Source organism: Scyliorhinus torazame, chromosome 9, assembly GCF_047496885.1.
Source record: "Scyliorhinus torazame isolate Kashiwa2021f chromosome 9, sScyTor2.1, whole genome shotgun sequence".
NCBI classification, from domain to species: domain Eukaryota; kingdom Metazoa; phylum Chordata; class Chondrichthyes; order Carcharhiniformes; family Scyliorhinidae; genus Scyliorhinus; species Scyliorhinus torazame.
Window position 1 is genome coordinate 141814599 of NC_092715.1, and position 288358 is coordinate 142102956.

General features: G+C 50.5%; 1 protein-coding gene across 1 annotated transcript; it reads left to right on the top strand.

The window, feature by feature from the left end:
* The first annotated feature begins 75691 nt into the window (after positions 1-75691).
* tmc1 (transmembrane channel-like 1) lies at positions 75692-228791 on the top strand. The gene is made up of 20 exons (XM_072517636.1): positions 75692-75872; positions 90261-90317; positions 91101-91536; positions 97405-97548; positions 111462-111552; positions 118173-118254; positions 143514-143620; positions 173939-174037; positions 174230-174372; positions 182661-182805; positions 189762-189956; positions 192542-192721; positions 192815-192970; positions 207256-207384; positions 207524-207591; positions 211266-211505; positions 211937-212062; positions 213194-213272; positions 224661-224748; positions 228535-228791. Exons 1-20 carry the CDS (start codon positions 75692-75694, stop codon positions 228789-228791), a joined length of 3003 nt encoding a protein of 1000 aa, XP_072373737.1.
* The last annotated feature ends 59567 nt before the right edge of the window (positions 228792-288358 follow it).

Consider the following 288358-nt stretch of genomic DNA (forward strand, 5'->3'; position numbering starts at 1 on the left):
TATGCAGATCAGCTCAGCCTGCCAACTCTCGTCGCTCCCGCCAGCCTCGCAGGAATGTCCGGGCCATTCAACCCATGGTCACCGAGCCCGATCCGGACCTGCTACCCGATATTGACACCGAGGACCCGAAGGCGCCTTTTCGAGTCGGTATCATGACAAAAAACAGGGTGTCCCCGAAGCAAAGAATCCAGTCTCTATCGGTATACAGCATCGATCCGGACGATGAGTGGTGTGCCAGCCTTACGGTCAACCAGTCCTAAATACGATTCCGCCTGGACAGTGGTGCCTCCGCCAATCTCATTGACCTCCAAAGCCTTTGTGTCAAATCAGCCATCCTGCCATCAGCCTGCCAGCTATTAGATTATAGTGGCAATGCCATTGCTCCCAGCGGCTCATGCCAACTTGAAGTGACACACAGGTCCGCAAAGCCATTCTTCCCTTTGAAATCATAGGCTCCTCGAAAGCCTCCCTGCTTGGCACGCAGGCATGCAAGCTGTTGAACCTAGTTCAGAGAGTTTACTCTCTCTCTCCTGCTGACGGATCTGCCTTTCAGGACACTGACTTCAGGGCGCTGCTCGACGCCATTATCAAACAGTACCACGACATCTTCGAGAGCATGGGCATGCTCCCGTACACCTACAAGATTTTATTAAAACCGAATGCCACGCCTGTGGTGCACGCACCTCGCAGGGTCCCAGCACCCCTTAAGGACCGCCTCAAGCAGCAGCTGCAGGACCTCCAGAACCAATGAGTGATTCGAAAGTCACGGAACCGACCGACTGGGTCAGTTCCATGGTATGTGTAAAATAGCCTTCCAGCGAATTGAGAATTTGCATTTATCCCAAGGATCTAAATTGCAATATTATCAGAGAACACTATGCAATTCCCAAGCGCGAAGAGCTCACATGTGAGATGGCTCGCGCCAAGCTCTTTACCAAACTCGACGCCTCAAAAGTATTCTGGGAAATCCAGATCGATAAATCCAGCAGGAAACTCTGCACATTTAACATCCCCTTTGGAAGATATTGTTACAACAGGATGCCGTTTGGGATCATCTCTGCATCAGAAGTGTTCCATAGGATTATGGAACAAATGATGGAAGGTATTGAAGGTGTTCGCGTCTATGTCGATGACATAATCATTTGGTCCACCACCCCGCAGGAGCATGTTAGTCGCCTCCAGCGCGTATTCAGACGTATACATGAGCATGGCCTCCGCCTCAACAGGACAAAATGCTCTTTTGGTCAGACAGAACTCAAGTTCCTCGAGGACCACATCTCCCAATTGGGTGTGCAGCCGGATGCGGACAAGGTAGCTGCCATCACAGCGATGAAAACACCAGAGGACAAGAAGGCGGTCCTCCGATTTCTGGGCATGGTCAATTTTTTAGGGAAATTCATCCCTAATCTCGCCTCTCATACCACGGCTCTCAGGAACCTGGTCAGGAAGACAACAGACTTCCAATGGCTCCCTGCCCACGAGTGCGAATGGAGAGAACTCAAGGCAAAACTGACCACGGCCCCGGTCTTAGCTTTCTTTGATCCAGCAAAGGAGACCAAAATTTCGACCGATGCCAGTCAATCCGGCATTGGGGCAGTGCTCCTTCAACGTGATGAGGCCTCATCATGGGCCCCCGTTGCATATGCGTCACGTGCGATGACCCCCACGGAGCAGCGCTACGCGCAGATAGAAAAGGAGTGCCTGGGCCTTCTGACCGGTGTTGTTAAGTTTCACGATTATGTCTACGGACTTGCTCAATTTACCGTCGAGACCAACCATCGCCCGCTGGTCAATATAATACAGAAAGACTTGGACGACATGACGCCTCGCCTCCAGCGTATTCTTTTCAAGCTCCGGCGATACGACTTCCAGCTGGTATACACCCCAGGCCAGGACCTCATCATTGCTGACGCTCTCTCCAGGGCAGTCAACACTCCATGTGACCCAGCGGGATTTGTCTGCCAGGTTGACGCCCATGTGGCATTCGCGGCCTCCAATCTACCTGCCTCGGATGAACGCCTCGTCCAAATTCGCCGCGAGATGGCGGCTGACCCCTTGCTACAGCGTGTCATGCGCCACCTAACGGACAGGTGGCTCAAGGGCCAATGCCCTCAATTCTATAATGTCAGAGATGATCTGGCGGTAGTAGACGGGGTTCTTTTAAAACTGGACCGCATTGTCATCCCGCATAGCATGCGCCAGCTTGTCCTGGAAAAACTACACGAGGGCCGCCTTGGCGTGGAAAGGTGCTGCCGACGGGCCCGAGAGGCAGTGTACTGGCCCGGCATTAATGAGGACATAGCCAACACAGTGCTCAACTGCCCCACTTGTCAGCGCTTCCAGCCGGCCCAACCACATGAGACCCTGTAGCCCCATGAGTTGGTCACGTCACCATGGACCAAGGTGGGCATCGACCTGTTCTACGCGCTGAGTAGAGACTATGACCTGATCGTGGACTACTTTTCGAATTACCTGGATGTGATAAGGTTGCACGCCCTCATCTCGTCTGCAGTCATTCGTGCATGTAAAGAAATGTTTGCTCGACACGGCATCCCGCTCACGGTTATGTCGGACAATGGCCGTTGCTTCGCCAGCCAAGAATGGTCCAACTTTGCCAGGCGGTACAATTTTGCCCATGTGACGTCCAGTTCCCTGTACCCCCGATCAAACGGCAAAGCAGAGAAGGGAGTACATATCGTCAAACGGCTCCTATGCAAGGCTGCCGATGCTGGGTCTGATTTCTACCTTGAATTGCTGGCCTATCGCTCCGCCCCACTGACCTGTCACCAGCCCAGTTACTCATGAGTCGCACCCTGAGGACGACGGCGCCGTCCATCCATGTCCCAGACCTCGACCACGTTCCGGTCCTTCGCTGGATGCAGCTGTCTCGTGCATAGCACAAGGCGGGCTCATGACTCCCATGCAGCTGATCTCCCTGCTCTGGCTCCAGATGACAATGTCCGCGTCCATCTTCCGGATGGTGGCTGTTGTCCTTCGGCAGGTGACCCCCTGCTCATTCCTGGTTCGTCTCCCGGATGGCTCTATTCTGCGCCGCAATCGACGCTCCCTTCGTCTCGTTCCACGCTCGCCACGTGATCCTCCAGTGTCGCCTCGCCCTCCTGCTGACCTTGCCACGGACTATGCAGAGCTCCCTGTCACTCTGCCTCCCCCTGACTTTGACGCAGTCCAGCCCGCTCCTGAACTGGCGGCTCTCGACCCATCCTTGAGACAGTCAACCAGAATTTGTCGCCCACCTCAGAGACGAAATTTTTGAACTTTTCAAATTTATGGACTCTCTGAATTGTTTCGTTGCTTTGTTTGATCGTTTCCCTGGTTTGCATATAGTGTTGATCTCGTTATTCTTGTTGCATATTGCTTCTCTGCACCAGGCACCTTCCCATGTAAATAGCTTAGTTCTCATGTACGTAGTCCTGTAAATATGTCTTCACACCCCACACGTAGTTCGGAACATTATCACCACACATTATTTATTGCCACACACATACATTTCTTTATAAAGGGGGGATGTCATAATATACACCAGTATATCATGGTGCAGATACACACACACTGATGGACACACAGCAAGACCAATCGACACACACAACACAGCAGCCAATCACCAGTTAGAGCACACTCGCTATATAGACAGAGGGCATCAGAGTTCCCGCTCATTCGGGATGCAGCCTCTCAGAAGGTCAGAGCTTACAGCTTACAGCACAGATCTTCACCATGTGCTGAGTGCATAGACTGGTTAGGACAGGCATAGGTCTTTAGTTTAATCTAACATCGTGTTAACCCACAGTGAAAGTATGTTCAACATTTTCTAACTTAATAAAATAGTGTTGTACTATTTTAAGTGTTGGTGGCCTGTATGTGTTCCATGGATCCAGAGCACCCAACACATCAGCCCCTCGCCACTCCAGGGCACAGGGTGGAGAGGTTGATCTCCATCCTAACAGGATCCGCCTTCGGACAATCAACGAGGCAAAGGCTACAACATCTGCCTCCTCGCCCGTTTCCAAGCCTGGCTGGTCCGACACCCCGAATATGGCCTCCCGGGGGCCCGGGTGCGGTTTCACAAGCACCACTTTCCAGATTACCCTAAAAACCTCTTTCCAGTAATCTTCCAGCTTTGGACAGGACCAAAACATATGAACGTGATTTGCCCCGCCCTCCTCCCCCCTCCCCGCAACGCTCACACACATCTTCTACCCCCTCAAAGAGCTGGCTCAACCATCAACCATGTGAGGCATTCTCCATATACCACCTTCAGCTGTATCAGCCCCAACCTCGCACACAAAGTGGAGGCGTTCACTCTCTGGAACACCTCACAACAGAACCCATATTTCTCATCGGTATTCACGGTGGAGAAAGGCATGGATGTTAGGAAACTAAGGGAAATAAATAGTGATGTCTTGAGAAGTGTGCATATTACAGAGGAGGAGGTGCTGGAAGTCTTAAAGCGCATCAAGGTAGATAAATCCCCGGGACCTGATGAAATGTATCCCAGGATGTTGTGGGAGGCTAGGGAGGAAATTGCGGGTCCACTAACCGAGATATTTGAATCATCGGCAGCCACAGGTGAGGTGCCTGAAGATTGGAGAGTGGCGAATGTTGTGCCCTTGTTTAAGAAGGGCAGCAGGGAAAAGCCTGGGAACTACAGACCGGTGAGCCTAACGTCTGTAGTAGGTAAGTTGCTAGAAGGTATTCTGAGAGACAGGATCTACAAGCATTTAGAGAGGCAAGGACTGATTCGGGGCAGTCAGCATGGCTTTGTGCGTGGAAAATCATGTCTCACAAATTTGATTGAGTTTTTTGAGGGAGTGACCAAGAAAGTAGATGAGGGCAGTGCAGTAGACGTTGTCTACATGGACTTTAGCAAAGCCTTTGACAAGGTACCGCATGGTAGGTTGTTGCAGAAGGTTAAAGCTCACGGGATCCAGGGTGAGGTTGCCAATTGGATTCAAAATTGGCTGGACGACAGAAGGCAGAGGGTGGTTGTAGAGGGTTGTTTTTCAAACTGGAGGCCTGTGACCAGTGGTGTGCCTCAGGGATCGGTGCTGGGTCCACTGTTATTTGTGATTTATATTAATGATTTGGATGAGAATTTAGGAGGCATGGTTAGTAAGTTTGCAGATGACACCAAGATTGGTGGCACAGTGGATAGTGAAGAAGGTTATCTAGGATTGCAACGGGATCTTGATCAATTAGGCCAGTGGGCCGACGAATGGCAGATGGAGTTTAATTTAGATAAATGTGAGGTGATGCATTTTGGCAGATCGAATCAGGCCAGGACCTACTCAGTTAATGGTATGGCGTTGGGGAGAGATATAGAACAAAGAGATCTAGGAGTACAGGTTCATAGCTCCTTGAAGGTGGAGTCGCAGGTGGACAGGGTGGTGAAGAAGGCATTCGGCATGCTTGGTTTCATTGGTCAGAACATTGAATACAGGAGTTGGGACGTCTTGTTGAAGTTGTACAAGACATTGGTACGGCCACACTTGGAATACTGTGTGCAGTTCTGGTCACCCTATTATAGAAAGGATATTATTAAACTAGAAAGAGTGCAGAAAAGATTTACTAGGATGTTGCCGGGACTTGATGGTTTGAGTTATAAGGAGAGGCTGGATAGACTGGGACTTTTTTCCCTGGAGCGTAGGAGGCTTAGGGGTGATCTTATAGAGGTCTATAAAATAATGAGGGGCATAGATAAGGTAGATAGTCAACATCTTTTCCCAAAGGTAGGGGAGTCTAAAACTAGAGGGCATAGGTTTAAGGTGAGAGGGGAGAGATTCAGAAGGGCCCAGAGGGGCAATTTCTTCACTCAGAGGGTAGTGAGTGTCTGGAATGGGCTGCCAGAGTTAGTAGTAGAGGCGGGTACAATTGTGTCTTTCAAAAAGCATTTAGATAGTTACATGGGTAAGATGGGTATAGAGGGTTATGGGCCAAGTGCGGGCAACTGGGACTAGCTTAATGGTAAAAACTGGGCGGCATGGACTGGTTGGGCCGAAGGACCTGTTTCCATGCTGTAAACTTCTATGATTCTTCTATGAACCCCTCCTCCATACGCCCTCTCACTTTGCTTTGATCCCTTCCAACGGTGCCTTCTTCTCTTCCAAAAAAACCCCGTAAACCGCCGACACGACCCCCTTCTCCATTCCCCCTGTTGTCAGCACCTCCTCCAGCAATGTGGAGACCGGCTCCACCGAGAAGCTCTGTATCTCCTTCCTGGCAAAGTCTTGAACTTGCATGTATCTGAACATTTCTCCCTGCTCCAGCCCATACTTCGCTCCCAGCTCCTTCAATTCTGCAAAACGATTCCCAAGAAACCAATCTTTTAGCGTCTTAATTTCCTTCCCCTCCCATCTCTGAAAATTTCCATCCCACGTCCCTTGCTCAAATCTGTGGTTCCCCCAAATCGGCATTTCCCTTGACCCTGCCCCCAACCCGAAATGTTGGCGAAACTGCCTCCAATTTCCCAACAAAGCTATTACTACCAGATTCCCTGAGTTTTTCCCTGGGGCCATCGGGAGCGGCGCTGTTGCTAGTGCCTTCAATCCCGGCCCCCTGCACAAACTCTCCTCCATTCTGACCCACTGGGAATCAACCCCTCTGACCCAGCTCTGCACCTTCTCCACATTCGCCGCCCACTAATAATACATCAGGTTCGGAAGACCCAAACACCCTGCCTGCATTCCCCTCTGTAGTAGCACCTTTCTAACTACGGCAACCTTCCCCCCCCATATGAACGAGGTAATCATTCCATCAATCTCTCTAAAAAATGCCTTTGGCAGGAAAATTGGCAGGCATTGGAAAATAAGTAGAAATCGCGGCAACATGTTCATTTTAACCGCCTGTACCCGACCCACCAGTGACAGAGGGAGACCATCCCACCTTGCCAGGTCAGATTTCACCCTCCTCACCAAACTAGAAATGTTGCACCCACGAAGCCCCCCAATCCCGAGCAACCTGCACTCCCAGGTATCTAAAGTGACTCCCTGCCCTACAAAATGGCAGCCCCCCCATCCCTGCCCCCACCCCCGGCCAAGACACCACAAAATACACTCTTGTCTAGATTTAATTTGTACCCCGAGAAAGACCCAAACACCCAAAGCAGCTCCAATATTCCCCCTATTGACACACTCAGTTCTGACACGTATAACAACAAGTCATCGGCATATAAGGACACCCTATGCTCTACCGTACATTCCTGCACTATCCCTTTCCATACCCCGAACTTCTTAATGCGATGGCCAATGGCTTAATCGCGAGTGCAAACAGCAGGGGGGACATTGGACATGCCTGCCTAGTTCCATGGTGGAGAGGAAAATATTCCGAGCTGACGTTATTTTTGCAGACACTCACCCTCGGCTCCTTATATAGTAGCTTTACCCAGTCCACAAATCATGGTCCAATCCCAAACCGCTCCAGAACTGCCATCAAGTGCCCCCATTCTACCCCGTCAAACACTTTCTCTGCGTCCAATGCCCCAACCACCTGTTTCCCTCCCCACCGCCGGTGCCATAACCATGTTTAATATCCTCCTAATGTTCGAAAAGAGCTGCCTCCCTCTCACAAACCCCATCTGATCTTAACCTATCACCTTTGGAAGGCACTCCTCTAGCCTACCTGCCAGTGTCTTCGCCAATACATTTGCGTCCACGTTTAAAAGTGATATGGGCCTATATGACCCACACTATGTTGGATCCTTATCTTTTTTAAGCAATAGGGAAATCGATGCCTGCCCCAATGTTTGTGGTAACACCCCCTTCACCTCCTCAACAACCCCATCATCTGTGATGCCAGCTTATGCTTGAATTTTTTATAATCCATCCAGCCCTGCCACCTTCCCGACTGTATCCTCCCAATCGCATCTTTTCTCTCCATCTCCACTATCGTCCCCTCTAATGTAGCCCTGACCCCCTCCCCTAACCTTGGGCACTCCAGCCCATCTGGAAATTCCTGCAGCTCCCGGTGTCCCCCAGGTGGCTCTATCCTGTACAACGTCTCATAGAATTCCTTAAAAACCTTGTTAATCTGACCCGGAGCCACTGCCAACTTCCCTGCCCTGCCCCGCACCTGAACAATTTCTCTTGCCGCCGCCTTCTCTCCATGTTCGTAAGCTGCACCCCTTTCATGCCTCAATTGGCGCACTGCCCTCCTGGTAGATAGTCGGTCAAAGCTCACCTGTAGTTCCTTCCTTTTTTCCAACTTCGCTGGGTCCCCATCTTCTGCATAACTCCTATCTACCTCCAGAATCTCATCTATTACCCTCTGACGCTCCAACCTCTCCTCTTTATCCACCCTAGCCTCAAACGAGATCACCTCACCCCCTCACCAGCTCGCCTGTAGTTCCTTCCTCTTTTCCAACTTTGCTGGGTCCCCATCTTCTGCATAACTCCTATCTCCCTCCAGAATCTCATCTATTACCCTCTGACGCTCCAACCTCTCCTCTTTCTCCACCCTATCCTGAAACAAAATCACCTCACCCTTCACCACCACCTTTGGAGTCTCCCTTTGACACCTCCCTCGTGCAGTTGAAACTTACATATTCCTCAATTACTTTTTCAATTTTGTCACAGAACCCTTGGTCCCCCAACAATCCCACATCTAATTTCCACCCCGGCCTCTGTACCACATCCACCCAATGTGGAGCATGATCTGATGTTGCAATTGCCGAGTACTCCGACCCCTTAACCCTAGCCAACATGAAAAAGTCAATCCGCAAGTACATCTAATGGACCGCCTGAGAAAAACGAATACTCCCGCTCCCTCGGGTGCAGAAACCTCCAAGGGTCCACCCCTCCCATTTCCACCATTAGCCCAGACAACACCTTCGTCCCCCCCAACCCCCGACGGGACCAGCGAGCACGGCCATGACCTGTCCAACCTTGGCTCCTGCACCAAGTTCCAGTCCGCCCCCACTATCAGTTCGTGTGAGTCCAAGTTGTGGATGGCCCCACCCAATGTCTTCACGAATCCCACATCGTCCCAATTGTGACCATATACACTCACCAGCGCCAATAACCTCTCCTCCAGAGCCCCTGTCACAATCACATATCTACCTCCCTCACGTTCCACTTTTTATACATCATCCCTTTTTATACACCATCATCATACCACATGACAGTTCATCAAAAGTCTGCCTCATTATTTGGTCATTCATTAATACGTTGGCTGTTCATAAATTGGCTGCAGCATTATATTTCAGTGCACTTCAAAAATAATAGTTTGGATGAGAATAGGTAATAGGATAGTCAGGTTCCTACATCAAGAAAGTCCTTTATGGAAACCACTGGAAACCCTTCAAATAACCACTGGGGTAACCACTTTTTTGACTTAAACTTGAAAAGTAAACCACAGAGAGTTTCAAACTGCAAGTTCACCTCTTATGACAACTAAAGAGGTTTGATTCCCGCTTGGGTCACTGTCTGCGCGGATTCTCCACGTTCTCCCCGTGTGTGCATGGGTTTCCTCCGGGTGCTCCGGTTTCCTCCCACAAGTCTCGAAAGACGTGCTTCTTAGGTGAATTGGACATTCTGAATTCTCCCTCCGGGAACCCGAACAGGCGCCGGAGTGTGGCGACTAGGGGGTTTTCACAGTAACTTCATTGCAGTGTTAATGTAAGCCTACTTGTGAAAATAGGAAAGATTATTATTAAACAGAAAAAGCCCTGTAAATTCACACAACCCACATTTCTATAAATAATCAAGCTGATAAGTGTTTAATTTATAACTATTTTGCCCTGACAGGCCAGCCTGTTTCCAGATATATTTTCTTCAGAAAAGTTTTTCATTATAACAAGGTGAAACAAAGTAATAACATAATTGGGGGTGGCACGGTGGCAGACTGGTTAGCACTGCTGCCTCACAGCTCCAGGGTCCAGGTTCAATTCTGGCCTCGGGTGACTGTTTGTGTGGAGTTTGCTCTTTCATAGAATTTACAGTGCAGAAGGAGGCCATTCGGCCCATCGAGTCTGCACCGGCTCTTGGAAAGAGCACCCCACCTAAAGTCAACAGCTCCACCCTATCCCCATTACCCAGTAACCCCACCCAATACTAAGGGCAATTTTGGACACTAATGGCAATTTATCATGGCCAATCCACCTAACCTGCACATCTTTGGACTGTGGGAGGAAACCGGAGCACCCGGAGGAAACCCACGCACACACGGGGAGGATGTGCAGACTCCGCACAGACAGTGACCCAAGCCAGAATCGACCCTGGAGCTGTGAAGCAATTGTGCTATCCACAATGCTACCGTGCTGCTCTTCCTCCCTGTATCTGCGTGGGATTCCTCTGGGTGCTCCGGTTTCCTCCAAAGATATGCAGTTTAGGTGGATTGGCCATGATAAATTGTCCCTTAGTGTTCAAAAGGTTGGGTCAGATTACTGGGTTACTGGGTTACAGGGATAGGGTGGGGGTGTGGGCTTGGGCAGGGCGCTCTTTCCAAGGGCTGGTGCTGACTCAATGGGCTGAATGGCCTCCTTCAGCACTGTAAAATTCTATGATCCCATGATTTTACGATAACAAACGCCATTGCAAAATACACCTAAAATACATAAAAAACCAAACTGCATCCTCGTAACTGACTGTAACTAATGCCCTGAAAATGGAGATGAAAGGCTGCCACCTTGAGTAAAACCATTCCACCGACCCTCTCATGGTGCAGTGACCAGGGTCCTCAGACTCGAACCTCTCCACGAGCCACCCCATATAGAATCTGGATACCTAAGCCACCCCCACACCTTCTCAATATTTGCAGCCCAAAAATAAAATAGCAAATTAGGTAATGCCAAACCCCCCAACTGTCTCCCTGTAGAAACATCCTACGAAACAGTGGGGTCTTGCACGGCCAAATAAAGGAGGATACCATTTTATTAACTCTATAAAAGAAAGATTTGGGGAGAAAGACTGGGAGATATTGAAACATAAACCTCAGGAGGACGTTCATTTCACAGTCTGCACCCTGCCCGCAGAAAACAGAGGGTGGTCAACCCATCTTTTCAAGTCGGTCGTGACCTCATTCACCAGATTAGCTAAATTAGATTTTGGAGCGAGTCTCAATTGTGGACCACTTGGATTCCAAGATAACAAAACTTGTCCTGACCAGGCTAAACAGCAACTTCCCCAGATCACCTCCTCTCCCTGGCGGATTAACTGGAAAGTATTCACTTTTGCCCAAATTCAACTTATACCCCGAGAAGGAGCCACAACTATGAAGTAGCTTCATTATCTCTTCTACATTGGAGAGTGGGTCCATAATATACAAAAGCAGATCATCCGCTTTTAAAGACACACTATGATCTACCCACACTGCCCCCACGCCCCCCCCCCCTCCCCGCCTCCCCGGCTCTATCCCCCTCCACCCAATGGATGACCGCAATGCATTGGCCAGAGGCTCGATTGCCAAGGCAAATAAAAGAGGAGACAATGGACAACCCTGCCTTTTACCCTTCAATTGGAAGTAAGTAAACTCAGGGAATTCATATGCATACTTGCTCAGTGGGTGCCCTGTGCAGGAGCCGAATCCATTATATAAATTCATCTGAATGCACTCATCCTCATCGGGCTGCTCTGAGTGGTGCGTCCTGGCTCTCAGCGGGCACCTCCCTCGACCAGCGTGCCATGCTTGTTGGCTGACCCAGCGTTGCCGGTCCCTGTGATTTCTCTGGCCAAAGGCATTGCACCTCTGTGAATCCTCCTCCTGTGGTTCTGGAGAGATGTCTCACCTGGCTGTAGCAGCCCTTGACCAACGTGCCTGGCCCCGATGGTGTTCGGGCAAGGGCAAGATCCCAGAGGGCCCAATCCTAAAGGGCACTGCTCACCTGAATGGTCCTATGCTATTCACGTCCATTCCCCCATATACTCTGGAGCTCTTGGATTCCCATCTCCGCGTTCTCCCATGAGAGGGAGATATCGATGGTCATTTTTAGGTCCAACGATGGTTCGGGGAGCAATTTCCGCTGATGTCGCCATGTTGTTACGTTGTATATGCTGTTGTCTCGTAGCATCTTGGTAAGGGATGGCCTGTAGTTGCAGTGTTCCGTCAGTTTGCATAATCGTGGCAGAAACACAGGAACAGACTTCCCCCGGGTTCTCTTGGCGGTATTGAATCGATACCTTTGGACAATGACCGACGGCTTGGAATCGTAGTTGTTTGGCATGAGCGCCGCCAATTCCTCAAACGTCTTGGAGCCTTGGTCCGCAGGATAGGTTAGGCTTTTTCTGATGCTGAAAGTAGGACCCCACAGGTAGTCAACAGAATCACCTTCTGGTGGTCTTCCTCAGTAATGACATTCGCCCTGCAGAAGTAGCTTCATGTACTGAACCCAGTCTTCCATACTCGGTCTGAGGCACTTCATGTTGCTCTGTTTTTATGTTTCATAATTTTCTACAGTGAAAGAACAAAGTTTCACTCACTGATTGAATTGAGAAATATTGGCAACCCATTGTCTCCTCCCATGACCTTAGTATTCAAGATTGGCATCGAGACCTGTACAGTTGCCTCGATTCACCAATGAATGTTTATGGAGTTTAATTATATCATGGTAAAGGTTTATGGCTATGAACATCAAATAATTTCACAAATGTACAAAGATTTCTCACAAAGTGACTTCTGTCATTCCCCCCCCCCCCCACGATCGGGGCCCATCGATCGGCGGGCCGGCCTCTCCCCGCCGGGTCTACATGTTGTGTCGGGGCCGGCGCGTGTAAGAAGTTCCCCGCGCATGCGCAGGATGGCATGGCCTAATTGCACATGCGCAGGATTGAGCTGGCCCAACTGCGCATGCGCTGGTTGGCGCGGCGGTAAGGAGGTTGGAGCGGTGTGAACTGCTCCAGCGGCATGCTGGCCCCCTGTGGGGGCCAGAATAGGTCATGCCCGGGCCCTGTTCGCGCCGTCGTGAAACACGATGGCGGTCACAACGGCAAGGACAGTTGGACTCAATATCGAAGAAGCGCCCTCATCATGGGCGGGATTCTCCAATAACGGGGCTATGTCCCCACGCTGGCGTGAAAAGCAGCGCCAACCACTCCGGCATCAATGCTCCCCTATAATGGGGAATGCTCCTCTTCATAGGGAGCTAGGTCGGTGCCGGAGTGGTCTCCGCAGCTCCAGCCAGCGGTGCGAGTTCGCAAATGCGCGGAACGGCCGGCGTGATACCGCGCATATGCGGGCGTTCCCTTCTTCGTGCCGGCCCCCGGGCAATATGGCGGAGCCCTACAGGTGCCCGGCGTGGAGGAACATAGGTTCCCACGGAACCAGCCCGCCCGCCAATCGGTAGGCCCCAATCGCGTGCCAGACCACCGCGCCCCCCCCCCCCCCCCCCCCCCCGGGGTCGGATCCCCCCCCTCCATGACTGCCCCCTCAGACACACCTTCAATGTCCCGCCGTGTGGGACCTGAGTAACCCACGCCGGTGGGATTCGGCCGAATTCAGCGGCCACTCGGCCCATCGTGGCCCGGAGAATTGCCGGGGGCGCCACTTTCAATGGTCCCCGACCTGTGTGGCAGGAATCCCGTAGGTGCCCGAGAATCGACGGGGGAGAATCGGGAAACCGGCGTCGGGGTGGCGGGGAGCGATTCTCGCGTCCTTCCGGGGATTCTCCGACCCAGCGCGTGGTTGGAGAATCCCGGCCCACAGATTCAATAGCATCAACCAACTTTCATTACCACGCCTAAGGGACAAATCTTTAAGGATAAACGCCTTCAGCAAAGACTAATTGAATGTGGAAAACTTTAGAGCTGATTCTATCTTGTAATCACTCAACATCTATACACATGGCCTTCCCATTGAAGTCACTACATAGCAATTAGAGGTGGGTATCAGGGGCGTCATTCTCCGACCCCCCCGCCGGGTCGGAGAATGGCCGTTGGCCGCCGTGAATCCCGCCCCCGCTGAAGTCTCCGGTACCGGAGATTGGGCGGGGGCGGGAATCGGGCTGCGCGGGTTGGCGGGACCGCCCGCTCAATTCTCCGGCCTGGATGGGCTGAAGTCCCGCCCAGAAATTGCCTGTCCCGCCGGCGTAAATCAAAGCTGGTATTTACCGGCGGGACCAGGCGGCGTGGGCGGGCTCCGGGGTCCTGGGGGGGTGCAGGGCGATCTGGCCCCAGGGGGTGCCCCCACGGTGGCCTGGCCCGCGATCGGGGCCCACCGATCCGTGGGCGGGCCTGTGCCGTGGGGGCACTCTTTCCCTTCCGCCTCCGCCACAGCCTCCACCATGGCGGAGGCGGAAGAGACTCTCCCCACTGCGCATGCGCGGGAAACTGTCGGCGGCCGCTGACGCTCCCGCGCATGCGCCGCATTTCCGTGCCAGCTGGCGGGGCACCAAACGGAACATTCCGCACCTTTGGGCCGGCGCGATGCCCGTCTGATTGGCGCCGTTTTTGGCGCCAGTCGGCGGACATCGCGCCGTTGGGGGAGAATTTCGCCCCAGATCTCATTATTTTCCTTGAAGGTTTTGAATGTCCAGCTTCCATTTCAGCATGGAGGAGGATTGACCCTGAGACCTCTTTGGTCTGTTTGGCTCAGTGATATACTGGGCTATGTAGTTAGCCACCAAACCCTCAGAGGAGTTATATATGAGGTTTAATATTTGATGTGTTATGTACTCTGGGATAACACCTGCTGCAACTCAATGCAGCTTTGACCAAAAGATACACCAGACTTTGAAGTAAGTTCAATGTGATTTATTGAACCATTAGCTCAGTTCTCTATGAGTTCGACTCGCCTGCTAATCTTGCTATAGTAACTCAGTCTAACTGACCAGTCTGCTCTAAGCCATGTGGTGGGTGTGATGCTTCTGATCTGCCCCGTCCTACTCTCTAAGTATCTGTCTGTGGAAAGAGAAAGAGCATGTGTGCCCTGTCCTTTTTTTGTTGCATTTTGTAATGCCCCCTTGTGGTAGTGTCACCTCTGGGTGTCTTGACTGCCCATTGGTTGTGTCCTGTTCTATGTGTTCATTAGCTGTATGTCTGCATGTCATGACATCTCCGGTGCTCCCAATAGTGTTTACTTAGTTGTAGTGTATTTACATTAACCCCTTGTGTATTTACAGTGACGTATATCACCATAACATTCAGAAGGAATATATGGTTGTGACATATATTTACTCAAACATCAGTCTGTATCAATTGTATTATTGGAAAGTGCGACACCTATTCAACCTGAAAGCTGAAATCAATGATAGAGCTAAAGTAGCAATCTTTGATAAAAACACAAATCATAGAAGTAGTGACCATTTTAGTTCTGGCCTTTGTTCAAAAGAAGCAAAATCACAGAATCATAGAATTTACAGTGCGGGAGGAGGCCATTCGGCCCATCGAGTCTGCATCGGCTCTTGGAAAGAACACCCTACTTAAGCCCACAACTCCACCCTATCTCCGTAACCAGTAACCCAGTAACCCCACCTCACCTTTTTGGACACTAAGGGCAATTTAGCATGGGCAATTTCGCATGGCCAATCCACTTAACCTGCATATTTTTGGACTGTGGGAGGAAACCAGGCACCCGGAGGAAACCCACGCAGACACGGGAGGAACGTGCAGACTCCGCACGGACAGTGACCCAAGCCGGGAATCAAACCCAAGTCCCTGGCGCTGTGAAGAAACAGTGCTAACCACTGTGCTATCGTGCCGCCCAGAAACCAATTACCAAATGACGATATAAACAAATAAGGTAATATCTTTAATGGGTAACCTTTCTTAGCTTTTTAGTTCCAATCTTTGTTTTATTGTAGGCTACTGTGAGATTTCAAGGGCGAATTTGTCCACTGCTGTATGTTCCTTGAATCTAATTCTGCAAATGAGAGAGAACCATGAATAGGGTGGAAATAGAGGGATACAGACCCCGGAAGTATAGAAGATTTTAGTTTATATGGGCATCATGGTCGGCGCAAGCTTGGAGGGTCGAAGGGCCTGTTCCTGTGCTGTGCTTTTCTTTGTTCTTTGTTCTTCTTTGACAAAAAGATAATTAGATAAAAATATATCCTTAATATTAAAATAGATCTGGAATACAAAATTCAAATGTTTGAATTGTTAACATGCCAAAATGTCTTCACTAAAAAGGGTTTTCACTGATTACTTTGTGACCTCTATAATATTGTGCAATAACAGTAACCTGAAACTTCATGAATTCTTTAACCAGAAGATTAATAGCCTATTATCATGTTTCACTTAGTGAAAGCGGCTAAACAATCAGCCAACAGCAGGTGAAAGTTCTGTACAAATTCAATTAAGTTGCCTCTCATTCACATAGCCTAAATGCTGCAAATTCTTTCACTGCACTAATACCAATTGGTCGTTTGTAAACTTCTTCAAGTGGATACTTTGAAATTGCAAAATGCCCCGACATGAAAAACTGATCGCCAAATCAAGTGATGGTAATGGATCTCCTTTAAAATTCAATTTGTGATAAATAAGATTTTTTTAATAAGTAAAGCTGTGTATGTTTGTCAAAATGCTATTGTTAGTATGTATGGTATGTTTAATTTGATTGCAAACTAATTTTCATTGCATTTTTGGTGGTTTCTAATACCTCTGAGCCTAATCAGTTACAAACTGTATTAATTACTCAAGTTGCTGAAACTCTATACAATATCCAAAAATATTTTTTTCTGACAAACGATTTAAAAGTTCCAAATAACTGAGGACATATTTAAGTTTGAATATATTCTATGGCATGCTTTTTCAACGTTAAATGTATTATATGAATGCAGGTTGTTCAGAGCTCGATTCCTCTTGTCTTGCATGAATTTAATTCCAGCGTTTGCTTCACTTATAATCATCAATTACAAATGGACAGCTTTCTTGTAAACTGCATTTGGGATTTGTCTATGCATGCTGCAGATTTAAATGAGGCACAAAATGCTGATAACTATCTCAAAGGAGGTTTGATTGTTAATATGAAATTATATTTGAGTAAATTTGATATGAATTTTTAGGTCCACAGCTCATGCCTTTGGGCAGGAATTTTTGGATGCCTGGTCCCAAAGGTGATGGAGATAAGAGACTCATCATAATGCCAGTGAGCATTGAGCAGTGTTCTGTTTGCTGAGCAATTGTTAACACTTCTTGAAAATATTATAAACAACACCTACTGCATCCCTTTCATTCATCTACTGCGTAACTTCAACAAAAAAATTCAATTTGATTCATCAAACATGAATTTACAGATCCTTCCTCACTCTCTTTAATTAACTAAAGAATCTCCAAGTACATGTTAGTTTCCCCCCCCCCCCGCAGGACTTCCCCTAATAATTGGGTAACTGTTACTCTGTCTCACCCAGAAGACCAGCAACCTCCCTCTGATCCCGTAGTCCTCTCACCCTTCTCCTCTTCCTCCCCTAATCCTCCTCTCCTCCTACTGTTGTTGTGTCTCTTACTCAGAGCACAAACCCCGTCTGTGTACAGGAGTTGACATAACTCATCTCTGGGTTATGGACAGAATGTTAAATAAGATTTCAGAAGAAACTATTTAAGATGGGAGAGAGAGAGAAAATAGGGAACTACAGACCTATTAGCCTTGATATGATAAATAGACACTTGGACAATCATGATCTGATTGGGCATAGCAGCACGGATTTATGAATGGGAAATCATGTTTGACAAACTGAAGGGGGTGTCCAGCGATGAGACCTCTTAAAACTGAATAGCTAGGATACCACTAGAGTAGTTTATTAAGGATTGAGATTAATTATAGAAAGTATACCCAATAATCATTATTAAACATTGAACCTGTATTTTAGGACATAGCAGTGATCATTTTGTATAGAATTATAGAATTTACAGTGCAGATTCATGTAGGCTCTGGCTACAAGCAGTGGCCACAATGCATGATGGGATTTAGGCTAGCTAACTTGCCCATGTTTTTGAGACGAACGGGTTTGTGTGGTCAGTAGATTACATAGTGGAACGAGTAAACAAGTTTTATCAGTGGCCCCCAATATCCTCTGAAACAATCCATGATGAAGAGGATGCCAGTTCTGATATCCTGTCCCTCTGAAACAATCCATGGAGTAAAGAGGATGCCAGTTCTGACATCCTGTCCCTAGCTGAACAATGGGTGAACAGGATGGGGAAAACAACTTAAAATGGACACAGACCCCACGTTAAGGATTGCTCAATACTCAGGCCTTGGAAAATGCTCCCACACCAACTTATTGGAGTTTTTTGAAGATGTTATTAACAAAATTATAAAGGCGAGTCAATGGACGAGTGGCGCGATTCTCCGGAAAGATTTTTAAGTGCGGTAGTGAGCGTGAATGGCCGGGAGCGATCGGCGTTCGACTCAGTGAGGCCAGCAACGCTATTCAATGTTAATTGGTCCACTTAACGAGGCCCTACGGGTTTCTCACAACAAATGAAGGCTCATCAGCCGATTCGCTGGTCCCTCGCTAACAAGGTCGAGCAGCACTTAAGGGCCACTTGCTCAGCCAACCCCAACCAGCTCACATTAATGGCGCCCAGGTGTCCGGCCCCAAGATTCGGGGTGCAGATCTGGGAAGGCTCCTAGACGCAGTGGAGTCCAGGAGAGATGTCCTGTTCTCCCGAGGATCCTAGCGGGTCAGCCACAGGGCAGCCAGTGCTGCCTGGGACGAGGTGGCAATTGCTGTAAGCTCCAGGAGCGTGACCAGGAAGACCAGCCTGCAGTGCTGAAAAACGGCCTGCACCGGGCAGCACGAGTGAGTAGACACCAACGCCCCCCACCCCCAACCTCCCAAGGGAGAATCCACGCCCCCCCCACAAGACCTTTCCACACACGCGAGCATCCACTGCCCCAACTTGCCATGCAACCCCCAACCCTCCTTTCATACCCCTTTCCCTTCAACCCTCCCAACCCGTCCTTCCACCACGCCCCAACCCCACCACCACCACTGTGAACACACGTGTGGCTAACGATGCCATCTCTGTGTCTCCTCAGGAAAAGCTTTCCCACAATTGCCAGAAGAGGGTCCAGACTGGTGGAGGCATGCCGGACATAAGAATCCTTCCCTTCTTCGATGAGCGGGCCCTGGAGGTGACTGGGGTGGCACGACGCCGGCAGCATTAGTGAAGGTGTCCAAGGCATCGCGCAGTTGGTGATGCCCATGGCTGACGGTCTCGGCAGAATGTCCAACTCACTGGGGGATATTAACCAGTATCAGGCTGACCTTGATGAGGTTCTACAGGATATGTCCAGCTCTCAGATGGGAATGGCCGAGGCACTGCAGAGCTTGTCCCAAGCGCAGGGGGGAATTGCCGAGGTATGGCAGGGCATGGCCTAGTCACTGAGGAACATCGCTGAGGGCGTCAACTCGATGATGCTGGCATGGGGGAGCCACTAGGGCTGGCAGAACCAGATGATGGAGGGGCGGCACTATCAGGAGGTTGGGGAATTGTAAAACACAATAAATACCCTTGACCACAAGCAGTATGACATCTCTGTCACTTTCTTCCGCAATGCAACCCGACCTCTGAACACTTGGCCCATCTCTCCAGGCATTTCCCCCTTCTCATAGCACTCACCCACCCTCCGGCTGCGGACATGTCCCCGGAGCTGTGCCCCATCTCCTGGGTATTCAGGTGTTGGCTGCTGTGTGTGTGGTGTTGCCTCCCACAGTGTTGAGGCACTGTGTCCAGGCATCAAGGTGTGGTTGAGATACTAGGCAATGACTCCCACTTGCTGCATGTCCCACCCACCCACGGGAGTCCACCTGGAATGTGTGAAGTGCTCACTTAACCACAATTGGCAATTCCCTATTAGCATTAGCCTTCAGTCGCATGGCCAGAGACCTCGGCAGTCGGTGGGGGTTATGAGTGGTCAGTGGGGCAAACGGGCAGGGGCTAGTATTGTCCCTGGAATGGGTACACATGATCCAGGGGATGGCATACTGGTGCTGCAAACGGTTACTCCCCCCCCCTTCCCTCCCCCACTTTCCAAGTGTGCTCCCCCACCCAGCCCAGTGCCTCCTGGCTCTTTGTCTGCGAGAAAAGATGACTACTCACCTCCTCGGCTCCCCACAGAAGCCCTTCCGCCAGGTTCACATTTTAAAAAAGGAGTACTAATCGGCGCCAGCGTGACGGCTTGCTGGAGAGGCGGCTGAATGACGGGAGGCCGTTGGATATGGGGTGGCTCCCATTAATTGTATGGAAATAGGGCTAAAGTGGTGATAATTGGTTTCTCGCCACGCTACGGCGAGATCCCGATGTCGCTTAGGCGAGCGGGCCGGTTGCATCACAAACTGTTTGGCGCCTGGCGCGGTTCTTGTTTATGCCCTCTCCCGCTATTCACCGGCTTCGTTTCGCTCAAGCAAGAGCGCATTGAGGCCGGAGAATCGCGCCCGAAGTATGTTTAGACTTTCAGAAGGGTTTTGATAACATCCCCCACAGGAGGTTAATTAGCAAAATAAAAGCACAGGGGATAGGAAGCACACACTAGGCGGGATTCTCCGACCCTCCCGCCGGGCCGGAGGATCGGCTGGGGGGGCGGCGTGAATCCCGCTCGGACGCCGGCTTCCAGATTCTCCAGCGCCGGCGTTTTGGAATGGGAGGGAATCGCATCGCACCGCGCTGTTCGGGGGCCGTTGGCAGCGGCCCCCCCACCGATTCTCCGGCCCACGATGGCCACCCCGTTTTCGGCGGGTCCCGCCGGCGTAAAATATACCAGGTTTGTACTGGCGGGACCTGGCTCTGCGGGCGGCCTGCGGAGTACTCGGGGGGGGGGGGGGGAGGGGCACGGGGGGATCTGGCCCTGGGGGGGGGGGGGGCACGGTGGCCTGGCCCGTGATCGTGGCCCACCAATCCGTGGGCGGGCCTGTGCCATGGGGGCACTCTTTCCCTCCGCGTCGGCCGTTGTAATGGTCTGCCATGGCCGGTGCAGAGAAGAACTCCCCCTGCGTGTGTGCTGGGTTGAAGCTAGCTGGCGTTCCCACGCATGCGCCAACACGTGCTGGCTGGCGGAGGCCCTTCGGTGCCAGTTGGCGCGGCGCCAGGTCCTTTGGGCCGGCTGGCGCAGCACCAACCCCGCCACCGCTGGCCTAAGCCCTGAAGGTGCGGAGGATTCCGCACCTTCCGGGCGGCCCGACGCCGGAGTGGTTCACGCCAGTCCTTGGCGCCGGTACGTCCCGCCCCGTCGGTTAGGGGAGAATCCCGCCCAAAGTCATGGATTGAGGATTGGCTAACAGGCAGAAATCAGAGAGTAAGAATAAACAGGTCATTCTCATGTTGACAGGCCATGGCTAGTGGGGTATCACAATGATATGGGGCGAAATTCTCCGGTATCGGCACGATGTCCACCGACTGGCGCCCAAAACGGCGCAAATCAGTCGGGCATCGCACCGTCCCAAAGGTGCGGAATGCTCCGCATCTTGGGGGGCCGAGCCCCAACCTTAAGGGGCTAGGCCCGCGCCGGACTAATTTCCACCCCGCCAGCTGGTGGAAAAGGCCTTTGGTGCCCCGCCAGCTGGCGCGGAAATGACATCTCCGGGCGGTGCATGCACGGGAGCGTTAGCAGCCGCTGATGGCATTCCCGCGCATGTGCAGTGGAGGGAGTCTCTTCCGCCTCTGCCATGGTGGAGACCGTGGCGAAGGCGGAAGGAAAAGAGTGCCCCCACGGCACAGGCCCGCCCGCGGATCGGTGGGCCCCGATTGCGGGCCAGGCCACCGTGGGGGCACACCTCGGGGCCAGATCGCTCCGCGCCCCCCCCAGGACCCTGAAGCCCACCCGTGTCGCCTTGTCCCGCCGGTAAGGTAGGTGGTTTAATCTACGCCGGTGGGACAGGCATTTTAGCGGTGGGACTTCGGCCCATCCGGGCCGGAGAATAGCACGGGGGGGGACCCGCCAACCGGCGCGGCGCGATTCCCGCCCCCGCCGAATATCCGGTACCGGAGAATTCGGCAACCGGCGGGGGCGGGATTCACGCCAGCCCCCGGCGATTCTCCGACCCGGCGGGGGGTCGGAGAATCTCGCCCCAGGTCTTAGACCCCAGCTATTCACAACATAAATGGTTTGGATGTGGGGAGCATATGTAATATTTCCAATTTTGCAGATGATACAAAGCTAGGTGGGAATGAGTGTTGTGGGGAAGATGTAAAGCGTTACAGACTTTGTGAGTGGGCAAGGACATGGCAGATGGAAAATAATGTGGGAAAATGTTAGGTAACTCATTTTGGTAGAAGGAATAGATCTGCAGAGTATTTCCTAAATGGTAAGAAATTTGAAAGTGTAGATGTACAAAGGTACCTGGATGTATTTGTCCATAAGTCACTGAAGGCTAGCATGCAAGAGAATTTGAATACAGGAGTAGTGAGGCCTTGCTTCCATTGTATAGACGCTTGGTTAGACCACACCTGGAGTACTGCGTGACGTTTTGGTCTCCTTACCTCAGAATGGGTATTATTGTCGAAGAGGGAGTGCAACAACGGTTCATCAGATTTGTTTCAAAGATGGCGAGACAGTCTTATGGGGCGAAATTCTCCGTTATCGGCGGAAACTCCGCCGATCGGCGCAAAAAACGGCGCAAATCCCACTTGCGTCACGTCATAAAAATGGGCCGATAGTCTGCGGCCCGAAATGGGCTAGCAGCGACGTAACGGGATCCGCGCTTGCGCAGTGGTTCACGCCGTGCAGCGTCATACGCGCTGCACGGCGTGACGGCTCATAAGGCCGCGCAGCTCCCCCCCACCCGACCGGAACAGCCGACCGCAACACCCGACTTGATGGCTGGCCGTCGCTCAGCCCCGAGGTTCGAGTCACGCGATGTGGAGGCGCTCCTGGATGCGGTGGAGCAGAGGAGGGACGCCCTGTATCCCGGGCACGGCCGCAGAGTTGCCCCACGCCACAGCCGGCGTCTGTGGACGGAGGTGGCAGAGGCCGTCACCGCTGTGGCCCTAACACCACGGACAGGCACCCAGTGCCACAAGAAGGTGAACGACCTCGTCAGAGCAGGCAGGGTGAGCCTCCCCCATATCCCCCATATCCCCTCTCCCCCAAATCCCCCCCTCCCCCATATCCCCCCCTCCCCCATATCCCCCCCTCCCCCATATCCCCCATATCCCCCATATCCCCCCTCCCCCATATCCCCCCCTCCCCCATATCCCCCCCTCCCCCATATCCCCCCTCCCCCATATTCCCCATATCCCCCCTCCCCCATATCCCCCCTCCCCCATATCCCCCATATCCCCCATATCCCCCATATCCCCCCTCCCCCATATCCCCCATATTCCCCCCTCCCCCATATCCCCCCTCCCCATATCCCCCATCCCCCATATCCCCCATATCCCCCCTCCCCCATATCCCCCCTCCCCCATATCCCCCATATCCCCCATATCCCCCCTCCCCCATATCCCCCATATTCCCCCCTCCCCCATATCCCCCATATCCCCCCTCCCCATATCCCCCATATTCCCCCTCCACCATATCCCCCATATTCCCCCTCCCCATATGCCCCATATCCCCCCTCCCCCATATCCCCCATATCCCCCCTCCCCCATATCCCCCCCTCCCCCATATCCCCCATATCCCCAAGTGAATCCAGCCCTAACCTTAACCTCTGCAATGCACGCGCAACCGATGGCGTGCATTCATATACCTGCCTAACACTGTTGCCTTTTACCCCTGCCACCCCCCCCCCACCCCAGGAGAAGCGCGCACACAACAATAGGGAGCATGTGAGGACTGGAGGAGGGCCCGCTGATGAGAGGCCACTGACCGTACACGAGGAAAGGGCCCTGGAACTGGCTGGCGGACCTGAGGACCGGGAGGTTGCTGATGCAGAGGTCGGGGCCCCACGAGCAAGTGAGCCACCAACAGCCCGTCCCCATATCCCCCCTCCCCTATATCCCCCTCTCCCGTATCACCTGATCACTGCCTGATGGCTAACCATGCATGCTTCATTGTGTATCGCAGGACCAAACGTCCAGGCACCCATCCCCGCAGATGCAGACCGCCCGCAGGATGCCCCTCGGAGACCACGGGAGACGGAGAGACCCGCACCCTCCAGCATGCGACGCCCGCAGGATGCCCCTCGGAGACCACGGGAGACGGAGAGACCCGAACCCTCCAGCATGCGACGCCCGCAGGATGCCCCTCGGAGACCACGGGAGACGGAGAGACCCGAACCCTCCAGCATGCGACGCCCGCAGGATGTCCCTCGGAGACCACGGGAGACGGAGAGACCCGAACCCTCTAGCATGCGACGCCCGCAGGATGCCCCTCGGAGACCACGCGAGACGGAGAGACCCGAACCCTCCAGCATGCGACACCCGCAGGATGCCCCTCGGAGACCACGGGAGACGGAGAGACCCGAACCCTCCAGCATGCGACGCCCGCAGGATGCCCCTCGGAGACCACGGGAGACGGAGAGACCCGAACCCTCCAGCATGCGACACCCGCAGGATGCCCCTCGGAGACCACGGGAGACGGAGAGACCTGGAGCAACAGGGAGACGACACCCCCGTCACGTGCGGGAGCGACCACCCAGCGATGAGGGGGGCAGCCACAGGCCCCCGTCACATCCGAGCCAGGACACCACTACCCAGGACACCACTATCCAGGACACCCCTACCCGGGACACCACTACCCAGGACACCCCTACCCGGGACACCACTACCCGGGACAGCACTACCCGGGACAGCACTACCCGGGACAGCACTACCCGGGACAGCACTACCCAGGACACCCCTACCCGGGAAGACGAAATATCGGACAGTGACTCAGAGTGGATGGGTGGAGACGAACCCCCACCCCAAAGTGCCATGGACTCAGAGTGGGACGAAGAGCACGACACAACGCCACTGCTGTCACCAACACCCTCCACCATCGCAGAAACACTCACCACGGTTGGGCACTTTAGTGATGAGGCGTCTGGTACACTCACTGGTGCGCACAACACAGCCGTCCCGGTACAGCAGGTGGAGGTAGGAGCAGCAGAGGGACCGGGCGGTCGGAGGGCAGCCCAGGCCAAGCGAACATCTGCCGCCCAGATGGATCCCGGGTTCCTGCAGTTACCACACCCACACATAGATCCGATGCAACCACCGACACGGAGACGAGCGAATAGGGTGACGGGTGGCTTGCGGCGGCTGTGGTCGCAGGTGGAGGAGTCCACCCGCGTCCAGGAGCTGGGAGTGGTCCCGGTCACGCGTGCCACCCAGGCTGACACAGCACGGGTGGCGTCCGCGGTGGAGGCAATGGGTGCGACGGTGTCAGACATGGGGAACGGTTTGCGAGGCCTGGGGCCTTCCGTGCAGGCGGCGTCTGTGGCCCAGGAAATGGCTGCCCTCTCACAGGAGGCCATGAGCCAGTGCCAGCGCCAGATGGCAGAGGCGCTCAACGCCATAGCCCAGTCTCAGCAGGCCATAGCCCAGTCTCTGCAGGCCATGGCCCAGTCTCTGCAGGCCATGGCCCAGTCTCAGCAGGCCATCGCTGAGGGCATCGGCGCCAGTGGCCATGTGCGAGCTGGCGTCGCACTGTCGCAGACAGGGTTCGACAACCCCCTGGGCTCCATGGCTGCAAACCTGCAGACCCCTGTCGATACCAGCACGGGCCTCCAGGACTGGCAGCGCCAGATGTCGGGGGCGCGTCGGCCATAGCCCAGTCCGTTCGCATCCCCCACCCATGTAGAGGCCTGGGGGCCATCGGGCACCCCGAGGGAAGAGGAGGTGGTGTGGTCCGTCCCGGCTCCCTCTGTAGGGGAGGTCCCGGTACACCGCGACACCTCGGACTCCCCCCCTTCCGTCCCAGGTGCATCGGGTGGGCAACGGGCAGGACAGGCTGGCAGCTCGCCATCCCAGTCGCCCGGGCCGCAGCCTGGCCCATCTAGGCCAGGACGCCCCAGGAAACGGCCGCCAAAGGGATCCAGTGTCAGAGGGCAGGAATCACAGGAGTCCACCTCCAGTTCTGCTGTACCGTCTGGGGAACCACGTAGACGTAGTCAAAGGGCCCGTAAGGCCAAACAATTAGACACTGAGTAAGTTGGCACGGGTGCAGGGCACAGATGAGTTTTAGGCGCGAGGGCACGTGCATGAACTCCTTTGGTTATTAAAGTCAATGTTACACCTACCGAAGCTGCCTTTGTGCTCTGTCCAAAGTGTGCGGGGGTGTCATGTACGTTGAGCGCAAGTGTGTGTGTGAGGGGTGGTCTTACCTCAGCCCCAGGTGAGTCTGCCCCCTTCCCCCTGGGCCGCCATCAACATCCCCCGGGCAGAGGACGGGACCGTGCGCTGCAGTGTCACAGCCGCATGCAGGGATGGTCCGGGTGGATGGTGGTACTGTGGCCATGGGTCAGACATAGTCCAACGATGTAGAGCCAGGAGCTCATCGGAGGCGGGTTGTCATCATTCTCCATGGCCTGCGATAGACACGCGTCCACCCGCAACTGGGTGAGCCCGGCCCGTTGTGCCGCCGGTGGATCGGCAATTGGGAGTGGGGGGGTGGTGTGCATGCGGGTGGGGTGTGTGGGGTTGGGGAGGGGGGTGAGGGTGCTGGGTGGGTGGATGGGTGGGGGGTGTGGGTGGTCGGCTGTTGTCATGGTGTGCGATCTGTGGCCATACTACCCGATTCCCACGCCCATCTAGTCAGTGAAGCGGGCGTCTATCAGTCTGTCCCGTGCCCGCTGGGCCAGCCGGTAACGGTGGACAGCCACCCGTCTGTGTCTACCCCGTCTGCCCTGACCATTGCCCCCATCCCCCTCATCTGGGGAGGACTGGGCCTCTTCCTGCTGCTCCTCCACTCCGCCCTCCCTTGCCTGCGGCACATCGCCCCTCTGCTGGGCTATGTTGTGCAGGACGCAGCACACCACAATGATGCGGCCGACCCTATCTGACCGATACTGGAGGGCGCCCCCAGAGAGGTCCAGGCACCTGAAACGCATCTTCAGCACGCCAAAGCACCTCTCGATCACTCCCCTTGTCGCTACATGGGCATCATTGTAGCGGTTCTCCGCCTCATTGCGTGGCCTCCATATAGGCGTCATCAGCCACGATCGCAATGGGTAGCCCCTGTCGCCCAGCAACCAGCCCCTCAGCCGGGGATGGCGTCCCTCGTACATGCCGGGGATGGATGACCGCGACAACACGAATGAGTCGTGTACACTGCCTGGGTGACGGGCGCAGACGTGCAGGATCATCATGCGGTGGTCGCAGACCACCTGTACGTTCATCGAATAGGTCCCCTTCCTATTAGTGAACATGGCCCTGTTATCTGCAGGTGGCCGCACGGCGACGTGCATCCCATCGATCGCGCCCTGGACCATGGGGAACCCGGCAACGGCAGAGAAGCCCACGGCCCGGGCATCTTGGCTGGCCCGGTCCACGGGGAAGCAGATGTAGCGGTGCGCTATGGCATAAAGGGCATCTGTCACTGCCCGGATGCACCGATGCACCGATGTCTGCGATATGCCGGACAGGTCCCCACTCGGTGCCTGGAATGACCCCGTTGCATAAAAGTTCAGGGCCACCGTAACCTTGACGGACACGGGGAGAGGGTGTCCCCCGCCAGTGCCACGCGGTGACAGGTGTGCCAGCAGGTGGCAGATGTGTGCCATGGTTTCCCGGCTCATCCGGAGTCTCCTCCTGCATTCCCGGTCCGTGAGGTCCTGGTATGACTGCCGGGGCCGGTACACACGGGGCGCCCTCGGGTGCCTCCGTTGCCGTGGGGCCGCGACGTCCTCCTCCCCCTCCTCGTCCTGTCGGTCAGGTGTCCCTCCAGCCTGGGCGGCTGACGCCTGCCCCTCTGCGGCAGCCTGCGCCGCCTCTCTGGCACGCTCCTCCTCCTCCTCCTCCTCATCCAGGGCAACATAGACATGAGCGGCTGCCACCACGGCGGCCAACATCGCTGGATGGTCTGAAAACATGACGGCCTGGTGGGGGGGGAGGGGAACGACGACATGTCATCATTGCCCATATCCCCTCCTCCCCCCAGCCAGGTGGCATGGACCGCATGGGTCCAACTGTTGGAGGCTGGCACCTGGCCAGGTGGACCAACTCATTTGCCCTCCCATCACCCACCCCGGCACGGACCCCCCCCCCCCAACCTCCACCCCGGCACGGACCCCCTCCCCAACACCCACCCCAGCACGGAACCCCCCCCAACCTCCACCCCGGCACGGACCCCCTCCCCAACCTCCACCCCGGCACGGACCCCCTCCCCAACCCCCAACCTCCACCCCGGCACGGACCCCCCCCCCAACCTCCACCCCAGCACGGACCCCCCCCAACCTCCACCCCGGCACGGACCCTCTCCCCAACCTCCACCCCAGCACGGACCCCCCCCCAACCTCCACCCCGGCACGGACCCCCTCCCCAACCCCCAACCTCCACCCCGGCACGGACCCCCCCCCAACCTCCACCCCAGCACGGACCCCCCCCAACCTCCACCCCGGCACGGACCCCCTCCCCAACCTCCACCCCAGCCCGCCCCCCCCCAACCTCCACCCCGGCACGGACCCCCTCCCCAACCCCCAACCTCCACCCCGGCACGGATCCCCCCCCAACCTCCACCCCACCACGGACCCCCCCCCAACCTCCACCCCGGCACGGACCCCCTCCACAACCCCCAACCTCCACCCCGGCACGGACCCCCCCCCAACCTCCACCCCAGCACGGACCCCCCCCCAACCTCCACCCCGGCACGGACCCCCCCCCAACCTCCACCCCGGCAAGGACCCCCTCCACAACCCCCAACCTCCACCCCGGCACGGACCCCCCCAACCTCCACCCCAGCACGGACCCCCCCCCCCAACCTCCACCCCGGCACGGACCCCCTCCCCAACCCCCAACCTCCACCCCGGCACGGACCCCCTCCCCAACCCCCAACCTCCACCCCGGCACGGACCCCCTCCCCGACCCCCAACCTCCACCCCAGCACGGACCCCCCCCCAACCTCCACCCCAGCACGGACCCCCCCCAACCTCCACCCCGGCACGGACCCCCTCCCCAACCTCCACCCCAGCACGGACCCCCCCCCAACCTCCACCCCGGCACGGACCCCCTCCCCAACCCCCAACCTCCACCCCGGCACGGACCCCCCCAACCTCCACCCCAGCACGGACCCCCCCCCCAACCTCCACCCCGGCACGGACCCCCTCCACAACCCCCAACCTCCACCCCGGCACGGACCCCCCCCCAACATCCACCCCAGCACGGACCCCCCCCCCAACCTCCACCCCGGCACGGACCCCCCCCAACCTCCACCCCGGCACGGACCCCCTCCACAACCCCCAACCTCCACCCCGGCACGGACCCCCCCCAACCTCCACCCCAGCACGGACCCCCCCCCCCCAACCTCCACCCCGGCATGGACCCCCTCCCCAACCCCCAACCTCCACCCCGGCACGGACCCCCTCCCCAACCCCCAACCTCCACCCCAGCACGGACCCCCCCCCAACCTCCACCCCGGCACGGACCCCCTCCCCAACCCCCAACCTCCACCCCAGCACGGACCCCCCCCCCAACCTCCACCCCGGCACGGACCCCCTCCACAACCCCCAACCTCCACCCCTGCACGGACCCCCTCCCGGCACTCCCCCGGAGCCCAGCCTACTCTAACCACCCCCCCCCCCCCCCCCGCCGCACACACACACAAGCCGAGACACACCTCTCCTCAGGCAATCAGTCTGCGGCCACGCCATTTCCTGCCCAGAGCCAACCCCCCAGGCCGTCACTCACCTCCTCGCTGGTCGGCGTGAGCCTGGAGCACCGGGTCACGCCGATGAAAAGGAGGTTTGATTCACGTCGACGTGAACGGTCATCACGTCGACGGGACTTCGGCCCATCCGGAAGGGAGAATATCGGCAGGCCGAAAATCGGCTGCCTTGCGCAGACCCGTGACATTCTCCGCGGCAGCGGCGCCATTAACGCCCCGCCGACTTTTCTCCCTTCGGAGACTTCGGCGGGGGCGGGGGCAGGATTCACGGTGGCCAACGGCCATTCTCCGACCCGGCGGGGGGTCGGAGAATGACGCCCATGAAGAGTGATTGAGCAAATTGGGCCTGTATTCTCCAAAGTTTTGAAGAATGAGAGGTTATCTCATTGAAACCTACAAAATATTTAAAGGAATTGACAGGGTAAATGCAAATAAGGGGTGGGAGTCTCTGTCGGTTGACGCCGGAATCGGGAAACACAATTGGGCGTAGAATCGGTTTTGATGCCGATCGGTCCCATAGGGCCCTGGGGTTTACCTTTGGATGGAGGGGCCGTTGGCTCCAGCCCCAGCTGCCCCTGCATCGTCTGGCTCCAGCAGCCCTGGCCGCTCCCCGTAGTCCTCACCATCGTGTTGACGCCCTCAGCGATGCTCCTCAGTGACTGGGGCATGCACTGCAGCGCCTTGGCCATGCCCATTTGAGAGCAGCACATGTCCCGCAGAACCTCATCAAGGTCAGCCTGGTAATGGGTCACATCCCCTAACGAGGTGGTCATTCTGCCGAGGCCCTCAGCCATGACTGTCACCGACTACGCGACACTCGGTGCCACTCATTGCCTCGCCATCTCCTGCGCACACAACCTCTGGGACTCCTCCAGCGGTTATGGACCTGCTGGAGTGATGCTGACATCTCCATCTGAATGTCCCGGCCACTCCCTATCATCTCCATCAGCTCCGGGTAACCCTGTTCCAGAGGATCAGCATCAGACTGGGACCCAGCTGGGTCCTGGGATCCAGCAGACCTCCGACTGCTGTCTCGCCTGGGGTTCCTGCCTCCACCTGATGTATATTAGCAGCAGTGTGGTGCTCACCAGACAGTGTCCCAGGAGCCTGACTAATACCCTGCCCCACCGAGATGGGTGTAACTGCACTGGTGGAGGGTGGGGATGACAGCTGTGCCGCGACCATGGTGACATCCTCGGAGCCCTCCTCTGAGGTGTTTTCCTTGGAGTCAGGCGAGGGGGCCTCCCAGGATGGGTTGGCGCCGTTGGCTGGAGGACCTGCGAGAGAATGGACATGTGGTCAGTGGGAGGGATGGGTCAGTCAGTAAGGCAATCACTACTCACGTTTGACAGGTCATCCGGGTGGAGCCCGATGGTTCCTCACCTCTGTGGCATCCGCCAGCCTCTGCGAGGATGACCGATCTGTCCTCCGCCACCCCAGTCACCTCCAAGGCCCGCTCCTCGCAGGATGTGAGGATTCTCAATTCCAGCACCTCACCGCGAGTCTTGGCCCTCTCCTGCCGATTGTTGAAGAGCTTTTCCTGTGGAGACACAGAGAAAGCATCGTTAGCCACACGTGCGGTTCAGTGGTGGGAGGGGTGTGTGATGGCAGGGTTGGGGGGAAGGGGGAGGGAGGGCTGGAGGTCACTTGGAGAGTTGGGGGGTGGATGCTCCCTTGATGGGGCGGGTGGGTGACGTTGGTGTATACTCACTCATGCTGCCCGGTGTAGGTTGTTGACCTTCTTCCGGCATTGCTGGGCAGTCCTCTTGGACAGACTGCCAGAACTAACGGCTGCCGCCACCTCGTCCCAGGCAGCACTGGCTGCTTTGTGGCTCACCCTCCGGGACCCTCCGGGGGAACAGAGCATTGCTCCTGGTCTCCACCGAGCCCAGGAGCCTCCCCAGATCAACGTCTCCTCAGCTCCATTATTGCGAGCTGGTTGGGGTTCGCTGAGCAAGTGCAGCTTAAGTGCTGCTCAACCTTGTTAGCGGGGGGCTGGCGACTGTGGTCCTGGTGAATCGTCTGGTGAGGCGTTATTTGCGGCGCGAAGCCCATGAGGCCTCATTAAGTGGGCCAATTAAAGTTGAATTGCGTTGCCGGTTTCGCTGGACCGAGCACTGGGAAACTCGCAGTAATTCCCGCTCACTACAACACTTGGTTATTTTTCTGGAAAATCACGCCAAATGTCTCAGGAACGGGGAATCCCGCCCAAGATGTTACCCTTGGTTGGGGAGCCCAGAACCAGGGGCACAATTTCAAAATAAGGGAGAAAGCACTTAGCACCGAGATGGGCATTATGATCCCGGGCCAGACACCAACATTTGCTAGGATACTGGACAGGAAACCTAATCACTTTTTAAAAAATTTGTGAAATGGCGAGGAAAGGATATTTCGCTCCATTAATGATTCCATGCACAAATAGGGATATGGTATATTAAAACAAACTTTATTATAATAATAATATAATAATTGCTTATTGTCACAAGTAGGCTGCGGCGCAGTGTGGCTGACAGAAGTCGGGAGACCCCGCTCCTAGGATCCAGCCTGCTCGCAACACATCACGAGATCTAACGTAGAGGTGCCGGGGACCCTCCCATAGTGCATTTGGTTTCGGGGTGTCGAGAGTCGCAACAGGGGCCTCGGAGATAGGAACACATTTTTAAATAGTGTCCCGATCTCTCGCTACATGAGGCGTTCCGGTGAGCAGACCTCCTCGGTGTAGAAAACGGGGCTATGTGCAGCCTCCCCGCTGAAGCCCCTTATCTAACGTGAGTTGGCATTTTATAGCCATGTGTTTCCCGGCGCTGTGACGACCCGCTCTGGAGCTTAGTTCCCTTTTAGTAAAATCGCGCCCTTAGTGTGGTAGCGAGTGGGAACTGCCGCGGAATTCCCGATGCTCAGTCTGGTTAGGCCGTCCCTGCTCTAAAACGTTCATTGGTCCACTTAACGAGGTCCCACGGGTAATGTATTCACGTGGATCGAGAACTGGTTGGCAGACAGTAAGCAGAGAGTGGGAATAAACAGCTCCTTTTCAGAGTGGCTGCTGTGTGCCAGGCCGGGTTGATCGCTGCTGTTTCTAGGCCCAGCGTTCCTACACCCCACATGTGCAACCCCTTGGGCGCTGCCATTTTCATCCCCGCAGACCACGTGCGGCCCTTGGGCGCCGCCATCTTCTTCTCTACAGACCACATGCGGCCTGTGGGCACCGCCACCTTCATCGCCGCCTGCCATGTACGCCCTGTGGGCACCGCCATCTTTGCCGCCATTTTGGACGGCGCCTCAGGACCCCTGCTTGTCGGGAACTTCATCTGGCCGTTCATCGCCGACCAGCCTGGGGCCTACCAGCACCAGCCACAGCTCGCCTCGATCACCCTTGACCAGTCCCGGCCTCACAACCTTGCAACCGCCACGACTACGGTGAAAATCGATGGGCACAAGACTTCCTGCCTTCTTGACTCCGGGAGCACGGAAAGCTTCATCCACCCCGCTATGGAAGTCTACCTCCGGGGTTTCGCCCCCAACATGGCTGGCAACTCCTGGACCTGTCCTCCTCCGTAAACACATGCGGACCCACAAGGCGGACCCGTTGGTCGAAAGAGTACAACTACTGTCCACGAACCTGCAGTACGCCTATGTGGCGCACCCCGACGGGCGCCAGGACACAGTCTCCCTCCGGGACATGGCACCAGCTGGATCCCCACCCACGGCCCACCTCCCAACACCTCCCCCTCCGATTGCCCCGGCACCACTCACCCTCCCCCCAGCGCTCCTCACCACAGCCCCCGCCCCAGGCCGATCCATCCTCCCACTGGTTCCACTCGGGGATGAAGATGAGGACAACACGCTCCTGGAGTCACAGACGACCAAGTCAGCGCCCGCATCACCACTGGGACCGAGCCAATCACAGCGGGGGATCAAGGCACCCGACCGACTGAACCTGTAGACTTTGCTTGAACTTGTAAATTTTGCCTGAACTGGAAATTTTTCCACCACCCCGGCTGGATCCTTTTTTTAACAGGGGGTGAATGTGGTAGTCACCACTAACTGTATATCAGATGTAGTAACTGTATATTAGATGTAGTACGGTAAGGCTCCTGTACTAGAGGTACGGTGGTAAATCCCTGCCTGCTGGCTCCGCCCAGTAGGCGGTGTATAAATGTGTGTACACACCGGAGCTGCTCCCATTCTGGTAGCAGCTGCAGGAGGCCACACATCTCTGCTTCATAAAGTCTCCATTATTCTCTACTCTCGTCTTGTAGTAATTGATAGTGCATTAGTGGGTAAATATGATGTTATCTACTTTGGTGGCAAAAACAGGAAGGCAGATTATTATCTGAATGGTGGCAGTTAGGAAAAGGGGAATTGCAATGAGATCTGGGTGTCATGGTGGAACAGTCGCTGAAGTTGGCATGCAGGTACAGCAGGTGGTGAGGAAAGCTACTGTCATGCTGGCCTTCATAGCAAGAGGATTTGAGTAGAGGAGTAGGAATGTCTTGCGGGCCAGCACGGTGTCGCAGTGGGTTAGCCCTGCAGCCTCACGGCGCTGAGGTCCCATGTTCGATCCCGGCTCTAGGTCACTGTCCGTGTGGAGTTTGCACATTCGCCCCTGTCATGATATTCAAACATACATCATAACACATTCATAATGATAGACAGACCAACGGACCAATTAGCACACATAGCACGACAGCCAATCACAGACAAGAGCAGACACAGTATAAGACAAGAAACACGACACTTCCTGGGCAGTCCATCTGGAGACAGCACAGGGCCAGGACCTCATTAGCAAGACACTCACAGAGTCACAACGTGCTGAGTACCAAGTCAGATGTATAAATAGTTGGATGGAATAAAACTGTACCAATCGCAACCGTGTTGGTTCGTCTGTACCTCAGAGCACCCAACACCTCATCCTCGTGTCTGCGTGGGTTTCGCCCCCACAACCCAAAGATGTGCAGGCTAGGTGAATTGGCCACGCTAAATTGCCCCTTAATTTAAAAAAATGAATTGGGTACTCTAAATTTATTTTAAAAAAGGAATGTCTTGCCACAGTTATACAGGGCCTTGGTGAGGTCACAACTTGAGTATTGTGTGCAGTTTTAGTCTAGTTTGAAGAAGGACATTCTTAATATTGAGGGTGTCCAGCGAAGGTTCATTAGACTAATTCCCGGGATGACTGGACTGACATATGAAGAAAGATTGGATCGACCGGGCTTGTACTCACTGGAATTCAGAAGAATGAGAAGGGATGTCATAGAAACATGTAAAGTCCTGATGGGACTGGACAGGCTAGATGCGTGAAGAATGTTCCCGATGTTGGGGACATCCAGAACAAGGGGTCACCGCCGAAGAATAAGGGGTAAGCCATTCAGGACTGAGATGAGGAAGTACCTCGGGCTGAATTCTCCGCACCCCAACAGCAAAATCGCGTTCGACGGCGGGGTGGAGAATCCGTTTTGGCGCCGAAATCGGGGGCGGGGTGGTTTTTAAATTCTCCGCCCCCTGGAAATGGGCGTACTCCACGAGCACGCCACGCCAAGTCTCCACCGCCTCCGCCCCATGATGCTCCCTTCCCGGCCCGCCGAATTCCCGATGGTGTGGGACTCTCATGGTCCCAGCCGTTCGGGAACCTCGCGAGGTGTCTGCGGACTTGATCCGGGCCGCCACAGTCAGGGGAGGGCCGATCTGTGGGCAGGGGGGCTTGATTCGGGGCTGGGGGCAAGGTGGGCGAGCTGTCCGGGGCGCGCGAGTGGCTGATGAGGGGTACAACTTTGCCGGTCAAGATCCGTGGGCTGAATCCACCATGGAGCAAGGCGCGGCCGCTGCAGGCCGTCATTGTGCACATGCGTGGCCTCTGACCCGGAGTGCTGGGTGTCATGATATTCAAACACACACATCATGATGGACACACTAACAGGCAAATCAGAGTACACAACACCACAACCAATCACAGACAAGAACACCAACCAGATAAAAAGCACGAGCACGACACCTGGTGGTCAGTAGGTCTGGGGAGAAGGGAACAAGAAAGAGCTGTTAAAACACCACAAGCAGGGAACCCCCCACGTGCAGAGTGCAAAGACCAAACTGTAAATAGTAAGTTTAAATAAAGAAGCGTTGTACCATATGCAACTGTGTTGGCTCATCTGTGTGTCAGAACACCCAACACCACATGGTACAGGAGTGGATCGATACCTGCCTACTAACCTGCCATTCTGGACATGGACCACACCGGCAAACCGCAGCCGATGCAAGTCACGGGGAACCTAGGTACCAACTGGAAGCTCTACAGGCAGCGATTTTACCTGTACATCCGTGCCACCGAAAAACAGAATGTCTCGGATGACTCGAAGATTGCAATGCTCCTCTTCTACGCAGGTCCGCACGCAACCGACGTCTTCAACTCACTGGTGTTCGAAGAAGGCGAAAACCAAGCCAAATATGACACGGTCATCCTCAAACTGGACCAGCACTTTCAAGTTGAAGTAAATGAAAGTTTTGAAAGATACCTCTTTCAGCAACGCCTGCAAGGTAAGGAGGAGCTTTTTCAACCCTTTTTGACGCACCTCCGGATTCTAGCGCAGTCCTGCGGTTACGGCACCACCATAGAGTCCATGATCAGGGACCAGATTGTTTTTGGCGTTGCCTCTAGTGGCCTATGCCAGCAGCTTCTTAAAATGAAAAGCCTCACCTTAGCGTCTGCTGTGGAAGCCTGTGTCCTCCATGAAAATGCTACCTGCCGTTTTGCCCGATTTCAGGCGTCCGAGTTGGCACGGAGGGGGTCCCCAGCCGTCGAATCGGCAAGCCAGGCCGCCCACGACGTCGAACGCATCCAGGCCGTCGATTACTTCCCGACCCACGGCCCGGACGACAGCGGCCGCTTCCCGCGCTTTTCGCGGTCTCCCGCGCAGGTGCACGCCAAAAATAACGGCCACAACGAGGGACGCACTGCGCAGGCGCGCCCACCGCAAGATCGCACTGCGCATGCGCAGTGGCGCAACGAACGCCGTGACGTCATGACGTGCGGCAATTGTGGAGCTCTACATTTAAAAGGGCAATGTCCTGCAAAAAACCGACAGTGCCACAGATGTGGCACGATGGGCCACTACGCAGCCCACTGTCGTTCGGCTCAACCCATGGATCCGGCGCATCCTCGACAACCTCGCAGACGAGTCAGGACCGTCCAGCCCACGCATCAAGACTTCCAGTTAAGTGATGCAGATGACCAGGGTGCCTTCCGAGTTTCCGTCATTGATGTCAACAAGGTCAATGCCATCAATCCAGCCGATGAGTGGTGTGCCACCCTGACGGTCAACCCGAACACGTCGCAAGCCCATTAGACTGGACTTATAATACCGTTCATATGTTTAACAAGTTGCACAATTTTACATGATAACCTGTTGTTGTTTATCGTTCCAGATATCGTCTGACTGGACAACTGTTCAAGTTTTTTTTTTTTTTCTTCTTCTCTCGTTCGCATTTATGTTATGTTATGGTACAACTTGGTTCATGTGACGCACCCGACATCGCCCCATGTACATAGTTCCGTCATATGCACATGCTGCACACGACACACACACACTCCTAGATGCACTCACGACACGATCATATTTATCAACACGTAGGCACATATCTTTGTAAAAAGGGGGGATGTCATGATATTCAAACACACACATCATGATGGACACACTAACAGGCAAATCAGAGTACACAACACCACAACCAATCACAGACAAGAACACCAACCACATAAAAAGCACGAGCACGACACCTGGTGGTCAGTAGGTCAGGGGAGAAGGGAACAAGAAAGAGCTGTTAAAACACCACAAGCAGGGAACCCCCCACGTGCAGAGTGCAAAGACCAAACTGTAAATAGTAAGTTTAAATAAAGAAGCGTTGTACCATATGCAACTGTGTTGGCTCATCTGTGTGTCAGAACACCCAACACCACACTGGGGACCGTATCGGCAGCTAGAACTGCGAGCTCCACGCTGCCTCCCTGCTAGCCCCCAGCAAAACGAGGAATCGATGGCCATTTGACGCCAGTTTTCCTGGCGTAAAAGACCACCATTTTCACAACGGCGTGGGGACTTAGTTTCCAAAATGGAGAATCCAGCCCCTCTTCTGTCAGAGAGTTGTGAAGTTGTGGAATTCTCTATCACAGAAAGCTGTTGGAACCAGTTCATTGGATATACTCCAGACGGAGCTGGACATGGCCCTTACAGCTAAAGGTATAGGGATCTGGAGAGAAAGCGGGTGTGGGATACTGAATTCGTATAATCAGCCATGATCATATTGAATGGTGGTGCAGGCTCGAAGGGCTAAGGCCTACTCCTGCACTTGTCTTCTATCTTTTTCTCCGTAAATCATGGTCCACCGGCTGATTTCACTGGGACTGCCCTTGTCAGCCTCCTGCCAACAAGGGAGACCAACACTTAAAGCGATCCTGCACAGCCAACCCCACACAGCTTGTAGCCATGCCGTCAAGATGACCAGCCCCATGTTGCTGCAGTGCTGATCTGACCAGACGCGGTGGAGGCCAGACGGGATGCCCTGTTCCCCCGAGGGTCGGGGGGGGTCAGCCATATGAAGATCGGTGGAAGTGGCAGCAGCCGTCAGCTCGGGAAGCGTGGCCAGGAGTGCCACACACAGTGCCGCAAGAAGGTCAACGACCTCCACCGGGCCACTCGGGTGAGTTTGCTCCGGACCCGTGACCCCACCCAAACATACCACCCCTGGGGGAAGGGTGGGAGGTGTCTAGGAGGGGTGGGATGAGTTGGGGGGCACCATCAGGAGAGTGAGGCAGTTGGGGACATTTTGTTCACCATTCAAGTCTGTTGGCCTCTGGCACTTTGTTCAACAATGCGGTACGAGCACCAATCCCATGCCCCAGCTCCTGGGGGGGGGGGGGGGGGGTCCTGGCTGCCCCACCTCCCCAACACACCACGTGGAGATGAGTGTGAGTGAGCACATGGGAGACAGGCAGGGGTCAGACAACATAATTGAATGAGGAGTTCCAGCGCTCAGCTCTCTGCGGGTTATCATCACACCCCTGCACTCTACCGTGACCCGCTGATAGTGCCAACAAAGTTCCATCACCCTGGAATGATGTTCCACAGACCCTGGGAGGGTGGGAATGGAGGAGGGCAGAGGGAAGACAGTGGGATGTGGGAGGGGGCAGGTAGTGGGGTGGGGAGAGGGGGAATGATGGAAGGGGTCACGTCCTATGTGAAGTGGGTGAGGATGAGGGCCCCCCTGGTGCTCGGGGCTTGCTGGATGCTCGCCACACCTGCCTATCTTCCATCCTCTGGCTGGTCCTGCAGGTCTCCGTATTGGCCGTATCGTACCTGCCATTAGCCAGGTGGTCCTCAGTGAGTACCATTTATTCCCCAAGAACCAATTGGCCATCTTGGGGTGGTCCTCAAAGAGGCTGGGGATGTCTGACTACAGGATGTAGCTTTCGTGCACTCTCCCTGGGGAGCATGCACATACATGCACGATCTTCATATGGTGGTCGCACACTAGCTGGATGTTCAGGGAATGGAACACCTTCCCATTGATGTCGGGCATTCCTAGATGGCCCGATGAGTGCAAGCTGATATGCGTGTCATTTATTACCCCCTGGACCTGGGGCATCTCGTTGATGGTGGAGAATCCAGTTGTCCAGGCGTTTGGTTGGGTCCGGTTCATGTCAAAGTTTATATAGTTTTCTGCCCGGGCAAACAGGGCATCTGTGACCTCATGGATGCACTTGTGGGCTGTAGCTTGTGAGATGCCACAAAAGTCCCCCACTCGAGCCCTGGAATGATCCTGAGGCACAAAGGTTCAGGGCTGCAGTGACCTTTACAGCCACCGGCAGCGGGTATCCTCCTCCTACACGTGGTGCCAAGTCTGCAAGGACATGGCACAGGTGCTGCACCATCCCCTTGTTGAGGCGAAGCCTCCTGCGGCAGTCTGTCATCCATTTGAAAGACCTATGATGCCTGTGCACCTTGGGCCATTGCTGGCCTCCCTGTCTGGGCCTCTCCCTGGCCTGATGGGCGGCTGGGTCCTCCGCCTCGAGCCTTTGCCGATGCTGCTGCCTTCTCCGCCGCTGGCCGACTGGCACCACTAGGGCAAATTCCAAGGGGTCCAAGATATTGTCCATCCCGTGTAATATCTGTAAGGAATTGGGAGAGTGTGTGAGACTCACAATCAGCAGTGTCTTCCACCCTAGGGACCCTCCAGTACCCCCATGCTCCTCTCCCCCTTCCCCCATCTGACACGCCTGCCCATACAACCCCAGCTGCAGCGGGGGGCCCTGTTCACCGACCCCACACCCTGTACCCCAGACACCCACACCTGGATGGGGTGCAGGTCCTCTTCCTGTTGCACTCACCCACCATCCGGCTGTGGGCAGGTCCCCGGCGGCAGGTGTCCAGCCCCAGGGTGTTTGGATGTTGGCTGCTGAATCCATGGCGTTGCCTCCCGCAGTGTCCATGCATCAGTGTGATTGGGATGCTAGGCAGTAACCCCCACATGCTACATGGCGCGCCTACCCACGGGAATTCACTTGGGATGTGTGAAGTGCTCACTTAACTACATTGGGAGTTATGGATGGTCGGTGGGGCAGGCAGGCAGAGACTGGGGTTGCACCCGGAACAGGAACACACGATCCAAGGATTGGCATGGCCAAGCCTTGCCAAACCCATGGGCGGCCAGCTCCTCTGCTACGCAATCCCCCCTACCGATGGCGGCCCACCCCGACTGAGGCTAACACCTCGGGGTGTTCCCCACCCCCCTTCGAGCTCCATGACAGCAACCTCGGAGCCCCCAGGCTCTTTGCCTGTGAGTGGCGATGGCTGCTTACCACCTCATGCCTCGCAGCAGCCCTTCCACCAGCTTATCGGAGCCCACGTGACCACTTGCTGGGGAGGCCATTAGATCACGGGCGGCCGTTAGATAGGGGGTCACACCCGTTAATTGTAAAGAGATTAGGCTTAAGTAATGATTTAATGGTTTCTCGCCACGTTAAGCCGAGATCATGATTCTGCCAATTGGAGCAGGCTGGTTCGATCGCAAACCAATCGTCTTCAGTCATGGTTCCTGATTCTGGCCTCTCATGCGATTTAACGTTCCCATCACTATCTTGCTTAAGCGCAATGCAGCCATTAAATCCCATCCATAGTTTAAAATTACCTTTAAACAATGCTTAACAATAAAATTAGACACTCTAACTCCTAACTGCGTCTTTCTTTATCTCCAATCAAGCAAAATCCATCACAGATCAAAACCCACTTTTAAATAAAGTTAGAAAACACAAATTACTTCCCTATCTTTGGATAAAGTTTATTTTAAAAGACTTCTTGGAGAGAGAGCGATCCTGTCAGGAAACAGCATGTAGATTCTTGTGTGTGTCAGACTACTCTTTGACTTAACAGCCTTTTAAAGGAGCTGCTTTACAGCTCACAGCTTCCAGGAACACTGGCCTAAACCATCTGCTAGAGTCCTGGCGCTTTCCATTTATCCATCAGCTTTATCCCTCTCAAATCCCATGACTTAATTACTTAAGTTTAAACACATCTGCTCCCCAGAAATCATAACAAAAGCCCATTAGGCCTTTACTTGTAAATATAAGAGTGGTTTGAAATAACAATGATGGGGCGGCATGGTGGCGCAGTGATTAGTACTGCTGCCTTACAGCGCTGAGGACATGGGTTGAACCCCGGCACAGGGTCACTGTCCTTGTGGAGTTTGCACATTCTCCCCGTGTCTGTGGGTCGCAACCCCAAAACCTAAAGATGTGCAGGGGTAGGTGGATTGGCCAGGCTAACTGCCCCTCAATTGGAAATTTAAAAAAAAATGATATAACAATGATCTAACTTTTATGATGTCTTAATTGCACCCTTCTGCAGCCACATTGTATGTCTTTCTTTTAAACCAGGATTGTAAACAAAATATCACTGCAGCAGATATATATACACACCCTAACCCAGGTTTTCAAAACCATTACTGCATCAGATACATGTAATACAATATATATAACACTTTGTTACATTCATCACATGAGGAGGAATGTCTTTTTGCAGAGGGTGTGAATCTATGGAAGTCTCTATTCCAGACGCTGTAGAAGCTCAGTATTTGAGTAAGTTTAAAGCAGAGATTAATAGATTTCTGATTAGGCGAGATTCTCCGACCCCCCGCCGGGTCGGAGAATCGCCGGGGTCTGGTGTGAATCCCGCCCCCGCTGGTTGCCGAATTCTCCGGCACCGGATATTCGGCGGGGGGGGGGGGGATCGCGCCACGCCGGTTGGCGGGCCCTCCCCGCGATTCTCCGGCCCAGATGGGCCGAAGTCCCGCTGCTAAAATGCCTGCCCTGCCGGCGTAGATTAAACCACCTACCTTACCGGCGGGACAAGGCGGTGCGGGCGGGCTCCGGGGTTCTGGGGGGGCTGCAGGGCGATCTGGCCCCAGGGGATGCCCCCACGGTGGCCTGGCCCGCGATCGGGGCCCACCGATCCGCGGGCGGGCCTGTGCCGTGGGGGCACTCTTTCCCTTCCACCTTCGCCACAGTCTCCACCATGGCGGAGGCGGAAGAGACCCCCTCCACTGCGCATGCGCGGGAATGCCATCAGCGGCCGCTAACGCTCCCGCGCATGCGCCACCTGGAGATGTCATTTCCGCACCAGCTGGCGGGGCACCAAAGGCCTTTTCCGCCAGCTGGCGGGGCGGAAATTAGTCCGGCGCCGACCTAGCTCCTTAAGGTTGGGGCTCGGCCCCCCAAGATGCGGAGCATTCCGCACCTTTGGGGCAGCGTGATGCCCGACTGATTTGCGCCGTTTTGGGCGCCAGTCGGCGGACATCGCGCCGATACCGGAGAATTTCGCCCACAAAGCTTTATGGGGACAGTGGTGTAAAAGGCCTTGAAATGTCCGATCAGCCATGATCTTATTAAATTGCGGCTAGGCTTGATAGGTTGAATAGTCTCCTCCTGTTCCTATGACTCCTCTCAATGAGAGGAGAGCCATTCCGAAGAGAAAATGTCTGAAATTTTATTATGTCCAGTGAAATTGGCAGTTCCTGCAGCGAAAGGTTTCTGAACTGCAAAGCTAAGGCTCTGCTCTCAGCTACAGTTTAAAAACCTGCCCAAACAAGCCCGTAAAAATTTGAGTTTCTTACTTGAGGAGAATCTGACCTTGATGGTGTTTATTGCCTTCAGGTCGTATTATTTCAGTCAGTGTGTTCGTTAATTGCCGAAATAGGCATTTAAATTAATATTTGAATAACATGGACGTTTCTGACGTTTTGACCCGTCCGTGTCTAGTATTATCTGAATCGAGCGTGATGATATTGGGTGACATTCCGATGTCATGCCACCTAATACACTCTGCAAAGTAGCAAATGTTTTCGATTGCGAAGCGTGAAATTCAATCTAATGTTTCTGATTGGATGGAAGGCAGGAGAGATTAAACAGCAAAAAGCTGCAAGGTATTAAAATGTAGGTCAGGAAGGGATGTAAATGACAACCGTAGAATAGTGATTAGTTGTTTGAATAAAATGGGAGCAGTGGTCACGATCTGAAATTGTTAAATTCAGTGTTAGAATCTGGAAGGCTGTAACATGTCTAGTTGAAAGACTAATTGAGCTTTAATGCAACAAGGTTGGAACCGAGGTTGGAGAAGTTAGAGCGGGAGTAGAGCAGGGAATTAAAATCAGAGATGAATGGAAGACTCGGGTCACACATGGGCCGGGACACTCCCCGACCCGGCGGGGCGGGGGGTCCCGGAAGGATGGAGTGGCGTGAACCACTCCAGCGTTGGGCCGCCCCAAAGGTGCGTATTTCTCTGCACATTTAGGGACCAAACCTTCACCGTGAGGGGCTAGGCCTGAGCTGGAGTGGTTTCCGTTCCACCGGCTGGCGTGGAAGGTCTTTGGGGCCACGCCGAAAGGACTTCGCCGGCTGGGGGATGTCCGCGCATGCGCGGGAACATCAGCGGCTGCTGACATCATCCCCGCGCATGCGCGGGGGGGGTGTCTCTTATGCGTCGGCCATGGTGAAGGCTGTGGCCGCAGTGGAGGGAAAAGAGTGCCCCCATGGCACAGGCCCGCCTGCAGATAGGTGGGCCTCGATCGTGGGCCAGGCCACGGTGGGGGCACCCCCCGGGGCCAGATCGCCCCGTGCCCCCCCCCCCCCCCCCCCAAGACCCCGGAGCCCGCCCGCGCCGCCTAGTCCCACTGGTAAGAGAGGTGGTTTGATTCTCGCCAGCGGGACAGGGATTCCAGCAGCGGGACTTCGGCCCATCGCGGGCCGGAGAATTGCCAGGGGGGCCCTGCCGACTGGGCAAGTCCCGCCCCGCCGAATATCCGGTGCCGGAGAATTTGGCAACCGGCAGGGGCGGGATTCCCGCCGGCGGGGAGTCGGAGAATCCCACCCCACTGGACTGAAATGATTTTGATCTCCCCAATGTAGAGGTGGTCTGATCATGAGTAGAGGATCCAGTAGACTAAATTGAAAGAAATACAAGTAAATCACTGTTTCACCTGGAAGGAATATTTGGGGACTTGGATGGTGGGAAGCATGATGGTAATAGGGCAGGTGCATCTCCTGCATTTGCATTGGAATGTGCTGTGAGAAGGGGAGTAGATGTTGGGAGTGATTGAGGTGGTGGGAATAGTCCCTTCGGAGTGCTGAAAATGGAGGGGAGAGGAAGTTGTGTTTGGTGGCATCGCATTGGAACTGGTGGATAAACTATCACTCAATTCCATTGTTGTGCTCTTCCAAAACAGGTAAGTACTTTTATTATTGGACCACCAGTAGCTTTTCTTGCAGAAGAATTAAATTGTTTCTTTCCTTCTCTGAACCATTGGGCGTTGCAGATGTGCAAAGTAGTTCCTTTTCTTTACAATAGCTAATACTAGGAGGTGGTGGCGTAGTGGCATTATCACTGGACTAGTAATCCAGATACCCAGGGTAATGCTCTGCGGACCCGGGTTCGAATCCAACCAGGGCAGATGATGAAATTTGAATTCAATAAAAATCTGGAATTAAAAGTCTAATGATGAAACCACTGGCAATTGTCGTGGTTACTGTTGTAAATCAAGGAGTTACAACAGTAGCAGACTAACCGGCGCCACTTCCCCTTATTTGGAAAGGCCTACGTGCCGAGGAAAATGGTAGCTAGGACCCACCCAGCCACTGAGGTATCCGCCCCCGAATTGGCCAGGATCAATGAGAGTGATCGAAACCCGATTGATCTATTGGATCTGGAGATAGGACCGCCCAAAAGGGTGCGAAAGAGAAGAAGGATATGAAGCCCTGCACACGAGGGATCGGCCTCTTTTGGACCGGCCTGTGTGCGACCAACTGCAGCATATCAACTAGCCAAGTTCAAGGACCCGTGATCGCTACCTGAAGGTCGAGCCCAACCGAGACGGACCTGAAGACTTCCAACCGACCCACGTGGACACAGATAAAGGCCTTATCTCGCACAGAGCCGTGATGTGTTGGGTGTTCTGGATCACATACAGTTCACCAACACTTGAAGTAGGTTGAGGGGCGACCTGATAGAGGTATACAAAATTATGAGGGGCATAGACAGAGTGGATAGTCAGAGGCTTTTCCCCAGGGTAGAGGGGTCAATTACTAGGGGGCATAGGTTTAAGGTGAGAGGGGCAAGGTTTAGAGTAGATGTACGAGGCAAGTTTTTTACGCAGAGGGTAGTGGGTGCCTGGAACTCACTACCGGAGGAGGTAGTGGAAGCAGGGACGATAGGGACATTTAAGGGGCATCTTGACAAATATATGAATAGGATGGGAATAGAAGGATACGGACCCAGGAAGTGTAGAAGATTGTAGTTTAGTCAGGCAGTATGGTCGGCACGGGCTTGGAGGGCCGAAGGGCCTGTTCCTGTGCTGTACATTTCTTTGTTCTTTGTTCTTTGTAGTGCAACACTATTTTATTAAAATGTTAACTATTTAAACATACTTGAACTGTGGGTAAATACGATACTAGCTTTAACTAAAGACCTTTGCCTTGTCCTAACCAGGTGATGCACTCAGCACATGGTGAATGTCTGTGTTGCAGGCTGTGAGCTCTGTGCTCCTAGCTAGCTGCTACTCGAATGAGCAGAAACTCTGGTGCCACCTGTCTTTATAGTGCGTATGCTCTCACTGGTGATTGGCTACGGTGTTGTGTATGTTGATTGGTCCCACTGTGTGTCCATCAGTGTGTGTCTGCACCATGATATACCGGTGTATATTATGACATCCCCCCCTTTTATATAAAAAAAGGTGCCTGCGTGACAATAAATAGTGTGTGGTGAATGTTCCTGACTACGTGTGTGCGAATTATTTACTGGGCTATGTACATAAAACTAAGCTATTTACATGGGGAGGTGCCTGGTGCAGATAACACAGTGTGTCACACAAATAATGAGATGAACACTACATACAAACCACATGAGCGATTAAACGGAAGAACAGAACAGACCAGAGAGTCCATTAGTGCACAAAGTTCACAAATTTAGTCTCTGAGGTGGACGACGAATTCTGGTTGACCGCCTCAAGGGTGGGTCAGGAGCCACCGGCTGAGGAGCGGGCTGGATTGCGTCAGAGTGAGGAGGATGCAGAGTAACCGGAATCTCCAGATAGCTGCACTCATCCAGGCAAGCGGAGAGTATTCCGTCACACTCCTGATTTGTGCCTTGTAGATGGTGGACAGGCTTTGGGGAGTCAGAAGGTGAGTGAACTGCTGCAGGATTCCTTGCCACTGACCTGCTCTTGTAGCCATATTATATATATGGCTAGTCCAACTGAGTTTCTGGTCAGTGGTAACCCCCAGGATATTGACCGTGGGGTTTCAGTGATTATAATGCCATTGAATGTCAAGGGCTGGTGGTTTGATTCTCTCTTATTGGTCATTTCCTGGCATTTGTGTGGTGCAGATGTAATTTACCACTTGTCAGCCCAGGCCTGGAAATTGTCTCGTCTTGCTGCATTTGGACATGGATTGCTTCAGTATCTGAGGAGTTGCGAATGCTCTTGAACATTGTACAATCATTGGCAAATATCCCCACTTCTGACATTATGATGGAGGGAAGGTCATTGATGAAGAAGCTGCAGAAGGGCCTAGGGCACTACCATTTGTTCTTTGTCACTGTTGTATTATCATTTTTATCACTTTCTGTTCCTGTAGGTGACATGTTATTCTTTTTGGCTGCGTTTGCCCTGTCTTCATCCGAGACTACATTAATAAAAAATGTTCCTTCCAAATTAATGTCATCAGTTGACTTCCCTGAATTAACTTTTTTGCTTGTGAAACATTGTTTCGCAAGATGATATTTCTCCTTTGCATTTTGTGCAAATTTTGCATTAACTGGACATTGCCTCGGTAGTAGCTTGTTTCCACATCTTTTGTATGTAATGCTGCTTCTGGCACGTGTTTAATATGGCCGCCGCTGCTGAGACCACGTTTTACTTTTGAGTGCATCACAACATCTATGGCGTCGGCATCGCTCCCAATTTTCGCGCCAATACTTTGTGCATTCAATGTGCTGATATGTTGAATAGCTAGTTCATTAGCATGGCGAATCTTAATCGCGTCTTCTAACTGAAGCTCAATCTCCCGTAAGAGACGTTCACGCACCTTATCATCATTTACTCCAAAGACAATTTGATCCTTAATCATTGAAGATTTTAAAGTTGTGAAGTTACACGTTTGTGCTTTTAACTTGAGGTCGGTAAGAAAGCTATCAAAGGACTCGCCCATCTTCTGTCTGCACATTCGAAATATATATCGCTCAAAAGTTTCATTCTTTCTGGCGTGCAATACTCATCAAATTCACGCCGCTCCAGCCTCCCTTCCCGGCGCCAACTGGGCGCTGCACCAACCCGCACATGCGCAGTTGGGCCGCGCCAACCTGCCAATGCGCGGGGGACTTCCTCAACACGCCGGCCCCGACACAACATGGCGTGGGGGTTCAGGGGCCAGCCGCTTAATAAAATAGGGCCGGGGCTGGAGAAGCCAGCCCGCTGATCGGTGGACCCCAATGGCGGGCAAGACCCCATCAGAGGCCCCCCACCCCCCCCAGTGAAGGAGCGCTTTTCCCCACCCCACAGGCCCCCCTCCCCCCGACCCTATGCACAGAGTTCCCGCCGGCTGCGAGCAGGGGTGAATGGCCCATCAAGGCCGGAGCATCGGCAGCCCGGCCGTGGACAGCGGCCCGCGACCGGCGTGCGCCAAATGCGCCGGCGCAAATGGCTCCTCGGAGAATCGCTCTCCGGCATCGTGGGAAAAAATGGCGTGGACGCCGATTCTCCCATACGGCGCGGCATGGGAGAATCCTGCCCTGTGTCCTTCAAATCTTCATACTTTTGATCTTTAGACTTTGATCATCACTTCTGGTACCATGTATTGTTCTTGTACAGAGACAATTACTGAGTCGGTGTATTAAAAACATCTAGTCCAAGACTAGTCAATTTTATTATAGTATAATAAACTGTGGGTAGGAAGCTAATGCTATCACACTGGAACTAATGCAAACACGACTGATCACAACGATTTCTCCTCCAGACCCCCTCCTGTTTACAATGTCACGTGCTATTACTTGCCTGACACCTACTGGTCGAAGGCTATACATATTTACACATATGTATCACTAAATTCAGAAATATCTAAAATGGGAGTTACATTAGGAGTGAACTCTTCCAGCTGTTCCAGCATACAATCACTGGGAAGTTAAAACTGAGGCTTATATATAAATAGATAGCCATTCTGAACTTTATCCATTGAGTTGCCTAGCTCACACCTGAGCAGGATTTTCCCCCTGTAATATTGCATGCAATTGATGCAATACATTGCAACTTTATTTTTAGAGTATGTTAGCATAATTACCATGTGAAATAAAATGAAGAAATTCAAATAAATGCTGCTACCAATTTAATATTCTGATTTTAATGCAGCAGAAATTGTACAGTGATCTAATGATTTAATTGCGTTTTATTTTAATGAGATCTATTCTATCCTGTTTAGCTATTGGATCGGTATATGGGGTGGGATTCTCACATACCCGGCTGGGCGGGGGGTCCCAGCGGAACGGAATGGCGTGAACCACTCCGGCGTCGGGCTGCCCCTAAGATGCGGTGTCTTCCGGCCGGCGGGATAGGGGCTTGGTGCCATGCCAACCGGCGGCGAAGGGCCTTCGCCGGCTGGCGTGAGGCGGCGCATGCGCGGGAGCACCAACGCGTGCTGGCGTCACCCCGCGCATGCGTGGGGGGGGTTCGTCTCCGCATCAGCCATTGCGGAGGACCACAGCGGCCGATGCGGAGGAATAGAGTGCCCCCACGGCACAGGCCCACCCGCGGATTGGTGGGCCCTGACCGCGGGCCAGGCCACTGTGGGGGCACCTCCCGGGGCTAGATCCCCCCCGCGAGCCCCCAGGAACCCTGCAGCCCGCCCGCACCGCCAAATCCCGCCGGTAAGGGACCTACTCTGATTTACGCCGGCGGGACTGGCAACAGACGGGCGGGACTTCGGCCTATCACGGGCCAGAGAATTCGGGCGGGATTCACGCCGACCCCCGGCGATTCTCCCACCCGGAGGGGGGGGGGGGGGGGTCGGAGAATCCCGCCCATGAACTCTAAACTTCACTCAGCATGTTTTTATGGGTATACACTTGACCTTGCACACAAATTAAAGCGCATTTTACATTCATGTGAAACCAATACTGCTTCATACTGATGTAAACTGTATAGTGTAACTGGTCTCTCAATTATTTACAATGTATTCATGCTGTATTGGTCAACCTTTCCATAAAAGTCTATATCCTCCCAACTTATACTGTGTTGTATACTTCTCGTGTACTGTTGGACTAAATTACGTCATACAGAATGCATTTTAAATGATTAATTCAAGAACTTTCATTTTCTAGTTATCTGAAACCTGCTCGTTAGAGCTTCATTAAATTTAGATAAGCAAGGTGGTAAAGAGACAACACCATTTGAACATTTTCATTTCAGTAGAGACATGCATTTAAGCAGCTATACAATTAAAGGTGCATGTGCCAGACTTATTCTAAGCCTTTGAAAAATTAACATCCACAACTTGATTTAATATAGTGTTTTGACATAGTACAATATCAGAAGCTGTTTCATAGAGGTGTAATTAGAAAGAATTGGACACCAAGCCAAAGAAAAGGATATTAGAAGGTATGGATATTAAGGAGGGGTTTAAAGTGGACATTTAGGAATGTAATTTGGGAGTTATGGGGCAGCATGTAGGTGAGTAAAAGGAATGGACCAAGGATAAGTCCCTGCGGTACTCTAGTGGTGATGGTGTGTGACAGAAGTAATTGCTTGAGATTTTCTGGCTTTTATTGGATAGGTAGTATTGAAACTAAGCAAGAGCAATTCTATTGAGATGGACAGCGGAAGAGAAGTGCGTGAGAAAGATAGCATGAGCAAAGGCTAGAGAGAGGTTATTATATTTCTTTGGTACAGCACTGAGAAAAGGTATGGAGGTACCTACACTCTAGATTCTTGTAAAACACGATGAGAGTTTTATTCAGAGTGTTGCTCATATAATCAAAATGGTGATCTGCTCAAAACCCATGCAGACACTCTGCTGATGTCACTACACATCACGAGATGCAGAACCAGCAGGAATGTATTCCCAGATACATAATACCTCTCACCCTTTACTTCATTAGTGCAACCGTAACAATTAACATTTATTAAACAGATTACTTGATATGTCATTTCTATACATATATACAGTTCAATAAGACAGTTTCTGTGGTGGACGTCAATTCCTTTTTATTAGGCCAACACGGTGGCCCAGTGGGTTAGCACTGCTGCCTCACGGCGCCGAAGTCCCAGGTTCGATCCTGGCTCTGGGTCACTGTCTGTGTGGAGTTTGCACATTCTCCCCGTGTTTGCGTGGGTTTCACCCCCACAACCCAAAGATGTGCAGAGTAGGTGGATTGAACACGCTAAATTGCCCCTTAATTGGAAAAAATGAATTGGGTACTCTAAATTTTTTTTTAAATTCCTTTTTAGTAGAATTCGGCTTTCTTGAACTTGGCTACTTGCAACCTCAGAAGTCCTCATTCCTTTCTGTAGCGGGTACTTCATGAGTACTTATTTCAGCATCTGTCACTATCGGCATTGAAATTCCTTAGAAACGGAATCTGACCACTCTCCCTGGTCTCCTTTCCAAATGGCGCGATTCTCCCAAACAATTACAAGTTAATTTGTGGCAGGAATTTCAAGGAGTTTCCCGCCAGCTCTGCCGGCGAGTTCCCCACCATTATTCAATGATAGTTAGTCACTTTTTTTGACCATGGGAAGTTTCTCACCAGTTTAACCCACACGTAGAATTTTTATAGCACTGGGGAGCTGAACTCAGAGATTAGGCCGCCATTTTGAAAGGGTGCCCTGATCTTGAAGTGAGTTTGTGGTCTCCCACACCTCCTTTCCATGGGCAATGTCACCCCACACACAGGTGGACACTACTCCACATCCCCCAAGTGGGGACACCCTGCTACACGGTACTTGGGGGTCCCCCCTCTTCTGCCTCCCCCCATGTGCCCCTACAGCACCCCCTCCCTTCCAGGACCCCCATCCTTTTCCCAACAACCTCCCAGATGCCCCTACTCAGCTGCCCTGCACTCCCCCACCCTTCAACCCCCCCCCCCCCCCCACCTCCATCCTCGTTTCATGGTCATGAGCCCCTTGCCCCCTGGCCCTTGGCAGTGCCACCTGGCACCCAGAAGTACTCCTGCTGGCTTTGCAGTACCAAGGTGCCCATGTTCCAGGGAGAGGCCCCATGGGCCACCCTGCACTTACCCTGACTACCCGAGGTCTCTGATGGCCCGGAGAGCCCGGGTGCCATTCCACCTGGTCCACTTTTGTGTGGACCAGCACTGATCAGCGCCCGGCTACAGCCTCCCTGGGGAGGCTGAAGAATTGAGGGAGGCAGATGGATCCCATGCAGGTAGCTCGTAAGCAGGCTTAAAACCTACTTCTGCCAGCATCATTCGGTCCCTCCCATTTGGGGTGGGGTTCCGACTCCGACACCTCGCGGAACTTGGGAGAATCTCGCGAGGCGCAGAGCCTGTCGGGAGGCTCACTGCGTCCCTCTCCCGACATTCTCCAGCCGCGTTGTTCTCTCCATTGAGCGCAGCGTGGCCGGAGAATCGTGTCCAAAGTCTAGCTCTCTAGAAATCTAAAGGTAGAATTTCTAAAGAAGTTTCTGCAAACTCACTTCATGCAGCAAGTAATTGATCAGCATGACATCACCGAACTCTTTCACCATCCGTCTATACAGTGTATGATATTGGACATGTGGAGACTTCCGGTTGCGGCTATGCGGAGCTAAGCCGCACGATTCGGCAGCTCCGGCGAACACGGACTTTCGGGCTCAATAGAAGAGCCCCAACGGAACCTTTTTCACAGCCAACCCGTGGGGAAGAGAAGAGAGAGGTCCCCTACTAACTTGTATGGACCGGACCCGCAGCGAAACGGCCAAAAAAGTGGCACTGGAGCAGCGGGAGAAGAGAGGGAAAACAAGCAAAATGGCGGCGGCTGGGGACAAAGAGGAGATGCAGGAATTCATCAAGCGCTGCTTCGAGGAGCTGCGTAAGGATATGGTGGCGCCTATGTTGGCAATAATTGAAGGACTGAGGGCAACCCAGAAAGCCCACGAGGTGAAGATCCAGGAGATCCAGGACAAAGTGAGTGAGAATGAGGACGAACTCTTGGGCCTGGCGGTGAAAGTGGATCGGCACGAGGCGCTGCACAAGACGTGGGCGGGATGCCCAAGGCAAATGAGCCGCCAAGGGCGATGGTGGTGAGATTTCACCGGTTTACGGACAGAGAGAGGGTCCTGAAATGGGCCAAGAGGGAACGGAGCAGCAAGTGGGACAATGCAGAGATCAGAATATACCCGGACTGGAGCACGGAGGTCGCTAAGCGGAGAGCGGGTTTCAACGGGGCCAAAGCGGTGCTGCATCGGAAAGGAGTGAAATTTGGAATGTTGCAGCCAGCGCGACTGTGGGTTACACATAATGGCCAACATTACTACTTCGAAACGCCTGAAGAGGCGTGGACCTTTATACTAACTGAAAAGTTGGACTCTAATTGAGGGTTTGTGAGGGTGGGGGGTGTTTGAGGGTTGAAGTATGATGGTTGCTGTATATAGGGGGTCAACCACGCGCAGGGAATGTTATATGGGCTGGGGGAGAGAGAGACAAGGTCACGACAGGAGGCGCCATGGGTGGCTGGGCAGGCTTTGGAAAGCGCGGGGTTATTTTCCCGCGCACAGGAAGAAAGGCGGGAAGGGGAACAAAGGAATGTATATTGATGGGGAGACTCCCACATGGGGGGGGTCAAAGGGATGGCGGGGGAAGCCGGGGTCAGCAGGTGTCAGCTGACTTACGGGAGTGATATGGGGGGAGCAAAAAAGCTAGACAGGGATCTAGCGGGGGGGGGGGGGAGGGGAGGGGGGAAGGGGGGGGAGGGGGGAAGGGGGGGGGAAAGGGTTGCTGCTGCACTGGCTGAAAGGGAATGGGACACAGAAGAGGTGGTCGGGACGGTGGTCCCCCGGCTGGGGGACTGGAGGGTGAGAGAGACGTGGACACGGGACTGGCCCAGAAAAGGAGATGGCTAGTCGGGGGAGCATGTGTCATTTGAGGCCAAGACTATCGTAGTGGATAATGGAGGGAGATATGTGATGGTGAGTGGTAGGTTGCAAGGGACGTGGGTGGTGTTGGTAAATGTATACACCCCGAACTGGGATGATGCTGGATTCATGAAGCGCATGTTGGGGCGCATAAAGGACCTGGAGGTAGGAGAACTGATAATGGGAGGGGACTTCAATACAGTGCTGGATCCAGCACTGGACCGCTCCAGATCAAGGACGGGAAAGAGGCCGGCAGCGGCCAAGGTGCTCAGGGGGTTTATGGATCAGATGGGGGGAGTGGACCCATGGAGGTTTGCAAGACTGCAGGCCAGGGAATTTTCTTTCTTTTCCCACGTGCACAAGGCCTACTCCCGGATAGATTTCGTTGTTCTGGGCAGGACGCTCATTCCGAGGGTGGAGGGGACGGAGTATTCGGCCATAGCCGTTTCGGACCATGCCCCGCACTGGGTGGAAATGGGGCTGGGAGAGGAGAGGGACCAACGCCCACTGTGGTGGCTGGATGTGGGACTGCTGGCAGATGAGGTGGTGTGTGGGAAGGTGAGGGGGTGTATCGAAAGGTACTTGGAGGCCAACGACAACGGGGAGGTGCGAGTGGGGGTGGTATGGGAGGCGCTGAAGGCGGTGATCAGGGGAGAGCTAATGTCCATCAGGGCTCATGGGGAGAAGACAGAGGGTATGGAAAGGGAGAGGTTAGTGGGGGAGATTTTGCGAGTGGACAGGAGATACGCAGAGGCCATGGAGGAGGGATTACTTGGGGAAAGGCGACGGCTCCAGACAGAGTTTGACATGTTGACCACGGGGAAGGTGGAGGCACAGTGGAGGAAGGTGCAGGGGACGACCTACGAGTATGGGGAAAAGGGCAGTCGGATGATGGCACACCAGCTCCGTAAGAGGACGGCAGCGAGGGAAATAGTGGGAATCAAAGATGGAGGGGGAGCCACGGTTCAGAGTGCAACGAAAATAAACAAGGAATTCAAGGTCTTCTATGAAGAGCTGTACAGATCTCAGCCCCCAGGGGGGGAAGAGGGGATGAGACGATTCCTAGACCAACTGCGGTTCCCGAGGGTGGAGGAGCAAGAGGCGGCTGGTTTGGGGGCACCAATCGGGTTGAAGGAGCTGAGTAAGGGTCTGGAGAGTATGCAGGCAGGGAAGGCCCCGGGGCCGGACGGGTTCCCGGTGGAGTTCTAGAGAAGGTATGTGGACCTACTGGCCCCGCTACTAGTGAGGACCTTTAACGAGGCAAGAGAGGAGGGGACCCTGCCCCCGACAATGTCGGAGGCGACAATTTCCTTGATTCTGAAGCGAGACAAGGACCCACTGCAATGTGGATCGTACAGGCCGATTTCGCTCCTCAATGTGGACGCTAAGTTATTGGCAAAAGTGCTGGCCACGAGGATTGAGGACTGTGTCCCGGGGGTGATACATGAGGACCAGACGGGATTCGTAAAGGGCAGGCAATTAAACACTAACGTGCGGCGGCTCTTAAACGTGATAATGATGACGTTGGAGGAGGGAGAGCCGGAGATAATGGCAGCTATGGACACGGAAAAGGCCTTTGACCGAGTAGAGTGGGAGTACCTCTGGGAGGTGTTGCGTAGGTTTGGGTTCGGGGGAGGGTTTATTAGCTGGTTTAAGCTCCTTTACAGTGCCCCGGTGGCGAGTGTGGTGACGAACCGGCGGAGGTCGGAGTACTTTCGGCTGTACCGAGGGACGAGGCAGGGGTGCCCCCTGTCCCCCCTGTTGTTCGCATTGGCGATCGAACCATTGGCCATGTCATTGAGGGAGTCTAATAAATGGAGGGGGGTGGTCCAAGGGGGAGAAGAGCATCGGGTGTCGCAATATGCGGATGACCTGTTGCTGTACGTGGCAGACCCAATGGAGGGGATGGTGGAGGTCATGCAGACTCTGAGGGAGTTTGGGGAGTTCTTGGGCTATAAGGTCAATGTAGGGAAGAGTCAGCTTTTTGTATTACAGGCAGGGGACCAAGAAAGAGGGATAGGGGACCTACCGCTGAGGAGGGCGATGGGGCGTTTTCGGTATCTGGGAATCCAGATAGCCAGGAGTTGGGGGGCCCTACACAAATTGAATCTGACGAGGTTGGTGGACCAAATGGAGGTGGACTTCAAAAGATGGGACATGTTGCCGCTTTCAATGGCAGGTAGAGTGCAGCCGGTCAAAATGGTGGTCCTTCCGAGGTTTTTGTTTGTGTTTCAGTGCCTTCCCATTGTGATCACCAAGGCCTTTTTCAAGAGAGTAGGTAGGAGTATTATGGGATTTGTGTGGGCGAGTAAGACCCCAAGGGTAAGGAGAGGGTTCCTGGAACGCAGTAGGGACCGAGGTGGGCTGGCGCTGCCAAACCTAGGGAGCTACTACTGGGCAGCAAATGTGGCGATGATCCGCAAGTGGGTTATGGAGGGAGAGGGGGCGGCATGGAAGAGGATGGAGATGGCGTCCTTTGAAGGAACGAGCCTGGGAGCGTTGGTGACGGCACCGTTGCCGCTATCACCAGCAAAGTATACCACGAGCCCGGTGGTGGCGGCAAAGTTAAGGATCTGGGGCCAGTGGAGACAGAACAGGGGTGCAGTGGGAGCCTCGGTGTGGTCCCCGATCAGGGGTAACCATCGGTTTGTCCCGGGGAAGATGGATGGGGGGTTCCAGGGATGGCATCGGGACATTTGTGAGCCTAGGGGCACTGGAGGAGAAGTTCGAGTTACCCCCGTGAAATGCCTTTAGCTATATACAGGTGAGGGCTTTTGTGAGGCGACAGGTGAGGGAATTCCCGTTGCTCCCGGCACAAGAAGTTCAAGATAGGGTGATCTCGGGTGTATGGGTTGGGGAGGGCAAGGTGTCGGAAATACACCAGGAGTTGAAAGAAGAGGGGGAAGCGCTGGTAGAAGAGTTGAAGGGTAAATGGGAGGAGGAGCTGTGGGAGGAGATTGAGGAAGATCTGGGGGCGGATGCCCTAGACAGGGTTAATTCCTCCTCCTCGTGTGCCAGGCTCAGCCTGATACAATTTAAGGTGGTCCACAGAGCGCACTTGACGGGGGCGAGGTTGAGTAGGTTCTTTGGGGCAAAGAACAGGGGCGAAAATTTCCCCCAACGGCGCGATGTCCGCCGACTGGCGCCAAAGACGGCGCCAATCAGACGGGCATTGCGGCGGCCCAAAGGTGCGGAATGCTCCGCATCTTTGGCGGCCTAGCCCCAACATTGAGGGGCTAGGCCGACGCCGGAGGGCTTTCCGCCCCGCCAGCTGGCGGAAATTGCGTTTGTTTCCCTGCCAGCTGGCGCGGAAATGCGGCGCATGCGCGGGAGCGTCAGCGACTGCTGACAGTTTCCCGGCGCATGCGCGGGAGCGTCAGCAGCCGCTGAAAGTTTCCCGCGCATGCGCAGTGGGGAGAGTCTCTTCCGCCTCCGCCATGGTGGAGGCCGTAGCGGAGGCGGAAGGGAAAGAGTGCCCCCACGGCACAGGCCCGCCCGCGGATCGGTGGGCCCCGATCGCGGGCCAGGCCACCGTGGGGGCACCCCCCCGGGGTCAGATCGCCCCGCGCCCCCCCTCGGACCCCGGAGCCCGCCCACGCCGCCTGGTCCCGCCGGTAAATACCAGGTTTGATTTACGCCGGCGGGACAGGCAATTTCTGGGCGAGACTTCGGCCCATCCGGGCCGGAGAATTGAACGTGGGGTCCCGCCAACCGGCGAGGCCCGATTCCCGCCCCCGCCCAATCTCCGGTACCGGAGACTTCGGCGGGGGCGGGATTCACGGCGGCCAACGGCCATTCTCCGACCCGGCGGGGGGTCGGAGAATGACGCCCCAGATGTGGAAAGTGGTCAGGGAGCCCGGCGAACCATGTCCATATGTTTTGGTCATGCCCGGCACTGGAGGGGTTCTGGAGAGGAGTGGCGGGAACAATATCTCAGGTGGTGAAAGTCCGGGTCAAGCCAAGCTGGGGGCTAGCAATATTCGGAGTAGTCGATGAGCCGGGAGTGCAGGAGGCGAAAGAGGCCGGAATTCTGGCCTTTGCGTCCCTAGTAGCCCAGTGAAGGATCTTGCTATTGTGGAAGGAGGCAAAGCCCCCTAGCCTGGAGGCATGGATAAACGACATGGCCGGTTTCATAAAGCTGGAGAGGATTAAGTTTGCCTTGAGAGGGTCTGCGCAGGGGTTCTATAGGCGGTGGCAACCGTTCCTAGACTACCTCGCGGAGCGTTAGAAGAAGGTCGGTCAGCAGCAGCAGCAACCCTGGGGGAGCGGGGGGGAACGAGAGATTGTTTGAGGGGATGGATGAGTGGGAGATAACATGGAGGGTGGGGGAAACTGGCACGTGCGGGAGAGAGCCAGTGTATTAAGCTGTGTAAATATACCATTTTGTCATGTATATATCTTGCTCAGCGCGATTTTGTGTTATTTTGTTACGGGGGGGTCGGTTATTGTTTGTAAGGGGGAAAAAATTGTGTTGTTAAAAAATCTTAATGAATATATTTTTAAAAAAAGATATTGGACATGTCTTTGCTAGAATGTATTCAAGATACATAATCGAGGTAAAGGACAACAAAAAGGAATAATGGATCACAATCAGACACAGAAGCTGTGGACTTCTTCTGGAATCTTTTGGAAAGTTTTAAGAAGTGACAACATATTCAAGGATTTTGGAGAGGAAAGGGAGCTTGGAGATAGTTTATAAGTACAGAGTGGTCAAGGTGGGGTTTTATGAGAAGGGGATGATATAAGCAATTTTGTGAGGGAGGTGGAAGTTACCAGAGGAGATGGAACCATTCACAATGTCAGCTGAAAAGGGAGGGAAAGGAAGTTGGGTTTAGTGGGAATCAAGTCAAGAGGACACAAGGTGGGTCTCATAGACAAGTCAAGCTTGGAGGGGAGCGGAGCCGATCAGATAAAGGGGTTGAATTTATGGATTAGTGTAGAATTTCACATGATGACACAGAAATCAATATTTGTTACATGATTGTTCAGCCATACAGGACATGCTTATTTGTAAAGTCTAAAGTAAGTGAATTTAAGTGCAATACAGTTACTTTAGTGGCCCCTTTAGAGCTTCACTCTTTATTGAATTTCTATGTCAAATTTGTTAATGAACATTATGAAGAGCAGGATACAATTTTTCCTGTTTCCTAACACCGTTCTGATGTTCATAGCTTACTACAGTTTTCATAAACGATCTGAGTTCCTTACAAACTATGTTTCTATTTTCTACCTTGTATGCTTTAGCATGCCCAAGTACAAGTAACCTTGACTTGTGTTAAATCGCTTATTGGTAGGTGGGGGTCACTAACAGAATCCAAAGATACTGGACAACAGTTATAAACAAGGATTTGGAAGCAGCTGGTCACACGACAATGAAAGCCTGAGGAATTAAATTTTTTGATAAAATATAAATTCAACACCCACAAATAAATAGCCTCTTTAAAATTGAGAAGATTGCAGTGTTGGGGTATAGGTTTGTCAGTCAATGTTTTGATTTTCTATGTTTGGGGTTTTTTATGAGGCTTGAGAGGACTGGCCGTCCCCATGGAGGTGCACTGCGGTTGTAAAGGTTCTCACTTTCCTGAACCAGTTTATTTATGGAGGTGGCAAAGTGAAGCCAACCATTTTTCTGCATTAAATTCTCTTGGGTGAAAGACCACTGACACCATTCAGCCCAGTCTATTTGTTTTGAAATGCAGCAAATATTTGTTCAGTAAGTCCCATGAGGAGTTTCAGTGACTTGTCAGGTTGCACAGTAGTATTTTTGGTAACATATAGCAATATACACATGTACAAAATATAGCCCAGAACAGGAGCTAACTCAATGTTTACTTCCACATGAGGCTCTTCATTAACTATGTCTCAGGTTTACTATCATGTGACTCTGCATCATACTGTATTGTTCTCCATTCCCACATTGACCCTTGCTGTGCCAATCACCCTTATAATACATGAATTATCTTGCCCTGCTGACTGCCCTTGTTCTAGGTTGCCGCCTTGTTTTCAGTCTTTAGTATATCATGCAGCTTATTGCCATAATGTCTGCCCTCAAGAATTCCATTATAATGTAAGTTGGACAAGGGACAGAGCCTATGATCAGGACAACAGTTGGTGAGGCGAACTGATCAACTTTTTTGAATCAGTAATGCAGTCTGGGGCTCAGTCTCTGTGGATCTGAGCGTTGTTAATGACCCCAATATAAAAATACTGGACATGAATGTCTCTGGTACCAGACAGGGAACAGACCTGATGAAAACAGGAGTGTCCGGTATAAAATGGGACAAATGACCAGCCTACTTACTGGAGAATCAGTGCCCACCATGTTTTCCTGTTGCTTCAGAAATTCTTAAAATGCTGCACTGATGGGTTACTGCATACAGGTTAAAACAACTGATCCAAGTTCGTTTTACAGATAAATTAGCACCCAGAGAGCTGAAAGATTGGCAAAAAAAATCAAGCTTATACTTTATCAGATTCTTAAATCACATAGGACCATTTCCAGAATAATTATTTTTTTAGGAGGAGGCTATGGCATAATGGTATTGCCGCTGGACTAGTATCCTGAGACCCAGGATGAAGCTCTGGGGAGTGGGGTTCAAATCCAACCAAGTCGATGATGAAATTTGAATTCAATAAAATTCTAGAATTAAATGTCTAATAATGACCATGAAACTGTTGGCTCACACCTGTGCCACAGTGCCGGCCATGATGGGGGCCTGTAGACCACTTCCACTAGTAACTTATTTCCCCTGCGATTCCTCATCTCCATCCAAACTGATCCTACATCCTGATCTCCTGAAACATTTCTAACGCCAGTGCCACCCTTGAGTAATGTTTTGAGTCCAGATGACCCTTTGTCAAAGCTAAAAGGCATAAAAAATGGGAGATATTTATACTCTGGGGTGAGGGAATGAAAGATGAGACAGAGCCACAGAAAGCAAGGGAAAAGAGTGCTAATGGCAGTCCCCAGAGAGAATAAAAGTTGTGAAAAGCCAAACAGCAGAGAGACTAAAATCAGAGGGTAAGCTGTGACAGATGTTGGGGAAAGGGAGAAGCAAAGGGGAGAAAAGGCAAGGAGAGGGGGTTAAGATGGGAGGGGATATATATATAAAGAAAGACAAGAAAGAGATAAAAGGTAAAAGACAGTTAAAATGAAATGGAATGGAAACAAAGTGACCGAGGTGGGGTGAAGCTAATCATCTGAAGTTGTTGAATTCGATGTTGAGACCAGAAGGCTGCAGCGTGCCTAACCGGAAGATGAGATGTTGTTCCTCCAGTTTGCGTTGAGCTTCACTGGAACATTGCAGCAGGCCAAGGGCAGACATGTGGGCTTGGGAGCAGGGTGTTGTGTTAAATGGCAAGCAACGAGAAGGTCAGGGTCTTGAATGCGCACAGACCGAAGGTGCTCAGCAAAGCAATCACCCAGTCTACGTTTGGTCCACCCGAGATAGAGGAGACCACATTGGGAGCAGTGAATGCAATAGACCAAATTGAAAGAGGTGCAAGTGAAACGCTGCTTAGCCTGGTATGAGTGTAACTTACCAGTTACTCATTAACTTACTCCTTCTGGGGCGATATTTTGCGCAGTGGTTAGCACTGGGACTGCGGCGCTGAGGATCTGGGTTCAAATCCCGGTCCTCGGTCACTGTCCGGGTGGAGTTTGCACATTCTCCCCATGTCTGTGTGTGTTTCACCCCCACAATCCAAAGATGTGCAGGTTAGGTGGATTGGCTACACTAAATTGCCCCTTAATTGGGAAAAAAAATAATAATTGGGTACTCTAAATTTATAAAAATAAACTTACTCCTTCTGCTGCACCAAATGGAATTCAAATGCTGGAGGATGAAAAAGATTAGAAGAAAGGAACCCCTCCCCATCTACCCCAACTTTCCTGAACTCCTAATTCAACAAGCTCTACTTCTTGCAATAAAACTAAAGAACCCCTATCCCCTTATGCATTCAATCCCCACTTTAAAACAAATTCTCCAATACTCACTTTGTTTCCATCTCACAACAATAAGCAAATGTTTTGTCAGACATTTTTATAACTCGGGGGCGGGATTCTCTGATCCTGAGGCGAAGTGTTGATGATGTTATAAACGCCGTCGCGTTTCCCGACGGCGTCAACATGGCCTCAGGATCAGCAATTCTGGCCCCTACAGGGGGCCAGCACGGAACTGGAGCGACACACGCCGCTCCAGCTGCCGATCCCGGCGTCAACTGAGCGCCGAGGGGTCCCGGCGTCAACTGAGCGCCGAGGGGTCCGCGCATGCGCAGTGGCTCCCTTCTCCGCATCGGCCCTGACGCAACATGGCATAGGGCTACAGGGGCTGGCGTGGATGAAAGGAGGCCCCCAACCCGAGAGACCGGCCCGCCGATCGGTGGGCCCCGATCGCGGGCCAGGCCAGGTCGGAGGCCCCCCCCTGGGGTCGGACCCCCCGCCCTCCCCCCCACAGGCTGCCCCTGGACCCTTCCACGCCGAGGTCCGGCCAGGTAAGGCCAGGTTAGAACGGTGCCGGCAGGTCTCAGGTTTTTTGGTACGGCCGCTCGGCCCATCCCGAGCGAAGAATTGGCGGCGGGGCTCTGCGGCGAATTGCGTCCCGGCGTCTGGGCGGCGTGGCGCGATTCGCGCCAGTCGCGCCGATTCTCCGGCCTGGCCCAGGGCTGAGAGAATCCCGCCCCATGTTCCTGGCCCCAGGAATTTTCCAGACATTGCGCACCCGATGCGCAGGCAAAAAGCTATGCCAAGCCCTAGTCTCCTTAGTAGTAATCATGATGCTATCAGATTGTTACAAAAACCCATCAGGTTGAATCATCCCAAAATATGTCAGAGTGCCAGTTTCAGACTAAAATCTGTTTTGTAGCTCTCCAGCTGCACAGCTGCGATTTCACTCCAGATTATCTGGCACTCGGTGTACAGAGATCCTAGGGGTATGGTTTCTGCCATAACTCTGGAGGGGTGGGGCTTGGTAAAACCGGCAACGTGGGCTCTGCAGAGATCGGTGTGCCATCTTTAAATGGTGCCCCGATCAGCACTAAAAAAGCCTACCCCTTCCACCCCACCACAGATGCGGAGGACCCCAGCACAAGCATCGGTACGACTCCCCCGCCCCCCTCTCCCACAGAAACCAGGCATCGGGCACTCGCCATCACATGCATCAAGGCACCCCCCTGCCCCATAGGCATCAGATCATTCTCCCTCACGCATCAGGTACCCCCGCCCATAGGCATGGGGAGCACCCTCGACAGACACTGCCCCCCCCCACTTCACAAGCATTAATATCTTTAGAATAGATAAATGTAGCTATGAGAGCACTTTCTAATTATGATGGGTGTGTTAGCCAATACTATATACTATATTGGAAATATAGCTAACATTATTGGCGCGATGGATATGTAGCCTGTGCTATGGGAACCTAGCTACAATTACAAGTCACAAAACATAATAATAATTATTATTATTAGCGTCACAAGTGGACTTACATTAACACTGCAATGAAATTACTGTGAAAATCGCCTAGTCGCCACACTGCGGCGCCTGTTCGGGTCGACAGAGGGAAAATTCAGTATGTCCAAATCACCTAACAGCACGTCTTCTGGGACTTGTGGGAGGAAATCGGAGCACCCGGAGGAAATCCACGCAGACACGAGAAGAACGTGCAGATTCTGCACAGACAATGACCAAAGCCAGGAATCGAACCTGGGACCCTGGAGCTGTGGTGCAACTGTGCTAACCTCTATGCTACCATGCGGCCCACTGTGCGACCGTGCCGTCCACGATCTCATTGGAGCAGACTTAATGAATAGACTGAATGGCTTACTTATGCCCCTATGTTTTATGGTCTTACCTGGTTACAGTGAATCTTCTTCTTGAGCAGTCCCTCAGGGTCGAGGATGACTTGCTTCCACTCCGGGAAGGTGGGTCCTCTGGTGGTTAAAACGTCGATCCTGGATCCGCAGACTCTGCCACATGTTCGGCAGGTGGTGCTTGATGAGGTGGGTGGGTGGGCGCTCAAGATTCTACGCTCTTCTTCCGTTGCTTATGCTTGGCCTCTCCGCGCCCCACCCGATGACATTTTTTTTAATAAACATTTTATTGAGGTGTTTTTGGGATGATAACAACAACAAAATAAACATTGTACATGAAACTATAAACATAGTGCAAAAGCCGTCTCCCTCCCTTACAGGTCCCACCTTTATTAACCCCCAACTCTAAGCTAAACTAAAGCCCCCCCTTCTGCTGACGATTAATTTTCCACAAAGAAGTCGACGAACGGTTGCCACCTCCGGGCGAACCCTAACAGTGACCCTCTCAGGGCGAACTTGATTTTCTCCAAACAGAGAAAGATAGCCATGTCTGATAGCCAGGTCTCCGACTTCGGGGCTTTGAGTCCCTCCATGCTAATAGTATCCATCTCCGGGCTACCAGGGAAGCAAAGGCCAGAACGTCTGCCTCTTTCTCCTCCTGGATTCGGGTCTTCCGACACCCTGAAAATCGCCACCTCTGGACTCAGTGCATTCCTTGTTTTTAACACCGTGGACATGACATCTGCAAACCCCTGCCAAAATCCCCTAAGTTTCGGACATGCCCAGAACATATGGACATGGTTTGCTGGTCCTCCCGCACATTTTGCACACCTGTCTTCCACCCCAAAGAATCTGCTCATCCGGGCCACTGTCATATGAGCCCGGTCAATGACCTTGAATTGTACCAGGCTGAGACTGGCACATGTTGCGGACGCGTTGACTCTCCTCAACGTGTCCGCCCATAGACCATCCTCGATCTCTCCTTCAGCTCCTCCTCTCACTTGCGCTTCAGCTCCTCGGCCTGTGTCTCCTCTGACCCCATATGTTCCTTGTAAATGTCAGAGACGCTCCCTTCTCCTACCCACCCCCTGTCCTGAATCCCCCTTCGCGGTAGGAGCGGGAATGTTGACACCTGTTTACGTAGGAAGTCCCGCACCTGCAGATACCTGAATTTGTTTCCCCTCGCCAACTCAAACTTCTCCTCCAGCGCCCTCATACTCGGAAAGCTCCCCTCTATAAACATATCCCCCATCCTCTCAATCACTGCACTCTGCCATATCCGGACCCCCCCCCCCCCATCCATACTTCCCGGGGGAAACCGGGGATTATTACAGATTGGGGACCAGATCGATGCTCCCCACATGTCTCCTCCATTGCCCCCAGACTTTCAGGGCGTCCACCACCACAGGGCTGGTGGAGTACCATGCCGGCGGGAACGGCAGAGGCGCAGTTACCAATGCCCCTGGACTGGTGCCCTTGCACGAAGCTGCCTCCATACGTTCCATGCCGACTCCCCTCACCACCCACTTTCTGATCAGGGCTATATTCGCCGCCCAGTAATAGTTACTAAAACTTGGCAGCATCAGCCCGCCTTCTCCCCGACTCCGCTCAAGCATTACCTTCCTTACTCGCGGGTCTTGCTTATACCCCGAAAACCAGCCAAATTCCCCTGGACTCCACATGATTACCTCCATCCCCTCTATTGGGTCCGATACATACAGAAGCAGGTCGTCTGCATAGAGTGAGACTCTGTGCTCCCCCCCCCCCCCCCCCCGCCTCCCCCCCCCCCCCCCTGTACTAGCCCCTTCCAGCCCCTTGAGGCTCTCAGAGCAATTGCCAACGGCTCTATAGCTAGCGCGAACAACAGTGGGGAGAGGGGGCATCCCTGTCTCGTCCCCCAGTGCAGTCTAAAATAGTCCAATGTTGTTCTATTCGTCTGTACGCTTGCCACAGGAGCCTGATACAGCAACCTGACCCAGTCAATAAAGCCCCGCCCAAATCCGAACCGTCCCAGTACCTCCCACAGATAATCCCATTCTACCCGATCAAAAGCCTTTTCTGCATCCATTGCAATCACTACCTCCACCTCCCTACCTTCTGGGGGCATCATGATCACGTTTAACAACCGTCTTACATTGGCCACCAACTGCCTACCCTTAACAAACCCCGTCTGGTCTTCCCCAATAACGTCCGGAACACAATCCTCAATGCTGGAGGACAAAATTTTGGCCAGCAGTTTGGTGTCCACAATCAACAGGGATATCGGCCTGTAGGACCCTCACAGCTCCGGGTTCTTGTCCCGCTTCAGAATCAGCGAAATCGTGGCCTGTGACATCGTCGGGGGCAGCACCCCTCTTTCCCTTGACTCATTGAACATCCTCATCAACACCGGCCCCAATATCCCAGAGAACCTTTTATAAAACTCCACTGGTACCCGTCCAGCCCCGGGGCTTTACCCGACTGCATGGCCTTCAGACCCTCCACTATCTCTTCCAACCCGATTGGGGCCCCAGCCCTCCTACCAGCTCCCCGTCCACCTTTGGGAAATTCAGCCCCCCCCAAGACGTGCCTCATCCCCTCCGGCCCCATAGGGAGTTCCGACCTATACAGCCTACTGTAGAAATCCCTAAACGCCTTTTTCACTCCTGCTGAATCTCCAACCAGGTTCCCATCTCCGTCATTTACTTTCCCTATCTCCCTGGCTGCCTCCATCTTTCTAAGCTGCTGTGCAAGCATTCTGCTGGCCTTCTTTCCATACTCATAGATCGCCCCCTCGCCTTTCTCAGCTGCTCCACCGCCCAGCCTGTGGTTAACAAGCCAAACTCCGCCTGTAGCCTCCGCCGTTCCCTTAAAAGCCCTGCCTCTGGGGTCTCCGCATACCTCCTATCGATCTGTAGTATGTCCTTTACCAGCTGGCCCATCTCTGCCCTGTCCACCTTCTCCCTGTGGGCCCATATCGAGATCAGCTCCCCTCTGACCACCGACTTCAGTGCTTCCCAGATCCACCGCTGCTGATATTTCCTCCGTGTCATTAACCTGCAGGTAGTTCTGAATACATTTCCTCAGCTGCTCGCACACCCCTTTGTCAGCCAAAAGTCCCACATCTAACCTCCAGTGGGGGTGCTGGTTACTGTCTTTACTAACCTGCAGGTCAACCCAGTGCAGAGCATGGTGAGATTGTGATCACTGTGCCCACCACCCCTGCCAGTGAGGCCCTGCTCAAAATAGAGAAATCAATCCGGGAGTACACTTTATGCACGTGTGAGTAGAAGGAGAACTCCTTCACCCTCGGCAGCCCAAACCTCCATGGATCCACCCCCCCTCCCCCCCATCTGCTCCATGAACCCTTTTAGTTCCTTTGCCATTGCTGGCACCCTGCCCGTTTTCAAGCTTGACCGGTCCAAGCCAGGGTCAATAACTGTGTTGAAGTCCCCTCCCATGACCAACCTGTGTGAGTCCAGGTCCGGTATCTTCCCCAGCATCCTCTTTATAAACTCCACATCATCCCAATTTGGCGCATACACATTTACTAATACCACCTGCACCCCCTCCAGTTTCCCACTGACCATAATGTACTGACCTCCCATATCCGAGACTATTCTACCCACCTCAAACACCACCCGCTTATTGATCAGGATCGCGACCCCTCTAGTCTTCGAATCTAGTCCAGAGTGAAAGACCTGACTGACCCAGCCTTTCCTCAATCTAATCTGGTCAGTTACTCTAAGGTGTGTCTCCTGCAACATTACCACGTCCGCCTTCAGTCCCCTAAGATGCGCGAACACATGTGCCCTCTTGGCCGGCCCATTTAACCTTCGAACATTCCAGGTGATTAGCCTAGTTGGGGAAGGGGGCTCATTGCCCCCCCCCCACTTTACCGATCAACCATCCCCTTTTTTGGGCCCGCCTCCAGCCCATGCTTTGCGCCTCCACCGGCCCGCCCCCAGGCAGCCTCTACCCCCAACCTCCTCTCTGTCCCTTAGCCCAAGTCCCTCCCTCGTCAGCAGAACATTTCCCCCCCTCCCACCCCTAGTAACAACACTCTGTAACCCAACCCCTTTAATAAACCGAACATATGCACCCCCCCCACTACGCTTCCGTGATCTAGCCCTCCCAGCTAACTTGGTGCCCCATCCCTGGCGCCGGATAGTCTCCCACCTATTGTTCCCTCCACACCCTCTCCCCCGCTCACCCAAACATACTCCAACATCAAACAATCCCCACACAATTGCCCGACAGAAAAACACCAAAATCTAAACAAGCACACCTCCAGTCCCCAACAGTGCAAATGAAAACCTGAACTTGTTCAGCTCTGCCACTGGTCCCAAATCAATAAGAAGGCATTACAAACAGCTTCCACAAAACAAAAATCGGGAAACTTTTTTTTGTTTTAAAGAACAGAAAAAAAACCCAACAAAGCCTTCCTGAATACCTTGCATCAGCTGCTCCGTTGACCGCTGGGTCGACAAACCAGAGGTCCAGTCCTCCGCTATGCTGTCTCCCACTGCAGATTCAGCCCAAGCTTTCTCTGTCTTTCTGTTTCTGCCTTTACGAACATTTCTAGTCCTTCTCTCCACGCACCGATGTGGGAATTCAGTGCACAATTGCCTCTGTCATCAGTTTTACAATTCAAGTCCGGTAGAAAATTGGTGGAAAAGGTCCAAAAGTCCGACCCGAGGGGCGAGCCACCAAATGTATGACTTACTCCTTCATAGCCACCACCGGAAGTCCCATCCTATGACACTTGAGGTGATTGTCACCTTTGTGGATGCTTTTTCTCCAACTTGTGCGTTCTAAGGGATGCGATTCCCACGTGTCGGTGGAGACGTTGCATTTACTTAGGGAGGCTTTCAGTGTGTCCTTATAGCGTTTCCTCGACCCTCCTCGTGATTGCTTACCATTGCGGAACTAGGAGTAAAGCACCAGTGTGGGAAGTTTTATGTCGGGCATACGGGCAATGTGGCCCACGCATCGCAGCTGATCAAGCATGACCTGTGCCTCGATACTGGGATATTGGTCTGGGAGAAGACGCTCATGTTGGTACACCTATCCTGCCAGTGGGTTTGCAGGACTTTTCGGAGGCAGCATTGATGATAACTCTCCAATGATTTGAGGCATCTGCTGTACATTGCCCATGTTTCTGATGCTTACATGGCTCCTCTGTAGACCATGTGCTCGCTGCTGGGTTTGAGGTTTCGGTCTTTGAATACTCTGTTTCTCAGGCGTCCGAAGACTACATTGGCACATTGGAATTGATGTTGAATTTCATTGTCAATGTCTGCTCGCACGGCGATGAGTCTCCCGAAGTACAGGAAATGATCCACATTGTCCAAGGGCTCAATCTGGATCTCGATGATCGGTGGGGGGGGGGGGGGGGCAGTTTTGTGTGGCAGGAGCGGGCTAGTAGAGAACCTTTGTTTTTTGGATTTTTAGTCTGAGGCACATTCTCTCACATGCCTTGGTGAATTTGTGATGATGGTTTGTATGTTGGCCTCCAAGTGTGCGCACACACAGACGTTGTCTACATACTGCAGCTTGGTGACAAAGTTGGGGTGGTCTTGGTTCTTGCCTGGAGGCATCAGAGGTTGAACAGTTTCCCGTTTGTCCGGAATGTTAGCTCCACTCCAGCGAGGAGCTTCAGGGTGGCTGGGTGGAATGTTGCTGCACCGAAGATGGAGAGGAGTGTTGGTGTGATGACGCACCCTGTTTAACCCCAGTTTGCATATGTATTGGGTATGTGGTGGTTCTGTTGGTGAGCATCATGGTTTGCATATCATCATGGGGCAGGCAGGGAATGGTGGCGAATTTCTGCGGGCAGTCAAATTTGAGGAGGATGCTCCACAATTCCTCACGGTTGACAGAGTCAAAGGCCTTTGCGAGATTGAAGAAGGCCATGTACAGAGGATGATGCTGCTTCCTGCATTTTTCCTGGATTTGTCGCACGTTGAAGATCATGTCGATTGAACCTCTTGATGGGCAGAAGCCTCACTGAGACACCAGGAGGAGCTCTTCTGCCACTGGGAGGAGCATTCTTGCAATGACCTTTCCCATAGCGGAGAGTAGGGAAATCCCTCTGTAATCTCCGCAGTTGGATCTGTCTCCTTTCTTGAATATGGTTCTAATTATTGTTATGGGAGAGCTGTTTTCAGAACCCCAAAATGTGTCTTGGAGTTCCACCAACCGCCCCCTTTAATGGATTGTTGCTTTTGAAGCACACGGCTTGTTCCCCAGGTGTGGTATTACAATTATGGACACGTGGGTTTTTAAACAAAACAATGTTTATTCCATGAACTCAAATTAACCTTTTAAATAAACATTGGACCTCTTAACACCCCTTACTTCAAAGATAACCCCCAAAATAATACAACACTAAATAATCCTTCAAACTGTTCCTTCAAACCTTCAAAAACAGTAACACACCAGGTCACAGTTAATATATAAATTTTCTGTTGGATGGCAGAGATATATCAGCTTGGTTGACTTCAGCTCCAGCACCTTGCTTTTCTTCCTGCAGCTCACAGCCAAAACACACAGACACTCCCAGCTGCTCTCTCAAACTGAAACCAAAAGCAGAAGTGAGCTCAGCATCCCCCACCCTCTGACATCACTTCAGTAATATGACCAGCTCCATTTCTTAAAGGTACATTGCTTAAACATCCATTTCTTAAAGGTACTCACACATGACATTATGGCATTGATGAGATCATCCAGCATGCTCTCTTCCTTCCAGCCATGGGTGATGTGGTTGTACATTCTTGTCAAGAACCATCTCCGCTGAATTTTAGTACTTCTGCGGGGATTCCACCTGCGCCAGAGGCCTTGTTGTTCTTCAGCTGTCAGATGGCTTTTTTGATCTCACGGCAAGCTGGAGTTGCGCTGAGATGGTGGCGGGTAACGAGTTACAGGGTGGTGTCGAAGACGTTTGTGTCAAAGGTTGTGTCCTGATTGAGAAGGTCCTTGAAGTGCTCTCTCCAGTGGGTGTTGACTGCCTCTCTGTCTTTGATGAACATCTCTCCATTTGGCTGTCAGTGGGGTCGGCCCCAGGGTACTTGGAGCGTAGATGGTTTTAATTGTGCTGAAGAAACCAAGCATATCGTGGTTGTCGGCGAGTTGCTGAATCTCCTGTGCTCTTTCCACCCACAATCTGTTCTTTAGGTCGCAGGTTCTTTGTTGCACCTCGGCCTTCAGTTGCATGTGGACTTGTTTCCACTCACTCGAGTGAATATGAAGATTGTGAAAAACTGGCTATTTTATGGTCATGTGAAATAGTACCATTAGGAAAATATTTGAACACAGTTGATGGCCATGGCCAATGCTTGATTGGAATCCTTACGTGATGCAGAGTGACACAGTGACAGTTTGGCCTTGTTGTTCCAGTGCAGAAGTGTTTGTCAAAATTTCTCAAGGCCTAAGGCTCCACATACACAAGGATAAGTCAGTCTCAGACGGAGGCCGTGCAACAATGGTAGGCTGGGTGGTTGGCTGCCATGTGCCAAACGATTTTAGGGTTTTACAGTCCAGGGAGGCCCCGATAGTATGATGTTAGGAAGTTATGAATACGCTACTTGCCAACCTCCAGAAGAAAATGGCTGGGAAGTCAGCAGGAAGGAAGAGGTTGCTGCTGGGACCCAGTGGCATAGTCCCTGCGACAAAGATGCTGCAAGGGAGGAATCCCGATTGGAAGAGAGATTAAGACCAGAGCAGGGAACCCCCCAAGCTTTCCGTGTGAGACACAGAGAAGCATTTCTGCTCCTAGGATTCTGTCTGCAAAGACACTTTTTAAATTGCTGGCCCTGGCTATTGGTGATTGCAGGTTTTGCTTGGTGGGAAAAGCATCATTATTTCCCCATTCAGCCTGCTAGACTTAGCTCAGCAACCTGGATGAGGTTCAGGAACGGACTTTCTTTCCCTTTCTGTACATTAATCTATTTTTGAGGAAGTTTTCATTTGAAACTTGTTTTTTATTCAAATGTGATACTTATGGCTGAATTTTCAAAGGCGATGGGTCTGCTGGCGGGTGAGCCAGAAAACAAGGGGGAAACCCCAACAGTCAATCCATAATATCCCTGCGGTCAATCCCCCTGCAGTCATCTCCTGGCAAAACAGATATACCGCTTTGGATACTGTTGAGAGAGATGGCTCACTAGGGGAAGGCAGCAGCAGCCAAGTTCATGGCACCATGGCTGGCTCTGCTGCGCAGCTGGGCAGGAAGAAAGGAATGGCAGGGCTATAGTGATAGGGGACTCAATCATAAGGGGAATAGACAGGCGGTTCTGCGGACGCAATCGAGACTCCAGGATGGTATGTTGCCTCCCTGGTGCAAGGGTCAAGGATGTCTCGCAGCGGCTGCAGGACATTCGGGGGGGGGGGGGGGGAGGAGGGTGAACAGCCAGCTGTCATGGTGCACATAGGCACCAACGATATAGGTAAAAAACGGGATGAGGTCCTACAAGCTGAATTCAGGGAGTTAGGAGTTAAACTAAAAAGTAGGACCTCAAAGGTAGGAATCTCAGGATTGCTACCAGTGCCACGAGCTAGTCAGAGTAGGAATGTCAGGATAGGTAGGATGAATGCGTGGCTCGAGAGATGGTGCAAGAGGGAGGGATTCAAATTCCTGGGGCATTGGAATCGGTTCTGGGGTAGGTGTGACCAGTACCAACCGGACGGTCTGCACCTGGGCAGGACTGGAACCGATGTCCTAGGGGGGGTGTTTGCTAGAGCTGTTGGGGAGGGTTTAAACTAATGTGGCAGTGGGATGAGACCCAATGCAGGAAGTTGGAAGTTAGTAAAACAGGGACAGAAACAAAAGGCAGTAAGGGGGGAAGTGTAAGGCAGAGAAGCCATAGTCAAAAATCAAAAAGGGCGACAGTACAAGGTACAGTGACTGAGGGGAGCTCAGTGAATAGGACCAGTAATAATAAAAGGAATAAAACGGGAAGTAAAAACATTAATGGTAAGCGACGCGGCAGGTTGTTATGAAGATATGGGTTCAACGACAAGGAAAATTAGGAGAAAAGTTAAGAGGAAATATAACTTAGGAGAGGTTACTGATCGAGGTGTTAAGATTCAAAACAGAGGTAAAAAAGCCAATACAAGTGTACTTTATCTGAATGCTTGTAGTATTCAGAATAAGGTGAATGAGTTGATGGCGCAAATCATCGTGAATGACTATGATTTAGTGGCCATTACTGAAACATGGTTAAAGGATGGTCACAACTGGGAGTTAAATATCCAAGGGTATCAAACTATTCGGAAGGACAGAGTGGATGGTAAGGGAGGTGGTGTAGTTCTGTTATTTAAGGATGACATCCGGGCTATAGTAAGGGATGACATCGGTGCTATGGAGGATAAGTTGAATCCATTTGGGTGCAAATCAGGAATAGTAAGGCGAAAAGTCACTGATAGGAATAGGAGTAGTATATAGGCCACCAAATAGTAACATTATGGTGGGTCAGGCAATAAGCAAAGAAATAATGGATGTATGTAGAAATGGTCCAGCAGTTATCATGGGGGATTTTAATCTACATGTCGATCGGTTTAACCAGGTCGGTCAAGGCAGCCTTGAGGAGGAGTTTATAGAATGTATCCACGATAGTTTCCTAGAACAGTATGTAATGGAACCTACGAGGGACCAAGCGGTCCTAGATCTGGTCCTGTGTAATGAGACAGGATTGATTCATGATCTCATAGTTAGGGATCCTCTCGGAAGGAGCGATCACAATATGGTGGAATTTAAAATACAGATGGAGGGTGAGAAGGTAATATCAAACACTAGTGTTTTGTGCATAAACAAAGGAGATTACAATGGGATGAGACAAGAACTAGCTAAGGTAGAGTGGGCGCAAAGACTTTATGGTGAAACAGTTGAGGAACAGTAGAGAACCTTCCAAGTGATTTTTCACAGTGATCTGCAAAGGTTTATACCAACAAAAAGTAAGGACGGTAGAAAGAGGGAAAATCGACTGTGGATATCTAAGGAAATAAGGGAGAGTATCAAATTGAAGGAAAAAGCATACAAAGTGGCAAAGATTAGTGGGAGACTAGAGGACTGGGAAATCTTTAGGGGCAACAGAAAGCTACTAAAAAAGCTATAAAGAAGAGTAAGATAGATTATGAGAGTAAACTTGCTCAGAATATAAAAACAGATAGTAAAAGTTTCTACAAATATATAAAACAAAAAAGAGTGGCTAAGGTAAATATTTTTCCTTTAGAGGATGAGAAGGGAGATTTAATAATGGGAGATGAGGAAATGGTTGAGGAACTGAACAGGTTTTTTGGGTCGGTCTTCACAGTGGAAGACACAAATAACATGCCAGTGACTGATAGAAATGAGGCGAGGACAGGTGAGGACCTTGAGAGGGTTGTTATCACTAAGGAGGTAGTGATGGGCAAGCTAATGGGGCTAAAAGTACACAAGTCTCCTGGCCCTGATGGAATGCATCCCAGAGTGCTGAAAGAGATGGCTAGGGAAATTGCAAATGCACTAGTGATAATTTATCAAAATTCACTAGACTCTGGGGTGGTGCCAGTGGATTGGAAATTAGCAAACGTGACACCACTGTTTAAAAAAGGAGGTAGGCAGAAAGCGGGTAATTATAGGCCAGTGAGCTTAACTTCGGTAGTAGAGAAGATGCTGGAATCTATGATCAAGGAAGAAATAGCGAGGCATCCGGATGGAAATTGTCCCATTGGGCAGACGCAGCATGGGTTCATAAAGGGCAGGTCGTGCCTAACTAATTTAGTGGAAAGTTTGAGGACATTGCCAGTGCAGTAGATAATGGGGAGCCAATGGATGTGGTATATCTGGATTCCCAGAAAGCCTTTGACAAGGTGCCACACAAAAGGTTACTGCATAAGATAAAGATGCATGGCATTAAGGGGAAAGTAGTAGCATGGATAGAGGATTGGTTAATTAATAGAAAGCAAAGAGTGGGGATTAATGGGTATTTCTCTGGTTGGCAATCAGTAGCTGGTGGTGTCCCTCAGGGATCAGTGTTGGGCCCATAATTGTTCACAATTTACATAAATGATTTGGAGTTGGGGACCAAGGGCAATGTGTCCAAGTCTGCAGACGACAATAAGGTGAGTGGTAAAGCAAAAAGTGCAGAGGATACTGGAAGTCTGCAGTGGGATTTGGATAGGCTAAGCGAATGGGCTAGGGTCTGGCAGATGGAATACAATGTTGACAAATGTGAGGTTATCCATTTTGGTAGGAATAACAGCAAAAGGGATTATTATTTAAATGATAAAATATTAAAACATGCTGCTGTGCAGAGAGACCTGGGTGTGCTAGTGCATGAGTCGCAAAAAGTTGGTTTACAGGTGCAACAGGTGATTAAGAAGGTGAATGGAATTTTGGCCTTTACTGCTAGAGGGATGGAGTTTAAGACTAGGGCGGCTATGCTGCAATTGTATAAGGTGTTAGTGAGGCCACACCTGGAGTATTGTGTTCAGTTTTGGTCTCCTTACTTGAGAAAGGACGTACTGGCATTGGAGAGTGTGCAGAGGAGATTCACTAGGTTAATCCCAGAGCTGATGGGGTTGCATTACGAGGAGAGGTTGAGTAGACTGGGACTGTACTCGTTGGAATTTAGAAGGATGAGGGGGGATCTTATAGAAACATATAAAATTATGAAGGGAATAGATAGGATAGATGCGGGCAGGTTGTTTCCACTGGCGGGTGAAAGCAGAACTAGGGGGCATAGCCTCAAAATAAGGGGAAGTAGATTTAGGACTGAGTTTAGGAGGAACTTCTTCACCCAAAGGGTTGTGAATCTATGGAATTCCTTGCCCAGTGAAGCAGTAGAGGCTTCTTCAGTAAATGTTTTTAAGATAGATAGATAGTTTTTTGAAGAATAAAGGGATTAAGGGTTATGGTGTTCGGGCCAGAAAGTGGAGCTGAGTCCACAAAAGATCAGCCATGATCTCATTGCATGGCGGAGCAGGCCCGAGGGGCCAGGTGGCCTACTCCTGCTCCTAGTTCTTATGTTCTTATGTTCTTATATGGTCTTGTCTTCAGGAGGTAATGTGGGAGTCGGTGATGGGGAATGATACTGATTAGCCTCTTGAGGTTTGATAGATAGATATATATCTGCCTGATAGACATCAGGGCTCTAGTCAATGTAGAAGGCAGCACTCCAACAGCTGACTGCAACTGCTGAGCCAATTAATGTGGAGGCCTTTCCTCTCATGTCTGACAGCTCTGACCCTTCTGGCCCTCTTATTTAACCACACTTTTGTGGCTGGCGATCAGGACTGGAAATGGCTCTGCTCCCATCTACTTACTTCAGTAGCATCCATCTCAGGCAGCAAGGATGCCGATCATTACCTGCTGAATGGCTGGATTTCCTTCCGGTGCATCCGACTTGTGAGCCCCTGCACACCATACTTATTCGCAGGCCTGTTCACCAAGCTCCCAGAGGTGCTGCTGCCTTTGTGTGACAGTATTAGATTGCACTTTCAGCAACTTAATGGACAAATATTTTTTTCAGTTAAAGGATGCAGGGGCAATTCTAACTAATGGCTCATTGTATCAGATTCTCTGCTACTGCAAATTCTGGCCCAATGTATTTTATTGAGGCAACGTGAGCAACCCAAACCACCATGTCCAGAACACGTAATAGAACTGAGAGTATAGAAGATGGCAGGAATCTAACTTCAGGCAGAGCAAAAAAGGTGACAAATATGAGACGGGAGATGGTCAATGCAGGATTGAGGGTGCTGTACCTGAATGCACGCAGTATAGGGGACAAGGTAAATGAGCATGATGGATACGTTGAAATTGGTCGGTACGATGTTGTGAGCATCACAGAGACATGGCTGCAAGGGGATCAGGGCTGGAACCTAAATATCCAAGGATACATGTCCTATCAAAAGGACAGGCAGATGGGCAAAGGGGGCGTGGTTGTATTGTTAATAAGGAATGAAGTTAAACAGATAGCAAGAAGCGATATTGGATCAGAAGGCATAGAATCTGTATCGGTAGAGTTGAGGAATCGCAAAGGTAAAAAGACCTGGGGCGAAATTCTCCTACCCGCCCCGCCACATTTCTGCGCCGACCGGCCGGCGGGAGTCTCCGTAACACCGGCCGGTCAATGGGGTTTCCCATTGTGGGGCACCCCCACGCCGTCGGGAAACCCCCGAGCGCCGGCAAAACGGAGACTCCCGCCGGCGGAGAATGACGCCCCTGATTTGAGTTATGTACAGACCCCCCAGCAGTAGTCAGGATGTGGGACAGAAAATAAATCAGGAGATAGAAAAGGCATATAAGAAAGGCAACATTGGGACTTCCGTGGCGTATGCAAGCGGGGCGGCCGCAGCAAGAAGAGGTCCCGCCGGTGGCCATGGTTTGCGGCGCTTTCGGGGATTTCTCAGATTTTTTGATCACCCCCGACTATCGCCGGCCTTTGGGGCTGTCACGGGCAGCTAGCGGAGCCGGTTTGAAAACCGGCGAGGAACCCCATGGCGGTGTCGGGCAGCGGGGGCTGAGGCGCTGGGCCCAGCACGCTCGAAGGCCAGAGCAGCAGGGGCGGAGCCAAACAGAGGCCGAGGCGGCAGGCCCGAGGCGCGATGTAGGTGGGATATCCCACATCGGATGGCTCCCACCTAGAATGTAATAAGAAGGTTGAAGTCCGGTCCCAGGGGAACTCTGGAGAATGTAAAAAAGAAGAAAAAGAAGTTTTCAAGAAGTTTGGTGAAAGTTTTTTTTCTCCCCTTTTTTTCTGTGTGAAGGAAGAAAAATTGTTTGTTTTTTTCAACAAAAAAAACAGATTGATGAAGGACAGAAGGGTGAAAAGGGGAACAAAGAAAGGAAAAACGATAAGCCGCTAAAGGATGCGAGACGCAGCGTCGAAGAAAGCGCCGCTGAATGAGAGGACGAGCAAGAGTGCTGACAAGATGGCGGAAGCTGAACCACATGGTGGGGCTGCACTACTTACGGTGGAGAAGATGACCGAGGTGATGGCAGTGGAGCTGGAAAAACAGTTTGCGAGGCACATGGAGGCCTTGGGGAAGAAGACGGCAGTCGCATTGAAGTCATTGGTGGAGGAGGCAATCGCCCCGGTAGCTGTGGCAAAGACATCAGCCGAGGTGAGAGAGCAGGGCGAGAAGATGAAGGAAGTGGAGGAGGCCGTGTCACAGCACAGCGACCAGTTCACCTCGGTGCGGGATGAGCTGCGGAGGGTGGTGGAGGTCAACAGAGGACTCCGAGTAAAGCTCGAGCACTTGGAGAACTGCTCAAGGCGGCACAATTTGATAATTGTGGGCTTGCCCGAAGGGACAGAGGGCCCAAGGCCAACAGAATATTTCACTAAGAAGTTGGCGGAGCTGATGGGGGAGGGTGAGAACCCCTCCCGGTACAAGCTAGACCGAGCTCATCGGTCATTAAGGCCGAAGCCCAAAGTGAACGAGCCGCCAAGAGCAGTAATTATCTGCTTCCATAAGTACTGCATGAAGGAGAAGGTATTAATCTGGGTGAAGCAGAAGTGCGAGGTGCAGTGGGATGGTGCTGTAGTTCGGATCTACCAGGACTTGAGGGTGGATTTGGCAAACAGACGAGCGGCGTTCGGGTGAGTGAAGGCGGCACTGCACAAAATGGGGGTGCGATTTGGTATGGTGTACCCGGCGAAGCTAAGGGTAACGTATAATGCCAAAGACTTTTATTTTGAGACAGTGGAGGCGGCTGAAGCATTCGGGAGGGCAGAAGGCTTGGGACAGACGTGAGGAGCGGAGCTGGAAGAGAGACTGTGGACTGTGTTTGGGCAGCTGGAAAATGTATAAACACTACAACTTTCTTTTTACTGATGTGCATTGTAATTTACTTCTCTTTGCATTGTTGCAGAGCTCAAGTTAATGGTCGGGTTGATTGGCGTTCAGTGTTGCGACGGTTATATCTTATTTTAGTGAATTGTATGGGTTGGATTGTTGTTTATGTTTTTTCTTTCTCTGGGACTGGAAGGAGACGATATATCTTGGCAGGGGGAGCCACCCGCGATAGGTAACTAATGTTGGCTAGTGAACGGAGGTGAGGTGAGAGGAGGGCTGCGGACATTGGAGCCTGGATAGCAGGTTTCAATGGGCCTACCAGGCGAGCGAGACGGGGGGAAGGGATTGATGCTGGGAGATGTTTTTTCAAGGGGAAATGTAGGGGGGGGGTTCTTGGGAGGGGGGGAAGGGGTTCGATGTTAATAATGGACAGGGGCGGGTCAGGCTTATGGGGCAGGGCCCGGTGGTATGATGATGGTGGATAAGAAGGGCGGGGGGGTGGGGGGGGGGTGGGGGGGGGGGGGTGGTGAGAGACCCCCAATTAGGATAGTCACGTGGAACGTGAGAGGGTTAGGAGGTCCGGTCAAAAGATCAAGGGTGCTTGCGCATCTTAAAAGTTTGGAAGCCGATGTGGCAATGCTGCAGGAGGGTCACTTGAGGGCGAAGGACCAGGTGAGACTTAAAAAGGACTGGGTTAGTCAAGTGTTTCACTCTGGATTTGACGGAAGGGCTCGAGGGGTAGTGGTGCAGGTCAGCAAAAGGGTACACTTCCAGATGGAGAAGGTGGTGGCAGACCAGGGGGGTAGATATGTGATTGTGACAGGGGCGCTGGAGGGGAGATTAGTGGCGCTGTTAAGTGTATACGGTACCAATTGAGACGATGTGGGATTTGTGAGGAAGGTGTTTGGCGCCATCCCCGACTTGGACACACACAAACTGATTGTGGGGGGGGACTGGAACTTGGTGCAAGTGCCAAGGTTGGACAGATCACAGCCGCGCTCGCTGGTCCCATCAGGGGGGGTGAAGGCGCTGGCTGGGCTAATGATGGAAATGGGAGGGGTGGACCCAAGATGGAAATGGGAGGGGTTTCTTCACCCAAGGGAACGGGAGTACTCGTTTTTCTCAGCAGTCCATAAGGTATACTCGCGGATCGACTTTTTTGTGGTGGGGAAGGCTTTGCTGGCTGGGGTTAAGGGGTCGGAATACACGGCAATTGCAGTGTCAGATCATGCTCCGCATTGGGTGGATATTGTACTGGAGAAGGGGGCAGCGCAGAGACCGGGGTGGAAATTGGATGTGGGACGTTTGGGGAACCAAGTGTTCTGTGAGAAAATTGAAAAGGTAATTAAGGAATATGTAGGTTTCACCTGTACGGGTGAGGTGTCGAAGGCAGTTGTCTGGGAGGCTCTAAAGGCGGTGGTGAGTGGTGAGGTAATTTTGTTTAAGGCCAGGGTGGACAAAGAGGCGAGGTTGGAGCGGCAGAGGGTAATAGATGAGATGTTGGAGGTAGATAGGAGTTATGTAGAGGATGGGGACCCAGCGAAGCTGGAAAAGAGGAAGGAATTACAGGCGAGCTTCGACCGACTGTCTACCAGGAAGGCGGTGCGCCAACTGAGACGAGCAAGAGGTGCAGCTTATGAACATGGAGATAAGGCGTATGTTAGCAGGTCACCTCCGGAGGGAAGCAGTGGCAAGGGAAATTCTTCAGGTGAGGGATAGAGCAGGGAAGTTGGTGGTGGCTCCGGATCTGATTAACAAGGTTTTTGACTCAGACAGACCCATGAGGGTCACCTTGGGGTCGAGAAATGTCGACACAGAGCTCGGCAGGCAGTTTACTGGCCTGGCACCAGCCAGGACATTGCCAACACGGTCCACAACTACGCAACCTGCCAGAAGTTTCAACCAGCTCAGCCCAAGGAAACGCTGCAACAGCACAAGATCGTGACTTCTCCGTGGTCCAAGGTGGGGATAGACTTCTTTCAAGCAAATGGGCGTGATTACGTGCTCTTGGTCGACTACTTCTCCAGCTACTCGGAAGTGGTGAAACTGTCAGACCTCATGTCCAAGTCAGTGATTAAAGCCTGCAAAGGGACGTTTCCCCGGCACCGGATACCACTCACAGTAATGAGTGACAATGATCCATGTTTCCTCAGCCAAGAGTGTTCCGACTTTGCACGATCCTACCACTTCAGGCATATCACATCCAGTCCCCATTACCCGCAATCAAACGGGAAGGCCGAAAAAGGGGTCCATATTGTCAAGCGGTTGCTGTGCAAGGCTGCAGACTCAGCCTCGGATTTCAACCTGGCGCTGTTGGCATACAGGGCAACCCCTCTGTCGACTGGTTTGTCTCCGACGCAGCTGCTCATGAACCACAACCTGAGGACGACTGTTCCAGCCATCCATGTTCCAGACCTTGACCACCTCACGGTGCTGCAGAAAGTGCAGCGATCCAGGGACCAGCAGAAGGTCACGTATGATGCTCGTGCCACAGATCTGCCTGCGCTGGCTCCAGACGATGTTGTTCGCGTCCAGTTGCTTGAGGGAGGCTGGTCAGCCCCAGCTATTGTCATCAGGCAGGCTGCCCCCAGATCTTTCATTGTTCAACTGGCTGATGGCTCCATTCTACGGCACAACAGGAGGGCGCTGTGCAAAGTTCCCTGCCCACCACCTGACCGCACATCTCCGCATGTCATCATGCTGCCTCAGGACATCTCGCCCCACGTGGCCACCAATCTGGCAGTGATCCCGCCTGTCCACGAGGCCACCGAAATGGCAGCAATCCCGCCTGTCCAGGTGCCAGCGTCCCCCCCCCTCCACCTCTGAGGCGATCAACAAGAATTCGTCGCCCACCACAGAGACTGAATCTATAGACTTAAATTTTGTGAATTTTGTTCAGTTTGCTCTGTATCTGCACGATAGACACCTTCCCATGTACACATGTTCATTTATTCACCACTTGTACATAGTCATGCATGTATATACCGCCACGTTCCAAAATTTATTTTAAAGAGGGGAGATGTCATAATATCCATTCATGTATATAATAAGATGCAGACTGGCAGTGATTGACACACAGGACAACCAATGAACACACACGACACAGAACAACCAATCACCAGACAGGACACCACCACTATAAAGCCCACAGGGCATTAAGACTCTCTCTCACAGGACACAGCTACTGAGACAGTTAGAGTGCACAAGCCAGTGAGCACCATCTCCATGTGGTAGAGAGCTAGTCTGGTCAAGCCAGTAGGAGGTTATCAGTTAGATTAATAGAGTGTCAACCCACAGCGGATTATGTACAGCAATCAGCAACTTCAATAAAACAGTGTTGGACCATCTCCTGTGTCGGAAGCCTGTTTCCAGTTTCACTGCATCCAGTTGCAGTCAACGTTGAACCAACTCACATAACACATCAGTGACTAGTGGTGTTCCACAGGGATCAGTGCTGGGGCCTCTGTTGTTGTGGTGTACATAAACGATTTGGAGGAAAATGTAGCCGGTCTGATTAGTAAATTCGCAGATGCGCCAAGGTTGGTGGAGTGGCAGATAGTGTTGAGGATTGTCAGAAGATACAGCAGGAGATAGATAGGTGGAGACTTGGGCAGAGAAATGGCAAATCGAGTTTAATCTGGACAAATGTGGGGTAATGCATTTTGGTAAGTCTAACATAGAGGGAAAATATACCGTAAATGGTAAAACTCTTAGGAATATAGAAAGTCAGAGAGATCTGGGCATACAGGTCCACAGATGTTTGAAGGTGGCAACACAAGTGGACAAGGTAGTCAAAAAAGCACATGGAATGCTTGCCTTCATTGTACGGGGCATCGAGTATAAAACTGGCAATTCATGCTACAGTTGTATCGAACCTTGGTAAGGCCGCACTTGGAATATTGCGCACAATCCTGGTCGTAGAGGCTTTGGAGAGGGTGCAGAGGAGGTTTACCAGGATGTTGACTGGTCTGGATGGTGTTACCTATGTGAAGTGGCTGAATAGATTCGGACTGTTTATATTAGAAAGACGGAAGTTGAGGGGTGACCTGATAGAGGTCTACAAGATTATGAGGGGCATGGATAGAGTGGATCGCAGGCACTCTTTCCCAGGGTGGAGAGGTCAGTCACCAGGGGGCAGAGGTTTAAGTTCCGTGGGGCAAAGGAGATGTGTGAGGCAGGTTTTTTACACAGAGGGTGGTGAGTGCCTGGAATGCTTTGCCAGGGGAGGTTGTGAAAGCAGATACATTAAGGGCATTCAAAAGGCATCTTGACAAACACATGGATAGGATGGGTATAGAGGGACACGGCACAAGGAAGTGCTGAGGGTTTTGGCAAAGGTTGGTATCATGACTGGTACAGGCTTGGAGGGCCGAAGGTCCTGTTCCTGTGCGGTATTGTTCTTTGTTCTTTGTTCAGTGGACGTGATCTATTTAGATTACCAGAAGGCTTTTGACAAGGTACCATATAGGAGGCTGTTAAATAAGTTTAAGAGCCCATGGTAGTAAGGGTAAGATATTGGTATGGATAGAGGATTGGCTGACTGGCAGAAGCAGAGAGTGGGGATAAAGGGGTCTTTTTCAGGATGGCAGTCAGTGACTAGTGGTGTGCCTCAGGGTTTGATGTTGGGATCACAACATTTCACAATATACATTGATAATCTGGAAGAAGGAATTGAGGGCAGTGTTGCTAAGTTTGCAAATGTCACAAAGGTATGCAGAGGGACAGGTAGTATTGAGGAAGCAGAGGATTTGGACAGGCTAGGAGAGTGGACAAAGAAGTGGCAGATGAAATACAATGTGGAAAAGTGTGAGGTTATGCACTTCGGTAGGAAGAATGGAGGCATAGACTATTTTCTAAATGGGAAAAGGCTTCGGAAAGCAGAAGCACAAAGTGACGTTGGAGTCCTAGTTCAAGATTCTCTTAAGGTTAATGCGTAGGTTCAGTCGGCAGTTAGGAAGGCAAATGCAATGTTAACATTCATGTTGAGAGGGCTCGAATACAAGACAAGGGATGTACTTCTGAGGCTGTAAATGGCTCTGGTCAGACCCCATTTGGAGTATTGTGAGCAGTTTTGGGCCCCATATCTAAGGAAGAATGTGCTGGCCTTGGAAAGGGTCCAGAGGAGGTTCACAGGAATGATCCCTGGAATGAAGAGCTTGTCATATGAGGAGCAGTTGAGGACTCTGGGTCTGTACTCATTGGAGTTTAGAAGGATGAGGGGGATCTTATAGAAACTTACAGGATACTGTGAGGCCTGGATTAAGTGAACGTGGAGAGGATGTTTCCACTTGTAGGAAAAATTAGAACCAGAGGTCACAGCCTCAGACTAAAGGGACGATCCTTTAAAACAGAAATGAGGAGGAGTTTCTTGAGCCAGAGGGTGGTGAATCTGTGGAACTCTTTGCCATAGAAGGCTATAGAGGCCAAATCACTGGGTGTCTTTAAGACAGAGATAGATAGGTTCTTGATCAATAAGAGGTTATGGGGAGAAGGCAGGAGAATGGGGATGAGAAACATATCAGCCATGATTGAATGGCAGAGCAGGATCGATGGGCTGAGTGGCCTAATCCTGCTCCTATGTCTTTTGGTCTTATGTCTACCTGCCAATGTAGGTAAGAACCTCTATCCTCCTATCCTCATGTCGACTAATCTGATGCACCTTCCTATTCAATAAGGATTGTAAAATGATTTTATGTATATAATGCGTGCGTAATTCAATAGGGAACTTCACCTGAAATTTGCCATGCTGTATCCAGGATTTTCAGTCTATTAAATTTAACAGATGGAAAATCATGTGCAAATATTTAAAGTAAAATCATCACAGCAATAAAAAACACAGCCAAAGCAAATGATTTGCCACTGACACACACCATTCAAATGAAACAGAATAGATTTGTTTTTCACGTACCAAGTGTCTTTTGAAACTTGCACATTCGTTAACTGAGAAAAATTATTTTTCTTAACCTGCGTTTCCTCTCACATTGAGCAGGATTACTATTGCAACAACACAATCACCAGTAGGGTAGAACCAACCTGTCTCACGATAGTGTGATCCTAGCTCACATTTCCAGTGGACATGTCTTCTTGTTAGCAGTGTGGTTTCATAAAACTATTCCTTAGATCTGGAATTGTGGGATAAGAGCTGGATAACACATTCTTCTGTGGTTGGAGTTGAGTTGCAATTCTGGGTGGAATAATGTTATGTCCTTTCGACAAATAGTTGCAGTTTGGGACCAGTTTTGGGTCCCGACTTGCTGATAACATGCATGCGGTGTGATTTTATGCCACATCGATTGCCATTGATTGCGGGTGGGTTCCTGACATTGCAGGCCCAATAAGAAGGCCGGAAGGAATGACTGGAGCCCTTGGTGAGTGCTGCTGTACAAGGATTGGGACTGCAAGGGCACCTCAATCTTATGATGCCCCCTGGACAGGTATTAAATTAGATAAATTAATATGTGGCCACGGCTGAAAGACCACCCCTGTGGAGGGTAAGCTCCTCCACAAGATGGCCTGTGGTCACAGCTGTGGTCCCCTTATCCCTGCATTCCTGGTGGGCGGTCATGGGGGAGTGAAATGGTCATCTCAGCCTCCCAAACCAACTGCCAGCAAGCCACGTCCAGGCACCTGCCAGGCTTTGGTCTCAGCAGGGAGCCTGTCCACCACTGGAAAGATCCCAGAGATCACCCCAATTTGCCCACAATTGAGCATTTAGTTATATAGACTGGCCACCTGCTGTTGCCAGGTAGGTAGCCTTGCAGTTTCATCCGACCTCTGGAAAGATTGTCCAAAGGCAGGAAAACATCAAACTGCTGACTTGAGGTGGTCATTTCACAATTTCCTCCTGTCCTGGCATCAGGGACAACTCTGAGGGACGGGGAAGATTCCGTCCATTGAAGCAGTGTAGAGCGTGCTTTACCTTGCACATAGCTAGTGCGAACATTTTCAAAAATAAATTTAGAGTGCACAATTAATTTTTTCCAATTAAGGGGCAGTTTAGCTTGGCCAATACACCTACCCTGCACATCTTTGTGTTGTGGGGGCGAAACCCACGCTGACATGGGAAAAATGTGCAAACTCCACACGGACAGTGACCCAGAGCCGCAATTGAACCTGGGACCTTGGCGCCGTGAGGCAGCAGTGCTAACCACTGCGCCACCGTGCTGCCTAGCTCGTGCTAACCTGACACTGAAATGCCTGAATGATTCTTCATCATTGACATTCTGGCCTTGAGGAATATAAATATTCACAAAAAGAACCTGCAATCAGGAGAAAACACAGATTGACTTCCATGATCAGATTTCATTATTGGTCTAACTGTAATAATGGTCAGCATCCCCATGTAAGTACCTCTTGGTGAGGGATTTGGAAATCATCAGGATATGTTGAAATATTTCAAAACAAAATTTGGCTTGCATTTACTTCTGGGATTTTTCAATATGTCTGCCTCACGAAAGAATAAAAGTTGGGATAAAGTTATGAATTTCACTATTGTGTGATAACACCTATACAGATTTTAAAAAGCAGCAGGGGACTGGGAGAAGATTCACGAGGTTAAACAAAGATAACTTCAGATATTGTTTACATTAGCAAAGGTTAATTTACCTGCCAGCAGGTGTGCTTGTAGTTCAACACCATTCCTTTGTAATGACATTTTCTGAGCACTTGTACCATTCTGTTCGAGGTTTCTCATCAGAATGAGCCATTGCATTTGGTTTCTGCACATTGCCAACACTGCCATTAAAGTATATCTGTCGAGTGCATCTTTCTATTCTGGGTACTTGTGCTATTGTTAAGATGACTCTATAACTTCTATCTACAGTCTTTCTTCCAACTCTAGGCTCTAAATAACTGCTGTGACACAGCAATGTGCTGCACAGAAATGCCACACTGCAGTGCAATTTTCCATTTCATTTTTGATATGCCATTTAACCGGCATCGTCTGCTTCAAATCAGTTAACACAATTGTGATAGACTGCTGATCTATATCCATTAATTGTTAATTTTTTCAGTGCTATGGGGTATATGAGGCATAATTGAAAATCAAATTCAAACTCAGAGAAGCAATTTCAAGAGCTGTAATCTTTGAATGCATTGCACATTTACAGCCATTAGGCCACACTTTAAGCATTGTTGTTGAAGTCCATAGCTCCGATATTCTTGCCCCTTTGATAATAAGAAATAGTATAATTTTGTGAGAATATTGAAAAGGCAGAAGATAAAGGATATAACTCATAACCAGGATAACTAAATACACTTCGGGGCATGTTAATATAAAAGCCTTGTGGTGAAAAAAATGACCACTCGAGTCAGTGAGATTCAAGCAAGCAAGGACTTTATTACAAGTCAATGCTGGGGTAAACACAGTCTGATTCTACAGGATGTCTCTCTGATACAAAGGGTGTGTAGCATACTTATAGCTTATAGTTATCAACTTAGTTCAACCATCAGCTATTGTCACACATATTTTGCAAACCCTGATAAGCTGAATTGTTCAGGCTGCATATGTTCTTTGTATTCATTAGAAAGGTTTTGATGCCTCGGATCTAATGCCTCCCTGTTTGTGCTCTTAGTGCATGAACATTTGTTTAACCATCCAAGGAAGATCATTAAGTCTTGTGACTTGTAACTTTAACTAGATCCCCATAGCACTGGCTATATATCCATCATGCCAGCAATGTTGGCTATATTTCCTGTCATGCCTATAGCATTGGCTAACTTTCCCATCATAAATCCAAAGTGCTCTCATAGCTACATTTGCCTATTCTAAAGCTATTAATGCATTTCTTACTACCAACCTTAATATGATACCATTTCAGTTACCTCACTTCAGCCTTGATGCACGATCAATTACACAAAGACGAGAGTAGGATGTAATCGAGGCTTTATTACACTGAGATGTGTGGCCTCCTACAGCAGCTGACAAAATGGCTGCTGTACTGGGAGCACACATATTTATACTCCGCCTACTGGGTGGCGCCAGCAGGCAGGGATCTACCCCCGTACCTGTAGTACAGGGGCCTTACCGTAAAGCACCTATATCAACATCCTATATATACACTATATACATCAGTGGTGACTACCACAATCCTTATCTAATCTTAGGAAAAAAAGGAGATAAGAGTAAAAGGTTCTGTAACATGAATCTGCACAGATTACTCATACAAACTGTCCTTAAGAATTTCTACCCATTAAATGTGGATTAATACACCAGGATGGGCCAGGTTTCTTGAGTGTTGCTAGAGTTGCACTCATTCAGGAAAATGGAGAGTATTCCATTACACTCTCGACTTCTACCTTGTAGATGGTTGACATGCTTTAGGGAGTGAAGAGGTGAGTTACTCATAGCAGAATCCTAGCTTTGGACCTTCTCTTGTATAAACAGCATATATCGTTTGTCTAGTTCAGTTTCTGGTGAATGGTAACCTCCAGGATATTGATAGTGGGAAATCTGGCAGTAGTAATGTCATTGAATGTCAAGGGGTGATGGTTAGATTCACTCTTGTTGGAGATGGTCAATTCCTGGCACTTCTGTGGCATGAATGTTACTTTTCACCTATCAGCCCAAACCGTGTTGTCCAGGTTTAGCTGCATATGGACACGGATGGCTTCAGTGTCTGACGAGTAAGTGGGAAGTCCCATTGGTAGTACATGCCAACCAGACAGTTGAGAAGCCAGTGATGGGCGATATCCTGTGATCAGGATCTGGGGCAGAAGTTCTACCTGCCAAGAATTACCAGCTAGGTGGTGTGTGGCTGTTTCCAGAATGACGACCACCCAAGGCCCAGGATCCAGGCCAGAGGCGAGTAATGGGAGGGATTTCAGAAGGTGGGGTTGTGGGAGAGCACGGTAGCATTGTGGATAGCACAATTGCTTCACAGCTCCAGGGTCCCAGGTTCGATTCCGGCTTGGGTAACTGTCTGTGCGGAGTCTGCACATCCTCCCCGTGTCTGCGTGGGTTTCCTCCGGGTGCTCCGGTTTCCTCCCACAGTCCAAAGATGTGCAGGTTAGGTGGATTGGCCATGATAAATTGCCCTTAGTGTCCAAAATTGCCCTTAGTGTTGGGTGGGGTTACTGGGTTATGGGGATAGGGTGGAGCTGTTAACCTTGGGTAGGGTGCTCTTTCCAAGAGCCAGTGCAGACTCGATGGGCCGAATGGCCTCCTTCTGCACTGTAAATTCCATGATAAGCTATGATAAGAGAGGGTTGTGAAGGAGCCAGCAGAAAAGGCAGGAGGGTGGCTCTCAGCGTGTCCCACCTTCCTGATTCCTTGATCAGGCATTGAGTGCCTTTGAATGTGGGACCATCCTCCTGCCTCCCAGGAGCTAGCAAACAAACACAACAGCACACCAGGGTTAGCTTGCCATGTTCTTGCGTGTCAAGGCTCCTCATCCTTGGGTTAATAACTGCATTTAAAGTCTTGCTGCTATACTTAATAATGGATTCTAGCATTTTCCCAATGCAAGATATTAGACTAACTGGCCTATAATTTCCTGCTTTCTGTCTCCCTCCTTCCTTGAATAATGCTACATTTGTGGCTTTCCAGAATCTAGGGATTTGAGAAAATTACAACCAACATATCCACTATCTCTACAGCCCACTTCCTTTAAAGTTCTATATGATGCCAGTCATCAGGTCAGGTGGATTATAATTATCTTCATTTAAATTTTGGATGCTAGTTTCAGCCCTGATTTGTGTCCATTAATTTTACCACTACTTTTTTTCTATTACTGAAAAAAGAAACATGTCAAAGCTTTTCCTTTTGTGCTGATGTGGACATTTCGCAGGACATGTCTCTTCAAGTTTTCTACTAGCAAACACAATTTTTTATTGTGATTATAATTTTTATAAGTTCCTCCTCCCTTTCGATCCCCTGCTTTCTACTATTCTAAGGATGCTTTGTGTGTCTTCTACTGTGAAGACAGGCAGAAAATAAATGTTCAAATTTTCTGCTATTTCCTCATTTACCATTATAAAAGTCCCAAGACTCAGTGACCTGAGTCATCCAGACTCGAAACATTAGCTCACTTCTCTCTCCACAGATGCTGTCAGACCTGCTGAGATTGTCCAGTATTTTATGTTTTGGCTCACTGTCCCTTACTTTTTTCCTTCTCATAGACTTGTCGACATATTTGCTGTCTGTTTTATATTTCTTGGTAGTTTTCCCTCATTCTTTAATTCCTTCCTTTATTTTGTTTTAGTCATCCATTGCCGGTTTCTAAAATGTTCCAAAATCTACTGGCCATTGAACTTTATAGCAGTGTACATATTTTCTTTCAGTTTGATACCATCCTTAACTTCTTTAGTTAGCCACAAATGGTCCTTGATGTTTAAACAACCCTCTTGTAATAGCTAGCATGGGGCCTATGACGTGGGAATGATTATCGTCCCCATGGTCCTTACGGAGTATGAGCTCCCCCCCCCCCCCCCCCCCCCCCCCTGCCTTGGGCGGGGATTTCTATTAACCTCTGTATAAAAGATTGGCCAGTAAGACACCGATGAGAAAGGAATCTGGTAGGGATCTATGGGCTGTGTATAGAGTGTGCTGTAAGTAAATACTTTGTTTCTTTATTTTACTCGGCGTGGTCTCCCTGTGTCCTTATTAAACCTCTCATAGGAACTTTCTTTCTCAACGGAATATATATTTTTTTAGAGTTACAAAATATCTCCTTAAATGTCTGCCATTGCTTCCCTATTGTCTTACTTTTTAACATATTTTTCCAGTCCATTTTAGCCAACTTTCTCTTCATGTCATTATAATTATCTTCACTTAAATTTAAGATGCTAGTTTCAGACCTGATTTTTGTACCCTCAAAATGAATGTGAAATTCTATCATGTTATGATCACTCTTACCCTGAGGATCTTATTATGAAGTCATTAATTAATCCTGTCTCATTCAATTTACCAGGTCTAAAATAGCCTGTTCCCTAGTTGGTTCCAGAATTGTACGAAGAAACTGTCCTGAATACACTCACTCAATGAACTCAACAACCCGGCTAGCTTTGCCAATTTTTTTGTCCAGTTCCTGCCTTGTTAGTGACACTTACATCCCATGAAAGAATTTAAAACAATGAGAAAAATCATGGTCAATTTGGATCCCTGAACTAGTTTTGAACTAGTAGTGAAGTCAGTGAGAAATCTTTCAGATTTTCTTTCTCTATAAATTAGCAGGAGATTTTTCCATAAGCTTTTTGCCTCTTCCAGAGATTCACAAAACTGCTCATGAGTGGGACATGTTTGTAAATCATGATGCTGCAGACATCATGGTTGTGATGAACCAGTTAGTCTCCTCCTGTCCTCATTTTGTTGTACTGAGAGTTTGAAGTTAATTAAAATGAGTCACAGGCTGAAGTTGCAGAACCAGGATTACAGAATAATATCATAGTCTTGGTATTTATTTTCCAACAGTGAGTATTGAGGTGGATAATGATGAAAGTGATGATGAGGAACAGGATGAAGAAACAGGTGAGATGCTTTTGCCTAGACATGCATTCTCTTTACCATGCAATACATAAAGATACAGACACTACAAATACAGAATTACTAGGAAATGGCACCATGGTAAAATGCCTTGTAATGAAGAGGATATAATTTCCTAGATTCTGTGCTTTTTTCATTTTAATTTGAGAGAAACTAGTGAGAAATATATGCAGACCTAAATAGCTGAATTTCCACTGTAGTGCCCACTGCAATATCTGTTGCCATTCATCAAAATGTTGGTCCTGTTGTGTCAGTTCATTGCAAATAAGGTAATAATGAAATGGCAATATTGTTCGTGCTATTTTTCATCAGATACAGATTAAAAAAATCTTAGTCATTTTGATTTTGTGTTGCTATCTGCCTTTGTGCCATTTGATGTAGGGCTGTCAGTCCTTCCTTCCCCCAATTTCAGATCTAGCACACGGGTTTTCCCATTTTGAATTTCTTTCTATTTCTGCTTCCTGTAAGAAGTGGGGGAAACAATCTAAACTGCATAGTTCCTTGATGTTTAAACAGCATGATAGGGTTTTTAATACCATCTGAACTATCGGAATCATTGGAAATAGTGAAATTGTGGAAAATAATTTGTCTGGTGTCAAGAAAATTGCCAACTCTTTATCCTTTAGGCTTTTGTATTATGTGTTTTAATAATATCACAGGGAATTCTTTTTTACATCTCAGTGTTCAGTTATTATTTATTTGTATGTATGGGATTAGAGCTCCTGATTCAGTACAAATGTAATGCACAGCTTTGTCCATCTAATTAAGATAATGATGACTCAGATGTGGAACCACAAAACTCAAAGAAAACAGCACAAAGGAGCAGGAATGGAAAGAGAAAGACCGAGCAAGAATCAAAGGAGCGATCTGATACATCGGAAGAGGAGAAACAAGAGAAAAATAGAAAGAAAAATGTGAAAAATAGGACCAAATCAACCAATAGGAACAAGGCAGATGAAGTAGAGGAAGAAACAATTAAAAACAGGAAAAACAGGAGAAATGTAAAATCTGCGAAGAAAGATTCTGATGATGATGAGACTGAAGATGAGTCAGTGGACAAGACAAAGAAAGGAAAAAGGGGAAAAAAGCAAATGGACAGTGAGAGTGAAGAGGAGGATAACATGAAAAGAGGCAAGAAAAAGGATAAGAAAGACAAAACGGGTGGCAATAAAGACAGAGGCAATAAAAAGAAAGGTGATTCAAGGTACGCCTAATTTTTCTGAAGGTTGGAACTGACTGAATGCAAAATAACTTAATGAGCGAAGAACTGGTATATTCATGTTTGCATAACTGATTTCTAATGTTTGCAAATGAGTGACATTTTGCTGCTTTACAGATGTTTGAAGTTCAGACTACAGAGATTTATTTTTAATTAACCCCCATTTCAGATTTAGAACTTTGACCAGCTTGACTGTTTTGTTGAATTTTCTCCGTGACCTAATCTTTAGTTACAGACAGGAGTTGACAAAGATCAAAGAATGGTTTACTTGGCAGCTTCTCACTCTTCACTCAATGATTGATAAGTTGTAGAAAGTAAAAATATTGCAAATATTAACAACAGTGGGAGATAGAAATAAATCGATTGTTATGCAACTTTAATTAAAATCTCCTCCAAACCCTGATAAAACAGATTTGCAAGCTTCATTTTATTGAACAGTAATGTTGAAACATTTTGTACTCTTAGTTATTTATTTTTGCATTTGTGAGTATTATGGTATAGTTGTGGTGTTGATCTGGTGCACTGCTAATTTTAACGCCTTGAGCAAATTACTCAAATAATACAGCAGTCTAAATCTCAAAAACAGATGAATGAAGATTTTGCTCCAAGAGATATTTCATTACTCTGCATCAACAAATTAGGCATTACTGTCAGTATATGTTGTAAACAAGTGCCATTCGAGAACAAATCTAATACATGCACTCACTTCATGTTGTGGTCCTGATTGCTGCTGGAAATAGGCAATCTAATTTTTCATCCTTTAATTGAAACCAACCTTAACTTCTGATTGGTTATGGCTTTTCAATTAGTATCATAAAATGGCCTCATTTTTTGGGGGACGTGGGCGTCGCTGTGCCAGCATTAATTGCCCATCCCTAATTGCCCTTGAGCGGGCAGTTAAGAGTCTGGAGTCACATGTAGGCCAGGTCAGGTAAAGGCGGCAGATTTCCTTCCCTAAAGGACATTTCTGAACCAGATGGGTTTTTATGACAATCGGCAATGGTTTCATGGTCATCATTAGACTTTTAATTCCAAGTGCTGGATTCTCCATTATTGAGACTATGTCCCCACGCCAGCGTCAAAATGGTGGAGTTTTACTCCTGGAATTCCTGCAAAAAACTGAAACGAATTCATAGCCCTGCAGGGAGCTACCAGGGACCTCGAGTGAATCTCGCAGCTTTTGCTGCAGATACGGGCCCCCGCACGTCCGGGTCAGAGGCCGCGCAAGCGCACGGTGGCGGCCTCCAGTGGCCGGGCCGCGCTCCATGGTGGATTCGGACCGCGGAGCCAGACCGAAGAAAGAGACCCCCCCCCGATCGGCCGCGCGCCCGACCCAAAACCCCCACACATTAAATCCCTGGCTGCCTATAAGGCCCCCCCCTGGTCTCCGATCCACCCGGTTCCCCACCAGGGCTGCTGCGGACTCAGTCTGCAGCCGCCATGCGAGCATCCCAACCGGCAATAGCAGGTTAGTTCCACGCCATCGGGAACTTGGACGGTCGGGGGTGGGGGATTGCTGAGCCGGCCTCTGGCGGCGCAGCATACTCTACGGTGACGCTGATTTTCAGTGCCCGGAGAATCGCCGAACCAGCGCCGGGCACGATTACGGCGTCAAATTGGATCCTCTGCCCCGTCGCCGGCCGCGATTTCGCCGTTGGGGTGCGGAGAATCCAGCCCCAGATTTTTATTTAATTCAATTTCATCATTTGCAGTGGCAGGATTTGAACCTGGGCCACCAGAGCAATACTCTGGGCCTCTGGTTTACTAGTCCAGTGATAATATCACAACACCACAGCCTCCCCACTCTGCAATTTACTTGACTTCAATAAAGAAATAATTCTGATACAAAAGGAGCTCCAATTGATTTGACATAATCTGAATTAGGCCAGTACACATCATTATGTACAATTCATTAAACAAGTTGTAATATGTGCATGTTGAGAAACTGTTTGTAGTTTTCTCAGTGTAAGTACTGCAATTTCCAAAATTCCTGATTCCAGTCCTAAGTGTGACAGCTGTTGACAGCAAGCAGAGTGACTTCACAGGTAAGCAACTTTCCTTCTAAACATTTGAACATCTGAAACCTCTTTGTTTCAAGCCTGAGATGTGAGTCGAACTGCTCTGGTACTTGAGTGGGAAGAGTGGTATTCAGGCGTAATGGATATTATGCCTGTAAGATCAAATAAGTGTGGCAATTTCCAAGGTCAGCCTATATAGAATTACATTGGGCCATTATTCATCGTGGCAGATTATCTGATAGACTCTGCTGCTCGTTAGGCTTGCCTATGCATGTTTAGGTTCTCATATTCTTTGGCAACTTGCTGCAAGTCCGAACTCATAATGGGCCAGCAAAATAAACCAAGGCTTGATTTTCAATTCAGGGTTGCCCAGATAATTTCCAGGTTTGGACCCTGGGCGGCATGTGACATAAGAACATAAGAACTAGGAGCAGCAGTAGGCAATTCAGCCCCTCAAGCCTGCTCCGCCATTCAATACAATCATGGCTGATCTCCTTTCAGCCTCAACTCCACTTTCCTGCCCATTCTCTGTAACCCTTCAACCCATTACTAATTCAAAATCTGTCTATCTCCTCCATAAGTTTACTCAAAGCCCTGGCATCCACTGCACTCTGGGATGATGAATTCTTCAGGTTTATGACCCTTTGAGAGAAGTAATTTCTCCTCATCTCTGTTTTAAATCTGCTAGCCCTAATCCTAAAACTATGACATCTCATTCTAGATTGCCCCACAGGAGGAAGGATCCACTTTACATCTACTTTGTCAAAACCATTTGTCATCTTATACACCTCTATTAGATCTCCTCTCATTCTTCTAAACTTGGGTGTGTATAGGCCTAAACTGCTCAATCTCTCTTCATAATACAGCTCCCTTCATCTCTGGAAACAATCTTGTGAACCTTCTCTGAATAGCCTCTAATGCAACTACATCCCTCCTCAAATAAGGTGAACAAAACTTTGCACAGTACCCCAGGTGCAGTCTCGCCATTGCTTTATATAGCTGCTGCAGCACGTCCCCACTTTTATACGCTATCCCTGTAGCTATAAAGAAATAAATTCCATTTGCCTTCCTCATTACCTGTGGTACCTGTATACTAGTTTTCTATGATTCATGCAGGAGAACACCCAGACCCCTCTGCACCTAAGCACTCTGAAGTTTCTCTTCAATTAGATAATAAACTGCCTCAGCATTTTTTCGACCAAATGAAACCCCATCTGCCGAACTTTGGCCCACTCACCTAACCTATCTATACTATTTATAATTGTTTTCTTTCCTCATTGAAACTTACTATCCCAACTATTTTAGTGTCATCAGCAAATTGGGAAACCATCCCTTCAGTGCCATCATCAGGACTGAGCTTAGGAGGGACTTCTTCACCCAAAGGGTTGTGAATCTATGGAATTCCCGGCCCAGTGAAGCAGTTGAGGCTCTTTCATTAAATATTTTCAAGATAAAGATAGATAGTTTTTTGAAGAATAAAAGAATAAAGGGTCATGGTGTTCGGGAGGGAAAGTGGAGCTGAGTCCACAAAAGATCAGCCATGATCTAATTGAATGGCGGAGCAGGCTCGAGGGGCCAGATGGCCTACTCCTGCTCCTACTTCTTATGTTTCATAGAATTTACAGTGCAGAAGGAGGCCATTCGGCCTATCGAGTCTGCACCGGCTCTTGGAAAGAGCACCCTACCCAAGGTCAACGCCTCCCCCCTATCCCCATAACCCAGTAACCCCACCCAACACTAAGGGCAATTTTGGACACTAAGGGCAATTTATCATGGCCAATCCACCTAACCTGCACATCTTTGGACTGTGGGAGGAAACCGGAGCACCCGGAGGAAACCCACGCACACACGGAGAGGATGTGCAGACGCCGCACAGACAGTGACCCAAGCCGGGATCGAACCTGGGACCTTGGAGTTGTGAAGCAATTGTGCTGTCCACAATGCTACCATGCTGTTCTTATCATCCAAGTCATTTATATAAATTGTAAACAGTTGAGGTCGCAGTACTGATCCCTGCGGCACACCACTCAATTCATCTTGCCAACCTGAAAAAGCCCATTTATGACTATTTCCTGCTTCCTGTTAGTCAGCCAATCTTCTATCCATGCCAACATACCCCATGAGATTTTATTTTCTGCAATAACCTCTGATATGGCATTTGTGATCATGCGGCATGCACGACAGCTGTAACCCTGCGAGCAGCTTGTCACTTCCGGGGTGTAGTGAGTGGTGGGTGCGGGATGGGGGAGGTGGGGAGTTGGGGGTTGGTCTCTTGATCAAAGACATTTAGTGGCTGATAAAGAGACTGGACATTGGGAAGTGAGGCGGGGGGGGGGGGGGCGTGGAGGGGGCATGTGGCCAACCCCTTGCCCTTTCTGTTGAATCACCTGCAACCCTTTCCCTGTGACCCCCACCCTACAAAGCTCTGGCCTCTGCCCCCACATCACTTACCTTTGTCTTGGGTTGCTATGTGATCATGGGGCTCCAGAGGGTGTTCGTCACAGCCTCTTTCATGGCACTGCTGAGCACAAGAGCTGCTGGCTTCTGATTGGTCGGCAACCTTCGCTAAGTGAGTCTTCTGTCCCGGGGTCTCGATTCCAGAAGAAGGCCTGCCTCTAGCCTCACCACTGTCTGATTGGCTTGAGGTTCAGTGGGCCTTCTGGAACAGAAGCATCATGAGTCTCTTGCCAGCTCACCAGCTGGTAGGCAGGAATGTGACGCTTCAATAATATTCTGCCTGACGACTTGTTTCTGATGTAAGTTACACTTTCTCAGGATCAGGACTGCAATTTTATTGTCATTGTATCACTGAACTTCATTTCTAATGCTGGAACCAAACCATCAGTTCATTTATCAGACGTTACCAAGGGTGGAATTTAATGCCCTCCTCCGAGGCCGGTTTGGAGGTGAGAGTTCACTTAATCGAACAGGCCCATGCTGGTTTGTACCCTGCTGCCTTCCAACCTCTGCCTTGATTAAGTCTAGGTCAGGAAGGCTTGTGGATGGTTTTCACGACCCACTGCAATTAATTCCCAATTAAGGGCCTCATTGTGTTGTTTCTGGTATTCAACCAACCACTGACAGGGAAGCTCAAAAAAACAACCCATGTCCTGTTTGCCTGCTGGTTCCCAGGAGTTGGGGGGGATCCCAGGGTTTTGAGGGATCTAGCAACAGGAAGTGGGATGGGGGACAGGACCCCTGAGGGCACCTCGCTGTCCATACTGCCAAAAGCCCACTCCCCCTTCTCCTGCAACCCCCCCCCCCCCCTCACCCCACAACACCTGCCTCACCCTCACTCGCCTGTGGCCATGGTGTTGCCTCTAATGGACAGCTTCGACCTCTGATTGACCTGTAATTCTCTGGAGGAAGGATTTCCGCCCCTTGGGTCCTCGATTCTTGGGTAGGCCCATTATTGGCCACTTCTCCAAAAGGGGTGATGCAGAGCTCTTGCAGACTGGGCCCAGTGACTTGCATTAAATGACACCCTAGGTCATTGTCTGTGTGGAGTCTGCACGTTCTCCCGTGTCTGCGTGGGTTTCCTCCAGGTACTCTGGTTTCCTCCACAAGTCCCTAAAGTCGTGCTGTTAGGTAATTTGGACATTCTGAATTCTCCCTCTGTGTCCCCGAACAGGCGCCGGAATGTGACGACTAGGGGCTTTTCACAGTTACTTCATTGCTGTGACTCAAGCCGGGAATCGAACCTGAGACCCTGGAGCTGTGAAGCAATAGTGCTACCCACTGTGCTACCTCGCCACCCAGAACTCACATTGTAAATAGTTTTCTTTATAAGATAAAGCTATACAGTAATGGTAAATAGTTTTATTTTGGTTTCTAGCTCAGAAGAAGAATCTGAAGAAGAAGAAATCATTACAAAAGAAGATGTGGCCAAGCTGAAGGATGAAGTGGAAGAAAAAAAGAAACTAATTGCAACTTTACGAAACAAACCCTCGCCCATGAAACAGAAATTACAATTACTGAAGTGGGTGCATCTGATTTATAACAGTTTATGGCAACGTTTAAAATTGTGACCAGGACACTTTTGAAACTAAATAGCTAATACAGTAAAATTGCAATGGGATTGGTTTCAACCCAGTCGGTATTGCGGGGATGTGGGGCATAATGACTCAAAGGACGTTCACTGCGGGCAGATTTTCTCGCCCTTAAGCTGTAAGTATAAGCCGGAAGCTTCCTGGTCCTAACACTACACTGCCTGTTAGGATGCCCGTCTGGGAAATCTAACTGGAGGCAGTCTATTAGAAGTCCTCATTCAGCTTTACCATCCAAGAAAGGATGGGTCCTTGAGACTGCAGGCCCAATCAGAGCACCTACAACTTTGGAAGGATGGCAGAGATTGTCACTGCGTCTGCAAGAGGGGACTTCAAGGCCACCTCTATCTTGATTAATGGTGGCCACAGCTGCCTGGTCATCCCTCTGGAAGGGAAACCCTTCCACAGAATGGCTGATGGCAGCTGTGGTCTATTGGTGGCTGTGGTTTTGGTGGGGAGTTACAACAAGCAACTGCCTGATTTGGCCTGCAATTGCCAGGGTGGGGAAGGGGTGTGCAAGCTGTTGTTGAAAACTCACCACTATTCTTAGAAGTCCCCCTTTACCAAAAAGGGCCGACATTCTAAATGGTGAAATAGGGATTCTCACTCCCTGACTCCGATGCAGACTTCAGTGCGTGCTAGTCAGGTCAAACTATATTTTCAAGTTATCCCCCGGTATAACATACCTTCATCGAAGATTTCATCTACTTACCACTTAGTAGCATCGATCCTGGGTCCCACATTGCTAAGTAAGTAAAGTAGATTTTGAAATAACCACTTTTTCAGGTTAAATTAAGTTATTTTATTATTATATTTTTTCTTTTAAAAGCTGCAAATACTTTCTTTACAGAAAGGAAAAAGATCTTGCTTCTGGATCCTTCTGGTTGGTTGAAGGGACCTTCAGGCCCACCTTGACAATCAATCTTCTTTTTAAAATCTGGTCTTCTTTTGATGTATTCGCTGATGAGCTCGGTTGCTATGTCCTATCCTTCCCATGTACCGAGCTGTGAGAGCTGGCTATCTCTGAGCTGACTCTGAGCTGACTCTGCCTACTCTTTAAATTCTAGTCTTCTTTAGATGTATTAGCTATTTTAGCTTGGCTGCTTTGCCCTGTCCCTTTCCCATGGCCGAGCTGACTGTAATCTGACTCTGAGCTGCTTCTCCGCCTCTCTCTGAGTTCTGGTTCTGGTAGTTCCTGCTGTTCCCTTTCTTCGGGTTTATATATTTTTCTAACAGTTATCTAGTTTTTATGACTTTATTGAAAGTAACTTTTTTCACTTTGATTGTAAAAAGTATTTATGATCTAAACATTCTAATCCAACTAAGTATTCATTTTGACATGACTTAATCTCATAGATCTGATTGCATTGTTTCCTTTGTTTGGTTTCAATAGAGGTGTGAATTTTAATTCCTGTCATTTCTATCGTTTTATTTTCCAATTGTGTCCTCAGCTCATAATTTTGACTTTGATTTTGGCTTTGAATTATGTTTCTCGTAGACTGATAGTCTCCAGTTTTCTTTAATTTACCTGGTATTAGCAAATTTTCACACCTAGAATTCTCACCAAATTCAACTGAACCTCATCCATTCTTTTCCAGCTGCCAACTAAGATAGTTACTTTCAATGAAGGTGTGAGCCATTGTTTTTGGCTTCATTCAAAATCCTGTTTGTCTTGTTTGCTAAGCCTGCTTGACCAAGGATATCTGCATTTTACAATTCTGCTCTTTGCAGGTGCTATTAACCCTTTGTGGGATCTTTCCCTGGATCCTCTCATGTTTCTCTCAGACCAGATATTGCCAGACTTCCATGTTTCAAATGACACATCTTTCCATATTTTCAATAACAAAGCTGGGAGAGTTAGAGGGAGAGGTGGGGTAGCATCCTCAGTTACCCCACAAAATGGGCACTCAGTTATGCAAATGGCTTCAACAGGTGCAGACCTGCCTTTGGGAAGATCACCTGGAGGTAAGAACACATTGGGCCAATGACCAGACACGTCTTTCTCAGAAATTCCTCTGGTCTCACCTTGTAGCTTGCCCCTGTTTGCAGGGAAGATTCTGCCTTGTACTTTTAGTGCTGAGTATTTTAACAGGCATCATTTCAGTGGAACTGGTCCCCTTTACTCACATTTCTAGTAGGAAGAGGGTGCAGGACAATTTTATGGCAGATGATGAAAAGACGGTCCTTGGCCATCCACTCATCACTGGCATCCTTCTGTTTATGAAAGATGATGGACACACAACAAACAATCCATTTCAGATGGTACAGCTTTGCTGATGGCTGAAGAGACCAATCCTTCAGAGACCGATTCTGTCACAGGTGCCGCACATGAAACTGCTAAGTATTGTCGTGGTTTGTTGTTTTTGGCATTGGTGTCTGTTGCCAATCCACTGTAGTCGATGGTCATCGTGGTGGTGCATGCCAGCCCACAGGAGGTGTTGCCATTTTCCTCAATTGTCAGCTAGTGACTCCCAGGTGCAATAACCCATGTTTAGGACCTTCATGTCACACTTACAAGAATCCTTGAAGTGGTGCTTTGGGCAATTTACTGGTCATCTGGTTCCAGCTACCCCATCATAACTCAAAACCCATGCAGAATTTAGATAAAATAGAGTTCTATAAACTAAAGTAATGTGTCCATTGCAGACTTCACTTTTTTAAATAAATCCTTATTCATGAAAAACATTTACTAAATTTGCATTCATTCAATTAAATTAAACTTTATAATAATAATAATAATTTAAGTGCACAATCCCTTATAAAAGCAAGCAATGGAATTCCTAGTCCCACATTATTTAGTCTCCAGGCATTTTTTTCAAATAAATAAATAGCTGTACTTTTAAATGCCTTGACAGCTATCTCTGTCAGATCCCTTTCACATGTGCTTCTTACAGATCCGTTGACAATTCGATTAGCTTCTAATAAGTTTGATAGTATTGAGTTTATACACTTCTTGGGCGTCATTCTCCGACCCCCCAGCGGGTCGGAGAATGGCCGTTGGCCGCCGTGAATCCCGCCCCCGCCGGTTGCCGAAGTCTCCGAAGGGAGAAAAGTCGGCGGGGCGTTAATGGCGCCGCTGCCATCGGAGAAGGTCACGGGTCTGCGCAAGGCAGCCGATTTTCGGCCTGCCGATATTCTCCCTTCCGGATTGGCCAAAGTCCCGTCGACGTGATGACCGTTCACGTCGACGTAAATTAAACCTCCTTTTCATCGGCATGACCCTGTGCTCCAGGTTCACGCCGACCAGCGTGGAGGTGAGTGACGGCCTGGGGGGTTGGCTCTGGGCAGGCGATGGCGTGGCCGCAGTCTGAATGCGTGAGGAGAGGTGTGTCTCGGGTTGTGTGTGTGTGTGTGCGTGCGGCGGAGGGGGGGGGGGAGTGGTGGGTGGTTAGAGTAGGCTGGGCTCCGGGGGAGTGCCGGGAGGGGATCCGTGCCGGGGAGGGGGATGGGGGGGGGTCCGTGCCGGGGTGGAGGTTGGGGGGGGGTCCGTGCCGGGGAGGGGGATGGGGGGTCCGTGCCGGGGAGGGGGATGGGGGGGTCCGTGCCGGGGAGGGGGATGGGGGGGGGTCCGTGCCGGGGAGGGGGATGGGGGGTCCGTGCCGGGGTGGTGGTTGGGGGGGGGGGGTCAGTGCCGGGGTGGAGGTTGGGGGGGGGGTCCGTGCCGGGGTGGAGGTTGGGGGGGGGTCCGTGCCGGGGAGGGGGATGCGAGGGCAAGTGAGTTGGTCCACCTGGCCAGGTGCCAGCCTCCAACAGTTGGACCCATGCGGTCCATGCCACCTGGCTGGGGGGAGGAGGGGATATGGGCAATGATGACATGTCGTCGTTCCCCTCCCCCCCCACCAGGCCGTCATGTTTTCCGCTCATCCAGCTATGTTGGCCGCCGTGGCGGCAGCCGCTCATGTCTATGTTGCCCTGGATGAGGAGGAGGAGGAGGGGGAGGAGGAGGAGCGTGCCAGAGAGGCGGCGCAGGCTGCCGCAGAGGGACAGGCGGCAGCCGCCCAGGCTGGAGGGACACCTGACCGACAGGACGAGGAGGGGGAGGAGGACGCCGCGGCCCCACGGCAACGGAGGCACCCGAGGGCGCCCCGTGTGTACCGGCCCCGGCAGTCATACCAGGACCTCACGGACCGGGAATGCAGGAGGAGACTCCGGATGAGGCGGGAAACCATGGCACACATCTGCCACCTGCTGGCACACCTGTCACCGCGTGGCACTGGCGGGGGACACCCTCTCCCCGTGTCCGTCAAGATTACAGTGGCCCTGAACCTTTATGCAATGGGGTCATTCCCGGCACCGAGTGGGGACCTGTCCGGCATATCGCAGACATCGGTGCATCGGTGCATCCGGGCAGTGACAGATGCCCTATATGCCATGGCGCACCGCTACATCCGCTTCCCCGTGGACCGGGCCAGCCAAGATGCCCGGGCCGTTGGCTTCTCTGCCGTGGCTGGGTTCCCCATGGTCCAGGGCGCGATCGATGGGATGCACGTCGCCGTGCGGCCACCTGCAGATAACAGGGCCGTGTTCACCAATAGGAAGGGGACCTATTCGATGAACATACAGGTGGTCTGCGACCACCGCATGATGATCCTGCACGTCTGCGCCCGTTACCCAGGCAGTGTACACGACTCATACGTGTTGTCGCGGTCATCCATCCCCGGCATGTACGAGGGACGCCATCCCCGGCTGAGGGGCTGGTTGCTGGGCGACAGGGGCTACCCATTGCGATCGTGGCTGATGATGCCTATATGGAGGCCACGCAATGAGGCGGAGAACCGCTACAATGATGCCCATGTAGCGACAATGGGAGTGATAGAGAGGTGCTTTGGCGTGCTGAAGATGCGTTTCAGGTGCCTGGACCTCTCTGGCGGCGCCCTCCAGTATCGGTCAGATAGGGTCGGCCGCATCATTGTGGTGTGCTGCGTCCTGCACAACATAGCCCAGCAGAGGGGCGATGTGCCGCAGGCAGAGGAGGGCGGAGTGGAGGAGCAGCAGGAAGAGGCGCAGTCCTCCCCAGATGAGGGGGATGGGGGTAATGGTCAGGGCAGACGGGGTAGACACAGGCGGGTGGCTGTCCACCGTTACCGGCTGGCCCAGCGGGCACGGGACAGACTGATAGCCGCCCGCTTCACTGACTAGATGGGCGTGGGAATCGGGTAGTATGGCCACAGACCGCACACCATGGCAACAGCCGACCACCCACACCCCCCACCCATCCACCCACCCAGCACCCTCAACCCCCTCCCCAACCCCACCCACCCCACCCGCATGCACACCACCCCCTCCATTGCCGATCCACCTGCGGCACAACGGGCCGGGCTCACACAGTTGCGGGTGGACGCGTGTCTATTGCAGGCCATGGAGGATGATGACAACCCGCCCTGCGGTGAGCTCCTGGCTCCACATCGTTGGACTATGTCTGACCCATGGCCACAGTACCACCATCCACCCGGACCATCCCTGCATGCGGCTGTGACACTGCAGCGCACGGTCCCGTCCTCTGCCCAGGGGGAAGGGGGCAGACTCACCTGGGGCTGAGGTAAGACCACCCTTCACACACACACTTGCGCTCAACGTACATGACACCCCCGCACGCTTTGGACAGAGCACAAAGGCAGCTCCTGTAGGTGTAACATTGACTTTAATAACCAAAGGAGTTCATGCACGTGCCCTAGCCCCTAAAGCTCATCTGTGCCCTGCACCCGTGCCAACTTACTCAGTGTCTAATTGTTTGGCCTTACGGGCCCTTTGACTATGTCTACGTGGCTCCCCAGATGGTCCAGCAGAACTGGAGGTGGAGTCCTGTGATTCCTGCCCTCTGACATTGGATCCCTTTGGCGGCCGTTTCCTGGGGCGTCCTGGCCTAGATGGGCCAGGCTGCGGCCCGGGCGACTGGGATGGTGAGCTGCCAGCCTGTCCTGCCCGTTGCCCACCCGATGCACCTGGGACGGAAGGGGGGGAGTCCGAGGTGTCGCGGTGTACCGGGACCTCCCCTACAGGGGGAGCCGGGACGGACCACACCACCTCCTCCTCCCTCGGGGTGCCCGATGGCCCCCAGGCCTCTACATGGGTGGGGGTTGCGAACGGACTGGCCATCCGACGCCCCCCCTGACATCTGGCGCTGCCAGTCCTGGAGGCCCGTGCTGGTATTGACAGGGGTCTGCAGGTTTGCAGCCATGGAGCCCAGGGGGTTGGCAAACCCTGTCTGTGACAGTGCGACGCCGGCTCGCACATGGCCACTGGCGCCGATGCCCTCAGCGATGGCCTGCAGAGACTGGGCCATGGCCTGCTGAGACTGGGCCATGGCCTGCTGAGACTGGGCCATGGCCTGCAGAGACTGGGCTATGGCGTTGAGCGCCTCTGCCATCTGGCGCTGGCACTGGCTCATGGCCTCCTGTGAGAGGGCAGCCATGTCCTGGGCCACAGACGCCGCCTGCACGGAAAGCCCCAGGCCTCGCAAACCGTTCCCCATGTCTGACACTGTCGCACCCATTGCCTCCACCGCGGACGCCACCCGTGCGGTGTCAGCCTGGGTGGCACGCATGACCGGCACCACTCCCAGCTCCTGGACGCGGGTGGACTCCTCCACCTGCGGCTGCAGCCGCCGCAAGCCGGCCGTCACCCTCTTCGCTCGTCTCCGGGTCGGTGGTTGCATCGGATCTATGTGTGGGTGTGGTAACTGCAGGAACCCGGGATCCATCTGGGCGGCAGATGTTCGCTTGGGCTGGGCTGCCCTCCGACCGCCCGGCCCCTCTGCTGTTCCTACCTCCACCTGCTGTACCGGGACGGCTGTGTTGTGCGCACCAGTGAGTGTACCAGACGCCTCATCACTAAAGTGCCCAACCGAGGTGAGTGTTTCTGCGATGGTGGAGGGTGTTGGTGACAGCAGTGGCGTTGTGTCGTGCTCTTCGTCCCACTCTGAGTCCATGGCACTTTGGGGTGGGGGTTCGTCTCCACCCATCCACTCTGAGTCACTGTCCGGTATTTCGTCTTCCTGGGTAGTGCTGTCCCGGATAGGGGTGTCCTGGGCAGTGCTGTCCCGGGTAGTGGTGTCCCGGGTAGTGGTGTCCTTGGTAGTGGTGTCCTGGGTAGTGGTGTCCTGGGTAGTGGTGTCCTGGCTCGGATGTGACGGGGGCCTGTGGCTGCCCCCCCTCGTCGCTGGGTGGTCTCTCCCGCACGTGATGGGGGTGTCGTCTCCCTGTTGCTCCAGGTCTCTCCGTCTCCCGTGGTGTGCGAGGGGCATCCTGCGAGCGTCGCATGCTGGAGGGTCCGTGTCTCTCCGTCTCCCGTGGTGTGCGAGGGGCATCCTGCGGGCGTCGCATGCCGGCGGGTGCGGGTCTCTCCGTCTCCCGTGGCCTCCGAGGGGCATCCTGCGGGCGTCGCATGCTGGAGGGTCCGGGTCTCTCCGTCTCCCGTGGCCTCCGAGGGGCATCCTGCGGGCGGTCTGGATCTGCGGGGATGGGTGCCTGGACGTTTGCTCCTGCGATACACAATGAAGCATGCATGGTTAGACATCAGGCAGTGATCAGGTGATATGGGGGAGGGGGATATAGGGGAGGGGGGATATGGGGACGGGCTGTCGGTGGCTCACTTGCTAGTATGCCCCCGACCTCTGCATCAGCAACCTCCCGGTCGTCAGGTCCGCCAGCCAGTTCCAAGGCCCTTTCCTCGTGTTCGGTCAGTGGCCTCTCATCAGCGGGGCCTCCTCCAGTCCTCACATGCTCCCTATTGTTGCGTGCGCGCTTATCCTGTGGGGGGGGGTGGCAGGGGTAAAAGGCAACACTGTTAGGCAGGTATATGAATGCACGCCATCGGTTGCGCGTGCATTGCAGAGGTTAAGGTTAGGGCTGGATTCACTTGGGGATATGGGGGATATGGGGGAGGGGGGATATGGGGGAGGGGGGATATGGGGAGGGGGGATTTGGGGGATATGGGGGAGGGGGGATTTGGGGGAATATGGGGGATATGGGGGAGGGGGGATATGGGGGAGGGGGGATATGGGGGAGGGGGGATATGGGGAGGGGGGATATGGGGGAGGGGGGATATGGGGAGGGGGGATATGGGGGAGGGGGGATATGGGGAGGGTGGATATGGGGGAGGGGGGATATGAGGGAGGGGGGATATGGGGGAGGGGGGATATGGGGGTGGGGGGATATGGGGGAGGGGGGATATGGGGAGGGGGGATATGGGTAGGGGGAATATGGGGGAGGGGGGATATGGGGAGGGGGGATATGGGGAAGGGGGGATATGGGGGAGGGGGGAATATGGGGGAGGGGGATATGGGGAAAGGGGGGATATGGGGAGGGGGATTTGGGGGAAGGGGGGATTTGGGGGATATGGGGGATGGGGGATATGGGGGAGGGGGGATATGGGGGAGGGGGGATATGGGGGAGGGGGGATATGGGGAGGGGGGATATGGGGGAGGGGGGATATGGGGGAGGGGGGATATGGGGGAGGGGGGATATGGGGAGGGGGATATGGGGGAGGGGGGATATGGGGAGGGGGGATATGGGGGAGGGGGGATATGGGGGAGGGGGGATATGTGGGAGGCTCACCCTGCCTGCTCTGACGAGGTCGTTCACCTTCTTGTGGCACTGGGTGCCTGTCCGTGGTGTCAGGGCCACAGCGGTGACGGCCTCTGCCACTTCCCTCCACCGACGCCGGCTGTGGCGTGGGGCAACTCTGCGGCCGTGCCCGGGATACAGGGCGTCCCTCCTCTGCTCCACCGCGTCCAGGAGCGCCTCCACATCCCGTGACACGAACCTCGGGGCTGAGCGGCGGCCAGCCATCCAGTCGGGTGTTCTGGTCGGGTGTTCCGGTCGGGTGGGGGGGAGCAGCGCAGCCTTATGAGCCGTCACGCCGTGCGGCGCGTATGATGCTGCACGGCGTGAACCACTGCGCAAGCGCGGATCCCGTTACGTCGCTGCTAGCTCATTTTGTGCCGGAGACTTTTGACCCATTTTTCCGACGTGACGCAAGTCGGATTTGCGCCGTTTTTTCGCCAATCGGCGGACTTTCCGCCGATAACGGAGAATTTCGCACCTTATGTCCAATAATGCCTCCTTTTACCAATTCTCAAGGGCACCTTCCCTACTCCAAAAGGCACCTGACCTCACCCAAAGGTGTCCTGGAACTAGATCCAAAGAAGTAACTTAATTTTCCAAAGGGCTATCTGGTCATTCAAATGAATGCACCAAGTTCAGACTTGCTCTTACCTGGGGCGTCATTCTCCGACCCCCCAGCGGGTCGGAGAATGGCCGTTGGCCGCCGTGAATCCCGCCCCCGCTGGTTGCCGAAGTCTCCGAAGGGAGAAAAGTCGGCGTGGCGTTAATGGCGCCGCTGACGTCGGAGAATGGCACGGGTCTGCGCAAGGTGGACGATTTTGGGCCTGCCGATATTCTCCCTTCCGGATGGGTCGAAGTCCCGTCGACGTGATGACCGTTCATCGGTTGCACGTGCATTGCAGAGGTTAAGGTTAGGGCTGGATTCCCTTGGGGATATGGGGGATATGGAGGAGGGGGGATATGGGGGAGGGGGGATATGGGGGAGGGGGGATATGGGGAGGGGGATATGGGGGAGGGGGATATGGGGGAGGGGAGGGATATGGGGGAAGGGGGGATATGAGGGAGGGGGGCTATGGGGGAGGGGGGATATGGGTGAGGGGGATATGGGGATATGGGGGAGGAGGGATATGGGGGAGGGGGGATATGGGGAGGGGGATATGGGGCGGGGGGATATGGGGGATATGGGGGGATATGGGGGAGGGGGGATATGGTGGAGGTGGGATATGGGGGAGGGTGGATATGCGGGAGGGGGGATATGGGGGATGGGGATATGGGGGGATATGGGGAGGGGAATATGGGGGATATGGGGGAGGGGGGATATGGGAGGGGGGATATGAGGAATATGGGGGAGGGGGGATATGGGGGAGGGGGGATATGGGGGAGGGGGGATATGGGGAGGGGGATATGGGGGAGGGGGGATGTGGGGGATATGGGGGATATGGGGGAGGGGGGATATGGAGGAGGGGGGATATGGGGAGGGGGATATGGGGGATATGGGGAGGGGGATATGGGGAGGGGGATATGGGGGATATGGGGAGGGGGGATATGGGGAGGGGGATATGGGGGAGGGGGGACATGGGAGAGGGGGATATGGGGGAGGGGGTATGGGGAGGGGGATATGGGGAGGGGGATATGGGGGAGGGGGGATATGGGGGATGGGGATATGGGGGGATATGGGGAGGGGGAATATGGGGGATATGGGGGGAGGGGGGATTTGGGGGAGGGGGATATGGGAGGGGGATATGGGGAATATGGGGGGGGATATGGGGGACAGGGGATATGGGGGATATGGGGGAGGGGGATATGGTGAGGGGGGATATGGGGAGGGGGGATATGGGGGATATGGGGGAGGGGGGATATGGGGGAGGGGGGATATGGGGGATATGGCGGAGGGGGGGTATGGGGGAAGGGGTTATGGGGAGGGGGATATGGGGGATATGGGGAGGGGGGATATGGGGAGGGGGATATGGGGGAGGGGGATATGGGGGATATGGGGAGGGGGATATGGGGAGGGGGATCATGGGGAGGGGGATATGGGGGAGGGGGCTATTGGGGAGGGGGATATGGGAGAGGGGGATATTGGGGATATGGGGGAGGGGGTATGGGGGAGGGGGATATGGGGAGGGGGATATGGGGAGGAGGTTTATGGGGATATGGGGATATGGAGGGGATATGGGGAGGGGGGATATGGAGGGGATATGGGGAGGTGGGATATGGGGGAGGGGGATATGGGGGCGGGGTGATATGGGGAGGGGGGATATGGGGGATATGGGGGAGGGGGGATATAGGGGAGAGGGGATATGGGGGATATGGGGGAGGGGGGATAGGCGGAGGGGTATATGGGGGCTATGGGGGAGGGGGGATATGGGGGATATGGGGAGGGGGGATATGGGGGAGGGGGATATGGGGTGGGGGATATGGGGGATATGGAGGAGGGGGGATATGGGGGAGGGGGGATATGGGGAGGGGGATATGGGGAGGGGGATATGGGGGAGGGGGGATATGGGGAGGGGGATATGGGGAGGGGGATATGGGGGAGGGGGGATATGGGGAGGGGGATATGGGGAGGGGGGATATGGGGGATATGGAGGAGGGGGGATATGGGGGAGGGGGATATGGGGAGGGGGGATATGGGGGATGTGGGGAGGGGGGATATGGGGGAGGGGGGATATGGGGATATGCGGGATATGGGGAGGGGGATATGGGGAGGGGGATTTGGGGGAGGGGGGATATGGGGGAGGGGGATATGGGGGAGGGGGATATGTGGGAGGGGGTATATGGGGTATATGGGGAGGGGGGTATGGGGAGGGGGGATATGGGGGATATGGGGGATATGGAGGGGTATGTGGAGGGGGATATGGGGGAGGGGGATATGGGGAGGGGGTATATGGGGAGGGGGGATATGGGGGAGGGGGGATATGGCAGATGTGTGGGAGGGGGGCATATGGGGGCGGGGGGGATATGTGGGCTATTGGGGATATGGGGGAGGGGGATATGGGGGAAGGGGGATATGGGGGAGGGGGGATATGGGGAGGGGGATATGGGGGAAGGGGGATATGGGGGAGGGGGGATATGGGGGATATGGGGAGGGGGGATATGGGGAGGGGGGATATGGGGAGGGGGATATGGGGGATATGGGGGAGGGGGGTATGGTGGAGGGGGGATATGGGGGAGGGGGGATATGGGGGATATGGGGAGGGGGGATATGGGGGAGGGGGGATATGGGGGAGGGGGGATATGGGGATATGCGGTAATGGGGGAGGGGGGATATGGGGAGGGGGATATGGGGAGGGGGTATATGGGGAGGGGGGATATGGGGGAGGGGGGATATTGCAGATGTGTGGGAGGGGGGCATATGGGGGCGGGGAGGATATGTGGGCTATTGGGGATATGGGGGAGGGGGATATGGGGGAAGGGTGATATGGGGGAGGGGGATATGGGGGAGGGGGATATGGGGGAAGGGGGATATGGGGGAGGGGGGTATGGGGGAGGGGGGATATGGGGAGGGGGGATATGGGGGAGGGGGATATGGGGGATATGGGGGAGGGGGGTATGGTGGAGGGGGGATATGGGGGAGGGGGGATATGGGCGATATGGGGAGGGGGGATATGGGGGAGGGGGGATATGGGGGAGGGGGGATATGGGGATATGCGGTAATGGGAGAGGGGGGATATGGGAGGGGGATATGGGGAGGGGGGATATGGGGGAGGGGTGATTTGGGGGATATGGGGGAGGGTGTTATGTGGGAGCGGGGATATGGGGGAGGCTCACCCTGCCTGCTCTGACGAGGTCGTTCACCTTCTTGTGGCACTGGGTGCCTGTCCGTGTTTTCAGGGCCACAGCGGTGACGGCCTCTGCCATCTCCCTCCACAGACGCCGGCTGTGGCGTGGGGCAACTCTGCGGCCGTGCCCGGGATACAGGGCGTTCCTCCTCTGCTCCACTGCATCCAGGAGCGCCTCCACATCCCGTGACTCGAACCTCGGGGCTGAGCGGCGGCCAGCCATCCAGTCGGGTGTTCCGGTCGGGTGTTCCGGTCTGGTGGGGGGGAGCAGCGCGGCCTTATGAGCGTCACACCGTGCGGCGCGTATGACGCTGCACGGCATGAACCACGTGCGCAAGCACGGATCCCGTTACGTCGCTGCTAGCCCATTTCGGGCCGGAGACTTTTGACCCATTTTTCCGGCGTGACGCAAGTCGGATTTGCGCCGTTTTTTGTGCCGATCGGCAGACTTTGCGCCGATAACGGAGAATTTCGCTCCTGATTTGGATTTCACACTCCAGGCCTACCCAAATCCCACTTCAGTGGAGGCAGCTGATGATTTAAATGGTGAGCTGGTTGAGTAAATCATCAGCTGCTTTTGTAAACAACATATGTAAGACCTATCCCTGGGAAAATGGTAAATGCTGTGTTCAGGTGTGGGGCTTGTAATTTTGGGGTATTTCTATTACCCTTACTGTGACGGAGAGCCTCTCTGTGTAGGTATAAATATGGGCCTATGTTTTATGGAAACAAATCTGTCAAGGTGGTGAAATTCCCTAAGGTGCAAAAGATGCAAGTGTGTATATTGGTGAGAATTAGGCTAGGCTGTGATATTCTCAGGGTTAAAATAGCCTGACAACATTCGGAGCTGAATTCTCCTCTTTGTGGCATTATTCTGATGAGATAGGTGTTCTGTCCTCCATCCTGATAACACTTTGACCTGGACCTATTTTCTTGAGTTGAGGCTGTTTATTTATGCTGAACAGGAACCCAGGAGAATCCCAATCAAATCTTGGTGGTGCTCAATGGGAATGTTGCGTAGCTCCAGATATACTGACTGACCATTCGAAAGGGATAGAGAGCCCCTGAAGAATATTGAACCATTATTTTTCAGCTTCAGTCAAGACCATGGCTTCAAAAGACAAGGCTCATGACTGAAATAGAGCTAGAGGAAGTTGCGACATTGTGAGTAGTGCTAGAAGAGACTTTCCAGCAGGTGTATGCTTTATCTTACTTCGTCTACTTCCTAGTGAAGTTGAAATTACTAATTGCTAATAACCTTTGAAGGCCAGCATTTTCAATATTAATGGGCTGAGCATTTAGAATTTGCTTATGTTTAGCTTCATGCCATATGCTACGGACAATACGACACAATACTTTGTTGGCCTGAAATAAACTTTGACAGTGATGTCATTGCTAATCATGGACAAGCAAGCCATGTTGATTTTGATACAATTCGGTGCTACACCTTTAATGTGGTGGAGCTTTTATTTCATTGAGTTATTTCTGCCCAATTTTCAGGGAAGCACAAGAATTTGTGGAGAAATTTGAAGGCGCTCTTGGAAAAGGAAAAGGCAAGAAGTTTTATGCCTATAAAGTAATGATGACAAAAGTAAGTGACTGAACTCGAGGGTAGGATTACATCTGTGTCTTTTGATTGATTATCCTATTGTCTTGCTCTTAGTTTTTGTCAAAAGCTTTCTTGCAAGGTTCCTACATGAAACCATTGTATCTTTGCTGGTTGTTGTGAGTTGAGTTTTCTTATCCTAATGGGTTTATGCAGCATGTCTCTGAATAGCTTTGAGAATCGTTATAATCTGTCTTGCTCTAATGTGCACTGATGCCCACCCACTCATTCAATGCCCCAACTTAGTCTTTAAGAAATGTATTTTTGAAAAATATTTCTCGCGTTAATATGTGTCACTGGCAAGGCCAGCATTTGTTGCCTATTCTGAGTTGCCCTTGAGGATGTGATGGTGAATCCAGCTTCTTCTTGAATGGCTGAAGGTCATCTGGTTAAGGTATTTTCACAATGCTGTTAGCAGAGAGATCAGGATCTTAACACAGTGACGATATACCCAAGTCAGGATGGTATTTAACTGAAAGGGGAACTTGGAGATGATGGTGTTTCCATGCACGTGGTGCACATGTCCTTTTAGGTAATAGGGACCAAAGGTTTGTAGATTATGTGAGTTGGCTTGAAAAGAAGATGCTTGTTACCAGCTTCATTTTCAGTCACATCCATGCAGCCAAACATCAAGAGAAATATGATACAGTAATCACAGACCCCTGAGCCCAATTCCCACCAGTGACGCATCTGAGGCTATCATCTGAAAATTAGGACACTTCCATTATTCATTCACCAACAGGATCCTGTGCAGCTCACCTTAGTATGCACTCAGTACACCCGTTATTACAGCTGTTCTCAATCTGTTTAGAACTCGGAGCTTGGTTAAAAAGTAAACAGACCCACCTTATTGGGAATTTTTTACAAAATGGCTACAGATTCATTCAAGATTATTGATAAATTTTTAGTAGTCTAAAGTATTCAAGGATCTGTAGTAAAGGCAGCTTAGGTGTAAATCAATAGCACTAAACAACATAGGGTCAGATGATGTGGAGTCTGTGTGGGTAGAGTTGAGGAACCACAAAGGCAAAAAAAAATAATGGGAGTTATGTACAGGCCTCCTAACAGTGGTCAGGACCGGGGGCACAAAATGCACCACAAAATAGAAAGTGCATGTCAGAAAGGCAAGGTCACAGTGATCATGGAGGACTTCAATATGCAGGTGGACTGGGTAAATAATGCTGCCAGTGGACCCAAGGATAGGGAATTCATTGAATGTTTACAGGAGGGCTTTTTGGAACAGCTTGTGATGGAGCCCACAAGGGACCAGGCCATTCTGGACTTAGTGTTATGTAATGAGCCAGACTTGATTAACGATCTTAAAGTAAGGGAGCACTTAGGAGGCAGTGATCATAATATGGTAAAATTCAATCTCCAATTTGAAAGAAAGAAGGTAGAATCAGATGTAAAGGTGTTACAGTTAAATAAAGGTAACTACAGGGGCATGAGGGAGGAACTGACGAAAGTCGACTGGGAGCAGAGCCTAGTGGGAAAGACAGTAGAACAGCAATGGCAGGAGTTTCTGGGAGTAATTGAGGACACAGTACAGAGGTTCATCCCAAAGAAAAGAAAGGTTATCAGAGGGGGGATTAGGCAGCCATGGCTGACAAAGGAAGTTAGGGAATGCATCAAAGCAAAAGAGAAAGCCTAGAATGTGGCAAAGAGTAGTGGGAAGTCAGAAGATTGGGAAGGCTACAAAAACAAACAGAGGATAACAAAGAGAGAAATAAGGAAAGAGAGGATCAAATATGAAGGTAGGCTAGCCAGTAACATTAGGAATGATAGTAAAAGTTTCTTTAAATACATTAAAAACAAACGGGAGGCAAAAGTTGACATTGGGCCGCTCCAAAATGACGCTGGTAATCTAGTGATGGGAGACAAGGAAATAGCTGAGGAACTAAATAAGTACTTTGCGTCAGTCTTCACAGTAGAAGACATGAGTTATATACCAACAATTCCGGAGAGTCAGGGGGCAGAGTTGAATATGGTAGCCATCACAAAGGAGAAAGTGCTAGAGAAACTAAGAGGTCTAAAAATTGATAAATCTCTGGGCCCAGATGGGCTACATCCTAGAGTTCTAAAGGAGATAGCTGAAGAAATAGTGGAGGCGTTAGTTATGATCTTTCAAAAGTCGCTGGAGTCAGGGAAAGTCCCAGAGGATTGGAAAATCGCTGTTGTAACCCCCCTGTTCAAGAAGGGAACAAGGAAAAAGATGGAAAATTATAGGCCAATTAGCCTAACCCTGGTTGTTGGCAAGATTCTAGAATCCATTGTTAACGATGAGATGCAGCGACCACATCTGCAGTAAGTGTTGGCTGCTCGAAGAGTTCCGGCTCAGAGTTGATGAGCTGGAGTCTGAGCTTCAAACACTGAGGCACATCCGGGAGGGGGAGACTTACCTGGACACTGTGTTTCAGTAGGCAGTCACACCTGTCAGAGTAAGTAGTTTAAATCCTGCCAGTGGCCAGGGACAGCAGAGTGTGACTGCAAGTCAGGCAGGTAAAGGGAATCAGCAGTCAGGAACTCAGGAGCCTTAGCCCTTGACCCTGTCCAACAGGTATGAGGCACTTGCTCCCTGTGTGCATGGCGAACAGGGTTGCAGGAAGGATGAGTCAGCTGACCAAGGTGCCATGGTTCAGCAGGCCATTCAAGGGGAGGGAGTAAATAGGCAAGATGTAGTTGTAGAGGATTCTATTATCAGGGGGATAGATAGTATCCTTTGTGAGCAGGATAAAGAGTCCCGCATGGTATGTTGCCTGCCCGGCTAGGGTGCGGGACATCTCTGACCGGCTTGAAAGGATACTGGAGAGGGGGGGGGGGGATCCAGTTGTTGTGGTCCATGTTGGTACCAACAACATAGGCAAGTCTAGGAAAGAGGACCTGTTTAGAGATTATAAAGAGCTAGGATTCAAATTAAAAAAACAGGTCCTCAAGGGTCATAATCTCCGGTTTACTGCCCGAGCCACGTGCAAATTGGCATAGGGAGGCAAGAATAAGGGAAGTTAACACGTGGTGTGGGAAAGAGGGGTTCCTTTTCATGGGACACTGGCATCAGTTTTGGGACAGGGGGGACCTATACCGTTGGGATGGTCTCCACCTGAACCGAGCTGGGACCCGTGTTCTGGCGAAAAGAGTAAATAGGGCGGTCAATAGGACTTTAAACTAGAGATTGGGGGGGAAGGGAAAGTCAGGGAACCAAGAGGTGAAGTAATCAGTGGGAAGCGTAGCTGCTTAGGAATACAAAAAAGCACGAAAAGACAGAACTCAGGAGAGGTTACGATAGTCCCCATCTCACAAAATATGACACAGTGTATGGAAAGGCTCAGTAAACCAAGGTCCACCACACTAAGGAAACAAAAAGGGACGGTCAATAGAGAATTAAAGGTGCTATATTTAAATGCGCGCAGTGTACGGAACAAGGTAGATGAGCTTGTGGCCCAGTTTGTAACTGGCAGGTATGATGTGGTAGGCATCACAGACGTGGTTGCAGGGGGTTCAGGACTGGCATTTGAACATTCAGGGATTCACAACCTATCGAAAAGACAGAGAGGTGGGCAGAGGGGGCGGTGTTGCCTTGTTAATTAGGAATGAAATTAAATCAATAGCACTAAACGACATGGGGTCAGATGATGTGGAGTCTGTGTGGGTAGAGTTGAGGAACCACAAAGGCAAAAAAACTATAACATCCTGACAGTGGTCAGGACCAGGGGCACAAAATGCACCACGAAATAGAAAGTGCATATCAGAAAGGCAAGGTCACAGTGATCATGGGGGACTTCAATATGCAGGTGGACTGGGTAAATAATGCTTCCAGTGGACCCAAGGAAAGGGAATTCATTGAATGTTTACAGGAGGGCTTTTTGGAACCGCTTGTGATGGAGCCCACGAGGGGACAGGCCATTCTGGATTTAGTGTTATGTAATGAGCCAGACTTGATTAAAGATCTGAAAGTAAGGGAACACTTAGGAGGCAGTGATCATAATATGGTAGAATTCAATCTGCAATTTGAAAGAAAGAAGGTAGAATCAGATGTAAAGGTGTTACAGTTAAATAAAGGTAACTACAGGAGCATGAGGGAGGAACTGACGAAAATCGACTGGGAGCAGAGCCTAGTGGGAAATACAGTAGAACAGCAATGGCAGGAGTTTCTGGGAGTAATTGAGGACACAGTACAGAGGTTCATCCCAAAGAAAAGAAAGGTTATCAGAGGGGGGATTAGGCAGCCATGGCTGACAAAGGAAGTTAGGGATGCATCAAAGCAAAAGAGAAAGCCTATAATGTGGCCAACAGTAGTGGGAAGTCAGAAGATTGGGAAGGCTACAAAAACAAACAGGAATGAAAATGAAAATGGCTTATTGTCACAAGTAGGCTTCAAATGAAGTTACTGTGAAAAGCCCCTAGTCGCCACATTCCAGCACCTGTTCGGGGAGGCTGATACAGGAATTGAACCGTGTTGCTGGCTTGCCTTGGTTTGCTTTCAAAGCCAGTGACTTAACCCTGTGCTAAACAGCCCCTGAATAAGGAAAGAGAGGATCAAATATGAAGGTAGGCTAGCCAGTAACATTAGGAATGATAGTGAAAGTTTCTTTAAATACATCAAAAACAAACGGGAGGCAAAAGTAGACATTGGGCCGCTACAAAATGATGCTGGTAATCTAGTGATGGGAGACCAGGAAATAGCTGAGGAACTAAATAACTACTTTGCGTCAGTCTTCACAGTAGAAGACATGAGTAATATCCCAACAATTCAAAAGAGTCAGGGGGCAGAGTTGACTATGGTAGCCATCACAAAGGAGAAAGTGCTAGAGAAACTAAGAGGTCTAAAAATTGATAAATCTCCGGGCCCAGATGGGCTACATCCTACAGTTCTAAAGGAGATAGCTGAAGAAATAGTGGAGGCATTAGTTATGATCTTTCAAAAGTCTCTGGAGTCAGGGAAAGTCCCAGAGGATTAGAAAATCGCTGTTGTAACCCCCCTGTTCAAGAAGGGAACAAGGAAAAAGATGGAAAATTATAGGCCAATTAGCCTAACCTCGGTTGTTGGCAAGATTCTAGAATCCATTGTTAAGGATGAGATTTCTAAATTCTTGGAAGTGCAGCGTCAGATTAGGACAAGTCAGCATGGATTTAGTAAGGGGAGGTCGTGCCTGACAAACCTGTTAGAGTTCTTTGAAGAGATAACAAATAGGTTAGACCAAGGAGAGCCAATGGATGTTATTTATCTTGACTTCCAAAAGGCCTTTGATAAGGTGCCTCACGGGAGACTGCTGAGTAAAATAAGGGCCCATGGTATTCGAGGCAAGGTACTAACATGGATTGACGATTGGCTGTCAGGCAGAAGGCAGAGTTTTGGGAATGGCAACCGGTGACGAGTGGTGTCCCGCAGGGTTCAGTGTTGAGGCCACAGCTGTTCTCTTTATATATTAACGATATAGATGAAGGGACTGGGGGCATTCTGGCTAAGTTTGCCGATGATACAAAGATAGGTGGAGGGGCAGGTAGTATGGTGGAGGTGGGGAGGCTGCAGAAAGATTTAGACAGTTTAGGAGAGTGGTCCAAGAAATGGCTGATGAAATTCAACGTGGGCAAGTGCGAGGTCTTGCACTTTGGAAAAAAGAATAGAGGCATGGACTATTTTATAAACGGTGACAAAATTCATAATGCTGAAGTGCAAAGGGACTTGGGAGTCCTAGTCCAGGATTCTCTAAAGGTAAACTTGCAGGTTGAGTCCGTAATTAAGAAAGCAAATGCAATGTTGTCATTCATCTCAAGAGGCTTGGAATATAAAAGCAGGGATGTACTTCTGAAGCTTTATAAAGCATTAGTTAGGCCCCATTTAGAATACTGTGAGCAATTTTGGGCCCCACACCTCAGGAAGGACATACTGGCACTGGAGTGGGTCCAGCGGAGATTCACACAGATGATCCCAGGAATGGTAGGCCTAACATACGATGAACGTCTGAGGATCCTGGGATTATATTCATTGGAGTTTAGGAGGTTGAGGGGAGAGCTAATAGAAACTTACAAGATAATGAATGGCTTAGATAGGGTGGATGTATGGAAGTTGTTTCCATTAGCAGGGGAGACTAGGACCCGGGGGCACAGCCTTAGAATAAAAGGGAGTCACTTTAGAACAGAGATGAGGAGAAATTTCTTCAGCCAGAGAGTGGTGGGTCTGTGGAATTCATTGCCACAGAGGGCGGTGGAGGCCAGGACGTTGAGTGTCTTTAAGACAGAAGTTGATAAATTCTTGATTTCTCGAGGAATTAAGGGCTATGGAGAGAGAGCGGGTAAATGGAGTTGAAATCAGCCATGATTGAATGGTGGAGTGGACTCGATGGGCCGAATGGCCTTACTTCTGCTCCTATGCCTTATGGTCTTATGGTCTTATAGGTCATCTACCTGAAATGCAAACTATGTTTCTCTCTCTAAAGATGCTGCCAGACCCCCAGAATATTTCCAGCATTTTCATTTTTGATTCAAAAATGGCACTAGTCTGGGAATAGGCTACCTATTTAGATAATTAAAAATAGAGTATTTTTTAATTGCCAGAAAATTAGAACTCTCGTTTCTAATGGCTATATATCTTGCATTTTTACTTTCAGAAATGGATGAAATTTCAGCGTGACTTTGAGAACTTCAAAACTGCTTGTATTCCATGGGAAATGAAAATAAAAGAGATTGAAAGTAGGTGGAACACACAGTAGTATAACGTCTCTTATAAATGCACGTGTTTGGTTGTTGGAGAATGAAGTTAATCCCTCATTTTATTTTATTTGATTTATTATTGTCACATGTAATAGTACACAGTGAAAAGTGTTGTTTCTTGCATGCTATACAGACAATGCATAACGTACATAGGGAAGGAAGGAGAGACTATAGAACGTAATGTTACATTTTGCATGGTAAATAGCATTTGTAAAATTGCTGAACATTGTTATGTTAATGTATATAATATAAATTAAGATTCACTACATCTTAACTTTGTTTGTTTCTTTTTGGAATGGTTATGGAGCCATAGAGTCATGGAGCCATTTACGGCACAAGAGGAGGTAATTTGTCTCATTAGGGTCACTAGGGAATAATCCAGTCAGTTTCATTCCCCTGCGTGTCCCTGTAAGCCTGGAGGTTTATTTCCTTCCAATGCCTATCCAATTTCTTTTGAAATCATTGAGTGTTTCTGCTGCTACCATATAATAATCTTTATTATTGTCACAAGTAGGCTTACATTAACACTGCAATGAAGTTACTGTGAAAATTCCCTTTGTTCAGGTACACAGCGGGAGAATTCAGAATGTCCATTTCACCTAACAAGCACCATCCTCATGGGCAGCAAGTTTCATGACATTACCACTCAGAATCACAGAAGCATAGAATTGTTACAGCAAAGAAGGAGACTATTCAGCCCATTATGCTTGTGCTGGCTTGGTGTAAGAGCAATTCACCTTGTGCCACTCCACCACCCTTTTCACTCTGTAGCCCTTGTAGCCACCTGAGTTGGCCACTTCCCAACTTAAAATGGAGAACCGCAAAGGCTGAAGGGGAATTCAGCCAACACAGGCAAAAAACTAGCAGGTGCAAGTTTACTGTGTATGAGACTGCAGAAACCCAGACAGCATCGATACAATCAGCCATCTGCATAATAATGTAGCAGCCATCTACATAATAATGAGCGATCCCCGAGTACAATCGAAAAATTTAAGATAAACAAAGCCAAGCCAGATTCCTCAGCGCCAGCAAGAGCCAACACAAAAGAGGTTAATGAACACTTAAAGACTACCCAACGATCAGGGAACAGCTCCAGTATTGGTGAAATCGAACCAAGCGATTGGAACGAAGTCCAATCACTTGAAACCAGGTACGGGGTCCGCCCCGAAAGGCGGGAAGCCCCTGGGGACTATAAAGTAAAGCCCCCAAGTTCACATCGTCCTTCTTGACAGGGTCACTCAGCAATGCGAACCAACCCTTGACAGTGACCTGTCCAGCTGTCTTCAAAGAAGTAAGTCTCAAGTCAATGCTCGCTACGAGATAGGCGCTCCTAGCGACCAGTCCTTACCAGCTTTTGAATCCTGCAGTTTCAGAATCGAACGAAAGGCCATTTGTTCCCCTGACCTGGTGGGCCAGTCCAAAGCTAAGTATAGGCCTGTTAGTGATAGAAATAGCCTAGAAAGTAGAGCTTATGCATGGGTAGCGATTTACTGTGTATAATAAATGTGTAGGGCAGCACGGTAGCATTGTGGATAGCACAATTGCTTCACAGCTCCAGGGCCCCAGGTTCAATTCCGGCTTGGGTCACTGTCTGTGCGGAGTCTGCACATCCACCCCGTGTGTGCGTGGGTTTCCTCCGGGTGCTCCGGTTTCCTCCCACAGTCCAAAGATGTGCAGGTTAGGTGGATTGGCCATGATAAATTGCCCTTAGTGTCTAAAATTGCCCTTAGTGTTGGGTGGGGTTACTGGGTTATGGGGATAGGGTGGAGGTGTTGACCTTGGGTAGACTGCTCGTTCCAAGAGCCGGTGCAGACTCGATGGGCCAAATGGCCTCCTTCTGCAGTGTAAATTCTATGAGTCTATGTATTGATTTGAATCTTACTAATTGGTGTGTTCAGTTATTGATCATTACTTGAACCTGAACCTCGTGGCGGTATCATAACGATACCTGGCGACTCTAGTGCAAAGGTTATAAAACAGAGCCAATTGAACCAACCAAACGTTAGCAACATCATATCACTGGCGACATCCTGACGGGACCCGATCTAGAAGTGGCTTAACCACTCCGGGAGAACACAAAATTTGAATTAGAAATCCAATCGGGAACAGAAAAACCACAAGTGTTCAAGCAGTTCTGATCAATCCTCATAATTCGAAAGTGTGTTAATGCATGCGTAACTAACAGGGTGATAAGGTAAACTGATAGATTTTTTGTTGCGACAAAACTGTCGGGAGTTTGTATTCCGGAAAATAGCGAAAGCCATACCCGTAATTGCAGCACCGCCTTAATACCCCTTGTTCCATATTTCAAGAGAAGCATTTAGAGAGGAAGGATGGCAATGCAGGCAATGCAAAGCCTCATGAACCCCGAGGAATTTGTAGTCGCAGCGACCAGCAGTAGAGTAGGACAGTGTCCCGTTGGGGAAGAGGAAATCAGAAAGTACCTCAAAGGGAAAGAATGGCCCCTTTGGAGCGAATTCTGTGAAAATGAGGAAACAGGTCCTAGTGGTATAGGACATCCTTGGTGGGAGAACCTGAGCGAGATTCACAAGAAGAGCTTGGGAAAAGCTCGCAAGCCGATGGCAATCGTGTCCTGTTTGGCACAATTGCGAGGCACAGAGGAGGTCGTTAGAATGCTCCGAAAAGAGATAGAAGGCATACATTGAATGAGCAAGGTCGATGTCAGTGAGGTAGTGAAAGAGAATGTAGAATTAAGGAGGAAGTTAGCAGCAAAGGACGGAGAGGTGGATGATGCCAAGAGGGCACACCAGTCTTGTCTGGTGCACTTAAGCAGCTTCCAATCCCAGTACGAAAAGCCTATAAGTACATGCAACGAGCAGTCCTGGTACGAGAGGAAACCGAGAAGCAGGTAGAGGCATTTCAGAGGCAGTGTAGTGACCTGAAGGCAGTGTTATGAGCACTCCATGCTGCCACCATGGAGCAAAGACAAAGCTCATTAGATCACGCAAAGTGCCGGAAGCAGATTGCAGAACTGCAATCTCTGCTTTCAGTTCAAAAAGGATTCCAGGAAACCTTTGGATCACAGCTAGATGAGGAAGACGGCCCTGATTGGGAAGAATTGAATGAGACAGCGCAGAGATATGTTCAGGGAACATGTGCGCAGGGAAAGCCCCAGAAGAGAAAAGCGCCCCAACCCCCCACAGAGCAGATAGTTCAGGCTCCAATGAACCCAGTCACCACCCACCGCACAGCCACATCGGACGACACGGAATTTCTGTACACCACCCCCTTAACAGTGACCCAATTACAGGACGCGTGCGATAAAATCAAACCGTTCCTCCCCACCCCAGACCCCCACCACTTCTTTGCCAGAGTAAAACAGCAGACTACCATGTACGGCCTGGATGAGCAAGAGCAAGTAAAGCTCACAGCTTTGAGTTTAGACCCTTCGGTCGTAGCAGCCCTTCCCGACCCACAGAATGTAGGAGGAGGCACCCTTGCAGAAAGGCATACCGCGATCCTGGACGTGATCGGGTATAACAGGGCTGACTCCGTAGAAGGCCTCAATAAGTGCAGGCAAAAGAAAACCGACCACTCCACAGCGTTTGCTGGACGCTTGTGGATCCATTTCGCAGCAGGTTTCGGAGACTTAGACTGCGCCCATTTGTCCCCAGACAACATGGCCAAATGGACCCGCACCCTTATCTCCCATGCCACAGAAACAGGACAAAAAGCTTGTGCCAATTATGATCCCTCAGAGGAGGCTCATAATGAGAAATGGGTTGTAAAATGATTGTCCCGCACCTGGGAGCAATCTGTTCATAACAAACCCACAAATAAAAATCCCGAAGAACAGCAGGCAGAAGCAGACATACACACAGTTAAGGCACACCAGAACCCCGCATGGGTAAATGAAGGCAGGAACAGCCCCCCACAAAAGCCACAGGAGTGTTACAACTGTGGACAGTTAGGACACTTTGCAAGAGAATGCAATGCCCACGAAAGCCACAGAGAGCCCAGCAGGCAGGCACTCTGAATAAGAATAGGACACAGCCAATACATAGCGTTAGCACCCGTTCAGATCAGACGGACCTGAACGGAATGGACTGACGGTGTTCGGGCTCCCCCAGTTGCGTCTGCGACACCCTTTGGGATAGGTCCGGCCGACCAGTAGTTGCAGCAAAAATACGGGGACAGCCCAAGGAGTTTCTCTGGGACACAGGAGGGTCCCGCACCACAATCAATTCCTCCACCATGTTTCAAAAGGACACGTGGCACACTACAGCCACCATCACCCTCAGCGGCTTTACAGGCCACTCACAGCAGGGACACATCACAGCCCCCGTACCCATTCAAATCGGCAACATCACCACCAAGCACCCCATAGTTTTAGTCGATCTACCCCACACAGCAGAACACATTTTAGGCATAGATTTTATGAATTCCCACAACCTATCCTTTGATCCAGTCAATCAATGTGTCTGGAGAATGGCAAAATCTGCAAGAGCCCCCGCAACGCTCACAATAGGAGAATATGCAAACAAGATTAGCGCAGTAGGCGAATTTTGGTTTGACCTCACCACGATTAGCACGGACAAGCAGGTTAGGGCAGTTTTACAAAAGAACAGGACAGCATTCGCGACCCACAAACACGACTGTGGCCGGATGACTGGTTCAGTACAAATCACAGGACCTGACCCTAGACCCCAAAAGCAATATGGATTTCCCCAAGAGGCAGAGGGAGAAATTGCAAAAGTTATCAACAGCTTATTAAAGCAGGGCGTACTTAGATTAGTAGCCTCCACTAATAATGCCCCGATTTGGCCAGTGAGAAAGCCTGATGGATCATGGCGACTGACCATCGATTACCGGGAACTCAACAAAGTCACCCCCGCAGCAGCCCCACGGTAGCCACAAGTCCCGAGACCATGCTCAAACAGGGACTCAACTCACGATACTTTACGGTTTTGGACGTCAGTAATGGATTCTGGTCCATTCCATTGGCAAAAGCGTGCCAATACAAATTTGCCTTCACTTTTAAAAATCAGCAGTACTCGTGGACATGCCTTCCACAAGGATTCCACAACTCCCCCTCCATTTTCCACCGACAGTTGGCAAATGGTTTGTCAAAGTTTTTTCGCCCCGAATGTCTGGTCCAGTATGTGGACGACCTATTACTGCAGACAGACACCAAGGCAGAGCACATCGAGCTTCTATCCGAACTCCTAGCAATCCTACAAGAAATTGGTTGTAAAGTAAACCCCCAAAAGGCCCAGATTTTGGAAAGCAAGGTGATATATTTGGGTACAATTATCACACATGGTAAACGCGATATCGAGCATAAATGGATTGACTCGATTGCCAAATTGCCCCTTCCCTAGAATGTTTCAGCCCTCCGGTCGTTTTTAGGACTGGTTGGCTACTGCCGAAACCACATTGACGGTTTCGCCAGCAAGGCAGCACCCCTCTCAGACCTCCTAAAGAAAGGAGCCCCCTGGGAATGACTTCCGCAGCATACGGATTCTGTGGACTCTTTGAAAAGAGCCCTCATAGCAGCCCCCGCACTACACGTTCCAGACCCGCTTTCCCCCTATACGATAGAGGTAGCAAGCACAGACCGCACCCTTTTGGCCGTGCTCCTTCAGGAACGGCACGAACAGTTAAGGCCCGTGGCTTACGCCTCCAGAGTTTTAGATGCTGTGGAGCAGGGATTTTCAGCCTGTGAAAGGCACCAGCTCGCAGTTTTTTGGGCAGTTCAGTATTTTTCTTCCATAACCGGACTGAACCCCATCACAATCCTGACGGAACACACCCCCACCCAACTTTTACTGGACGGACGACTTAAGGATGGTACAGTCAGTCAAATAAGAGCAGCCAGATGGACCCTTCTTTTGCAGGGACGGGACATCACTGTTAAAAGGACCAAGACCTACACTTTCTTACCCGATAACCTTCAGTACCCAGGCACCTCCCATGAATGTGAAATCATCTCACCACACCACAACACAGGCCACTTTATTGCAAACCCCCCCCCCCCCAGAAAGATAGGTAGTTCAACCCAGAGCCCCAAGCACACAGACACGCGCGAACCCATAAGAATCTATGTGGATGGATCTTCCACAATATTAGAAGGGAAGCGCATAACAGGATGCGGCATTTATGTCGAAGACGCGCAGGGACACGCCCTAGAAGAAATCGCAATAAAACTTCCAGGACACTTAGGCGCGCAGGCGTCAGAGCTAGCAGCCATGGCGTACATTGTAGAACACCCAGATCTCTTCCCCAGCCCAGCAGACATATACTCGGACAGCCTCTATGTCTGCAACAGCCTTATAGAGTTCCTACCCCTGTGGAAAGCAAGAGGATTTGTTTCCGCAGACGGAAATCCCCTCCCCTCAGCCCCATTGCTCCGTCATATTTTAGAAAAAGCGCAGGGCAGGACCTTTGGAATAGTGAAAGCTCGTAGTCATCATTGCCCCCCCCCCCCGCCCCCCCCCCCCCCCCCCCCCCTGGAAATGTAAAGGCCGACGCACTGGCAAAAGCAGGTTCCAGGCATGGATATGTTTGGACGCCCCCCGAGAGCGCACCAGTGAATGCAGTTCAGGTCTCGCAGACTAATGTTGTGGATTTAGTACAGGCCCAGAAGCAGGACAGCAATCACAGGGTGATTTTAAAAGGACGATTCCCAGCACCCTAAGATAGATTTTAAAATGCTTTGACCACACATGACGGTATTGTGTTAAAAGACACCCTTTATGTGGTTCCTGAGCAGGACAGGAATCAGCTCATTTGTTTGTTCCATGATGGTCATGGACATCAGGGAATTGATCCCACTACAGCCCACCTCAGGCAGCTCTGTTGGTGGCCGAATTTAAAAGAAGACGTAACTCACTACGTTGAGAATTGCCTTATCTTTGCCCAGATCAATCCGGACAGATACGCCAAGAAAGCTCAACTTAGCTACACCCGCCCCGTTAACGGCCCCTGGACTAACCTCCAGATTGATTTTATAGGATCATTGCCCCCTTGCAGGAATGGTTATAAATATGTACTCGTGGTGATGGACACGTTTACAAAATGGGTAGAGGCATTCCCATCCAGAACGAACACGGCAAAGACCACAGCCAAAGTCCTAACCCACCACACCTTTACGAGATGGGGACTCCCCCGCAGCATTTAATCCGACCAAGGTTCCTATTTTACGGGACGTGTCATGAAGAACGTCCTCACGATATTTGGCATTACCCAAAAATTCCACATCGCTTACCACCCCCAGTCAAGTGGTATCAGGAGCGCATGAATCTGACCCTAAAAGCTACCCTCCGAAAAATGGTACAGCAAAACAACACCTCTTGGGATTCAGTCCTCCCTTTTGCGCTGATGTTTTCGCGAAATATGGTTTCAACATCTATAGGTTACACCCCACACACTCTCATGACTGGACGCCCCATGAAAGGCAGAGAATTTTTATTGGGCTTAGATTTGACCAGCCCCGAAGTGACGGCCCTCACACACGAGAAAGCAGTAGAACAACTGGTAGAGAATGTTAAAACGGCTCAGCTAGCAGCCGCGGTACGATTAGGCACACGAAAGAAACAGAGCAAGGCCTGTTTCGATAAGACAGTACATGCGACTGAGTTCAGTGTAGGACAGCAAGTCATGCTCTCCATATACAACCCCAGCACATTCCTGTCACCTAAATATTCGGGTCCGTACTCCATTGTGGACAAAGTAAGCCCCTGTGTACAAAATAAAGTTCCCCAACGGAAAGACTGCGTGGTTCCATATCAAGCAGCTTAAGGCATATGGACCACAGTCGAACCACGCACATCACGTCATGCTCGACGCAGCAGACCACGCCCCGCCCACAGCCAACGTAATCCTACCCTCCCCCAACACGTCCAGCCCAGCCACGGACTCAACCACGACGCCACCCCTGACATCTAGACTCCGCCCCGGCATGCCCACAGACAGCAGCAGCAGAGACAGCGACTGTGACTCAGAAAGCAGCCACACCACGCCTCCCTACTATCCCCATGCAACAGGACCCACATCCAGTGAATCTGACCATGATTTGAGTGATCCCTTCCTCATCACATTCCTCAATAAACCCCAACACCGACCACCGACCTACGATTACAACCCCGATTCCGTCCCCACAGAACTCCAGAAGCTCCAGGAACAGAAAAGAAGAGAAGAGAAGAGAAAGAAGAAGAACCATGAGGACATCCTCCGTGTTGCTCATCACCCACTGAACATGTGGTTGCGCACGAACGTGAACCCCCAACCCCCCCCCCCCCTGCAGCCGTTAATGATTCACTTCCCCATAGTACCCAGAGCCCAGTCACAAGCAATACCACACCATCTTGGTATGGCAGGTTTATAACCTGGTACTCCCTGTCCTACTTGATAGAATCCCTACTAGTGTTGGCGATACTCTGCTGCATCGTGCAGACTATTCGTCTGAAGAAATGGCGAAGGAGAGCCTACCGCGCTTGCACCCCGGTATATAGGATAAGATCCCCTATTTTTGGTTACGATCAGATCCCCAACCCCCATGATCTATAATAAAGAACATTAGTTTGCGTTCTTTTTTTGAATAAAGAAATGTGTTTCATGAGCGATTGTACAATCCTGAGCTTGACTGCCAAGCCAGGAAAAATGTGTATAATGCTGCTATGATTTTGTTTGTATTGTTTAAGAAGTTAATATGATTGAATGATTGAGTGAGTGTAGTTTATTGAGGATAGTTAGAGGTACCGTTTTTAAACATTTTGTAATTCATGTCCCTGTTTTGACATAGCCCCACTTAGATTGTTAGTTAAAAATTTTCTTGCATAGTTATGGTCAGTGTAGAGGCCATAGAAGAGTGCTCGCCAGGTCAGGGAATGAAGACAATGCAGTTATGTGATCCTTCACGCTTCGCATTCGGATCACAAGGAGGGTGTGTCGCCACCTGAGCTGGCCACTTCCCGACTTAAAATGGAGAAACGCAAAGGCTGAAGGGAAATTCAGCCAACACAGGCAAAAACTAGCAGGTGCAAGTTTACTGTGTATTAGACTCTGCAGAAACCCAGATAGCATCGATACAAGCAGCCATCTGCATAGTAATGTAGCAACCTCTACATAATAATGAGCGATCCCCGGGTACAATCGAAACATTTAAGGTAAACAAAGCCAAGCCAGACTCCTCGGCGCCAGCAGGAGCCAACACAAAAGAGGTTAACGGACACTTAAAGACCTCCCAACGATCAGCGAACAGCTCCAGTATTGGAGAAATCGAACCAAGCGATTGGAACGAAGTCCAATCACTTGAAACCAGGTACGGGGTCCGCCCCGAAAGGCAGGAAGCCCCTGGGGACTATAAAGTAAAGCCCCCAAGTTCAAATCGTCCTTCTTGACAGGGTCACTCAGCAACGTGAAGCAACCCTTGACAGTGACCTGTCCAGCTGCCTCCAAAGAAGTAAGTCTCAAGTCAACGCTCGCTATGAAATAGGTGCTCCTAGTGATCAGTCCTTACCAGGTTTTGAATCCCGCAGTTTCAGAACCCGAATGAAAGGCCATTTGTTCCCCTGACCTGGTGGGCCAGTCCAAAGCTAAGTATAGGCCTGTTAGTGATAGAAATAGCCTAGAAAGTAGAGTTTATGCATGAGTAGCGATTTACTGTGTATAATAAATGTGTATTGATTTGAATCTTACTAATTGATGTGTTGAGTTATTGATCATTACTTGAAGTTGAACCTCGTGGCGGTATCATAAAGATACCTGGCGACTCTAGAGCAAAGGTTATAAAAGAGAGCCAATTGAACCAACCAAAAGTTAGCAACATTCTGCACATTCATCCTTTTCAGATAATAACCAAATTCCTTCTTAAAAGCCTTGTTTGAGCTGGTATCCACCACATTCTCAGGCAGTGCATTCCAGACCCTCACCATTTACTGCATGAAAAGGGTTTTCCTCATGTTGCCAATTACCTTAAATCTGTACCCTCTTGTTCTTTCCATTCATGGTCATAGTTTCTCCTTATCTATTCTATCCAGACCCCTCTTGATTTTGAATAACTCGATCAAATATCATTTCGACCTTCCAAGGAAAACAGTCCCACCTTTTCCAATCTATCTGTAGTGATATCATGGTTGTGTTGTAATTCACTGACTGACCACTAGGAGTCACACTAGTAGATAAGTGAATGTTAGAGTCAGGTGACCCCTCAGAATGGCTGGCGGAATCTGGAGAGAGGTTACTTGTGCTTGATCTTACTGTTATTCATCTGCTGTTTTGTATATAATTTACCGACAGTTAATGTTAATAAATCATTTATAGATTTAGCTACAAGTGTTCTTGTAATATAAATCAGGCCACCCGACAAGAACATTACATGGTACTAAGGTTGGATGGTATTAAACACTGAGAAAAAAAACAAGCTTGTCACGAGGTCCACAAAGATTGAAGATTTTGCAGACTGCAAGAATGGAGTCCTTGAAGCCACCAATGAGTGTTAGATTTCATGGTAATCTGGACGGCAACTGGTGTGTGCTTAAACAACAATTTAATCTGTTTCTTACTGCAGTAAATTTAGAACACCAATCAGATTCACGTACGGTGGCGGTGCTCCTAACAGTGGTAGGGCCAGAAGCAATTGCTGTGTTGAATATATTTAAATTTGCAAGTGATTAAGATAGTAAAAATTTTAACGAAGTAATTCAAAGATTTGATGCACTTTGGAGCCCGAGAAAGAATGAAATTTATGAACGCTATATGTTTAAATCATGTTTACAGAAGACAGGGGAGTCCATAGATCATTTCATCACTGATTTAAAGTTAGAAGCTAAAACCTGTAATTCTTCTGCAGTGGAATCTTCCATGATTCGCGACCAGATTGTGTTTGGTGTGAATGAAAATAAACTGAGGGGACGGTTGCTGAGGGAATTGGAGCTGTCTTTGGAATAAACAGTTAAGATTTGTCAGGTTCACGAGCTAGCAGCACAGCATTCCAAAATGTTTCTCAGTAATGGCGCCGTCTACTTGGTGGAAAGCACTCCGGTTGCCACCCTTTGTCCAAAAAGGTGGGAAACGTCCAAAAAAATGCGGGAAAGATCCAGCAGCTCCTCGCACACCAACATACAAGTTAAAGGTCAGGATGATGTATTCCTGTGTAAAAGATGTGGTCAAAGGCACAACTTAAGGCAGTGTCCAGCGTTTGGCAAGTTTTGTTCCAGATGCAAAGGAAAAAAATCACTTTGCTCAGAATTGTTACTCTAAGCTCAACCCAAAATCAGTCAGCACAGTGGAAGATACAGTTTTTGGGACTAAGTCCCCACGCCGTCGTGAAAATTGTGTTTTTTTACGCCAGGAAAACTGTCATCAAAAGGCCACAGATTCACCTTCTTGCAGGGGGCTAGCAGGCAACTGTCGTAGAGCTCGCAGTTCCAGCTGCTAATATGGCCCCCAGCACTTCCGGGTCAGAGGCCACCGCGCCACTGATCGCCCGCACACATAGCTCCCAGTCCCGAATGAAGCCCCCCCTGCCCTCTGATTGGCCCTCCCACGACTGTGGCGGCCCTGGACTGAGTCCGCAGCCGGCACATGAGGATCCTGGATGGTGGGACCATGAGAGGTCCATGCTGTCGGAAATTCAGCCGGTTGGCAACAGAGCATTGCAGGGCAGGCCTCAGGCAAAGGCCCGAGGTGGTGGATAATTGGCGCGGGGTACTCCATGAGTGCGCCGATTTTTGTGGGGGGAGAATTGAAGAACGGGTGCCGCTCCCGATTTTGTGCGGCAAAACGGATTCTCTACCCTGACGCCGATTGCGATTTTAGCGTCGCGGTGCGGAGAATCCAGCTCACAGTCTCGAGTGATGAAACATCATTGTTTGTTGGAACGATAACAGAGAAGAATAATTTTTTGGAGACATAAAAAAATTCTCCAGCACTTAAAAAAATGCAAACTGAAAAGAAATGAAAAGCGCTTATTGTCACAAGTAGGCTTCAAATGAAGTTGCTGTGAAAAGCCCCTAGTCGCCACATTCCGGCACCTGTTCGGGGAGGCTGGTACGATTGGCATGATTCCGGCATCAGAAATCTTTCACCATGCTATGGAGCACATAATTCAAAGGCATCGAAGGGAACGTGTGTACGTGGATGATATCATCGTTTGTGGTTCAACCATAGAAGAGAACAATACAAGGTTGCTTAAAGTTCTAACGAGCATCAGGAGAAATGGGCTGAAGCTCAACAAGCAAAAGTGAAGTCACATTCCTAGGTGATAATCTCTCATCGCATGGCATTGAACCTGACAAGGACAAAATCCAATCAATTCGCAACATGCCAAAACACATGACAAGAAAGCCATCTTAAGAGTGACGGGTATGACCAATTTTATAGGAAAATTCATTCAGCAAAAACACATCTACGTGATCTCCTGCACAAGACAACGGATTTCACTTGGACTGAGCAACACGAGCAAGAGTGGAAGAAGCTCAAGACTTCACTAACCACCACACATTCTCACATTTTTTGATCCATCTAAGCAGATTAAAGTGTCAACAGATGCGCCAAAAGATGATCGAGAAGCAATTCTTCTGCAACTGGAGCATGACGATTGGAAACCAGTCGCGTATGCATCACGATCCATGACGCCAACAGGGCAGAGGTACGTTCAAATCAAAAAAGAATGCTTGCGTTTAGTTGTAGGCTTGGAGAAATTATATGACTACGTCTGTGGGCTTCCAACTTTCACAGTTGAGACAGATCATCGTCCTTTGGTTAACATCATCAAAATAAATCTCAACCAGATATCTCTGCGCATTCAGAGATTGATGATGAAGTTACATCGCTTTGACTTCAATCTCATCTTCACGGCAGGCAAATATTTGTTCTTAGCAGATGCATTATCGAGTGCGCCGATACAAAGTATTAGCAGTGAAATTACTGAAGATGTCGATCTGCGTGTCAATCTTATTTCCACATTACTACCAGTACCAGATACAAAACTATGTGAGATCCGAGAAGAGGCTAGGAAGGATCAAACTCTTCAAGAGGTGATGGGGAATATCAACCCACACTTGCCCAGAGGTCACTGTATGGAGTTCTACAATATAAGATCTGAGCTCGGTATCATTAATGGACTTTGACAAAGGGTCATCTAGACTCGAAACATTAGCTCTCTTCTCTCCCCACAGATGCTGCCAGACCTGTTGAGGTTTCCCAGCATTTTCTCTTCTGGTTTCAGATTCCAGCATCTGCAGTAATTTGCTTTTATCATTGATGGACTGGTACTTTGTTAGAACACTATAGTCATACCTCAACCTCTTTGCAAGGGTGAACTAAAGAGGATACATAAAGGACACCTAGGGATTGAAAATGGGAGCTTGTTATTCTGTTTACTGAACCAGGATGTTGACAGGATGGTCAGTAGCTGTGACACATGCCAGATGCATTGTTGTAAGCAAACAAGAGAACCTATGCAAATATCTAATTTACCTACTGCGCCATGGCAGAAAGTTACTATTTATCTCTTTCAGCTTCGAGGGAAAGATTATTTAATGATCATAGACCATTTTTCAAATTATCGAAAAATGGCTCTACTGTCAAGCATAACGGCAAGCAGTGTAATACTGCGTATCAAGTCAATTTTTGCTAGACACAGAATTCCGCAAATCGCCGTGAGTGACAACGATCCTTGTTTTAGCTGTAAAGAATAGCAACACTTCACAGTCACATATGATTTCAATCACGTGACGTCGAGTCCGTTGTACCCTCAAGCCAATGGAAAAGCCGAAAAAGGTGTATATATTGTTAAGCAATTATTGAAGAAAGCAATGGACAGCCAATCTGATCCATATCTTGCACTATTGAGTTAAAGAATGTTACCATTGTCACATGGTTGATCGCCAGCAGAGTTACTCATATATAGAAGATTGTATACCAGACTTCCATACTTGGCATAAAAGGAAGAGAATACAGTGGTACTGCAGGAAATGCAAAAAGATTAAAGCAAAACAAAAGCAGTTCTATGATAGTGTGTCTAGGACTTTACCACCTCTGAGTAGTGATGACATTATGAGAATAGAAGATTCAGGCAATTGGTCGAGAAAAGCCATTGTACTTGAAGAAGTAGCACCTCGTTCCTTCAATACACACACAGAGGATGGGTTGGTTTTAAGAAGAAGTCGTTGTGCGCTCTTGACAACCAGAGAAGACTTTCACAACAACATGATGGATGACAAATCTACGTCAGAATCAACATTAGCTGTAGTGTCAGATTGATCAGCAGTATCTGAGCATGAGAATGTCATGGAGAACATTGAAGCTTCAAGTTCTGAGCAGCAAGGTTGAACTTTGAGAAGATCAACCAGAGTCAGAAGAAAACCTGATCGACTCAATTTGTAGATTTGGACTATTTGTACATTCTATTCTTGCTGTTCTTGTGTTAAACCAATTTTAATAATTAAAAATAAATAATACTGTTAGACTCACATACCCATGATAGCACATGTAAACATACTGATAATAATGTATTAATTTATTCCTTCAAAGGAAAGGGGATGTAGTGATATCATGGTTGTGTTGTAATTCACCCACTGCCCACTAGGAGACACACTAGTAGATAAGTGAATGTTGGATTCAGGTGACCCCCTCAGACTGGCTGGAGGAAGCTGGAGAGAGGTTGCTTGTGCTTGATCTTATTATTATTCATCTGTTGTTTTGTATATAGTTTACCCACAGTTAACATTAATAAATCATGAGAGAATCCCAGGATATTGGGGTCTGGGCAAAGGGGCACACTGGCACTACCACTGGCACCTGGGCACCTTGGTACTGCCAGCCTGCCACTTCAGAACTGCCTCCAGGCACTAGGCTGGAAGGGCACTGCCAGTATGGCAGTGCTAAGGTACCCAGGTGCCAGGTTGCCCACGCCAGGTTTGGGCCCGAGGTGCCTTGCCCATAAGAGCTGGGGTGAGAGAGATGCTCAAGGAGTAATAGGTAAGTTCGACGCAGTAGGGGATCCGGAGGCCGTGGAGGGATCTGTGAGGGAGGTCGAAATTTGGGGTGGCCTTTGCAAATGGTGCCCTGATCTGCGAGGTGCCTTCCTGCACCGACGAGATGAGCTCATCAGTACAGGAAATTATGTAAGTGTGGACTCAATGAGGTGTTCCCCCCGAGGCCAAAAAATACAGCAAAGTGCCATTGAATAGTGGGGTCTCTCTTAGTGGTGCTGGCTCTGAGAAGCACCCCGTTAAATGTGCCGGAAACGGGACCCTATTGCTGTCCCGTTGAATCGCGCCCCTTATTTTTTATGCTAAAATGCATCACCTCACTCTGTTCTGTATTAAATTCTATCTGTTACTTGTCTGCCCATTCTGTTAGACTATCTATGTCATGTTGTAGGCGATTTGCATCATCCGCACACCTCCATGTTTGATATCGTAAGCAAACATTGACATTTATGAAGTCCATCCTTAGTTGCTTTGTAGTTTTTGTAACAGGTTTATACAACTGAGCCTTCTGAATGTCATTTGAACTCACATCCTCAGGATTATTATTAATCCAGTCTTTAGGATTACTTATATAGCAACAGGGGAAAAAGCACCGTATCCTGGCATTGCTCGAGTTTTAAGCTTTAATCAAGCCCAGACAGATGGGGTGAAAGTTTCTCTTTCTCTGGCAAGACATAAGAGCTCATGAAATAATATGGGTTCTCAATCCCATTCCTAACCATTTCAGCTAAACAGCAAATTTACTCTAATGGCAACTTTGTTCACCAAAGTCACAAGTGATATGAAAAATAGGAATATCATAGCAATCAAAGCATTTCTGAAATTGGGCTAAGGCACAATGTTGGATAAGATAGAGGGATTATATATTTAATCCCACTGTAACTGAGTTGGAAATACCTGATGCTTAAATGCACCATTTCCTATCACTGACATGTTGTAGCCACCGGGGTTGGCCAATTCCCGACGTAAAATGGAGAACAGCAAAGGCTGAAGGGAAATTCAGCCAACACAGGCAAAAACTAGCAGGTGCAAGTTACTGTGTATTAGACTCTGCAAAAGCCCAGACAGCATCGATACAAGCAGCCATCTGCATAATAATGTAGCAGCCATCTACATACTAATGAGCGATCCCCAGGAACAATCGAAACATTTGAGATAAACAAGGCCAAGCTAGACTCCTCGGCGCCAGCAGGAGCCAACACAAAAGAGGTTACCGGACACCTAAAGACCCCCCATCGATCAGGGAACCGCTCCAGTATTGGAGAAATCGAACCAAGCGATTGGAACGAAGTCCAATCACTTGAAACCAGGTACGGGGCCCGCCCCGAAAGGCGGGAAGCCCCTGGGGTCTAGAAAGTAAAGCCCCCAAGTTCAAATTGTCCTTCTTGACAGGGTCACTCAGCAACGCGAACCAACCCTTGACAGTGACCTGTCCAGCTGCCTCCAAAGAACGTAAGTCTCAAGTCAACGCTCGCTACGAGATAGGCGTTCCTAGCACCAGTCCATACCAGCTTTTGAATCCCGCAGACTCAGAACCCGAACGAAAGGCCATTTGTTCCCCTGACTTGGTGGGCCAGTCCAAAGCTAAGTATTGGCCTGTTAGTGATAGAAATAGCTTAGAAAGTAGAGTTTATGCATGAGTAGCGATTTACTGTGTATAATAAATGTGCTTTGATTTGAATCTTACTAATTGGTGTATTGAGTTATCGATTATTACTTGAACTTGAACCTCGTCGCGGTATCATAAAGATACCTGGCGACTCGAGAGCAAAGGTTATAAAACAGAGCCAATTGAACCAACCAAAAGTTAGCAACAATGTCTCATATTCCGAGTATTAAAATATTACAATCAATACATGATTCGTTTTCAGTAGCATTGTATTATTTGATTATATGTGTCACCTTGGCTCAGCGTCAGATGGTCACTCTGTGACCTAAGTGCATAATAATCTAGGCTGACATTTGGGGACAGTATAGTGAGGGAATGCCATGATATCGAAAGTGCTGGGGGGTGACAGTAACAACATGGATGCTGATGGAGTTGCAGTGGTGGGAGGACAAATGCTGTCATTCAGAGAGAGGACACCCTGGGGCATCACCTCAGCAACCTTAGTGATCAGTTGGAGGACTGGGTTTATGTAGCACCCTGCAGAACACTGTAGTCTGACTTCACATTGTTGTAACCTGACCTTCCTGACCTTGCAAGATGGCAATCTGAATTCCCACTCCAGGCCTGAGATGTGTGCTGCTGCTGCTTGTGCTGCAATGAAATAGGTGAGATTGGCTATTAGACACTATGGGCGTGATCTTTCTGCCTCATTACACTCTCGATCAAGCGGAACGAGGCTGGTGAATAGCGGGAAAGGCATTAAATGAGGAGGGCGGGTGAGTGCCATGGGGAGGGGTCCAACGCCCGGTCTGGTGGACGTTGTGAGCGGGTATCTGGGGTACAGGGTCTGGGGCCCGGTGAGGGGGGCCCACTGCGTCCAGGAGTACCTGGGCAGGGTGTTCCGGGTCGGGGGGGTGGGAGGGATCAGTGGGGAATCGGAGGATCCCGGAGTGGGAGCCACCGCTTTTTGTCAGTCTAACACTCTCTCCCAATGCCTACAGATATTGAACGCTACAGCAGGGATGTTGGACGCAGAAGTTGCCCTAGTGGTGCTGGTGCTACACGATGCAGCCAGATGCTGGAGAAGGCGGAAGCAGCAATATCTGCAGATGCTCGAGGCAGCGGCCCACGTACAGGTCCCCGCCCAACATCCTGAGGACCCAGCCACCCATTACGACAGGTAGGGACCCAGAGTGGGAGTCCCGTGCTGGCCCAGGGTATACAGGCAGCACTGATCCATTGAACAGATGATGGACAGAGCGTGCCACAGGAGGAGGCTCCGCCTCAACAATGAGACGGTGCGACACCTGTGCCATATCCTTGCGGACTTGGCACCACATGGAGGAAGAGGACACCCGCTCCCGGTGCCCATCAAAGTCACTGCAGCTCTGAACATTTATGCCTCGGGATCATTCCAGGGCACAAGCAGGGATCTGCGCGTTATCTCAACAGACCACAACCCACAGGTGCATTTGGCAGGTCACGAATGCCCTGTATTCCCTGGCTGTAACATGGACCAGGCTCAGCAAGATGCCCAGGCTGCAAGATTCTCTGCTATCGCCGAGGTGCCCCACGTCCAAGGGGTCATAGATGCCACGCATGTCGCCCTGCGTTCACTGGGCCATCTGGGGGTGCCCCACATGAACAGAAAGGAGTTCTACTCCCTCAACATACAGCTCGTGTGCGACCACCAGATGAACATAATGCACTTGTGTCCACGCTTCCCGGGGACTGTGCACGATAGCTACATCCTGGGGCAGTTGGTCATCCTCAGCCTTTTCGAGGAGTACCTCAGGCTTGGCGGCTGGCTCTTGGGGGATAAGGGGTATCCGCTGAGCACATGGCTAATGACACCAGTACGGAGGCCATAGACTGAAGTGGAGACTCGCTACAACAAGGCCCATGCATCCACCCGGGCTCTGATTGAGCAGTGCATCGGACTCCTCAAGATGAGGTTCCGATGCCTCGACCGCTCCGGTGGTGCCCTCTAGTACACCTCCCAGAGGGTTACCCACTTTGTGGTGGTCTGCTCTGTCCTCCACAACCTGACACAGCAGCGGGGCGACAAGATGGAGGTTGGTGCGAGGAACATGTGGCCACCGAAGAGGAGGAGGAGGGAGACGAGGATGATGATTATGAGGAGGCGGCGGACTAGCCGAGGCAGGAGTGTGATGCTGGGGAGGAACCTGAGGCCCAGCCAGACGCTGCATGACAGGCGACATCGGTGGGGATACGGCAAGCCCAGAGGGCCAGGGAGGCCCTCATACTCGCCGACTTAACCTAGGACGTGGCCTGGTTGGTCATCGCAACATTACCCACCCACCACCCTCATTTCCCACCCTCCCAGGGTATGTGTCACCTCACTCCAGGGTGCTGGGACTGTGTTGGCACCTTTTGCGGGTCACTGTCGAGTGGCTCACCCTCCGGGTTCTCAGGGGAAAAGGACATCTCTCCTGGTCTCCACTACATCTAGTAACCTCCCCAGGTCAGCATCCCTGAATCTTGGTCTTCGCAGCGCCATTGTTGCGAGCTGGCTGGGATTGGCCGAGCAATTGCAGTTTAAGTGCTGCTCGACCTTGTTAGCGGGGGGCTGGTGAGTGCGGTCCTGGCGAATCAGCTGGTGAGCCGTCATTTGGGGCGAGAAGTGGACATCGTTGAATAGCGTTGCCGACCTTGTTGGGCCGAGCACCGGGTACTCGCAGCAATTCCTGCTCGCTAGAAAACAGAAATTTTTCCGTAAAATCGCGCCCTGTGGGCCCGATTCAGCCAATGTGTTGTGCCTGGCGGGTGAATCCCGGGAGAGACCCAAATTGGGCTTCGCACCAGGTACCGAGCCAATCGCGAGTTACATGACCCGTGACACCTGCCACAATCTGATTCAGATTATCCTAGAATTTACAGTGCAGAAGGAGGCCATTCAGCCCATTGAGTCTGCACCGGCTCTTGGAAAGAGCACCCTACCCAAGGTCAACACCTCTAGCCTATCCCCATAACCCAGTAATCATCCCAACACTAAGGGCAATTTTGGACACTAAGGGCAATTTATCATGGCCAATCCACCTAACCTGCACATCTTCGGACTGTGGGAGGAAACCGGAGCACCCGGAGGAAACCCACGCACACACGGGGAGGATGGGCTGACTCCGCACAGACAGTGACTCAAGCCGGAATCAAACCTGGGACCCTGGAGCTGTGAAGCTGTGAAGGTATATTTAAACATACCTACATCATATTCACCCGGTGCCCGGGAGTCACTGGCTACACTGGCAAGACCTCAACCGGGTGCCGGTTAGTTATAGAATCTACAAGCCGAGATCAGTCATGGTGGCCACTCGGGGGTCTCAGAGGCTAGTGAATCTCTGCGGGTGGCCAGGGAAAGGACAGGCAGTACTCTAGAATGCCCCCTGGCACCTGGGCACCTGGGTTGATAGTGCCAGGATACCAGGGGCTCTTCCTGTAAAGCCGAGGGAAAACACCTTTGCCCAAAATGACACTTGGAAATGTTTTGACTGAATCACGCCCTATATCATTTCCATGTTGAAAATGTTAGTCTCAAGCTTTGTGCAAATCCATTGGTTCTGGATCTCTCTATGCATTCTGGCAGGGTTTCAAAGCACCAAGTCTTGTGTTGTGCATATCCATCTGTCTTCTTCTGTACACTGTCTCTTCAAAGTCCTCATCCATGTCTTCTCACTGCCTGGTTGCACCTTACTATTTTTTTTGTGGCCATGTACGGATCTCCTCTCTAAGATAGGTGCAGTGTCAATCAGTATTTCTGACCTGATGGCTGTGAATGTGAAATCAAGTGATGGTGTATCTTCATCATTGCTCTCTTCTTGATTTTCTTTCATTGCCTGGCCAGTTGGATGTCTGAGAGAAAAAAAGCATGAGGGTAAGAATGTGACTAGGGGAGAGGGGAAAGTAAGAGGTGTATGCTTACACCACCTGCAACAGGTAACTCAAATGAGATTTTTGATAAGGGGAAGTGGGATGTGAGAAGGATGATTAGGTATGAGGACACCATCATTTTCAATGATTTCAGCCCTGCCACTGAACATGGTCTATGCAATGGCCTTTTTAACAATGACTAGCATTGACTCCTCTATGGAGTTTGGGAAACGCAAGCGCACCTGTCTCCCTCCAGCTAACTTCTGCTGCCACCGGTTTTGTGTCATGTTGTCGTGTAAGAGAGAGGGAAATGTGTCAGTGAGTGCCATGCAATGCATTTGGCTGATGTAACTGACAATGGGAATTCCCACTGCCGGGAATTCCGCGGGTGAGGACGCTGGTGTGAACAGCCAGAGAATTTCGGCCCCCACTTGAGATCATTACACTTATTACAGCAATGTATTCAGGTTCTTGACTTCGAGCATTCTAACTTTAGGGATGAGAATTTTTACACAACCTGCTTGATGTAAATGGAGCAGAGTGCCTTTAAAATGGAGTATTAAGCCGTAACACCTTTTCTCACTTGAATCCTGCTGGCCACTATTTTAATGGCTAAACTGCAGTTTGGTGATGGGCACACCTCTCTCAAATGGGCAAGACCTCAAATTTATGTTAATTTGGGTCACCTTGTTGAATTTGGTGTATCTGTATATAAGTTATTGAAGATGGCAGGCCATGTTGAAAGGTAGATAATAAAACATGTGGTATCCTATGTTTTACTAATAGGGGCATTGAGTGCAGAAGTAAAGAGTTCGTGTTCATGATCTTATAGAGGTCTATAAAATAATGAGGGGCATAGATGAAGTAGATAGTCAACATCTTTTCCCAAAGGTAGGGGAGCTTAAAACTAGAAGGCATAGGTTTAAGGTAAGAGGGGAGAGGTACAAATGGGTCCAGGGACAATTTTTTCACGCTGAGGGTGGTAAGTGTCTGGAACAAGCTGCCAGGGGCAGGAGTAGAGGCGGGTGCAATTTTGTCTTTTAAAAAGCATTTATACAGTTATATGGGAAAGCAGGGTATAAAGGGATATGGGCCAAATGCGGGCAATTGGGACTAGTTTAGTGATAAAAACTGGGCGGCATGGGCAAGTTGGGCCGAAGGACCGGTTTTCATGTTGTATACCTCTATGAGCTCTATGACTCAATGGTAAACTTGTATAAGACACCAGTTAGCCCTCACCTGGAGTACTGTGTCTAGTTCTGGCACCATACTTGAGGAAGGATGTGAAGGCATTGGAAAGAGTACAGAGGAGATTCACAAGAATGATCCGGACAAGACCCCAACAGTGACTAGGATACTGGACAGAAACCCTAAGATTTTATTTTAGTTTTGTAAGTCTGTGAGGAAAGGATACCTCGCTCCAGGAGTGATTTCACGCAAAATAGGGATATGGTATATTAAAACAAATTTTAATACGAACACAGTATTAAAATATCTTTAAAACTGCACAATAAAAATAACTTAAAATGACCTCTTAAACATACAGTGACACAATAATCCAAATATGGACAGGGTAAATAGTGAGAAATTGTTCTCTTTCAGGAGTACATCAAGAACTAAAAGGCACAGATTCAAATAAAGGGCAAAAAGAGTAGATGTAATGTGAGGATGTTTTTTTTCACCCAGAGGATGTTTGGAGTCTGGAATAAACTTCCTGAGACTGCAGTGGAGGCTGGTTCGATCGACATATTCAAAAGGGAATTGGATTGCTACCTGAAAAGAAAGAATGTGCAAGTTTACATGGGTAAAGCAGGGGAGTGGGACTAGGTAGGCAGAATGCTCTCTCAGAGAGGCAGTGCAGACTCGATAGACCAAATGGCCTTCTTCTGCACTGTAAAGATTCTTTGATTCTGAATGAGCAAGCCACTATGCCCTTTTTACCAGAATGAAGCAGGTCAGGAAGATTCAGAGGTTCTTTGAGATAAGCTTAAATATTTCCTTTGTGCAGCCAGGTGGAGCAGACAGGTTCAGGTTGCCCATATTTCAACATCCCAGCCAACAGCTGCTCTCTTTCTATCTCACACAAAGAGCTGATTGGCTGCATACAGATGACATGCAAGAGTTAAATTACTGGGCCTGGTATCCTTCACATCGAATGTACTTCAAATTCATTCAACACCCACCCACTTGAAGTTTGCTGGGTGTTATAACCAACCCCTAAATTAGTTCACACAATTACATGCAGGAAAAGTCTATAGGCAGGAAAAAATATTTAAAACAAAGTCCACCTCTGGACAGACTCATTATTTATTGGAATTTTTTATTCATCCATGGGATGTGGTGCTGCGGGATCATATCCGGATGTCCCCAACCCCGGGAAGAGAGTTGAGGCAACATATTTATTTACAATATGATTGTGTCAAGGGATCTTCAAATGCTTGTTCTTACTCTTGAATGCTTTGATCTGGGTTTTACTTGCATTGCAATGTGCAGAGCAGATGTGATAGGTTCACTGCTTTGCCTATTGGTTACATTGATTCAAATACAGATGCAAGATTATCTGCCTGAGTGTGTAGTGAACAAGTCAGGTTACGCTAACCATTGGAATGTGAGCATTCAGTGCTCCAGAATGGAGTTGGTTACATGGGGCTGAATTTGTGCTCTGAAATTGGGTATGCAGAATCAGGAAAATTCCCAACTCCCCAAATGGCCAGATTTTTGTTCCAGGTGAGTATTAACTAGAATCGGATCCACTGCCCCGGAAAGAGTGAGGAGACTGCCAAAAAAGGCTGCTGAGTGCAATGACAGGCTGGTTAAAAGGCCCACCTTGGTGCTCTGGCCTTCATCTCAGTGATAATAAAAACATTTAAAAAGAAGTCTTCTAGCTCTCATCCCGCACCTCTCTCACCTCCCACTCACTCCCCATGCTCCTTCCATGTCAACTCATGCCATCTCATTTCCCCAACACCCCCCATAGCCCCTTGTATCCTCAATGCCAACCTATGCCCCTTTACCCATCCCCATGGTCCCTCATATCCTCCAAACAAACCCATGACTCCCTTCTCATCCCTAGAACCCTTTATAGCCCCTGTGCCAACTTAGTGCCACTTCATCATTGCATATCAACTTATGCCCACACCTACCATCCTTTGTCTTCACAAAGCAACTCACCGAGTAGCCACTATGGCTAGGAGCCATGCTGAGATGAAATAAAATAAAGTTCAAAGAATTCATTACAGACTTCTCTATATATAGGAACGTAGTAGCAGAAGTACTCCATTCGGCCCCTCAAACCTGCTCCACCATTAAACCAGCTGATCTTCTATCTCAATGTCATGTTCCTGCACTGTCATTGTATGCCTTAATGCCATCGGTGTTCCTGAAATCTATCAAATTCAGCTTTGAACAGACTCAATAGTCGGACAGAAATTTCTGCCCACCCTCCTGTACAGCATGTTTTGCGGTGGCAGAGGTGGCTCACCATTGCCTGGCAGCAGGATCTCCTGGTCCTGCTATTTTCAACAGGATTTCCCATTGTTTGCACCCTCCGCCACTAGGAAACCCAAAGTTGGGAGTTTGCCATCAGCAGGAAATAACGATCCTGCCAGCACGAAAATCCTGCCCAATGACTGAGCCTCCACAATCCTCTGGTGTAGAGAATTCAAAAGATTTATCACTCTATAGTTGAAGAAATTCCTCTTCATCTTGGTCCTGTTATATTAAAAAATGACCTCATTGATAAAAGCACATTCAGTATATTCATCTCACTTCAAGGACTTGATCCCTTATAAAAACAAAGATAGCTCCACATCAAAGATAGCTTATGTCTTTATAACCACTTGGAGTTGTAAATTGGACTGTGAATTTATAGGTCTCCACTATGATCATGATAGGTTGTAGAAACAGACAAGCAGCACTAATACTATAAAGACAACCCTCATGTCAATAAACATCTGTTGAAATTGCAAAAACTAATGTTTTTTCAACTACAGGCTTGTTTTTCTTTCAAAATTTAAAGTGCAGAGATTAACATGACTTGACAATTACACAAACATTATCCACTCTTTAATCACATCCATATTTACTCTTAACAATCCAAAATGGGTACGTGATTTTTCCAAAAAATGTTTGGAGATTCAGACTTTTCTCTCCAATTCATATAACCCATGTGGCACCTTTTTGAAATCCCAGAAATGAAAATTGCTTCCGAGTGAAGGCAGAATTAAATGTGGCATTGCCTGTGTGAACTGCAGATGTGTGAAATACATCCTGCCACTATTCGAGATCACCCCCCAAGCCCAACGAAAGTGGTGGGTACTGGGTTTGGGGGCAGATTCAAGGCTCCTGCGCCATTTTAATTAAGGAGTGGAATACTTCTGTTTCTGTGAAAAGTAGGGCCATACTGTTTTACTAAGTTCCGGATCAGGAGAAAAATTAAGTTGAGGTTTTGGTGTGCCTTAAGCAAAGGGCAAAAGAAAAAATCAGAGGGGAGAATCATGCTTCATGCCTCCTGTTCAGAAACTGTTTGGTAGAAGGTCAGGGAATATTCCTGCACTGATGTTTTTCTTCAACACGGCCATGAATGAGCCTTCCACTCAGTGCCTGTCCATAATAATGCTACTGGAATCAGCAAACAAGGAGTACCTCCCCTGTGCTTCCCTCCCTCTTCAGCAGCTATAGTATTGTGATGCTACCAAGTTGATGTGTTATCATTTTCATTTTCTCTTTAACTTCTAGAATTATTTATAGTTTCTAATAACGCTTTTATTTTGTTTTACCAGGTCACTTTGGTTCATCAGTTGCTTCATATTTCATATTCTTGAGATGGATGTATGGGATCAATATGGTTCTGTTTGGATTAACCTTTGGTCTGGTCATGATCCCTGAGGTAAACTTTAAATAAATACGATTTGATTTATTATTGTCACATGTATTAGTATACAGTGAAAAGTATTATTTCTTGCATGCCGTACAAACAATGCATGCTGTACATAGGGAAGGAAGGAGAGACTGCAGAATATAATGTTACACTTATAGCAAGGTGTAGAGAAAAGATCAACTTAATATGAGGTAGGTCCATTTAAAAGTCTGATGGCAGCAGGGAAGAAGCTGTTCTTGAGTCGGTTGGTACGTGACCTCAACCTGACGGAAGAAGGTGGAAGAGAGTATGACCAGGGTGCATGGGCTCCTTTAGTATACTGGCTGCCTTTCCGAGGCAGCGGGAATTATAGATAGAGTCAATGGATGGGAGGCTGGTTTGCATGATGGATTGAGCTACATTCACGACCTTTTGTTGTTTCCTGCGGTCTTGGGCAGAGCAGGCTCCATACCAAGCTGTGATACAACCAGAAAGAATACTTTCTACGGTGCATCTGTAGATGTGGGTGAGAGTCGTAGCTGACATGCCAAATTTCCTTGTTCTTCTGAGAAAGTAGAGTTGTTGGTGGGCTTTCTTAACTATAGTGTCGGTATGGGGGGACCAGGACAGGTTGTTGGTGATCTGGACACCTAAAAACTTGAAACTCTCGTCCCTTTCTACTTTGTTCCCATTGATGTAGACAGGGGCATGTTCTCCACTATGCTTCCTGAAGTCGATGACAATCTCCTTCGTTTTGTTGACATTGAGGGAGAGATTATTGCCGTTGCACCAGTTCACCAGATTCTCTATCTCATTCCTGTATTCTGGCTCGTCATTGTTTGAAATCTGACCCACTATGGTGGTGTCATCAGCAAATTTGAAAATCGAGATGGAGGGGAATTTGGCAACACAGTCATAGGTGTACAAGGAGTATAGTAGGGGGCTGAGGACTCAGCCTTGTGGGGCACCAGTGTTGAGTATGATCGTGGAGGAGGTGTTGTTGCCTATCCTTATTGATTGTGGCCTGTGGGTTAGAAAGTTCAGGATCCAGTCGCAGAGGGAGGAGTCGAGGCCAAGGTCATGGAGTTTGGAGATGAGTTTTGTAGGAATGATGGTGTTGAAGGCTGAGCTGTAGCCGATAAATAGGAGTCTGAAATAGATGTCTTTGTTATCTAGGTGTTCCAGGGTCGAGTGCAGGGCCATGGAGATGGCGTCTGCTGTGGACCTGTTGCAGCGGTAGGTGAACTGTAGTGGACCAAGGCAATCTGGGAGGCTGGAGTTGATTCGTGCCATGACTAACCTTTCAAAGCACTTCATGATGATGGATGTCAGAGCCACTGGACGATAGTCATTAAGGCACGCTGCTTGGCTTTTTTTTGGTACAGGGATGATGGTCGTCTTCTTGAAGCAGATAGGAACCTCAGATTGTTGTAAAGAAAGGTTGAAGATGTCTGCGAATACCCCCGCCAGCTGATCTGCGCGAGACCCGAGTGCTAGTCCGGGTACCCCATCCGGGCCAGTGGCTTTCCATGGGTTGACCTTTGAGACGGCTGCTCTGACAAATGCAATTGTTATCTCAGATACAAGTTCATCCAAGGCTTCTGGGGTGGAGGGCTTGCTCTCGCTGACCTCTTGCTCAAAGCGCGCATAGAATGCGTTGAGCTCATCAGGGAGAGGTGCATTGGAGCCAGCAATTTTACATGCCTTCATCTTGTAGCCCGTTAAGTCTTGCAGATCTTGCCATAGACGGTGGGGGTCTGTGTGGCTAGCCTGGGACTCGAGCTTGGCCTGGTACTGTCTTTTGGCATCTTTGATGGATTTCTTTAAATCATATCTGGCTTTCCTGTATAGGTCAGGGTCACCTGACTTGAACGCCTCAGACCTAGACTTCAGCAAGCAGTGGATATCCCTGTTCAGCCAGGGTTTCTGGTTGGGAAACACGCGGACCTGCTTCTTTGGCACACAGTCTTCTACACACTTACTAATGAAGTCAGTTACTGTAGTGGCGTACTCGTACAGGCTGGTAGCCATACAATACCCATACAATTGGTTATTTCATCATGAAAATGTTTTCAATTAATACTGACGTTCATCAAGCAAACCAATTGGGTTTCACAATAATGAATGGTCTATGTAAGCTATGAAGCTCTCCAGTCCCTGCAGCAACATCGCTGCAGTGGCTGGATGAAAATCTGCACCAGGACAGCTGAGACCAAATCTGGCAACCCAAGGAAAAGATAAGTGTCCGGGGGCCTGCGGTGGGAAGGGTAGGGAATGCCCGTGGGTCATGAGGGGTGGATGGGGGGAGGTGGGGTGGGGGGGGTGGGGGGGGGGGGGGATGGGGTTGAAATTGGTGGTGGGGGGAAAGAGATGAGGGAGGTCTTGAGTGGGTACCCCCGGCCAGTAGTGCCCCCTCCCCACCCCAGATCTAACTTGGATTATTTCTGGCCTCTCCCCAAGGATCTAGGTGGCATGGTGGCACAGTGGTTCGCACTGCTGCTTCACATCTCCAGGAACCTCGGTTCAATTCCGGTCTCGGGTGACTGTCTGTATGGAGTTTGGACTTTCTCCACGTGTCTGTGTGGGTTTCCTCCAGGTGCTCCAGTTTCCTCCCAGTCCAAAGATGTGCAAGTTGGATGGATTGGCCATGCTAAATTGCTCCTTAGTGTCCAAAGGTTAGGTGGCGTTACTTGGTTACGGGGAGAAGGTGGAGGCGTGGGCTTAAGTAGGGTACTCTTTTTAAGGGCTGGTGCAGGCTTGATGGGCCAAATGGCCTCCTTCTGCACTGTAAATTCTATGATTCTTCAAGCCACCCGCCAATCTAAAAATTGATGCTGGGTGAAAATTGGCCCTTAAGTGGTCATTCATTTGCCACTTAAGGGCCTCAATTCGGGAAAAGGTGCGCTTCCCACCTGAGGCCTTGCCCACTCCAGTGTAAGATTGCTGGGACGTTCCTACAGGTGGGAACATAGATTTCAAACTCCAACTCCGCCTAAAACTTCTTCAGGGTGGGGGACCTAAAATTCTGGCCCCTGTTTCATGAACGTAAGAACAGGAGAAAGCCATTTTGCTCTATAAGACTGCTCAGCATTCAGTGAGCTCATGGTTGATCTGCAACCTAACTCGATATGCTCACCACCTTTGCCCATATTTTTAGGATTTGGATTTATTGGGTTTATTGCCACGTGTACCGAGGTACAGAGAAAAGTATTGTTCTGCAAACAATCTAGACAGATCGTTCCATTCATGAACAACATAGGACATACAATAAATACACAATGTAGTGTGGCAGGGGGGTGGGAACCAGGACAGCAGGCCAATAGGTGAAGAGACTGCGGAAAAAAGTGAGACTGAGATAAATATAGCGCAGAGTAAGAGCAGGCAGAGGGAAGTCGCAGGACTCAGTGGGACTATAGGGCTGGAGTGCGATTGCTTCAATGCAAGAAATATAACAGGTAAGGCAGATGAACTGAATTAGCCTTCCTATCTCACGGCGCTGAGGTCCCAGGTTTGATCATAGCTCTGGGTCATTGTCCGTGTGGAGTTTGCACATTCTCCCCGTGTTTGCGTGGGTTTCGCCCCCACAACCCAAAGATGTGCAAGGTAGGTGGATTGAACACGCTAAATTGCCCCTTAATTGGAGAAAAATTAATTGGGTAAACTAAATTTATTTTTAAAAAGGCAGATGAACTGAGAGCCAGGATTACTTCATGGAACTATGATGTAATTGCAATTACGGAGATATGGTTAAAGGAGGGACAGGACTGGCAGTTTAACATTACGGGATATTGTTGCTTTAGACGTTACAGAAAGTGAAACAAAAGAGGTGGGGGAGTTGCATTGCCGATTAGGGAGCAGATCACAACTGTGTTGAGGGAGGACACATTGGAAGGATTTTGTAGTGAGGCATTATGGGTGGAGCTCAGGAATAAGAAGGGCGAAATCACAATGTTGGAGTGTACTATAGTCCTTCCAACAGCCCGCAGGAGACAGAGGCGCAATTGTGTAGTCAGATACTGAAAAGGTGTGAGAAAAGCAGGGTAGTTGTGAGGGTGACATTAACTTCCCCCATATTGACTGGGAATCCCTTTCAGCCAGAAGCTCGGATGGAGAGCAATTTGTTAGATGTGTCCAGGAGGGCTTTTTTAGACAGTATGTTGACAATCCAACCAGGGAGGGGGGTCATACTAGACTTGTATTGGGGAATGAGCCAGGCCAGGTGATTGACATTTCAGTGGGGAGCATTTTGGGCTTAGCGACCATAATTCTATGAGATTTCGAATAGTCATGGATAAGGACAAGAGTGGCCAGTGGGTGAGGGTGCTTAATTGGAAGAGGGCCATTTATCCAAATTAGACAGGAACTGGAGAATGTGGATTGGGAGTGGCTATTTGTAGGCAAATCCACATCTGACATGTGTGAGGCTTTTAAAGGCCAGTTGATTGAAGCACAGGACAGGCATGTCCCGCAAAGTAAAGGATAGAAATGACAGGATTCGAGAACTGTGGAACACAAGGGAAATTGTAAACTTAGTCAAAAGATAAAAGGGAGCATATGATAGGTCTAGGCATCTAAAAACCGACAAAGCCCTTGAGGAATACAGTGAAAGTAGGAAGGAACTTAAATGTGGAATTAGGAGGGCTAAAAGGGGCCATGAAATGTCTGTAGCAAACATGGTCAAGGAGAATCCCAAGGCTTTTTATGCATATGTTAGGAGCAAGAGAGTAGCAAGTGAAAGAGTAGGCCCACCCAAGTCAATTGAGGGAAGTTATGCGGGGAACCACAAGAAGTGGGTGAAATCCTTAACGAGGACGTTGTATCGGTATTCACCAGGGAGAAGGACAGGATGGTTGTTAAGGTCAGGGATAGGTGTGTGAGCGACCTTCAGTACGTCAATATATCAAAGAAGGAAGTGTTGAGTATCCTAAATTGCATAAGGTAGACAAGTATCTGGGGCCGGATGGGATCTATCCCAGGTTACAGTGGGAGGCAAGAGGAGAAATGGCTGTGGTCTTAAATGGCAGATGGAGTTTAATCCAGACAAATGTGAGGTGATGCATTTTGGAGGATCAAATCTAGGTATGAATTATACTGTAAATGGCAGAACCCTTCGGAACATTAACATACAGAATGATCTGGGGTGCAGGTCCACAGTTCCGTAAAAGTGGCAACACAGGTGGCCAAGATGATTATAATAATAATAATCTTTATTGTCACAAATAGGACTACATTAACACTGCAGTGTAGTTACTGTGAAAAATCCCTAGTCGCCACATTCCGGCGCCTGTTTCGGTACCTAGAGGGAGAATTCAGAATGTCCAAATTTCCTAACAGCACGTCTTTTGGGACTTGTGGGAGGAAACCGGGGCAGCTGGAGGAAACCCACGCAGACACAGGGAGAACATGCATGCTCCACACAGACAGTGACCCAAGCCGGGAATCGTACCTGGGATCCTGGAGCCGGAACAGTGCTATCCATTGTGCTACCGTGCCGCCCATCAAGAAGACATATGATATGCTTACCTTCATCAGCCGGGTCATTGAGTAGAGGAGTTGGAAATCATGTTGCAGCTGTAAAAATCCTTGCTTAGGCCGCATTTGGAGTATTGTGTGCAGTTCTGGTCACCACATTATCAGAAGGATGTGGAAGCTTTGGAGAGTGTGCAAAGAAGGTTCACCAGGATGTTATCTGGTCTTGAGGGTGATGGCTTTGAGGAGAGGTTGAATAAACTAGGATTGTTTTCACTGGAAAGACGCAGGCTGAGGGGAGACCTGATAGAAGTCTACAAAATTATGAGAGGGATAGACAGGGTGGATAGTCAGAGGCTTTTTCCAAGGGTGGAAGTGTCAATTACAAGGGGGAACAGGTTCAAGGTGCGAGGGGGAAACTTTAAGGGAGATTTGCGTGGTACATTTTTCACACAGAGAGTGATGGTTGCCTGGAACGCGGTGCCAGAGGATGTGGGGGAAGCAGGCACATTAGCAACATTTAAGAGGCATCTGGATGGGTACATGAATAGCGATAGAGGGATATGGATCGGGTAAGGGCAGAAGGTTTTGTTTTTAGTTAGGGCATCATGATCGGCACAGGCTTAGAGGGCCAAAGGGCCTATTCCTGTGCTATACTTTTCTTTGTTCTTTGTTCTGAATACATAGACAGACATCAGGTGAAGCATACGGAGTGTAGTACTACTCAGTAGATAAGATGCGTGGAGAGATCAGTTCAGTCCATAAGAGAGTCATTCAGGAGTCTGATAACAGCGGGGAAGAAGCTGTTTTTGAATCTGTTAGTGCGTGTTCTCCTGCCTGAAGAAGTGGTTGGAAGAGAGAATAATAGTAATAATCTTTATTATTGTCACAAGTAGGTTTACATTAACACTGCAATAAAGTTATTGTGAAAATCCCCTAGTCGCCACACTCTGGTGCCTGTTCGGTACACTGCGGGAGAATTCGGAATGTACAATTCATCTAACAGCACGTCTTTCGGGACTTGTGGGAGGAAACCGGAGCACACGGAGGAAACCCTGCAGACAAGGGGAGAACGTGCAGACTCCGCACAGACAGTGACACAAGCCGGGAATTGAACCTGGGACACTGCCGCTGTGAAGCAACAGTGCAACAATGCTAACCACTCTGCTACTGTGCCGCCCATCCCAGGTGGGAGGATCTTTGATTATTCTGCCCGCTTACCCAAGACAGCGGGAGGTGTAGACAGAGTCAATGGATGGGAGGTGAGTTTGTGATGGACTGAGCTGTGTTCACGACTCTGAAGTTTCTTGCGGTCTTGGGCCGAGCAGTTGCCATATCAGGCTGTCATGCAACCAGATAGGATGCTTTCCATGGTGCATTTATCAAAAGTGGTAAGAGTTGAGGGTGCCATGTGGTGCAGTGGCTAGTACTGGAACTGCAGCGCTGAGTACCTGGGTTCGAATCCCGGCCTTGGGTCACTGTCCGTGTGGAGTTTGCACATTCTCCCATTCTGTATGGGTTTCACCCCCACAACCCAAAGATGTGCTGGTTAGGTGGATTGGCCACGCTAGATTGCCCCTTAATTGGAAAAAGAAATATAATTGGCTACTCTAAATTTATTTTTTAAAAGCGGTAAGAGTTAATGTGGATATGCCGAATTTCCTTAGTTTCCTGAGGAAGTAAAGGCGCTGTTGTGCTTTCTTGGTCATGGCACCGATGTGAATGGACCTGGACAGATTGTTGGTGATGTGCACACTGAGGAATTTGAAGCTGTCAACCATCTCCACCTCGGCACCATTGATGCAGATAGGGGTGTGTAAGATACTTTGCTTCCTGAAGTCAATGACCAGCTCCTTAGTTTTGCTGACATTGAGGAAGAGATTGTTGTCATTACACCACTCCACTAGATTCTCTATCTCCCTCCTTTACTCTGACTCATCGTTGTTCGAGATCCACTACGGACGTCTCATCAGCAAACTTGTAGATGGAGTTGCAGCCAAATTTTGCCACACAGACATGTGTGTATAAGGAGTATAGTCGGGGGTTAAGTGCGTAGCCTTAGCTACTACGGTTGTCTCACTTATTACCCTAGGTTAACAAAAATCTATTGGTCTCAGTTTAAAATTAATAGTGATAAGACCATAACCATAGGAGCAAAAGTAGGCCATTCGGCCAATCGAGTCTGCTCCGCCATTCAATCATGGTTGATATGTTTCTCTCCCCTCTTCTCCTGCCTTCTCCCCATAACCCCTGATCCCCTTATTAATCAGGATCTAGCATGACTGTCCTTTTGTGGAAGTTCCAAACTTCTCCCACCCTTTGCATATATAAATGTTTCCTAGTTTCTCTCCTGACAGACCCTGCCTTGAATTATAATGGACATTGTTTTCCCCAAATTATACTCTCTATCCTCCTTAATATCTTGAAAACTTTTATCAAATTTCTTCTTAATCTTCTACATTACAGGTTAACCCTAGTGTGGTAAACTACTGTTGCACCTGTATTAGGTGATGTAAGGTAGGACCTGTACTACATGTTCGCCGGTAGTCACTGCCTGCTGGCTCCGCCCAGTAGGCAGAGTATAAATATGCGGGTCCTCCATTCAGCAGCCATTTCGCCAGCTGCTGTGGGAGGCCACACATCTTAGAGCAATAAAGCCTCAGTTGTATCCAACTCTAGTCTTTGTTCAATTGATCGTGCCTCAATTTATTGCTCTAAGGTGGACCTCTGAACCAAACCAGATCGCCTGCAGCTGGATCCGCAATCAAGCGACGCCAAAAAGGACTTTAATCACTGGCTAGCTTGCTTTGAGGCGTACATCAACTCAGCGACCAGCCCTGTTCTGGAGGCTCAGAAGATACAGATCCTGTACAGATCCTGTACTCAAGGTTGAGCTCCAACGTGTTTCCGCTGATCCAGGACGCCCCGAACTACACCAATGCCATGGCGCTTCTCAAAGAAAACTACGCACAGAAAACGAACACGCTCTTCGCCAGGCACGTACTCGCCACTCGCTCTCAACTCCCTGGTGAGTCCATAGAAGACTTCTGGCAGGCCCTAATCCCACTCGTCCGGGCCTGTGACTGTCAGGCCATTACGGCCACCGAACATTCCAACCTTCTTATGTGGGCCGCATTCGTAACGGGGATTGGGTCGGACTTCATACACCAAAGACTGTTAGAAGGGGCCACGCTCAACCTAGCTGAAACAAAGAAGCTAGCACTCTCCATGACAGTTGCCTCACGTAACATTCAGGTCTACCCCACCAGCCGCGCGGCCCATACCTCCTACCCCTCGTGGACCCCCAAACGGCCGCCCCAGCGGGTGCCTTACCCAGACAGTACGCCTGCACCACACGGCAGCCCGCGCACCCCGGGGGTCCCAGATGTTACTTCTGCGGCTAGCAGAAGCACCCTCGCCAACGCTGCCCAGCCCGCGCTGCCCTTTGCAAGGCTTGCGGCAAAAGGGGCACTTCCTCACGGTGTGCCAGTCCCGCACAGTCGCCGCTATCGCCCCCACCCCTCTAGCCTACACACAATGGGCACCGCCATCTTCATCTGCCCGGACCACGCGCGGCCAGTGGGCATCGCAATCTTCACCTCCCCGGACCACGCGTGGCCAGTGGGCGCCGCCATCTTCACCTTCCGAGGCCACACGCGGCGAGTGGGCGCCTCCATCTTCACCTCCCGGGGCCACATGCAGCCAGTGGGCACCGCCATCTTCTCCCCCTCAGTCCATGTGTGGCCCATGGGCGCCGCCATCTTGTCCAACCCCCGCAACAGGATCTTCAGGCGCTGCCATTTTGCCTCCCCCACGGGACATGGACATGGACAGCATTCCAGGACCTGGGCCCCCCAGGCTCCCCATCATCCAACGTCAGTGACGACCACCACGACTCGCCTCAGTGACGATCAACCAGTCTCGTCCGCACAACCTGGCCACCGCATCGACCAGTGTGAAAATCGATGGCCATGTGACCTCTTGCCTGCTGGACTCCGGGAGCACCGAAAGCTTCATATGCCCGGATACGGTAAGGCGCTGCTCTCTCGCGGTACACCCCGCCAACCAAAGAATTTCATGGCCTCCGGATCCCATTCCATCGCGGTCCGGCGGTTCTGCACGGTCACACTCACGGACCAGGGCGTAGAATTCAGCAGCTTCCGCCTCTACGTCCTCCCTAACCTCTGCGCTGCCCTACGACTCGGCCTGGACTTCCAGTGTAACCTCCAGAGCCTAACCCTCAAATTCGGCGGGCCCCTACCACCCCTCACTGTGTGCGGCCTCGTGACCCTAAAGGGTCCGCCTTCCCTCTTCTCCAATCTAACCCCAGATTGCAAACCCGTCGCCACTAGGAGCAGACGGTACAGCACCCAGGACAGGACCTTCATCAGGTTCGAGGTCCAACGGCTGCTTCTGGAGGGCATTATTGAGGCCAGCAACAGCCCCTGGAGAGCCCAAGTGGTAGTCATTAAAACTGGGAACAAACACAGAATGGTCGTGGACTACAGCCAGACCATCAATCGGTACACGCAGCTCGACGCGTACCCCCTCCCACGCATATCTGATATGGTCAATCAGATTGCACAGTATTGGGTGTTCTCAACGGTAGACCTCAAATCCGCCTACCACCAGCACCCCATCCGTAAATCAGACCGTCCATACACCGCTTTAGAGGTGGACGGTCGTCTCTATCACTTCCTCAGGGTTCCCTTCGGCGTCACTAACGGGGTCTCGGTCTTCCAAAGGGAGATGGACCGAACGGTCGACCGGTACGGTTTGCGGGCCACCTTCCCATACCTAGACAAGGTCACCATCTGTGGCCATGACCAGCAGGAGCACGATGCCAACCTTGCCAAATTTCTCCACACCGCCCTCTCCTCACCCTCACCTACAACAAGGAGAAGTGCGTGTTTAGCATGACCCGCTTAGCCATACACGGCTATGTGGTCCAGAACGGAGTTCTGGGACCCCATCCCGACCGCATGCGCCCCCTCATGGGGCTTCCCCTCCCCCACTGCCCCAAGGCCCTCAATCGCTGCCTGGGGTTCTTCTCGTACTACGCCCAGTGGGTCCCAAACTATGCGGACAAGGCCCGCCCACTCATTCAGTCCATCCATTTTCCCCTGACAGCTGAGGCACAGCAGGCCTTCGCCCGTATCAGAGCCGATATCGCCAAGGACAGGATGCACGCAGTAGACGAGACACTGCCCTTCCAAGTAGAGAGCGACGCATCGGATGTCACCCTAACCGCCACCCTCATTCAGGCAGGCAGACCCATGGCATTCTTTTCCTGCACCCTTCATGCCTCAGAAATTCGGCACTCATCCGTCGAAAAAGAGGCCCAAGCTATCGTTGAAGCTGTGCGGCATTGGGGGCATTACCTGGCCGGCAGGAGATTCACTCTCCTCACTGATCAACGGTCGGTAGCCTTCATGTTCAATAACACACAGCGGGGCAAGATCAAAAACGATAAAATCTTGCGGTGGAGGATCGAGCTCTCCACCTATAATTACGAGATTTTGTATCGCCCCGGCAAACTCAACGAGCCCCCAGACGCCCTATCCCGAGGTACATGTGCCAGTGCACAAGTAGACCGACTCCGGACCCTGCACGACAGCCTTTGTCACCCGGGAGTCACACGGTTGTACCATTTCATAAAGGCCCGCAACCTGCCCTACTCCATCGAGGAAGTACGGACAATCACCAGGAACTGCCAGGTCTGTGCGGAGTGTAAGCCGCACTTCTACCGGTCGGACCGTGCGCGCCTAGTGAAGGCCTCCCGCCCCTTTGAACGCCTCAGCGTGGATTTCAAAGGGCCCCTCCCCTCCACCGACCAAAACACGTATATTCTCAGTGTAGTCGATGAGTACTCCAGGTTCCCCTTCGCCATCCCATGCCCCGACATGACATCTGCCACCGTCATCAAAGCCCTAAACACTATCTTCACTCTGTTCGGTTTCCCCGCCTATATCTACAGTGACAGGGGATCCTCATTCATGAGCGATGAGCTGCGTCAGTTCCTGCTCAGCAGGGGTATCGCCTCCAGCAGGACGACCAGCTACAACCCCCGGGGAAACGGACAGGTAGAGAGGGAAAACGGGACGGTATGGAGGGCCGTCCAACAGGCCCTACTGTCCAGGAACCTCCCAGCCTCTCGCTGCAGGAGGTCCTCCCTGATGCACTCCACTCCATTCGCTCACTGCTGTGCACCGCTACTAACAATACACCCCATGAACGTCTTTTGGCCTTCCCCAGGATGTCCACATCCGGGGTGTCGCACCGACTTGGCTCGCAGCTCCAGGACCATTCCTGCTCCGTAGACACGTCCGCCTCCGCAAGGCGGACCCGTTGGTGGAAAGGGTGCAATTGCTCCATGCCAACCTCCAGTATGCCTACGTGGCGTACCCCGACGGCCGCCAGGATACTGTTTCCCTCAGGGACCTGGCATCAGCAGGTTCCACACACACACACCCCTCCGGCCCGGTGCCACCCTCCCCTCCCCTGACGCTCCCAGCATTAACCCCACCAGGACATCCGTCCTTCCCCTGCCCATGCCCGAGGATGAAGAGGATTTCGGCACGCTCCCAGAGTCACCGAACATCAGGCCACCATCGACATCGCCGCCACCGCTACATTGCTCCCAGCGGAACATCAAGGCACCAGACCGGTTAAATCTCTAACTGGCACCGGACTTCAAAATACATTTTTTTGTTTCCCCTGATCAAATACTGTAAATATAAATTCATTGCTGTATATAGTTCTCCACCACCCCCGCTGGACTCAATTTTAAGAGGGGGTGAATGTGGTAAACCATTGTTGCACCTGTATTAGGTGATGTAAGGTTGGACCTGTACTACAGGTTTGCCGGTAATCCCTGCCCTCTGGCTCCGCCCAGTAGGCGGAGTATAAATATGCATGTCCTCCATTCAGCAGTCATTTCACCAGCTGCTGTTGGAGGCCACACATCTTAGAGCAATAAAGCCTCAGTTGTATCCAACTGTAGTCTTTGTTCAACTTAGTTTGTATAGTCACTCTTTGTACATTAACCCTGGATTCCAGGCACCATTCTAGTTAACCTAAGCTGCTCCGAGCTCCAGGAAATTGCCGGCTAATCTCTTTCTATGGTACACTGTCCCCATTTGGGTAGGTCGCGCACGTGGGGCGGGATTCTCCCGCAATCGGCGGGATGGCCCGACGGCGGCGGCAAGAGCGGCGTGAACCACTCCGGCGTCAGGCCACCCAGAAGTTGCGGAATCCAACGCACTTCCGGGGGCTAGGCTGGCACCGGAGGGGTTGGCGGCACGCCAAACGGTGCCGAAGGGCCGGCGTGGTCCCGCGCATGCGCAGAACCGCCGGCGTGTTCTGGCGCATGTGCAGGGGGGGTGTCTTCTCCGTGCCGGCCTTGGCGGAGCACGGCATGGAAGGAAGGAGTGGCCCCATAGTCCCTATAGTCCCGCTGATTCCTGAACTCCCATTCCCCTTGTATTCCATTCCTCGAGCTATAAAGAGCAGTATTCCATCAGCCTTTTTGATTATTTTTTGCACCTGTTCATAAGATTTTAATGCAAGATTTACTTTGTGGCAGCTAAGACACCAGAAATCTTTCCTTCACTGTTGAAGAAAAATTCAAGCAATAAATTTCTGCAAATCAATTATTCCTCACTCCATTGAAGTGCTCACCATAGTTGTTTAATGCCCTGCCCTGTTTTCCACTACTGCTTTATGGAATACAATAATAATAATCTTTATTGTCACAAGTAGGCTTACATTAACATTGCAATGAAGTTACTGTGAAAAGCCCCCGGTCGCCCGGGCAGCACGGTAGCATTGTGGATAGCACAATCGCTTCACAGCTCCAGGGTCCCAGGTTCGATTCCGGCTTGGGTCACTGTCTGTGCGGAGTCTGCACATCCTCCCCGTGTGTGCGTGGGTTTCCTCCGGGTGCTCCGGTTTCCTCCCACAGTCCAAAGATGTGCAGGTTAGGTGGATTGGCCATGATAAATTGCCCTTCGTGTCCAAAATTGCCCTTAGTGTTGGGTGGGGTTACTGGGTTATGGGGATAGGGTGGAGGTGTGGGTTTGGGTAGGGTGCTCTTTCCAAGAGCCGGTGCAGACTCGATGGGCCAAATGGCCCCCTTCTGCACTGTAAATTCTATGATAATTCTATGATATTCCGGCGCCTGTTCGGGTACACAGAGGGAGAATTCAGAATGTCCAAATTACCTAACAGCAACGTCCTTCGGGACTTGTGGGAAGATACTGGAGCACCCGGAGAAAACACACGCAGACACAGGGAAAACGCGCAGATTCCGCACAGATAGTGATCCCAGCCAGGAATCGAACCTGGGACCCTGGCATTGTGAAGCAATAGTGCTACCATGCTGCCCATAGAATCCTCCATCGAATCAATTTTTTAATAGTGTTTTTCCAAAATTAGCATTATGCTGGCAAGGTCACATTCATTTCCCATTCCTCTTTATTTTTAAATATCATGGTCTTTTTGTACATTTCTCTGCAACTCTTGTGGCGATGACGCTCCAACAATAATGTTAGTGTCAGTGTATTGTTACCAAACAGAAGTTTTGTCTGGAGGCCCCATTGATCTACATACCTGACAGTCAAGGACCATTCCCACCAATCCACGGTGGCTGCCATGTTTGCCCATTTGCTCCAGTCGGTCTTATGTCTTTGCCGTTGGGTTCAGCTGGGAGTTGGGCCTGGCGTTAAGATGGTTAAAATCAGGACTGAAGTGTTTGACCTTTTCTGCTCTTACATTCAGGGGTATTGTACCATCATGGTTATGTAGCTGAATTAATATTCCAAAGGCTTGGGCTAATGGTCCAAAGACATGAGCTAAAATAGCAATTTGGAAATTTAAATTCAATGGGTGGAATTTTCCAGCCCTTTCCACTGGCGGTATCTTCCAGACCTGCCAAAGGCGACCCTCGTGCTGGTTCTCCAGTGACAGGGCGGGCAAACCATGCAAAATGGTGTAGACATCGGCAGGACCAGAAGCTCCCGCTGGCAATTAATGCTGATATGCCTCTGTCACGTGAAACCCTGGTGCAGGGGAGCCTGGAAACGTTTGGCTAATGACTTAAATGAAATGTGGAATTTTTTTAAAAGGTAGCATCACTGGTGGTGATCATGAACCCATCAGGCTCACTAACATCCTTTAGGGACAAAGGTCTATTGTTCTTACCTGGTCTGTCCAATATGTCACTCCACATCAGCTTATGGCTGACTCTTAACTGCCCCCAGAAATAGCTGAGCATGCCACTATCCAAAATATGGTTCATTACCATGTCCACAGAAATCATTAGATATGGACAACAAATGCTGGCCTTAACAGTGGTATTCATATCCTGTTCATAAAAAATAAACATTTCAGGATGTTGCTCGGTGCTGCTTTTATGAATTCATAATTTTGGGGCTTTCCTCTAGTGCAGACCTTCCAAAATCACTTTCAGTGATTGCCCCATTATTCTGGATGGATTACATTCTGGACTCTGGTTGTCTAGGCACTGAGATCTCACAAATGCTGGATTGAGGCAAGATCTTTCGCTTCATTTGCTTTTCAAACAAAGCTGAACTGGTTATCAATAACACCTAATATCAGAAATGTTCTCCTCAAAGACTGTTATAATTGTAGTGGAAGATCAGTGGAAATTATGCATTGGGTTTTACAAACTTCTAAAATTATAGTGACTAAATATGACAATAACTGAGCATCACTTTATTTTTAATGAATATTTTATTAAAGATTTTCCATCAAGGACCCTCTCAAGTCGAACTTTATTCGCTCCAGGCTGAGGAACCCCACCATACCGCTAACCCAGGTCTCCACACTCGGGGGTTTTGAGTCCCTCCACATTAACAAGATCCGTCTCCGGGCTACCAGGGAGGCAAATGCCAGTACCTCGGCCTCTTTCGCTTCCTACACTCCCGCATCATCCGACACCCCAAATATCGCTACTGTTGGACTAGCCTTCACCCGAGTGTCTAAAATCCTAGACATCGCCCTCGCAAACCCCTGCCAGAATTCTTTAAGCGCCGGGCATGCCCAAAACATATGGGCATGGTTCGCCGGACTCCCTGCACATCTCGGGCACCTGTCCTCCACCCCAGAAAACTTACTCATTCTTGCCGCCGTTATATGCACCCGATGCACCACCTTAAACTGAATTAAGCTGAGCCTGGCACATGATGAGGAGTTCACCCTGCCCAGGGCGTCGGCGCACAGGCCCTCATCCAGCTCCTCACCCAGCTCCTCCTCCCACTTGCCCTTCAACTCCTCCACTGAGGCTTCCTCCACCTCCTGCAGCTCCTGATATATGTCCGACTCCTTCCCCTCCCCTACCCAGATTCCAGACACCACCCTGTCCTGGATCCTACGTGGGGGCTGCAGCGGAAATGTCCCCACCTGTTTTCTAAGAAAGTCCCGAACCTGGAGGTACCTGAACGCATTCCCCAGGGGCAGGCCGAATTTCTCTTCCAGCGCCTGCATGCTATGGAAAGTCTCGTCTATAAACAGGTCCCCCATCCTCCTAATACCTGCCCTATACCAGCCGTGGAACCCCCCATCTATCCTACCTGGAGTAAATCTATGGTTATTCCATATCGGGATCCACACAGAAGCCCCCTCCTCCTGCCTGTGTCTCCTCCACTGCCCCCAAATCCTCAGTGCCGCCGCCACCGGACTTGTGGTGTATCGCGCCGGTGAGAACGGCAGCGGAGCCGTGACTAGTGCCCCTAGGCTGGTGCCTTTGCATGACGCAGCCTCCAGCCGCCCCTATGCCGCCCCCTCCTCCATCATCCACTTCCTAATCATGGCCACATTGGCTGCCCAATAATAGCTGCAGAGGTTCGGCAGACTCAGTTCCCCCCCCCCCCCCGGCTTCGCGCCAAGAATGCCCTTTTAACTCGCGGGCTTTTATTCGGCCACACAAATCCTGTAACAATCCTATTCACCCGCTTAAAAAAGGACTTGGGGACTTCCTGTGGTGTGGGCAAGCAGGGCGGCCGCAGCAACAAGAGCTCTCGCCGGTGGCCGAGATTCGCGGCGATTTCGGGGAAATCCCCGAGTCTTCACGCACCCCCCGACTATCGTCGGCCTTTGGGGCCGTCGCGAGCAGCCAGCGGGACCGGTTTAAAGACCGGCAAAGAACCCCGCGCAGGTGTCGGGCGGCGGGGGCTGAGGCGCTGGGCCCAGCGTGGCGTCGAGGTCAGAGCAGCAGGGGCGGAGCTATGAGCAGGCCGAGGCGGCAGGCCCGAGGCAAGGGCACTATGTAGGGAGGGTGCTCCACGTCGGATGGCTCCCACCTAGGAGGGAGAAAGAAGGCTGTGAAGCCTGGTCCCAGGGGAGCTTTGGGTGAATGCAGGGGAGAAAGAAAGAAGGTTTAAGGAAGTTTGGTAAAAGTTTTTTTTTCAGAAAAAGAATAAGTCACATTGATGAAGGACAGAAGGGTGAAGGGGGAGAGAGGAGAAAAGAAAGAAGATAAAAAACAATAAGCCGCTAAAGGATGCGAAGAGCAGCGTCGAAGAAAGGAGGAAACGCGGGTTCGCCGCTGAAGGAGAAGACGAGCAAAAGTGTTGACAGGATGGCGGAAGCCGAACTGCAAGGCGGGGCCGCACTGCTTACGGTGGAGAAGATGACAGAGGTGATGGCGGGGGAGCTGGAAAAACAGTTTGCGAGGCACATGGAGGCCTTGAGGAAGGGGACGGCAGTTGCGTTGAAGTCATTGGTGGAGGAGGCAATTGGCCCGGTGAGGGTGGCGGTGGCAAAGGCATCGGCCGAGGTGAGAGAGCAGGGCGACAAGATGAAGGAAGTGGAGGAGGCCGTGTGACGACACAGCGACCAGGTCACTTCGATGGGGGACCTGCGGAGCTGCGGAGGGTGGTGGAGGTTAACAGAGGACTCCGAGCAAAGCTGGAAGACTTGGAAAACCGCTCAAGGTGGCACAATTTGAGAATTGTGGGCTTGCCCGAAGGGACAGAGGGCCCAAGGCCAACGCAATACTTCGCTAAGAAGTTGGCGGAGCTGATGGAGGAGGGTGAGAGCCCCACCCTTTATGAGCTAGACCGAGCTCATCAGTCATTAAGGCCGAAGCCCAAAGTGAACGAGCCACAAAGGGCAGTATTTATCTGCTTCCATAAGTTTTTGCATGAAGGAGAAGGTATTAAGCTGGGCGAAGCAGAAGCGTGAGGTGCTGTGGGATGGTACTGCGGTTCGGATCTACCAGGACTTAACGGTGGAGTTGGCAAAAAGACGAGCGGCGTTTGGGCGAGTGAAGGCGGCTTTGTACAAGAAGGGGGTGCGATTTGGTATGGTGTACCCGGCGAAGTTGAGAGTAACATATAACGCCAAAGACTTTTATTTTGAGACAGCGGAGGTGGCTGAGGCGTTCGTGAGGGCAGAAGGCTTGGGTCAGACGTGAAGAGCGGAACTGGAAGAGAGAATGTGGACTGTGTTTGAGCAGCTGGAAAATGTATAAATGTTACAACTTTCTTTTTACTGATTTGTATTGTAATTGACTTCTCTTTGCATTGTTACAGAGTCCAAGTTAATGGCGTTCTGTGTTGCGACGGTTAAATGTTATGTTAGTGAATTGTAGGGGTTGGATTGTTGGGTTTGTTTTGGTGTTTTTTTCTCTGGGACTGGGTGGAAGGGGCGAGAGGTCTTGGCGGGGGGAGCCACTCGCGCTAGCTAACTAAAGTCAGTTAGTGAACGGGGGTGAGGTGAGAGGAGGGCTGCGGACGTTGGAGCTTGGATAGCAGGCTTCAATAGGCCTACGTGGCGAGCGAGACGGGGGGAAGGGATGGATGTTGGGGGATGTTTTTGTAGGGGGGGTTCTTGGGAGGGGGAAAGGGGTTCGATGTTAACAATGGACAGGGGCGGATCAGGCTTATGGGGCAGGGCCCAGTGGCATGGTGATGGTGGATAGGAAAGGTGGGGGGGGGGTGAGAGACCCCCAGTAAGGATAGTCACGTAGAACGTGAGAGGGTTAGGAGGTCCGGCCAAGTGGTCAAGGGTGCTTGCGCATCTTAAAAGTTTGAAAGCCGATGTAGCAATGCTGCAGGAGACTCACTTGAGGGTGAAGGACCAGGTGAGACTTAAAAAGGGCTGGGTTAGCCAAGTGTTTCACTCCGGATTTGATGGAAGGGCTCGAGGGGTAGCGGTGTTGGTCAGCAAAAGGGTACGCTTCCAGATGGAGAAGGTGGTGGCAGATCAGGGGGGTAGATACGTGATTGTGGCATGGGCTCTGGAGAGGAGATTAGTAGCGCTGTTAAGTGTATACGGCCCCAATTGGGACGCTGTGGGATTCGCGAGGAATGTGTTTGGGGCCATCCCCGACTTGGACACACATGAGATGATTGTGGGGGGGGGACTGGAACTTGGTGCAGGAGCCAAGGTTGGGCAGATTACGGCCGTGCTCGCTGGTCCCATCAGGGGGAGCAAAGGCGCTGGCTGGGCTAATGGTGGAAATGGGAGGGGTGGACCCTTGGCGGTTTCTGCACCCAAGGGAACGGGAGTACTCGTTTTTCTCAGCGGTCCTTAAGGTATACTCGTGGATCGACTTTTTTGTGGTGGGGAAGGCTTTGCTGGTTGGAGTCAAGGGTTGGAATACTCTGCAATTGCAGTGTCAGACCACGCTCCATGTTGGGTGGATATGGTGCTGGAGAAGGGGGCAGCGCAGAGACTGGGGTGGAAACTGGATGTGGGGCTTTTGGGGAACCAAGTGTTCTGTGAGAAAATTGAAAAGGTAATTAAGGTGTATGTAGGTTTCAATTGTACGGGTAAGGTGTCGAAGGCAGTCGTCTGGGAGGCTCTAAAGGTGGTGGTGAGGGGGGAGGTAATTTTGTTTAAGGCCAGAGTTGACAAAGAGGAGAGGTTGGAGCGGCAGAGGGTAATAGATGAGATGTTGGAGGGAGATAGGAGGTATGCAGAAGATGGGGATCCAGCGAAGCTGGAAAAGAGGAAGGAACTACAGGCGAGCTTCGACCGACTGTCCACCAGGAAGGTGGTGCGCCAACTGAGATGAGCAAGGGGTGCAGTTTATAAACATGGAGATAAGGCGTATGTTAACAGGTCAGCTCCGGAGGGAGGCAGCGGCAAGGGAAATTCTTTAGGTGAGGGATAGGGCAGGGAAGTTGGTGGTGGCTCCAGTGCTGATTAACAAGGTTTTTTGAGGAGTTTTATGAGAGGTTGTACAAGTCAGAGCCGCCCGGGGGAGACCGTAAGGTGCAGGAATTTCTAGATGGGTTGGAGTACCCGAGGCTAGGGGAGGGGGACAGGGCTACATTAGAAGGAGCAATAGTGGAGCAGGAGATAAAGGATGCAATTGGGAGGATGCAGTCGGGGAAGGTGGCAGGGCCGTATGGGTTTCCGGTGGCACCCCTGATGGTGGGGATGTTTGAGGAGGCGATAGGGAAGGGGGTGTTGCCGCAAACCTTGGGGCAGGCATCGATTTCACTGTTGCTAAAAAAAGATAAGGATCCGACGGAGTGTGGGTCGTATCGGCCCATATCACTTCTGAATGTTGACGCAAAAGTGTTGGCGAAGGTACTGGCGGGTAGGCTGGAGGAGTGCCTCCCGAAGGTGATAGGGGAGGATCAGACGGGGTTTGTGAAAGGGAGGCAGCTGTTTTCGAATATTAGGAGGGTTTTGAACGTTGTTGTGGCACCGGCGGAAGGGAAGGAAACAGAGGTAGTTGTGGCATTGGACGCCGGGAAGGCGTTTGATCGGGTAGAATGGGGGTACCTGATGGCAGTGCTGGAGTGGTTTGGAATTGGACCAAGATTTGTGAACTGGGTAAAGCTATTATATAAGGAGCCGAAGGCGAGTGTCCGCACAAACAATATCAGTTCGAGATACTTTTCTCTCCACCGTGGGACGAGACAGGGATGTCCTATGTCCCCCCTGCTGTTTGCACTTGCGATTGAGCCGTTGGCCATCGCATTGAGAAGTTCGGGAGTATGGAAAGGAATAGTGCAGGGGGGGATAGAGCATAGGGTGTCCTTATATGCCGACGACTTACTGCTGTATGTGTCGGAACCGAGTGCGTCGATAGGAGGAATATTGGAGCTACTGCGGGTATTTGGGTCTTTCTCGGGGTACAAGCTGAACCTGGACAAGAGTGAGTATTTTCTGGTGTCTCGGCCGGGGGTGGGGGCCGGGGTGTGGGGGCTGCCACTCCGTAGGGCAGGGACTCATTTTAGGTATCTGGGGGTGCAGGTTGCCCGGGCGTGGGGGAGGCTTCGCAGGTACAACATCACTAGTTTGGTGGGGAGAGTGAAAGCCGGTCTGGCAAGGTGGGATGGCCTTCCTCTGTCATTGGCGGGTCGGGTACAGGCGGTTAAAATGAATGTGTTGCCGCGATTTCTATTTATTTTTCAATGCCTACCGATTTTCCTGCCAAAGTCTTTTTTCAGGGAGATTGAGGGAAGGATTACCTCATTCATATGGGGAGGGAAGGTGGCCAGAGTGAGAAAGGTGCTGCTACAGAGGGGAAGGCAGGCAGGGGGTTTGGGTCTCCCGAACCTGTTATACTACTACTGGGCGGCGAATGTGGAGAAGGTGCGGAGCTGGGTCAGAGGGGTTGATTCTCAGTGGGTCAGAATGGAGGAGAATTTGTGCAGGGGGTCGGGGCTGAAGGCACTAGCAACAGCGCCACTCCCGATAGCTCCAGGGAAATACTCAGGGTGTCCGGTAATAGAACATAGAACATAGAACAATACAGCGCAGTACAGGCCCTTCGGCCCACGATGTTGCACCGAAACAAAAGCCATCTAACCTACACTATACCATTATCATCCATATGTTTATCCAATAAACTTTTAAATGCCCTTAATGTTGGCGAGTTCACTACTGTAGCAGGTAGGGCATTCCACGGCCTCACTACTCTTTGCGTAAAGAACCTACCCCTGACCTCTGTCCTATATCTATTACCCCTCAGTTTAAGGCTATGTCCCCTCGTGCTAGCCATTTCCATCCGCGGGAGAAGGCTCTCACTGTCCACCCTATCTAACCCTCTGATCATTTTGTATGCCTCTATTAAGTCTCCTCTTAACCTTCTTCTCTCTAACGAAAACAACCTCAAGTCCATCAGCCTTTCCTCATAAGATTTTCCCTCCATACCAGGCAACATCCTGGTAAATCTCCTCTGCACCCGTTCCAAAGCCTCCACGTCCTTCCTATAATGCGGTGACCAGAACTGTACGCAATACTCCAAATGCGGCCGTACCAGAGTTCTGTACAGCTGCAACATGACCTCCTGACTCCGGAACTCAATCCCTCTACCAATAAAGGCCAACACTCCATAGGCCTTCTTCACCACCCTATCAACCTGGGTGGCAACTTTCAGGGATCTATGTACATGGACACCTAGATCCCTCTGCTCATCCACACTTTCAAGAACTTTTCCATTAGCCACATATTCCACATTCCTGTTTTTCCTTCCAAAGTGAATCACCTCACACTTCTCTACATTAAACTCCATTTGCCACCTCTCAGCCCAGCACTGCAGCTTATCTATATCCCTCTGTAACCTGCTACTTCCTTCCTCACTATCGACAACACCACCGACTTTAGTATCGTCTGCAAATTTACTCACCCACCCTTCTGCGCCTTCCTCTAGGTCATTGATAAAAATGACAAACAGCAACGGCCCCAGAACAGATCCTCGTGGTACTCCACTTGTGACAGAACTCCATTCTGAACATTTCCCATCAACCACCACCCTCTGTCTTCTTTCAGCTAGCCAATTTCTGATCCACATCTCTAAATCACCCTCAATCCCCAGCCTCCGTATTTTCTGCAATAGCCTACCGTGGGGAACCTTATCAAACGCTTTGCTGAAATCCATATACACCACATCAACTGCTCTACCCTCGTCTACCTGTTCAGTCACCTTCTCAAAGAACTCGATAAGGTTTGTGAGGCATGACCTACCCTTCACAAAGCCATGCTGACTATCCCTGATCATATTATTCCTATCTAGATGATTATAAATCTTGTCTCTTATAATGCCCTCCAAGACTTTACCCACTACAGACGTGAGGCTCACCGGTCTATAGTTGCCGGGGTTGTCTCTGCTCCCCTTTTTGAACAAAGGGACCACATTTGCTATCCTCCAGTCCTCTGGCACTATTCCTGTATCCAATGATGACATAAAAATCAAAGCCAATGGTCCAGCAATCTCTTCCCTGGCCTCCCAGAGAATCCTAGGATAAATCCCATCAGGCCCCGGGGACTTATCTATTTTCAGCCTGTCCAGAATTGCCAACACCTCTTCCCTACTTACCTCAATGCCATCTAATCTATTTACCTGGAGCTCAGCATTCTCCTCCACAACATTATCTTTTTCCTGAGTGAATACTGACGAAAAATATTCATTTAGTATCTCGCCTATCTCTTCAGACTCTACACACAACTTCCCATCCCTGTCCTTGACTGGTCCTACTCTGTCCCTAGTCATTCGCTTATTCCTGACATACCTATAGAAAGCTTTTGGGTTTTCCTTGATCCTTCCTGCCAAATACTTCTCATGTCCCCTCCTTGCTCGTCTTAGCTCTCTCTTTAGATCCTTCCTCGCTACCTTGTAACTATCCATCGCCCCAACTGAAACTTCACACCTCATCTTCACATAGGCCTCCTTCTTCCTCTTAACAAGAGATTCCACTTCTTTGGTAAACCACGGTTCCCTCGCTCGGCACCTTCCTCCCTGCCTGACCGGTACATACTTATCAAGAACACGCAATAGCTGATCCTTGAACAAGCTCCACTTATCCAGTGTGTCCAAAACTTGCAGCCTACTTCTCCACCTTATCCCCCCCAAGTCACGTCTAATGGCATCATAATTTCCCTTCCCCCAGCTATAACTCTTGCCCTGCGGTGTATACTTATCCCTTTCCATCCTTAACGTAAACGTCACCGAATTGTGGTCACTGTCCCCAAAGTGCTCACCTACCTCCAAATCCAACACCTGGCCTGGTTCATTACCCAAAACCAAATCCAATGTGGCCTCACCTCTTGTTGGCCTGTCAACAAACTGTGTCAGGAAACCCTCCTGCACACACTGAACAAAAAACGACCCATCTAATGTACTCGAACTATATCTTTTCCAGTCAATATTTGGAAAGTTAAAGTCTCCCATAATAACTACCCTGTTACTTTCGCTCATATCCAGGATCATCTTCGCCATCCTTTCCTCTACATCCCTAGAACTATTTGGAGGCCTATAGAAAACTCCCAACAGGGTGACCTCTCCTTTCCTGTTTCTAACCTCAGCCCATACTACCTCGGAAGATGAGTCCCCATCTAGCATCCTCTCCGCCACCGTAATACTGCTCTTGACTAGCAGCGCCACACCTCCCCCTCTTTTGCCTCCTTCCCTGAGCTTACTAAAACACCTAAACCCCGGAACCTGCAACATCCATTCCTGTCCCTGCTCTATCCACGTCTCCGAAATGGCCACAACATCGAAGTCCCAGGTACCAACCCATGCTGCCAGTTCCCCTACCTTATTTCGTATACTCCTGGCATTGAAGTAGACACACTTCAAACCACCTACCTGAACACTGGCCCCCTCCTCCGACGTCAAATCTGAGCTCCTGACCTCTATACTCTCATTCTCCCTTACCCTAAAACTACAATCCAGGTTCCCATGCCCCTGCTGCATTAGTTTAAACCCCCCCAAAGAGCACTAACAAATCTCCCCCCCAGGATATTTGTGCCCCGCAGGTTCAGATGTAGACCATCCTGTCTGTAGAGGTCCCACCTTCCCCAGAAAGCGCCCCAGTTATCCAGAAATCTGAATCCCTCCCGCCTGCACCATCCCTGTAGCCACGTGTTTAATTGCTCTCTCTCCCTATTCCTCATCTCACTATCACGTGGCACGGGCAACAACCCAGAGATAACAACTCTGTTTGTTCTAGTTCTGAGCTTCCATCCTAGCTCCCTGAAAGCCTGCCTGACATCCTTATCCCCTTTCCTACCTATGTCGTTAGTGCCAATGTGGACCACGACTTGGGGCTGCTCCCCCTCCCCCTTAAGGACCCGGAAAACACGATCCGAGACATCACGTACCCTTGCACCTGGGAGGCAACATACCAAACGTGAGTCTCTCACGCTCCCACAAAATCTCCTATCTGTGCCCCTGACTATAGAGTCCCCAATTACTAATGCTCTGCTCCTCTCCCCCCTTCCCTTCTGAGCAACAGGGACAGACTCTGTGCCAGAGGTCTGTACCCCATGGCTTACCCCTGGTAAGTCGTCCCCCCCACAAGTATCCAAAGCGGTATACTTGTTTCTCAGGGGAACGACCGCAGGGGATCCCTGCACTGACTGTTTTTTCCCCGTCCCTCTTACAGTTACCCATCTATCTCCAATCTTTGGTGTAACTAATTCCCTGAAGCTGCTATCTATGACCCCCTCTGCCTCCCGAATGATCCGAAGTTCTTCCAACTCCAGCTCCAGTTCCCTAACTCGGTCTTGGAGGAGCTGGAGATGGCAGCACTTCCTGCAGGTAAAATCAGCAGGGACACTAACGGCATCCCTCACCTCAAACATCCTGCAGGAGGAACATTGCACTCCCTTCCCTGCCATTCCTCTAACTTTCTACCAAGATCTGGCTAACAACTAAATTTAAAAAAAATTTTATATATAAAAAAAAAATAAAGAATAAAAATTATTAATAACAATAATAAAATATGGTACTTACCTCACACCAAAGGGTGTAATAATAGCTTCATTGAAATTCTGGAGGCAGTTTCGCCAACACTTCGGGTTGGGGGTAGGGTCAAGGGAAATGCCGACTCGGGGAAACCACAGATTTGAGCCAGGGAGGTGGGATGGAAGTTTTCGGAAATGGGAAGAGACGAGAATTAAGACACTAAAAGATTTGTTTCTTCGGGGTCGGTTTGCAGGATTGAGGGAGCTGGAAGTGAAGTATGGGCTGGAGCGGGGAGAAGTGTTTAGGTACATGCAGATTCGGGATTTTGCCAGAAAGGAGATACAGAGCTTCCCAGAGGAACCGGCCTTCACATTGCTGGAGGAGGTGCTGACGACAAGGGGACTGGAGAAGGGGGCAGTGTCAGCAGTGTACGGAGCTATTTTGGAAGAGGATAAGGCACCACTGGAAGGGATCAAAGCAAAGTGGGAGGAAGAGCTGGGAGAGGTTATAGAGGAGGGGGTCTGGTGTGAGGTGCTCCGGAGAGTGAATGCTTCCACCTCATGTGCGAGGTTGGGGCTGATACAGCTGAAGGTGGTATATAGAGCGCACCTCACGAGGGCGAGGATGAGCCGATTTTTTGAAGGAGTAGAGGATGTGTGTGAGCGTTGCGGGGGAGGGGGGGGGGGGCGCTAATCACGTTCATATGTTTTGGTCCTGTCCAAAGGTAGGGGAGTACTGGAAGGAGGTGTTTAGGGTAGTTTCCAAGGTGGTGCGTGTGAAACTGGACCCCGGTCCCCGGGAGACCATATTCGGGGTGTCGGACCAGCCAGGGTTGGAAACGGGAGCGGAGGCAGATATTATAGCCTTCGCCTCGTTGATCGCCCGAAGGCGGATCCTGCTGGGATGGCCCAGTGCCCTGGCGTGGCGTGGGGACCTGTTGGAATACTTGACCCTTGAGAAGGTTAAGTTCGAACTGAGGGGAAGCTTGGAGGGGTTCTACAAGTCATGGGCACTATTTATTATGCACTTTCAAGAACTGGATAACATCGAACATTAGTTTGGGGGGGGGGGTGGGTGGGAAGGTTGGGGGGGAGGGGGGCTGTGTATATTAAGGGTGACTATGGGTAATCCCTGACTCCTTTTTGTCATTTGTTTATGTAAACATGCGGGCTGATGTTTGGGGGTTGGTGGGAGGATGGGATCGTTGTTATTGTTATGGGGATTGACATATCTTGCTGATTATTGTTTATTGTTGATGGGTGTAAATGCGGGAGAAAATGTGAAAAAGGAGGAGAATAAAAATATTTTTTTTACAAAAAAAGGACTTGGGGATGAAAATGGGGCGGCACTGAAAGACGAAGAGGAACCTGGGGAGAACCGTAATTTTCACAGTCTGCACCCATCCCGCTAGGGAAAGCGGGAGCATATCCCACCTTTTAAACGCTCCCTCCATCTGCTCCACTAGCTGGGTTAAGTTGAGCCTGTGCAGGGCATCCCAGTTCTTGGCCACTTGTAACCCCAAGTACCAAAAGTTCCTCTCCACTATCCTGAGCGGGAGCTCCCTCAGTCTCTCCTCCTGGCCCCTAGTGTGGACCACGAACAGCTCACTCTTCCCCACGTTCAATTTATACCCCGAGAAGCTGCCAAAGCCCCTCAGGATCCGGATGACCTCCCCCGTCCCCTCTAGCGGGTCCAAAATGTACAACAACTGGTCATCCGCGTAGAGGGAGACCGGGGTTCCCCACCCCCCCACGCACCAGCCCCCTCCAATCCCCTGAAGTCCTGAGCGCAATGGCCGATGGCTCAATTGCCAGGGCAAACAGCAACGGGACAGGGAACACCCTTGCCTCGTCCCCCGGTGGAGCCTGAAATACTCCGACCTTAGCCGGTTCGTGGACACACTCGCGACAGGGGCCTGATACAGCAGCTTGACCCACCCTATAAATCCCTCATCGAATCCAAGCCTGCATAACGCCTCCCACAAATACTCCCACTCCACCCTGTCAAAGGCCTTCTCCGCGTCCATTGCAGCCACCACCTCCACCTCCCCCCCCTCCGAGGGCATCATGATAATATTCAGGAGCCTCCTCACATTCGTGTTCAGCTGCCTGCCCGTAACGAAACGTGTCTGGTCTTCCCCAATCACTCCCGGGGCACAGTCCTCTATTGTGTTGGCCAACAGTTTGGCGTCTACATTCAGGAGCGATATTGGCCTGTAGGACCCACACTGAAGCGGATCCTTCTCCTTCTTCAAGATAAGCGAAATCAATGCCTGCGACATCGTCGGAGGGAGGGTCCCTCTCTCCTTTGCCTCATTGAAGGTTCTTAGCAGGAGCGGGCTCAGTAGCTCCGAGAACTTCTTATAAAATTCTACAGGGAAGCCGCCCGGACCCGGGGCCTTGCCCGACTGCATGCTTGCCAGCCCCCTGACTACCTCCTCCAACTCAATTGGGGCCCCCAATCCCTCCACCCGCTCCACTGCCACCCTTGGGAACCTCAACCGGTCCATAAACTGCCTCATCCCTTCCCCCTCCCCAGGGGGTTCTGACTCATATAACTTCACGTAGAACTCCCTGAAGACTTCATTGACCCTCTCTGGGCTCAGCACCATGTTGCCCTCCTTATCCCGCACTCCCCCAATCTCTCTAGCCGCCTCCCTCTTGCGCTGCTGATGCGCCAGCATCCTACCCGCCTTCTCCCCGTACTCGTAGACTGCCCCTTTCATTTTCCTGAACTGCGCCTCCGCCTTCCCCATGGTCTGCAAGTCGAACTCCGCCTGACGTTTCCGGCGTTCGTTCAGCAGCCCCCCCTCTGGGGTCTCCGCGTATCTCCTGTCTACCTGGAGTATCTCTCCCACCAGCCTCTCCTTCTCCGCCCTCTCCTTCTTCTCTCTGTGGGACCTAATGGAGATGAACTCTCCCGTAACGACCGCCTTCAAAGCCTCCCACACCACTGCCACCGTTACCTCCCCGTGTCATTCGCTCCCACATAGTTCTCAATGCTCCTCCCCATCCGCCACACACCTCTTCATCCGCCAGCAGCCCCACATCCAGAGAGGGCGCTGACCCCGCTCCGCCCCCAGCCGCAGGTCCACCCAGTGCGGGGCGTGGTCCGAGACCGCAATGGCCGAGTATTCAACCCCCTCCACCCTCGGGATCAGCGCCCTACTCAACACAAAGAAGTCTATCCGCGAATAAACTTTATGGACGTGGGAGAAAAAGGAGAACTCCTTCGCCCTTGGCCGCGCAAACCTCGACGGGTCCACACCCCCCAGCTGGCCCATGAACCCCCACAAGGCCCTGGCCGCCGCCGGCCTCTTTCCCGACCTGAACTTGGAACGGTCCAAAATCGGGTCCAAGACTGTATTAAAGTCCCCTCCCATAATCAGGTTACTTGACTCCAAGTCCGGGATCCTACCCAACACCCGCCTCATGAAGTCCGCATCATCCCAGTTTGGGGCATACACATTCACTAGCACCACCCAGGCCCCCTGCAGCTTGCCACTCACCATTATGTACCTGCCCCCCTTGTCCGCCACGATACTCCCCGCCTCAAATGCCACTCGTTTACTAACCAAAATTGCCACCCCTCTGGTCTTTGAGTCTCACCCCGAGTGAAACACCTGTCCCACCCATCCTTTCCTTAGCCTCGTCTGGTCCGCGAGCTTTAAGTGCGTCTCTTGCAACATGGCCACGTCCGCCTTCAACCCCTTTAAATGCGAGAACACGCAGGACCTCTTGACCGGCCTATTCAGGTCCCTCACGTTCCACGTAATCAGCCTGGTCGGGGGGGGGTTGGCCACCCCCCATCCTGCCGACTAACCATCTCCCTTTTTCGGCCAACCACGTGCCCCCGCCTCCCGATTCCAGCCCTCCCCTCGGCGGCCCTCCAGCCCGACTCTCTATCCATTCCCCTCACCTGGCTCCCCTTCAATCAGCACAGCAGTACCCCTTCCCCCCCCAACCCTTCTCCCCCCGCCCATCAGCGTTCCCAACATCGTGGTCACATACGTGTTCGCGTCCGCCCCCTCCGCTCCTTCAGGAAGGCCCAGAATCCGCAGATTATGGCTCCGAGACCTGTACTCAAGGTCATCTAGCCTCTCTTGCCATCTCTTATGTAGCACCTTGTGTGCCTCCACCTTCACCGCCAGGCCGCCCTCATTCTCCGCCACCTTCCTCCTCACCTCCTTGATCTCCTTCTCCTGCGCCTTCTGGGCCACCACAATCTTCTCCATGCAGGCCAACATCTCCGTTTTAATCTCCATAAAGCAGCTTTTTAAGAATTCTTGTTATTCTTTGGCCCACTGGGCCCACACCTCCCGATCTTCTCCGGCCGCCATTTTGTCTTCCCGGACCTTCTCTACTTTCTTCCCCGCATTTGCGCGTCTGCCGGTTCCACTCCTCGTTCTCTCCACGCAGCACCGGGGGGAACCTCTCCCGTGCCCGTTACCACACCGGTCTCAGCCTCCAAATGCCGCCGCCGCCCCGTTCAGCGGCCCGAAATACCGACCTCGGCGGGAGCTGCCGTGAACGCGCGACCTAGCAGGTCATGGCCACCGCCGGAAGAAACATAACTGAGCATTACTAATCATAGTGAAGTTTTGATTTTTATCCTTAAATGACAGGCATTCCCATGATAATGTCATTTGCCAGTTGTTGAGGTTGAAAATAAATTGGCCGTGATTTAACTGGAAAAAAAATCTATGTCCAGTTTTGGGCACGTTTAGCGGGATGTTCGTCGGCGACTGCAGTGCCTTTTTGATCAGGGAGTTTCTTTCTGCCGGGCTGGACTGATAGTCATTTTCAGAAGGTGCGCCCAGCAGAAAAGGCTCGTTGCAGATTGGGGTGCCATTGGTCCATGTTTGTGGAAACTAGTACTAAACGACACAATAGCGAGGTCTCGCAGAAGTGACCATTAGGTCCTGGGCACTTGGAGAGTCTTCAAAGGCGCATTTAAATATGCTGATCTGGATCATGCCCACTGAGAGAGAGATCCAGATGGCAATGTCTTGTGAGACTCTGTTACATCTCGCGAGGCTTTCTGAATGTTACAAATCTCGCAAGAGGCATCCCACAATATACAACGGCCTCATCCCGACACCAAGTCGGGTGGGGCAAGGCCGTTAAATCGTGCCCATTATTAATGATGATATGAACTTGGCATTTCTCCAAAGAATATTTTAAATATTTTCATTTGGTTGACTTTAGGCTTTGATGGGAAAGCCGTATGGTAGCATGCCGAGAAAAACTGTTCCGAAGAATGAGCAGGGCTCAGCCATGAACTTTGCCACATTGTGGGATTTTGGGGTAAGTTAAATTTTTGTTTGAAAAATCTCTGCAAAGGAAACATATGTAACTATTTATACTGGAATAAAAGATTATTACTTTTGTAAATTCTACTTTGGTGCAAAATAAATGTCGATTTTTTGAGCAAATTATTTGCTGACAATTTTTGTGAAGAATAACTCTAATAAAAAAAATCTTTGTTAACTTTGCCAGGGATATGCACAATATTCTGTCCTTTTCTATGGTTTCTATAATAACCAAAGAACAATTGGATGGCTGAAGTTCAGGCTGCCGTTGGGCTACTTCCTGGTGGGCATTGGTACAATAGGATACAGCTTCATGGTGGTGATTCGAGCGTAAGTTCTATTTTCCCAGTGGACATTAATTTACTTTTTCCTTGACGAAAAGACCCAAACCAATTAGTAAAATTTGATGCACACCAAGTCAAAACCTTTCAGCCTCAATCTTTTGGATTGATTTCATTGTTTATCTTAATTAAGTACAATTATTTAATTATAAAAAGATGTACCCATAGAAACTCTGGCAGATTCTATTGATGAATCTTTGTAATCATGTGAACACAGTTGACATTGCTGGTAGCAGCGAGACCACCTGACCAACTGTGATAGCATGGCAGCTGCGCAATAAAGAGGGTTGATGCATGGGGCCTGGCTCATTATGCAGTGGCGGCAGGAAGGAAGTTTCTGAACCCACCATCATTGATGGTGTCAGAGGTCTGGGTGCCATTTTTAAGCAGCAACCAAACATGGCTGCAGTGATCAGAAGGCAGTAGCTTCTGTGTTGCAGAGGCAGAAGGAATCTTACTCTCGAACAGGCCTCCAGAATCAACCTTTTATTTTCAGCTGAACCCCAAGCTCGTCAGACAGACTTCCAGCTGCATCATTGTTTGGCCTGATCTGTGGTTGGCATCGAGAACGGTGTTCAGCTGCCTCAAGGCGCAAAGCAGATAACAGGAGCCCCATGGTTCAATAATGCATACATGTGGGCTCTCCTCCAAGCTGCCCAGGAATGGGAGGTCTTTTTTCCCCCAACCGAAGGCATCAGAAGAGCCTCCCGCCTAAACAAAGGAGTCCAGATGGAGGTTGCAGCAGAGGTCAGCAGCTGTGGGGTGCACAGGTGCACCCAGATCCAATGCAGAAAGTGGATCAATGACCTGTTCCGCGCTGCCAGGACGTGTATGGCAGAATCGTTGGAACAATGTTGCTCTCATGAGTGCAAAAGTAATTGTGTCAGCAGGGGAGGGAGCGGGCAGGTGGGCAAAAGAAATATAAGCCCAAATGGCCAATGCATCATGAGGCTTGGGTGGTTGTGGGCAAGAAGTTGCAGGCTCATGCATCTGTCGTTGTATCAGTACTGAGAAAGGAACAGTGGGTGGAATAATCAGGAGGCCCCATTCTCTGTCGAAGGAATCCAATGATTAGTTGTTCAAAGAGCAGAAACTCATTATCCTTTTCTGAGTCAATAGTTTGCTGTGCGATGTTGTGCAAGGGTGGCACAGTGGCACAGTGTTTAGCACTGCTGCCTCACAGTTGCAGAGTCCAGGGTTCAACTCCTGCCTTGGGTGACTGGATATGGTTTGCACATTGTCCTTGTGCCTGCGTGGGTTTCCTCTGGGTGCTCCAGCTAAATTGCCCCTTATTTTCCAAAAGGTTCGGTGGGGTTATGGGGATAGGGTGGATGGGTGGAATTAAGTAGGATGCTCTTTCCAAGGGCCGATGCAGACCAAAGGGACGAATGGCCTCCTGCTGCACTGTAAATTCTATGATTCTATGAATACACAACAGCTGACATTTATCTGGAAGACCCTCTGATGCGCATGTTGCTGAGCTCAGCTGGGTTGGACCAGGCAGTGCAAACCAATGGCCTGCTCAAACGTGGCCTCTGTTGTTGCAGTGCATTCATACTGCTCCTTGGCTGGAGTTTGAGGGTGCCTCAACATATCATCAGCCAGGTCTTGAGTGGATAACCCCTGTCGTCCAGAATCCATCCATGCAGCAGCTGCAGCACTTGGGTGTAGCTTAGAATGTAAGCATCATGAGTGCTCCCTGGGAATTGATCGCAAATCTGGAGTATACATCTACAGTGGTCGCACACAATAAAATGCTCATGAAGCGGAACCTCTTTCTGTTGATGAATGCCACAGGCTAGTCCCATGGAGCTGAGATTTCCACATGTATGCAATCGATAATCCCTGCACTTTTGGGAAGGCTACAGTGGCCCCAAAGCCCACAGAAATGTAGGCCTCCTTTCAGAGTCCTTCCTGTATCACAGAAACACTCTGACCCTTTTAAACAGGGCATCAGCCACTTCTTTTGCACAGCAGTGAGCTGCTGCCTGGGAAATGCTGTACATGTCCTAGGTGGAGCATTGGAAGGAGTTGCTGGTGTAGACGTTTAATGCACCATCACATTCAAAGCCACAGCATTTGATTCTCTTCCAGTTCCAGGGGTCATAGATCATCCTACAGCAAAGCACACAGGTCAGTGAAAGCCTCCAAAGATATCGGTAGTCGTCACTGGCATTGTCTCTCAGATGTTCAAAGATGGTTCAGGTGAGACCTGTATACTAGAATCACAGAACCATAGAATTTCTGCAGTGCAGCAGGAGGCCATTTTGCCCATTGAGTCTGCTTCGACCCGAGGCCCACTCCCCCACCCTATCCCTACAACCTCATCGAACTTACACATCCTTGGACACTAAGGGGCAATTTAAAATGGCTAATCCACCGAACCTGCACATCTTTGGACTGTGGGAGAAAACCGGAGCACCCAGAGGAAACCCAATGAGTGGTATTTATGTGCTAAGCCATTAGAATTACCTTCGTGCTGTGTGGCCTCAGTATGGCTGTCCCAATTCCTCACATCATCGGGATAATTTGGACCTTTAATCTCAACATCATAGAACTGACATGGCACTTCCCGTGTTATTCAACAGATCCCTCTGCGTCATTCCCATTCCCTCAGCCAGCATTTAATTCCACCTTATGTGTGAGTGGTATAATTGGTTTATTGGGACAAGTATAATATCGAGCGGCATTGTATAAAAGACTTTTGGCAGGAAATGAGGTGCAATTGCCACCGGGTGAATCGGCGTAATCCAGATCGCAATCCACCCACACTTAGAAATTCCTTTGGAGTCAGGAGTGATTTGCGCCATGGGACCAGAAGACACTGGCAATACCGGATCCTCAGACACCGGGACACTATTTTTAAAGGGCACCCTGACCTCAGAATAACCCTACAGCAGCCCCCCCTTTCTCACTGGCACAGCCACCCCCCAATTGCTGGCAAAGACACACCCAATCGCTTCCATTAAGCACCCCTTCCCCAAGTAAGCGGCAACTTGCTATGTGTTTGCCAGAGGCCCCCTTTCAAGCCACATTCCTTGGCAGTGCACACCTGGCACTGCCTCCTTGCACCCTGGAATTGGCACTGTCAGGGTGACGGAGGGCAGTGCCAGGACACTATCCAGCCATGTACCTGACCACCTGGGGGCTACAACGGCCTCTGAACACCCCGGCATAGACACCAGGGACGGGATTCTCCGACCCCCCACCGTGTCTGACAACCCCCGGGGGGGCGGCGTGAATCCCGCCCTGCCACTCCGACGCCGGCTGCCGTATTCTCCGGGGCTGGTTTTCCGGTGGGGGCGGTGATCAAGCCACGCCGGTTGGGGCCATTGGCAGCAGCCCCCCGGCAATTCTCTGGGCCCCGATGGGCTGAGTGGCTGTCCATTTTGGGCATTCCCACCAGCGTGAAATGGACATGGTCCCACACGGCGGGACTTGGCTGGTAGGCCAGCTGGTCTGGTCCTCGGGGGGATCCGGTCCCAGGGGGGGTGGGACCCCCACGGTGGCCTGGTCCGTGATCGGGGCCCACCGATCTGTGGGCGGGCCTGTGCCGTGGGGGCACTCCTTCCTTCTGCGCCGGCCTCTGGAGGGCTCCGCCATGGCCGGCGTAGAGAAGACACCCCCTGCGCATATGCAAGAATACGCCGGCCGGTTTGCTCATGCACGGAACCACGCCGGTGGTTCTGCGCATGCGCTAACTCGTGCCGGCCCTTCGGCGCTGGTTGGCACGGCGCCAATCCCTCCAGCGCCGGCCTAGCCCCCCGAAGTACAGAGGATTCCGCAACTTCCGGTTAGCCGACGCCGGAGTTGTTCGCGCCATTCTTGGCGTCGGCGTCGGGCCAATTCGCCGATTGCGGGAGAATCCCGCCCCATGTCTTTCCAGAGAATTCAACATGGGCTGCAAGAAGATCCTCATTGAGGAACCCTTGCGCTTCAATGTCTTAGTGGTGCCAGATGCTTCTATAGTGGAAAAGGTCCTCCACTGCAGGCAGGCTGTTCAGGCATCAGATGTTGAAAAAGACCTAGTCTAAAAAAATGCTCTCAGACAGCACACCTGCTCTTTCTGGGAAGTACTTCCAAGTTAATGGGCCTAAACTGCTATGAAAACAAGCAAAGCAAATTATCCTTTGAGATAACCTTCAGCTGTCAATCAAGAGGCTCCTAAAAGTCAATTGTGTGTGAAACTCAATGTAAACAAGCAAGTACAAAAAGTAAAGGAAGGCATACTACAATATTGAAACCCCAGAGCCCAATGAAACTTCAAGGTGAGTGGTATGGAATGTAAACAAGCAAGTACAAAGGGAAAACTTCAAGGGAGGCGAAATGCTTCTCCAAGATACAAGCTGCAGAATAGCTTTGTCCTGTGAGAGGACTTTAGGACAGACAGGCTGCAGTTGTGTATTGCCCTGTTATGGGATGTTCAAGATGAAAGAAAACAGGCTTCAAGGCTTCAAAGACCCAAAGTGACCCCCATCCTGAGGGAGACCCTTGACCTGTCCCCTTCCGACCTTGCCCGAGCCCTAAACCCCCAGCTCCCTCACGGCATCTGGCAAATGGCTGCTGTACCCTTAAGACCCCTGAAGGTAAGTGGAGAGGGGTGCTCATCTCCTTGCCTCCCATCGTAGTCCATGGTGCCTGGTCCCCGGTTTTAAAGACCAGTAGTGATTTGTGCCTGGGTGACTACCTGCCTGGGGGGCCCGGGGGGGAGGGGTGGGTGGGATTAGGTTGCTGGTGGGGGGGGAGGTGTTTGAGGGGGCGGGGGCGGTGGAGAACCAGGAGGCCGCTGCATTAATGAGATTAAAATGAGTGCAAATATGCTGTGATCGGTATCTCGCATTTCAGGGTAGAATCCCGCTCAACTGGAGCGGGCCAGGAGAATGCAAAACTGCTTTGCACCCAGCACAAATCCCGTTCCGGGGCTCCCCTGCAATTCTCCCGACATAGCGCTAGATGCAACACGGCCGGAGAATTGGCCCCTATGGGTTTGTGTAGTATTGGACCAGAAACTCAAATCAATCCAAGCCGGACTAGATTAATGAAACAACATTTGATGAAAAATTAAATTGTGGCGTTCTATGTTCTCTATTTGATAAAGAAAATGGAAGCAACAAATTGACAAAAATGAACTGAGTTTATTTCTCTACTGCATGCTCCAACTGTGATGATAATGGTTTTAGTTTGGGATTGATATTTAATCGACGGAGGTTAGATCAGGCCAAATCAAGCTGACAATTAAAATTAAGGCTGGTTCCATCATGCTTATCATTTTCTGATCAGGATAGAGGTGCACTGGTGTGAATCTATTCAACACAACTGATCCTGCACAGATGCTGCTGGTCAGCTTCAGTGCAGCATTTCCGTGAGAGTGGGGGACTGTTTTACCTTCTTGATTTTAGATGTACAGCATTTAGAGTCTAGAGAAAGACTGAATAGAATTCTCTAGAAAAGACAAGGTTGAGGGATGACATGATAGAGTTCTTTAAACTTATGAAATGACTTGATACGATAGATATAGGCCGTGATTTAATGGAAAAGAAACAAACTCCTGTTTCAGGCGTGTTCAGCTGGGCATCCCCTGGCGCTTGCAACACTGAGAACGACATGCTTTTAAATGTGACTCTGCTTTTTTTCTGGGCGAGGACCATCCCGCCAAGGCCGAACGTAGACTAGTTTCCTGCAGTAACGAGCTCAGCTTGTCAGTGCAGGAAGAGATTAGGGCGCCATTTTTAAATGGCACCCCGATCTCTGGACCCCCCCACCACTGAGTGCCCACCCCAAAATCGATGTGGCAGGCAATGATTGGACTTAACCGATCAGGGGGATGGAGCCCTGATCAATTGATTGACAGCGACCCAGAGACTGCGCACAAAAGGGGCAGAGAATTCCAAGCCAGTTAAAAGGGCAGCACGGTAGCATTGCGTATAGCACAATTGCTTCACAGCTCCAGGGTCCCAGGTTCGATTCCGGCTTGGGTCACTGTCTGTGCGGAGTCTGCACATCCTCCCCGTTTGTGGGTGGGTTTCCTCCGGGTGCTCCGGTTTCCTCTCACAGTCCAAAGATGTGCAGGTTAGGTGGATTGGCCATGCTAAATTGCCCTTAGTGTCCAAAATTGCCCTTAGTGTTGGGTGGGGTTACTGGGGTTGGCCTTGGGTAGGGTGTTCTTTCCAAGAGCCGGTGCAGACTCGATGGGCCAAATGGCCTCCTACTGCACTGTAAATTCTATGATAATGATAAAAAGACAGCGCAGGCCTTCACTCGTTCTCTTTCGACTGATCTTCGAATGGAGCACGACAGCTACCAACACCAGCCAAGTTCAAGGGCCCACGCCATCCCCTGGAGGATCAGGGGTGAACTGGCAAGGTGGATACAGAACTGGCTAGGCTATAGAAGGCAGAGGGTAGCAATGGAGGGATGCTTTTCTAATTGGAGGGCTGTGACCAGTGGTGTTCCACAGGGATCAGTGCTGGGACCTTTGCTCTTTGTAGTATATATAAATGATTTGGAGGAAAATGTAACTGGTCTGATTAGTAAGTTTGCAGACGACACAAAGGTTGGTGGAATTGCGGATAGCGATGAGGACTGTCTGAGGATACAGCAGGATTTAGATTGTCTGGAGACTTGGGCGGAGAGATGGCAGATGGAGTTTAACCTGGACAAATGTGAGGTAATGCATTTTGGAAGGGCTAATGCAGGTAGGGAATATACAGTGAATGGTAGAACCCTCAAGAGTATTGAAAGTCAAAGAGATCTAGGAGTACAGGTCCACAGATCACTGAAAGGGGCTACACAGGTGGAGAAGGTAGTCAAGAAGGCATACGGCATGCTTGCCTTCATTGGCCGGGGCATTGAGTATAAGAATTGGCAAGTCATGTTGCAGCTGTATAGAACCTTAGTTAGGCCACACTTGGAGTATAGTGTTCAATTCTGGTCGCCACACTACCAGAAGGATGTGGAGGCTTTAGAGAGGGTGCAGAAGAGATTTACCAGAATGTTGCCTGGTATGGAGGGCATAAGCTATGAGGAGCGATTGAATAAACTCGGTTTGTTCTCACTGGAACGAAGGAGGTTGAGGGGCGACCTGATAGAGGTATACAAAATTATGAGGGGCATAGACAGAGTGGATAGTCAGAGGCTTTTCCCCAGGGTAGAGGGGTCAATTACTAGGGGGCATAGGTTTAAGGTGAGAGGGGCAAAGTTTAGAGTAGATGTACGAGGCAAGTTTTTTACGCAGAGGGTAGTGGGTGCCTGGAACTCACTACCGGAGGAGGTAGTGGAGGCAGGGACGATAGGGACATTTAAGGGGCATCTTGACAAATATATGAATAGGATGGGAATAGAAGGATACGGACCCAGGAAGTGTAGAAGATTGTAGTTTAGTCGGGCAGTATGGTCGGCACGGGCTTGGAGGGCCGAAGGGCCTGTTCCTGTGCTGTACATTTCTTTGTTCTTTGTTTGTTCTTTGACAACCAAACACAGACTACCTACAAGAACTACAGCCTCCACCAGAATACTGAACCAGATAACGCCTCATCTACTTGGTATCTGCCTGTCACCTGGAAGTTAAATTAAGGTCATTTAAGTGTGTTAGTTATAGTTCAATGTGCATGAACGTGTGTTTAATTAAGTAAACAATCTTGTGTGTGTGTCAAATAAACTATTATTGTACTAAACAACTTGTGTGATAATTTGTCCATCTTATACGGGTTAAACACACTGTGGTTATAAAAGGGCAACTCAGGTGTCACTGTCAGGGTGCCAGGCTGGCAGTTCCAAGGTGCCTGAGTGGCATTGGGGATGTCAGGGTACCACCCTGCCCAGAGCTGGACCATCCAGAAGCCCCCAATCCTAGGAGACCCCCCTAAGTGCCGGTACACCTGGTCCACATTTGTGGAAACCAATGCCAAACAGCGCTCGCTGAGGGACTTTGAGTTGAGGCCGTTAGATCCTGCGCCTTGGATAACTCCGGCACAGACATGTTCAAGTGAGAATAACTGCTCACTTGAATATGCAAATCTGGATCTCGCCCTCAATGATTCGTGTGTATGTCTATCCTCCCTCTGTGTGCTGCATCACAAATTCAATGGACTGAAGTTAATGGAGGCAAAGTGGTCCTCTGGCTTACACCCTGTGGTTTCAAATGAATCCGAACAGTTCATTGTGGCTTGACAGTGTTACATCATCTAATCCATATTTTGTTGTTCCTTTGAGCATAATGATAAATTAGCTACAATACTGTATCAATATAAAGCTATAACCTTTGCATCTATTCTTCAGAATGGCAAGCAATGCAAATGAGGAAGGAGGCGGAGATGACACAAGTTTTAACTTTAGTTGGAAGATGTTTACAAGCTGGGACTACTTGATTGGCAATGCAGAAACTGCAGACAATAAGTTTGCTTCCATCACTACCAGTTTTAAGGTACTGCATTACTTCACAATTGCCATTTATTGGGTTATAAATATCCATTGGTAAACATTAGCATATTACTTCAGATTTAAATTTGTTTTTTTGGGGTAAATAGATTTTTGTAATGGCCCATGTGATAATTATTAAAGTATGTCTAAGGTTTTTGCAATTATGTAATTTGTCTGGGAGAAGAACCGTCTATTTGGGTCCATGAGTTGCACAGATTATACAATTTGTGCGATCACAGATTCTCTCCATCCTACTCAGTATGTTAAGTAATGGGTTAAGAGACATTGCAATTAATTGTCTCATTTATGTTAAGTATCCATTAATTGACACTGATATATAAAGGGGCTTCAGGTGGCCTCTGTCAGGTGATGTATAGTTAGAGTTTTGTGCAAAGGCTGTTGGAATGAAATAAATGTGTGTTTGTGAAAAAGGAACAGAACTTTAGACTCTTCATATCACAGCAACTAAAACGTCTATCAATTGGTAGCAGGGCATGGTTGCTGTGTAAATGTGAAGGGTTGAAAGATACAACTTTTCCAGATCAAACCAAGGAGTGAGTGAGAAAAGAAAAAAAAAAAGGGACATATGGCTGAACCGAGGATAAAGATGGCTGGATATGACTATCCTCCCTTATTTTCTGAAAGGGAATCGTTCGACCAATGGAGAAGTGCAGTAGTTATGTGGACTAAGGTAACTGCTTTGGGAAAGAGAAAACAAGGTATGGCATTGGCTCTTTCTTTACCATATGACAGTAAAATCCGAAACAAAGTGCTTTCTGAGCTGGAATTGGAAGAGTTAGACTCAGAAGAAGGTCTGGAGACTTTATTACATTATATGGATAAGATTTATAAGAAAGATGACTTGTTAAGTGCGTATGAAGCATGGTCGGATTTTGATAAGTTCTGGAAAATGGAGGATATCTCCATGGAAGACTAAATAATGGAATTTGGCAGAATATATAAAAGGCTGCAGAAACACAATCTGGAATTTCCACAGTCTCCGTTGGCCTTTAAATTACTTGAGTGTGCTGGAGTGAGCAACATGGATAGGCTCCTGGTTTTGACAGGAGTTCAGTTTACTGAATAATACCTTATTCGAACAGATGACAAAAGCTTTACAAAATTTTCTGGGGAAACATTCGATTCCGATGGCTCTAATGACCCAAATAGATCAGCCTGCAATAAGGCAGAATATGGAAGATACACTACTAACAGGATGGCGAAATCGTATGGCTACGAACAGGGCTCAAGACTATAGAAGGAGACTGAGACAAGGAAATTATGAAGACAGAAACCCAGTTAGAACCTACAATAGGAAGATGAACCCCAGAAATGCACGGGGCATGGTAAATCGATGTTTTCGATGTGACTCTCAATACCATTATGCTTTCAACTGTTCAACTCGTTATGATAGAGTGTCTGAAGCGACACATGACACGGAAGAGTCAGAAGAGGAAAAAGATAGTGACCAGAAAGAAGGCATTGTCCTATTGACAAGCAGTTTTACGCCGGTAATGAGGGTGTTGGTTGCAGAATCCTTCAACTGTGCTGTATTGGACAGTGGCTGCACATCTACTGTGTGTGGAATTGACTGGTTAAAATGTTACCTGGACTCTTTGAATGCTGAAAATCGTAACAAGGTTCAGGAATTTGAAAGTTCCACAAGTTTCAGGTTTGGGGATGATAATACTCTGAAGTCGCTGATAAGAGTGGTGATCCCTTGCAATATTGCTGGAATGAATCATTTCATTAGCACAGATGTTGTATCAAGTGAGATACCTTTGCTCCTGAACAGACCGTCGATGAAGAAAGCACACATGAACCTGGATATGGAACAGGGTAAGGCAACAGTTTTTGGAAAGACGGTGGACTTACAATTTACACAGTCGGGACACTATTGTATTCCATTACTGACAAATAATATTTCAAGTAGAGTGGTTAAGGATGTGTTAATGGCAGTTGAAAATGGGACTTTAGCTGATAAAAAGCTAGTGGTATTAAAACTGCATAGGCAATTTGCACATCCGTCTCCTCGGAGGCTGAAAAATGTATTAAAGGATGCAGGGGTAAGGGATGACGACTATACTAAACTGATAGAACAGGTTACAGAAGGACACCAGCATGACAGATAGTAACCCTACCTTTGGCCAGGGATTTTAATGACATTGTGGCCATGGACCTTAAGATCTGGGATAAAGCAAATAATATATTTATTTTGCATTTTGTAGATTTAGCAACCAGGTTTAGTCAATCAATGATTGTACAAAGTAAAGAAAAGAGAGTAATTCTGGATCAAATCGTGGAAAAATGGATAGGGACAGGAATGGGTCCACCGGCAAAATTCCTTACGGACAATGGGGGAGAATTTGCTAATTATGAGTTTAGGGATATGTGTGAAAACGTAAATATCAGAGTTATGAATACGGCTGCAGAAAGCCCATTTAGTAATGGTGTCTGTGAAAGAAATCATGCTGTCATCGATGACATGCTTCGGAAAATTTTGGCAGATCGACCAAATTGCAGGCTAAATTCAGCTTTAGCATGGGCAGTACATGCAAAAAATTCATTGCAGATGGTTGGGGGCTATAGTCCTTATCAATTAGTATTTGGTAGAAATCCTAAAATTCTGTCCATTTTGGATGACCAGCCTCCAGCTTGGGAAGGGACTACAAGTAGCTCTGGTTTTGCTGAACATTTAAATGCATTACATAGCAGTAGAAAAGCTTTTTTGGAAGCAGAAGTCTCTGAAAGAATTCGCAGAGCTTTAAGACATAACGTACGGCCATCAGATGCCGTTTTTCAGCAAGGAGGCATGGTATACTATAAGAGAGACAATTCTAATGAATGGAAAGGCCCAGGGACGATCATAGGCATAGATGGCAAAACAATTATTTTGCAACATGGTAATCAAACTGTTAGGGTCCATTCATCAAGGATAATGGGTACAGATTACAAATTTTCAAATTTAGACAGAGCAGACAGACATGACGAGGAACCAGAGTCATCTGGTACGCATGTGTTACAGAACTATGAGGACCAATTAACTGATATAGACAGGGTTTCTGTGGAGGAACACAACACTTCAGATGAATTAGAACAGGCCATTTTTTCGAAAGGGCAACTGCCAAAAGTTGGTACAAAAGTGACTGAAGGGTCTAGTCAATGGAAGGATGCAACTGTTATTAGTAGAGCAGGGAAGGCCACTGGAAAGTATAAACATTGGTTGAATGTACAGCATTCAGGGGAAGGAGTCAAGACAATGGATTGGGAAAACGAAGTTCAGAAATGGAGGGCACAGAAACGCAGTGTCAGTTCAGATAGTACATCGGATAGTGAACAGGTTTGCAGGAAAAGGTCGAGAACTATTGAAAGGACATCCCACAGCAGAAGGGAAAGATCAAGTAGTAGCTGTACAGAACGAGATACCAGGCGGGAGAGGGGCGTAGTTTATCAAGATCTCAGAACATGAGTAAGACTACGAATGCTAATAGGAGTAGAAGCACACATGCACGTGAGATTTTGATGGCTTAAAATAAATTCGATGAAAAAGTTATCAAAGAAGCTAAACAGCAAGAATTGCATAGTTGGAGTGAATTTGAGGTATACACGGAAGTACTGGATAGGGGACAAAGAGCTCTATTCCACAGATGGATTTGCACGGGAAAGGTTCTTCCGGATGGAACTTATAAGCCAAAGGCCAGGCTTGTGGCAAGGGGATTTGAAGAAAATTTAGAAGATCAGGATTTAAGGGTAGATTTACCTACAGCAGGAAAGGTTATTTTAAAGATCTTCTTGGCTCTATTAGCCACAAAGGCATGGGAATGCAAATCTATAGATATAAAAGCTGCCTTTTTGCAGGGGCACCAGCTCCAGAGAGACATTTTTCTCCATCCTCCTAAAGAAGCAGCTCACACAGAAGGGGTACTCTGGAAGTTGAACAAATGTGTATATGGATTAAATGATGCATCTAGAGTCTGGTATTTTTCGGTAAGGTCAGTTTTGTTAAAGTTAGGCTGTTGCCAGTTGAAAGCAGATCCTGCAATGTTTTACTGGCACTATAAAGGAAATCTTTCTGGCATTTTTATGATGCATGTCGATGATTGTTTGTGGAGTGGGACCAGTGATTTTGAAGCTATTGTAATCTCTGGTTTGAGGAAAGAATTCAGGGTTGGAAGTCAGGCTTCCGGTGCATTTAAATATATTGGACTGGAAATTGGACAGACTAAGTTAGGGGCAACTTTACGTCAGCAATCTTATTTGGAAAGCATCAGCCCAATAGCAATTAGTCGTGGCCGAGTTTCACAAAAAGACGCAATGGTTTCAAAGATAGAAAAAGAGCAACTGCGAAGTTTAATTGGGCAACTGAACTGGTTAGGTAGACAGACTAGACCGGACGTGAGTTTTGATGTCTTAGTGTTGAGTACAAAAATGAATGATCCCAAAGTGGAAGACATAATAAGAGCAAATAAAGCGTTGGCCAAACTAAAAATGCAAGAGTGTGTATTGAAGTTCCCGGTTTTAGGTGACCTTAGGCAGTTGAAACTCATAGTTTATAGTGATGCGTCCTACGCAAATTTATGTGATGGGGTTTCAAGCGCAGGAGACTTTATAATTTTCCTTTTGGGGAACAATGGTAAATGTTGCCTGCTTGTGTGGGAAACAAAGAAAATAAGGAGAGTGGTAAAAAGCACTTTGGCTGCTGAGACGTTAAGCCTTGTAGAGGCGGTGGATATGGCCTTTTATATAAGTATGATATTGACAGAAATTTTGGGATTAGGGGATTTGGGTAATATACCTATTGACTGTCACATTGACAATAAATCCCTGTGGGAAAATGTGCACTCTACAAAAAGTGTCAATGAAAAGAGGTTACGGATAGACATCGCAAGTTTGTAGCAGATGTTGGACAGAGGGGAAATAACAAAAATTTAATGGGTCGACAGGAGCTGTCAACTGTCAGACTGTTTTACAAAACGAGGGGCAAGTTCACAGAAACTTTTGGATATTGTTAATGAAGGGCGCTTGTTTCTGTGACTGTTTTTTTTTCTTTCTCAGCCAAAGAAAAAGGGGGGAAATCAGGTGTGTCGTTTTTGAGTTTCTTGAAATTTTGTTTTCACCTAATTATTTATTTTCTCCAAGGAAGGGGAGACTGTTAAGTAATGGGTTAAGAGACATTGCAATTAGTTGTCTCATTTATGTTAAGTATCCATTAATTGACACTGATATGTAAAGGTGCTTCAGGTGGCCTCTGTCAGGTGATGTATAGTTAGAGTTTTGTGCAAAGGCTGTTGGAATGAAATAAGTGTGTGTTTGTGAAAAAGGAACAGAACTTTAGACTCTTCATATCACAGCAACTAAAACGTCTAACACAGTATTGCCTGAAGAATGTAACAATCTACAGTTAAACTTCCAGAACGCAACTCTGTGAAATGGCTTCCCATCATTGAAAATAATGGCAAAATTCCAAATATACTTAAACCCTCAGTATTCAACTCTAACCATGTGATTCATTTATAACCCTAGAAGTATATTTTCAAACTTCAACTTTTCTTGAAAGACCATATCATGTCCCCTTTCACTTTTTTTCCTTTAGTTATGCAGATCAGTTCTGCACAGCTCAACAACTTGACTACTTAAAAGATGCTGTGCAATGATCCTGGTTATTCTTCTTCAAATGCTATTCAATGTTTCAGTGTCCATTTACTGCATACATGTTACAAATAATATCCTAAATGTAGCGATAGCAAGTTGTATGATATTGGAATGATTATTAACAAAACTTCTTAGGAGACATTGAGTTGATGACAGGTATCAGGTTGATTGAATGCTTGCTGAAAATTCTTACAGATCACACCGTCTTTTTTGTTTTCCTCCTTTTTGGGGTTGGGGCAGTTATGGAGATGGTGAGCAGTGATGGGTCACTCATTGGGTAAGCCGTCATACAAGGTGGCCTCACACTTCTGGCCCCGTTCCCTTCTGCCTCTGAGAGTGACCCCAGGTGGAACTGAGATTGATATGTTTTTGTTATGCAAGAGTAATGAGGGTTAGGGGACCATGGTGTGGAGATAAGAGTTCAGATACGTATCAGTTAGAGTTTAATTGAGTCGTGGATCAGGATCAAGGGGCTGAATTCCTACTCCTGTTCCTATGGGTGGGATTGTTTCTGGCCCTTCTCATCAGCGGGATTTTCTGGCCCTGTTGGAGTTGATCCCCCATGATGAAATGAAATGAAAATGGCTTATTGTTACAAGTAGGCTTCAAATGAAGTTACTGTGAAAAGCCCCTAGTCGCCACACTTTCCAGCGCCTGTTCGGGGAGGCTGGTACGAGAATTGAACTGTGCTGCTGGCCTGCCTTGGGCTGCTTTCAAAGCCAGCGATTTAGCCCTGTGCTAAACCAGCCCCTGATGAGTTCCTGGTGGTGGGGCTGACCGCTTGACCTACACGCTGAAAAGAAATGTATTTAGTTACTTATTTAAATTTAGAGTGCCCAAGTCTTTTTTTTCCATTCAAGGGCAATTTAGCGTTGCCCATCTACCTACCCTGGTTTATGGAGGTGAGACCCATACAGACACAGGGACAATGTGCAAACGCCACACAGACAGTGACCCGGGGCCGGGATCGAACCTGGGTCCTCAGCTCCGTGAGGCAGCAGTGCTAACCACTGCACCACTGTGCCACCCTGAAAAGCAATATGTTTTATTGCACATCATGTTCGGCTCATGCAGGAGTCCAGGTTGCATCATGTTCTGAGTTATCTTTTGTTAAGACACTGATCTTTTATAAAATTATGGTAGAATGCCTAGATTGTTTGCATTTTGTGTCACTCTAATGGATTAATGATTGAAAATATGTAACTAAAGTATGCTTACCTAATATTCACATGCGATAACTTGTTAGTCCTGCAGATAAACACTTTATTAGATATTCACAAATGACTTTAAAAATTAACTTGAACACAGGAATCTATTCTTGAGGAGCAAGAGAATCGGAAAGAAGGAAATATCCATTTAACCAGATTCTTACGGGTTCTTGCCAACTTTCTGGTACTCCTCACTCTGGCTGGAAGTGGCTATCTTATTTTTTTCGTCGTCAGAAGGTCTCAGAAGTTCGCACAGGAGGGACTGGACGACTATGGCTGGTGGGAAAGAAATGAAGTTAGTGCACCAAATAGTTTACACTGTGGAAACAGGGTGACATATGGAATCAGTTACATAAATCTAGCTGTACTTCGAAAAACATATTTTAATTATTTCAAATAGACGATTAGATATTCATAAACACTGAACTATATTAAACTATTTGACACGTAAAAACCTGGATTTGCATATTCTACATTAGTTACGCAATTCCCATTTTGATGACACCTGTCAGCTGTTCAGTTTTCTAAATAAATAGTAATATGTGAGTACTTATTTTGGTAAAGTATATAAGGCAAAGCCTTAGATTTTCCCCGTTATTTAAATTACAAGATCAAATGTGGATATTTGATAACAAATTTTCTGAAGTATTTTATGAGGGATTATTATTTTTAAAATTGTATTAGTGGAAATCTTGTGACATGGTTGGTAATTTGTTGGGAGACAGATAAGAGATTCTGAATCAGCCATGTGATGGAAAGAAAGTTGGAGCCTTTATCGTCACTATCCATAGCTCCAGGCTACAATATGTTGTAAATGTGCATGTTGCCAAGCAACACAGATTCCTGAATGATCTGTAACTCGCCATCAGCAGGAGACAGAGAACAGGGATAAAACTTTTCCAATTAGTGGGATGCGACTAGAGATTTTTTCATGGATCTGTTCTGGGCCTCAGCTTTTCACCATATTGAGCACATAGATAAAGGAATAGATAGTTATAAACACAAATTCACAGATTACACTAAATTGAAGTCATAATAAATTGTACCAATTTGAGCATAAAGCTAGAAAAGAGCAGAGACAGACTAAGTGAGTATTGAAAACTATGGCAGATGGAGTTCAATATTGGGAAGTATGATGTCATCCGCTTTGGATCCAAGAAAGATAAATCAGAATACTTTCTTAATGGTGAGATACTAAGAACAGTGGAGGAACAAAGAGGTTTAGGAGTCCATATATAAATATATATATATCACTAAAAACTAGTTTACAGGTACAAAAAGTAATGAAAAGACAAATTGATGCAGAGCATTAAAACCAAGATACTTTGCAAAATCTCTCCGATGGCATATGGTTGGATCCAATGCCCACATTTGTGGTATTTTCAAAGGGGACTTCTCATCAGTGCAGGCAATCCTAGAACAAGTGACAGCTTTAAGAGCTTCTGTTCATGTTCCATAAAATATGGAGGCCTCCTGACATGTAACTATATGTATCAATAATCTTCTTTGGTAATACACAGTGGTGGCCATGTATCTGTACCAAGTTGGATCTCTTGCTATGTTACTCTATGAACCTGGCTTCTCGGGTTGCCTGTTGCTTGTGCTCCTGTTAATTCTCTGAAATTTAGGGTAAAACAGACAGTTACAATCCAAGTCCAAAATTCTGATCCTCACAAAGAAATCTGCCATTGCTTTCTTGAACAAGGCCTCAGAATTTCACCTCAGTGTTTTATGGAGTGGGAAGAGTATACAGAAGGTGGATGGGGTAGATGTGAGGAGAAGAATTGGGTCAGATTTTGGACAGCAATCTACAAAAGGAAATAAAGATACATAGATAGAAAACATAGATACATAAATAACAGGAGAAAAAAGTTAAAAATGATGTAGGGAATTTTGGTACAAGAACTGGAGGCCTCTCAATGTGACAGTTACCAATCTAACATTGCACATATACAGAGGAATGACAATCTGGCACATAGGTGGATCAGTAAAACCATGACCCGAATTCTTCAGGCATTGTGATTCTTTTACTGCCGGCGGCATACCCAAGCCCATGGGTTTCCCGGCAGTGTGGGGTTGCTTCAATGGGAAATCCCATTGACAAGAGGCAGGAGCAGATAATCCCACTGCCAGCGAATGTATTTCTCTTTATGTATACCATCAGAACTCTGAGAGTGAGTAAGGAAATGTCTTTCTCTAATCTAGAGTGGGTACGGGACCAAAGGGGGATTTAAAGGGCTAATTGGCGCGTTGCAATCAAATGCAGTAGGCAAGACGAGATAGAAAATGAGTTTTATTTCCCATTTCCTATATGGGCCCTTCTGTCAGACCTGTGACAGCAATAAATCAACCAGCATCAGGAATCCAAGCATATGCTGGGTGGGTGTGGAACTCCATCAAAGTTATCTGAATATTGTGACTAATAAGAAATTCTGCTCACTAATGTCCTTATCAGTAACGGAAGGCCTTCTTGCTTTTGGGGATTTTCACACAACACCACTCTGGGGGCAGAATCACAATGTTCACGCCAGTGGGAAATTCGGTCCCACGCCCGCGCAGGGGTTTCAGGGGCGGTCGGTAAATCCCGCCCAATATGTTGCTATATATAGTGACCAAATGTATTAAAACCAAATCTGCACATAATCAAAGCTTTCAGATATAAAACCATTGACAAGTACTTGTTCCTGAACATGGTGCCCCATTGTATTTAGTTGTACTTTAAAAAAACAACTAATTGAACATGATGTATCTTGAGTGCCTTGAGATGTGTGACCTCTTACCATTTCCTTCAGAGAGACTGAATTGACATTGCTGCTTCTCTAAAGTATTAATTTATTTAAAATTTGTGTGATGTTATTAATCCTGTGTGATTTTTATTAGGTAAATATGGTCATGTCGCTGCTGGGTATGTTCTGCCCAATGTTATTTGACATCATTAGTCCTTTAGAGAACTACCATCCACGAATTGCACTTCAGTGGCAGCTGGGCCGCATTTTTGCTTTGTTTCTTGGTAACCTCTACACATTTATTATCGCATTATTGGATGAAATTAATCTGAAGGCAAGAACAATGCAATAATTTTGACTTCACATGCAAAAGAACACTCAAGGCTGAAGAAGTCTACATCACTTCACATTACTTATTTTGTTTCAGCTTGAAGAGGAAAAGATTGTTAGATACAATATTACTATCTGGGAGAAGAATCTTTATAATGGAACTTGGTTGGAGAACTCAACTTCACGTCCTCTATTGGATGTAGATCCTGCAATTGTACCCAGAGGACCTTGCTGGGAGACCATGGTGGGGCAGGTATCTTCTGTCAATAAACAATATTCAGTAATATGTAATATTTATATATTCTGAACCGAGATTCCAAAGATCTCCAGCACAAAGTTAATTCATTAGAGATTTAGATTCAGATTTATTGTCATGTGTACCGAGGTACAGTGAAACATATTGGGCGGGATTCTCCGACCCCCCCCACCGGGTCGGAGAATCGCTGGGGGGGGCGGCGTGAATCCTGCCCCGCTGCTACATCGCCGGCTGTCGAATTCTCCGGCGCCGGTTTTTCAGCGAGGGCGGGAATCGCGTTGTGCTGGTCGGGGACCCCCCACCCCTCCACCGATTCTCCGCCCTGCGATGGGCCGAGAGGCCGCCCGTTTTCGGCCGGTCCTGCCGGCGTAAATCAAACCAGGTCTGTACCAGCGAGACCTGACTCTGCGGGCAGCCTGCAGAGTCCTCAGGGGAGCGTGGGGGATCTGGCCCTGGGTGTGCCCCACGGTGGCCTGGCCCGGGATCGGGGCCCACCGATCCGCGGGCGGGCCTGTGCCGTGGGGGCACTCTTTCCCTTCGCGCCGGTTGTTGTCAACCTCCGCCATGGCCGGCGGGGAGAAGAACTCCCCTGCGCATGAGCTGGGATGACGCCAGCACACACTGGCGCTCCCGCACATGCACCAACTCGCGCCGGCCGGCGGAAGCCCTTCGGCGCCAGTTGGAGCGGCGCCAAGCCCTGCCGCGCCGGCTGGCACGGCACTAACCCCGCCGGCGCCGGCCTAGCCCCTGAAGGTGCGGAGGATTCCACACCTTCCAGACGGCCCGACGCTGGAGTGGTTCACGCCACTCCTTGGCGCCGGTAGGGCCCACCCCGCCAGGTAGAGCAGAATCCCGCCCATTGTTCTTCGTATAGTCAAGTCAGATTGTACCATACATGAAAAATGTAAGTTTTCATTTTCAGTGTCCCAGTCCTATCCTTGAGCTGGGAGCAAAGCTAATTTGAGGACTGGGCCCTCATTGAAATAGAAACATCTCAAACAGGTGTATGCCAGGCAGTGCGTTGGAATATTGTCCACAGTAAGACAAATTTGGGGGTAGGTGTTTAGAGATCATAGGAAGCGGTGTGAGGGGTGGGAAAAGGAGACAAATTTGAGGTGACAGTATCTCAAGTGTACAAGTGTACTGCTTGTAAAACTGGTGAGGGTAAGCACAGAGAATGTTCCACCCACTTGGCCCTTCTCCACCATTCAGAAATATTATGGCTGAACTTTTACCCCAACCACACCTTCTCTCACCATGCCAATATCACTTAATTCAATTAGTACTTGCACGTCTATCGATATATGGGAGGAATTCTCCCATGGCCCCACTGACTGGTGCAATGGTGGGTGGAGGGTGGTGGGGGGGAGAGAAGATGGGCAGAATTTGGCAAGAATGGAAAAAATTGGTTTCATGCTAGTGTGAATTTCCCAAGGTATCATCCGCTGGTGCCACCATGGTGGATCGGAAAACCCACTGGGGGCTGACATGAAACTGATTTGCATCCTGCTAATGGCATTTTCATGGCCTGACCAGAATCATCCACTCATGCACAATATTTCACGATGCCAGTAGGAAAACATGCCATTTCAAAGCATGTATGGTCTCACCTAAACAATGCCAGGGCTGCCTCCAGAGTTCGGTGTGGAGGCCACTAGAAACTCTAGATCCCAGAACACCACAACAGTGGGTGGGGGAGCAACTACAGGTGGATCTTTCAGATTTATTGTCATCAAGGAGGTCCATCTTCCAGCCTCAAGAGTGTTCCCAGAGATCCACCTTCTTTATCAGGAGGTCCAGCTTCCTTCTTCAATAGTCGGTCAGTAATATTAGATGCCTTTTCAATATGGCACACGGACGTGATGGTGGATTATGCGCCACAAAATACAACGCAAAACACCTGGGTGCATAACAAATTAAGTTGGGGCCGGAAGATATGCTAGCCTCCGCTGTAGGAAACACCGGGCGCGATTCAACGGGAATGTTTCTAAATTAATCTGTGGCGGGTTTTTCAGGGAGTTTCCCATTGGCTCCACTGGCGAGTACCCCACCACTATCCAATGACACTTAGTTACTTTTCTGGACCCTGGGGAGTTTCTCACCAGTTTAGCCCACACTTAGGGCGCGATTCTCTAGAAACATTTCTAAGTGTGGTTGCGACCGGGAATTGCCACGGGCTTCCCGGCGCTCAGCCCAGCAAGGCCGGCAACGCTATTCAATGTTGATTGGTACACTTAACGAGGCCTCACGGGCCTCTCGCTGCAAATGAAGACTCACCAGCTGATACGGCAGGACCATGCTCATCAGCCCCCCTGCTAACAGCAGCACTTAAGCTGCACTTGCTCAGACAACCCCTGCCAGCTCACAACAATGGCAGCAAGGAAACCAGCCCCAAGATTCGGGGACGCAGTTCTGGGGAGGTTGATTGACACTGTGCAGGCCAGGAGAGATGTCCTTGTCTGTCAACGGTGCCGGAGAGTCAGCCACAGGGCTACCTGGGATGAGGTGGTGGCACATGTGAGCTCGGGCAGTGTGACCAGGAGGACTGGCCTCCAGTGCCGTAAGAAGGTCAACGACCTGCCGACCTGGCAGCAAGAGTGAGTAGACACCAACGACCCCTCCACCCCCGAATACCCCATGCGACCCCCAACCCTTCCTCCACACCCTCCTTCTTCAACTCCCACCAACCTGCCTTCATACCCCCCCTCCCACCAGGGGCGGTCGCATTTGGCTAACGATGCTCCCTCTGTGTCCTCTCAGGAAAAGCTCTCCCATAATCGTCGGGAGAGGGCCTAGACTGACAGAGGGGTGCCAGCATAAGAATCCTCACTCCTTCAAAGAGCGTGACCTGGAGGTGACGGGTGTGGCTGAGGACAGATCCGTCACCCACGCAGAAGCTGCCGGATGCCGCAGAGATGAGGAACCACTGGGCTCCACCCGGAGGACCTGTCAAACGTGAGTTGTCATTGCCTTACTGGCTGACCCAACCCTCCCACTGACCACATGTCCATTCTCCCGCTGGTCCTCCAGCCGACGGCACCAGACCATCCCAAGCGGCGCCCTCTCCTGCCTCCTAGGAGACGACCTCGGAGGAGAGCTCCGAGGATGTAACCGTTATAGTTGAGCACAGTTGTCATCCCCACCCTCCACCAGTCCAGATACACACACCTCAAAAGGAAATGTTAGTGGACAGGCTTCTGGGGCACAATCTGGTGAGCACCACACTGCTGATGATGCACATCAGGTGGAGGCAGGAATCCGCAGGTGAGACAGCAGTTGGAGGGCTGCTGTATCCTAGCCTGATGCTGAGCCTGTGGTACAGAGGTACCTAGAGCTAATTGAGATGATAGGGTGAAGCTGGGACATTCAGATGGAGATGTCAGCGTCACTCCACCAGATCCATAGCCACTTGGAGGAGTCCCAGAAGCTACGGGCACAGGAGATGGGGCCGGCAATGTGTGGCACCGAGGCCAACACTATTACGGTGGTGAGGGCAGTGGCGACCTGGTGCAGAAGGTGCTCCAAGGGGTCGCGACATCGGCTGAGCTTCTTGGCAGAATGTACGACTCGCTGGGGGGTGTGGTGCAGACTATGGGGAACTGCCAGGGCTGGCAGAGCCAGATGATGCAGGGGCAGCCGGGGCTTGAACCAGCTGCCCCTCCGTCCCAAGGTGAACCTCAGGGCCCTATGGGCACTGACCGGGGGAAGGGGGTGCTGGGTGCCAACCCGGACCCGTCCCATGGAGTGGCAGTGGTAGCCAGCAGCTCCCCCAAGTTCCACTCCTCTGATGTGGCCGCGTCTCGAAGTCAGCACACAGGACAGGGCGGCAAGGCTGTGCATATGCTGCCAATAAGTGTGCTGGGGCCCTCCGGCCTCAGAGCCAGAGGCGCCCACCAGAGGCAACGAAGGCCACAGGACGAGGTAGCTAACAGGCTTCCTCCACCTATGATATGCTTCCTGTGGAGATATCGAGACGCAGCTGTAGAGCTGGGTGGGCCAAGCACAGAGGATCACTGAGGGCACCGGGGGTTGGGGTAGGTAAGGGGTGGGGAGGGGGATTGAGGGTGGTGGGGGGGGCAGCACCATCAGGAGAATGGGCTTTGTAAGACACATTAAACACCTTTGTGCACAACCATTATGGCTCCTCTGTCACTTTCTTCCGCACAACGGTCTGACTTCCGACCCCTTGGCCCATCTCTCGAAGCATCTCCCCCTCCCCGTGGCACCCACCCATCTTCCAGCTGTGGACACGTCCCCGGAGCTGTGTCCCATCACCTGTTGGGCTGCAGCGTGTGTGGTGTTGCCTCCTGCAGTTTTCAAGCACAGTGTCTAGGCATCAAGGTATGATTGGGATGCAATGATTCCTGTGATGTTCCTTGTATAGTTCTCCAAGATGGCTAAAAGTCGTAGTGTTGACAAAGAACATCAAGCTATGTATTTGAAACAAAGCTAGTTTATTTGCACTACTTCAAATGGTTTGCACACTTCACTAAGTAATAGTTAATAAAACAATAGTGTAAGATTTATGTTACAGAAATCTATAATATATTTTTAGAACAGCTAACAATCTATCTCAACCTCTCACTATCCTTCTTTATAACCTTCTCCCAGAATACCTTGAGGCACAGCCTTTTATAAGACTACTCTGTGGTGCCATCTAGTGTTGAGATACATGAACATAATCTTATTTACCCTTTACACTCCTTACATTATACATATCATTACAACTCCCACATGCTACATGGCCTGCCCACCCACGGGAGTCCACTTGGGTTGTGTGAAGTGCTCACTTAACCACGATTGCCAATTCCTCATCAGCAATAGCCTTCAGCCGCATGGCCAGAGGCCTCGGCAGTCGATAGGGATTATGGATGGTCGGTGGGGCAGACGTGCAGCGAGAAGGGTTGCTCCCGGAACGGGTAAATGGTCCATGGTTGGCATGGTGGTGCCGTGAACGGTTGCCCCACAGCGCCTCCCCCTCCGCCTCCTATGGTGGCCCACCTCTGCGGAGGATCCACCACCCCCAGCCGAGAGTCCCCTAACCCCCATCGAGCACAGGGGCGACAATCCCAGCAACCCCGGGCTCTTTGCCTGTGAGCAAAGCTTTGCCTGTGAGCTACCCACCTCGTCGGCTCCCCACGGAAGCCCTGCCAGCAGGTTCACATCTTTCAAAAGGAGTACTAATCGGCGCCAGCGTGACCACTTGCTGGGGAGGTGGCTGAATATGGGATGGCTCCCGTTAATTACATGGAAATTGGGCTTAAGTGGTGATAATTGGTTTCTTGCCTCGCCACGGAGAGATCCCGATTTTGCCTCCAGGAGCGGGCTGGTTGCATCGCAAACTGTTTGGCAGCTGGCACAGGTCATGTTTTTGGCCTCTCCTGCTATTCACCAGCCTCGTTTCGCTTGAGCGAGAGCGTAACAAGGCAGGAAGATTGCGCACTTAGAATTTCTTTTCCGCATTGTGGAGCTGAACTTAGAGATCGGGCCACCATTTTGAAAGGGTGCCCCGATCTCTAAGTGAGCTTGTGGGTCCCCACAACCCCCACCCATGGGATATGTCACCCTCCATACACATGGGCACTACCCCTCACCTCCCAAGTGAGGATACCCCACTACGGGGTCCCTGGGGGGGCCCCCTCTTCAGGCCATCCCCAAGCCTCCTTACAGCAAACCCCCTTCCAGGCCCCACCTATCATCACCCCAACCTCCCTGAGGCCCCTACTTACCTGCCCTTCAAACCCGCCCATTCAACACCCCCTCCACCCTCCTTTCATGGGTACAGCCCCCCCTCGGGTCCTGGCCCTTTACAGTGCTACTCTGGCACCTGAGCACCCTTGCACTGCCACCCTGGCACCCATCAGTGCTCCTTCCAGCTTGGCAGTGCCACCCAGGTATTTTGGCAGTGCAAGGGTGGCAACACATCCATGCCTGCTGGTTTCTCGACAGCATTGGGTGGCCACTATGGGAAACCCCATTATCTGGCTACGGGAACGGAGAATCCCATTGCCGGTGGGGGTGCACCGCACTGGAAAACGGAGTTGGCAGGATGGAGAATGCCACCCAGTCTGGTGCGGCATGCCTCCGCCGGCAGTGGGATTCTCCGTCCTGGCAGCTGGCCAATGGGCTTTCCCATTGTGGACACCCCCACACCATTGGGAAATCCGGGGCATGAGTGCGCTGCCGGCGAAATGGAGGATCCCGCCGACGGAGAATCCAGCCCAATATCTTCTTCTGAAAATTTGACTTTTATGACCGTCAATTCACTGTGAGACCGAGCGAACATTAGGCTTTAATATCCATGAACTCGCCTGCCAGAGTCGGCTGTACAAATGAGTGCCACCCACAGGTGACCGGACTATATATGGCCCCGGTGAGGGCGGAGCCTGAGGCGGAGCCCAGCAGGGTTCCAGTTCAGTACCTGGAAGTAGCCCGTATCATCACTTCCAGGTCATGGGTCACATCATTATACAGACAGTACAGACAGCTCATGCATTAGGTGAAATACATTTACCACAATGACATAATGAAAAACAATTCTGAATGAGTAAGGTTATTTATCGTCACTGCATCGGCCACGGTGTGAATTCTCCACGGGCGGGATTCTCCGTTCTGCCGACAACACACCCCTACCCGCGGGTTTCCTGGCGGCGAGGGGCAACTACAATGGGAAATCCTATTGGCCAGCGGCGGGAACGAAGAATCCCACTGCCAGTGATGGAGCGCTGCCAAGAAACACGCGGCTGGGAAAATGGGGAATTCATGGGTGGGATTCTCTGTCGGCTGACACCAAAATCGGGAAAGGTGATTGGGCAGAGAATTGGATTTGATGCCGAAATCGTGGCGGGCACAGGGTTCACGCCAAATTGCAATTCTCCGGTGCCTCGACATCGGCGTCAATGCATTTCACTCTGCACGTACAGTAAACATCATTTGCATATTCTCTGGGACCTCTGTGACTCTCTGCCTCGACCGGGGGACGATATTCCCGACAGCGAGGGTCACTTGTGCTTTTAAAAATTGGGAAACAGATTGTCTCTGATGAGGGACAGAGAGGGGGTAGGTCAAGGAGAAGCACGACCGCGGGCTGCCGGTCCTGACACTGGCCAGGCTAGCTGGGAATGGGGAGGACACCCACTCCTGGTGACTGTCAAGGTGACAGTCACCCTGAACATCTACACCACAGGGTCCTTCCAGGCGCCCAGTGGAGACCTGTCCAGGATCTCACAGAGCTCGGTGCACAGGTGCATCCGCATCATCACGGAGGTTCTATATGCCCAGTCAACACATTACATCCATTTCAATGTGGACCGAGCCCACCAGGATGCCCAGGCAGCAGGATTCACAGCCATCGCTGAGGTGCCCCGGATCCAGGGGGTGATCGACAGAATGCATGTCACCCTACGAGCGCCTGCAGGTGACAGGCCACTCTACAGAAGCCGAAAGGAGTTCCACTCGATGAACGTGCAGCTCATATATGAGCATCAGATGCACATCATGCACGTCTGTGCCCGATACCTGGGCAGTGTGCATGGCGCCTTCATTCTAGTACACTTGACAGTTCCGGGCCTCGTCAAGGAGCACTCCCAGCTGGGGGATTGGCTCCTGGGCGACAGGGTTTACCCACTGCGATCGTGGCTGATGACATCTATCCGGAGGTCACAGACTGATGCAGAGACATGCTACAACAACGCCATGCAGCGACCAGGGTTGTGATCGAGCGGAGCTTCGGCATCATGAAGATGCTGTTCAGGTGCCTGGACCTCCCTGGAGGGGCCCACATCATGGTGGCTTGCTGCATCTTCCACAACATTGCGCAGCAGAGGGGTGACGTGCTGGAGGAGAAGGATGAATGCCCAGCCTTGTCTGACGAGGAGGTTGCGGGGAGGGCGAGAATGGGCAGCATATAGGACCTGGGCAGACATGGGAGGCCGCACAACATGTGCACCAGGGGCAACGTGCACGGGACGCTCTGAACGCATTCAGGTGCGCCGACAGGGCTACTGACAACCCATCCCTATCGCTAAATTTTGCCCTAAACCCTTGCCAATTTAACTGGTGTCTACTTTCCTGGCTAATGCTACGTCTATGTGGATCCCCATATGGTACAGCAGGAATGGAGGTGGCCTACTGTGATTCCTGCCCTGTAACCCGGATCCCCTTTGGCGACCATCTTCTTGGGCGATCGGGCCTGGATGGGCCCGGCTGCTGTTCGGGTGTTCCAGGTGGCGTGGTTCTGCCCACTGCCCATCAGATGCGCCAGTGACAGGAGAGGGGGCGGAGTCCGAGGTGCTGCGATGTCCCAGCACCTACGCTGCAAGCATGGGCCCCATCACCTCCTCTTCCCTCGGGGTCCCTGAAGCTCCACAGACACCTTGTGCTGTCAGTCCTAGAGGCCTGCTGCCATCTCAACCAGGGTCTGCACAGGAAGTGAACCAATTCCATCTGGGGCTGCGCCACATCACTCTGGTACTGTGCCACCACCTGGGTGTGTGTCCCATCAGCCAGTGATGTGGCATCTCCCTCTGGGACTAGGCTAACTCCCTCTGGGTCTGTGTCACGTCGGACAGCACCTGGGCAATGGTGCCGACTCTCCCAGCCATGGCCCGCTGTGACTTGTCCATGCTGAGGAGCACCACTGCAATGTCCAGGTGGCTCTGGCACATGGTCGCCTGTGGGAAGGCAGCCCTGTCCTGGGCCTCGGCCACCTCCTGCACAGAGTGCCCCAGGCCTTGAACGTGTTGATCCGTGGCTGAAGCCTTTGCCCCCAAGGCCTTCGCCGTGGACACCACCCATGTTGTGTTGGGTGGTACACATGGTCGGCACCACCTCCTGCTCCTCCACAGGGTTGGACTCCTCCACCTGCAGGTGCTGGAATCTCGGCGACACATCCTCATATAGTCCCTGGCTCTGGGATTGCATCTCCACAATCGATTTGACCGTCCGTTCCAGAAGTCCAAAAACGTTTGGATTGCAGCTGGTCCCTGGGGTCGGCCTGCCCTCCAAACGCATGTGTGCGGTGCGCACCAGATAGTGTCCTAGGAGCCTCTCCACTAATATGCCAAACCGAGGTGAATGGCCCTGGGACGGAGACAGCTGTGCCGGGGAGTCAGTGTCACCTCTGGACTCGAGCTCTGGGGTGTCCTGGAATGCGGGTCAAGGGCTCCCGCCCATGTCAGTGTTGTCGTCATTGCTGTTCGGCACGTGGGGTTCTGCCTGTGGCTGGAGTCGGGGGAGGTGGGACACCAGAAGGGCCCCCGCACCATCACCAACAGCTCCTGGAAGACACAAGATAAGATGCATGAATGCATCGCGAGCCATGGTAATGGGGGCGGTGTGGGGGTGCTGGGGGCGGTGTGGGGGTGATGGGGGCAGTGTGGGGGTGGTGGAGGCGGAGTGGGGGTGGTGGGGGCGGTGTGGGGATGATGGAGGCGGTGTGGGGGTGGTGGGGGCGGTGTGGGGGTGATGGGGGTGGTGTGGGGGTGGTGGGGGTGGTGTGGGGGTGGTGGGGGCGGTGTGGGAGTGGTGGGGGTGGTGGGGGCGGTGTGGGAGTGGTGGGGGCGGTGTGGGGGTGGTGGGGGTGGTGGGGGCGGTGTGGGGGTGGTGGGGGTGGTGTGGGGTTGGTGGGGGCGGTGTGGGGGTGGTGGAGGCGGTGTGGGGTGATGGAGGCGGTGTGGGGGTGGTGGGGGCGGTGTGGGGGTGATGGAGGCGGTGTGGGGGTGGTGGGGGCGGTGTGTGGGTGATGCGGCGGTGTGGGGGTGATGGAGGCGGTGTGGGGGTAGTGGGGGCGGTGTGGGAGTGGTGGCGGTGTGGGGTGATGGAGGCGGTGTGGGGGTGGGGGTGATGGGGGCGGTGTAGGGGTGGTGGGGGTGGTGTGGGGGTGGTGGGGGCAGTCTGGGGGTGATGGGGGCAGTGTGGGGGTGATGGAGGTGTTGTGGGGGTGGGGGTGGTGGGGGCAATGTGGGGGTGGTGGGGGCAGTGTGGGAGTGGTGGCGGTGTGGGGGTGATGGAGGCAGTGTGGGGGTGATGGAGGCGGTGTGGGGGTGGGGGTGGTGAGGGCGGTGTAGGGGTGGTGGGGGTGGAGTTGGGGCGGTGTGGGAGTGGTGGGGGCGGCGTGGGGGTGGTGTGGGCGGTGTGGGGTGATGGGGTAGTGTGGGTGTGGTGGGGGTGGTCAGGGCAGTGTGGGGGTGGTGGTGTGGGGGTGATGGGGTGGTGTGGGGGTGATTGGGGGTGGTGGGGGCGGTGTGGGGTTGGTGGGGAGGTGTGGGGGTAATGGGGGCAGTGTGGGGGTAATGGGGGCGGTGTGTGGGTGGTCGGGGCGGTGTGGTGGTGATGGGGTGGTGTGGGGGTGATGGGGGTGATTGGGGTAGTGTGGGTGTGTTGGGGTAGTGTGGGTGTGTTGGGGGTGGTGTGGGGGTGGTGGGGGTGGTGTGGGGCTAATGGGTGAGGTGTGGGGGTGATGGGACGGTGTGGGGGTGATGGGGCGGTGTGGGGTAATGGGGGCGGTGTGAGGTAATTGGGGCGGTGTGGGGGTGATGGGGCGGTGTGGGGGTGATGAGGCGGGGTGGGGGTGAAGGGGCGGTGTGGGAGTGATGACTGCGATGTGGGGTAACGGGGCGGTGTGGGGGTGATGGGGGTGATGTGGGGGTGATGGGGCGGTGTGGGGGTGATGGGGCGGTGTCGGAGTGATTTGGGCGGTGTGGGTGTGAAGGAGCGGTGTGGGGGTGATGGGGGCGGTGTGGGGTAATGGCAGCGGTGTGGGGGTGATGGGGGCGGTGTGAGGGTGATGGGGTGTTGTGGGGTAATGGGGGCGGTGTGAGGGTGATGGGGTGGTGTGGGGGTGATGAGGCATTGTGGGGATTGTGGGGGCGGTGTGGGGGTGATGGGGGCGGTGTAAGGGTGATGGGGCGGTGTGGGGGTGATAAGGCGGTGTGGGGATTGTGGGGGCGGTGTGGGGGTGATGAGGGTGGTGTGGGGGTAATGGGCGCGGTGTGAGGGTGATGGGGCAGTGTGGGGTGATGGGGGCGGTGTGCGGTTGGTGGGGGCGGTGTCGGTGTGATGGGGGTGGTGTGGGGGTAATGGGGGGGCGGTGTGAGGGTGGTGGGAGCTGTGTGGGTGTGATGAGGCGGTGTGGGGGTGATGGGGGCGGTGTGGCGGTGGTGGGGGCGGTTTGTGGGTAATGGTGTGGTGTGGGGGTAATGGGGACGGTGTGGGGGTGGTGGGGGCGGTGTGGCGGTGGTGGGGGCGGTGTGGGGGTGGTGGGGGCGGTGTGGAGGTAATGGGGACGGTGTGGGGGCGATGTGGCGGTGGTGGGTGCGGTGTGGGGGTGGTGGGGGCGGTGTGGGGGTAACGGGGATGGTGTGGGGGTGGTGGGGGCAGTGTGGGGGTAATGGGGGCGGTGTGGGGGTGGTGTGGGGGTAATGGGGACGGTGTGGGGATGGTGGGGCGGTGTGGGGGTAATGGGGGCGGTGTGGCGGTGGTGGGGGCGGTGTGGGGGCGGTGGGGGCGGTGTGGGGGTAATGAGGACGGTGTGGGGGTGGTGGGGCGGTGTGGGGTTAATGGGGACGGTGTGGGGGTGGTGGGGGCGGTGTGTGGGTATTGGGGGCGGTTTGGGGGTGGTGGGGGCAGCATGGGGGTAATGGGGGTGGTGTGGGGGTGGTGGTGGAGGGCGTGACACGTGCCATGGGGTACCACAACTCAATGGAGTCTCACTTCCTGAGGCAATGCCGACCTCCACCCTGGCGACTGCCCTTTCTTCGGGACTGCCGACCTTGTCCAGTGCCCTCTGCTCTGCTGCGGTGAGTGGTCCCAGGTCTGGCGGTCCCCCTCCAGTCTTCTCCCGCTCCCGGCGGTTCTGAGAGGCCGTCATGTGGTGCAGAGTGGGGGTTTGGTCACCTTCCACTTTGGGTAGGTGGGTGGAGTCACAGGTATGTGGAATGGGGGTTGGTGCTCGGGGCACAGTGTTGCCTACTAACCTGGCCACCCTGAGGAGGTCGTACAGTTTCTTCCGACACTCCTGGCTGGTCCAGACAGTGTTGCGCACAGCGCTGACCACCACTGCCACCTGTATCCAGGCCCGGGGAACGACGATGGCTGGCAGCCTTCATCCCACCCCGGGGCGCATGCTCACCTGCCTCTCCTCCCCGGCATGTCGCAAGGTCCCCAGTTCCATGTTGGTGCACCTCGGGATCGCGTATCTTGCTGCCATTTTGTTAGTTGGGATGGTGTGCGTGGGGAGTGAGTTGTATATGTGGCTGCAGTTGTCAGCCTCCTGAGTGTCAATCACATATCTGGTGAATCCAGCACTGTTTCCCATTGGAATCGATTGTGTTCCACGTGGCGCCGGTGCTAGCCCCTTAACAGTCATTGAATTGGTCCAGGTGCGATGCCAGTTTTGCGGTTGTAGAAGTCCCCGAATTCTTTCCCAACGTTAACGTTAAGGGCGCAATTCTCTGACCTCGTTATGCTCGCACTCACGCGAAACGAGGCAGGAGAATACGGGAGCGGCCAAAATGAGAACCGCACCAGGCGCCAAACAGTTTGCGAAGGGCGAGGGGGCTGGAGGGAGGCGTGGTGGTCATATGGAGAGTTGGAGGGTGGATACTTCCTTGGGGGTGGACAGGTCTCGGGTGGGGGTGCGAGGGGTGTGTGAGGGGTGTTGATGTCTATTCACTTATGCGCCCAGGTGTAGGTTGTTGACCTTTTTTTGACACTGGAGATCTGTCCTCCTGGTTGCATTCCTGGCGCTCACAGCTGCTGTTAGCTCACCCCAGGCAGCACTGGTTGTCTTACGGTTAACCCTCCGGGACCCTCGGGGGAACAGGATATCCCTCCTAGCCTCCAATGCGTCTAGGAGCCTCCCTAGGTCAGCGTCCCTGAATCTTGGGAATAGTCTCCTTGGAACCATTGTTGCGAGCTGGCTGGGTCAAGCAGGTGCTACTCGAGCTGGCAAGCGCGGTGCCTGTGAATCAGGTGGTGAGCCTTCATTTGCGGCGAGAAGCCTATGGGCCCTCGTTAAGTGGATCAATTAACGTTGAATAGCATTGCAGGCCTCGCTGGGCTGAGCGCCTGGAAGCCCGCGACAATTCCTGCTCGCTACAACACTTAAGAAATCTTTCCAGAGAACCCCGCCCAATGTCTCAACAACGGAGAATCCCCCCCGCATATGTTTGGCAGGCATGAACATTTTGTGAAGAATGATATAAGTACAAGTCATTCCACAATTCCAACTGCTTCTCCAAATTGGCTTTGTACGAGCTGGCATCAGAAATTTCCCATCAAATGTTTTGAGTGAATTTGATACCATGGAAATTATCCATGAATTTTATAATATCTGAGGACATTCAACATTCTAAGGGTATAAATGTAATTCCTGTTTGAAGAACCCCGGGGCGTCATTCTCCGACCCCCCAGCAGGTTGGAGAATGGCCGTTGGCCACCGTGAATCCCGCCCACGCCGGTTGCCGAAGTCTCCGGTACTGGATATTCGGAGGGGGCGGGAATCGGGCCGCGCCGGTTGGCGGGCCCCCCCCCGCTCGATTCTCCGGCCCGAATGGACCGAAGTCCCGCCGATAAATTGCCTGTCCCGCCAGCGTAAATTAAAGTACCTATTTACCGGCGGGACAAGGCGGCGTGGGCGGGCTCCGGGGTCCTGGGGGGGGGCGCGGGGCGATCTGACCCCGGGGGTGCCCCCACGGTGGCCTGGCCCGCGATTGGGGCCCACCGATCCGCGGGCGGGCCTGTGCCATGGGGGCACTCTTTCCCTTCCGCCTCCGCAACGGTCTCCATCATGGCGGAGGCGGAAGAGACTCTCCCCACTGCGCATGCGCGGGAAACTGTCAGCGGCCGCTGACGCTCCCGCGCATGCGCCGCTCCGACATGTCATTTCCGCGCCAGCTGGCGGGGCAACAAAGGCCGTTTCCGCCAGCTGGCGGGGCGGAAATCCCACCGGCGTCGGCCTAGCCCCTCAATGTTGGGGCTCGGCCCCCAAAGATGCGGAGCATTCCGCACCTTTGGGGCGGCGCGATACCCGTCTGATTGGCGCCGTTTTGGGCGCCAGTCGGCGGACATCGTGCCGTTTGGGGAGAATTTCGCCCGGGCCCATCTTCAAAAAATATATAATTGCTACAAATAGAATATTTTAATTTTTATTTGACTTAAAATAATAACAGAGGACGATGTGTTCAAATTTATGAAGTTAAAAGTATTGTGATACGTAGCTGAGATTTCATAGGAGACTGAGAAATACAACCATATTAAAATGCATTTCCACTTTCTCATAGGAGTTTGTCCGGCTCACTATTTCAGATACCTTGACGACCGTCATAACTATACTAATTGGAGATTTCCTCCGTGCTGTTTTTGTCAGATTTATTAATTACTGTTGGTGTTGGGACCTGGAATATGGATTTGTAAGTACTAACTAATTATGATTTTATGTCCAGATACACACATACATACAATTACTACATGCAATGTAATATGAGAAACTGTAATTTGTAATAATTGCTTGGAATAAACCATTGAATAAGAACTATTATTTTTGTCTAGCCTTCCTATGCAGAATTTGATATCAGTGGGAATGTTTTAGGTCTGATCTTCAATCAAGGCATGATATGGTGAGTGAGCATAAAGGTAATACTTTGATTGTTTTCAGAGACATTCATAAGACTTCTCATGCTTCACCCGGTCGTCCTGAGGAAGCTGGGAGCCATGGGAGTCCATGAGCAAATCCTATGTACTCCAGTTTCAAGATTCATGTATGAAATGAGATGGGAGATTCATTGGATTTGCCTTTTTTAAATAGAAAAACCTCCTATTCAACATTGTCATCATTTATGTATTGAATGACATCATAAGGAATGGTTTCAGAACACCAGGGGCGAGATTCCCCTCGTCTTTACCGATCTATGACTATTCTCCATGTAGTTTGAGTATCTTGGGCGAGATTCTCCGACCCCCCGCCGGGTCGGAGAATCGCCGGGGGCTAGCGTGAATCCCGCCCCCGCCGGTTGCCGAATTCTCTGGCACCGGAGATTCGGCGGGGGCGGGAATCGTGCCGCGCCGGTTGGCGCCCCCCACCCCTCCCGGCGATTCTCCAGCCCGAATGGGCCGAAGTCCCGCTGCTAGAATGCCTGTCCCGCCGGCGTGGATTAAACCACCTCTCTTACCGGCGGGGCAAGGCGGCGCGGGCAGGCTCCAGGGTCCTGGGGGGGGGCGCGGGGCGATCTGGCCCCGGGGGGTGCCCCCACGGTGGCCTGGCCCACGATCGGGACCCACCGATCCGCAGGCAGGCCTGTGCTGTGGGGGCACTCTTTTCCTTCCGCCCTCGCCACGGTCTCCACCATGGCGGAGGCGGAAGAGACTCCCTCCACTGCGCATGCGCGGGGATGCCGTGAGTGGCCACTGACGCTCCCGCGCATGCGCCGCCCGGCAATGTCATTTCTGCGCCAGCTGGCGGGGCACCAAAGGCCTTTCCCACCAGCTGGCGGGGCGGAAATCAGTCCGGCGCGGGCCTAACCCCTCAAGGTTAGGGCTCGGCCGGTCAGGATGCGGAGACTTCCGTACCTTTGGGGAGGCACAATGCCGGACTGATTTGCGCCTTTTTTGGCGCCGGTCGGCGGACATCGTGCCAATTACGGAGTATTTCGCACCAAAACTGTGCACATTACCATTTGCTGTCTCCTTTAGTGGGAGCATATGATGGTAGAATATTCTAGATTGTGGATGCCTCTACAACTACCCTCTATACCTTATCATGACTGTCAGGAGCGAAATTTCTGTGGAGTGATATTGATATCAATAACTTCATTGCAGTGTTAATGTAAGCCTTCTTGTGACATTAATAAAGATTAATATTATTACTGTTACGATCCCAAACCAGACCCCAACAGTGGCTAGGATACTGGACAGAAACACCAATATTATATTTTAATTTTGTAAGACTGTGAGGAAAGGATACTTTGCCCCGGCAGTGATTGCACAAAGAAATAGGGATATGGTATATTAAAACAAACTTTATTACGACCAGTGTATTAAAATCTTTAGCATCACACCAGAAAATAGCTTACAATTACCCCTTAAACAATATTACTCAATGCAGCGAATGCAATACCCTTAATTGCTATCTTTATTCCCACTTGGACAACAAGAAAATAAATACCAATGGCACAGAGGAATTCTAGCTTTACAGAGTTACCCTTTGAGGAAGAGATTTTTGACACTGCTTTACAGAAAATATCTAAGTCCGGTCAGACCCATCCAGAAATTTTGGCTGGATGTCTTCAAAAGCTGTTTTCACTGGCTTGCTTCAGCTCACCCTAGTCCTCAGACAAGTCTGCAATGATTTAAATATAGTTAATCGCTTTTAACTTAGTTACAGTGAGAGAAGAACTGTTTCACTGTGCACACCTTCAGCCAGATCAGAACTGAACTGAAAATGTTTTCTCAAAAAGCCTTAGCTCTGCCCAGCAATGACATAATCTCACCACGCTGAAAATGAATTAACTCCCCAGGGAATCCCCTTCATCAAAACAAAATTGCATTTTTATGATGGTTAATTGTACCTCTGGCTCCCAAAAGCGTTGTTGGATTAACAATGCCAAAATTGCTCCTTAGTGTCCAAATATGTGAAGGTTAGGTGTGGTTACGGGCTAGGGTCTGGAGTGGGCCTAAGTAGGGTGCCCTTTCAGAGGGTTGGTGCAGCCCTGATGGACCGAATGGCCTCCTTCTGCATTGTAAGGATTTTTCCCACTCCATTAATGCCTCTTAAAATGAACACAGCTGGATTAATGATCATTGTGGATCTTACGCATCTATTTAGAATATTGCTGATCCAACAAAAACAGAAAAATGTTTGAGAAAATTCTCCATGTTGTTTTCCACTGTATTTCCCAGTGGTAATAACTCAATTGGGATATATCCATTACTTGAATATCTAGCTATTAATGCCATCCTTTATCATTGCAATGTGTAAGATATGCTGAATAAATATATCAACCAAGTTCCAAAAGACGTGCTTGTTAGGTGAATTGGACATTCTGAATTCTCCCTCTGTGTATCCGAACAGGCGCCGGAATGTGGCGACTAGGGGCTTTTCACAGTAACTTTATTGCAATGTTAATGTAAGCCGACTTGTGACAATAAAGATAAAATAAAAAAGGGGCACAATTTCAAAATAAGGGGGATACCACCTTGGGATCAAAATGAGGAGGAATTTCTTTACCCAGAGGGTTGTGAATCTTTGGAATGTTCTACTCCAGAGGGCTGCGGAAGCTCAGTCGTTGACTATGTTGAAGGTAGAGATTGATAGATGTCCGATTAACAATAACATAAAGGGTTATGGGGATATTGGGTGTAAAAGATATTGAAGTGTCTGGTCAGCAATGATCGTATTAATGGCGGAGCAGGCCCGGCAGGCTGAATTGCCTCCTCCTGTTCCTATGTTCCTACAGCTATCTCAAAGAGAAAAACTTACGGCTCATTTAAATATCCGGACATCAAATTCACCCGGCGCACACTACTCACTGGCCGCGCCTGGGAGACCTCGCCAGGATGCTATTTAGTACAGATCCACACAAACGTGACCAGTCGTGATGGAACCTGGGGGGTTCTCCAAGGCCATTGGAAACACCCCGGATAGTCGAGGCAGGGCTTGGTGGCATGCTGGCACTCCCTCTGGCACCTGGACACCTTGGCACTGCCAACCAGGCACCTTGGCAGTGCAACCCTGGTACCCTGACAGTGCCACCCTGGCACTGCCAGGGTGCCACGCTGCAGTTCCTGGGTGCCAGGGTACCAGGTTGTAACTGTCAGACATGCGGTTTCCATGGCCCTCCCCAAGGTTGTGGGGGGGGGGGGGTGTCTGTGAGTGGTCACAAATACAAGAGGGGGGGGTCTGAAAGATCGGGGCTGCCAGACAAAATGGCACCTCGACCTATGATATCCCTCTAAGTGCGGCCTTAGCAGGGAGAAACTCCCTGAGGCCAAAAGAAGCAGCAAAGTGCCGTTGGATAGTGAGGTGTCTCTGCGCTACGGCTGGCGAGATACACCCCATTAAACATGCCGTTCAGCAAACTTTAACTTGTGTCCGCTGAATTGCGCCCACTATTTGTTTACATTTGTTTCTTGGTTTGTGCTCATCAATGCATCCTCAACAGCATTTATGTAAGATTAATTAAGCAGTAAACTTCCTCGTTGAGTTTAATTTCTAATTGTGGAGACATGATTTGAACATTTTCTTATCTCTGTAAGATAGTGTGTCAAGCAATAATTCTGATATTTTTTTCCTTAGGATGGGTGCCTTTTATGCTCCGTGTCTTCCAGCTATCAATGTTCTACGTCTTCTGGCCTCCATGTATCTGCAGTGTTGGGCAGTCATGTGCACCAATGTTCCACATGAGCGTGTGTTCAAGGCTTCAAGATCAAATAACTTCTACATGGCCATGTTGCTGATCATCTTGTTCCTGTCAACACTGCCTGCAGTTTACACCATTGTCTCAATACCACCGTCCTTTGATTGTGGTCCATTTAGGTGAATAACATTGCTTGGAAATTGGCCAATCATCTAATGATATTCTCACTTATCATCGCACATGCATTTTCCAGCAGGAGTCTCTGGGCAGCTGAGATAGACTCATTCAGAATAGATTAAAATAAAACCTAAGACCTTCTGGACTATTAACACTTACACAGAATTTCTTCAGGGGTTTTCTGGAGGGAGATCAGCAGAATTCCAAGAGGAAAGATGCAGATAGTTTAAAAACTGTCTTTTACATGCTATTTATCCAACAGCTTTGCAGGTTATAGCGGGAGATAAGGAGAGGTTCAGGACAATTAGCCTTACAAAATTAACTATCACGGAAACTTTTCATGCCATCAACTTTTAACTTGAGGCCACAGCAAGCATCATGGCAAATTTAAATCAAATACAATTCCTAAATGTAAATAATTTCTATTTTACAGTGGCAAAGAAAGAATGTTTGATGTTATTCAAGAAACTCTGGACAGTGACTTTCCAGCATGGTTTGGGAAAGTTTTCACTGCTGCCACCAATCCTGGTTTGATTCTGTCTTTCATTTTACTCATGGTGTAAGTAATTTCGGCTCAAATATTTGTGTAATAAATAATTGGTCACTTGGAACCGCTTATTTTCTATTATCTATAAATATTTCCAAGTATTTTGTAAATTTTGAACTTATAGCTTCTGGAGTCTGTTTCAATAAACCTCCTTAAAAGAGGGTTATTTAGTAGCTCAGCTGCTAAGGCAACAGTTCTTGAGTTACACACACCAAGCGACCCCAGGTTTGAGCACTTGTTTGTGGTGAATTAGATGATCTTAAGCAGGGGCAGCGGGGAAGCTACATATGTTCAATGTTCTTTAGTAAGGGACTAAAATTGCCCTGGATCACTAGCCCAGTGTCTCTGTTGCAAGATTTTATTTTTGGTATGAGGATTGTATTTGTCACATCTGTGTTTTCTCTGTGACTGAACAATGTACTGACATTGCTAGGGATCATGGATAACTTGCTGACTTGGACAAGGTATCACAGGCAACTAACAACTATAGCCTAATAGAACTTCAACAGATCAGGAGGGGTGAAAATGAGCAGAAACATTGAAAAGGATGTCATAACAAAAACATTACAGATATGGCTGTCTCATTTAATTTCATACATTTACATTTGGGAATAGTTGTTTCTAAAAAGACCCCCGGTGTCATTGATTTAGAATCATAAGACCATAAACCATAGGAGCAGAATCAAACCACTCGGCCTATCGAGTCTGCTCCGCCACTCAATCATGGCTGATATTTTTCTCATTCCCATTGTCCTGCCTTCTCCCCATAACCCTTACTCCCCGAATTAATCAAGAACCTATCAGTCTCTGTCTCAAAGACACTCAGTGAATTGGCCTCCACAGCCTTCTGCGGCAAAGAGTTCCACAGATTCACCACCCTCTGGTTGAAGAAATTCCTCCTCATCTCTGTTTAAAGGATTGTTCCTTTAGTCTGAGATTGTGTCCTCTGGTCCTAGTTTTTCCGACAAGTGGGAACATCCTCTCCACATCCACTCTATCCAGGCCTCAGAGTATCCTGTCAGATCACCAAAAAGCTTTATGACTTGATCATGAGAAAAGTACAGGTAGATTTTATACATTTGTGGTTCAAGTGTTAATTTTGATGAATGATAAAATCCCATGGGGCATGTTGTTCCTTTGCAGTTTGGCTATCTATTATCTTCAAACAACCTCTGAATCATATAAGGCTGCAAACTTGGAATTAAAGAAGAAACTACAAAATGTAGGTATTCAGCTTATCAAAGGAATGTTTTGTAGAAGTACCCCATGTGCCTAAATATTATAAACGTAAATCATAGATTAAACAACATGTTCCAATTGTCCATTGTCACTATCATTTATTGTCAGAATGACTAGGCAGTGGTTGAGTGAGAGAGACACTTTTGTATGTTTTTTTGTTATTAGGTTCTACTGCAATATTATTGCATGCATTGCAACATGTCTGCTTGTAATAGGAATTCTGTACCTTTAGCAAATCTTAGTCCAAAGGAACTCACTGGAAAGAGAAAGGGATTTGGTAAAATGTGGGTCTCTGGGGGGACTTGCTGACAGCTCCATGAATTCAGGGTGCCCCCCTCGGGATTGGGGTGGCCTGGCTCAGGCTGCTATTGCTGCAGTATTTGTTTTAAATGCACCCATTTGGTACAGGCTACAGGCCCCTGGCTGCTCACTCTGCGGACTGCTCACTGTGTCCTGTAAATGTTCACAGAGCCTCTGGTCATTTGGGAGCCCACCCAGGCCATCCCTCTGGAAACCCTCAGACCCCAGCTGGTCCAACAATGGGCATGGCCAAGATCAATCAGTGACAGACCAGGTGCTGTCACTCCTCAGTGCACTCATCAGAAGAGCAGCCCCACTTCAGGGGAAGCAGGGGAATAGCAGAGCTCAGCCCAAACAAAGGACACATGTACAGTGGCCTTTGGAACCCTCCCTGACACACTGCCCTCTCATCAATGACACTATCAGCTAGTCCATTCCACAGGACCAGCTGTCTCCAAGCCGTGCCTGCCCACTATGCCCCTGGTCCCATCCATCCTACCCCCGGTCAGTTTGTCACAACTTGTGTGACGCACCCAGGACCTACATCACACTGCAACTACGCTGCCAGCAGACGTCCCTATCTCACCCCCATCTGTAGGACCTGCCCACACACAAACCTCTAAGCATGGAGGTGATTGGTGGCACACGGTGACCCTATCCACTGCACATTCAGGTTCACCCTGTTGGCGGCATTACACATGGCCCACCCAATGAGGACACCCATAGTAGACGCCATTGGGGAGACAGGACAGGGACTACAGAGCCTATTGCTGACATGGGTTGCAGCAGCCACCTGTATCCCTGTTGACAGGGATGGGTGGTGAGGATAGAGACTCTCCGGTGTCACTCACTGATTGGCACAAGGGTGGAATGTGGGGGGAGACTCGGGAGGAATGGCTGAGGGGTGGGGTGGGTTTGGAAGGGACATGTGGAGCTGGAGGGTGGAGTTAAAGTGCAACTCTGTGTTACCATGTAGCCTGTTGGAGTTGGATGGGCAAGGGGATACTCATCTTGCCAATATTGATGTGTTGGGTGTTCTGGATCACATACAGGTCACCAACACTTGAAGTAGTGCAACACTATTTTATTAAAAGGTTAACTATTTAAACATACTTGAACTGTGGGTAAATACGATACCAGCTTTAACTAAAGACCTTTGCCTTGTCCTAACCAGTTGATGCACTCAGCACATGGTGAATGTCTCTGTTGCAGGCTGTGAGCTCTGTGTTCCTAGCTAGCTGCTACTCGAATGAGCGGGAACTCTGATGTCCCCTGTCTTTATAGTGTGTATGCTCTCACTGGTGATTGGCTGCGGTGTTGTGTATGTTGATTGGTCTTACTGTGTGTCCATCAGTGTGTGTCTGCATCATGATATACTGGTGTATATTATGACTAACATGTCTTCTCTTTTCCCACCTGTGGAGAGTGAATTTCGGAGTACAGCCAGGAATGCTTGCTACCCCCCTGGCCACAGCTGCTATTATGGTCGTACAGGAGCTGGAGCACAGGGCCTGCTCGGGGAGGACCCTGCACAAGAGGAACCTGCTCCAGAAGAGCAGGGGCCAGCTGTTGAGTCTGGAGTGCCGGCTGTCCGACAAGCCAAGGATGAGATGCAAAGGAAGAGCCGCATCAGGGCATGTGTATACCGCCAGCGCCTGTCCTATGAGGAAATGCCAGAACTCTTGTGCCACCAAAGACTTTGGCTAACCAGCGAGATCAGATGCCACCTGTGCCAGATGATGGCACACCTGGCACCGTGAGGGTATGGAGGAGGATACTTGCTCCCAGTGGCCATCAAGGTGACAGTCGCCCTAAACTTTTATGCCTGTGGGCCTTTCCAGGGGGTGAGTGGGGTCCTGTCTGTGATCTCTCACACATCCGTATACAGGTGCGGCTGCACTATGATGGAAGCCCTACGCGCCCGGGCAGCAGACTATATGAACTTCAATCTGGACCAGGCACACCAGGATTCCTGGGTAGCAGGATTTGTCATCATCACTTGCATGCCCCAGGCCCAGGGGATGAACCATGGCACACATAAGAATAATAATAATCGCTTATTGTCACAAGTAGGCTTCAATGAAGTTACTGTGAAAAGCCCCTAGTCGGCACATTCCGGCGCCTGTTCGGTGAGGCTGGTACGGGAATTGAACCCACGCTGCTGTCCTTGTTCTGCATTACAAGCCAGCTTTTAAGCCCACTGTGCTAAACCAGCCCACATACAAGCATCCCCGTACAAGCATCGGCTCATCAGGGGTGCCTTTCATCAATCGGAAGGGCTTCCACTCCCTGAATGTACAGTTGGTGCGTGACCACCAGCTGCACACTATGCACGTCTGTGCCCGATATCCAGGCAGCGTGCACAATGCATATATCCTGGCACACTCATCGGTTCCTGGCACCTTTGAGGTGCTCCCTCGGGTGAGGTGTTGGCTCTTGGTGACAAGGGTCACCCACTGTGGTCTTGGCTAATGATGCGTGTCCGGAGGCCCCGGACTGAAGTGGAGAACCTCTATAACGATGCCCATGCAGCAATCAGGGGCGCCATTGAATGGTGCATCGGCTCCGGTGGGGCTCTCCAATATAGCCCCAGAAGGGTCTCTAGCATCGTGCTGGCCTGCTGCTTCCTACATAACATCACGGAGCAGAAGGAGAACGTGTTGGATGAGGAGGAAGAATGCCAGGCATGGAGCCCGGGCTGGGAACACCAGTGCCACCACACATGAGATAACCTCTTGACCTGCAGATTTTCCGACTAGAAGGCTTGGCCACTGGCATCTCCATCACCCTGTCCCACCTCTCTATGCTCTTCCCACCCCCTCCAACCCCTTCCAAGTGGTGCCCCCTCCCCCATAATCAATCACATCCTCCCCTGTCGCTCCTCCCTTCACTCCATCCCACCACCCCAGCTGGCCCTCCCCCACCCAGGGTCTACCAGCAGCACTACAGGGTGTTTTCCCTAGACAGGCAGTATCAACAGGTCTTGTCAATGGTACAGAAGGTGATGACGACTCACTGTGAGATGAGCTCTGGTCCTCATCGTTTGATAAAGTTGGACTCCTGCCTTCAGGATCACATTCCACTGTCCGCCCGGGTGATCCCTGCATGTGTGCTCGCCATTCCATCTCATGGGCCCATATATCCGCTGGGGTGTTGCGGGGTTATGAAGATACTGAGTGGTGGTGGGTCACTCACTCGATCAGCAACCTTTTTACAATGTGGCCTCACACTTCTGACTCCATTCCCTGCTCCTCTGAGGGTGACACCAGCTGGAATGCTCAATTAACCTGTGCCATCCTCCAGTATCCACACCCCGCACCACCAACCTCCCATACCCCTCCACCTGGCACATCCTCTACATCCAACCCAGCCCATCCCTCACACCCTTTGGTCAGATGATTGAGGCAGGTCGGAATGTTGGTGCAAAGGTGTTTAATCATGACTATATACAATTTTTGGGCCCTGATCTCTACCTCGAACCTATCTGCTGCACTTGCGTCAACTTAACTGGTGTCTAACTTCCTTATTTTACATGTCCTACCATTCCTTCTAGGTGTGACCCCTGACAGCACATCAGATGTGGAGGTGTCCTGCTGCGTATATCGACCTCTGACCTGAGATGCTTTTGGCGATCGTCCTTTGGAGGATCCGGTCCGAGATGGGCCTGGCCATCTTTTGGGTCTCACAGGTGACGAGGTGCCACCCTGTTCTGCCTGCTGCCCATCAGATATGCCATTGCCAGGTGGGGGGTGGGGGATTCAGAAGCACTGAGAGGTTTCAGCACCTCCTCTGTGGGAGGCATCGGCATAGGCCCCAGCACTTACTCCTCCCTCAGGGTGCTCAATGGCCCCTGGGCTACTCTATGGGTTGCAGGTGAGGCCAGAGTGTCTGTAGCTGTTGGCATGTGTGTGCAAGGCACCTGGCCAAAGAGGACCTCACAGGTGTTGGGGTTTGGTGCCGGGTGGGGTGTGAGAGGGATGCAGGCAGGTGGTTTTGATTGGCCTCTATGGGAATGGAGTTGTGATGTGAGGAGTGAAGGATAGGAGTGATGCCCGGAGAACAGAGGTGGTGGCTCACCCGAGTTGCTCTAAGGAGGTTGTTCATCTTCTAGCGACACTGCATGCCAGTCCCCCCATGCCAATCCCCTCCACCTCCGCCCAGGCCCGGTTAACAATCACGGGCGGGAGCCTTCTACTCACCCTGGGGAAGAGGGTGTCCTGCCTCTCCTCCACCGCATTCAACATGGCATTGCTCTTCTCTGGGCCATCTTATTGTCTGGAATGTGTGGGGAGTGGATGCTAAAAGCAGCTCCAGCTTTCCAATCTCTCGCGCCAATTCCAGCCTCAGCAAATGCGACGCCGGCGGAAATGAGAATTGACCTAGATTGACATGGGCAGAATGCTGGTTCATTAGGGTATCCTGAATTGCTCCACAGACAGCGCCCGAAACAGGAATGCGAACTGCAAGCAACTCAATCCTGGTATTAACACTTAGGGCTGGATTCTCCACCCCATGATGCCCGAAATGTGTTTCCTGCTGGTACGGAGAATCGGGCATCAGGTGAACCTTGGCACAGACCCCGGTCGCCGATCCGGACGTGATGCTCCGACCTATCGCTAGCACCTGAATCGAGGTTCATGACCTCATGCCAGTGGGAGGATGTAAATGAATACAAATCGGTCTTTCTGACCCATTTGCATCCATTTAACGAGCCCAGGACTCTGTTCTCCGGCGGTCCATGATTCTCATGTCCCCTGGGCCGAGAATCACATAGGAAAGGATCACTTCTGGTATTTACCAGCATGGCCCTGACGTGGTGGACCTCACTGTGGGCCAAGGGAGTAACTCCTTAAGAAGGTTACCCCCAAAGTCCATCTGTGGGCCACCCTCACCCAACAAAGTACTACTTGATCGCCCTTCCTCTACCAGACCCCCCATGCCCTCCCTGGGATCTCCTTAATAAGGACACCTCCCTCCCCAGGGACCCCATGAATAGGGAGCCCCCCCCCCCAGGGACCCCATTAACAGGGAGACACGCCAGGGATCCCATGAATAGGAAGATTCCCCTGGGATCCCCTAACTGAAGAAACCCCCCACAGGGACCCCCTAATTAGAGAGCCCTGCCCTACAGAGAAACCCAAATTAAAGGCGTCCAGCTAACTAAAGGGCGCAATTCTCCGGAAAGATTTCGAAATGTGGTAGCAAGTGGGGACTGCCGTGAGTTTACCAGTGCTTGGCCCAGCGAGGACAGCAACGCAATTCAACGTTAATTGGTCCACTTAATGAGGCTTCACGGGCTTCTCGTCGCAAATGAAGGCTCGTCAGCTGATTCTCCAGGACCGCGCTCACTAGCCCCCCATTAACACGATCGAGCAGCACTTAAGCTGCACTTGCTCAGCCAACTCCAGCCAGCTCACAATAATAACGCCCAGGAGACCGGCCCCAAGATTCGGGGAAGCTGCTAGATGTCATGGAGGTCAGGGGGCATGTCCTGTTCCCCCAAGGGTCCTGGGGAATCGGCCACAAGACAGCCAGTGCTGCCTGGGATGAGGTGACAGCAGTTTTGAGCTGGGCAGTTTGACCAGGAGGACTGGCTTTCAGTGCCAGGAAAAGGCCAACGATCTACACCGGGCAGCACGAGGGAGTAGACTCCAATGGCTCCCACCTCGAAGGGAGCATCAGCCTCCAACTCCCCATGTGATCCCTCAGCCTTTCCTTCACCCCCCCTTCCCCCCTCAACCACCAGCCACCCCCGAACCCCTCCTTCACACCCACTCTCCCACCACTGTGAACCACGTGTGTGGCTAACGATGCCCTCTGTGACTCCTCAGGATAATCTCTCCCATAACCGACGGAGACAGCCCAGACTGGCGGTGGGGTGCCGAACTCGAGAATCCTCACCTCCTTTGAGGAGTGGGCCCTGGGGGTGAACGGTGTGGCTTAGCTCAAGGCGGTCACCCACGCGGAGGCTGGCGGATGTCGCAGAGGTGAGGAACCACCGGGCTCCACTCGGAGGATCCATCAAACGTGAGTTGTTGTTGCCTTACCGACTGACCCATCTCTCCCACTGACCACATGTCCATTCTCCCGCAGGTCATCCAGCCAATGGAGCCGACCCGTCCCAGACAGCGCACTCTCCTGACTCCAAGGAGAACAGCTCGGAGGAGAGCTCTGTGGATGCTACCATTATAGTCACGGCACAGCTGTCACCCCACCCTCAACCAACGCAGATACACACACCTGGGTGGGAAATGTTAGTTGTCAGACTTCAGGGGCACAATCTGGTGAGCACCACACTGCTGATGATGCACATCAGGTGGAGGCAAGAACCCCCAGGCGAGACAGCAGTCGGACGGCTGCTGGATGCCAGGACCCAGCTGGGCCCCAGCCTGATGCTGCATCCATGGCACAGTGTTTTCCGGAGCTGATGGAGATGATAGAGAGTGACCGGGACATTCAAAGGGAGATGTCTGCGTTACTTCAGCAGATCCTTAGCTGCTTGGAGGCGTGCAAGAGGTTAGGGGTGCAGGAGATGGCAGCAGCAATGAGAGGCACCAGGGCCAACACTGCTAGTGGTGAACCTGGTGCACAACGCCAGCACTATGAGTGAAGATGTCCAAGGTGTCGCGCAGCCGGTGACGTCCATGGCCGAGGGGCTTGGTAGAATTTAAGACTCCCTGGGGGGTGTCACCCAGTACCAGGCCAACCTTGATGATGTTCTGTGGGACATGTCCCGCTCTCAGATTGGAAAGGCCGAGGTGCTGCGGAGTTTATCCCTGTCGCAGCTGGGCGTGGCTGAGGTGCTGCAGAGCATGTCCAAATCACTGAGCAGCATCGCTGAGGGCATCGACACTATGGTGCGAACAATGGGGAACAGCCAGATCAGGCAGAGCAAGATGATGCAAGGGCATCCGGGGCTCGAACCAGCTGCCCCTCCATCCCAAGGTGAACCCCAGGGCCCTATGGGCATCAACCGGGAGGAGAGGCCGCTAAGTGCCAAGCCGGATTCATCACATGGAGTGTGGACAGTGGCCACCAGCTCCCCCGAGTTCCACCCCTCTGATGAGGCCGCTTCTCGAGGTCGGCACACGGAACAGGGTGGCATGGCTGTGCATGTGCCGCTGACAAGTGAGCTGGGGCCCACCGGCTCCAGAGCTCCCTGAGGATGCCTGCCAGGAGCATTGAAGATAATGGGATGATGAAGTAGGGAGCTGTAGCTTGTATTCGGTTGTAATTTACAGGGGAATGGCTTCCAGAGAGCCAGGTGTTTAGATTGTTTATTTTCATTTCTCTTCACTCTTGAATGCATCTCAAATACCCAGCTTTAAACCTAATCTCAATATTTATAAACATCTAGCTATGATTGACAGTTCTTGGCCACGTCAAATGCAGTTTAGTGCTTTCTGCTGAGAAAGGAAGTGAAAGCACTTAACTCTCTGATATGGGGGTATTATGATCCCAGACCAGACCCCAACAATGGCTAGGGTATTGACCGATACCCCAATATTTTAGTTTATTTGAAAGACTGTGCGGAATGATTTTCTCCAGGAACGATTGCGTCAACAAATAGGGCTTGATTATTTTAAAAACAAAACTATATTATAACCACAATATTAAACTTTTTAACTTCACTCCCAAAAAGAACAGTTTACAATTCATACCTTAAACATGACTACTCAATTTTCCATCAACCAGCGAGAAAAGAAACATACATATCTCAATCTACCTTACTGTGGGAGAATTGGGGGCTCAGCATCAGGAGAATCAGAAGGCAACTCCTCTCTCCAAAGTTTCTCCAACAACTGCCTCCTTAATTCTTTCAAAATGTCTTTCTGCCTTCATTGGCTCCACCCAGCAATGACCTCATCTCCCCAAGCTGGTAAACAATCTTTGCAAGCTGCAAAGCACATTAACTCCCCACGGACTTCCCTATGCAAACCACCATGCATTAGCCCAGACTGAAAAACACATTCCTTCATCAATTTCACTTGCTGTCTGCTAAAGCCACTCAGGCGCTGCAGAAGAGAATTCTTTTAAACTAACACATTCTAACCCCAGGTCTTTAACTCTTAAATTTCCCACTACAGTTATAATCCAATTTTCCTAACATCTTCCAGTCATCACAGAGGGGTCTCTGAAGGGGGGATCTGATGGGGGGGTGGGGGGGGGGGTGGTAGGCAGGATTTGTGTTGTGGAGAGGGGGCCTCCAATGGACTGGTTTTCTCTTTCCAGGAATTGACAGGTGCTGCTTCCTCTGCCTGAACCAGCAGGTGAGTTTTAAAGCAGTGATTCTTTTTTTCACTGCCACTGTCTGGACTGCTCTCTGGCTTCCTGGGAGGGGTCTCTCTTATGGGGGGTTTCTAAGCAGGGGTCTCTCTAATGCAGGGACTCTGATGAGAGCCTCTTTAACTAGGGGTCTCTGGTGGGGGTCTCTCTAATTAGGGGTCTTTGGTGGGGGTCTCTCTAATTGGGAGCTCTGGTGGGGATCGCTCTCATGGGGATCTCTGATGGGGTTGTTGGGTGGAGGGGTGGGGGGTGATCCAGAATATTCCAGTGGGGGGGGGGCTAAATTGCGTTGTTTTGGGGGGGTGGGGGGGGGGTGGGGGGTGGGGGGGTGGCAGCTGCCGGACCACATTATTGAGCTGCCTGCTCATAATTGGCAGCCCGATAATGGGATTCGCGAGGGAATCCCTCGCAATTCTCGCCATGCATTAATTTAATAGAATCATAGAATCTCTGCAGTGCAGAAGGAGGCCATATGGCTCATCGTGTCTGCACTGACCCTCTGAAAGAGCACCCTACCTCAGCCCATACCCGCGCCCCATCCCCGTAACCCCTCCCAACCTTTGGATGCTAAGGGGCAATTTAGCATGGCCAACCCACCTAACTGCATATCTTTCAACTGTGGGAGGAAATCGGTGCACCGGGAGGAAATCCACGCAGACACGGGGAGAACCTATAAAGTCCACACAGAGAGTCACGCAAGGTCGGAATCGAACGGGACTGCTGTGAGGCAGTAGTGTTAACCACTGTGCCACTGTGCCACCCAATTTGCATGGCTAAGGATTGTGATTCACTTCCTTATCTGCACTCCCAGTGTGAGTGCAAACCAGGTGCATGGTATTTAGCTTTTAAGGGAGAGCATAGGGCACGATTTACCAAAAGATAACCAAGATCATTCTGGGCGGGAATCGACAAGCGCCGGGAACCACCCCGCTATCGAGCGGCACACTGGTTTTTTTTCTGCCCTGGTGGGGAACACCCTCATTAGGTTGCACTAAGCTGCATATTATGCACTGAGGAGCTCTGACACGTGGAACTCCTCAGTGCAGGAAGAGATCAAATGGCGCCCTGATCTTTCGACTCCCCGACGCGATCCCTGGACCCTCAAAATGCCCCAACGCACCTGTTGAGCGGTCCGTGAGCCCTCTGCATCCCGCAACATGCCGCAGGGCACCCCCCAGGCCCGATCCCTGGTGCGGGAAAAATGTCAGCTTGGCACTTTGGCACTGCCAGCCTGGCACCCTGGCAGTGTCACCAGGGCACCCTGGCAGCACTGGTTAGATCTCGCGAGGACTAACAGCCATTGTGAATCCCAGGGGAGGCCTCACTCAGGATCTACTGGCTGTTTCCCTTCCAATTCCGGCACAATGCGGCTGGTAAATCACGCCCATAGTCTCCCAAACGGAGAATCCCAGCCAATATTTCCTCTTCTGAGAGGATCTAGAAATTGGGGTCACTGTTTAAAAATAAGGAGTCACCATTTAAGATGGAGATGAGGAAAAATTATTTCTCTTCGAGGGTTACAGGTCTTCGGAACTTTCTTTCTCAAAAGTAGGTGAAGGAGAGTCTTTGAATATTTTAAAGACGTGGCTAAATAGATTCTTGATTATCAAATAGATTAACAAGTAGATGAAAGCTTATCAGGCATAGGTGTGATTGTGGAGTTGAAGTTACAATCAGATCAGCCATCATCTTATTGAATGGTGGAGGAGGCTTGAGGACCAGAGTGGCCTACCCCTGCTCCTAATTTGTGTGTCTGCATGAGTGAGTTTACCTTGTAGGTTGGACTCCATTCCAGATGCAACTGAACTGACTGATTTTATGTGTAACCATTGACCCTTTGTATGTGTGGCCATTGCTGGGACTGCAGCTAATCCCTGTGTGCTGCCATGGAGCCAGTCTTTAAGGTAAGTTCAGGGTCTCATCAGGGCCAATCTGGCAGACCTGGTGAGAGGGATGGAGAGGGGTGCAGGATGGAGAGGGGAGGAGGGGAAACATGGGGCTGGGAAGACTGGGTGGGAGGCCCTTCAGCGGCCACAAGAGGCCCATAAAGGAGGCATCCTCCCTCTTGAGTGACCACCAGCCTGGTTAGTGAAACCTGTTGGATTGTACACTTGGCATTGTCCTCTTCCAGCACAGCTAAAATCCCAATGGCGGTGAGAAGGGATTGTTAAGTTGCCATTAATTAGCCACTTAAGGACTCAATTGGCCCACAGGTAGACAGGCCTCTCGACAATTCCTCAGCTACTGGCAAAATTGCAGCGGGGTTGATGGGTAGGTGCCAGGAATGGCACCACGGCATACCATCCAATATTACAATTTTACAACCCTGCCCCCACCTGCCAACCCATCCACAGGGACCTATAAATTGCAGCCCAAATTTCTCTGTATATTTTTCCAGTGTCTCCACGAGTAGGAGGACTTTCTCTCTGACCTCTTGCTGGAATTCAACAGGGTCTGTCAGTGTCTTGATGGATTATTGGTAGCCTGAAGCAGGAAGACAAATGCTTGTCGAAAACAGTCAGCAAAGCTGGCTCAGGAAAACATCAATGATTTCTTCATTGCAGAAGCAGCAAAAGGGATTTTGAAACTGGATGAACTCTTCCATTTAAAACAATGAAGTTAAACCAATCAATTTGCAATGCCTTTCTGTGAAAAATAGTCAAATATTCCTCAAACATGAGATCCCTTTTATGATACTTTGGAATATTTTAATTGAAGAACATTTTTCCCCTCTTTAGTCTCACTAAAAAAAGAATTAATTTGTTTTTGTTGGAATTATTGCTAGCAAAGTGATGAAAATAAAAAGAGAAACAAACGGAATGCTGCAGCTGCAGCCGATCAGATGGAAGAATTGCAGAATTCCATGCAGAAAGGTACGAATAAATGGATCCAGATGTGAAGCAAAAGGGTACCAAATATTGTTTCCTGCTCTGTGGATTTGCACAGACGTGTACTTTGCTCCTTCAGTTATGAACAGTGAAAAGATAGCACAGAAGGAAGCCATTCAACCTATCTTGTCTACGCATACTCTCTGAAAGAGCTATCCAGTTAATGCTACTATTGTTGTTGTCCCATACAGCTGCATGCATTTCCTTTTAAAATATTTATTAATTTCCTTTTTGAATGTAAAAGTTGAATCTGTTTCTCCCACTCTTTTTCAGGCAGTTAATTCCATTGCGTTGCTTAGAATTTAATTCTCCTCCACCCCCTCTGGTTCTTTTTCAAATCATTTAACATACTCCTTTGCTCACTGCCCAGTGTGTACACATTGGTTTACCCATTCACAGCTTAGCCCAGTTTAGTGTGGTCTCTATATTTTCCATCCCTTCATAGCTTTTCCTTACTTAAATTTAAAAGCTTCATTGTGATTCTTGCTTCTCTCTGTGGAGAATATGGATGGCAGAACATTGTCAGCTTCTACCTAACAATGTGGAAAAATAACTCACAAAAGCTTCCTTCATATGAGCTCAACAATCCGAATATTAGTCCTTCCTGAAAAAGCCTTTGACTTGTGAACGACATCGAAAAGTTAAATTATTTTCTGTCATTTGACTTCCTGGCTTTTCTTCAGATACGTATGTGGTTAGAAAACAAAAAGAAAAATGAATAAACCCTCAAATGAGATAGTCAAAAACTTCCTTCTGTGCACATGAAGCTCAGACCATCAGCAAGCTATAAAATGAAGGCTGTCATTTATATTAAAATAGGACTAACAGGCCAATTTATCTTGGCCCTGCTGCCACCCTCTTCAAGGATTTGCAGCACTGACAATTGTGTGATTGTTTGCATATCACGTGTGAATGAGTAAGAAGGGAGACCAGATATAAACAGAGCAATGCAGGATGATAAACGTTACTGAGCTTTAACATGATTTGCAATTTCACATTTATTTGTTCTTGTTTTATTTGGACAAGGATGCCTATGTTGGCCTTCTCAAAGAGAGTCGCAGATTGCAATTTGGTGGTATTCATTCAGTACACTTGTGTTAGGCTTCATCATGCTATGTGATTTTAAATTGTGAGTTAAAGGCAAACTAACACGTTTGGGTAACTCTGACTTCAGTAGTGGGCAAGTTATTGGAATCAATTTTGAGAGACAGGATAAATTGTCACTTAGAAAGGCATGGATTGATGTGGGGTAGGCAGCATGGTTTTGTTAAGAGACGATCATGTTACTAATTAAACACATTTTTTGAGGAATTTACAAGGAGAATTAATGAGAGTAGTACAGTGGATGTTGTATGCATGGATTTCAGTAAGTCATTTGACAAGGTCCCACATGGCTGACTGGTCAGGAAAGTGAAATTCCATGGGATATAGAGGAAGGTGGAAAATTGGCTCAGCGACAGGAAACAAAAGATAATGGTTGATGAATGTTTTTGCGAATGGAAAGCAATTCCGGGTGGTTTTCCACAGGGTTCAGTGTTGGAGCCCTCACTGTTTATTGTAAATATTGATGATTTGGACTTAAATGTGGAAAGCCTGATTGGGAAATTTGCAGACAACACAAAAAATGGCCGTGTAGTTGATAATGAAGAGGATAACTGTTGTCTCCAGAATGATATCACTGGTTTGGTTGAGTGAGCGGAAAAGTGGCAAATTGAATTAAATCTGCAAAAGTGTGAGGTAATGCATTTCGGAAGAGCAAACAAAGCAAGGGAGGATATTGAGATAGGTAGAGGACGTGAGGGACTTTGGAATTCATGCCCACAGGCCCCTAAGGACAGGTGGACAAGGCGGGAAACAAATCATGTGAAATACTTTCCTTTATTGGATGAAGTTTGAATAAAAAGCAGATATGTAATGCTGGAACTGAGTAAAACGATGATTAGGACACAGCTGGAGTTTTGTGTACGGTTCAGTTCACCAGAAGGACATAATTGATTTGAAGAGAATGAAGAGGTGAATTACAAGAATGTTGCCAGAGCTTGAAAGCTGTATGGTTGAAGAAAGATTAGATAGGCTGGGGTCATTTTCTTGCAACAGAGGATGACCTAATTGAGGTGAACCAAATTATGAGGGACCCAGATGGTTTGATCGGAAAGACGTATTTCCCCTAGCTGAGGTGTCAATTACCAGGGGGCTTGGAGCTAAGGAGATTGGTAGAAGGATTAGAGGGGACATGAGGAAAAACCTTTTCACCCAGAGGGTAGTGGGCATCTGGAATTCACTGTTTGAATAGGTGATTGAGGCTGAAATGCTCAACTCATTTAAAAGGTACCTAGATATACCCCTGAAGTGTTGTAACATGCAAGGCTATGGGCCAGGTGCTGGAAAATGGGGTTAAAATGAGCACCTAGTTTATTTATTTTAGTTTTTGGCCAGAGCAGACACAATGGGCTGAATGATCTCTTTCTGTGCCATAACATTTCTACGCTTCTATCTATTCAGTAGCCACATCAAAGACAGATGATTCTTTAATAACCATATAAAACTGCAATCAATATGTGTACACACTCCCCTGCTGAGATAAGTGGTTCACAACTTTGAAATTCAGCCAAACATTCATAATGGATTCAACTGTCAAATTGCTCCAGTGGAGCCCCTAGAAACTGAAAGAGCAGATTTTTTTCTACCTCAAAGCAAAAAAAAACCTGTTAAGAAAAGAATTCCAGAAACAGGTGGCTTATTATTTTGGTTTCCCCCACTTTGGACTGGTTTTTCACAATGTTCATGACTCCTCTGAGATGTCATGAGCGGATCAACTAATGGAAGAGTCCCCGATTCCACAGAAATTGTGGGGACAACAGGAGATTTGAACTGCACATCCTTTCAATAGAGCTGGCAAGGACACAAATGCTGTGTTCGCTACTTGCATGCTGGCCAAAATGACTGGAAATGGGAACTGTCCAGGAAGTGCAGAATCAAGTTCCACCCACTATTTTTAATAGACTCCCACATTGGCCCAACTTGGTGAAAGTCTGGGCACTATATCCTTCAAAGATTTCTATTTTGGATCAGTATAAAGCTTGCACATCAATGGCCATACAAGTCAAAAGTGGAACAGAAAAATCTAATCTGGATATTTTATACAAAAGCTATGAGCTGCCATCACCCAATTTTCACATCTGATTTGCAACCCATGAACCATCATCCAGAAATTTGGAATGTTCAAGAACAATGGGGAGCTTCTTCAGCATTGACTTGGCAACTTTGGAATATTGATTTGAGTAGATACAAAACTCTGCATTGAGCATGATTAGATATGCGACTTTTGTCCTTAAGAATGGCCACTTAGAATTTCCCTACAATGCAGGAAGATCTATGTAAGAGCCTCTGGAGATCATTTTCACCTTCACCACCTGGGCAATAATCTGACAAAGTGGATCATTGTAGAACTGGCACAATCTTCATCTCCTGATTTCAAAGGGAGAAGGTAAAATTGGCCTCTGTACCTCTGAACATTAATATGTTTGCATTTACACAGGCATTTTCAGTTTATATCTAGATATAAAAGAGTCCATAGTAGGTTTTATTTAAGTGTAAGTAGGATAGGGTGTTGGTCTAGAGATGCAATTGTTTTTGTTTTGGATGAATATATTCACAATCAATCACTTTAAGTTCAAATGATCTTTCCAGGCAGAATGCAAAGAAAGGTTTCTAAAAAGTAATTTTAAAAAGTAAACAAACATGAAATTTGTCTTCCTATTTATTATTCAGTCAACCAAAGAGCAATAGGAGGCGATGTGGATAAGAAATCAAATGGAGTGAATTCTTCTAACGAACCTTCAGCTCATGGTGTCCATCCACCCAATGGAAGAGGAATGAGACTTGCTGCTCCACCACGAGTTGCTGTGACTCGACCACCAGGGCCAAGAGGACCTGGTCAATTGCCAGGCCTACCTCGTTATCCTGGACCACAGCAGTACCATGGAGCTCATCCAAGGATGGCCAGAGGTGGTGCTGTGTATAGATAATGTGGACAGAGAATTAGGCTGAAATATAAGCTGACACTGCTTTAAACCTAACATAAAATGAATTTTAAAATGTACTACTGTTTTGAGTGAATGTTTTGTGAATAAATTACATAATTCAAGAATAATACAATCCTTTAATGTAATAAAAGTTGTGTATCAACTTACTGCTGAAATAAAATGGAACTTAATTCAGAAGATGTGTTGATAGTTGTACTCCTTAGTGACTTTGCTAATGGAATCTATGTTTAGAATTTGAAAGAAATCAATATTTTTCTGATTTGCTTATTCCTTTGCTGCTTTATTGTGAATACCAAACTTGCAGAGAAAAAGTAATTATTAGTCTATGCCTAGGGAAATGCTACAACATCAAAACACACACAAATATCTGTAATGATAAATAACATGTGGGGCGTCATTCTCCGACCCCCCGCTGGGTTGGAGAATCGCCGGGGGCTGCCGTGAATCCCGCCCCCGCCGTTTGCCGAAGTCTCCGGCACCGGATATTTGGCGGGGGCGGGAATCGGGCTGCGTCGGTTGGCGGGCCCCCCCCGCTCGATTCTCCGGCCCGGATGAGCCGAAGTCCCGTCGATAAATTGCCTGTCCAGCCGGCGTGGATTAAACCACCTTTTGAACGGCGGGACAAGGCGGAGTGGGCGGGCTCCGGGGTCCTGGGGGAGGGGCGGGGCAATCTGGCCCCGGGGGGTACCCCCACGGTGGCCTGGCCCGCGATCGGGGCCCACTGATCCGCGGATGGGCCTGTGCCGTGGGGGCACTCTTTCCCTTCCGCCTCCGCCACGGTCTCCACCATGGCGGAGGCGGAAGAGACTCCCTCCACTGCGTATGCGTGGGAAACTGTCAGTGGCCGCTGACGCTCCCGCGCATGCGACGCCCGGGGATGTCATTTCCGCGCCAGCTGGCGGGGCAACAAAGGCCATTTCCGCCAGCTGGCGGGGCGGAAATTCCTCCGCCGCTGGCCTAGCCCCTCAATGTTGGGGCTCGGCCCCCAAAGATGCGGAGCATTCCGCACCTTTGGGGCGGCGCGGTGCCCGTCTGATTGGCGCCGTTTTGGGCGCCAGTCGGCGGACTTCGCGCCGTTTCGGGAGAATTTCGCCCGTGCACAATAAATGTCTCAGCAATTGTCTCAGTAGTGATGGGAATATGTAATAGACCTCTGTTAGAGCACTGTTATGGCCTTGGACTCCTTACTGTTGGGAGGACTGGAAATACTAAATAAGGATGGCTAAATAAAGAACTGGCTAGGCCATAGAAGGCAGAGGGTAGCAATGGAGGGATGCTTTTCTAATTGGAGGGCTGTGACCAGTGGTGTTCCACAGGGATCAGTGTTGGGACCTTTGCTGTTTGTAGTGTATATAAATGATTTGGAGGAAAATGTAACTGGTCTGATTAGTAAGTTTGCAGACGACACAAAGGTTGGTGGAATTGCGGATAGCGATGAGGACTGTCAGAGGATACAGCAGGATTTAGATTGTCTGGAGACTTGGGCGGAGAGATGGCAGATGGAGTTTAATCCGGACAAATGTGAGGTAATGCATTTTGGAAGGGCTAATGCAGGTAGGGAATATACAGTGAATGGTAGAACCCTCAAGAGTATTGAAAGTCAAAGAGATCTAGGAGTACAGGTCCACAGGTCATTGAAAGGGGCAACACAGGTGGAGAAGGTAGTCAAGAAGGCATACGGCATGCTTGCCTTCATTGGCCGGGGCATTGAGTATAAGAATTGGCAAGTCATGTTGCAGCTGTATAGAACCTTAGTTAGGCCACACTTGGAGTATAGTGTTCAATTCTGGTCGCCACACTACCAGAAGGATGTGGAGGCTTTAGAGAGGGTGCAGAAGAGATTTACCAGAATGTTGCCTGGTATGGAGGGCATAAGCTATGAGGAGCGATTGAATAAACTCGGTTTGTTCTCACTGGAACGAAGGAGGTTGAGGGGCGACCTGATAGAGGTATACAAAATTATGAGGGGCATAGACAGAGTGGATAGTCAGAGGCTTTTCCCCAGGGTAGAGGGGTCAATTACTAGGCGGCATAGGTTTAAGGTGAGAGGGGCAAGGTTTAGAGTAGATGTACGAGGCAAGTTTTTTACGCAGAGGGTAGTGGGTGCCTGGAACTCACTACCGGAGGAGGTAGTGGAAGCAGGGACGATAGGGACATTTAAGGGGCATCTTGACAAATATATGAATAGGATGGGAATAGAAGGATACGGACCCAGGAAGTGTAGAAGATTGTAGTTTAGTCGGGCAGTATGGTCGGCACGGGCTTGGAGGGCCGAAGGGCCTGTTCCTGTGCTGTACATTTCTTTGTTCTTTGTTTTGTTGATGCTGCCTGGTGAGAGGAAATGCACATACTGAGAAAAAAATGGGGAAAATTGGACCTTTTCATCAAAGTGAATTGATTGTATGCCAGCAAGAGACTATTGGTGGTGTCCATGGAGTAAGTGGTCGCACATTTGGTGGCTTGAGGTGGATTTGTTGGTCCTTCCCCACCCAAATTGTGTGGTGTTTGAGGGCAAAAGATGTATGAGTATCCAGGGCAGGTAATACTCCTCTGGTGGGGTTAGTGTATGAATGAACAGACGAGGAGTGCCACAAGGAAGAGAGAGCAGTTTGAGCAGGACATTTTTCGTGGTGCGACACAGGTGAAGATGGCTGAGTGCAGCACTGCCAACTAGTGGTCAACGGAGCAGCTGGTGGCAAATTCCAGCAGCAGAGGAAATAGACCTCAGAGGATTTGGGAAAGGTAATCGAATGGTGGATCAGAGACAGGAGGCTCAGGGCCTGGCAATCCAGAAGGTCGAGGAGTCAGTGGTGGGGCATGAGGAATGGCTAACCTCACTGGAGGCAGATATGAGGATGGTGATGAGCAGGCAGAAGAGGCTGAGCGAGAAGCTGGAAGACCTTGAGAACCACTCCGGGAGGCAGAATTTGAGGATTGTTGGGATGCCCAAAGGCATCGAAGGTGCGGAGGCTGCCAAGTTTGTGGCGAGCATGTTGGAGAAGCTGATGGGGGATGGGGCCTTTGAACGGCCCATTGAGGTAGATCAGATGCACAGGGCGCTGAGGAGGAGGCTGCAGGTGGGGGTGCCGCCGAGGCTGATAGTGGTGAGGCTGCATTGGTTCCTGGATAAAGAGAATATTTTGAGGTGGGCGAGGCAGGCCAAGAAATGCACCTGGGAAGGGAGTGAGCTACGGATTTACCAGGACCTGGCCAAGCGGAGGGCTGGGTCTAAATGGATAAAAGCCATTCTCTATTGGAAGGGGGTGAAGTTCGGGGTTCTGTATCCTGCCCACTTGTGGGTGACGCATCAAAAGAAGGAAATTTATTTTGAGTCGCCTGAGGAGGCGATGGACTTTATGAGAGACCATTGACTGGGAGGAATGTGAGGACATTGAAGTTTGGAGAGGGGCTTTGTGTAAATTGTGGGGCATATTTGGTGGGTGGATTGGGGCAGGTTACAACAGGGGAGGGGCTATGGTGAGTGTGCCTTTTGTTTCTCCTTGTTTGTTGGTGGTAGAGAGGGTTGGGGGGAGGGGTGAACTGTGAGGATGAGAGGAAGTTAGAGGCTTTGGGCGAGGTCATCATGCTTGCTGTGCAGGTTAGTTAATGGGAATGAAGTGGGAGGTTGTCAGGAAGGGGTGGGGGAAGGGGTATTAGGTTGGGTCTTTATTTGGCTGTTCAGTGGGAAGGGTTGCTGACATGAGTGTGGTGGGTATGGCACAGTTGGGAAGGGAGAGATGGCGGCGGACATCTGGGGCTGGAGGGGCACGTAACGCGGGCCGAGGGCTGACTTAAAAGGGGTATGGGTGATCGGCAGGGGAGGGGGCTGGGAGCCCCCAGACCAGGTTGGTTACGTGGAAGGTCCGCCATTCAATCATGTTTGATATTTTCTCATCCCCATTCTTCTGCCTTCTCCCCATAACCCCTGATCTCCTTATTCATCAAGAACCTATCTATCTCTGTCTTAAAGACACTCAGTGATTTGGCCTCCACAGCCTTCTGCACAGAGTCCTGTCATGATATTCAAACACACACATCATGATGGACACACCAACAGACAAATCAGAACACACAACACCACAACCAATCACACACAAAGACAGGAACCATATAAAAGCACAAACACGACACCTGGTGGACAGTAGGTCTGGGGACAAGGACATGGACACGACCTGTTTTAACATCACAAACAGGGAATCCCCACGTGCAGAGTATCAAGACAAAACTGTACATAGAAAGTTTAAACAAAATAGCGTTGTACCATATACAACTGTGTTGGCTCATCTGTGTGTCAGAACGCCCAACACCACATGGTACAGGAGTGGATCGATACCTGCCAACTAACCTGGCATTCTGGACATGGACCGCACCGACAAACCGCAGCCGTTGCAAGTCGCGGGGAACCTTGGTACCAATTGGAAGCTCTTCAGTCAGCGATTTGACCTGTACATCCGAGCCAACAAGAAACAGAGTGCCTCGGATGAAACGAAGATTGCACTGCTCCTCTTCTACGCAGGGCAGCACGCCCTCGACGTCTTCAACTCACTGGTGTTCGAAGAAGGGGAAAACCAATCCAAGTATGACACGGTCATCCTCAAACTGGACCAGCACTTTAATGTTGAAGTGAATGAAAGTTTTGAAAGATACCTCTTTCAGCAACGCCTGCAAGGTAAGGAGGAGCTTTTTCAACCCTTTTTCACGCACCTCCGAATTCTAGCGCAGTCCTGCGGTTACGGCAGCACCACAGAGTCCATGATCAGGGACCAGATTGTTTTTGGCGTTGCCTCCAGTGGCCTACGCCAGCAGCTTCTTAAAATAAAAGGCCTCACCTTAGCGTCTGCTGTGGAAGCCTGTGTCCTCCACGAGAATGCAACCAGCCGTTTTGCCCGATTTCAGGCGTCCGAATTGGCACGGAGGCGGTCCCCTGCTGTCGAATCGGCAAGCCAGGTCGCCCACGACGCCGAACGCATCCAGGCCATCGATTACTTCCCGACCCGCGGCCCCGATGAGAGCGGCCGCTTCCCGCGCTTTTTGCGGTCTCCCGCGCTGGAGCACGCCAAAAATAACGGCCACATCGAGGGACGCATTGCGCAGGCGCGCCCACCGCAAGATCGCACTGCGCATGCGCAGTGGCGCAACGAACGCCGTGACGTCATGACGTGCGGCAATTGTGGAGCTGTACACTTAAAAGGGCAATGTCCTGCTAAAAACCGACAGTGCCTCAGATGTGGCAAGATGGGCCACTATGCTGCCCACTGTCGTGCGGCTCAACCCATGGATCCTGCACATCCCCGACAATCTCGCAGACAAGTCAGGACCATCCAGCCCACGCATCAAGACTTCCAGTTAAGTGATGCAGATGACCAGGATGCCTTCCGCGTTTCCGTCATCGATGTCAACAAGGTCAATGCCATCAATGCAGCCGATGAGTGGTGTGCCACCCTGACGGTCAACTGATCGCGCGTCACCTTCTGTCTGGACACCGGCGCATCCGCCAACCTGATTGCATATTCTGAATTCCAGGCCATGAAGGTCAAACCATCCATCACGCCATCCCGGCTCAAGATGGTTGATTATAACGGGAACGTCATCCCGTCTTGCCAATACAGATAACTCACAAGACGTACACGGCCACACTCCCCTTCGAAGTTGTTGGCTCATCAAAAGACTCGTTACTGGGCGCACAGGCGTGTAAGGTCCTTCACCTGGTACAGCGCATTATGTCTCTCTCTCCAGATGAGATATCCGACTTCCTGGATGCTGAGTTCCACGCAAATCTCCATTCCCTCCTTGCTCACAACCAGGAGGTTTTTGAAGGCATGGGGACATTGCCATACACGTACAAGATTCGACTCAAACCGGACGCCATCCCTGTCGTTCACGCACCTCGCAGGGTTCCTGCGCCACTCAAAGACCGCCTCAAGTTGCAGCTGCAGGCTCTTCAGGACCAAGGGGTCCTATCCAGGGTCACGGAGCCCACGCCATGGGTCAGCTCCATGGTCTGTGTAAAGAAGCCCTCTGGCGAGCTCCGCATATGTATAGATCCTAAAGATCTGAATAACAACATCATGCGGGAACACTATCCCATCTCGAAACGAGAGGAACTCACCAGTGAGATGGCGCAAGCCAAAATATTTACCAAATTGGATGCGTCCAAAGGATTTTGGCAGATCCAATTGGACCCGGCCAGCCGAAGGCTATGCACGTTCAACACCCCTTTTGGCAGATTCTGCTACAACCGGATGCCATTCGGCATCATTTCAGCATCTGAAGTTTTCCACCGCATTATGGAGCAGATGATGGAAGGCATCGAAGGGGTACGTGTATATGTGGACGATATCATCATTTGGTCCACCACTCCGCAGGAACACATGCATCGTCTACGACGCGTCTTCACCCGCATACGACAAAATGGCCTGCGTCTCAACCGCGCCAAGTGTGCCTTCGGCCAGATTGAGCTGAAATTCCTCGGGGACCACATCGCACGATCAGGGGTCCGTCCCGATGCAGACAAAGTTAGCGCCATCACAGCCATGCCACGGCCGGCTGACAAGAAGGCTGTCCTAAGATTCTTGGGCATGGTCAACTTCCTTGGGAAGTTCATTCCCAACCTGGCTTCTCATACAACGAATATGTGCCATCTCGTAAAAAAATCAACAGAATTCCACTGGCAACAATCGCATCAGCTGGAATGGGAGGAGCTCAAGCACAAACTGGTCACGGCACCAGTGTTGGCGTTCTTTGACACGGCTCGCCCTACAAAGATCTCAACGGATGCCAGCCAATCTGGTATTGGAGCGGTACTCCTGCAAAAAGACAGCACGTCGTCATGGGCCCTGGTTGCATATGCCTCACGAGCTATGACCCCTACCGAACAGCGCTACGCGCAAATAGAAAAAGAATGCCTGGGCTTGTTAACTGGACTGGACAAGTTCCACGACTATGTGTATGGTCTTCCACGATTTACGGTTGAAACTGACCACCGCCCCCTGGTCAACATCATTAACAAAGACCTGAACGACATGACCCCTCGCCTCCAGCGCATCTTACTTAAACTCAGGAGGTATGATTTCGAACTGATCTACACTCCGGGGAAGGATCTCATCGTGGCGGACACGCTCTCCCGAGCAGTGAGCACACCACCAGATGCGGAGGGGTTCGTGCGTCAAATTGAGGCACACGTGACTCTGACAGCAGCAAATCTGCCAGCTGATGACCCAAGTCTGGCCCACATACGCGCAGAGACGGCGACTGACCCCCTTCTACAGCGAGTGATGCGCCACATGGCGGAAGGGTGGCTCAAAGGGCAGTGCCCCCAGTTTTATAATGTGCGAGATGACCTTACCAACATAGACGGGGTCCTTATGAAATTAGACAGGATTGTTATTCCGCACAGCATACGCCAGATGATTCTTAATCAACTACACGAAGGCCACTTGGGCGTCGAAAAATGCAGACGAAGGGCCCGAGAGGCGGTATATTGGCCGGGTATTAATGAAGACATAGCCAACATGGTGCTCAATTGCACAACCTGTCAGAGGTTTCAGCCGGTGCAACCTCCGGAGACGCTTCTACCACACGAGTTGGTGACGTCCCCCTGGGCGAAGATGGGTGTTGACCTATTTCACGCGCTCGGCAGAGATTACATCATTATTATAGATTACTTCTCAAACTACCCGGAAGTCATGCCTCTACATGATCTGATGTCGTCCGCAGTCATTGGGGCCTGCAAGGAAACATTTGCTCGCCATGGCATTCCAAGGACTGTCATGTCAGACAATGGATCCTGTTACGCCAGCCGTGAATGGTCGTCCTTTGCCGCAGCATATGGTTTCACTCATGTGACATCCAGCCCTCTACATCCACAGTCGAATGGGAAGGCAGAGAAGGGTGCCCACATTGCCAAGCGGCTCCTGTGCAAGGTGGCTGCTGCCGGATCGGACTTTAACCTCGCCTTGCTGGCCTATCGATCGGCCCCGCTTTCCACGGGTCTCTCGCCAGCGCAGCTCCTAATGGGTTGCTCCCTCAGGACGACGGTACCATCCATCCTGGCACCAACAACGGACCATGAGACGGTTCTTCATAACATGCAAATGCAGCGTGATCGCCAGAAAAGTCAGTACGACACACGAGCGACGGACCTGCCCCCCCTGTCCTCCGGAGACAAAGTACGCGTCCATCAACCGTATGGTGGCTGGTCAGCACCGGCCGAAGTCCTCCGACGTGTGGCTTCCCGCTCGTTCCTGATTCGCATGCCGGATGGTTCAGTGCGTCGCCGCAATCGGCGCGCCCTTCGCCAACTTCCACGCTCGCAGCCACACAGTACACACACGCCAGATCCTCAACAGTCTTCCGAGGCTGACTTCGTGGAGCTGCCGCAGATCACGCCCTCTCCATCGCCACCCATGGCCACGCTTGCACATCAGCCGGTGGTTCTTGACCCACCCTTGAGGTGGTCAACCCGAACTCGTCGCAAGCCCATTAGACTGGACTTATAACACCGTTCATATGTTCAAAAAGTTACACACTTCTGTATTATAACCTGTTGTTGTTTGTCGTTCCAGATATCGTCTGACTGGACCACTGTTCAAATGTTTTTTTCTCGTTCGCATTCATGTTCTGTTATGGTACAACCTTTTTGATGTGACGCACCCGACATCGCCACATGTAAATAGTTACGTCATATGCACATGCTGTACACAACACACACACGCTCTTAGATGCACTCACGACACGATTATATTTATTACCACGTAGGCACATATCTTTGTAAAAAGGGGGGATGTCTTGATATTCAAACACACACATCATGATGGACACACCAACAGACAAGTCAGAACACACAACACCACAACCAATCACACACAAAGACAGGAACCATATAAAAGCACAAACACGACACCTGGTGGACAGTAGGTCTGGGGACAAGGACATGGACACGACCTGTTTTAACATCACAAACAGGGAATCCCCACGTGCAGAGTATCAAGACAAAACTGTACATAGAAAGTTTAAATAAAATAGCGTTGTACCATAGAACATAGAACATAGAAAATACAGCACAGAACAGGCCCTTCGGCCCACGATGTTGTGCCGAACCTTTGTCCTAGATTAATCATAGATTATCATTGAATCTACAGTGCAGAAGGAGGCCATTCGGCCCCCTGAGTCTGCACCAGCTCTTGGAAAGAGCACCTTACCCAAACTCAACACCTCCACCCAACACCAAGGGCAATTTGGACATTAAGGGCAATTTATCATTGGCCAATTCACCTAACCCGCACATCTTTGGACTGTGGGAGGAAACCGGAGCACCCGGAGGAAACCCACGCAGACACGGGGAGGACGTGCAGACTCCGCACAGACAATGACCCAAGCCGAAATCGAACCTGGGACCATGGATCTGTGAAGCAATTGTGCTATCCACAATGCTACCGTGCTGCCCTTAAGAACAAATAAATCTACACTATATCATTTTCCCGTAATCCATGTACCTATCCAACAGCTGCTTGAAGGTCACTAATGTTTCCGACTCAACTACTTCCACAGGCAGTGCATTCCATGCCCCCACTACTCTCTGGGTAAAGAACCTACCTCTGATATCCCTCCTATATCTTCCACCTTTCACCTTAAATTTATGTCCCCTTGTAATGGTGTGTTCCACCTGGGGAAAAAGTTTCTGACTGTCTACTCTATCTATTCCCCTGATCATCTTATAAACCTCTATCAAGTCGCCCCTCATCCTTCTCCGCTCTAATGAGAAAAGGCCTAGCACCCTCAACCTTTCCTCGTAAGACCTACTCTCCATTCCAGGCAACATCCTGGTAAATCTTCTTTGCACCTTTTCCAGAGCTTCCACATCCTTCCTAAAATGAGGCGACCAGAACTGTACACAGTACTCCAAATGTGGCCTTACCAAAGTTTTGTACAGCTGCATCATCACCTCACGGCTCTTAAATTCAATCCCTCTGTTAATGAACGCGAGCACACCATAGGCCTTCTTCACAGCTCTATCCACTTGAGTGGCAACTTTCAAAGATGTATGAACATAGACCCCAAGGTCTCTCTGCTCCTCCACAATGCCAAGAACTCTACCGTTAACCCTGTATTCCGCATTCATATTTGTCCTTCCAAAATGGACAACCTCACACTTTTCAGGGTTAAACTCCATCTGCCACCATATACAACTGTGTTGGCTCATCTGTGTGTCAGAACGCCCAACACCACAAGTTCCACTGATTCACCACCCTCTGGCTGAAGAAATTCCTCCTCATTTCTGTTTTAAAGGATCGTCCCTTTAGTCTGAGATGGTATCCTCTGGTTCTAGTTTTTCCGACAAGTGGAAACATCCTCTCCACGTCCACTCTATCCAGGCCTTGAAGCATCCTGTAAGTTTCAATAAGATCCCCCCAATTCCTTCTAAACTCCACCGAGTACAGACCCAGAGACCTCAAACGTTCCTCATACGACAAGTTCTTCATTCCTGGATTCAGCATTACAAGGGTTAATGTAGTGTTGAGAGTAGCCAGTAGAGGGGGCAACAAATACAACTATATAAGGCAGTGATGCTAGACCTTAGGAGAGGCGTGTATGCAGGAGATAGCTAGTGAAGGTCATAAGAGCAGTTAACAAAGAACAAAGAATGCAGCACAGAAGCAGGCCCTTCAGCCCTCCAAGCCTTCGCCGATCACGTGTCCTACCTAGACCGACTGCCTGTATCCTTTTATATCTTGTCTGTTTATGTGCCTATCCAGATAAGTCTTAAAGGTCGCTAATGTATCTGCCTCAACCACCTCACTTGGCAGTGCATTGCAGGCCACCACCACCCTCTGTGTAAAAGACATCCCCCGCACATCTCCACTGAACCTTTCCCCCCTCACCTTGAACTTGTGCCCCCTTGTAAATGTCATTTCCGCCCTGGGAAAAAGCTTCCAACTGTTCACCCTATCTATGCCCCTAATAATTTGATAAACGTCTATCAGGTCGCCTCTCAGCCTCCATCTCTTTCGGGAGAACAATCCCAGTTTATTCAATCTCCCCTCCCAGCTAATACCCTCCATGTCAGGCAACATCCTGGTAAACCTTTTCTGTACTCTCTCCAAAGCCTCCACGTCCTTCTGGTAGTGCGGTGACCAGAAGTGGACACAGTATTCCAAATGTGGCCTAACCAACGTTCTATATAATTGTAACATAATTTTTGAGCTTTTATACTCGATACCCCAACCTATGAAGGCAAGCATGCCATATGCTTTCTTTACCACCATTTCCACCCATGATGCCACTTTTAAGAATCTGTGGACCTGCATGCCCAGATCTCTCTGTGTCTCTGTGCTCCTGCTGGTTCAGCCATTTATTTTATCGTTCCCACTTGAATTGGATCTACCAAAATGCATCACTTCACATTTGTCCGGGTTAAATTCCATCTGCCGTTTCCCTGCCCAATTTTGCAGCCTATCTATAACCTGTTGTATTCTCTGACAATCTTCATCACTATCCGCAACTCCTGCAATCTTAGTATCATCCGCAAACTTGCTAATCAGACCCGCTACATTTTCTTCCAAGCTATTTATATATATTACAAAGAACAGAGGTCCCAGAACTGATCCCTGTGGAACACCACTAGTTACAGACCTCCATTCAGAAAAACACCCTTCCACTGCTACCCTCTGTCTTCTATGGCCAAGCCAGTTCTGGATCCATCCAGCTAGTTCACCCCTGACCTCATGTGATCTAATCTTTTGCACCAGCCTGCCATGAGGGACCTTGTCAAATGCTTTACTAAAGTCCATGTAGACAACATCCACAGCCCTTCCCTCATCAATCATTTTTGTTACCTCCTCAAAAAATTCAATCAAATTAGTGAGACATGACCTCCCTCGTACAAAACCATGCTGTCTGTTGCCAATAAGACCATTCACCTCCAAATGTGCATAGATCCTGGGCGGGATTCTCTGCCGGCGGGATTCTCTATTTTGCCGGCGCCGGGGGTTTCCCGATGGCGTGGGGCTTCCCTACAATGGGAAACCCCATTGACCGGGGGGCGTAACGGAGAATCCCGCCGGCGGGTCAAGGCAGAAATGTGGCTCAGCGGGGCGGAGAGTCAAGAATTTCTGAGAATCTTTTCCAACAATTTCAGTGACGTCAAGCTCACTGGCCTATAATTATCTGGATTATCCTTGCAAGCCTTCTTAAATAACGCTACAACATTGCCAATCCTCCAATCCTCTGGGATCTCACCTGTGGCCAATGAGGACACAAAGATTTCTGTCAGAGAAATTAGTGTGAGAAGTTAGTGTGAGAAGGTTAGATTATAGTTTATACCAGTAGTGAGATTAGCATAATAATAGATGAGTGTAGTTAGATGTTATTGATCAATTCTGTATTCTTAAGGACTAAGTGTCGAAATCCAGTTTAGTACTGTAAATATATCATAGCTTTGTTTAAGTAAAAGCTGTACTGTGGTCTTTGTGGAACACTACGCCAACCATCCTAAAAAAGCAACACAAAGAACACCACAGTACGGTGGTGATGGACCCAGAGGGGGTGAATGGGGTTGTTAAGGCCTTCTACAGGAGGCTCTATGAATTGGAACCCCCACCTGGGGGGGAGTGAATAAGACAGTTCATGGACGGGTTGGAGATCCCTAAGGTGGAGGATGAGAGGGTGCCGGGACGGCGGGGCTCGATCGGGCTGAGGGAGGTGAGGGACGGTGTGGGTGCGACGCAGGCAGTGAAGGCCCCACTGGGCGGGTTCCCAGTAGAGGTTTATAAGACATACGGTGCAGAGCTGGGGCCGGTGCTAGCGAGGACGTCCAATGATGCGAGGGATAGGGGAGGAGCTCCCCCCACATTGTCGCAGGCTTCTATCTCCTTGATTTTGAAGAAAGATCGGGACCCGGGGCAGTGTGGGTTGTATCGCCCGATATTGTTGCTTGCTGTAGATGCTAATATGTTGGCAAAGGTACTGGCGTTGCAAATAGAAGACTATGTGCCGGGGTGATAGGGGAGGACCAGATGGGATTTGTGAAGGGAAGGCAGTTGTCAGCAAATGTGCGCAGGGTGCTCAATATTATTATGCTGCCTTTGGAGGGACAGGAGGAAAAAGTAGTTGCAATGGATGCGGAGAAGGATTTGATTGGGTGGAATGGAGTATTTGTTGGAGGTGTTGGATCGGTTCGGGTTTGGCCAGGGGTTCATGGACTGGGTTCGGCTGCTGTACAGGGCGGCATTGGCGAACGTTTGGAAGAACAGGACGAGTTTGCTGTACTTCGGGCTGCATCGGGGGACAAGGCCGCTCTTCTCGTTACTTTTCCCCTTGGCGATAGAGCCGTTGGCAATGGCTCTTAGGGCATCGAGGGGTTGGAAAGTGGTTGAGTTGGGGGGGGGGGGGGGGTTGCTGAGCATAGAGGTTTGCTATATGTGGATGATCTGTTGCTATACATCTCAGACCCGGTTGTCGTGTTGGGTGTTCTGGTTCACAAACAAGCCAACAATGCTGGAAGTGGTGTAATGCTCTTTTATTAACTGTTCAACTATGCTAACATACTGTAAATGTGGGTATAAGCAATACCAGCTTAACTGTGGACCCTTTCCTATCACTAGCTATGGTGAGCCACTCAGCACATGGTGAATGTCTGTGATGCAGGCTGTGAGCTCTGTGCTCTGAGCTGGCTGCTGCTAGAATGAGCGGGAACTCTCCTGTCCCCTGTCTTTATAGTCCTTGTGCTCTCACTGGTGATTGGCTGCGGTGATATGTATGCTGGTTGGTCCTACTACATGTCCATCAGTGTGTGTATGTGATTGCACCATAATGTACTGATGTATATTATGACACCGGTGGGCAGCATTGAGAGGATTATGGACTCCTTGAGGGAATTTGACTTGTTTGCAGGGTATAAATTGAACATGGGGAAGAGCGAGGCGTTTCCAATCAAGGCTAGAAGGTAGAAGCGGAGGTTCGGAGAGTTGCTGTTCTGGATGGTGGGGTCAGGTTTTTGGTGTTTGGGAATCCTGGTGCCGTGGAACTGGGCCCAGCTACACAAATTGAACTTGGCACGATTGGGAGAGGGAATGAAGGCGGATTTCTAGAGGGTGGTGATGTGTTGCCGCTGTCACTGGCTGGGCGAGTGCAGATGGTAAAAATGACAGTGCTGCCCAGGTTCTTGTTCATGTTCCAGAATCTCCCCACCTTTGTTCCTGCTTTTTCAGGAAGGTGAATGGAATAATTTGGGGGTTTGTGTGAGCGGGGATGACTCCGCGGATGAACAGGGTGTTCCTGGAGAGGGGGTGAGGGGAGGGCGGGCTGGCGCTGCCGAGTTTGCTGAATTATTATTGGGCGGCGAACATCGCAATGGTGAGGAAATGAGCAGTGGAGAAGGGGTGGGTTTGGGGGTGGCGTTATGTAGGGGCAAGCATTTGAGGGCACTGTTGTTGGCGCCCCTTCCATTCTCGTCGACCAGGTACTCCATGAGCCCAGCGGTGGTTTTGGTGTTACGGGTGTGGAGCCAATGTAGGCAGCATTTTGAGTTGTAGGGCATATCATTGTGGGCGCCGATATGTGGCAATCATGGGTTTGTGCTGGCGGGGCTGGGCCCGAGGTTCCAGGGGTGGGGGCAGGTGAGAATAGGATACTTTAGGGACTTGTTCATAGGGGGAAAATTTGCAGGGCAGGAGGAGTTAGAGGAAACGTATGGGTTGCCAAGGGGAATGATTTTAGGATTAGCGATTTCATGTGGAGAGAGGTGCCGTCCTTCCCGGGGTTGCCGCCTCCGGTGTTGCAGGACAAGTTGTTGTCGGAGAATAATGTAGGGGAGGGGAGTGTGTCAGATATCTATAGCGAATTGATGGAGAGGGCGGGCGTTCTGGTGGAGGAGATTAAGCTCAAATCGGAGGAAGAGCTGCGAGGGGAGGTGTCGGCTGGGACGTGGAAAGAGGACTTGCGGAGGGTGAACGCGTCCTCGTCGTGTGCGAGGTTAAGTTTCATCCAGTTTAAGGTGGTCCATAGGGCCCACATGACGATTTCGAGCATGAGCTTATTCTTTGCAGGGGTGGAGGATAGGTGTGGCGGTGTGTGTGGGGGGGGGGTGGGGGGGGGGGGGTGGCGCGCGAATCATGTCCACAGGTTTTGGGCATGTCGAAAGCTGAGGGGATTCTGGTAGGGGTTTTGGATATTATGTCCGAGATTCTGGGTGTGTCCCCTAGTCTGGAGATGACGACATTTGGGGTGTTGGAAGATCCGGAGTCCAGGTGGGGAGAGAGGCCTTTGCCTCCCTGATAGCCCAGAGACGGATTTCCTTGTGTTGCCGGGAATTGGAGCCGTTGAAGGATGATAAACCTGGCAGAATTCCTGCAGTGAAGAAGATGAAGTTCGCTTTGCAGGGGTTGGAGGAGAGGTTAACCCGAAGCGGAAACCTTCATTGGTGTTGTACCCTCAATAACGATGCTAGAGAGTAAAACGGTAAAGAAGACTTTAATAAGCTAAGAACTAGCCTGGTGCCGAGACGGGTGCTAACTGGGTGCCGCCCACAAGGCGGCCCCTTATATATGACTCCCAGGGGGGCAGAGCCGGAGGTGGAGTCCCCCAGGGTTCCAAGCCCGGGCTTAAAGGGGACATCACCGTACATGATGATAAGGGTACAGTAATACAGTAACCGTTCATCACAATTGGTTTCTTCAAGGTGGTTTGAGGGGTCAGCAGTGGGGAGTTGGGGCTGGTGGTGGTGGGGGGGTGGGGGGGGGGATAAGGGGGTAAAATTAGGAAGGCGGGGTGCTGGTATTGGGGGAGTTTGGGGATTTGTGGTTCCTGTTTATGTTGATGTTTTGGTCTGATATTTTCATGTATATATGTAAAAAGCCTTGAAGAAAAATATAAAAATTTATTGTCTGCCAACAGGATTAAAATTCTGAAAGAACCACAGAATCACTTCTGTGCAGAAGGAGGCCATCCAGCCCATCGGGTCTGCACCGACCCTTTGAAAGACTACCCTACCTAGGCCCAATCCCCTGCTAACCACTGTGCTACCAAGCCGCCAATGGTGGGCAGCAGGATCCTGGTCTAGGCCAATGTGGGCTGCCCACACTGCTGACTGAAAATCCCAATTGATGTGGACCCTTCTTCAGAACTAAAGAAGTCATTTTGGATGGAAACGTTTGGTGCGATTCGGCGACCTTATTGTGCCCTGTGTGGATCGAAGCGCAATGGGTGAATTGTGCAAGAGCCCCAAATCAGGCTATGCACCGGCCCGATCGCGTGTCACCTGACTGGCTGCGCCCAGTGCAATCTGGATCTCGCCTTCGCTGGGTGAGATCCAGATCTGCATATTTAAATGAGCCTAATGGCTCATTTAAATATGCAGATCTGGTTCTCACCCAGCCTTAATGGCCGTGCCTCGGAGACCTCACCAGGGTGCAGTTTGGTACTGGTCCACACAACATGGACCACTCCTAACGGCACTTCGGGAGCCTTGCAGCTCATGGGAGACCCCAGGGTGTATGGGGACGGGCAGGATGGTACCCTACACTCCCCCAGCACCTGGGCACCCTGGCACTGCTAGGTTTCTAGGTTGCACTGTCAGTGTGCCAGGTGCACTGTCGGGGTTCCAGGCTGACTTTGCCAGTGTGCCCAGGTGCCTGGTTGGCACTGCCAGGGGTCGGGCTCCAGGGTGCCTTCCCCATTAGAAGGAGGTGAGCGGGCTGTCGAAGAGGCCTCGGGGAGGTTTGAACAAAGAACAAAGAACAAAGAGAGGTACGGCACAGGAACAGACCCTTTGGCCCACCAAACCTGCGCCAACCGTGCTGCCCCTCCAAAATAAAATCTTCTACACTTTGGGGGATCGGTATCCCTCTATTCCCATCCTATTCATGTATTTGTCAAGATGCCCCTTAAAAGTCACTATCGTCCCTGCTTTCACCACCCCCTCCGGCAGCGGGTTCCAGGCACCCAGTATCCTCTGTGTAAAAAACTTGCCCTGTACATCTCCTCTAAACCTTGCCCCTCGCACCTTAAACCTTTGCCCCCTAGTAATTGACCCCTCTACCCTGGGAAAATGCCTCTGACTATCCACTCTGTCTATGCCCCTCATAATTTTGTCGGCCTCTATCAGGTCCAGGTCCTACCCTTCTTAAACAAAGGAACAACATTAGCTATTCTCCAGTCCACCAGGACATCACCTGAAGACAGTGAGGATCCAAAGATTTCTGTCAAGGCCTCAGCAATTTCATCTCTTGCCTCCTTCAGTATTCTGGGGTAGGTCCCATCAGGCCCTGGGGATTTATCCACCTTAATATTTTTCAAGACGCCCAACACCTTGTCCTTTTGGATCTCAATGTGACCCAGGCTATCTACACACCCTTCTCCAGACTCAACATCCACCAATTCCTTCTTTTTGGTGAATACTGATGTAAAGTATTCATTTCATACCTCACCCATTTCCTCTGTCTCCCCACATAGAATCCCTCCCCTGTCCTTTAGTGGGCCAACCCTTTCACTGGCTACCCTCTTGCTTTTTATGTACGTGTAAAAAGCCTTGGGATTTTCCTTTACCCTATTTGCCAATGACTTTTCGTGACCCCTTTTAGCCCTCCTGACTCCTTGCTTAAGTTCCTTCCTACTTTCCTTATATACCACACAGGCTTCATCTGTTCCCAGGCTTCTAGCCCTGACAAATGCCTCCTTTTTTTCTTTTTGATGAGGCCGACAATATCTCTCATTATCCAAGGTTCCCGAAATTTTCCATATTTATACTTCTTCGTTCCTGAGTTCCTTTCAACTGACATTTGAAAGCCTCCCACATGTCAGATGTTGATTTACCCTCAAACATCCGCCCCCAATCTAGGTTCTTCAGTTCCCGCCTAATATTGTTATAAATAGCCTTACCCCAATTTAGCACATTCACCCTCGGGCCACTCTTATCCTTTTCCACCAGCACTTTAAAACTTACTGAATTGTGGTCAGTGTTCCCGAAATGCTCCCCTACTGCAACTTCTACCACCTGGCCGGGCTCATTCCCCAATACCAGGTCCAGTACAGCCCCTTCCCTAGTTGGACTATCTACATATTGCTTTAAGAAGCCCTCCTGGATGCTCTTTACAAACTCTGCCCCGTCCAAGCCCCTAGACCTATGTGAGTCCCAGTCAATATTGGGGAAGTTAAAGTCTCCTGTCACAACAACCCTGTTGCTTTTACTCCTTTCCAAAATCTGTCTACCTATCTGTTCCTCTATCTCCCACTGGTTGTTGGGAGGCATGTAGTAAACCCCCAACATTGTGACTGCACCCTTCTTATTCCTGATCTCTACCCATATAGCCTCGTTGCCCTCTGAGGTGTCCTCCCGTAGTACAGCTGTGATATTCTCCCTAACCAGTAGCGCAACTCCTTCACCCCTTTTACATCCCCCTCTATCCCGCCTGAAACATCTAAATCCTGGAATGTTCAGCTGCCAATCATGTCCGTCCCTCAACCAGGTTTCTGTAATGGCAGCAACATCAAGTTCCAAGTACTAATCCAAGCTCTACGTTCATCTGCCTTACCTGCTATACTTCTTGCATTAAAACATATGCACTTCAGGCCACTAGGCCCACTGTTTTCAGCAACATCTCCCTGTCTGCTCTTCCTCAGAGCTATACTGGCCCTATTTCCTAGTTCTCCCTCAATATTTTCACCTTCTGATCTATTGCTCCGGACCCACCCCCTGCCATACTAGTTTAAACCCTCTCTTGTGACACTAGCAAACCTCACGGCCAGGATATTTATACCTCTCCAGTTTAGATACAACCCATCCTTCTTATACAGGTCACACCTGCCCTGGAAGAGCTCCCAGTAGGTCCAGATAACTGAAAACCTCCCAGTACACCAGCTGTTTAGTCACGTGTTTAGCTGCTCTATTTTCCTATTTCTAGCCTCACTGGCACGTGGCACAGGGAGTAATCCCGAGATCACAACCCCTGAGGTCCTGTCTTTTAACTTTCTGCCTAGCTCCCTGAACCCCTGCTGCAGGACTTCATCCCCCTTCCTGGGGTGAGGGGGGGGGGGGGGGGGGGGCAAGAAAGCAGGGGGGAGGGGCTTGAAGGTGTGGGGAAAATCAGGACTGCTGACAAAATGGCATCCTGATCTGAGAGTAGCCATTCCTGCTCGCGAGATCAGCTTGTCAGCAGGAAATCTCTTTAAGTGTGGCCTTGGCCGAGAGAAAATCACCGAGGCCCCAAAAAAAGGCAAAGTATCGTTGAATAATGGGGCATTTCCCGGTACTGCAGCTGGCGAGGATCACCCTGCCAAATACACCTGAGAGTGAACTTAGATTTCAGTGCGCTGAATTGCGCCCTCTCTCCACAGATTCTGCCAGGCATGCTGAGTTATCCGAGCATTGTCTGTTATTTATTTATGAGGGAATCTTATCCTTTTTAAACAAATCAAATCCATTTTCCTTGATGTTGCTGTTTAATTGTAAAAATTTAAAATGAAATCTGATGTTGTCATGTTCTATTGTTGCTTTGGACTGCTACCATATTTGTTTGACGCTAGGCATGGTTCCTAATTTCTTGTATGTGCGACCTATCTTCCCGAGACAAACCGTAGCTTTATTTGTTTTAAATTATTTATTAACACTATACATAAGCACGTTACAGGGTAGGTATGTCTCACCTGAGTATAGTGTATCCCATTATCTCTCTGTCTGAGAGAGTCTAGCACATGACTGCTGATGCCACTGATACATCATTGCTGCATCAATCATTTTCATTGGCATTCTATTAACCTATTACAGTACACCTGCCACCGAGTATTAATGTCTTAATAACAATACAAAACTATCTTTTAACTATTTAAATTGCATTTCTGTAACTCTCTTTTACAGCTATAGGTTCTACCCAACACCTACTCCTGCTTTTCACCCAAGTCACTGTCATGAGGGATTCTGCCTCCCAGTGTTCTCAGTCCTTAGGGACGACCTCTTGGAGATATCCTTTTCGTTGGAGAACAACTTTATGAATGAAATGAGACAGCAACTTTGGAGTTCTGCTGGTAGTCAGAGAGTAGATTTCAGGACTGTTGACCTGTAAGGATAATGGATTTCCCTCAGAAAGAAAGAAAAGTAAAAGGCATCAATCTTTGGACACTTTTGGACAAGTAGAAAATAAATTAGGACTCTTTCAGGAATCTCCTGCTCCCTTGAAGCAGAATGGGAAAAGACCTAATAAGACGCATTAGTCAATTTCAATTAAGCCTCTTATAGCCATATTATTCACTGCTGCATCGAAGGTGAAAATGGTATTGAATATCTGAGATTCTATTGAATCCGGACAACGAGAAGCAAAAAGACAAATTTCCTGCAGGACCTTCAGGAAATAGAGAAGAGATGATTTCCCAATTGTATTTTGGAAAGAATGTCTACTTTCTGTAAGCAGTGGTAACATTGGCACACTTTTCTGTGTGTGAGATTGTCCCATTATGCGCCATGGGAAGAAATTTTGTGGATGTGAAGATAAGGCGACACCATTTTCAATGATGAGATGAATTTCTAAGACAAAATGAAGATGAACTTTCTGTGGACGAATATCCTGTGGATGAATATCCTGGAAAGGAGGTTCCTGCACAGGATTCTGAGGCTTTAGAAGCTCTGAAGATTCTGCCTTGATTCCTATACTGAAGTATAGCTCCAGTGGGAAGAATATTTTCAACAGGGGCTGAAGTACGGGCACAAATTGACTTGCACCCCTGGAAATAGATGGAATCAACCCTTGGGCAGAGTGATCCTCTATGAACTCAAGCCTGGAATCAAGCAAGCCATTTTCCCTCGAAGTCTCTCATTAGTCAACCAACAACAGACAAATTATTGGATTTGGTGGGTTCAGTGGAATAAAGAACTTCTCAGCCACTAGAAGTACAGCTGACTCCTCAAAAAAGACAACTGTGACGTCAAATGGTGCATCTATCAATTGGGATGATGGGCCAATCTCTGGGACCTCATGAACCAACAGATCACTCAGTACTGCAATGGCCCCTTCCTCATTCCCTTCTTCAGAAAAGGGCCAACTCAGATCCAAAAGGTCTTCTCGTGGATGATATCTGTTTGTCACAGTGCCTTCCATATCTGGCACCTCTGGCGTAGCTTGGTAAAGAACGGAGAGACCATAACCCCAATACCCGCCGGGGTCTGGGTGTGTCTGTGGTGGAAAGCAAATCATTGCTGATTGAATAATCCTCAGCTGCTGAATGCTGAAAATGCACTTGTTCCATATAAAACTTTTTCGATTGTTCTACGAAAAACATCAAGTTCAAATATTGGTCCGATTCTGTTTTTTCCGAATTTCACAGAATCATAGAATTTACAGTGCAGCAGGAGGCTATTTGGCCCGTCGAGTCTGCACCGGCCCTGAGAAAGAGCATCCTACTTAAGTCCACGCCTCCACCACATCCCTGTAACCCAACCTAACCGTTTGACACTAAGGAGCAATTTAGTGTGGCCAATGCACCTGAGCTGCGCATCTTTTTGAGTTGTGGGGGTGAGACCCACGCAGACACCGGGAGAATGTGCAAACTCCATGTAGCGCACAAAGACTCCGTGAGACGAATAGAGTGAAGTTGATGAGGCTTTATTAAGCGTGTCTGTTCCCCCGCAGCTCGATAGTAGAATGGCCTGTGGGGGAGGACTCCGGCTTCTTATACTCCGCCTTCAGGGCGGAGCTAGAGGTCAATGGCCAACCAGGACCCGGGATCTGTCAGCCAATGACATTAGGGCTTCCAGTCCCACATGACCCCTAATACATACTACCACATTCACCCCTTGTCATAAATGAACCCGGCGGGTGATGCTTCGTATGGTGGTAAGGGTTTACAGGGCTGGTCCTGGGAGGAAAACATTCACATGGCAATAAAGTATTGTACAATTTTGTCCTGTTTCAACTATTTACAGAAGGTATCGGGAGAAAGGCAAAATGTTCTTGTGAAAAGTCCATATATTGATTTAGATCGACGCCACGAGTCGGTCGGGCGGTCTGGTCGTCCGTGTCGATCGCCTCGGCCCCGGTGGTGGTGGTGGTGCTTGTACCGGTGTTGTCGTCTCCGGGAGCCTTACGGTTTCAGCTTGGGCTTTATTCTTGGTCGGGCCTGAGGGGAGGGGAACCGATCCTCCTGGGAAGGGGGCGGTCGCGGGGTGCGGTGGTGGCAGGAAGGGGGGGGTTGGGTGAATGGTGTCGGGGGTGTGTGTGTGTTGCCGGCGGGGGCCAGATCCCGCAGGGAGACCGTGTCCTGTCGGCAGTCGGGGTACTCGACGTAAGCGTACTGCGGGTTCGCGTGGAGGAGGTGAACCCTTTCGACCAACGGGTCCGCCTTGTGTGCCCACACATGCTTCCGGAGCAAGATGGGTCCTGGGGCCGCCAGCCAGGTCGGCAGCGACGTTCCAGAGGAGGACCTCCTAGGGAAGACAAGGAGACGCTCATGAGGCGTTTGATTAGTGCTCATACATAATAGCGACCGGATAGAGTGGAGAGCGTCCGGGAGGACCTCCTGCCACCGTGAAACTGGGAGGTCCCTGGACCGTAGGGCCAGTAGGACGGTCTTCCAGACCGTGCCGTTCTCCCTCTCTACTTGTCCGTTCCCCCGGGGGTTGTAGCTGGTCGTCCTGCTTGAGGCTATGCCCTTGCTGAGCAGGAACTGGCGCAGCTCATCACTCATGAAAGAGGACCCCCTGTCGCTGTGGACGTATGCGGGGCAACCGAACAGTGTGAAGATGGTGTTCAGGGCTTTAATGACTGTGGCCGGGGTCATGTCAGAGCAGGGAATGGCGAATGGGAAGCGGGAGTATTCGTCCACCACATTAAGAATGTATGTGTTGCGGTCGGTGGAGGGGAGGGGCCCTTTGAAATCGAGACTAAGGCGTTCAAAGGGGCGGGAAGCCTTAATCAGGTGCGCACCATCCGGCCTGAAAAAATGCGGCTTGCATTCCGCGCAGATGTGGCAGTCCCTTGTGACTGTACGGACCTCCTCTAAAGAGTATGGGAGATTGCGGGACTTGATAAAGTGGAAAAACCGAGTGACCCCCGGGTGGCAGAGGTCCTCGTGGAGGGTTTGGAGGCATTTAATTTGTGCGTTGGCACATGTGCCGCGGGATAGGGCATCGGACGGCTCGTTCAGCTTTCCGGGACGATACAAAATCTCGTAGTTGAAGGTGGAGAGCTCGATCCTCCACCTTAAGATCTTGTCGTTTTTGATTTTGCCCCGCAGTGCATTATCGAACATGAAGGCTATCGACCGTTGGTCGGTGAGGAGAGTGAATCTCCTGCCGGCCAGGTAATGCCTCCAATGTCGCACAGCTTCCACTATGGCTTGGGCTTCCTTTTACACTGAGGAGTGGCGGATTTCTGAGGCGTGGAGGGTCCGGGAGAAAAAGGCCACGGGTCTGCCCGCTTGGTTAAGGGTGGCCGCTAGAGCTACGTCGGAGGCGTCGCTCTCGACCTGGAAGGGGAGGGACTCGTCGATGGCGCGCATCGTGGCCTTTGCGATATCCGCTTTGATGCGGCTGAAGGCCTGGCAAGCCTCTGTCGACAGAGGGAAGGTCGTGGTCTGTATTAGGGGGCGGGCCTTGTCTGCGTACTGGGGGACCCACTGGGCGTAGTATGAAAAAAAACCCAGGCAGCGTTTCAGGGCTTTTGGGCAGTGCGGGAGGGGAAATTCCATGAGGGCACGCATACGTTCGGGGTCGGGGCCTATTATCCCATTGCGCACTACGTAGCCCAGAATGGCTAGCCGGTTGGAGCTAAAAACGCACTTGTCCTCGTTGTACGTGAGGTTCAAGGCTTTGGCGGTCTGGAGGAATTTTTGGAGGTTGGCGTCGTGGTCCTGTTGGTTGTGGCCGCAGATGGTTACATTGTCGAGATACGGGAACGTGGCCCGCATCCCATGTTGATCAACCATTCGGTCCATCTCCCGTTGGAAGACCGAGACCCCATTTGTGACGCCAAATGGGACCCTTAGGAAATGGTATAATTGCCCGTCTGCCTCGAAGGCTGTGTACCTGCGGTCACTTGGGCGGATGGGGAGCTGATGGTAGGCGGACTTGAGGTCCACGGTGGAGAAGACTTTATATTGGGCAATCCGATTGACCATGTCGGATATGCGGGGGAGAGGGTACGCGTCTAGTTGTGTGTACCTGTTGATGGTCCGGCTATAGTCTATGACCATCCTTTGTTTCTCCCCTGTCTTCACTACTACCACCTGTGCTCTCCAGGGACTATTGCTGGCCTGGATTATGCCTTCCTTTAGTAGCCGCTGGACTTCGGACCGAATGAAGGTCCGGTCCTGGGCGCTGTACCGTCTGCTCCTAGTGGCGACGGGTTTGCAATCCGGGGTGAGGTTCGCAAACAAGGACGGGGGTTGCACCTTGAGGGTTGCGAGGCCGCAGAGAGTGAGTGGGGGTATTGGGCCGCCGAATTTGAACGTAAGGCTCTGTAGATTGCACTGGAAATCTAATCCCAGTAAATTGGGGGCGCAGAGTTGGGGAAGGACGTTTAGTTTGTAGTTTTTGAACTCCCTCCCCTGCACCGTTAGGGTAACTATGCAGAAACCTTGGATCTGTACGGAGTGGGATCCTGCAGCTAGGGAAATCTTTTGTGCGCTGGGATAGGTGGTCAAGGAACAGCGTCTTACCGTGTCGGGGTGGATAAAGCTCTCCGTGCTCCCGGAGTCGACTAGGCATGGTGTCTCGTGGCCGTTTATTAGCACCGTTGTCGTCGTCGTCTGGAGTGTCCGGGGCTGAGCTTGATCGAGCGTAATTGAAGCGAGACGTGGTTGTAGTAGTGGAATGGGGTCTGTTGTTGCCGTCCAAGATGGCGTCGGGGATGAACAAAATGGCTGCCCCCATACATCGCACATGGCTGGGGGGTCACAAGATGGCGGCGGGGGTGGACAAAATGGCCGCCCCCATGCGTCGTACAGGTCTGGGGTGGTCCAAGATGGCGGCGCCCTTCCTCCCCTCGTGGTGGCCGGGACCCAAAATGGCCGCGTCTGCGGGTCACACATGGGGCGCTGGGGGGGGTTGGGGAGCGTTAGGACCGCGCGGGGCTCCCTCATCTCTGGGGACAGCGGTGGTCGGGACCCAAGTTGGTAGCGCCGGCGGGTCAGACGTGGGGCGCGGGGGGGTGTTTGGGGGGCGTTAGAGACGCGCAGAACTCCCTCTTCTCCGGGGAGAGCGGTGGTCGGGACACAAAGTGGAAGCGCCGGCGGGTCATACATGGGGACGGGGGGTTGGGGAGCGTAAGCGGCGTGCAGGGCTCCCTGTTCTCCCGGGACCGCAGTGGTCGGGACCCAGAGCGGCTGCGCCTGCGGGTCGTACATGGGGGGCTGGGGGGGTTGGGGAGCGTAAACGGCTTGCAGGGCTCCATGTGCTCCCGGGACAGCGGCGACCTCGCGGGACCGGCACACAACCGCGAAATGGCCCTTTTTCCCGCAGCTCTTGCAGATTGCTGCGCGGGCCTACAGCGCTGCGGGGGTGTTTCGCCTGGCCGCAGAAATAGCAGCGGGCGCCCCCGGTGCGACTTGGCGTTTGGACCGCGCAAGCCTGTGGGGTGTCCGGGGGGGGGGGTGGGTTTGTCGCGACGGGTACGTACGGAGCCCAATGGGCTGCCGCGCGGTCGGGGCCGTAGGCGCGGGTATTACGCGCGGCCACGTCTAGGGAGGCTGCTAGGGCCCGGGCCTCTGAGAGTCCTAGCGACTCTCTTTCTAGAAGACTTTGGCGGATTTGGGAGGAATTCATACCTGCCACAAAAGCATCGCGCATTAACATGTCCGTGTGTTCATTTGCGTTCACCGAAGGGCAGCTGCAGGCTCGTCCCAAAATCAGCAGCGCGGCGTAGAATTCGTCCATCGATTCTCCGGGACCTTGCCGTCTCGTCGCGAGCTGGTAGCGAGCGTAGATTTGGTTAACTGGGCGGACATAGAGACTTTTCAGTGCTGCGAACGCCGTCTGGAAATCCTCCGCATCTTCGATGAGGGAGAAAATCTCCGTGCTCACCCTCGAGTGCAGGACCTGTAGTTTTTGGTCTTCTGTGACCCGGCCGGTGGCCGTTCTGAGGTAGGCCTCGAAACAAGTCTGCCAGTGCTTGAAGGCTGCTGCCGCGTTCACTGCGTGGGGGCTGATCCTCAGGCATTCCGGGATGATCCTGAGCTCCATAGTCCTTTTTAGGCACGCTTAATAAATTGTAGCGCACAAAGACTCCGTGAGACGAATAGAGTGAAGTCGATGAGGCTTTATTAAGCGTGTCTGTTCCCCCGCAGCTCGATAGTAGAATGGCCTGCGGGGGAGGACTCCGGCTTCTTATACTCCGCCTTCAGGGCGGAGCTAGAGGTCAACGGCCAACCAGGACCCGGGATCTGTCAGCCAATGACATTAGGGCTTCCAGTCCCACATGACCCCTAATACATACTACCACACTCCACATGGGCAGTGACCCAGGGCTGGGATCGAACCCTGGTCCTCAGTGCCGTGAGGCAGCAGTGCTGACCACTGCGCCACCGTGCCACCCTTCTGTCCAGTGTTTTGACCTGCAACCCATCCTTGTGCTGCTATATGCTTTAACTTTGATATTATCTTTAACTTTTCAGTGAACCATAAATGATGGATCCACCCCTTGGTATTTTTCTTCCTCATTGGAATACATCTGTTCTGAGTATGCTGAAATATTCCTTTAAATGTTTGCCACGCTATCTCTGTTGATCTGTCCCTTCACCTCATTTGCCAGTTCACTTTAGCTAGCTCTGCTTTCATGCTCTCATAATTGTCCTCACTTAAGTTTAAAATATCAGTTTTGGACCCACCGTTCTCTCCTCAACCTATCAGCACTGTGGGTGTACCTACACCACACAGGCTTCAACAGTTCAAGAGGGCAGCTCATATCAACTTCTCGAAGGCAATTAGGGACGGGCAATAAATGATGGCCGAGCCAATGGAGCCCATGTCTGGTGAAAGAATAAAATAAAATTGGTGTTTGGGTGCCAAGCATTTGCTCAGTGTGACATCTACAAGTCTGTGGTCTGTACAGCAACTGTTTGCACCCCAAATGGCTCGAGTGATGTGCACATCCTTTCTATTCTGCCTCGATTAATGACGTAGCCCACAAGGTGCCAATGTTTTGATTGGTGGTTGAGGTACCCTCAATAACGACGCTTAGAGATTAAACTGTAAAAAAGGCTTTATTAGACTAATAACTATGCTAGAGCTAGAGATGAAAGCTGACTGTTACACAGACCATAAGGCAGCCCTTTATGTATGGCTCCCAGATGGGCGGAGCCAGAGGCGGAGTCCCCAGGGTTCCAAGCCCGGTCTTAAAGGGGACATCACCTTACATGATGATAAGGCAGTAACCGTTCATCACATTCACCCCCTGTTTAAAAAGAGTCCCGCGGGGGTAAAGTGCCATTATAGGTCCATCCGTCTCAGTGGCCGGATCATCCTCCTCGACCTCCTCAATTCGTGTGGTGGTGCGGCGGGCACGGGCGGCCCGGTTGAGGGCACATCCGGGAGCACAGCGGTTGGAACTTCGGTCCGGGTCGGGGCAGGGGAAGAAGGCATGGCCGGCGGTAGCGGTGCCGGCGCCGGCGGGGTGTGTAAAGGGGGGCGCAACGGGGGGCGCACGGTAGGGGCTCGCCAACGGGTGGTAGGGCCGGAAGGGGGGGTGTTGTAGGGGGCGACGGGTCCTGCAGGGGAGCGGCACGGGAAGGGGCGTCTGTGGTGGAGGATCCAGCGGGTGCCAGATCCCTGAGGGAAACCGTATCTTGCCTGCCGTCGGAGTACTCCACGTAGGCGTAACTGGGGTTGGCGTGGAGCAGTCGGACCTTTTCAACTAGGGGGTCCATTTTATGGCTCCTCGCGTGCCTCCGGAGAAGAACAGGTCCCGGAGCCATCAGACAAGGTGGAAGCGAGACCCCGGAGGTAGACTTCCTGGGGAAGAGAAACAATCTGTTGTGAGGGGTCTCATTCCTGGCCGTGCCGAGGAGTGACCTAATGGAGTGTAGGACCTCCTGCCAGCGGGTGGTTGGGAGATTTCTCGACCGCAGGGCCAGAAGGACAGCCTTCCACACTGTCGCGTTCTCCCTCTCCACCTGCCCGTTTCCCCGTGGGTTATAACCGGTCGTTCTGCTCGAGGCGATGCCTTTGCTGAGCAGATACTGACGCAGTTCATCGCTCATGAACGATGTACCCCGGTCGCTGTGGATATAAGCGGGGAAACCGAACAGGGTGAAGATTCTGTGCAGTGCCTTAATCACCGTGGCTGAGGTCATGTCGGGGCAGGGAATGGCGAATGGGAAACGGGAGAACTCATCGATCACAGTGAGGAAATAGGCATAACGGTTGGTGGACGGGAGGGGCCCCTTGAAGTCCACGCTCAGTTGCTCAAAGGGGCCCGAGGCCTTCACGAGCCGAACCTTGTCTGGCCGATAGAAGTGCGGTTTGCACTCCGCACAGACTTGGCAGGCCCTGACCATGGCCTTGACCTCCTTGGTTGAGTAAGGTAGGTTGCGGAACTAGATGAAATGGACGAGCCGGGTAACCCCCGGGTGGCAGAGGTCATTGTGGATGGCTTGCAGGCGGTCCTCCTGCGCATTGGCGCATATGCCGCGGGACAGGGCATCTGGGGGCTCGTTGAGCTCCCCTGGACGATACTTGATATCGTACGAGTAGGTGGAGAGTTCGATCCTCCACCTCAAAATTTTATCGTTTTTTATTTTGCCCCGTTGCGTGTTATCGAACATATAGGCGACCGACCGTTGGTCGGTGATGAGGGTAAACCTCCTACCGGCTAGGTAGTGTCTCCAGCGCCGTACAGCCTCCACAATGGCTTGTGCCTCCTTTTCGACTGCAGAGTGTCGAACCTCGGAGGCGGTGAGGGTTCAGGAGAAGAACGCTACTGGTCTGCCTCCTTGATTGAGGGTAGCAGCCAGGGCGATGTCTGATGCATCGCTCTCTACCTGGAAAGGGATGGTTTCGTCCACCGCGTGCATGGCGGCCTTGATGATGTTGGCCTTGATGCGGTTGAAGGTCGGGGCATGCGGTCGGGGTCGGGACCTAGGACCCCGTCTTCCACGACATAGCCGAGGATGGCCAGCTGGGTGGTGTGGAAAACGCATTTGCCCTCGTTGTTGGTCAGGTTAAGGGCTCGGGCGGTCTGGTGGAACTTTTTGAGGTTAGCGTCATGGTCCTGCTGATCATGGCCGCAGATGGTGACATTGTCCAAGTACGGGTATGTAGCCCGCAAACCGTACTGGTCCACCATCTGGTCCATCGCCCTTTGAAAGGCGGAGACCCCATTTGTGACACCAAAGGGGACCCTGAGGAAGTGGAAGAGCCAGCCGGCTGCTTCGAAGGCAGTATAGGGGCGGTCTTTTGGTCGGATGGGGAGCTGGTGATAGGCGGATTTGAGGTCGACCGTGGAAAAGACTCGGTATTGGGCGATCCGATTTACCATTTCCGCAATGCGAGGAAGGGGGTACGCATCAAGCTGCGTGAATCGGTTTATGGTCTGGCTATAATCCACGACCATCCGTTTCTTCTCCCCGGACCGGACTACCACCACTTGTGCTCTCCAAGGGCTGTTGCTAGCCTCGATGACCTCCTCTCCCAGTAAACGCTGGACCTCTGACTTGATAAAAGCCATATATTGGGCACTGTAGGGCCGGCTCTTGGTGGCGACTGGCTTACAGTCGGGAGTGAGGTTCGCGAATAGCGAGGGGGGTGCGACTTTCAGTGTCGCAAGGCAGCACACCGTGAGGGGGGGGGGGGCAAGGGTCTGCTGAACTTCAGTGTCAGGCTTCGGTGGCTGCACTGGAAATCCAGTCCGAGCAGCAGGGGGGCACAGAGGTGAGGGAGGATATAAAATTTGAAACGGGTGTATTTGGCACCCTGGATCGAGAGATCCGCCATACAGTACCCCGTGATTTGTACCGAGTGGGACCCAGATGCGAGGGCTATGGTTTGGGATGCGGGATGGGTGCGTAGGGAGCAGCGCCTTACCGTTTCAGGGTGGATAAATCTCTCCGCGCTCCCGGAGTCGAAGAGGCATGCAGTGTCGTGCCCGTTGACCTGGACCTGCATCATGGAGTTCTGCAGGTGTTTTGGCTGAGTTTGATCGAGGGTGATCGCACCCAGTCGTGGGTAGTCGGAGTCCTCAGCCGAGTCGGACTAGTAAAATGGCCGCCGCCGCCGGCTGCGCGTGTCGGGTCGAGAAGATGGCCGCCGACAAGATGGCCGCTCCCATGATTCGCACGAGGCTGATGACGGGTCAGCAGAGGGCGTGTCGGGTCGGTGCGCAGCAGCATTGCGAGGCCTGCGGGCCCGAGAGCCTGATTTTCGGGCCGGCTGTTCTTTGTTTTTCTGGCCCCTGGGTCTGGCCAGGCAGACCCTCGCAAAGTGCCCTTTCTTCCCACAGTCGCTGCAGATCGCGGAGCGGGCTGGGCAGCGTGGGCGTGGGTGCTGGCCCTGCCTGCAGAAGTAGCATGGTGTGCCCCCATGGTGAGCGGGTCGCCATGTGGTGCAGGCCTGTAATACGGTTGAGTCTGAGGAAGTCCGGGGGGTCTGGCAGAGTCCGCGGGGTACGTACCGAGCGATTCCCCCGAGCGCTGCCGGCAGGTAGAGAGCAGATGCCGGGCGTGCACCTCATTGATGGGTTTGACAAACCGCTTGCGGAGCAACTCGATCGCCTCATCATAAGTCGTCACCTTTTCGAGCGTGGCGGAGATTCTGTGACTCACCCGGGCATGGAGTAGACGCAGCTTGGTAGGCCTCGAAGCACCGCAGCCAGTATTTTAAAATGTCCTTCGCCTCCGGCGTTTCCAGATTGAGCTTCTCTGGTTTTAGGCCTGCGTCCATCCTGATTCTAGTTAAGTCTAATAAATTGAGGTACCCTCAATAATGACGCTTAGAGATTAAACTGTAAAGAAGGCTTTATTAGACTAATAACTATGCTAGAGCTAGAGAGGAGAGCTGACTGTTACACAGACCATGAGGCAGCCCTTTATGTATGGCTCCCAGGTGGGCGGAGCCAGAGGCGGAGTCCCCAGGATTCCAAGCCCGGTCTTAAAGGGGACATCACCTTACATGATGATAAAGCAGTAACCGTTCATCACAGTGGTGTTTCCATATTGCCTTATATTTGTTTTTATGATGAAAGAGTGCTTGTGTAATGATGTGTCAATATTCAACGCATTTGGTGAGGGAGAGGAGTCTGCTGGCCTTTAATTTCCCCACTCCTTCTTTTCTGAGGGTGCTTTTCCCGATGGTGTAGCTGCCTCCAACTCTAACATTAAAATCTCCCAGTACAATCAATGACTCATTTTGGGATGACTACCAATACAGTATCCAGATCTGCATAAAATCCTGTAGCAACTTAATAATCGCACTGTAACAAGTGGTATGAAACACATGATGAGAAAATGGTTAAATATGTAAACAAATGTTACTTCTTCATAGACTTCATAGAATTTACAGTGCAGAAGGAGGTCATTCGGCCCATCGAGTCTGCACTGGCCCCTGGAATGAGCACCCTATCTAAGCCCACACCTCCACCCTAACCCGGACCCAATAACCCCACCTAACCTTTTTGGACACTAAGGGCAATTTAGCATGGCCAATCCACCTAACCTGCACATCTTTGGACTGTGGGAGGAAATCGGAGCACCCGGAGGAAACCCACGCCGACACGGGGAGAACGTGCAGACTCCGCGCAGATTGTGACCCAAGCTAGGAATCGAATATGGAATCCTGGAACTGTGAAGCAACAGTGCTAACCACTGAGCTACCGTGCCGCCTATTAGTATTTTCAAATATTGTTAGTAGGGACCGGGCCCGTAATCAATGAATAAGCAGTCTGTAATTTTATTACATCCCAATTTCAAGTCAATATTCGTAGGGTTTGTATATTTAAAAGTCATTCTAATAATCTTTTGGGCTGGATTCTCCGCAGCTCCGCGCCAAAATTGCGTTCGGTGCGGAGGCTGAGAATCCAATTTCACGCCGAAATCGGGTCCGGTCCGGCAATTCTCCAGGACCCGAGAATCGCCGTGATCGCGGAGTACTCCGCGCGGCTGGGTGCCCATTGCCAGAGGCCTGCCCAGCGATCCTCCGCTCCCAACCGCCCGAGTTCCCAGCATGGTTCTAACCACCTATTTCCAGTCGGGATGCTCGCATGGTGGCTGCGGACTCAGCCCGCGGCCGCTCTGGTTGGGGGGGGGGGGGGGGGATCGGACACTAGGGGGTACCTTATAGGCGGCCAGCGGACAGATTCACGCAGTTGGATGCCTGAGCGCGCGACCGATCGGGGGGGGTCTACATTTTCAATCTGCCTCTGGGGTCAGAGTCTGCCATGGTGCTCCCCACGGCTGCTCGAGGCTGCCGCCTTGCGCATGCGCGGTCTCAAAACCGGAGGTGCGGGGGCACGTATCCGCAGCTAAAGTTGTGTCAATTACTTTGGGTCCCTGCTAGCCCCATGCAGGAAACTCCAGAGTAAAACTCCAGCGTTTTTACGCCGGCGTGGGGACATAGTCCCATTTTGGGCGAATCCAGCCATTATCTTTGGAATTAATTGTTTTTAACATTATTAACATTCAGCAGATTTATTCTATCTCACATTCCCTTATAATTTGGTTCATAAGCTTAAATCTCATATCTAATTATAAGGCTGTCCTGCCTTTTTGACCTTAAAATAATTTTAATCATTTATTTAATTTTGCTCTCTATGGAACCCTTCTGAAATTGAAGCTTTGTCTAATTCTGTCCACATCATGTCATGATCAATTTATAAGGTGACGTTCATATGCATAAACAAATTTGAAAGAAGGAATAAACACCTGGGGCGAAATTCTCCGTAATCGGCGCGATGTCCGCCGACCGGCGCGAAACACGGCGCAAATCAGTCCGGCATTGCGCCGCCCCAAAGGTACGGAATCCTCCGCATCTTGAGCGGCCGAGCACTAACCTTGAGGAGCTAGGCCCGCGCCGGACTGATTTCCGCCCCGCCAGCTGGCGGGAAAGGCCTTTGGTGCCCCGCCAGCTGGCGCGGCAATGACATTGCCGGGCGGCGCATGCGCGGGAGCGTCAGCGGCCGCTCAAGGCATTCCCGCGCATGCGCAGTGGAGGGGGTCTCTTCCGCCTCTGCCATGGTGGAGACCATGGCGAAGGCGGAAAGAAAAGAGTGCCCCCACGGCATAGGCCCACCCGCGGATCGGTGGGCCCCGATCGCGGGCCAGGCCACCGTGGGGGCCCCCCCGGGGCCAGATCGCCCCGCGCCCCCCCAAGGACCCCGGAACCCGCCCGCGCCGCCTTGTCCCGCCGGTAAGAGAGGTGGTTTAATCCACGCCGGCGGGACAGGCATTCTAGCAACGGGACTTCGGCCCATCCGGGCCGGAGAATCGTCGGGTGGGGGGGGGGGGGCCGCCAACCGGCCCGGCGCGATTCTCGCCCCCACCGAATCTCCGGTGCCTGAGAATTCGGCAACCAGCGGGGGCGGGATTCACGCCAGCCCCAGGCGATTCTCCTACCCGGCGGGGGGTCGGAGAATCTCCAAGGGTGGGATTCTCCGCCGGCCGACGCTGAGATCGGGAAAGGCGATTGGAGAGAGAATCGGTCGTGAAGTCAAAATCGTGGCCGGTGCCAGGTGCCTGCCAGAATGCCATGCTCCGGTGCCTTGACAGCGGCGGCAATGCCTTCTACTCTGCACGTACGGAAAACACCGTCTGCATATCATTAGCAGGCCTGACCCAGTATTCTCCGGGACTTCCGCGATGCCCCACCTCTGCCGGGAGGAATTACTGATGGCGGGTTTCACTTGTGGTTTGAAAAATCGGGAAACAGGCGCCATGGGTGATGAGGGAGAGCGAGGGCGTAGGATCTGCAGAGGTGCGACCGTGGGCTGCCAGTCCCACCACTGGCAGGGCTGGCTGTGGCGGGAGGAGGAACAGCGGGGGTGACCAAGGGATGGGCAGTGGGCTTGGGGTCCCCCCCACCATGGGACCGGGGTGACCAGACATGGACCGGTAATGCCGCATCTTGCAAGGCAGCCACCTTGCTGCGCATCTCACTGACGGCCCTCCATTGCCCATGGTTGTGCAGGGAGACACAGGCTGTATGGATGCACCCACCTCAAAACCCCCCGCACCTCATCCCCCACCCTCCACCCCATCACCCTCGTATTTCACCCCTACCCCACCAACTCTACTCCACCCCCTAATTGGCTGCCCACCGAATGGCGATGCACAGTAGCCCCTACAGGAGGGTACTGGACGGGGGCCATGAAGTGTACCGCTGGCCTGGGTAGTGCCAGCCAAGGGTATCCTGGCAGAAGGGATGGGCACCAGGGCCAGTGGCCCCCACAGAGCCGGGCACCGATGGGGCCAATGGTACAGTGTGGAGGGCAGAATGCCAAGGGGAACTGCCGGATGTGGGGATGGGGGAGGGAGGGGGACATGCGGGGGAAGGGTCTGCAGTGGAGACCGGGGCCACCATGTGGCCCAGTGGACCTGGTTGGGCACGAGGGTATGCACCATGCTTACATGTCTGACTTTCACCCCTACAGCCAATGGACTTTGGAATTCAACCAGGAATAGTGACCGTCATCCTCGGCACCGCAGCCCTGGGGGGTGCACTGAGGCTGTACGAGCTGGAGCTGCTTGGAGAGGACCCTGCTCCAGAGGAACAGGAGTCAGCTGGTGAGGATGGCGAGCTGACCGCCCAACAGGCCGAGGAGGAGGTGGGAAGGAGGCACCGCATCAGGCTCCCTGTGTACCGGCAGCACCTGTCTCTTGAGGATCTGCAGGACTGGGCATGTTGCTAAAGACTCTGACTGAGCAGGGGGGACAGTGCAACATATCTGTCAGATCATGGCACACCTTGCACCGCGGGGGAATAGGGGAGGCCCCCCCCCCTCCCCCTTGGTGGCTATTAAAGTGTTGGTCGCTCTGAATTTCTATGCCACGGGGTCCCTTCCAGGTGTCGAGTGGGACCTGTCTGGGATCTCACATACCGCGGTGCACAGGTGCATCCGCGCATTCACGGAGGCCCTAAATGCCCTCTCGGTACAATACATCGAATTCAATGTGGACAAAGCCCGGGTGTACCAGGTGGCGTGGTGCCATCCTGTTCTACCCGCTGCTCATCAGATGCTCCAAGAACAGGAGGATGGAGTCAGAGGTGCTCAGCTGTACCGGCACCTAGCCTGTTGGAGTCACCAACATAGGCCCCATCATCTCCTCCTCCCTCATGCCCGTTGGCCCCCAGGATACTCCTTGGGACAGACTGTGAGCGGTGTGGTGATACACGTGCCATGAAGAACTACAACTCAGCGGGGTCTCACTTGCTCCCCCAATGCTGACCTCCACCTTGCCGACTGCCTTCACTCCGGCCTCACCAACCAGATCTAGTGCCCGCTGCTCTGCTGCTCCACTGTAGTGAGGAGCCGCAGGTCCGACGGTCCACATCCAGTCTCTTCCACCTCCCGCCGCTTGTGGGCTGCCTTTTCCTGGGGGGGGGGAGCCTGAAAACGTAGAGTGTTGGACAGTCAAACGCATGCAGCCCAGTGAGAGGGTAGCTGGTGGCCTTTGTGGCCACGGCACCCAGCCCTGGCGGCCGGTATGGGTGCTGGCAATGTGGCGCAGGGTGAGGAGCACCCGCCCTCTGGTTGGATGGGGAGTGCAGGGCTATGGGTGTTTGGGACGGTGGTTAGGGCTGACTACTCACCCTGGCTGCCCAATAAAGGTTGTGCAGTTTGTCTGGCACTGCTGTCCAGTCATAGTGTTGGGGCCCACGGTGCTCATGGCATCTGCCACCTGCCATCAACCCGTGACAACCTCCTTCTCATCCTGGGGTACAGAGTCGCCCGCCTGTCCTCCACGGCTTCTAACAGGGATTCCAGCTCAGCGTCCGTGAACCGGGGTGCCACTCTCCGTGCTGCCATCTTGTTGGCTGGGATGAGTGTGTTTGGGGAGTGGAATACTAATATGTGGCTGCAGCTTGTCAGCCTCTCGAGTGTCAACCTCCAGGGGCAGCACGGTAGCATAGTGGTTAGCACAATGGCTTCACAGCGCCAGGGACCCAGGTTTGATTCCCGGTTTGGGTCACTGTTTGTGCGAAGTCTGCATGTTCTCCCCGTATCTGCGTGGGTTTCCTCCGGGTGCTCCGGTTTCTTCCCACAGTCCAAAGATGTGCAGGGGTATGTGGATTGGTTATGCTAAATTGCCAAAAAAGGTAAGGTGGGGTTACGGGGATAGGGTAGAAGTGTGGGTATAGGGTGGATGTGTGGGTTTTGGTAGGGTGCTCTTTCCAAGGGCCGATGCAGACTCGATGGGCTGAATGGCCTCCTCCTGCACTGTAAATTCTCATTGGAATCAATCGTGTTCCATGTGGCACTGGTGCTAGCCCATTAATGGTGAACGAATTGCTCCAGGAGCGGCACAAATTTTACTGTCGTAGAAGTTCACCAATTATGTCCCGGCATCAGCATTTTGTCTATGAAACAGAGAATCCTGCCTCCAATTTTAGCTTTATTCGATAATGTTATGACGTGGCCCTTAAGGTAGGGGCTGCATTTTTTTTAAGCAGCAAAGGATATTTCATATAGGACACTCAGTTTTTACAGAGCTCATAAATAGAATGTAATTAGGAATCCATATTAATTTGCAAGTAACAGCCAGTAACCTGGATTTTTCTCTTTACCATAGAGTTTTCAGGTTGCATTTCAGGAATTAAAAGATGTCAGCAACTTAAAAGTCCCATGTTGAAAATAGTGGGGAAGGAATTTGGTCCTCTTGGTTCCTAATGTCAGCAGGCCGCTCAAATTCTTGTTTTTACTTAAGCTTCTGTTGTGTTTTGTCACCATTATTATTATTACTTAAATACTGGGCAAACCTGCCGGCTTGTGCTCCTCTCACTACACATCAGGGAGGTCTGCATCAGGACGCCAACTTTTGTGACCATAGCTCACGTGACGTGTTTTGCGGCAATGGAGGTGGCCCTCCATTGGCCAGTGGATGGATCTCCCGGTCCTGTTACTGTCAGCAAGGTCCCATTGTATGCACCCTACCCCACCGGGAACCCTTGGGAAGGGGTCGCCATTATTGGGACCTGAAGATTCTCCCCTTGGCGGGAACGGCCGGAAAATCATGCTCTTGGTTAGAGGCCCAATTTGTAGCAAACATCAGGCCTTCATCTTTGGGTACGTTTTATAGAGTGATGCCCACTTCACATCAATTTCTGTAAAGAGAGCATAAGGAATAGGGGCTAGAGTAAACTTTATGGCTCGTCAAGCCTGCTCTCCATTCAATACTATCATGGCCTGAGAAACTCAAAGAACAAAGAACAAAGAACAAAGAAAAGTACAGCACAGGAACAGGCCCTTCGGCCCTCCAAGCCCGTGCCGACCATGCTGCCCGACTAAACTACAATCTTCTACACTTCCTGGGTCCGTATCCCTCTATTCCCATCCTATTCATGTATTTGTCAAGATGCCCCTTAAATGTCGCTATCGTCCCTGCTTCCACCACCTCCTCCGGTAGCGAGTTCCAGGCACCCACTACCCTCTGCGTAAAAAACTTGCCTCGTACATCTACTCTAAACCTTGCCCCTCTCACCTTAAACCTATGCCCCCTAGTAATTGACCCCTCTACCCTGGGGAAAAGCCTCTGACTATCCACTCTGTCTATGCCCCTCATAATTTTGTATACCTCTATCAGGTCTCCCCTCAACCTCCTTCGTTCCAGTGAGAACAAACCGAGTTTATTCAACCGCTCCTCATAGCTAATGCCCTCCATACCAGGCAACATTCTGGTAAATCTCTTCTGCACCCTCTCTAAAGCCTCCACATCCTTCTGGTAGTGTGGCGACCAGAATTGAACACTATACTCCAAGTGTGGCCTAACTAAGGTTCTATACAGCTGCAACATGACTTGCCAATTCTTATACTCAATGCCCCGGCCAATGAAGGCAAGCATGCCGTATGCCTTCTTGACTACCTTCTCCACCTGTGTTGCCCCTTTCAATGACCTGTGGACCTGTACTCCTAGATCTCTTTGACTTTCGATACTCTTGAGGGTTCTACCATTCACTGTATATTCCCTACCTGCATTAGACCTTCCAAAATGCATTACCTCACATTTGTCCGGAATAAACTCCATCTGCCATCTCTCCGCCCAAGTCTCCAAACAATCTAAATCCTGCTGTATCCTCCGACAGTCCTCATCGCTATCCGCAATTCCACCAACCTTTGTGTCGTCTGCAAACTTACTAATCAGACCAGTTACATTTTCCTCCAAATCATTTATATATACTACAAAGAGCAAAGGTCCCAGCACTGATCCCTGTGGAACACCACTGGTCACAGCCCTCCAATTAGAAAAGCATCCTTCCATTGCTACTCTCTGCCTTCTATGGCCTAGCCAGTTCTGTATCCACCTTGCCAGCTCACCCCTGATCCCGTGTGACTTCACCTTTTGTACTAGTCTACCATGAGGGACCTTGTCAAAGGCCTTACTGAAGTCCATATAGACAACATCCACTGCCCTACCTGCATCAGTCATCTTAGTGACCTCGTCGAAAAACTCTATCAAGTTAGTGAGACACGACCTTCCCTTCACAAAACCGTGCTGCCTCTCACTAATACGTCCATTTGCTTCCAAATGGGAGTAGATCCTGTCTCGAAGAATTCTCTCCAGTAATATCCCTACCACTGAAGTAAGGCTCACCGGCCTGTAGTTCCCTGGATTATCCTTGCTACCCTTCTTAAACAGAGGAACAACATTGGCTATTCTCCAGTCCTCCGGGACATCCCCTGAAGACAGCGAGGATCCAAAGATTTCTGTCAAGGACTCAGCAATTTCCTCTCCAGCCTCCTTCAGTATTCTGGGGTAGATCCCATCAGGCCCTGGGGACTTATCTACCTTCATATTTTTTAAGACACCCAACACCTCGTCTTTTTGGATCTCAATGTGACCCAGGCTATCTATACACCCTTCTCCAGACTCAACTCCTACAATGATGTCCTGAGACTGAGGTGATTGACCTCCAATAACCGCAAATATCTTCCTTTGTGCGAGGTATGACTCAAACAAGTGAAGAATTTCCCTTGATTCCCAAAGACTTTAGTTTTGTTAGGATTTCTCGATGTCAGACTTAGTCAAACGGTGCCTTGATGCCAAGGGCAGTCGCTCTCTCTTCACATCTGGAATTCATCTCCTTTTGTCCCTGTTTTAGCCCAGGTTGTTTGATGTCTGTAACAAAGTGGTCTGGCAGAACACATTGAGCATGCCACTTGTTATCACTGTTGACAACACCTTCCATCACTTTGCTGATGACTGAGTGCAGGAAGATGGGGGGGGTAACTGGCCAGATTGAATTTGATCTGTTTTTTTGTCAGGGCCCATAGCCTTTGCAGTATCCAGTTCCTTCAAACATTTCTTAATATGACGCGGTGAATCAAATTGGCTGAAGATTGGCATTGTGATGTTGGGGACCTCAGGGGGAAGCCGAGATAGATAACCCATTCGACACTTTTGGCTGAAGCTGTGGCAAATGCTGCAGCTGTGTCTTATTCACTAATGTGATGGGATCATTGAGAATGGAGATGTTTGTGGAAAATCCCCACGTTTAAATTTCCATGACCCATCCACGTCTAGATGTGGCAGAACTGCATAACTTTGATCTGATCCATTGGTTGTGGGCTTTTTTTGCTCTGTTTATAGAATTCTGTTTCCGAATGGAGTTACCCTTGGTCCTAAAATTTGAAAGGCACTCTGATAATCGTTAAGAGCTCAGGATTCTTCCCTGACCTGAGCCGCCCATGTTAGGGTATGCTAACAAACTCCCACTAGAATTATGATGCAAGTTCTATGTCATAATGTGCACCAGTATATCATGGTGAAGATACACACACACTGATGGACACACAGCGGGACCAATCAACACACACACCGCAGCCAATCACCAGTTAGAGCACACTCACTATAAAGACAGAGGGCATCAGAGTTCCCGCTCATTCGAGCTGCAGCCTCCTAGTAGGACAGAGCTTACAGCCTGCAGCACAGATCTTCACCATGTGCTGAGTCCATATAGACAACTGGTTAGGACAAAGCATAGGTCTTTAGTTCAATCTAATATTGTGTTAACCCACAGTGAAAGTATGTTCAACAGTTTCTGACTTAATAAAATAGTGTTGCACTATTTTAAGTGTTGGTGGCCTGTATGTGCTCCACGGATCCAGAGCACCCAACACATCATTCTGGGGAACTGGTGTGGCCATTCAGGCCAAACAGAATTTGTTAACTGGAGACAGAAAGAAACATTGGAAAAATAACAAAACACTCCGTTTGACATTCAATGTAAATTCTGTAGTGAAATGAAGATAGTCAAGTAAATTATTCAGAAGTCACTTTCACTTTCAAGTGACATAAAATCCAACATTTGCTCATCTCATTAAAACTAAATCAGGTGGTGCGGATTGGAATTATATTACAACCAATTGGAAATAAATCTGAAATCTATGGTTTGTTCTGTGGCTACGGTACTGCCAGCGAGTCTTTACACTCGCAGGGAATGGAACTTCATGTAAGGGAAAAATTAAGACATTTGTACAAATTATTTGCATGGGTTAATCAAATTCTCAGGTAAGATGGAATGTTTTGACTTTCGCTAGATTGAATATTTAATTGACGACATCCTATCGCAGCTTTTGGTGATCACTCAAGTTCCAAACTACTGTAAATATTTGCTATTTGTTTATTTAATGATCTGTCCACTTTTACATATCTTTATTTACCGTGAGTTTCGGGAAAGATTACATTTTGTGCATGCACACTTTAAAGAAATTAGAAATGAATCATAGATTCATTCTAAATTTATACATAAATAAATACTTTTGAATAGATATAAATTCAAGCGGGTATCTTACAAAACAGAAGGATTTTGGCAAAGAATTAAATCCTGAACTGATTAAAAGTGATATGAGAAATATTAAAACGAGTAACACAAAAGTATTAAAGAAAGGAATTTAAGCTGAGGAGTTAAATGGAAGGAGAATCGTGTTGGAAGCTGATGGGTTATAATCAAAGAATCTGTCAGAATACTAGGAAGGAATAATAGAAGACCTAGAACTATGGAGAGTTGATGTGTGCCAGAGAATGGTCAACGTAATACCAATTTCTAACAAGATACAGAAGTAACTAGGGATATTACAAAACAATTAGTTCAACATTTGCGGTAGATGAAACATTGGAATTTTAGCAGGTGGACTTTGATGTTGTAATTTTGTGGTGGTATATTTGGCTCATTAAATAAAGTATTAATTATCCTCTGAATAGGGGAAGTCTGGGTGATGTGGAAGAGTAAAGGGATTACGAGGTTTAGGTTCACAAGACCTTAAAATCAGCACCTCAAGGAAAAGATGAGAAAGAAATTAAACAGAATATTGGGTTTTAGGTAAAATAGAATAGAATATTTAATTGAACATGTAACGGTGAATCTATATAAAAATATAGTAACATCGAATTTGGAGTACTGTGTGCAATTAGGTTCCACACTGCAGAAAGTATATTGAGGCAATGCAGAGGGTACAGTACAGGATCACAATTTTATATTAGTCAGTGGAAGGCTAAAGAGGGCAGGTTGTACAATGGGCAGTCAATTCAGTACATGCCCAATTTCTGCTCCTGATAAAATCAAACCTATGGATCCACAGTTTTGTGGATTTAGAATGTCTGTCTTTTTATTCATTTGCAGGATGTGGATATCGCTGGCTAGGCCAACTATTAGTTGCTTCCTGATTTCTTCTTCTGTGGTAATCAATCTTTGAAATCTGAAATAAAACCAGATAGTGCTGGAAATACTCAGCAGGTCTGGCCGCATCCGTGGAGATGTCACTCGAAAGGAGAAGAGTCGTATTCGACTGGAAACGTTAACTATTTTGCTCTCTTCACAGATGCTGCCAGAATGGTTGAGTACTTCCAGCATTTTTTGTTATTATATCTGAGATCCTTTGCCATTGTGGAGTTGGATGAATGCATAAGGAATTGCAGAGCATGCTAGCCATGTTAGGGCTCAAATCTCTATACCCAATGTTACTGACCTTCCATAACCCAATCACTGTGGGGCTTTCTTGATCCAACTCATTTTCTTGTCTTCATGATAATTTATTTTTAAGATGCTCAAGTTGCTTGAGGAGGGGGGGAGGGACAGAGGATCTGGGGATGATCACTGGGGAAGATCATGGGAGTAACAAATAGAGAAGAGAGAGGGTCAGTGGGGGAAGGGAAGAGGTCCAGTGTGTTAGTGATTATTGGGGGAGAATTGGTGGGGTAGAGGGTCAATGGTGGAGAGGGTCAGTGGGTAAAATGGAGAGGGTCAGTGGGGGGAGTAATTGGGGGAGTGTTGAGGATGGTTAGTCAGGGTTATAATCAGTTTGGGAGCGAGTCAGCAGTGGGTGATCAGTGGGTGGAGTTGACCATGAGGGTTAGTCCATCCAACCTTGTAGAGGCCCCCAGGAACCCTCCCTCTCCACCCTCCTCACTCCCCTTCTGCCTGGTAAGGACTCTGGGCCTGACCCCTGACATTTCCAACTTGGCACCTGGGAATGCTGGCACTGCCAGCTTGGCATGTTGGGAGTGCCCCTGCCAGCTGGGCAGTGCCACCCAGGCACCCCAGTGGCAAGGGGAGTGCAAGGGTGCTATCCTGCCCAGTCCCTGTTGGGTCTCTTGTTTTACCTTCTTCTAATAAGGCTCAGTTGTCTGGTTGATTGGAAGTGTCGAAAATACAACTTCATTGCTAATGATTCACTTTAATACACTTGCATAGGAACTGAATCAAAACTTAGAAACCAGGGGCAGGATTCTCCGACCCTACGGCGGGTCGGAGAATCGCCGGGGGCTGGCGTGAATCCCGCCCCCGCCGGTTGCCGAATTCTCCGGCACCAGATATTCGGCGGGGGCGGGAATCACGCCGCGCTGGTTGGCGGGCCCCCTCCCTGGCAATTCTCTAGCCCGCGATAGGCCGAAGTCCCGCTGCTGGAATGTCTGTCCCGCCGGTGTGGATTAAACCACCTTTCTTACCGACTGGCGTGGCGCCAAAGGCCTTTCCCGCCGCCTGGCGGCGCACCAACCACTCCGGCGCGGGGCTAGCCCCTCAAGGTGAGGGCTTGGCCCCTTTGGGGCGGCCCGACGCCGGAGTGGTTCATTCCCACTCCATCCCGCCGGGACCCCCCGCCCCGCCGGGTAGGAGAGAATCCCACCCAAAATATCAAACAATACATAAGCTGGTCAAATACATAGCAAAGAAAATCATTAAACATAAAAGCATAAAGAAATCACTTTAAAATAAATGAATAGGATGATTCAAGAATTCAAGAATGCAGGAGAATGAAACCTTGACCACGAGGTCTTACTTTTAAAGGAATCCTTATGTATGGTCTAATCCCTCATTTACTCTCATTGGTTTCTAATTCTCAGCTGAGATCTCCTGATTTGTTCGACTGGATGTCTGTTACTTAGAGGATGATTTATTAATCAAACATTGGCCATTACTTAAGATTGTCTGGTCTCCATCAAAGTTAGTTCAGTCTTGTGCCCAGTCTTGTGAAAATAGGTTTCTCACGCCGCTGCTGGCCATAGACGTTGTTGTAACTAATTAGTTTATACGTTCTTATTGCTAAATACACTGAAATACAATTATCTATTTATTATATGAAACATTCACTGAAACAATGTCTAAATTTCCACAGATAAGACACTAGAGTTCAGTAGTTGATTCATTATCTAAAACAATGACTGTATTTTCACAGTCAAGGCATTTTTAATAATTTCACTCTTTAGCTATGCATTCAATTAACACCTAAAACCATGAATGCATCAATGAATCAATAAATCAATAATCTATCAGTCCCTAACCACCTGGGTATCTCTAATGGCCTGGGAGCTGCCCAGGTGCCGTTATGTTTGGTCTACGTTTGTGTGGACCAATACTAAATGGCGCCCTGCGAGGTCTCGCAGGCGTGGCTGATTTAAATATGTGGATCTGGGTCATGACCAGTGAGGCTGCGATCCACATCGCAATGTCTGGCGAGAGTCCATTGGATCTCATGAGGCATTTTGAACATCACAAATCTCGCGAGAGGCCTCTCATGAGATTCGACAGCTTTGTCCACACACCAGGTCGGGTGCAACAATACGGCTAAATAGTGCCCATTGTCGCAAGTAGGCTAACTGTATGTATTTATTAAACACAAGATCTATGTATACATGTACAGTAAAGGGTTCAAGCTCGGAGATGTCTCCATGCTTTTTGGGGCAGACAGCTCTGTCCAACACTGGACTAACCCCTAGATGTAGCTCATGTGTTCGCTTACATCACTGTGTGGATGGTACTATACTCTTACCCATGTGTTTACATTGTTATTACTACCCCTTTCCCCCCTATCCCCCTTCTCCCCTCCCCCTCAAGTCTCTGAGTTTATAGGTTCAGGCGGTCTGGAGGTTTTTAAATCCTCCATATCTCGTTCGCACAACTGTCAGGGGAGTGATAGATTCTGTTGTTGCAGGTAAACCCTGTTGATTTGGAGGTTGTCCTGGCATCAGATGTCAACTCGGGATTCTAGCTTTTCCGATAAAGTTTTTAAACTGCAATTTCTAACCACTGAACTATTTAAAAGTTTCTCAAGACTTGCTGTGTCTTGGAATTAAAAATGTTTTGCTCATCCCTGTTGGCTCTGTTGATTTTGCTCTTTGGGGGTTGACGCAGGGCTTCAAAGAGATCCAATAGAGTCTTCTCCCGCAGTAAAAATGTTTAGATTTCTGCTTTCAGCTTCCAAGCCTTTCTTTGGAGATTGTTCCTGCTGACATTTCACTGTGAGTTTGCTTCTCGAGCCTTTCTTGAGGTCAGAATGCAGAATCATCCTGTGGTTTTGCAGGATTTTGCTTTTCTCTACACTTTTTGTGGGATTTGGGGTTTTTCCATTGGCTGCTGTCATGCTGTATGCTGTTGGATACTGTTCCATTGGTCTTAATGAATTCTTCATAGTTTTAAGTAGGTTAATTGTATGTATTTATTAACTACAAGAACTTTTATTGACTACAAAAACGATATATATACATATATATATACACACACACACATATATATCACTGTGTGGACGGTACCGTACTCAGTCCCATCTTAATCCTATATGTGTCAGACTGCTTATACAACATATATGTGCATAAATAATTGAAGGTGGCAGGACAGGTTGAGGGAGTGGTTAATAAAGCATACTGTATCCTAGGCTTTATTAATAATACAACGGCAAAGAGGTTATGAACTTACATAGGCCACTAGTTCAGCCTGAATTGGAGTATTGCGTACAATTCAGGGTGCCACATTTCAGGAAGGATGTGGAGGCATTGCAGAGTGGGGACTGTTTCAGGGATGAGAAACTTCAGTTATGAAGATAGATTGGAGAAATTAGGATTGTTTTCGTGGAGAAAAGCATGCTGAGTGGAGGTATGATGGAGGCATTCAACATCATGAATATTCTGGACAGGATAGAGAGGGAGACACTATTCCCACTCTTTAAAGGATTGAGAACGAGAGGGCACAGATTTAAAGTAATTGGTAAAAGAAGCAAAAGCAACATGAGTAAAGGTTTTTCACACAGCGAGTGGTTGTGATCTGCAATATACTGCCTGAGAGAACAGTGGCGGCAGGTTCAACTGAAGCATTCAAAAGGGAAGTAGACTGTCATCGGAAAAAGAAGCATGTGCAGGATTACAGGGAGGAGTTGTGGTAGTGGCGCTAAGTGAATCGCTCAATTGGAGAGCCGGTGTAGACATGGTGGGCTGAATGATCTCTTTGTGTATTGTGACATTTCTGAGTATCAGTAGACCATTAGACATTAGGAGCAGAATTTAGCCCTCTGGCCCATTGAATCTGCTCCACCATTTAACCATGGCTGATATGTTTCTCACACCCATTCTTCTCCCCATAACCCTTGGTCCCCTTATTTCCCTTATTCCCCTTATTAATGAAGACCCCATGTTTCTGAATATAATTGAGAGGGTCTCCATAATGTCAGGATATTTTTAAAGTGTATCTTTAATAAATGCAATAATTTAATTTGCAAAATTTTCATATTAAATGTGAATGTTTGAAAACTGGTCTAAAAGGGGGTGCAATCTAAAATGTTGCCACTGGAGGGCACTATTGTTCTCATGCAAGGTATTAACATGAGGCACAAGCAAAAACGTGAGAGATGCAATTTTATCACAAGAGATGTGATATTAACATAAAATTAAACTCACGAGACAGCACTAAAATTTCAGGATTTTTTTGTAGGTGTTTAAAAGCATGTGTTTTGCACCCCCTGTTCCTCCCTCAGAAGTATCATGATTTATGGCGCACCTGGCGTAATATCTGAGAGGAATGCTTGACGAATCGAAGGGACGAGCTACACATGGGGTTGGCAAAATTAGTATGGTCTCACTTATTTTTAACGTATCTTCACACATACACTGTTTTCTCCTTTGGGGCATATTGGAACAATTCCCGAGCTGATGTGTGCTAAACCACATTGAGAACGCTCGTTCCATGGCCAACGAGTCTTGGAGGTGGACTTCAACGCAGATATTTTGGCCCAGAGGTAGAACTCTACCACTGCTATTTTTAGTATTCATTTACAGGATGTGGGCGTCGTTGGTTAGGCCAGCATTTATTGCCCACCCCTAGGTGTCCTTCAGAAGGTGGTAGCGAGCTACCTTTTTGAACAACTGCAGTCCCTAAGGTGTAGGTACACCCACAGTGCTGTTAGGGAGGGAGCTCCAGGACTTTGACCCAGCAACAGTGAAGGAATGCCAATACATTTTCAAGCCAGAATGGTGAGTGGTTTGGAGGGGAACTTCCAGGTGGTGGGTTCCCAGGTATCTGCTGCTCTTGTCCTCCTAAATGGTGGTGGTTGTGGGTTTGGAAGACCCCCCATTACAGAGACCCCCACAAGAAACCCCCAGAAGAGTGACCCCGAGGAGAATCCCTCCATAAGAGAGACACCAACCAGAGACACCCCCATAAGACAAACTCCGAGCAGAAAACCCTTCATGAGAGAGACTCCCTACCAGAAATCTGACCATAAGCAAGACCACCACCAGAACCCCCCCCCCCCCCCCACCACCATAAGAGAGATCCCCACCAGAGACAACCCCATTTCAAGATCCCTACTTGGAACCTAGAGAGCAGTCCAGACAGAGGCAGTGAAAAAAAACAGTTTTATAGCCACCTGTGCAATACACCTACTGGCTCAGGCAGAGAAAAAAGCACCTGTAAATTCCTAAAAAGCAAAAACTGCATCACCCGGGGTTAAACCCCTCAGACCTTTAATCTGCAAGGCTTTCATTCACATCAATGGGAATTGGTTTTACCAGGCTGTGATCAACAGCTTACACATAGCCAGCTTTCAGGATTGTTTCATTTCACTTCCCTTCAAGTACCCAGCTGTGAAACTATCCCCAATGTTTAGAAACATCTAACTATGATTGACAGCTCTTGGACCACATCAAAGGCAGTTAAGTTCTCTCAATTCCTCTTTTTTTTCTGCAGAAATCACATAACTGCTTTTGTTGTGGTCCAAGAGCTGTCAATTATAGCTAGATGTTTATAAATATTGTGGGCACTAATCCCGTTTTTTGGATGATGCTGGATTCTCTGCTGCATCGGGAACTTCGCTACCGGTGGCGGGCGGCAGAGAATCCAGCCCCAGATAAAGGAATCAATTCATTAATAAATGACCTCTTTTATTTAACTGATGATTATGAGTACAGCATGTTAAAATACAATTTAATAATAGTGGTTGGTGTTTAAGATGAAACCCTGGGGTGAACTCGCCACCACCTTCCAGCCACGTGTTTATCAACGGCGCAGTGTCACTGGCACCAGGATTCTCTGTTCCCGCCACTGGTCAATGTGATTTCTCATTGTAGGCATCCCACGTCACCAGGAAACCCCAGGGCGGGGGGTGGGCTGCCGGTAAAACGGAGAATCCTGCCGACGGAGAATTCACCCCCCTGTCAGACTTTCTACAATCTAGAAAAGACTTGATGCTGAGAAAAGTAGTACAACTGGCTAGGTAGGTCAAAGTGCAAAAGCAAACCAAGGCCAGGATTCCCATTCACCGCCGCTGTGATCGGGAATTCCGATCGGGCAGACAATGGAGCGTCGGCAGAAAAACTAGATCGGCAGCAGGCAGCAAATGCGTTGCCATTCTCCGCTCCCCCACCACTGGCCTTGGGCAAACTTCCCGCCTCACGGCAAAGGGAAAATGCTAATTCATGATAACTGTGCACAAGTGTAGAATTAATGGGCTGGAAGCCCGATTCTCTCCCCCCACCATGATGATCTGACCCCCACACCGGGAGATCCAGCTGGCGGGCTTTGTTGTATGGTTGGTCAAGCGCAGCCCTGCCATGGTGGATCCTGAGGGGGGGGGGGGTCAAGGAGATCAGGGCACTGATAATGTGCCCCTCTGCTGCTGGGGCATGGGGGGGAGGGTCCCCAAGAGTCCAGGGGTTTGGGTGGCAACAGGTTGTGGGCTCAGGGTTGACCCCAATCCAGGGATGGGTGTCCAGTGTCTGGTCAGCCCTTCCAGCCCTGGACATGGTGATCTCAGACAGCCCACTGCTCAACAGCATCCTCCTGGTCTAAAGTATTAAATTCCGATGTGGCCTCCTCATCCTGAACTACTGTGCCTGGCAGGTGAAGAGTAGTTCCGTGAAGAGTCAATGCAGGAACAGATTCGCTTTCCTAACATCTGCTCCCTCAGACAAAACAGCAGCTGTTACAAGTGTCAGAGGCTTCCTTGAAAGCAGATAACACTTGGGAAGGCTTCCAATGCCTTTCATTAGTCTGGGAATGACACAGCTGTTTGGTGGAATGCTTATTTAGCTTTCCCTTAATGTTTGAATGCATCTCAAGTGCCCAGCTTTGATGCTAACCACGATGTTTATAAATACTCTTGCTATGATTGACAGCCCCTCACCACATCAAAAGGAGCTAAGTGCTTTCTGCTGTGAGAAACGAGGAAGCGAAACCACTTAGCTCCCGGCCCAAGTGTTTTTTTGCGGTGAGTGAGAAATCCCGTGGGAAAAGCCGTTTGAAGACATTCAGTTTATTTTGTGCAAAATTGAAAAGGCCTCACGGCAGCAAACAGGGAAATGTTCAGAAACTGCACCAACCACCATTTAACAATGTTCCCACTATGGCAGGAAGAAGGCACAAGGAATGCCCTAACCAAATCACAGAATCTCACGGATGTGGCAAAGTTATTCATTTTAAAACAGTGTGTCATTCAAAAAGGTCTGTGTTTGCGACGCAAAAAGAACAATCTTTCAAAGGAAACTATACAAGTACAGGAAACAGATGGCCAGGAAGTCACTCTTCTGGGTGAAACCATTGAGAACAAAAGTCAATACTGTAGCACTAACATTGAAGTTAATGGGCATCGTACAGAATTTAAATTGAACACAGGAATTGGAGCCTCAATTCAGTCTGACGGAGTCAAGTTACTGCAAAAGGATATTCTGCAGCCTTCATCAATCCAACTTCAAAGTCCAGGAGGAATCACGCTAAAGATCAAGGACGGGATTCTCTGTTGGCTGACGCCAAAATCGTGAAATGTGATTGCATAGAGAATAGGTTCAGACGCCAAAATCACGGCGGGTGCCGATTTGACGCCAAATCACAAATCAATAGCGCCATCAATGCGTTCCGAAACGCATGTAGAATAAACTTAGTTTGCATGTCATTAGCCGGCCTGACCTGGTATTCTCCGGTGACTCTGCAATCCTCCGCCTCCCATGGGCAGAGTTCCTGATGGCACGGTTCACTTGTACTTTGAAAAATCGTGAAACTGGCAATGTGGCTAATGAGGGAGAGAAGGAGGTAGTACAGAGAGAGACGCGACCATGGGGAACTGAGCCGGACACTGGCCGGGCTGGCTAGGGCGGAGGGTGACTGGGGAACGGGCCGTGTGGCTGGAGTGGTCCCCCACGGGACTGGGACGGTGTCCAGTCATCGACCGTCATTGCTGCAACCTGCAAGGCAGCCATCTTGAAGCGCGCCCCCTGACCACCAGCCTTGGCCCCTGGTTCTGCAGAATGACACCGGCTGCATGGGTGCCCCTATGCTCCCTACCCCCACACACCAACCTGCCAGAGGGGCGTCAGGCGGACCACCCAATGGCAGCGCCCACTCTAGGCCTTACGGCGGTTCCGGGCGATGTCCGCGGAGCGTCCCGCTGTCAAGGGTTGTGTCAGCTGACAGTACCCCTGGAAGCAGGGATGGGCACATGGGCCAGAGGTCCCCATGGTGCCGGGCATGAATGTGGCCCGCAGTGCCATCAGGGGCCACCATGTAGCCCGGTGGACCTGGTTTGGTATGGGGGGGTATATGCATCATGCTAAAGTGTCGACCTTTCACCTCCTGCAGACAATAGATATTGGAATTTAACCAGCAATGGATGGCCTTCCTGCTGGTGCATGAGCTGGAGCTGCTCGAGGAGGAGGAGGAAGGTGCAGCAGCGGACCGGGCAGCAGCAGAGCCTGCCCCAGAGGACCAGGTAGCAGCCACCCAGGTTGGAGAGCCGGCTGCCCAACAGGCCGAGGAGGAGGTGTCAAGGTGGCGCCACATGAGACCTCGTGTGTACCGGCAGCACCTCCCATTCGATGACCTGCCAGACCGGGCATGCCGTCGAAGACTCTGACTGAGCAGGTAACCAGTGCGATATATATGCCAGATGATGGCGCACCTGGCACCGTGGGGTATGGGGGAGGACACCTGGTCCTGGTGACCATCAAGGTGATGGTCGCCCTGAACCTTTACGCGACGGGGTCCTTCCAGGCGCTGAGTGGGGACCTGTCCAGGATCTCGCAGACTTCAGTGCACAGGTGCATCCATGCCATCGCGGAGGCCCTGTACGCCCAGGCGCCTCATTACATCCACTTCCATGTGGACCGAGCAGGATACCCGGGCAGCTGGGTTCGCCGCCATTAACGGGATGCGCCAGGTCCAGAGGATGATCGATGGGATGCATGTCGCCCTATGAACAACTGCAGATGACAGGCCGCTCTACACAAACTGAAGGGGTTCCATTCGATGAACGTGCAGCTTATATGTGACCATCAGCTGCGCTTCACACATGTCTGCGCCCGATACCCGGGCAGTGTACAAAACGCCTTCATCCTGGCACACTCGACGATTCCTGACATGTTTGAGAGGGCACCCTGGCTGGGGGTTTGGCTCCTGGATGACAGTGGTTATCCACTGTGGTCATGGCTGATGACACCGATCCGGAGGCCACAGACCAATGCGGCGACCCGCTACAATGACGCCCATACAGTGACCAGGAGCATGATCAAGTGGTGCTTCAGCCTCCTGAAGATGCGGTACTGGTGCCTGGACTGGATTGGATTGGATTGGATTGTATTTGTTTATTGTCACGTGTACTGAGGTACAGTGAAAAGTATTTTTCCGCTTGCAACTCAAACAGTTCACTTAGTACAAGAAAATACATAATAGGGCAACACAAATACACAATGTAAATATCAAGACACCGGCATCGGCTGAAGCATACAGGAGTATAGTATTAATCAGATCAGTCCTTAAGCGGCCGTTTAGGAGGGGGATGGTGGCCAGGGGCATGGACACCGCATTTTGGGGTTGCTATGGTTGGGTGGTGAGGGTATGGTGGATGGTGGGGTGCGGGCTGGTGGGGGGGGGGCACCCATACGGCCGGTGTCACTCTGCAGAACCAGGGACCAATGTGGGTGGTCAGTGGGGTGTGCAGCATGATGTCTGCTTTGCAGGCCACAGTAATGGCAGTCTGTGCTTGGACACCCTCCCAGTCCCATGGGAGGGTCACCCAGCCACATGGCCTGGTCTCCCGTCACTCCAGCCAGCCCAGCCAATGTTTGGCCCGGCAGCCCACGGTCGTGCCTCTCTGTGTCCTATCTATTCTCTCTCCCTCACCAGCCACGACACTGGTTTCATGATTTTTAAAGCAGCAGTGAACCATGCTGTCAGGGACTCGACCTATCGGAGGCAGAGAATCGCGGCGGCCCCGGAGAATACCGGGTCGGGCCTGCGAATGACATTCAAACTGTGTTTACTGTGCGGGCATTCCGGACTTCATTGACGATTATGTCAAGCTGACAGAGATTTGCAATTTGGCATCAAATCAATTCCCGCCGTGATTTTGGCATCAGAACCTATTTTCCACCCAAGCGCATTTTCCGATTGCAGCATCAGCCAATGGAGAATCCTGCCCCTTTTGTCTGTCCTGTGTTTCCTTTTTATCCCCATCCTGCTGTCTGCTTTGATCTACAGTCTTCTGGTTAGCTGCTACAACATTTATGCACAATTTGGGATTTCTGTTAAACTAGACATTTTAGGCAGAACTGGACACCCCTACTCCGATGGACTGGCCAAAACATCCCTTTAGGTTCTGTGGCAGAACCAGTGATGTCCATTTGATAGACTTGGCAAGCAGCCAATCAGTGGAGTTTTTGGCCTTCTCCTATTGTTGCCTGTGATTGGGGAAGCCAGTCAGAGACTTTCAGAAAGAAGGTGGTTCTTCTGAAGAGTTCCATTTTTTTTCAGTTCTGTGAAGCAAGCTCAGCTGGTAAGGAGAAGACTCTTTCTCTCCTTCTCCCTCTTTGCCAGATGATTTTAAGAGACATCCTATCTAAATCTGTGAAGAGTTTCTTGATTAAAAGGCACAGAGAGAAATCAGACCTGCGCAACAGATCTCTGAAATCACAGAATCATAGAATTTACAGTGCTGTAGGAGGCCATTCGGCCCATTGACTCTGCACTGGACCTTGGAAAGAGCACCCTACTTATGCCCATGCCGACACCATATCCCCGTAACCCAGTAATCCCACCTAACCTTTTGGTCACTATGGGGCAATTTAGCATGGCTAATCCACTTAACCTACACATCTTTGGACTTTTGATTTTTGAGAAAGTACAAGCCATTTTCCATAGGTCCATAACAGTCTAACTCAGTATTTCAGAGGCTGGGAAGACTTCATATTGAAGCTTAAATTCAGAATATTTCTTCAAGTATGGCCAGAGTTCCTGTTCTGAGTTCAGACAAAGGAAATATAAACCGTGTTTAATCGGGAAGGCAGCTGTACTTATTTCACAGGGAGAAGAAAGCTCCATCTGGTGGGCGAAGAGCAGAAGTGCATTAACCTGAACAACCTGTGTATAGCACCATTTGGTGGCTAGCAATTGGAATTGCGCTGACTTGGAACTCCCTGTACCAATGCCATCTGGTGTCGAAAGAAGGAAATGCACCAATCGAAACCCTTGAATGAGTCCATTCCCCAGAGGCCGCAACCGTAGCAGCGAAGAGTCATCTCAAACGTTTCCCTTTAATCCCCATTTTTTGATCCCCTCCTATCCATACTGTATTCTGTCTTGTGTGTGTCTGGGTGGAGGGTGGGACAATGTTTTGGGACTATGTACATTGGTAGACTATTGTTCTATTATTTCTTTATACATTCACCTGTTCCTCTTATTATTAATAAATGTTAATGTTTTACTTATAAATCTGGTGTCTGTAACTCATTGGAGCAGTTGACGGTTAAAGATCTCAGGAAAACATGAGTTATTGATTAATTCACTTGTGTTGGAACTCCGGGGTCTGTGGGTCTGGAACTGACGGTGAACTCGCCCAGGGTGTTGTAACGCGGACCAATTCATCAACTGCTATTGGGCTAGCACCGGCACAACGTGGAATGCAATTGATTCCAATGAAAAACGGTGTTGGATTCATCAGGGTCAGGATTGACACTCCGGAGGCTGACAAGCTGCAGCCGCACATTAGCACTCCTTACTCCACGCACACCCATCCCAGCCAACAAGATGGCAGCACGGAGAGTGGCACCCCGGTTGGCAGATGTGGAGTTTGAGACCCTGTTGGACGCCGTGGAGGAGAGATGGGCTACTCTGTACTCCAGAGTGGGAAGGACGTTGCCACCCACCGCCGTACATCGGGCCTGTGTGCAGGTGGCAGAGGTTGTGAGCACCGTAGGCCCCGCTGCCAGGACCGGACAGCGGTGCCGGAATAAACTGCACAACCTCCTCAGGGCGGCCAGGGTGAATAGGCGGCACTGCGTCCCTGGCACTAACACCCGCCCCACATACCTGTAACCCCGCCAACCAGTGGCCGACCAACCTCCACCCTGCACCACACGCCAAAACCCATAAGGGCAGCTATGGCCAGCTGCCCTGGCTACAAAGGCTACCAACTACCCATCCCCTGTGCAGCACGCACCCGACTGTCTAACACTGTGCATTTTTGTTGGTGGGGGTTGGAATGCAGGGGTGGTGGGGTGGGAGCTCCCATATGGCCGGTGTCACCCTGCGCAATCATGGGCCACGGAGTATGATCAGTGGGGTGCGCAGCAATATGGCTGCCTTGCAGCAATGGCGATCTATGCCTGGGCGCCCTGGTCCCGGGCGTCACCCCAACACCACGGCCCATCCCCCGGTCACCCCCCGTCACTCACCACTGCCCCCTGGCCTGGCAGATGTCCCCCCACACCCCCAGCCAGCCCTGCCAGTGGGGTTCCGGAAGCTCATTGTCGTGCCTCTGCACGTCCCACCTCCTCTCGCTCCCTCAGCCGCCACAACGCCTGTTTCCCGATTTTGAAAGCACAAGGGAGGCATGCCGTTGGTAATTCCTCCGGAGGACTTGGAACACCGCAGAGGCCCCGGGGAATACCGGGCCACGCCTGATAATGATATGCGGACAGCGTACTGTACATGCGGAGTCAATGCATTGATGCAGCTGTTGAAGCACCGGAGCGTGGCATTCTGGTGGCCACCTGACGCCGCCCATGATTTTGTCTTCACAACCGATTCTCATCCCAATCTTTCCCGATTTCAGCATCGGTCAATGGAGAATCCCGTCCAATATTCTTCTTTATTTTATTGTCATTCTGTGCAGGAATTCTAAAGCAGTTTTCATTGATTTTTTACAAGATTTGATTGTACAAAACTGTAGCACCATCGATCACACACGAGGCGAGACATAGAGAACGTCAATCGAGGCTTTATTGAGCAGGCTTGTTCAGACTCGTTCCCCAGCAGCTCAGTCACAGAATGCAGCTGCGGGGAGTAAACCGGGTTCTTATACCCCGCCTATCTGGGTGGAGCCCAGTAGGCAGCAGATCCAATCGGGACCCAGCATCTGTCCTCCAATAGCTCCTCGGCATTCATGGTGTACCGTATTACTCCTAATACATACCACCACATTCTCCCCTTGTTAAAAAAGAACCCGGCGGGGTGGTGGGTGGTATGGTGGTCGAGGTTTACAGGGTCGGTGCCTTAACCATTGAACTATATACAATCATGCCGCTTTTACTGGGCCACCGAATTATTCACATTTTACCCGATTAGCAGCGTTAACTATTTACAACAATGCCGCTTTACTGGGCCACTGAATTATATACATCTTAAGTCGACTCGATGAGTCGAGATGGTGCTCTGGTCGCCCTCTCCGATCGTCTCAGCCCGGGTGGTGGTGGTGCTGGCTCGGGTCCGGTCGACTCTGGGAGCATCGCGCTGTCCCTCTCTGTTTCCTTACTCCTGGGCGGGCCTGGGAGGAGAACCGATCCCCCCGGGAAGAGGGTGGCTGTGGGGTGCACCGGCGGGAGTGAGGGGGTGGTGATTGGTATTGGGGGGGTGTGGGTAGCACTGGCGGGCGCCACTTCCCGCAGAGAGACCGTGTCCTGTCGGCCGTCTGGGAACGCCACGTAGGCGTATTGCGGGTTGGCGTGGAGTAGATGTATCTTTTCCACCAGTGGGTCTGATTTGTGCGCCCGCACATGTTTCCGGAGCAGGATGGGTCCCTGGGCTGCCAGCCAGGTCGGAAGTGACGTTCCAGAAGCGGACTTCCTAGGGAAGACAAGGAGGCGCTCGTGCGGCGTTTGGTTCGTGGTGGTGCACAGCAGGGACCGGATAGAATGAAGGGCATCCGGGAGGACTTCCTGCCAGCGGGAAGTTGGGAGACTCCTAGACTGTAGGGCCAGTAGGACGGTCTTCCAGACCGTTCCGTTCTCCCTCTCTACCTGCCCGTTCCCCCGGGGGTTGTAGCTGGTCTTCCTGCTCGAGGCTATGCCCTTGCTGAGCAGGAACTGACACAGCTCGTCACTCATGAAGGAGGACCCCCTATCGCTATGGATGTAGGCGGGGAAACCGAACAGGGTAAAGATGGTGCAGAGGGCTTTAATGACCGTGGCCGCGGTCATGTCGGGGCAGGGGCTGGCGAAGGGGAAACGGGAGTATTCGTCAACGACGTTAAGAAAGTACGTGTTGCGATCGGTGGAGGGTAGGGGGCCTTTGAAATCCAGACTGAGGCGTTCAAAGGGACGGGAAGCCTTTATCAGGTGCGCTCTATCTGGCCTGAAAAAATGCGGTTTGCATTCTGCGCAGATTTGGCAGTTCCTGGTGACTGTTCGGACCTCCTCGACGGAGTACGGGAGGTTGCGAGCCTTTATAAAGTGGTAGAAGCGAATGACCCCCGGGTGGCAGAGGTCCTCGTGGAGGGCTTGGAGGCGGTCCATTGTGCGCTGGCACATGTGTCGCGAGATAGGGCATCGGACGGCTCGTTTAGCTTTCCGGGACAGTACAAGATCTCATAGTTGTAGGTGGAGAGTTCGATCCTCCACCGCAGGATCTTGTCGTTCTTTATCTTGCCCCGCTGTGCATTATCGAACATGAAGGCTACCGACCGTTGGTCAGTGAGGAGAGTGACTCTCCTACCGGCCAGGTAATGCCTCCAATGTCGCACAGCTTCCACTATGGCTTGGGCCTCATTTTCTACTGAGGAGTGGCGAATTTCTGAAGCGTGGAGGGTCCGGGAGAAAAAGGCCATGGGTCTGCCCGCTTGGTTGAGAGTGGCCGCCAGAGCTACGTCGGATGCGTCGCTCTCGACTTGGAAGGGGAGGGACTCGTCGATGGCACGCATTGTGGCCTTTGCGATATCCGCTTTGATGCGGCTGAAGGCTTGGCGGGCCTCTGTCGACAGGGGAAAAGTAGTGGACTGGATTAGTGGGCGGGCCTTGTCTGCGTACTGGGGGACCCACTGGGCGTAATAAGAAAAGAAGCCCAGCAGCGTTTCAGGGCTTTGGCACAGTGGGGAAGAGGGAACTCCATGAGGGGGCGCATGCGTTCAGGGTCGGGGCCTATCACTTCATTACGCACTACGTAGCCCAAGATGGCTAGACGGTCGGTGCTAAACACGCATTTTTCCTCGTTGTAGGTGAGGTTGAGGGCATTAGCGGTCTGGAGGAATTTGCGGAGGTTGGCGTCGTGGTCCTGCTGGTCGTGGCCGCAGATGGTGATTTTGTCGAGGTACGGGAACGTGGCCCGTAAACCGTGCTGGTCAACCATTCGGTCCATCTCCTGTTGGAAGACCGAGACTCCGTTCGTGACGCCGAATGGAACCCTTAAGAAGTGGTATAGCCGCCCGTCTGCTTCGAAGGCAGTGTACTTGCGGTCACCGGGGCGAATGGGGAGCTGGTGGTAGGCGTACTTAAGGTCCGCGGTAGAGAAGACCTTGTACTGTGCAATCCGATTGACCATGTCGGATATGCGGGGAAGAGGGTACGCATCTAGCTGCGTGTACCTGTTGATGGTCTGACTGTAGTCTACGACCATCCTCTGCTTCTCCCTTGTCTTCACTACTACCACCTGAGCTCTCCAGGGACTATTGCTGGCCTGGATTATGCCTTCCTTCAGCAGCCGCTGGACTTCGGACCTGATAAACGTCCGGTCCTGGGTGCTGTACCGTCTGCTCCTAGTGGTGACGGGTTTGCAATCCGGGGTGAGGTTCGCAAACAAGGAGGGCGGTTCGACCTTGAGTGTCGCGAGGCCGCAGATAGTCAGTGGGGGTATAGGGCCGCCAAATTTAAATGTTAAGCTCTGGAGGTTGCATTGGAAGTCCAACCCCAGGAGAGTGGGTACGCAGAGATGGGGGAGGACATACAGCCGGTAATTTTTGAACTCTCTCCCCTGTACTGTTAGGTTTGTGATGCAGAACCCTTTGATTGCAACGGAGTGGGACCCTGCCGCCAGGAAAATGTTTTGGGTGCTTGGTCGAATTACCAAGGAACAGCGTCTTACCGTGTCCGGATGAATAAAACTCTCCGTGCTCCCCGAGTCGATCAAACACGGCGTCTCGTGCCCGTTCACCAGCACCTTTGTCGTTGTCGTCTGGAGCGTCCGGAGCCGCGACTGGTCGAGGGTCACCGATGCCAAACGTGGTTGGTGCATCAGATCATTGTCTTCAGGCAGTGTGGAGCCGCCCACGCTGGGGTCCTTGCCTGTCAGCCAAGATGGCGTCATCCATGGATCGCACGCTGCCGGGGGTGGACAAAATGGCCGCTCCCAAGGGTCGCACGCGGCCGGGGGTGGACAAAATGGCAGCTCCCATGGATCGCACGCGGCCCATGGGTAGGAAGTTGGCGGCGCCTGCCCCCCCTCGTGGTGTCCGGGGTCCAAAATGGCGGCGCCCGTTGGCCGCCTGTGGGTCGCTGGGGGGGGGTTAAGCCCGAGGTCCCGTTTGTTCCCCGGAGATAGCGGCGACCCCACGGGACTGGCACACCCCTGCGTAGTGCCCCTTTTTACTGCAGCTTTTACAGGTGGCCGAGGGGGACGGGCAGCGCTGGCGGGGGTGTTTCGGCTGCCCGCAAAAGTAGCAGCGGGGCCCCCCCGGGTGGCCTGGGATTCTGGCCGCGCACGCTTGCGGAGGGGTGGGGTTGCCGGGGGTCGTTCGCGGCGGGGGTCCACGGAGCCCAAGGGGCTGTAGTGCGGTCGGGGGCATAGGCGCGGGCGTTTTGGGAGGCCACGTCGAGGGAGGCTGCAAGGGCCCGTGCCTCTGTGAGTCCGAGAGAGTCTTTCTCTAAAAGTCTCTGCCGAATTTGCGACGATGCCAAACCTGCTACGTAAGCGTCTCTGATCAGAAGGTCCGTATGTTCGTTCGCCGTAACCGCAGGGCAGTCGCAGTTTCTTCCCAGGATCGTCAGCGCATTGAAGAATTTGTCCAGCGATTCCCCGGGGATTTGCCGTCTCGTCGCGAGCTGGTAGCGTGCGTAGACCTGGTTGACGGGCCTAATGTAGGTCTGTTTCAGCAAGTTGATCGCCGCTGGGAATTTTTCCGTGTCCTCGATGAGAGCGTAGATTTCGGGACTCACTCTGGAATGCAGGACCTGCATCTTCTGGTCTTCCGTTGGTCTGCCGGGGGCCGTTCGGAGGTACCCCTCAAAGCACGCCAGCCAGTGCTTAAACGCCGATGTTGCGTTAGCTGCTTGGGGGCCGATTCGCAGGCACTCCGGGGCGATCCGGAGCTCCACATGCCTTTTTAAGTCTGCTCAATAAATTGTAGCACCATCGATCACACACGAGGCGAGACGTAGAGAACTTCAATCGAGGCTTTATTGAGCAGACTTGTTCAGACTTGTTCCCCAGCAGCTCAGTCACAGAATGCAGCTGCGGGGAGTAAACCGGGTTC

What these genes read in the sequence shown, in the direction of transcription:
- tmc1 (XM_072517636.1), top strand. Translation starts at nt 75,692, where the DNA reads ATGTCCAGAACACGTAATAGAACTGAGAGTATAGAAGATGGCAGGAAT. An exon ending in GTCTGGTCATGATCCCTGAG is followed by an intron (nt 143,621 to 173,938) that starts GTAAACTTTAAA and finishes GGTTGACTTTAG; the next exon opens with GCTTTGATGGGAAAGCCGTA. An exon ending in GGGACCTGGAATATGGATTT is followed by an intron (nt 207,385 to 207,523) that starts GTAAGTACTAAC and finishes ATTTTTGTCTAG; the next exon opens with CCTTCCTATGCAGAATTTGA.